The sequence below is a fragment of the Budorcas taxicolor genome, chromosome X (genome assembly GCF_023091745.1).
Source record: "Budorcas taxicolor isolate Tak-1 chromosome X, Takin1.1, whole genome shotgun sequence".
NCBI classification, from domain to species: Eukaryota; Metazoa; Chordata; class Mammalia; order Artiodactyla; family Bovidae; genus Budorcas; species Budorcas taxicolor.
In genome coordinates, this window is record NC_068935.1 from 120,077,790 (window position 1) to 120,282,724 (window position 204,935).

Consider the following 204,935-nt stretch of genomic DNA (forward strand, 5'->3'; position numbering starts at 1 on the left):
CCTGATTAAATATCCTGGCAGGATTCAAATTCTTGTGTCTTCCCAACTTTCTCAACTGTATTTATCAACATACTTTGCAACTGGTTGACATGTAATAAAACTGTCTCAGCACAACTCCTACCCATCTGTTCAGTCCAGTTCAGGTCAGTTGATCACTCGTGTCTGACTCTTTGAGACCCCATGAATCATAGCACGCCAAGCCTCCCTGTCCATCACCAACTCCTGAAGTTCACTCAAACTCAAGTCCATTGAGTCGGTGATGCCATCCAGCCATCTCATCCTCTGTTGTCCCCTTCTCCACCTGCCCCCAATCCCTCCCAGCATCAGAGTCTTTTCCAATGAGTTCACTCTTCACATGAGGTGGCCAAAGTATTGGAGTTTCAGCTTCAGAGTCTTTTCCAATGAGTTCACTCTTCACATGAGGTGGCCAAAGTATTGGAGTTTCAGCTTCAGCATCAGTCCTTCCAATGAACACCCAGGACTGATCTCCTTTAGAATGGACTGGTTGGATCTCCTTGCAGTCCAAGGGACTCTCAAGAGTCTTCTCCAACACCACAGTTCAAAAGCATCAATTCTTCAGCGCTCAGCTTTCTTCACAGTCCAACTCTCTCACATCCATACATGACCACTGGAAAAACCACAGCCTTGACTAGACGGACTTTTGTTGGCAACATAATGTCTCTGCTTTTCAATATGCTGTCTAGGTTGGTCATAACCTTCCTTCCAAGGAGTAAGCGTCTTTTAATTTCATGGCTGCACTCACCATCTGCAGTGATTTTGGGGACCAAAACAGTAAAGTCTGACACTGTTTTCACTGTTTACCCATCTATTTGCCATGAAGTGATGGGACCAGATGCCATGATCTTCGTTTTCTGAATGTTGAGCTTTAAGCCAACTTTTTCACTCTCCTCTTTCACTTTCATCAAGAGGCTCTTTAGTTCCTCTTCACTTTCTGCCATAAGGGTGGTGTCATCTGCATATCTGAGGTTATTGATATTTCTCCTGGCAATCTTGATTCCAGCTTGTGCTTCCTCCAGCCCAGCATTTCTCATGATGTACTCTGCATATAAGTTAAATAAGCAGGGGGACAATATACAGCCTTGATGTACTCCTTTTACAATTTGGAACCAGTCTGTTGTTCCATGTCCAATTCTAACTGTTGCTTCCTGACCTGCATATAGGTTTCTCAAGAGGCAGGTCAGGTGGTCTTGTATGCCCATCTCTTTCAGAATTTTCCACATTTTATTGTGATCCACACAGTCAAAGGCTTTGGTATAGTCAATAAAGCAGAAATAGATGTTTTTCTGGAACTCTCTTGCTTTTTCGATGATCCACCACATGTTGGCAGTTTGATCTCTGGTTCCTCTGCCTTTTCTAAAACCAGCTTGAACATCTAGAAGTTCACGGTTCACGTACAGCTGAAGCCTAGCTTGGAGAATTTTGAGCATCATTTTACTAGCATGTGAGATGAGTGCAATTGTGCGGTAGTTTGAGCATTCTTTGGCATTGCCTTTCTTTGGGATTGGAGTGAAAACTGACCTTTTCCAGTCCTGTGGCCACTGCTGAGTTTTCCAAATTTGCTGGCATATTGAGTGCAGCACTTTCACAGCATCATCTTTCAGGATTTGAAATAGCTCAACTGGAACTCCATCACCTCCACTAGTTTTGAGCGTAGTGATGCTTTCTAAGGCCCACTTGACCTCACATTCCAGGATGTCTGGCTCTAGGTGAGTGAACACACCATCATGATTTTCTGGGTCGTGAAGCTCTTTTCTGTACAGTTCTTCTGTGTATTCTTGCCACCTCTTCCTAATATCTTCTGCTTCTGTTACTTCTCTACAATTTATTTGTTGAAGAAACTGGGTTGCTTTATCCCATAGTGTCCCCCATTATAAATTCTGCTGCTTGTATCCCAAGAATCATTTAACATGTTCCTGTTTCTGTACAGCCTGTATATTCATATTTATATTAATCAAAACCTGATTCAATTTTTGGCAAGAATTCTTTGGAGTTGCTACTGATCAACATGGACTAAACCACCATTACCACCACTAGTTATCACGTCATGTCTGATTACCTCTGTTCTAGTGATATTAGCAGCCTCTGGAAATCACACCTAGATCATTTATCTCATTATGGATCGCAAAGTAGCTAGATGCAATTCTTCCTTCATCATTTACTAACTGGAAAGCTACGAAGGTAAACCTCCCTCCACTGATCATTTGGTTACCTGAGGTACAATGTATGTTCAAAAAAGTCAAGATAAATGTTTGATTCAATTCATTTACCAATTTTCAAAATAATGAGTTGGTTCCCTAGTTTACTTCACAGTGAACAGTGCAGTCCTGTGTTTACAGTATCATTATAAAGTCATGCGTTTCAATCTGTTGCAGTTATACATGCTCAAATTGCTCCATCTTTGACAAAGGAAACTATTCAAGTTGTTTCCTGAGTCCTTCTGACATGCCTTTAGTAGATTTTAATAATGTCCATGCCTTCTGGTATAACAAGACGTTCCAGGCTTACCTTGGACAATTACTGCCCTGAATCAACTACTTCTTCACAAAACCCCATTTCCTTTCTTGGGAAATGGTATTTAGAAACCTCACTCTGGATGAAGGATCTTTTTAAACTAATTAAACTTTCCTCTAACACTTTAACTATTAACTATCTACTATATCAACTATTATTAAAAGTTCAAATCACATACAAAAGGAAAAAACACTGCCAAAATGCTGCTTTAAAAAAGATCCCTATCAATGCCAAAAGGATTTTACAAGCACACATAAAGAAGTTCCCACTGACCAAAAAGAGACAATTTAAGCAGCAAATAAAAAAATTGATTGCAACAGATTGAAATATACTAAGTATATACAAAGTCCATGAGTTTATAATGATATTTCATAAAAGAGGAAGCAAAAATAAGTAACAAAAAATTTATAAAAATAAGTAACTTAAAAAGCAGAAACATCACTTTGCTGACACAGGTCCACACAGTCAAAGGCATGGCTTTTCCAATAGTCACATACAGATGTGAGAGCTGGACAATTAAGAAGGCTGAGGGCCAAAGAACTGATGCCTTTGAATTGTAGTGTCGGAGAAGACTCTTGAAAGTCCCTTGGACTACAAGGAGATCAAACCAGTCAATCCTAAAGGAAATCAACCCTGAATGTTCATGGAAGGACTGATTCTGAAGCTCCAATACTTTGGCCACCAGATATGAAGAGCCAAATCACTAGAAAAGACCCTGATGTTGGGAAAGATTGAGAGCAGGAGGAGAAGGGGACAACAGGGGATGAGATGGTTGGATGGCATCACTGACTCAATGGACATGAGTTTGAGTAAACTCCAGAAGATAGCAGAGGACAGAGGAGCCTGGAGTGCTGCAGTCCATGGGGTTGCAAAGTGTTGGACATGACTTAAGAGACTGAACAACAACAACAACAAATGGTATTCTATACGAAAGTGTGCATGTTAAGGGATGCATACCAAAGTATACAAGGGTAAAATGGTCAATGTCTGAGATTAGCTTTAAAATACTTCAGGAGGAAAAAAAAGAAGGGGGGTGATAAACAAGTGTGACAAAATCTTGCTAACTGGTGAATATGAGTGATGGGTACAGAGGAGTTGATTATATTATTCTATGTCCATGTGGAGTTCTCCAAAATAAAAAACATTTAAAAAACAAAAAGTCAGTCCAGCAATTTAAGTCTTTTGGGGAAAAAAGCTCCAACATCAAATTCAATTCATTCTTCAAAATGGAGTTTGGCAGTGAATTAGTATTCTTTCCCTTCCACAAAAAACAACCTTCTCTTACAGAGGAACTGTACAATTTCAAGAAGCATCGTACCCTAAGCCTAGGTACAAAATCTGCCCTATTTCTTTACCTCATTTTCATGTGTCTTTGCATTCTGCATTGTCTTCATGCTCAAAGACATGACCACAACTGGAGGAGGACCGACATCCTTAATTACGTTCACCAGGTCCGGTTTCAAGACCATTGCCTCAACTTTACACCAACTGATTGGCTGATTCAAGAGCTCTGAAAGAGAATAGATACAATAAATCAATAGCTATTTGCTGAAAAAGAAAAGCCATTATAATTAAGACATCTGTAATTAACTGAGATGGTCTTCAATCCTACCTTCTACTAAGAAGGTCTTATAATAACATTTAACTAAAAATAAACCACATTATTGGATTGTATATAAATCTTCGTGTGTGTATGTACATATATGTTCATTTTCCTGGGAAAAACGTCCACAGCTTTCATTTGACTTTTCAAAAAAATCCAAGACTCCAAAGAGGTTTATAAGAACAAAAACACTGCTTAGAGGAATCCAAAAAAAAAGTTTTAAGAAATTTATGAAGACAAAACAGAGTATCATAAATGCAAATACTGAAAAACACCAGGTAAGAGACCATACACACACTGGGCAGTGAAATTTCGCTGGGCAGTGAAATTTCGCTCCTTCATAAGTAAGCAGTTCACCATGTTGAACAGCTGGGCCACGTCAGCCAGGTCAGAAGGCCACAATGACAGCAACACAATGAAGGACATGCCCGAATGTCTGTCTAGGTTAACTAGGTTTCCCTCCCATTAAAATGTGAAGCATCAAAACAAAAGAGTGATTTCAAACATACTTCAAGGAAAATCTTAAAGAAACAAACATAAAAAAGGAAGTGGTCACACTGAAATTAAGAGCCCAAGTCTTTAACATCTAAAAACCACATCTATTAGCAATTTACTGAGCATTCTGAAAGTAAATGTCTCCTTACGTGGATTTTTCACTTCAAGCCAACAAGGTCCTTTGATCTTTCTGTTCATTAAGAACAGTTCCAGGCTGGATGTGTTGGTCCCAAATACATGAGAAAAAGTTTCTCCTTTCAAATCCTGAGGAAGCTGTGGCATTTCAGCCTGAAAAAGGCAACGAAAAAAAAATCTTTTTTTTTTCTTAAAACTATTACTTCACATTTTCCAAACTCTGTATTTGAAATAAACAAAAGTCTCTCTATGAACCACCAGAAGAAACCTCTTTGATATATATGAAATGTAATTTGCCACATATGAAATCCAAAACAATTCACAGCACGAAACAAAAACAAATCACAATGACAAAATAATGCATCTTGATGACACCCATTAGAAGAAAAATGGGCCAAGAAGCTCCCTCAAAAGAGGATTTCTGTCCAAAGCTGTACATGCCTTACTGACGAATAGCCAAATAAGTACAACTCCATTAGAAGAATGAAGGCAAGGGAGTGAGAATCATTCAAAATGCTTCCATGGTGCTTTACAACACCACTGTCAGACATTTCTTAAGTTTCCCTTTTCCAACATCATGAGATCAAAACACTAGAACGGAAGTAAAGAGAGGTTAAGGTCCACTTAATTAACAACCTGCAGCAGTGACCTTGTCTGTCACGGGAGCAAGAGCAGCACTATGGCAACACTACTGATGCTCTCCTCTCACCTTTTCACTGCTCAGACGGACACTTCAACAGACTAATGATGTTCAACTCCATCTTGTGCATTCGTTCCACTTGACAAACAGTTGTGTCATTTCAACTTATGTTTTTACAAATGCATACTTGAAAGCAGAGAAAGGCAATATAACCCATAGTCTACATATTTAAATTCATTTTATTCATTTTAATTATTCATGACTATAAGTTCACTTCAGTGAACTGTGAGTTTGAAGAGCCCTGCCAGTACTCCTAATTAAAAGCCGCTGAAAACTCAAAAATAGGAAAATGCCATTTTCAACCCAAATCCATTCATTTTCTTTATTTGACTTACCGAGTATCTAACTTCCAAGTACTCAGATTTCTCCGGAACATCAGGTATCTCAAAAGCATAGTTCTTTTCCACTACCTGGGTAAGTTGATAGTTAAAAATCATTAAGACAAAGAAACTTCAAAAATTAAATTGATAAGCATTAAATACACCAAAAAAGCATCTTTCCCCCCCTTTCATCTGGGATGAAAAATACCTAGTGACAAAATGTTTAAGACTTCTTTGGGACACTAGAGAATGTAGAAATATTTGCATTCAAGACAGGCAATGAAACATTAAAAATGTTTACAATGTCGATGCACTAAATCATTTGCTACTCTTTGATACTAAGCAACTCCATCTTGCTAGAAAAATTAGTAATAAACATTATAATTACAGCATACATGTACTGAGTGCTTGCTGTACACCAAGGACTGATCCAATATCAATTAACTGACTTTACTCTTCCAACAGCTCTTGAAACAGGGCCCCATTTCTCAGGTGAAGAAAGAGGCCCAGAGAAGTCACTCAGCACTCATCCAGGGTCACAGACCAGAATGTGGTAGAGCTAGCACTTAAAGCACCAGTCCCTACACTCTTTACCATTACATCACATTGCTTCTGGAACTTTAGAGAGACTTGATCCATTAGCCACAAGTCAAAGCTCAAATAGTTCAGTTAGCCTCATCTTCAGCAACTCAATCCTCCCTTTATTACAAACACTGTTAATAGCCAGTGTCCTGAGGGAGTTAAGCCCTACAACTATGGCCAAGGGCATCAATATCTCACTACAATCAAGACAACTAACTAATCAATATGTATCACATGAGTAGAAGAAATTTATTCTATCAGAAATAGAATCACAGTTCCTGACTTTCAAAGATTTAACCTTGTGACCAAGACAACTTAGCAATAAACCAATATAAACAAGATGAGAACAGTTCCTCCTCCATTTCAGAATAAGAAGACAAGATATGCTTCAAGTACTGGAAGCCGTTACTTTACTACATGTTACCTTTTTATTCAAACCAAGGAACATTATTTTCTACAATTTAAAGAAAAAGACAAAACTGTTTTTATGCATCTAACATGGTTTTATAATGATAGCTATGAAATTTCCACAAATCAGGAAACTAACAAACAACTAATACACAGAACTGAAAAAATTATCACCAAATACAAACCTTGGACTTGAATTTCATAATCTTATATTTTGCTGCTATTTTCTCATCAAATTCATCATAAACATCCTTCATGGTAACTGGAGTTCCACTTTCTTTCCCAGTATTTAGATCAACTTTCTGCTTTCCCATGGAGAGGGCAGGCAAGGGGAGGGGAAAAAAGTATCTGTAAATAAGATCTTCTTGACTACCAGAAACCCAGTCTAAATCAATTTTCATCTTTACCCACTCAAACATCTAATAGAACAAGGTGAGTTCAAAGATACAAATGAACCCAAAAATACACTAAATCCAGTGCCCAATTCCTCCCAATGACATCATAAAAGCAAACCAGAGATAAAGATGATCAATCCTACAAAATGGGAGAATAATGTTATAAACCTTGACCAAAATGCTTCATAGTTCAACTGAGATGGGGAGGGGCTGGGGCTGAGAGGGGAGTGTGGATGTTAAGGCCAAATAAAAAGGGTCAGCAAATGGAACTGACTCTGTTAAATGGCTGTGGAGTGAGTGAATAAAGTCGCTCAGTCGTGTCTGACTCTTTGCGACCCCGTGGACTGTAGCCTACCAGGCTCCTCCGTCCATGGGATTCTCCAGGCAAAAATACTGGAGTGGGTTGCCATTTCCTTCTCCAGGGGATCTTCCCGACCCAGGGATCGAACCCAGGTCTCCCGCATAGCAGGCAGACGCTTTAACCTCTGAGCCACCAAATGGCTGTGGAGGAAATAGCAAAAGCATGAAAACTGGGCCAAATGTCGTGTCCTATTTTAGAGCCATATATTCTCAACCCTGATAATTATGGAAACGGACAGTTGACGGACAGACAGCCTTATATACTGAAACTCAGGCACTTTGATGCTCTAACAAGTTGAAAAACAGCATTTTACTCCATTTCCCCACTTTTCCAAATGTCTAATGGAGCTGCTGACAATCAGGGGGTCATAAGCCAGGCAATAAGAAAGAACTATAAAGGGACTTCCCTGGTGGTCCAGTGGCTAAGACTCCATCTCCCAATGCAGGGGGCCCGGGATTCGATCCCTGGTCAAGGAACTAGATCCCATATGCCACAACTAAGAACCAGGAGTATTTTTTAAAAAACAAAGGACCATCTAGGTTGTAGATAAGTCACAGCCCTATCGAAGGACCAGGTTGGCGGCAGAAGATAGAATGCACTTGGAATTAAAAGCTATGTACTAAGGGTTACCATTTCACGGGGAAGGAAACAGAGCGTTCGCTCAATGTTTTTCACCATGACACAACAGCTCACGTGGGTTTCAGCAGATTCGATCCAGACTTTGCCAAACAGAAATACCACACCTGAAAGAATAAGTAAAAATCATGAAACAGTAAACATTTCAGTTATATCACATTAAAGGGATGACATAAAAGCTCACTCAGTGTATCCACACATGTATGCTTTCATGTTAAGTCATTTTCTACATCAAATTTATATCTACTACCCACTACTACCCAATCTCAAAGACCAACTCCTTTACTCAGTACCTATGCTGTATGGCAGTATCACACCGGTAAAACCTGGGACCGCCGGGATGACAGGGAATAGAGTGAGGATCTAACTTGGTGGAAACATTCGCCCTAGAAGTAGGGAAACATCCCAGATAAATGCAGACAAGGCTCAGCTATCAGGGTGACATCCCAGGTCTGAGTAGACACCCTGCATCAGTGCAGAAACCCCTGGGGAATTAGACATGCCACCTCAATGCAGACACACCTCGAAAACTAGGGAGACATTCTAGATCAGTGTAGGGGGAAAAACATTTTCCCTAGAACCAGGATCACCCAGATTAAGAGAAATCAAAAAAGCAATCTATTCTCCAACAAATTTCCTATTTAAACCTCTTGTGAGAACTCTGAGAATACTAAATTCCTTTTCAGCACTTGTACTTACCAACAAAAACTAACATTTCTATGTAAGGATAACTATGTATGGTATATCAGTAGTCTTCTGTACATAAAACTGTGTTTTGGAAAAACATAACTCATTTCATATCTTATTCCATATAATAGTAAATATCTCAGAGTTCAACTATTATCTCCTAATTCACCCTTTCTACTTCATAGACTACCAAAGACATCTGGCTGGAAAGCATTTGTATTATTCCTCTCTCTCCTATTTCAGTTTAACAAATGGTCTAGTAACCAAATCAAGAAACAAGCTCTTTTTGAGATCCCTAAGTGATGTACACCACAAAGTAGACCAAGCCTGGACATCAAGTCACTGTTCATGAAAACTAGCCATCAAAAAATGACTCTGCACTGCTATATTTAAAATGGATAACCAACAAGGACCTGCAGTACAGCACAGGGTACTCTGCTCAATGTTATATGGCAGCTTGGATGGGAGGAGTGTTTGGGGGAGAATGGATACATGTATATGAATGGTTGAGTCCCTTCACTGTTCACCTGAAACTGTCACAACATTGTTTGTTAACTGGCTATACCTCAATACAAAATAAAAGGTTGGAAAAAAAGAAAGGACTCCAGAGATTTGACAGTCAACCTAAGAGATGGCCACTATGCAAAATCCTGGGCTCTGTGCATAATTAGACAGCAGTCATCAACACAGCTATTCAACAGGGCCACTTGCCTGAGACACTAAGAAAATTCTGGCACAAGCAAAGGCTACTGTTCACAAGGCCAATTACTCCAGTTTCACAAGATAGTTCATCAGTGCTTCCTTTTGTCACATGTTCTAGTAGAAATAAGACCATCTAAGAATTCTCATTTCTGCAGATGATTAAACTTCTTAGAAGAGTTGTGTAATTTTCAGCTGGGGTAAAAGAGGCGGCGGTGGGGGGAAGATAGGGGAGAGGGAAGGGAGGACTGTGGCGATGATTAAAAAAGAAAAAAGTCACAGTAGCTCAGAAAATTAAAAGTCATCCTCACAACAGTTAGAGATGAAAAAATAAAATTCTATGCAAAGAAAAATAAAGACCCTAATATTGAATTCAAAGATTCAAATAGCTCATTTTACAGTCAAACTAATATCACACTTCATGCAACACATTTGACACTGTTTATGCCTCATTTGCCACAAAAAGATCATGGTAAACAAAGATTACATTCCCCTTAAAGTTACTAGCTGAAGCCAGGTGCAGTCAGGATTATTCAACCTTGAAAAAGTCATAATGAAGACAGGATATCTTCCCATATGCAAAGAGTAAGATTCTTTTCATAATTATGGAGCATTCAGCAACAACTGACTTACTTAGAATCTGTAAGAAAGTGAGAAACAATAACAGGGTCTTTGGGAGTACTTCGTTTTTATTAGCAGCATTGATTTCAGCAAGGCTCAGTGATCATTACCTGCTATCAAGATGAAACTGTTCAACCCTCTGAGATTACAGGACTATTTTTTTAAAGCCATCTTATTTAACCCGTTGGCATCAATCACAGAGGACAAAACTTCAGAAGCACCATGGAATCACAGAGTGGATTGCGGGTGCGAAGCCGAGCCCTCTGCAACTGGGGAGCTGACCACTTTATCTTTTGGAGCCTCAGCTTCCACTGCTTTAAGTGTATAACTAGAGATGATGATTTCTGACACCTTTTGCAGCACTAGAAATCTCCTTTTAACCTAGCAATAAGAAGACAGGCCAATAACAGACTGATACCTCTTTCAACTGCGAAGTATTTCCCAATAGTGGTTGAAAAGGCCCATCCATGACTATGGTTAGGGTATGATGGGGGTCACAGAAGGGGCTCTTAGGCCAGTTTGGAGGACTAGGAAAATTCCAGGAGACAATACTGGGGGTGGGGGGAGTCAGGTGAGGAAGGAAAGGGATATGGTATAAAGAGCAGCAGGTACAGACTATTCTAGGACACAGAAGTCCCAAACAGCAGCCAAGAGAAGCCTTGTTAAGGAATTTGGACTGTAAGTTGCATGCAGCAGCCACTGTGGATTTTCTGTAATGAAGAACTGATGTCCGAAGCCATCATTCAGGTTGCCATGTGAGGGATGACAGCTGAGGAGTCAATGAAGAGGTTGGTGTTGGGAGCAGGAAGGGCTCAAGGGTAGAAGTTGTGAGAAGACAGCTTGTCTAGTTTAGGAGGATAAAATGAGTAAGACTTGGTGAGGAAAGGGAGGAGGGGAGGGGACTCAAGGCAGGCTCTCAGATTTCTGGTTTTGATGGGACCATGAATCAAGTCAGGGAATAAAATCCTGCAAGGAACGGATACAGTAAGGCACAGGGGGGTGGCTCCGGGATGGGCAGGCCCACCATTCACCCAATTCCAGAGTACTGGCTATGAGGCTGTGCTTCAGGGAGGTCCCTGGAAGCTGTACAATAGAGCCGTCCTGGGTTTAATTTCCAAAGCCTCGTGAAATCACACTTGCCAGCCCACTGGCACCAGCAAGTTATAAAACAGTCAAAGAGGTAAGAGTATCTAACCAGCTGGTCTTGCCCTAGAGCTTAAGTAGATGAGATACCACTTCTAAGACTGCTGACATCTTCACCTGAGCAACGAACACATGGCAGTTTGCTGCTCAAGCAGCTGTGCAAGTTTCAACTCTTTGATAAATGGAGCATATTAATACTGCCGCCTCCCAGAAGACCAGTACCATTTTCCCAGTGCAAGCCAATCCCTGAGTATCTTGGTGGTAAATCTGGCTCCAAATCTGACAGTTTAATACTTAGTCCTCAGGAAATCATTTGGAAAAATTCAGTTTGTACCTGCCCTTCGATTCAGATATGGATCTGAATAAAGGCAACTGTTCAAGGGTGTATACTGTCTTTTTTCTGAATCTGACATGCCTTGTCCTGCCTGGCCCCACAGTGCAGAAGGGCTCAAATAGCACAGAGGAAACGGGAGCCCTCCTGGCTCTCTGTGAGTCTGGATTCATACTAAAAGTTCATTCCGAGGAGGACCTGCAACTTAGCCTTGATTCCTCCTTTCTCTCAAACACCACATCCGTCTATCATCAAGTTCATATCAAAGCACAAGTAAAAAGAACTGACTTCTCTCCTTCTCCACACCTGCCCTGGACAGACTGATCTTCAGGTCTTCTACACTCCCTACTCTGGCCCTGGCCACATCCACACACGTGCAGGCTTTTCTCCACATAAACCACATGGTTCCTGTTCAAATGTAAACCCAACCATGGCCCCACTCTACCCCTCACCCCTGCACCCCACACTGAAAATCCTCCCCTGCCTTGCCACTGTTACTAAAGTAAGGTCTCAACTCCTCAACGCAGCTTTCAAGGTCCCTCACTGTCCAGCCTTTGCCTTTTCTCCAACTTGATTTCCAACCAATCTTGTCATCTGACTACTCTGCTTCAACCACTCAGGTCTCCTCCTTTCTCTCCCCGGTGCACTTCTGGGTTCCTCAGGCTGAAATACTCTCTCCTCAGCTCTGAACATACCTCAAAACCCAGCCCAATGCTCATTTCCTCAGATAGGCCTTCCCTGGTCACCCCCCAAATAACTGCCTTTACCCCACTAGAATGAAAGCTCCACCAGGACAGGGAATTTGCCCAGCTTGTTCACCCCATCTCAGGGCCTGGCATGTGGCAGGTGTTCACACTGCTGAAGGAACCAATTAGCGATTGATTCCACTTTAAGTGCATTCCAATATGTTCAGATACATCAATGGTGAATTCCAAGCACACACTGCGAAATTACACATAACCAGTTTTCGGAATAAGAGTCTGTAAAGATTATTCACACCACAAACTCTCTCCATCCAGGTGACTCACGAACTTTACAGTAAATGAGTGTTATTCTCTTTTACTATGTACATGAGGGCAGAGCCTGTGCCAATTACAATCACTAAAGCACTTTAGGGAAAGGTGCCATTCTGTGTTAAAGACATTCAGTTACTATATGTAAATATATGATTACCTGGTTGGCTGTACGGATCTTCATAAGCATCCAGCCAATAAAACTGAAATACTTGTTCCTCATCAGCTCCTTTTACCAGTGGGAGGTGACTGGAATCCACTTGAACTTCCAGGGCTGAGAAACTGCTGTCATCTTCCTGATCCATGTCCCAACAAGAGACATCTGGGAGAAAACTTGCTCTGCAAAAATCACATTTTCAAAAACCTTACAAAATCCAACAGAGTAAGTGTAGTGCTACTTGGCCGAGAAGTCATAAAATGCTCTTACGAGGAGGATGTGGTCCCTTTCCCAGAATCAGCCTTCTGTTTTGCCTCCTCTGCTGGCTCCCTCTCTTGGCACAAAGTCTTGGCAGCCACAGGCTCCACATCCACCTCCTCGGCTTCCATGGGCTCATCAAAGTCGCCATCTTCAAATTCCATTGCCCCCGACTCCTCCTTGTCATCTGTACACAGTGGCGGCCTGGGCTCTCCTGAGGATGGCGTCACACATTCCCATCATGTGTTGCTTCCAGCGACCACAAAAGCTTCCCCGACGGTGCACCAGCAGACTACCCCTGGCCCACGTGTTATTTGCCTTACTCTTCAATTCCCAAATTGGATGTTTTTAACTTTTCCTGCTATGAATTCAAACCTTTCTCAGGGAAACTGCCTACTGCAAGCCCTTCAAATTCTTTTCCACTTCCTTCACGGGGCCTCCATCTTTTGACAGCACTTTGCAACTGCTTAACACCCTTGCAATTCTGCTTGACAGCAGACTTACCAGCAAATTCAGCACATGTAAGAGGAGCAGGAGTTAATGAAGGCTCTTTCCTTGAGGCTGGGGGAGTGGTTTTTCCTGAAGGAGCTGCCTGTCAATGTTTTTATATGTTTAGTCAGTTAGACCTGCATACTAAAAATACGCAACTGTCCTACCCTGACCAGAGATAATGACAGTTCCCATTTATAAAACCATTTTATGTATTATTAATGCAACAGCTTCAATTATTTTACTGTTACCTAGGTTTACAGGGGAAAAAAACACTTGTTTCCAGGAAGAAAATGATTGCATTTAGCACAGTTGTAATACCTATAATAAACACATACCAGTTACTACAAAATTTACTATGAAAAAAGCAGGCACATGCTATTTTTGAAATGTATGAAACTATATAATGAAAAAGGAGTCCTAATTTAAAACAAAAACAAGAACAAATTCAAAGGCATTTCACTCACATAGAAAAGCAACAACATAAGTTTTAAGCCATAATGTAAATCAAGACTGAAGGTATTTCCACACACTATACCTTGGGGGTGTGCACAGAGAAAGGATTCAGTGAAGCTCCACTGGATCTTTTCTTTTTTGGTATTATTACAGGTGGTGGAGTTATTTCTGGTGTCTAGGAGGGGGTAGACAGACATTCACTGCCATGCTTGCTACCACAAGACACAAAAAGTACATTTCTTCCCCCAGTGAAGCCCAATAAGCAAAGCACTTTTTTCCCCTCCCTGCTCCCCTGACAGATCTATGTTCCTGCAGTGAGGTTACTATAGTAACAATACCACAGACTCACTAGAAAACCAGAATAGATACTGACTCCACCCCTCATCAATTTTTTTTCTTTTTAAAACTTAACATACTTCTCCCTTACCCTTACAGAATATTACATTTCAAAACTGTCAAGCCCGAACTACACAGTGTTGGTTAGTCATTTTAATTAAGGATCACTTAGAAAGAAGCACATCTCTAACTGAGAGTTCAGTCTTGCTGTGAAACAGCCCAATTGTAAATTCCAGTACAGCTGAACCTATCTGAGTTGTACGAGGGACAGCTCACCAACTCTTCCCTCACCCCCACTTGGAATTCAGGACGAGGATCTCACGCCTGACTGTGCAGACTGACAGGCTTCAATCTATTTCAGGCACATACACGGCAGCAACTGAGCACAAGCAGCGTGCCTTCCCAGCACTGACTCGTGTGTATTCTGACTACCTCAAACACAGCCCCACACAGCCCAATCCACAGTCAACAGAGCCTAGAGTGGCTACAAACTTATTCACCTAAAATGGTGAGAAGAAACCAATTTGAAGGGCTGGTTTTGGTTTGGAGGTTTGTTTTGGCTGGGGTTTTGGTGGTGGGGTTGTCACTGGATTTTGTTGTGCATTCTAGCAATAAGTCTGTTTCATATTAATTACTGAATTGTTTCTTCAGCCCATGTTCACCTGAATATTTGACAACTCCTGGAGATTCACTTACCTCAGTGTTCAGGTCCTGTAGAATGTCACCTAACAGATCATCCTTGGACAAGTCAACAGCTTTCTGGAAATTAAAAAGGCAGACAGAATGAGAAAGTCCTGCACTTCACATTTTCAGAGTAAGGATCAGGGAAAGGAAGAACCTGGCCAGTCACTCTTCAACCCTCACTCTGAGGACTTCTCTACTATTCACAGATCTTTACCACCACTGACCTGAATGTAACTCCTAAACCCCAAGCCCTGCCCTCTGTTTTCTGCTTCATTCCATAATCCTCCTGCTAATCACCAAAATAAACACAGTCAGTTCAGCTTTCTGGTTTTCTCTTTTATCTCCAAGTTACAACCACTGAGATAGGAGATGCCTCAATCTACCTAGAAATCTACACTGAACTTAGTGACTGAGACTGGGAAAGTAACACTCAAATATTTGAGTTCAAACATATTGGGACCTCCCTGGCAGTCCAGTGCTTAGGACGTGGTACTTTCACTGAGAGGGCCTGGGTTTGATCCCTGTTCGGGGAACTAAGACCCCATAAGCCATGCAGTGTGACCAAAAAATATATAAAAAATAAAAAACAAAACAAAAACATACTGGGCATCTATTATCTATATAATCAAATGTTAAATATAATCAAAGATCAAGCTCATCTGAAACCAGGGGACTAGCCTGGCAGCCTTCAGGAGATCATCTGTTTAGAGCTACAGGGAATCTGACAAAAAAGGTGAACTATGAACAAACAGGAATCTTTGCTTCACAATGGAAGAGGCAACTATAAGAAAACATGAGACTCACATCTACGGTTTTCCTCCCAGCATTGGCAATGAACATTGATTTGATGTTGTTCGGTTTTGTCACAGCAGCCCTCTTGACAGTCCTCTTATCTTTGTTGCATGCTTTATCATCTTTTCCTGTTGGAACAGAATTTATTTAGAAACATGCAACAGCAAAAATCAAAATGGAAAACCAAAAGCATGGTCACCTGCCCTCTGTATATGAGACTCTGACAAGCAAAATGTTAAAAATTCAAAACACAAAACTGAAATTTTATGCAAGGTACATAGGAAATAATCTTTTAAATGGGCTGCATTCAGGGAAACTTGGACTGAATGATACTATAAAAATGGAAGAAAGACCAGTAAAATATCAAGATGAGTTACTGAGACTGTTTGATCGTTATTGTTAATGTGAACAGAAAGCTTTTTAAAAGGTGGGGTTTATTTTCCTATAGAAATAAAAAGATCAAACTCATCTGAAAAAAAAAAAAAAAACTCATCTGGAACCAGGGGATTAGCTTTGCAGCCTTCATGAAATCATCATTTTAGTGTGATACTGACTCTGACAAGAAAACTGAACTATGAACAAAGAAGACTACCGGTTGTGATACTGTAGCATCCTAGTTTCCATTTTATGAGCAACAGTAACTGGACATGGAACAACAGGTCCTAGCAACACTAAACAGCATGCAGACATCTGCTCCATAAAGGACAACTTCTGCCATATGTTTTCTCTTTTGGGCACGTAGAAACTACCTGCAAACTCCTCTACTACTGTCAATTTTACTCTCGCTTTCTGACTCATCCCAGAGCAGCCTGCACCTACGAAAGACCTAGAGGGAATAGATAACCTAGTGTGGCAGTGGCGTATGAATAGACAGACAGACCAGATGAAATACAATATGGAGTCCAGAAGAAGCCCAAATTACTTATAGAAATTTAACACAGAATAAAAGTGACATCTCAAATCACTGAGAAAAAAATGGACGTTTCCATAGTGTTCGCTACTCATTTGTGGCTTCCCTGGTGGCTCGATGGTAAATCATCTGCTTGCAATGCAGGAGACCTGGGTTCGATCCCTAGATTGGGAAGAGCCCCTGGAGAAGGGAATGGCAACCCATTCCAGTATTCTTGCCTGGAGAATTCCATGGACAGATGAGCCTGGCAGGCTATATAGTCCAAGGGGTCAAAGAGTCAGACACAACTGAGTCACTTTCACCCATTTGTAAAGAAATATATCAGTATAAACACCATACGGGATTGTCCCTGGTTGTCCAGTGGTTAGGACTCAGTACTTTCACCACCAGGGGTCCAGGTTCAATCCCTGGTTTGGAAACTAAGATCCTGCGAATCACAAGGTGAACTCCAAACAGATCACAGGTCAAAATTTTTTAAATGAAGTTATACAAGTACTTTAATAAAAAAGGCAAATTCCTTGTAACCTGGCTGTGGGGAAAGTCTTTCTAACTATGATTCAAAATCCATCTGCAAGAAAAAAGAAAGGAATGATAAATGCAATTATATCAGAAACAGGTTTAAAGACCAAAGAGGAAAAAATTTTTGCAATATGTTTTGCAGAGGAAAGAAACAACTTAAAAAATGCAGAACCCAAAGGGAATGTGGGCAATAAACATAAACACATGGTTCATGTTAAAAAAATATATAACTATGAAGTTTTATGAAAGATGCCCAACTTCATGTGTAAAAGAAATGCAAATGTCATTTCTCATATCTTAGAGGGTCAAAAATTGTAAAAGCTTGACAATACATTCTCTTGGAGAGGCCATGGTGTCTAAATGGACACTCAAATGTTGCTCACAGGAGTGTAAAATGGGACAATTCCTATGGAGAAGAATTTGGCAATATCTCACGAAACTTTATGTGCATGTACTCTCTAAGTCAGCAATCCCACCTCTACAAATTTTCCCTGAGGAAAATACCGTATGCAGTTATTCAATGTGGTATCATCTGCAAGAGCTAATTACTGAAAATCTAAATGTCCACTCAAGAAAACCATCTGAACAAACCATGGTACATCCATCGATGGAATACTATGCAGCCATACAGAAATGAGCAAGCAAGGAAGAATGGTCTCTAAGTGTGGATATGAAGTGATTTTCAGGATATCTTCTTAAGTGAAAAAATGCCAAGTACAAAAGCATCTATAGAAAATATCTTTTGTGTAAGAAAGAAAAGGAAATTGAAATACGTATACAGAATTCCATTTCTGGGCATATGCCCAAAAGAATTAAAAACAAGTGTTCAAATAAAAACTGGTACACGAAACTTCATATCAGCGCTGTTCACAGTAACTGAAAGAAGGAAACAACCCAAGTGGCCTATAACTAATAAATGAATAAATGAAATGTGATCTATCCTTGCAATCTAATAGTATTCAGCCCTGAAAAGGAATGAAATACTGATTCATGCTATAACACAAATGAACCTTGAAAACACTATGCTAAATGAAACAGGCCAGAAACAAACAGTCACATATTGCATAATCCCAACTCTATGAAATACTCAAAACAGGCAAATCCAGAGACAGAAAGCATATCAGTAGTTGCCAGAGCTGAGGGAAGGAAGACTGAGGAATGACTGCTTAATGAGTATGGGTTTCCATCTGGGATGAGAAAATGTTCTGGTCATGAGTACAAACACTGTTGATGCATGAAATGTCACAGATGATAAATTTTCTGATATATTTTTTAATGTGCCTAAGAATATGAAAAGATATATCACATTTATAAAAAACATAAGAGGAATTTAATTTTGTCAAGAGATCATTTGGAGCAGTTTGAAGAGCGAATATAGGCAATGGTCAAAATGTTTAATAAACAAAATTCAGGTCCTAATAAAGAACCTCAAAAGAGAGGTTCAATACTGGTTTGACTAGCAAGGAAGGCTTCACTAAGGGGCTTTAATATCACCAGTGTACATTAGCAGGTATAAGGCAGAAGAACAACAGGAAAAAAAGAAAGAACAGGAGTCAACATTTGAGATGAAATTTTTCCACAATTTTAGAGCTCCTGTTTTGATTTGTTTATGTGGGTTTTTTTTTTTTTTTTCGGCCAAACACTTGTGGCTTGTGGGATCTTAGATCTTATTTCCCCATCAGGGATGGAACCCATGCCCTTGGCAGTGAAAGTGTGAAATCCTAACCACTGGACAGCCAGGGAATTCCCTTATCCCTTTAAAAATGTCAGTGTCATGAAAGACCCGATGAGGAAGAGAGGAAGGATGGTGCTGCTCTATGCTAAATAAGACTAAAGAGACATGAAAATCCAAGTGGAGACTGCACTTTTAAAAACAGCTATAAAAGGTATTATTGGACTAACTGGGGGATCTTAATCAGGATAAAATCTTAAATATCATGAAAATGGTACTGCAGCTAAGGAGACAAGCCCTTGTTCTTGTGAGATCACCACTGAAGCATGGAGAGGTAAGTGTCGTGCTGTCTACAACTTAGTTTCAATAAATTCACCAAAAACAAAGTCTGTGTGTGTATGTCTGGGAAGGTAGAAGAGGGACAAAGTAAACAAATGTCACACAATGTCAACAATCTACAAATTAAGGTCCAGACTTTCTGAAAAGGGTAAGAGAGCAGATTTCAGGCTTTGTGGCCACACGTCTCTTAAGCTAGTGCATATTCTTCTTTACACTTTTCTCCTTTCTTTAAACACTCATTAAAAAGGTAAAGCCTAGCATTCTTAGCTTGAGCTATATAGTACAGGTATGATTTCCTTCTGAGGTAAGGAAAGTCATCATGGTGATGGCTGTACTACTGTGACTATACTAAAAGCCACTAAAATGTTCACTTTAGCGGAATTGTATGGTATGTTAATTCTATCTCAGTAAATCTATTCTAAAATAAACCAGCTCTAAGTGAGCCACAGAATGTTGGCCAGTGATCTACCACTTGGTGGTAATAATGAACTAAATTTAAAAAAACATATGAAGAAAATTTCCACCTCTCATTTTACAGGAACGAAATCGGGCTTGTTGACTCAAAAATTTTTTTGCCAATGATTGTGATAGCTATGAGAATATAACACATTCATTCATATCATTTTAAATTTCAATTAAACAAAGCAAGTTAACAGAAAATCGAAGCCTTGTTATTGTACTGTGCTTCTATCAAAGAGCTAAAATCCTAAGTAACTTCAGCAGGAATGAAAAGACATCACTTATGCTTGTAGCCATCAAAATCAGCAAATCTAAAATGACCACAGCACTGAAAATTCTAAAATAAGTAAGACTAAACTCTTTGGATAGAGAGATGTGAAATTTCATTTCCTGGTTGTTTTTGCTTTCCGTGTTTAATTTTCTACATAACTATACTTCTTTCAATATTAGAACATTTTCTATACTCAAACACAATTGTGGTAGGTCCGTTTCCCCTGAAGAAACTGTATCAAAGTACCAAGTCATCTGAAATTTTAGACAATTCCTTAAATCTCAAAATGGCCCTCTTAAAAACAAAATGCAGGTACCTTTCTCATGGGAATCAAGAGCATCATCTTCAAGGTCATCATCAAAAATTTCCCGGCCATCCTCCACATAGCCAATACCATCTGCAGGAAAAAAATTTCATTATTAGGATCAAATTTCTAAACGTAGCCAATATTTTGCCCATGACAAAAAATAAAAACCCCCAATCAGATGTTCTCCTGGTCCATGTCATTTTAAAATGCAGCAGAATCCTGTTCAACCAAAAGTCAGATGAAACACAGCCCTCACACAGGTTTTCTGAGTCAAAACCAAAGGACATACAGCTGACCCTCACACAACTTGGGAGTTAACCCACATATAACTTACAGTCAGCCATCAGTATCTATAGCTCCTCTACAATTATGGATTCTAACAACCACAGATGGTGTAGCACTATTGTATTTATTATCGAAAAATAGCCACACACATATAACTTTGCCAACAAACATCCGTCTAGTCAAGGCTATGGTTTTTCCAGTGGTCATGTATGGAGGTGAGAGTTAAACTGTGAAGAAGGCTGAGCGATGAAGAATTGATGCCTTTGAACTGTGGTGTTGGAGAAGACTCTTGAGAGTCCCTTGGACTGCAAGGAGATCCAACCAGCCCATTCTGAAGGAGATCAGTCCTGGGTGTTCTTTGGAAGGAATGATGCTAAAGCTGAAACTCCAGTACTTTGGCCACCTCATGCGAACAGCTGACTCATTGGAAAAGATTCTGATGCTGGGAGGGATTGGGGGCAGGAGGAGAAAGGGATGACAGAGGATGAGACGGCTGGATGGCATCACCAACTCTGTGGACGTGAGTTTGAGTGAACTCCAGGAGTTGGTGATGGACAGGGAGGCCTGATGGACAGGGAGGCCTGGCGTGCTGCAATTCATGGGGTCGCAAAGAGTTGGACACGACTGAGCGACTGAACTGAACTGAACTGAAGCAGTTTAAACCCATGCTGTTCAAGGATCAGCTATATACTATGCCTATTTATGTGAACTAGGAAATAATTTGGCCCACAGGATCAAAGTTTGCCACAATAGGATGCTTTACAGTACTTCTACTCTGCTGCTGCTGCTGCTAAGTCACTTCAGTCTTTTCCGACTCTGTGCAACCCCATAGACGGCAGCCCACCAGGCTCCGCCGTCCCTGGGATTCTCCAGGCAAGAACAATGGAGTGGGTTGCCATTTCCTTCTCCAATGCATGAAAGTGAAAAGTGAAAGTGAAGTTGCTCAGTCGTGTCTGACTCTTCGCGAACCTATGCACTGCAGCCTACCAGGCTCCTCCATCCATGGGAGTTTCCAGGCAAGAGTACTGGAGTGGGTTGCCATTGCCTTCTCCAACTTCTACTCTACCAGAAGAATAAAAAGAATAAAGATCACCAGAAGTCCAGAAAAGCAATTTAGTCTGCAAGTTCAAGTTGGGAATATAGCCAAGTCCAATTACAGAAATAGGAACATAAACAGTGGCAGGCGCAGTCTACACCCCCTTTCTCTGCTGCGTGGTTGGCACTCACACACCCAAGAAGTCACATCCCACAAACAGGAACCACCGAGCTTTCCAGAAGGGCTATAAGAACATGGGGACCAGCCTATGTCTACCCAGGGCTTTCCACTGTCCAAGTCACTCTTCATGAGTACAGTCTTGTGTAATCCTCACAGCCATTCTGTGACATATTTTCCTCTACCCCATCACATGGAGACAGCCCACAGGTGTGAGATTTCTCCAAACTCCTAAACAGTCACTTCCTGGAGGATTTATACTATAGTCTGAGGTGTATGTCTGGTTTCTCCAAAATGCCCCTCGATAAAACTTTCCATTGTTCTGCTTCCACACCCTCAAATCATGCATTTAAGAAAAATCCAAACCAAAGGTGCCTTACATCTACCTGCCCAAGCAAAGAAACAACTCTGCTCCATAAGAACTTATGAAAAGCTACTGACACAGTGTCTGGCAGGTGGCTTCTTCCCACATACCGTCATCCACGATCCAGTCGTCATCCTGGCGGGCCTGGACCAGCTTCGAGTACTGTTCCTCATCAACTTCTTCATAAACACTCGTGAAGTCCTCTACCTGCCATCATACAAGTTTGAGAAAGCTCAAGTGGAGTGAAAGTGTTAAACAATTCTGATGAAAAAATTGTCAAATTCAAAGTGGAATGGCAGCCTGAAGGAGTTAGCTGCAACCAAATCATGAGTTCTGACATTCAACACCACTGCAGGGTTTTCCTTAAATAGACATCAATTAACTTAGTATTCCTTTTAGGTGGGTGTTAACATAAGATATTAAATGATTCCATTAGCATAATACACTTGTCACACCATCAATTACTCATCTACTTCATAAAAAACAAACTGAATTATAGCCAATTCTTCATTAGCTGCTTTGGGGATTAGTCATTTGTAATTTCGAGATTGGTTTCTCCTGTACTTGGCAAACCTGTGAGACATGCTGCCTCCCTTTCCGCTAGCTGATGGTGCCCCCCAAAAAGACAGTAATCTCCATAACTGTTCAACCGATCAAATGAAATTCCAAAATCTCCCCCATCCATCCCCCTCCAAAAACCAGGAAAACAAACACAGTCTATATTCTACAGGTGCACTACAAATGGTTTTAGAGTAATCCTTGTTTGTATCACCACTGATCCCTAGCCATTTTGGGGTGTCAAAAACCACGTGCAAGTGCAGAGAGGCAAGACCGGTAATTACACAGGCTGCCTGACCCTCAGAAGGCCAGAATTCCGCCAACCACTGACACGAAGAGAGCAGACCAGCTAAGCACAGTTAAAGCATAGAGACACACACCACTGCCGCAGCTGCCATGGTGACAGGCCATTAATGTCCCAGGTGAGAATTTGGTGGGCTGGTTATCAAGAACTTAAACATACCCTGCTAAAAATCCCCCTCTTCTCTTGACAGTTCTGCCTTTCCAAGTGAGGGGTGGAAGAAACGACCAGGCTCCATCTGAAGACCTAAGACTCTAGGGGAAAAAACACCTGGACACAGAGCTTGGAGAGCCTAATGGGCAGGGTTGACTGGATTTCTGCCACACCTACAGGGCTTATAGTAATTGCAGGATTAGGCTTAGCTGTCACCTCCTGTTTAATTTGCTCTACAGGGATCACTGGCAAATACTGATTAGGACTTTGATTACTTGGTAACAGAAATTACCTGCCCTACCAAATTAAGTTTTTGACAACCCAAGCACAAACTGGTCCAACTAATATTACTGTACTGACCAATGTTCTCTTCCAGGGGAGAGGGAACTGGCAAGGTTACTTTTGTTCCCTGAAGTCTATTAGGCATACTCTGCCTCTCATTTAAGCAACTCATTTACAGACTATCAAAAAGACACCAGAAAACTACTTTTAAAAATCATTTTGAGTTAAAAAGTCATTTTGACTCAATCTCTAAAACACTGCTACTGCTCAGCTTGAACTCTTAGAGCCATGCCATTAACATCAGTGATTAATGGGAAATCAGTCACATTGTGTCAACATCTGAAATGCCCCACAGAACTCCTTTACAGAAGTACCTACATTAAAAATGCTTTACTCATGATTTACTGTAATCCTTTTAGCAACCCTTTATGATCCCTTAACTTGAAGGAATGGTGCCAAATGACAAGAATCCTCTTCTACTTGCTTAATAACCCAATACAGAACGGGCCACGGTTAACAGGCATATTCTCAAACCAGGCTGCCTGGGTTCCAATCAAGGCTCTTCCACTGTGACCTCAGATACCTTCCATGAGAAATGCTGTTAATCATAGTGTCTAACTTCAGATGATTATTGGAAAGATTAAACAACGGAACATGTTTGTTAAAGCACTTAGAACAGTGTTAGCTGAAAAACTGCATTAGTTGCTGTTATTATTATTATTTTCTCATATTAATTAATGGCTTTCCAGCCGTGAGGCTATGAAGATATTAATATTTAGGGAGCACCCTGGAGGTGAAGCTCAACAACGTTGTGCAGATGGTAGCCACTCTGCTTTTTTACCAGGCCATCAATAGTGGGTAGAAGGAAAGAGCCAAAAGGACATCACATTCAGTCCTCCACGCAGGACACAGCAGAAGGGAGGTCCAAGCCCCCACCAGGGGGCTTGCATATGTGATTACAAAGTATAGTTCTCTCCAAGGAGAAGCAGCGCTCAGTCAGCTACACTGCTCAGCACCTCTTAAGTAAAGCAAAAGCATCTCAAAGTTCCCTCAAAAGAGCCACGGAACTCAGCAGAGATGCAGTGAACTTAATAAGGCAAAAAAAACATGGCTACTTTCATTTCAGGATTTTAAAAGCATCAGTAAGGTACCTCACAGGAACTTTAAGGGGTGAGTAGTCTCCCAAAACCTGTAAATCTGCCTCATACCCAAGTGTGCTTGAGATTAAGAAACCACTATTACAAGAAACTTGAAATATATGCATACTTCTAATCAGCAACAAAGGTGACATAAGATTACTTACAGGCCATGAATTAGATGTATCACAGAGGGAAAAAAATGGTTACTTACTTCATATTTATACTTCTCACCAGCTTTTGCCCTTTTCAGTCTTTCCAGAGCTTCCTGTCGCCCTTTCTTTGATTTCTTCTCTCTCCGGGATCGGGAAGCTACAAAATTCCTGGAATCTGACACAGCTGAAAAGAAGCCAAATTTATTTGAGACATTATAAAATTGTCAGCCATTTTCCCTCAAAAACAAAGCAACAGTTTTTAGCCGGTAGTAATATACGAGTTCAGTGTATACAAAATCTGCAGCTCCTGTGGCTCTGCGGAAATTCTCAGCTGAAGCAACTGTTATTTTTTTTCCTCTAGGAGAAAACTTCCAAATTCAACTTATATCCCCTGGAGACACTCAAGGGAGACCAGCCTAGTCCATAACCTTTCCAAGCAAAATGACAGGCCATTAAGTGATTATAAAAGGACAATTCATTTTGTATTCTATTAATCAACATTTGAAAGGCTTTGAGGAGCACCTGCTCTTTACAAATTACCTGCCCCTCTGAGAGACACAAAGATAAGACAGGGCCCCAGACTCACAGAACTTAAAATCTGACAGGGGAGATTCCTGGCAGACATCAGCGATACTAGTGGGTTCAGTTCCAGACCATAACCAATAAAGTGAATATTAGAATCAAGTGAACCATGTGAATTTTTAAAAATTTCCCAGGGCATATAAAAGTTACGCTTACACTATACTATAGTCTATTAAGTGTGCAAAAGCATTATATCTTCAAAAATTCTTGATTGCTAAAAATGTTAACCATAATTTGAGCCTTCAGTGAGTTGTAGTAGTAACATCCAAGATCCCTGATCACAAATCACTGTAACAAATATTTAAAAATGTGAGAATTCCCAAAATGTGACACAGGGACATGAAGTAATAAGTGAAGTCTGTTGGGGAAATGGTGCCAACAAACTTGCTCGATGCAGGGTTGCCACAACCTTCAATTTGTTTAAAAAAATTTTTTTAAGTGCAGTATCTAAAGCACAATAAAGCGAGGTATGCCTGTAAATAGCAACTAACTATAGAACAACTTTTAGAAGAAACACATGCCCCAACAGAAGGACAGATAAAATGCCTAGAATTTCAAAGGAAGGATAAATTGGGGGTTGGGAGAATTTAACCAAGATGACCAAGGAGATTCTTGATTTCCATCACTGATTTCCAGATCTCATGCTGCTGGTTATAAGAGGATGACGATGAAAAACACAAAGATTGAAATGTGTTTTGTGGAAAATTAATGAAGTACCAGAGGGCCTCACTGGTCAGTCATTCAACTTTTGAATGATGCACGCTTTGGGTCATCATAAACTGACTACCTCACACAGTTACTGAAAAGATTTCACCCACAGAATGAAGACTTTCATACGCCAGCTGATGAACACCCAAAGCAAGCAAGACAGTGCCGCCTGCCAGCCACGAGTTGAGGCTCAGCATGACTGCCACCTATGTCTGTGAAACTGAATATTGTATTGTATTTGGTGCTAATTACTTTATAAAAATAAGTAAGCACAGAAAAGGAGAAGTATTGATAACACGCATCCTAAAAGCTCCAACCCCACTGGAATGTTCATAACAACATTCAGCTCTTTGACTAAGTGTTCACTGCAACAGAAGATGAAATTTACAGAACATGTACCAAGTGCTGGCAATAAACTGTTACAATAGCTTCAACTGTTGCAACAGTTTCAACTGTTGTTCACCTGTCTTAAAGGTGACACATAACTACAAATACTTTTTTTTCTAGCTTTCTGGAAATGGAATCTCTACTTATAATATCTCAGTCTATTGTTTGACTTTCACATTTGACTTTTAAATCCATTTTCAGAAAAGCATTAAGGAATGCAGGTACTTAATGATGACAGCCACAAAATCTTGAGTGTCACTCAAATGATTTCAAAAAATTGTAAGCAGACCTACACAACAAGGTTTTGGAGATTACTGAATATGACCCCTGGGAGTGAAAAGCTGGCCTCAGTGTATTCCATTCAAGATCCCCCTGACTCCTTTGTCAGATTATCCTGACAAAATCTATAGGTTTTCAAAAAGACTTACTCCACAGGCAACGATGTGCCACTCTAAGAGTTTGGGGTACAATTACAAATAAGACAAAGTTGCGAGTCCTCAAGGGGCTCCCAGTCAAGGAAAGCAAAAAGACCTGAGGCTCCCACCATCATATAAAGATCGTGCCATATGAGAGGTAAGAACCCGGTACTGAGGACACATAGAAAAGGGAGCCATTAATTTTGCCTGGGAAATCAGACAAGGCTTCACAAAGGGAGGTTTCCAACACAGAAAGACGAATAGAACTTCACTCTCAGAGTACAGGGCAACAAGGGGGCACAAGCAAAGGAAAAGGCATGAGCCAAACTACAAAGGGATGAAAATGCAAGGTGTATTCTGAAACCAAGAGGAAGTCAATGTGGAAGGTAAGCTGGACACGAGAGCATAGAGTGGGAAAATGGAGATTAGAAGCAGCAACACAACCAGGCTCTGCCACTTACTGGGCGACATGAGACAACCGGTTAACCTTTCTGAGCCATGGTGGCCAGGTGTCTTGTTTTTTTAAGTTGCCCAGTATTGAAACTGTGAAATCCCTCCTCCCTTATGCCCCTGCAGCTAGGGCATGGGTATATAAAATAGGTCCTCCAATTACAAACATCTGCTCAGACTTTAAATCAGAAGCTAGCAATGACAAGGAAAGGGGGAGGACTAACAGAAGATTCTAGAAGTAGCAACAGCTACAGGAGGATTGAGTACCTGGAACAACAGTGCCAGCAATGTCCCAGGGTACCTGAAGGCTCTAACTTCAAGTACTTGCCATGGTTGGCAGTAAACTCCTCAATGAACCACTTTGGGGGCATGATTTGAAGCACTGTTCCTAGCTACACTGCTCGGAGACTGGCTCTCCAGAGGTTCTGAACACCACGATACTCTCCTGATAAATTCCTGTTCAGTTTCAGTCAACTAGAGTTGGTTCCTATAGAGTACACCCAATGACTGAGACTAATCCACAGCCTCAGGGTCCTCATACGTGAAATGGGGATAATCATGTCTGCTTCATAAAGTTTAGAATTAAATGAAGATACCTGGCTTACTTTGTACTCAGCAATACAGAACAAACTCATTCAATGTATATGTGTAGAGATGCAGCATAATCACACACACATACGCCGACACCCCACACTAAGCACTAACAGGATCTAGCTTCTAGAAAACAAAAATAAAGCAAAGCCACTGATTCAGGGAAGCCTCAGTATAGCACCACATATAATTACAAGTTTACCATCTCAATTCCATGAAGACAAAAACCATGTCCAACTTACCTACCACTATAACACGAGAGCCTGATAGAATGCCTATACCTGGAAGGTACACAACAAATATTTGCTGAATGAATCACTGTACCTGCTTTTTTAAATCATTAAACTCTCCCTGATGCATTTCATATACAGTAGCAGCTACTTATAGACCTTTCAGCTTTTTACTGCCAGCCCACCTTCTAACACTTAAGGGGGGAAAAAAAAACTTAAATTTTCCTTTTTGGTATATGTTCTAATGCTTCAAGTAGGTACATTAGCCAAAAAGAATTAGCATTAAACAAACCCAGTTACTGAAGTTTAAAAATCTGGTTCATAATTACATCTGGAGTACCCCCCACCCTCCGCCAAAGCAGACAGACAAGAGTCTGCAAGTCTTTCTGATGACAATCTTTCAAACTTGGCAGGAAAAGAAAAATTCCAGTCACAAGTCCCAGCCACTACTTAATCAACACCATGACTTAAGAGGGATCTCAAGATTGCAGTGTCCTCCCAAGAGTGATTTCTTGATGTTCACGGAGGAGGAACAGTTTTTAGGGTGAACAAAGGGCTTAGTGGCATGTCACTGATGGAGGACTGTAAAGACTACTCACGTACTCACATCCTACATCCCATTTGTAATCCAGGCTAGTCGACTCTCCAAAACAAATTGTCTTAAAAAGCGAAAGGCTAGAAGAACAAATTGAAATCTGTGATTCACAACTAGGGGAATGCAAAAGAATCTGATTAGGACGCAAGTTCTCATTAATGGTGATGTATTTGAGTGACAGGAGATGTGACGCTTGAGCTAAGAGAGTGAAGCACCTGATTTTAAGTAAGAAGTTCACTGAAGTTGCACACTGCTCAAAAATCAGAAAAATCCATTTACATTTCTATATTCTATTTTTGGAAACAGAAGATTACCACTGAAAACGGAGTAATATACAGGGCAGGCGAAATGCTGCTAAACTGAAGCATGTTTTTTTAGAAGCTTCACCTCAGATGACTAGTTGATGAGCACTATTTCTATGCGGCCCTTTAAGAACTTTCCACAGACCCTGAAAGAAAAATCGTTAATGGGTAAAGCAGAAACTCATTACCTAAAAAAAGACAAAACGCGTGTGTATTTTCAGGTGACAGCTTTCTTTCCTGCTTCGTTACCATGTAACAACCTTCCCAGCACTCCCAGCGGGAGTAAAGAAATACTTTGTAAAGACTGTCCCACCGCGGTCACTGTAGCGAAGGTGTGTGCCCAGCACGTGGGATGAAAGTCACCAGAAGAAATAAAGAGGCAGACAAGTGCGGAGACCCGCAGTGACAGTGGTGAGGCAGCCTCCCAAACAAAAAGCGCCGCAGGGAGTTACTCGGGTTTGCCAGGACCCGACGGCCCTGCAAGGAAGCCCTGTCCGAGGCCTGATGGGTTCCAGCCCTGGACGTCCGAGGTCCGCGCCCAAAGAGACCCGAGGAGCAACCCGGAGGCGCGCCTTCCTGAGAAAAAATACAAGAGTTCCCACAACCCGCGATTATGCCACAGTCTCCGCACTCCCAGCCCGGGACCCTGCGCGCGGGGCCATCTCTCACCGTTCGCCCCCGGCTCGCAATCCTCGCCATGCAAGGGCGCCATGGTCCCGGAGTCTTCCGATTCCGCGCCAACCAGCCCGAAACTAGAGCGGGGGCCGAGACAGGCACCACCCAGAAAGCCAATCAGAGGCTCCAGAGGCTACGGACTTCCGCCCGAAAGTCCAGCGACTTGCCGCGAAGCGCGGCGCCCCACCCTCGGCCTTCCCGCGGGCGCGCATTTGGCGCCGGGTTATGACCCCTTAGGGAAAAGAGCTAGCAGGGGGGCGGCAGTTAAGAGCAGGAAAAGGAAGCGGTCGGGCGCTGAAAAAGAGCCGCCTGAAAACTCACTGCGCAGGCGCACCCATGCTGCTAGGGAACGATTTCCGCGCGTTGGAGCAGGGGCTTCCTGGTTCTGAGGGTTGATTTTCCGACAAAAGAGGCGCGGGAGGCAGCAGGGTAGGCGTGGTGGAACCGGTTTCTGAGGAGCCTGGGAAAAACGACTGCCTCCTGCTGCGCATTCGGAGTCTTACCTGATACTTTGTTTCTCTGAGTTCTAGCACAGTCGCTGTGTGATTCATGGTATATGCACCAACTTAACCAAAAGATCAAAAGTACCATCACCAATTCGGGGCCTCCGGATGTGATGCCTTTCGGAAAAAATAACATCACCTACATAGTCTTCATGCAAATAAATGCCTGAACCTAACCATGGAGAAACAATCAGATGTATTTAAAACTTAGATTAATCTATAAAAATCTGGCCTGGGCGCCTGGAAAATGTCAATGTTATGAAACATTAAAAGGAAATTAGAGAAAAAAAGGGGGACATGAGAGGGAGTTTATTTTCCACAAAAAACTTTGGAAAATTTTGAAAGAGATGGGAATACCAGACCACCTGACCTGCCTCTTGAGAAACCTGTATGCAGGTCAGGAAGCAACAGTTAGAACTGGACATGGAACAACAGATTGATTCCAAATAGGAAAAAGAGTACGTCAAGGCTGTATATTGTCACCCTGCTTATTTAACTTTTATGCAGAGTACATCATGAGAAATGCGGGGCTGGAGGAAGCACAAGCTGGAATCAAGATTGCCTGGAGAAATATCAATAACCTCAGATATGCAGATGACACCACCCTTAAGGCAGAAAGTGAAGAGGGACTGAATAGCCTCTTGATGAAAGTGAAAGAGGAGAGTGAAAAAGTTGGCTTAAAGCTCAACATTCAGAAAATGAAGATCATGGCATCTGGTCCCATCACTTCACAGTAAATAGATGGGGAAACAGTGGAAACAGTGGCTGACTTTATTTTCAGTCCGTTCAGTTGCTCAGTCGTGTCTGACTCTTTGAGACCCCATGAATTGCAGCACGCCAGGCCTCCCTGTCCATCACCAACTCCTGGAGTTCACTCAAACTCATGTCCATCATGTCGGTGATGCCATCCAGCCATGTCATCCTCTGTTGTCCCCTTCTCCTCCTGCCCCCAATCCCTCCCAGCATCAAAGTCTTTTCAAATGAGTCAACTCTTCACCTGAGGTGGCCAAAGTATTGTAGTTTCAGCTTTAGCATCATTCCTTCCAAAGAACATCAGGACTGATCTCCTTCAGAATGGACTGGTTGGATCTCCTTGCATTCCAAGGGACTCTCAAGAGTCTTCTCCAACACCACAGTTCAAAAGCATCAATTCTTTGGCACTCAGCTTTCTTCACAGTCCAACTCTCACCTCCATACATGACCACTGGAAAAACCATAGCCTTGACTAGACAGACCTTTGTTGGCAAAGTAATGTCTCTGCTTTTCAATATGCTGTCTAGGTTGATCATAACTTTTCTTCCAAGGAGTAAGCGTCTTTTAATTTCATGGCTGCAGTCACCATCTGCAGTGATTTTGGAGCACCCCAAAATAAAGTCTGACACTGTTTCCACTGCTTCCCCATCTATTTCCCATGAAGTGATGGGACCAGATGCCATGATCTTAGTTTTCTGAATGTTGAGCTTTAAGCCAACTTTTTCACTCTTCTCTTTCACTTTCATCAAGAGGCTTTTTAGTTCCTCTTCACTTTCTGCCATAAGAGTGGTGTCATCTGCATATCTGACTTTATTTTGGATGACAGACTTTATTTTTGGGGGCTCCAAAATCACCGCAGATGGTGATTGCAGCCATGAAATTAAAAGACGCTTACTCCTTGGAAGAAAAGTTATGACCAACCTAGAGAGTATATTCAAAAGCAGAGACATTACTTTGCTGACTAAGGTCCATCTAGTCAAGGCTATGGTTTTTCCAGTGGTCATGTATGGATGTGAGAGTTGGACTGTGAAGAAGGCTGAGTGCCGAAGAATTGATGCTTTTGTTTTTTTTGTTTTATTTTTTTTTTATTTTAAAATCTTTAATTCTTACATGTGTTCCCAAACATGAACCCCCCTCCCACCGCCCTCCCCATAACATCTCTGTGGGTTGAACTGTGGTGTTGGAGAAGACTCTTGAGAGTCCCTTGGACTGCAAGGAGATCCAACCAGTCCATTCTGAAGAAGATCAGCCCTGGGATTTCTTTGGAAGGAATGATGCTAAAGCTGAAACTACAATACTTTGGCCACCTCATGCGAAGAGTTGACTCATTGGAAAAGACTTTGATGCTGGGAGGGATTGGGGGCAGGAGGAGAAGGGGACGACAGAGGATGAGATGGCTGGATGGCATCACTGACTCGATGGACGTGAGTCTGGGTGAACTCCAGGAGTTGGTGATGGACAGGGAGGCCTGGCATGCTGCGATTCATGGGGTTGCAAAGAGTCGGACACGACTGAGCAACTGAACTGAACTGAACTGAACTGAAAATCACTGCAGATGGTGATTTCAGCCAAGAAATTAAAAGACACTTACTCCTTGGAAGAAAAGTTATGACCAGCCTAGATAGCGTATTGAAAAGCAGAGACATTACTTTGCCAACAAAGGTCCATCTAGTCAAGGCTATGGTTTTTCCAGCAGTCATGTATTGATGTGAGAGTTGGACTGTGAAGAAAGCTGAATGCCAAAGAATTGATGCTTTTGAACTGTGGTGTTGGAGAAGACTCCTGAGAGTCCTTTGGACTGCAAGGAGATCTGATCAGTCCATCCTAAGGGAGATCAGTCCTGGGTGTTCATTGGAAGGACTGATGTTGAAGCTGAAACTCCAACGCTTTGGCCACCAGATGCGAAGAGCTGACTCATTTGAAAAGACCCTGATGCTGGGAGGGATTGGGGGCAGGAGGAGAAGGGGATGACAGAGGATGAGATTGTTGGATGGCATCACCAACTCAATGGACATGAGTTTGCGTAAACTCCGGGAGTTGGTGATGGACAGGGAGGCCTGACATGCTGCAGTTCATGGAGTCACAAAGTGTCGGACACGACTGAGTGACTGGACTGAACTGAACTGAGAGGGACTTCCCTAGAAGTCCAGTGGTACGACTGCACTCCCAATGCAGGGGGCCTGGGTTCAATCCCTGCTTAGGGAACTAGATCCCACATGCTGCAACTAAAGAACCTGTGCCATAACTGAGACCCAGTGAAGCCAAATAAATAAAAATATTTTTAAAAGCGATATTAGATTCTGGTGTTTGGTACAATGCATACAATGTATGCAAACTCACTTATTGTAGACCAGAGACATAGGCATGTATATCTTAACTAGAAAACACTAGCTAAACCAAGAACTTCCAATGAGAATTCTTTCTAGATTTTATGTAGAATTATCTTTAACCACTGAGGCCAATACATCTGAACCCTTTTCTCAAACCCCACTAATGCACAATGCTCTTGGTTCCACTTCCCCCACACCCCCAGAGAACAAAGTGAGAGCCATGCCCTCCAGTGAGTCAACATGAATTATTGACCAACGGACAAAACTTTTGTGATAATTGAGCCCTGGCTCATAGCATAAACATGCAACATCAACGTGAATAAAACCTGCCCCCCAAAACAAATAGCTGTACTAATGCTTCAAAATCTTTTAAACCAGTAGCATGAACTAAAACTTGGGAATGGAAAACCAGAATTCTTCTGGGAATTATTACAGGTATTGGAGCAATTAAGAAAGAATTATGAGTTAGAACATTGATGGTATAGTCAGTCAATAGTGAATTTTAGCAGAGGATGGCAGCATGAGGGTTTCTTAATTTACATATGGCCAGTAATCTATAACCCTGGAGGAAGGCATAGCAACCCACTCCAGTATTCTTGCCTGGAGAATCCCATGGACAGAGGAGTCTGGCGGGCTACAGTCCATGTGGTCTCAAAGAGTCGGACAAGACTGAAGTGACTTAGCATGCATAGTATCCTATATAGCTTAGAGCAGTGGTTCTCAACTTTGGTCGCAAATTAGAATCATCTGAGCAGTTATTCAAAATTCCAATGCCCCCTGGACCTATTAAATCAGAATCTCTGAGGATGGGATTCCAATGTGAAGCCAAAGTCAAGAGTAAGTGGGCAAGACAAGGCGTTGCTAAGTCATTTAGAGTCACCAGCAGGATGGTTAACCCAGACATAAATATCCGGTTGAACAATATGTGGTCACATATGCTTGGACACGGGCTTCCCTGGTGGCTCAGTGGTAAAGAATCCATCTGCCAATGCAGGAGATGTGGGTTCAATCCCTAGAGAAGGAAATGGCAACCCACTCCAGTATTCTTGCCTGGGAAATCCCATGGGCAGATGAGGTTGCAAAGAGTTGGACATGACTTAACGACTAAACACCAGCAACAACATACCTGGACACACCTCTTTCTGTGAGGAAGGAAGGCTGATTTTCAATCTATTTGAGAGACTTTCGCTCTTTAGTATCTTACAACATTTAGCGCTGTGACTTCCTATGAACTGAATGGTGTCTGGGATACCTAAAAGACTCTTAGGCAAGGCTAACACTAGATTTATTAGAAACAATGTGAAACCACCCCCATTGTTAAGCATCTATCATCAGTAGGAACCAAGTCTGGGACTTCCCTGTCAGTCTATTGGTTAAGACACTGCACTTCCATTGCAGGAGGTGCAAGTTCAATCTCTGGTTGGAGAACTAAAGATCCAACATGACCACCAAGATCTTGCCCCAAGGCTGCACCACTGTTTCTTGGCTGCTCCTCCTTGGTCTCCACATTCCCTCCCTTCCCTAGTTAGCAACTGTTTGAATCTGCCCATTGGAACTAAGGGAAGTTCATGGAGGCTGAATCAAGACTATTCCCTCGAGGCTTTCCCACAGGGTTGTCACATGTTCCACCGTGGTGTGACTCGATACTCGGGGTGACAGTCGAGGCAGTGCAGGGAAATCAGAAATGGGGGACACAGAAAGACTTTTGTGCCCAGGAAGCCCACAGGGTCCTACTTGGTTTCACCCTCTGTGCTCCTGCCACAGTAGAGATAACTTATGTTTCATTTCCCTTTGTCCTTAACTCTTACTGAATAATTTCTGCCAGTGAGACAACTTGGCCAAACAATCATTAATATTTTCCCCAGGCAGTAATCCATTTTATAATCATCTGCTTGAAAAGATCATCCTGGATGAACCTAGAGATTATCATACTAAGTGAAGTAAATCAGACAAAGACAAATACCATATGATATGACTTGCATATGGACTCTAAAAATTGTACAAATGAACTCATTCACCAAACAGAAAAAGAATCACAGATGCAGAAAACAAACTTCTGGCTACCAAAGAGAAAGGGTAGAGGAGTGATTTTTAAAAAAGGGAGGGGGACTTCCAGTTGATCCCGTAACTAAGATTCCTTGTTGCCAATGCAGGGAAATTAATACAGAAAATGTATCCTTTACCCAGGGTCTCCCACTGGCAACATCTTGCAAAACTGTATCACAGCTATGATATCGGCACTGATACAGTCAAGATACAGGACATTTCAATCTCTAGAGATCGTTAACCACTGGTAACCACTAGTCTGTTCCTTACTTCTATAATTTTGTGTACAGATCTTTGTACAGACTCATTTCTCTTGGGTAAAGACTTAGAAATGGAATTGCTGAGTCATGTGGTAAGTACATGTTTTGTTGTTTAGTCGCTAAGTCCTGTCCAGCTGTTTTCGACCCCCTGAACTGCAACACGCCAGGTTTTCCTGTCCTTCACCATCTCCCAGAGTTTGCTCAAATTCATATCCCTTGAGTTGGTGATGCCATCCAACCATTTCATCCTCTGTTGCTCTCTTCTCCTCCTGCCCTCAGTATTTCTCAGCAAAGGAATGGCCAATCACTCCAGTATTCTTGCCTTGGAAACGTCATGAACAGTATGAAAAGGCAAAAGAAAAGAAAGTATATGTTTAATTTTAAAATAAACTTGAGAAACTGTTTTTCCAAAGTGGCTGTACTATTTCACGTTCCCATCAGTAGCGTATGAGAGATTCAGTTGTTCTACATCCTCGCCAGTAACTATCAGTTTTTATTTTAATTTTCATTCTAGTGATTATATATTAGTATCTCATTGTGAGTTTTAATTTGCACTTCCCCGATGACGAATGACAAGTGTCTTTCTTGTGCTTCCTAGCTATTTGCAATTGTTTTCTCTTGGATATGTTTGTTCTTTGTTTCTATCTTTTCCTCCGTCTCTGGGTTTAATGAAGCATTTTATATGATTCTATTTTATCTCCTGTCTTGGTATATCATTTATACTTCTCTTTTAAAGAACTTTTTTAGTGGTTGCCCTAAGGTTTACAGGGCTTCCCAGGTAGCGCTAGTGGTAAAGAACCTGCCTGCCAACACAGGAGACATAAGAGACATGGGTTCAATCCCTGGGTTGGGAAGATCCCCTGGAGGAGGGTACAGCAACCCACTCCAGTACTCTTACCTGGAGAATCCCATGGACAGAGGAGTCTGGTGGGCTACAGTCCACAGAGTCACAGTCAGACACGACTGAAGTGACTTAGCATGCATGCAAAAGTTTTCAACATACATTTTAAAATAATGTAAGTCCACCTATCATCATACTGCTCTATGTGTAGGGCAGCTACATTATAAGCAAGTATTCCCCAGTCCTCTCTTCCTGTCCCTTGTGACACCTTACTGGTGTCCAGGAATTGTTTGTTATTATGGGAAAGAGCCCCAACCCTACATTGGAAACTGGGTCTCAGAACACTTGCTGTTGTTCTGGTTTCCAATGAGAAGCCCACTGTAATGCTCAACCTTATTCTTCTATAAGTGAAGTTTCCCACACTCTACTCCCCACCTCTGGCTCCCTTCAAGAGTTTTACCTTGTCCTTTGTATTTTGTTTGTTTGGTTGGTTGGTTTGGGTTTTTTTTGTTTGTTTGTTTGTTTGGTTGGTTTGGAGTTGGGTTGTTTTTTTTTTAAGGGGAGTTGTTTCCTTGTTACAGTTTGAATATGATGTTCCTAGGTATTGGTTTTTAGTTTGTTTTGGTATTTATCCTGTTTGGTATTTTCTGACCTCCCTGGGTCTGTGGTTTTCTTTTAATCATAGTAATGATACATTATTTGGAAAGTTCTTGGCCACTGTCACTTCAGATATTTCTTCTGCCTGTTTTCTCTTTTTTTCTCCTACTGGTATCTTGATATGGTTCTCATACTCCTTTCTTTAGCTGCAATCTATTTCCTCCAAGTCTTTTCTCTTGTTGACTCTGGTTATTTTTATTTTTCTTCAGGTGAAAGAGAGAGAACAGCCAGAGAGAGCTGAAATTCCCTTCCCCAAGCTAGGATAATATTTTAGAGTTGCCCTTTGACAAAGTCTTGTTCTCTGACCAAGTCTTTCCTCTAGAGAGTAGGCCTTTGTGACAGAGAAGATTCTGGAAGGATTTCCTGATGGTTATTCTTCCTTTTCCCCTTGCCACAGCTCCCAGGGCATTTTTCTCAGATTCTCAAGGTGACAATCTGGTGGGGTTCCTAGAGAAAAAGTCCACAGAACTGTGCGGTCCTCACTCTAGGAATTTCTTAATTTCACGCTAGTCCATACTCAGCCTCCAGCAGTTTAAAATTGTCATTTAAGTGTTCCCACCAGATTATAGTTTCAGGTAAGCAGATCTCACCTGTGATTCTCCATATGTGCCTATGTTTCCAACTTCAGAGATGGTGTTTTGCCATTTTCCCAATTCTTTTTGAGAATTTTCTTGTCTAAGAAAAGACACTGATTCATCCACATTTTTCTTGATGTAAGGGATGGTAGTGACAATGTCCCATGCACTGTAAAAGCAAAAGCAGAAATGAGAAGTCACTTGGTCATCTCTTGTCTACATTCTTTGATGAATTATTTGTTCAAATCTGTTGCCAATTTTTTTTAATTGAGTTGTTTGTCCAATTATTAAATTACAAGAACTTTCATATATCTTAAACAAAAGTCCTTTATAAATATGTGCTTAGCAAATATTTTCTCTCAGTCTATGACTTTTCATTTTCTTAATTTTAAAGATCAGAAGTCCTTTATTGTTTTAATTTCAAAAAAATTTTATTGAAGTAAAAGTTCTTTATTTTTGATGTAATTCAATGTATCCAAGAAAAAAAGAGGAGAGTGAAAAAGTTGGCTTAAAGCTCAACATTCAGAAAACTAAGATCATGGCATCTAGTTCCATCACTTCATGGCAAATAGATGGGGGAACAGTGGCAGACTTTATTTTGGGGGGCTCCAAAATCACTGCACATGATGACTGCAGCCATGAAATTAAAAGATGCTCGCTCTTTGGAAGGAAAGTTATGACCAAACTAGACAGCACGTTAAAAAGCAGAGACATTGCTTTGCCAACAAAGGTCCGTCTAGTCAAGGCTATGGTTTTTCCAGTGGTCATGTATGGATGTGAGAGTTGGACTATAAAGAAAGCTGAGCACCGAAGAACTGATGCTTTTGAACTATGGTGTTGGAGAAGACTCTTGAGAGTCCCTTGGACTGCAAGGAGATCCAACCAGTCCATCCTAAAGGAAATCAGTCCTGAGTGTTCATTGGAAGGACTGATGTTGAAACTGAAACTGCAATACTTTGGCCACCTGATGTGAAGAACTGACTCATTGGAAAAGACCCTGATGCTGGGAAAGATTGAAGGTGGGAGGAGAAGGGGACAACAGAGGATGAGATGATTGGATGGCATCACCGACTCAAAGGACATGAGTTTGGGTAAACTCCAGGAGTTGGTGATTAACAGGGAGGCCTGGTGTGCTGCAGTCCATGGGGTCGCAAAGAGTCAGACACAACTGAGTGACTAAACTGAACTGAATGTATCCAATCTTTTTTTTTCCTTTATGGTTCATGCTTTTTGTGTCCTATCTAAGAAATATCTGCTTAAACTAAGGTCACAAAGATTCTGTCTTAGGTTTTCTTCTAGAAACCTTGTGGCTTTTACATCCAGGTCTATAATCCATTTCATGGTTAGTTTTTGTGTATGATGTGAGATAAGAATAGAGGTTCATTTTTGCATATAGATATTCAATTGCTCTTCATTCATTTAACAATTGTTTTCAAAGCAACTACTAGCATGTACCTAGAACTATGTAGGTGGAGCAAATTATTTCATCTCAATCCAGAATCTAACTCTCAGCCACTTAGATTCAGAAAATCATACTGTTCATAGATTCAGAGAAGATCAAGACTTTTGATAACAAGCTACCTATAATTAACTGTAAGCAAAATAACCAGAAAATGCTAATGAATTCATCAATTTCTACAGTGATTTAGAATACCTCTAGCTGGGCCTGCTTTAATATTTGTGAGGTCAGGACAGGAATATAAATGGAAGTCCATATATTATATATCTTAATATTTAAAAGTTTGAAATTAGGCTAACAGATTGTATGTGTGTGTATTTTTTTAGTCACTCAACTGTGTCTGACTCTTCGCTACCCCATGGACTGTAGCCCACCAGGCTGCTATGGTGGGGGGCAGCCAGAGTTCCCTCCTCTGTACCACGCTACAAGGTGGAGCCAGCCCAGATATCCAGATTCTGTTCACGTTTTCCTGCTAAAAGCTTGACTAATCCTCCTGTCCCCTCCCGTCATCCCCAGGGATATCCAGCACATGCCTTAAAAACAGGCTGAGGACATTTTGGCAGAGAATTCCAGGGTGTTCTAGAAGAGGACTACAGGTCCCAAGGCATGTACCCTATCTCCATGACCACATGGACTCCGAGGAGGAGGAGAGCCAAAGTAGGGCCCCGTTAAACATGGCACCCAAGGCCATGATCCAGGGCACACCTTGCCCACTGGTGAGGTACTAGAAGGCAAACAATGCTGCTGGGGAATTCATGCAAAAGGAGGGTGATTTCACGAGCTCTGAAGCTGAGGCCCAGTTGCCCATCTCCCGGCATAGAACATTTTCCAGACTACGAGGATACTTGTCCCCCAAATTCAACTGTGTGTCTTCTGTGATAGAGCTGACACAGTTTGCTTCCCCAAGAACATCCTTTTCTCTGAGTGTCTGGGGCTTCAAAGACTCCCCACAGGTCCAGGGGGTTAGAGGATGAGAAAGGACACCCACCTGGCAGTCAGAAGCCCAGCATATCTAGCTGCCAAAGTGAAGGAAGAAGCCCACGAGCTTTGGGAAGCCCTGTGAGGCTGCACACACATCTGAGAGCGGGCCCTGGGCTGCAGTTAATCAACAGTGTCAGCAGTTGGGAAGAATATCTGCACACAGAGTGAAGAGAATGAGGACAGGCTGGGGCTCACTGTCACCTTCCCCTCTGTTTGTCAGCATACCCAACCACTCTCTTCACTCTCTTTGGAAGATTGTGCCTTCCAAATCTTATGCAAATTCCTCTTTGGGCCAACTCTAACCCAAAACTAAGAGAATGGGATCCTTGGAAATGTGATTGCAGCTCACCGAGTCAAAACACTCCATACAACCACGGTAGGAAACCAGCCACAAATTCACTGATGGAGCTCCCCAACAACCAGCTCGGAACCTGATGAGAGAGAGTGCAGGATCGATGGATGGATGGACAGATGGAAACCCTGGAAATATCCTTCTACTGATCAGACCAAGTTTTATCATCTGGAAGATGAAATATTTAAGAAAGTGATTAAGAGTTTTCATGCTAGGATGGGACATAGGAAATCTTCACATGCCTTAGGTGAATTAATTTTAGTTTTAATTAATTTATTTAGGCTGTGCCACACAGCATGTGCGATCTTAGTTTCCCTGGCCAGGGACTGAACCCTCACCCCCCGTAGTGAAAGGACAGAGTCTTAACCACTGGAAGCCCTAGGAGAATTTAGAAGGACAGCAGTTTTTCTGAACTGAGTTATGATACTCATGTTAACAGCCTCCAAAGTTCCCATGGCACTTTGCTGCAGCCAAATGTTTTTAAAAAATTTTTTTCGAAGAAAGCCCCAAGCACACATAAGAACAAGAGTTCTTTTATCTCAGGGGGAATGAACTTAACACAAATTGTGAAGATTCCACATTGTTAAAATGCACAAATTCACTTCCAATGGTGTTTAGAATACTTGAAAAAGATAAAATGTTTATTAGAATCAAAGTCCCTTTGAGAGATTTATTTTCTCTATCTTTATTCTCATACTTAAAGAAAATGCTGAGTTGTAGATGAACACTTCAAGGTCTTGGCCACTTTTTACCCTGAAGAAAAGAGCCAAAATGTTTGTCATTCCAGGAGCATAATCAGTTGAGCCGACACAAAATAACATAGTTAATTCACGAACGGAATTTGTTGCCATAGCTCCAGGGAGGGACAGGGTGGAGGAAACAATGGCCTTTTTCACCACAACCTGCCTGTCCCCACACAACAGGCCATCACTGAGCCAGCGCAGAGCACAGCAATTGTCAGTGAGCAGCAGCCATGAGAGGACAACAGGAAGTGAGTGGTAAATAAAGGAAGAGCGCCTGGCAACTTAGATCTCCGCTAGTTCAAGCTCTGGACACGACTACCTCTTCCAGCTTATCTTCAAGCTTAACCTTTGGTCAACTGTTTCTGTGAATCCACAGAAAGAAAATGAAAGGACTCTAAACCAGAACGAAAGCAGACCAGGAGGAGGCATGGTGAGTCACCAGGGTGGCACCATGGAAAAGGACCTCAAGAACAATTGCACTCCCCAAATGGAACGCAAGGTAAGGTACCCGCTTTCCTATTGATTTGTATCTCTTTGATTATCAAAGTTCAAAAAGTAAAGTCCTATGTATCTGTGAGTATAACAAACCTGTGATAATTAATAAAATCATACTCTAAAGAAAAATAATGGGAATTCCCAGGCAGTCCAGTGATCGAGGCTCTGTGCTTTCGCTGCCGAGGGCCTGGGTTCAGTCCCTGGTAGGAGAACTAGGATCCCACAGCCAAGCGAGCAGCAAAAAGAAAATAACAGAGAGAAATTATCCCTTCCGTCTTAAGGTGATAAAAAGAAAAAACTCTGGCTAACGGTTCTTTATCCCCTGACTGAGGATGCAAGCACCCAGGACAGAGGTAAATGACGAACAAATTCTCTTCCTAAAAAAAGTTCAAATAGATTACTATATGTAAAACAGATAAGCAACAAGGACCTGCCGTATAGCACAGGGAACTATATTTAGTGTCTTGTAGTAACCTATAAGGGAAAAGAATCTGAAAAAGAATACATGTATATGTGTGTGTGTGTGTATAACTGAATCACTTTGCTGTACATATGAAACTAGCACAACATTGTAAATTCTTCAATTTAAAAAAAGTTTCCTTAAAAAGGTCAAATCACTGTGAGAAAATGTAGGTAGTTCAAGGCCAAGAATGATGCTGTGGGAGCCTGAGTGTGCCAGAGAAATATTTTAAGAAAATGTTCATTATCCTATAAAATGAGAAACTTGCCCCTGATGGCTTAGCAGATAAAGAATCCGCTTGCAATGCAGGAGATACAGGAGATATGGGGTTCAGTTCCCTGGTCAGGAAGATCCCCTGGAGAAGGAAATGGCAACCCCCTCCAGTATTCTTGCCTGGGAAATGCCATGTACAGAGGAGCCTGGCGGGCTACAGTCCAAAAGACCACAAAGTGTTGAACATGACTAAGCATGCATGCATCACGTGGCATTCCTAGTAGAAAAGTCACAAAATCTCGATTTGAATATCCATTTCAGAAATCCTCACAGTGTAACTATCATATGAGTGATACTACCTTCTATAATCGTTTATTTTGGGGGGGAGGAGATGTGCCTAGGGGAATGTGCATTTTAGTGAAGCCTTGGTAAACCAAAAGAGTTCTAGATGGCAAAAGTTTAGGTGGTGAGACAAAAAAGGATTCTGGATGATGTGAAGAAAAGACTAGGATCAGCAATGATGTAATTTTTGCTTCACAGTAAAGCTGGTTTCACGCCACTCCTCAGAGAGTGGTTTCTCAGGCCTTAAGACACTGGCCCTGTTCTTTCCTGTCCCAGTACTCCTCCAAAACTTTCCCATGCCCTTGGGAGTGGCTGTGGATCACTGGTTAAAGAATCGTATGCCCCAGAAAGTGATCTGGGGCCATAACCACCATGAACTTGAACTACATGACTGGTAGATCATTTCTCCCAATTGGTCCCCTCCCCCTCTGCATCGATATTACCTCAGATTTGGAGAAATTTGTATGTTGACTCATGAATTTCACCAGCTTATTTTATTGAGTTCGTGGGAGACTCAGGCGGCATTTTAGCCACTCATTCATTTATTCACTCATTCATGCCTCATGCCAAAAATAGATTTGAAGTGGTATCAAAACAAGTAGATTCAGTTCCTGACTGATTCTGGTAATGAAAATTGATTTGATCTTTCTATGTACAGTAATGTAGAATTCAATCTGTACAAACATCACTCTGTACACCCATAACTCTTGTGAACTGAAAAATATCCAAAGGCTTCTAATCTCATGGAGTTCTAATAGTATCACTTATTATCATAATAAGAGCTGATATTTTTAGTTCTTACTAGGTGGCATTCGGTTCAGTTCAGTTGCTCAGTCGTGTCCAACTCTTTACAACCCCATGGACTGCAGTAAGCCAGGCCTCCCTGTCCATCACCAACTCCGGGAGCTTGCTCAAACTCATGTCCATCAAGTCAATGATGACATTCAACCATCTCATCCTCTGTCATCCCCTTCAATCCTCTGTCCCCCTGCCTTCAATCTTTCCCAGCATCAGGGTCTTTTCCAATGAGTAATTTCTTCGAATTAGGTGGCCAAAGTACTGGAGCTTCAGCTTCAGCATCAGTCCTTCCAATGAATATTCAGGACTCATTTCCTTTAGGATTGACTGATTTGACCTCCTTGTAGTCCAAGGGACTCTCAAGAGTCTTCTCCAACACCACAGTTCAAAAAGCATCAATACTTCAGCGCTCAGCTTTGTTTATAGTCCAACTCTCACGTCCACACATGAGTACTAGAAAAATCATAGCTTTCACTAGATGGACCTTTGTCAGTAAAGGAATGTCTCTCCTTTTTAAAATGCTGTCTAAGCTGATCATAGCTTTTCTTCCAAGGAGCAAGCGTCTTTTAATATCATGGCTGCAGTGACCATCTGCAGTGATTTTGGAGCCCAAGAAAAGAAAGTCAATTGCTGTTTCCATCGTTTCCCCATCTATTTGACATGAAGGGATGGGAACGGATGCCATGGACTTTGTTTTTTGAATATTGAGTTTTAGACCAGCTTTTTCACTCTCCTCTTTCACTTTCCTCAAGAGGCTGTTTATTTCTTCTTCGCTTTCTGCCATAAGGGTGGTGTCATCTTCATATCTGAGGTTATTGATATTTCTTCTGGCAGTCTTGATTCCAGCTTGTGATTTATCCAGCCTGGCATTTCACATGATGTACTCTGCATATAAGTTATATAAGCAAGGTGATGATATACAGCCTTGACGTACTCTTTTCCCAATTTGGAATTAGTCTGTTGTTCCATGTCCAGTTCTAACTGCTGTTTCTTGACCTTGACCTTGACCTCTTTTCTTGAAAGGAGATACATATCCTCTCCTAAGTAATTTTCATGTCTTATTTCACTTGATTAAATCCAGTGAAAGTATTCAAACTCCTAACCACTAGCCTATTGTGCTAATTTGTGCCTTAGCTTCTCCCAGTTAAATGGAATAAGTTTATTTAACCTCGTTGGGCCAGCAAATAGAATTATATCTTTAATTATAGCAATAATAAAGTGATTGTATTAACATTTTAATCCTGCTTTTCTGTTCTCCATGTATTTTCCATACAGAAGCTGACCTCTGTAAAATTCTGTAAATTTAACTTTCTGACTGCCAGCCCTTTTGGGCATTGTACATTGATACCCATGACCATTTCTGGCTATTGCTAATGGTATTGCTTGCAGTTAATAGTTATAAGCACTGTCATTACATATTGTATGTGAATGGTGAGCATAATTATGAATTTAATAATACAGTTGACCCCTGGACAATGCAAGGGTTAGAAGGCCGACACTCTGTGCAGTTGAAAATCCAAGTATATGACTTATCTGCCCTAAAGGATGCAACCAACCACAGGTGGTGCATTACTGTAGTATTTACTGTTGAAAGCAATAAGTGGACCTGCACAGTTCAAACCCATATTGTTCAAAGGTCAACTGCATTTTTAATCTCTCCAAGAATGGAAACTCCTTTTATATAAAAGAGTTATTCACTTTCCACATATTTAACTTTAGTACTCGATTGGCACTTACTCTGGAAGTAAGAGAATGCTTGAACATTATCTCAGTACCTCTAGATATTATTTATAGATATTATTTATATTCTCATTTTCAAGTGAAAATTGAGGCTCAGAGAGGCTAAATAAATTGTCCAAGGTAAAAAGGAGAGGGCTGAAATTCAGATTCTTGGGATCCAGTTTCACTGTTTCTTTAAACCTACACCAACAAATAAGGTAGCCACTAACCAAACATGTAAAGTTTAGTTTCTCACTTGTACTAACCACATTTCAAGTGCTCAGTAGTCACAGGGAGCTAGTGGCAACCTTATTGAGACACTGCAGATACAGAATATTCCATCACTTCAGAAAGTTCTATCACATAACGCTGCTTTAAGTCATAATGTCTCTTTTAGATAGTTGACACATTTCCTCAAAATATATTGCAGTTCTGTTACAAATTATATGGATTTAAATTTTTCCTGTGAAATCTCGTTTATGTGAAGTTTCTTCATTTGCAGAGCACCAAGTTAACTTTGATCTGCAAATTAATAATATAGGTAAGAGTCAAGGAGACATTATACACTTCAGAGACCAAAGATTTTTAAGCATCATCAAGTAACTCCAGAAGCACTCACTTAGATACAAGCAACTGATACAATAATTACATATCATTTTTATTTATTCATTAAAACCGGGATCCCCTACAGTAACCTGGTAGGAAATAACGTGGTTAGCCTAGTTCTTTCTGCTATTTCAAAATTCTATGTAAAGTCATTTTATACTAATGATTGATCTTCCTCTCTTCCTCTGGATCATTAAGTCAGTAGCATAAAATACTTAAGTCAGTAGCATAAAATACTTTCACCATGAAATTTTTATTAGCTCAAGATCTAATTCCAAAGCCCTTACTTCTTGCACTGTATCCCAGGACTTCCTGGTGGGCTTGCTCCTATGGACCACTCACAGAGCCTGGCACATAGTAGGGGTTCTATGAAAATCTGTTGATTGGTGTGTAGGCCATAAGAGAAGAAAGAAAAATTAATAGAAACAACATAACTGTATGTTGAATATTTAGTCTTTTTTTTTAATTTTTATTATATTATTTTTTTAATTTGGTCACACTGGATCTTAGTTTAGGCATTCAGGTTCTTAGTTATGGCATGTGGGGTCTAGTCCCCCAAACAGGTATGGATCCAGGGCCCCTTGCATTGGGAATACAGAGTCCCAACCACTGAACCACTAGGAAAGTCCCATATTTGGTCTTTATTTGAAGGAAATTAAACAATTTAGAACCCTCCACATTTCTGAAGTTTAGTTATCTGAACATTTTTTTTTCTGCCATCTTTGAGAGCCAATCTCTGATTCAGGAAAGGCTGGAAAGAGATCTCTTTGCCATTAAATCTTTGGCAACTCCTGTCCAATATCTGTAGCAGAGTCGGAACCATTTGAAAGTTCAGCACAAGTGTCAAAAAGAAAACCACCACAACTATCTGAACATTTTTCTAAGCCACTTACTTAAAGGGAAAGTAGATATTACAGTTCCACTTTTTGTTCCAAAACACAATTAGGCCTTTTTCTTCTTATTCCTCTGTAATTTCTGCACATGAATCCTAATATTACAGGAACAGGTATTGATTTGCACAGCCTTCAGCTAACTCAACAGTCTTTGTCTCCTTTGCAAACTGTGTGGGAGACTGATCCACGGGTCACATGTCCTCCGAACTCAATTAACAGGTGTCATCACTGCTACAGGCTAGTGTGCTGATTGATTGTTCTTCCTCTGAAAGTTGACAGGTGGAGCACATGCTCCATTCCTGATACAACTGAATCTGAGTCTCTTGAAGACACTAAAGTCTCTGCCTGAACTGTTGAGTCCCACTCACTGCAGTCCTTTAAAGCAAGCCTTGACTATCAAGCATCTGGGCACTCACAGGCTCACCTCAACAGCTCAAATCGCACACAGAATAGATGGGAGTAAGAGGCTGGACTTGGGGGTGTGTGAAACCTGGGCTTCCCTTGGTCTTCCTAGGCTGGAAACTACGGGGAGAAAAGGAATCTTACTGGGGTTTTTTGGTTCTTTCTTCTAAGGGACTTGAAGCCAGCTTTCAAATACCATGGAGAAAAGAATATACAAGATCTTGCCTAAAATTAATCTTGCCCCATGCTCACAATGAGACCTCATAATGTGAAAACATACTCTTTATTTCAATCTTGCCCCAGGTATTAGGACATTTTTTAAGTTCTCTGTCTTTTCAAAAACTATAAATCACCCCCCTGCCGCTTTGTCTCTCTCTGTCTCTGTCTGTCTGCCTCTCCCTCACACACACACACCCACACCATATAGAGAAAGAGAAAAGGAATTTTAGAAATTGGAAAGAATGACCCAGGACAAAAAGGAAACATGTTTCAAATCTGTCTTCCTCATTCCATTGTTGTTGTACAGTCACTAAATATCAATAATGCCAAAATTGAGAAACCTTCAGTTCAGTTCAGTTCAGTTCAGTCGCTCAGTCATGTCCGACTCTTTGTGACCTCATGGACTGCAGCATGCCAGGCCTCTCTGTCCTCCACCATCTCCGGGAGATTGCTAAAACTCATGTCCATTGAGTCAGTGATGTCATCCAACCATCTCATCATCGGTTGTCCCCTTGTCCTCCTACCTCCGATCTTTCCCAGCAACAGCGTCTTTTCCACTGAGCCAGCTCTTCACGTCAGGTGGTCAAAGTATTGGAGCTTCAGCTTCAGCCTCATTCCATTAAGATAGAAACAAAAAAATATAGAAGAATTTAAATAATTCTTTTGAAAGCAAAAACTAGTGTGATTAGAATTTTTAACAGTACCATCATATTTCCTAAAAAACCTCAATCTTTTAAGAGTTTGCCCTAAAAAGGGAGGGGGATTCTCTGGTGGTCCAGTGGTTAGGACTCTGTGGTTCCACTGCATGGGACACAGGTTCCATCTCTGGTCAGGGAACTAAGATCTCACAAGCTGCATGACACAGTCAAAAACAAAAAAAAAACAACAACAAAAAAAACTTTGCCCTACAAAAAAACTTTGGGCTTCCCTGGTGGTTCAGACAGTAAAGCGTCTGCCTGGAATTCAGGAGACATGGGTTCGACCCCTGGGTCAGGAAGATCCCCTGGAGAAGGAAATGGCAACCCACTCCAGTACTCTTGCCTGAAAAATTCCATGGACTGAGGAGCCTGGTAGGCTACAGTCCATGGGGTCGCAGAGAGTCGGACATGACTGAGTGACTTCACTTCTTCTTTTGCCCTACATATATATTTTTTGCTCTACATTCTTTAAGAGTGGAGGCTATCACATTTATCTTAGATACCTGGCTCCTGACATACTGTAGATGCTTTGTAAATGTTTGTTGAATGAGTGAAAGAAATTTAAATCGCTGTTTATTCTGTATTCTCCTTGTCCGGGGAGAGTCCTGAATTTGTCCATCTAAGGTCATCTAGTAGAATGAGTGAATTTCAACTCAGCCTTTGAATCATAGATCAGTGTTGGGTGAACCAACTTCAGCTTGACTCCAGCCTCTAAATTTATTGACATTATTATTATTAACAACAGCAACAAAGACATGATCACTGTTTACAAGGCGTGCATGAGTGCTAAGTTGCTTCAGTGGTGTCTGACTCTTTGCGACCCTATGAACTGTAGCCAGCTAGGTTCCTCTGTCCATGGGATTCTCCAGGCAAGAATACTGGAGTGGGTTGCCCTTTCCTCCTCCAAGGGATCTTCTGGACCCAGGAATTGAACCCAGGTCTCTTATGTGTCCTTCATTGGCAGGCAGGTTCTTTACCACTAGCGCCACCTGGGAAGCTGTTTTCAAGGCTCTCCACCCTAAATCCTGCCAGACTCTTCGGGTTGCTAGAGGTTTGTGATACCTGAAGGCCATGTGGGACCTGCTTAGAGATAGCAAAGATGGCAGACTCACTCTCTACAACTTTCTCAGTTGCCCAGAAATGGGCAGAGTTGGATAAGCCTTCGAGAGAGATGGCTAAGACTTGTACACAGATTTGCCTCATAAATGCTTTTCCATTTGACTATCACACTTTTCCTTAGGATGACAATTGAAAAGATTTTCTTAAATATCACACATGGAATTCAAGACAAAAATGAAACATTAATCAAAGAGTTTTGTAGGGTTTTCTTCATTATATGAGGTAGGAGAGAGTTATAATCACCAGGAAGCACAGAAGACAGACTTCTTACCCTATACAGTACAGACCAGTGGGTTGATTAACTGAGAAATAAAATGGTTAAAATGGAGACTTGTTTTAAAAAGTGATAAATATATACACTAAATATTTTATGTAAATTTAAAATAAATATGGTATTAAGTTGTTGATGCTTTAATTGGGCCACTGATTAGAGCTCTCTGTTTTCTTCATTACATGTATGCTTAGTCGTTGAGTCATGTCTGACTCTTTGAGACCCCATGGACTACAGCCTGCCAATCTCCTCTGTCCTTGGAATTTTCCAGGCAAGAATACTGGAGTGGGTTGCCATTTCCTGCTCCAGGGGATCTTCCCCACCCAGGGATCAAACCCATGTCTCCTGCATTGGCAGGCAGATTCCTTACCACTGTGCAGGCATACATATAGGCAATGTCTCTGGTTTCCATTTTTGGTGGATTCTAAATGAAGTGAAAAGTTGAGATACTCTGAAAACACTCTGCGTGTGGAATCCTAGATTTGGGGGAATTTTGTCCCTATCTTTTACAGTAGTCTTGTTCTCACCTAATTTAATAACAATTTATTTTATTTTTATGAGTTTTTTTTAAAAAATTATTTATTTTAATTGGAGGCTAAAAATCCCATGACTATCTTTTCTTTATAAAACAATTTCGTTTCTTTAGGGCTTCCCTGGTCGTTCAGAGGTTAAAGCGTCTGCCTCCAATGCAAGAGACCTGGGTTCGAACCCTGGGTCAGGAAGATCCCCTGGAGAAGGAAATGGTAACCCACTCCAGTATTGTTGCCTGGAGAATCCCATGGATGGAGAAGCCTGGTAGCCTACAGTCCACAGGGTCCCAAAGAGTTGGACACGACTGAGCGACTTCACCTTCACCTTCTCATCATTTATATAACATTTAATTAAATGATATCTTTCCAATCACAAGTACAATGGGCATAAATAGATTTGGGGAAAATTTAGGTAACTCTTTTTTTTAAATTATTTATTTATTTAATTATGGTTGCACTGGATCATCTCTGTTGTGTGCTGGCTTTGTCTAGTTGCAGTGAGAGGGGGCTGCTCTCTAGTTGTGGTGCACAGGCTTCTCATTGTGGGGGCTTCTCATGTTGTGGAGCACTGGCTCTAGGCTCCCGGGCTTCGGTATTTGTGGCTCCCGGGCTGCAGAGCTCAGGCTCAGTAGTTGTGGTGCATGGGCTCAGTTGCCCTGCAGCATGTGGGCATGTGGTCTTCCCAGACCAGGGATAGTACACGTGTCTCCTGCATTGGCAGGCAGATTCTTCACCACTGGGTCATCAGGGAAGTCCGCTACTGTTTTCTTTTTAGGCAAAAAAAATGTTAATACGTTGGTAATATATTTGTCCTCCATGTCTCAGATGTACTGCCTTATTTAATGAGTACCTACTTTGGGGTAGGCCCTCCAAAGATAGAAAGAGACATTCTTTCAAAGATGTAATTTACATTTTAAAGTATTGAAGTCAATTTTTTTTAGCATATTCACAGGGTCCTGTAACCATGAACACAATTTAATTTTGGAACACTTTCATCATCCCCCAAAAGAAACCCTGTACTTATTAGCAGTCACTCTCCATTCCCTCGGCATATCCCCAGCACCAGGCAACCATGAATCTACTTTCTGTCCTATGGATTTACCTATCCTAGACATTACAGATAAATGAAATCATACAATATATGTGTTTTTTTTTTATGTCTGGCTTCTTTCACTTAACGTATGTTTTCAAGATTTAGTCATGTTGTAGCGTATATTGGTGCTCCATTCTTTTTGTGGCCAAATAATATTCCAGTGTATGAATATACCACCATTTGTTTCTCCATTCACCATCTAAGGACATACGGGTGTTTTCACGTCTTGGTTTAAAGTGATTAATGCTGCTATGACATTCATGTACATGTCTTTTTATGGACATATATTTCAATTCTCTTAGGAGTGGAATTGGTAATTTAAGTGGTAACTTGACATTTAACTTTTTGAGGAACTTTCAAACTTTGTTTTCCAAAGAGGTTGCACAATTTTGCATTCCCACCATCAATGTGTGAGGGTTCCAATTTCTCCATGTACTCATCAATTCTTGTTATTTTCCATTGAAAAAAATTATACCCTTTCTAGTGTGTGTGAAGTGGCATCTCCTTGGGGATTTGATTTGCATTTCCCTAATGGCTTATGATGTTGAGCATTTTTTAACACGTTCATTAGCCATTTGTATATCTTCTTTGGAGAAATGTCTATTCAAATTTGTTGCCCATTTTGAATTGTGTTATTATGTCTCAAAGACACTTCTTTGCCCTAGAGCAAGGTTTCTCAGTCCATCCTAAAGGAAATCAGTCCTGAATATTCATTGGAAGGACTGATGCTGAAACTCCAATACTTTGGCCATCTGATGTGAAGAACTGACTCATTTGAAAAGACCCTGATGCTGGGAAAGATTGAAGGTGGGAGGAGAAGGGGACCACAGAAGATGAGATGGTTAGATGGCAACTCACCAACTCAATGGACATCAGTTTGAGTTAACTCCAGGAGCTGGTGATGGACAGGGAGGCCTGGTGTGCTACAGTCCGTGGGGTCACAAAGAGTTAGACACGACTGAGTGACTGAACTGAACTGAAGGTTTCTCAGCTTGGCATTATTGACAGTTAGGGGATAGATAACTGTTGTGTGGGATTTTCCTGTGAATTGTAATATGTTTAGCAGCATCTCTGGTTTCTACACATCAGATGCTAGTAGCATCCTCCAACTTCTGACTATCAAGACAGACACTGCAAAATCACCTTGGGGGTAAGGAGATGAAATCTCTCCTAATCAAGATCTGCTGCTCGGAAAGATCTTTCTGTGCATCTAAGAAACACATAGAAACATAATTCAGTTTTAGTGGAGTGGTGGAAGCTAGTCTGAGTGGGTTGAGGATGATATAAGAAAGTGGATGGACCCTGAGAGTAGGAACTGATCTTTCCAAGTCCAGTTGGTAAGTTAATTGACAGAATGAGACATAAGTATAAAAGTTACAAATGAGAATTAGCTAACATGATTAGATAAACAATAATTCAATATTACACAAAACAGTTGTAAGACTATATATGAAAGTATTAGAAGTGTGGTATATCTAGAACTACTTACAGAATTTCTGAGAAAGGGAATTTATTGTGAGCTGGTCTCTGGGGCAGAGTGTCATCCCTTGACCCTCCTGGGCATGGAGCTCAAATGTCTGTTAAGTGGCCTTTCCCTGTAGACAGCTCTCAGCTTCATTTCTCATGTTAGTCTCATCTCTTGGTAGGGATGTGGACACATCTGTCTCAGACATGGATGGTTAGAGCTGAGTTGTAGGTAGTATGTCCACAGATAACCCCTGAGGGCTTCTCAAGCTATTCTGGTTCTTGTCCTTAAGAGTCATCTGTGGACATACTGCCTACAACTCAGTTCCAGACCCACTCAGTCTCTATCTCTTAGTTCTAATTCCTGAAAGAGGGAATCTGAGGATCTGAGAAACCGCTGAATAGGCCTGGATTGGTTCTCTTAACTGGGTGTCCTAACCCAATTCCCTAGGCTGTGGGGTGGGGCAGTTTTCAGAGAATGGATGGGATGGGGTGAGGTAGAAATAAAGAAATAGGAACCACATCATAGATCCTTAAGCCCTTCCACCACCTGTCCAGATTTCCCCCAACTTTTTTTCTTCTCAAAGATTTTTACCCCACTCCCTGTCCCCTAAAGGGCTTCCCAGGTGGTGCAGTGGTAAAGAATCCACTTGCCAACACAGGAGACGTGGGTTTGATCCCTGGGTTGGAAAGATCCCCTGGAGGAGAAAATGACAACCCACTCCAGTATCTTGCCTGGGAATTCCATGGACAGAGGAGCCTGGTGGGCTATAGTCAGTCACAAAGAGTCAGACACGACTGAAGCTAGTAAACAACTGCCTCCTAAAACATCTCTCACAGAAATAGCCTGACTATTGCTTGCCAGTTAAATACACAGTTACCACCATTTACCTCTCCTTCAGCACCTGTGGTACTGTGGTCTTGACCTCAGATATTCTGACTTTAGCAAGGGGATGATTCTATTTAATAATATCTTGTTAGGAAGGTGTCATCTACACTGAAATGGGCCATTTTAACAAGAGAAATATATCTGTTTGGGAACAGTCTGAAACTCCTTCATCTCAATTTTCCCCCAGTGGCATAACAGTGGGGAATAAAGACCACGAGTTGTTGGGAGATAGTACATCCTTCCGACTAGTTAATAAAGTGATGCCCTGCCTTTGCAGTCTATTAATTAAGAAGGTAATCAGTGTATGCTTAAAGTTTGCTCTTTGAACCTCAAAGGCAATAAAATCAGAATACTACTCAGATTTTTCTTTTCTCATAAGGAAATGAATAACAAATTAGGGCCACAGAGATAGAGTAATCACATCTTGAATGATTTCTCCTGAGCATGCCTTTAATAACCTTTATGCGTCAGATAAGACGAACAGGCAAAGTTAATTATCTAGGAAAAGCTTCATTAAGGAGTTTTAGTCACATCAGCCCAGGGTTTCTCAGCCTTGGTACTGCTGGTATCTTGGGCCAGATAATTATTTGTTGTGGGGAACAACCCTGGGCATACAGTATGATGCTTAGTAGCATCTCTGGTATCTAACCAGTAGATGCCAGTAGCACCCTTCCACCCAGCTTGTGACAACCAAAAATATCTCTCAGTTCAGTTCAGTTCAGTCGCTCAGTCGTGTCTGACTGCAGCCCCATGGACTGCAGCACGCCAGGCCTCCCTGTCCATCATCAACTCCCGGAATTTACTCAAACTCATGTCCATTAAGTCGGTGATGCCATATAACCATCTCATCCTCTGCCGTCCCCTTCTCCTCCTGCTTTCAATCTTTCCCAGCATCAGGGTCTTTTCAGATGAGTCAGTTTTTCACATCAGGTGGCCATGGAGTATCGGAGTTTCAGCTTCAACATCAGTCCCTCCAATGAACACCCAGGACTGATCTCCTTTAGGATGGACTGGTTGGATCTCCTTGCAGTCCAAGGGACTCTCAAGAGTCTTCTCCAACACCACAGTTCAAAAGCATCAATTCTTCAGTGCTCAGCTTTCTCCACAGTCCAACTCTCACATCCATACATGACTACTGGAAAAACCATAGCCTTGACTAGACAAACCTTGTTGGAAAAGTAATGTCTCTGGTTTTTAATATGCCATCTGGGTTGGTCATAACTTTCCTTCCAAGGAGTAAGCATCTTTTAATCTCATGGCTGCAGTCACCATCTGCAGTGATTTTGGAGCCCCCTCAAAATAAAGTCTGTCACTATTTCCACTGTTTCCCCATCTATTTGCCATGAAGTGATGGGACCGGATGCCATGATCTTAGTTTTCTGAATGTTGAGCTTTAAGCCAACTTTTTTCTCCACTTTCACTTTCATCAAGAGGCTCTTTAGTTCTTCACTTTCTGCCATAATGGTGGTGTCATCTGCATATCTGAGGTTATTGATGTTTTTCCTGGCAATCTTGATTCCAGCTTGTGCTTCTTCCAGCCCAGCGTTTCTCATGATGTACTCTGCATATAAGTTAAATAAGCAGGGTGACAATATACAGCCTTGACGTACTCCTTTTCCTATTTGGAACCAGTCTGTTGTTCCATGTCCAATTCTAACTGTTATTTCCTGAACTGCATACAGATTTCTCAAGAGGCAGGTCAGGTGGTCTTGTATTCCCATCTCTTAAATAATTTTCCACAGTTTGTCTCTAGACATTGTTAAATATCCCTTGTGGGACAAAACCACCCTTGACTGAAAACTGAGTTAACTACATATGTTCTTTCTCACTCCTCATTCCCTGGATCTCTCCAGAGTTTGCTTGCTGTTTTAAACCCTTGGAAACAAACATACCAGGCTGTCTACATTTTCCAGGGAATAATGTGAAAAGAAATGGACTGAGTCAATATTACTTGTCTAGGTGACACGAAGGGCTCCTTGCATTTCTATATTGAAAAGTAGCAGACAGAAAAAAAAAAAAACAAAGGAAGGAGGTCTAAAAAAGGTATTTATTTAAGGCACTCAGCTAAGCACTTTACTTATATTTTTTTCTCTACAAAGCCTTCAGGGATGTAATTAGCTTTACTTTATTGGTGAGGAAACTGAGGCTGAAAGATGTTAGGTCATTTGCTGAAGAACACCAGTTTGTAATTTAGCAGTGAATCTAGAAGTCTGATGGCAAACTTTGTGCATTTATATACATCGCCTTAGTACAGGCACTTACAGTGCTAGACAACTAATAAACAGTGACCAAATTTTAACTTTCAAAAAATACTTTATTATGGAAAATTTCAAACATATGCAAAAGTAGACAAAGCAGTCCCTTCCCATTTGTCCTGTTCGTGTACTTCTCATCTAGCTTCAAGAATGATCAAATGAGAACCTACTGTATAGCAATGGTGGTATTATTTGTGCTAGGGACTGCCATGGTTTAATGCTAATAGTTTTTAGTTCTTTTTAGTTCAGTTTAGCTAATTCTTTTTAGTTCTTATGGTTGAATGGTGTGGTGAGGTTAAGACTATTTTGCAGAAATAAAGGATTATTTTTCTTTGAAAGTGTTTATCCCATGCTTGCTTACTTGCTTACTTAAGAGAATTTCTTCTTACAGCAAGGATGGGCTTCTGTGTATATAGTTCTCGCAAGCACCATTAGTGAGTCATTCGATATAACCTCTCTTCTGGCACTTAAACAGATTAGGTTTAAAATGATTGCTTTTAGACATAAGGAAGCTTTGTACATAGCCAGCTTCTTGGGACACATACACTAATAGGGCTTATTTCTTTCATTGCAAACAAAATAGAGTCTTGGAAAAAAGAAGGCCTAAACAGTTTGGGAGTCAAAACCCATGTCTTAGTTAAGTCTCTCACCATATCTGTTTCACCATAGTGGTTCTCAACTTTAATTTTTTGGTTTTGTATCTTTAAAAGTTCTGATACTGTGTCACAGGCCAAGTAGGCCAGAATATCTAGGGAGTGGGAATACAGCCTCGGGGTTTAAAAACCTGCCTCCCCAGGTCTGCTGATAACTCTGATGTATAGCCAAGGCTGAGAACCTTGTGGAGTGAAGCAGAGATGGTGAGAAACTTCATTAAGACATGAATTTATACCCCCTAAAGTGTTCAGTTCATTTCAGTTCAGTTGCTCAGTCGTGTCTGATTCTTTGTGACCCCATGAATTACAGTACGCCAGGCCTCCCTGTCCATCACCAACTCCTGGAGTTCACTCAGACTCGCATCTATCAAGTCAGTGATGCCATCCAGCCATCTCATCCTCGGTCGTCCCCTTCTCCTCCTGCCCCCAATCCCTCCCAGCATCAGAGTCTTTTCCAATGAGTCAACTCTTTGCATGAGGTGGCCAAAGTACCGGAGTTTCAGCTTTAGCACCATTCCTTCCAAAGAAATCCCAGGGCTGATCTCCTTCAGAATGGACTGGTTAGATCTCCTTGCAGTCCAAGGGACTCTCAAGAGTCTTCTCCAACACCACAGTTCAAAAGCATCAGTTCTTCGTTGCTCAGCCTTCTTCACAGTCCAACTCTCATATCCATACATGACTACCGGAAAAACCATAGCCTTGACTAGATGGACCTTTGTTGGCAAAGTAATGTCTCTGCTTTTGAACATGCTATCTAGGTTGGTCATAACTTTCCTTCCAAGGAGCAAGTGTCTGTTAATTTCATGGCTGCAATCACCATCTGCAGTGATTTTGGAGCCCCCCAAAATAAAGTCTGACACTGTTTCCACTGTTTCCCCATCTATTTCCCATGAAGTGATGGGACCAGATGCCATGATCTTAGTTTTCTGAATGTTGAGCTTTAAGCCAACTTTTTCACTCTCCTCTTTCACTTTCATCAAGAGGCTCTTTAGTTCCTCTTCACTTTCTGTCATAAGGGTGGTGTCATCTGCATGTCTGAGGTTGATATTTCTCCTGGCAATCTTGATTCCAGCTTGTGTTTCTTCCAGTCCAGTGTTAGGCTGTCTGTTTTCAAGAATAAGATATTTGGTATATTGATACATGGGGGCTTTTGGAATGATTAGCTTTCACCAGCACCACCTGAGATTATTCAGAGATTAACATTTCACTCATAGAAGATAACCTGGAGGGGGGGGGGTCCACTTCTGCTTGTATGATGGAGGAAGAGCCCATCTGATGCCACTTTTTTGAAGATTTATTAGAAGACGTGAAGACATCAACTTGAAGGAGTGTTTCAAGATGACATCCTCCACTGGCACCTACTGAATGAGTCCAATAGGAGATTTATAGGGGCCTAATAAAAGGTTTTATCTAGCTAGGTTGTACCATTTAATGTCAAACTAAATGAAAAGCTTTCAACCAGAAAGCTAGCCAAAGACAGCGAACCAAGCAGAGCATGGGAAATGAGCTACAGACGAAGCACGTGGTGAGGAGGGGCTTTGAAGTCCAGCAGACCTGAGTCTGAAACTCCACTCTGCCACTGTCTGGCTCCATGACTTAGTACAAACTACAAAACCCTTCTAATCATTGATTCTTTCCTGCAAACCTGGTATAGTGCCTATGCCTGACACAGAGTATAGTTTCATAAATTACTAAGTATTAAAATTACAGGCAATGTATTATTCCAATATCTGGAGATGAGATACCAGGTCCAGCTCATGCTCAGGAAAGTGTGATAGGCAGAATGATGTGCCCTCCCCCTCAGGATGGCCACATCCTAATTCCCAGAACCTGGGAAATGTGTCACTTTTCATGGCAAAAGGGATTTTACAGATGTAATTAGGTTAAAGGTCTTGTGAAGGGAATAAGTATCCTGCATTACCTACGTGGACCCAGTGTCATCACAAGGGTCTTTTTAAAAAATATATATGTGTATTTATTAATTTGGCTGTGTTGGGTCTTAGTTGTGGCACGTGGATCTTCCTTGTGGCCTGCGGGCTCTTCCTTGGGGTGCATGGGTTTCTCTCTAGTTGTGGTGCTCGGGCTCCAAATGGCGAGCGCTCAGTAGTTGTGGTATGTGGGCTTAGTTGCCTCGAGGCATGTAGAATCCTGTTTCTCTGCGTCCCCTGCAATGGCAGGTGGATTCTCAACCACTGGACTGCCAGGGAAGTCCCACAGGGGTCTTTTCAAGGGAAAAAGGCAGGCAGGAGAGTTAAGGGATGTGACTACTGAAGCAGAGGCTGCAGGGGTGCAACTGCTGTTTTTGAGATGGAAGGAAGAGGGCTGAGCCAAGTAATGCTGGCAGTTCTAGAAGCTGGAAAAAGTCACCTCTGGAGGCTCCAGGAGAAAGGCAGTCTTGCTGATATATTGACTTTAGCCCACTAAGTATAGGCACTTTAAATCACCTATGGCAATTTTAAGAACTTTAAGATGATAAATTTGTGGTGTTTTAAGCCACTGTATTTGTGGTAAATTGTTTTAACAGCAATAGGAAACTAATACCTTAGGTTAAACCAAATCTCTCTTTGAGCATTCAAAGACTGCACAGAGTTCGCAAGATGAAAATTTCACTTTGGAGTCCAAGCTATTCAAAAATGAATTAGTATAAAGTCCAAGGAGTGTAATAATAGTTTACTTGTGAATGAATTTATCCATCTTGACATCAGATGGTCTTGATGCCTCGCTTGCCAGTCAAGCACATTTATAGCACATCAGGCCTTCTGGATCCTGCAGGATCCTGCAGTATTTTGCTGCAGTACTGGGAAACTATGCCTGGTGAGAAAGCAAGAAGGAAGAAAACTGGTAATGGCAGATTAATAACCAAGAAAGATACCTCTTGGGGATTATCAGAAGAAGTGTTGATTTGGAGGACAAATAGTGTCATATTCTGGAGGGCAACTCAATAAAGTAACCCAAAAAATGTATATAAAACCTTAAAAATGCAAGTCCTCTGACTCAGCAATTCAACTTGTAGGAAAATTTATCCTAGAGGAAAAAGGCTGGATTAGTATGCATATCATTCATCTGCTTAAAAAATGCTTTCGTGGTTCCCATAATTGCTTATAGAATAACACTTGGGGAGACCCAAGGGAGACATATACAGCGGATAATTAAGAATGGCAGGGGTTTGTACTGGCTAGCTTCGTCTACACGTGAACCTGGATAGATTAACCTTGAAGGTCCCCAAGCCACCTTTGCTACATTTGATCTCTTTTCCTAAAAAATCACTGAAACAGTGATTGACTAACAGTTCCCATGTTAAATTGGTGCCTGCCCTTGAGCATGTATTATAAACTATCATCCAGTTTTGTGCCTTAAATAAATAAAAAATTTTATATAAACTGTGTAATTGAGCCATTAAGCATTGAAAATTACCTATATTCTGACCCGCTGACATTCAGATAATATATTTGGCATGCAAAAAGCTGTGATTCCAAATTATGCTCAAATCCAAGTGAGGAATCTTTATTCATTTTTTTCTGCTGTATTATCTGTTTTGGCCATATGTCTGGACCCAAGCCCCGTCAAGGAGGGACCAAAATTTACATAACATTCTTAAGTATGATGGTGGCTGCATTTGGAGTTTTGATTAAACTGCTCTACATGCGTGATTATTACTTGTAAACAAATGATTAGATATTAATTAGACAATAAGTGATTGTAAAGCACTTGGAAAATAAAAGTGTTTATAAATACCACCAAGTAATAGCAACAATAATTCTTTACTGGCTACACAGCTGCTAATGTCAATAAGAATGATTTATTCTAGCTAAGGGCAACTTTAATTTATGCACAAAAGCTGCTATCATATCTGTTTTGCTAGAGCAAAACAAAACATATCATATTTACAACTGATTTTACATCAACATTTAGATAAGTACATCTCATTTTGATAAAAACAACTTCTCTCTTTTAGGACCTTCTCAAACATAGGCACAACCATTACAGTCTGGTGTCCATGAATGCTAAGACCTGGTGCTCCTTCCTGCTCATCTCTCTGACTTATGTCAAATATTTATTTCTTTAAAATAGAAGATGATAGGTGACATTTTGTGAATGGCATTTTCATTCATGCAGTAGGTTTCTCATGTTGAGTCTGTGCAGTTTCTCCCTAGCACCTTAAAACTCTGCATAACAGACTCAATAAATTCTGGTCAAATGAATGGGATAATTCTTTTCTGGTTATTCTAGAAGCTGGAAAAAGAAGAAAATCCATGTCAAGAATAAAATAAAGCACTTTCTAGCTTCTTGAGTTTGTTTTTCAAACAAAAAGTTTTTTGCTTTTTCTGTCCCATCATTATTTTTTCCCCTAATGGCCTGTATCAACCTCCCTCTTGACCCACCGGTGAATTGGGCAATGCATCTGTAAACTTGAGCCCCTACAATGAGTCCAGGTCTGTGGTTTCAGAGTTAGGAAATGAACTGAATGAATACAAGTGAAGAGTGCTTCATGTTACATGGATTCAATAGAAAAGAGATGGAGAGGTTATTTGGGGTGACGAGATATGCACGAGTTAACTCAGCGACCTTGTTAACAAATCTAAGTAAGGCAGTGTAGTCTGGTAGAAAAGAGCTGAACTTTGCTTCAGGAGGACCTGGACTCAAATATACTTCTGCCACTTACTCTATGACCTTGCTCAAGTTACTTAACCTCTCTGAATCTGTTTGCTCATTTGAAAATTTTCAGTATTAAAACTTGTCAGTCCTAGGTGATAGAATTCACTGTGTAGAAGAAACAAGTGAGGGGTGAAAGGCTTTACCCAAAACTTTTATCACCACTGTTTCCCTGGAGTGAGTGAAAAGGAGTAAATCCTGAGTTTCATTACTTAGACGGTGAACTTTTTTTTTTTTCCTGGGCTACATCAGATTTTAGGTCCAAACTGTCAGCTACATGTAGAAAACTGGGAAACTGATTCAATATAGAGCCATGAAAGTCAAAACATTCCGTGGATGGTCACAGTGGCTTCCAGGAAACCTTAAGTTCCATGAACTTGTTCTTTCCATGTCCTTTCCTTGTAGTCATATACCTTATCAGAGGTAAATCTGAGAAGATGAAGAAAATGAAGGGTAAAGGAAAAAAGGAAGAAATAGTGAACTCAGGAGTGCTGGTAAGCGGGGGAAGGATTTGGAATGAAGGAAGTTTTCACATATGGCCTTCTTGATAAATATCAAGATCACTATAGGGAATTCCCTGGTGGTCCAGTGGTTAGGACTTGGCACTTTCACTGCTGAGGGCCCGGTTTTAATCCCTGCTCTAAGAACTAAGATCCTGAAAGCCTTGAGGCACATCTCCCATCCCTACCCCCTCACTCTGAAAGGCAGTATAATGTATATAGGGACATACAAACTTTTAAGATTTTCAGTATAGTTGACTTAACATTTGTGTACAATGGATATAAAATTTATAGGAGCATGACTGGATTAAAGATGGAGGAAAAGGGAAAGATATTTTTAAAGAAGAACAAGCATAAATGTAATGCCTGGTTTTTAAAAAATAGGCATATGTTGTTAAGACTCATTTTTATCCACATGTGATGAGGATATGAAAGGTATTTGCCATAAGAAATACATCATGTTAGAACTTTATGATGGGACTCTGAAATGGTATTAGTTGTAGCTCCCCTAGAAGCAGACCCTGAGACAAGAATTCAAGTTCAAGTAGTTAAATGGGGAGGTGAATCTGGGCAACACCCACAGGAGTGTGGTGGGCAAGGGAGCCAAGGAAAGGAAGACAACCAGTACAATTTGCGGCCTATGTCAAGCAGCTACCACCGTGGGAAGTTGAACTTAATCCCCCTGGGGAACTCTGGCAGTCAGTGTAGAACAGTGTAGACTCAATTATCCCACTTGAGGACTGAGTATGTGGGTGCGTGCTTACTCAGTCGTGTCCGACTCTTTGCGACCCCATGGACTGTAGCCCGCCAGGCTCCTCTGTCCACGGGATTTCCCAGGCAAGAATACAGGAGTGGGTTGCCATTTCCTCCTCCAGGGGATCTTCGCAGTAGGGTGTTTATACACTGAGTCCTCTCAGTCATTGGCTGAGAGCTCTTGGGGGTGTGGGTGGTTCCTTTTCTGGCCCTTCAGCCTCGCCGAAAGGTTACATTCGGGGAGGCTGAGGGCGGGGCTTTCGGCGGCCAGATAAATCCCTCAGCAGAGATGCAGGTGCTGGCTGCCCATTGACAACAAAGGGAAGTCCTGAGGCATCAGGCAATGCTCGGACAGTTTCTGGTCCGAACAGATTATTTTAGTTTTTCCCTGCAGATCTTTGGGAAGAGTATTTCCAGCAATGCGATGTTGAAGTGAAGAGCGCTTGCGGGAAGAATGATGTCATACTTAGGTCTCTTCCTAGCTGAAGCAAAGGTCCCTATGACTCGGTTTCCTCACCTGATCAGCTGTTGAGGGGGTTACAAGTAGCCCACGCTAAGTACCTAGCATAGTGCTAAGAGCCTAAGAGGCGTTTGATAAATGGTAGCTGGAAAAGACGGTGGTGCTCGGGAGGGGCAGCGCTAATCTAACAAGTTCTCATGAAGATGCAAGATGCAAGGTTGCAAGATGCAAGAGCCCAGTCCCCGAAAGTTCCCTGGGGATTTTCTGAACACCCTGCCTCCAACACACTCCCTTTGCTTCGGCTAACTGCTGATAGGACTCCCCAGCATCGCTCTTGACTTTTAACTTCGTTTCCTTTCACCGACTCCCTGCACCTTTCTGTTTGTTCGTGTGCTAACCTCTGCGTGCCCCGTATCCGGCTCTTGATCCCTTTCGGGAGAAAGGGTAATAATGTTCATTACCCCCCCAACTATCGGGGTAATAGCTGCTCATTTTAAAATACTTGTTATAGGCAGGAAAATGTAAAACAGAAGCCCAAAACCCCCATAATTCCATTTTAACATCGTGATCTATTTCCCTCCAGTGCTTTATCCTAGGATGTATTAATACATATCGCAAAATTGGGGTTATTTCCAGAATCATATGTTGTGGCCTGATTTTCTCACCTGACACAATCTTTACACGTCCCCCTAGCATTAGTTTTTCTTCAAAACATGATTCTTAATGCATGTATAATAACATATGTATGTATTTTATTTTTAACTTTTTCCTATTGCTGTAAATTGTATCACTTTTTTTTGGCTTTTGTAAATAAGTCAGCATTAACATCTTTGAAACTATTTATAAGCTTCTGATTATTTCTTTGGGGATAAATTCTCAAGGGAAAGTTCTGGGGCCAAAAGGTATGAACTCTCTGAAGTATGTAGCATGTACTGACCAATGTCGTCCATAGAGTTTTATTTTTTTAAACAGTGTTAACATTGTGTATAGATTTGTGTAACTGTTATTATAATCAGGATACAGAACAATTCCACAACCCCAGTAACCTCCCTCCTGCTATCCCTTTATAGACATCCTCCCATATATCCCCTAGAGCAATGGTCCCCAACCTTTTTGGCACCAGGGACCAGGTTCATGGAAGACAATTTTTCCATGTACCAGGGTGGTAGGAATGGTTTTGGAGTGATTCAAGCAAATCACATTTATTTTGTACTTTATTACATCAGCTCCATCTCACATCATCAGGCATCAGATCCCACAGGTTGGGGACCCCTGCCCCAGAGGATTATGAAATACTTAATTCCATATTATATAATTAACTGGTCATTCTTAATCATCCTAATAGCATCACAAAGCCCCAAGTTAAAATAACCCATTCAGGTATTATTAAGAAGTTCCTGAATCAGGTTGCAATAGCAGCCAAGACTGACCCCCAGAGTGGGTGAATCTGGTAAAGACCCCTCTCAGACCAGTGCCTGAAAGAGTTTATTTCTCTTTAGATCTGTGAGCTTCAACTACTGGGCTGTGGGAAGAGGAGCATGAGGAGCCAAGACAGGCTGGGATAGGATTAGTGGGAATGGAGTTAGTTATAGAGCTGACCATCGCAGCAGGTAGAGGTCCAATTTTGAGGTTCAGGGACGGGCTGATAATGCGTCAGGTTCAACTTGGATCTAGAGCACATAGTGGCACCATCAGCTAAAGGTCTGACTTGGGTGACACAGTGGAGACATCTCAAGCAGAAGCAGCATCTTGTTTTGATGTGGCAGGGGAGAATGAAGAGGGGAAGAAGAGGGTACCTGCCCACTCTGACAACAGAAAAGGTGGAGGATAACCACACAGTCTAGGCTCTGGGGCAAGAGGGGTTCACAGGGACTCCACTAGTCATCAAGACTCTGCTAAATGGGCACAGGTGAGCCTCCCACTCTGAAGGGGGAATTAGAGGACCAATTACGAACCAAGCTGGGAGCTCAGTGGCCTGGATCACAGTGAGGGTTTGGGGGCTAGGTGATTTCCAGTGGATCTTGTGGCTTTAGGCAGTGGTTCTTAAACTTTAGGGTGTGGCAGAATGCCTCCAAAACCCAGAGGTTTCATTAAAACTCAGATTCCTGGCCTCTACCACCTGAGTTTCTGACTCAGTAGGTCTGGGGTGGGGACCGAGAATTTCTGACACGTTCCCAGGGCTGCAGCACTGCTCTTTGGGAGAGCCACTACTGTGAGGGAATGAAAGTATTAAGACTGGATGGACAATCTCCTTCCCATATCACCTAGTACAGGTGGAAAAGAGACTCTTAAATGTATTACAGGGGTTGGCTCTTCCAAGTAAAACGGGTTGGTAGAGCCAAACTTGCAGCTTGAGGTATTTTGTTCTGCTAGGAGATCCAATCAATCCATCCTAAAGGAGATCAGCCCTGGGTGTTCATTGGAAGGACTGATGCTAAAGCTGAAACTCCAATACTTTGGCCACCTCATGCGAAGAGTTGACTCATTGGAAAAGAGTCTGATGCTGGGAGGGATTGGGGGCAGGAGGAGAAGGGGATGACAGAGGATGAGATGGCTGGATGGCATCACCGACTGGATGGTCATGAGTTTGAGTGAACTCCGGGAGTTGGTGATGGACAGGGAGGCCTGGTGTGTTGCGATTCATGGGGTCACAAAGAGTCGGACACGACTGAGTGACTGAACTAAACTGAACTGAGGTGGGCAGATAAGGTAGGAATGCCCTTTTTCTTTTTTTTAAAATATGAATTTATTTATTTTAATTGGAGGTTAATTACTTTACAATATTGATAATTCCAGTTATCACCGGAATTCCTGCATCACTGAAGTTCTCTTAAGTCTAGCAATGCCAAGTGATGTTACTCTGATTTGAAGTTGCAGGATCTATAACTACCAAACTATAAATATCTCCTGCAGAATCCATTTTGTTTTTCTTGTAAGGCTAGCTCTCTTTGCTAATTTGAAGAGTGATTAAAAACATAATAATAATGCCACATTACATTACTATAGAACATTCTAATTCACAAAGTGCTTTCACGTGATATCTTATTTGCTCTCCCCAATTCTATGAAGGAGGCAGGGCAGGTATTCTTATCCCATCCTTTGGACTACTGGTTCTCTAGGTATGGCCCCTGAACCTGCAGCATCAGCATCACCTAGGATCTTGTTAGAAATGCAAATTTTGGTCCCAGCCAGACCTACTGAACCAGGTCTTGAGGGACCAATAATTTACATTTCCAACAAATTCTCAGGTGATGCTGAAGTTGGTGCTGCTGGTCCTTGACCATACTTGGATGAAAACCTCTACTATAGATTAAAATGAAAGATTTAGAAGCCCAAGGATTTCTACCTAGATATTTTTCCTACCAGTACACTTGCTGCGTCCTTCCACCTTCTCACCCCTGCATCCTTCCAATCCCAGTTTCCCTGCTTGTGAGTTTGAGGCCCTGAAAAATTATTCTAAATTTCAGTTTTGTCACCAGTAAAATGGGGATAATAATAAGATCGACCTCTTTGGGTTGTTATGAAGATTAAACAAGATCTAGGTAAAGTACCTAGCACTGTGCTTGTGCTTAATAAATGCTAGCAGTTACCAAGGTTTTTTTCCCCCCTACCCTATGGGCTTGTGGGATTTTTATCTCCCAGACCAGGGATTGAACCCCGGCCCTTGGCAGTGAGAGCAAGGAGTCCTAACCACTGGACCACAAGCAAATTCCAACATCATGATCTTTATTAATGTTATTTAAAGTGTGATATTTCACTGTAATGAGTATGTTTTTAAGTTCTTTCCTTTGGGTGTGCGTCTCCAGAAAGTCTTCCTAAAGTGGTGGTTATTCCTGGACGATTTAGACTTTAAGGCACATCATCTTTACCACCCCCATCTGGGATGTTTCTGTGATTGCCATGAGCATTTGGCTGAGAGCAGGGTGCCTAGGGAATGGGAGCAAAGGAAAGGTGTAAGGAAGAGTGTATCGAAGGGCAGACAACAGCAAGACCTCCTTGAGGAAACTCAGAATAGCTGGGGAGGTTGAGGGAGATAGAGTGGCTGAGGGAGGATGCAATTGTGGAGGGCAGTCAGAGGTGGGAGGCAGGTTGTCAAAGACAATCTACCTTCTTCAAAGTTCCTCCCAGAGCAGCCCCAGGGGTAAATGCCAGGGCTACACTGCCTCAGGGGATCTGCTGGTGCTATTGTTGCAGTCAAGGGGGTGAACACTCAGGTGCTCACAATGACTGCCCTGATATGTCCTCCGAGGCCAGCTGGCAATTGTGGGCACAAGGAGTTTGGACTCAAAAGTGGCTTTGTCTTTAGGGTGACTCCTATTTGGCAAAATTCTCACTACAGCACATCAAACACTCCTGTCAGGGACTTGGACCTTTTTCAGTGGAGATCTGCTATGTTCTGTCTCAAGGCGTGCTGGGCATCTCAGGACGCGGTTTTTTCCTTATCTGGGTTGTGCAGCCGAGGTCCCTGGCCCAGAATGGTCCTAGACCTTTGCAACTGAATTAAACAGAAGAAACAAAAGCAGCAAGTTCGGGCCCTGTGGGCACGGCCGGCCAGCCAATGGGGCCCGGCCGCTCCCCGGCGGAGTGGTACTATGATGACAGTAGCCAACCAGCGCGCTCCATGCAAATAAGGTACTGTATCCCGCACCCGCCGCTCCAGTGCAGTCTGGTTGTTATAGTGATAAACTGAGGCCTTGCCTTTTGGTTTCTCGGAGGAGGAAAGGGGCGGGGGATTAGGGGGTAACCTCTTTACTTCCCCCTGGAAAAGACAGAAGGGATGAAGAAGGGGGATGGGTGGAGAAGAGAAAAATACGTGACAAAGAAAACATTCGCTGCCTGGGAGGAGACTCTCAGAGGGTGTAGAGCTGGAGGGAGCATTCACTGGCCATGCCAGTACTTACCACTGATGCTGAGTCAGAAACAGGTATCCCAAAATCCCTTTCCAATGAGCCTCCCTCAGAAACCATGGAGGAAATAGAGCACACATGCCCACAGCCTCGACTGGTAAGTAAAGACAAAGGATGCAAATGTATGCGTGGCTATGGCACAAAAGAGTTCCTTCTGCGCCCGCAGCCAGTGAGGAAAGCAATGCTTAGAGGATTTTCATGTAAATGAGAATGGAGCTACCGCCTAATCCTTCTCAGCTGTTTATACTTAGCTTCTATACCGGGCGCTGCTCTCAGCTTACAAAGCATTATTGTATTGGCTGGGTAGGAAGCGGGCCGCTTGGGCTATGCTGTTTTTGTGCCTTGGGAGGAGGGGATGGGCTTTTCTTCTTTTAGGTGTAGTCTCGTCTAAAGATGAAGCTCCTACGGTACAATTTTAAAATGGTATTCTCTCCACAAAGCTTGGGAAGTGTCCGTTGTTAAGTTCTAAATTCTAGCTAAGGAATGATTCTGTCCTCAACTAATTTCGGTGCTTAATGTCAATTTTGGAAAAATGAGAGCGACATGGAAGCCAAACTTACCCGTTCGCTTGAAAATTTCAAAATACATGAATGAAAGGGTCCCTCAGTATTGTGTTCAGAAATAATGTGCATCTTAAATGTAAACATTTCCGGAGCGTGCTGCCGAGGGTTTCTCTTCGGGTAGTGGGAACCGGGGACAGCTACATTTACTTGGAAAGGGGCTGCATGCCTTTTATAATCAAAGTGTGGAAACAGCACTCAAGCTTCCTTGCATCTCAGTGAATGGCATCCCAAATTTCTTCAGCTTCTCTACCACTGCTCATGATTCCTTAAGTAAATGTGAAAGGTGGCTGGTTCTAAACCACCTCAGCGTGTATCCTCCAGCAATCAAAAGCACCAAATGGGTAGTGGGTTTTGGGGTGGCCTGAAGTCTTGGTGAACTTGGCAAGACCTTTCTTAGAACCCTCAGATCCAAGGGACAGACTAGTTAGAGCTATCCTCTCTCTAGTGATAGCCACCCCCTCCTCGGTCCCTGTGTTAAAAGTGCAATGAGGTTTTTTTTTTTTTTTTTTTTTTTTTTTAACAAAAAGGAGTTTGTGATATAGCATTTTCTGTGAACTCCCAAAATGAGGAGATTCCCAAATGAGATTCCAAGGCTAGTCTATCCTGTAACTTACTTCTTAATGGTTACTAAGGGCTCAGAAGGAGATAGGACAGGTTTCTAAAACATGAAAACAAGTCGCCTTAGAGCATAGTGGGCTTTTGTTCACTAATGTTTCTAATTTTTTTTAAGATCTATTTTCTTAGGACCCTTTACTACTAACTGCTCCCCAGTGCTTAAGCCACTTGCTGAACAGTATACATAAGGTAGTACCTGTGTTCTCATGGGATACAAACCATCCCAGTAAGTTTGTTACCAAGGGATTCCTTTGAACCACTAGACAACTCTTGGTTAAGGCGTGTGCAAAACGACAAGAACAACAAACTAACCCTTAAATACTTGTTACAAGATCACCCAGAATATATTTTTTAAACGTTATACTCGATGTTCAAATTCTAATCACACACCTTCCTGACAGGTAAAGGGCAGGAGAGAAAGAGGGGGCATCCAGTTCCGGTTTGTGTGTCAGTGCCCACTTCTTTTCCTTCCTTTCCCGCCTTTTAGCTGTTCTGCTCCTTGGTTGCTTCTCCCTGAGAGGGTGGGCAGAGGAAATCAAAGGAAGGAAGAAAGTTCAAGTACTTTCCACTTTCCCTTGTGACAGCTCATCTGGGAGGTTAACTCACAAGATCCATGCAAAGCTGGCAGTGTTACGCCTCCACCTCCCCACCATTTTAGAAATGAAGAAACTGAGGTTCAGAGAGAGTAAGCGACTTCCCCAGAGTCACACTGCTTTGAAGGGCTGTAGAGCTGGGATCTGAACCCAGAACTCTACCTGCAAAGTGGAAGTTCTCATCCGACACACCCTAAGTGAGGTACATTCTTCTCCCATCTTTTTGGCAGTTCTGGCTTGTATGTGTGTCTGTGTGTGTGTGCACGTGCATGTGAAGGATATACAGAAGTTGAACTGTGAAAGTGATTGCTTTGATAAAAGATTTTCCCTGTTGTCCATCATTATTGTGGTCTATAAAAAATTGGCTCTGCTTAAATAGGGGCTATTTACCAATTTGTAAGCCACTATTAAGTTTTGGAAGCACCTTTTATCAGCAAAATTTGCATTGTAGGGGTATATTCTAAATTTAGATTTACACTTAATAGCGAAGGCATATATTACCTACTTAATAACAAAGTTTGAAGAGAGTGGCAAATGAAAATATTAAATTAGCATTTTTATGTTTTTTACTGGTTTTTATTGATCTTTAGCTTTGCTAATATCATCATATTTCAAAGTATATAAATTCTGTGTTTCTCCCAGGACCAAACATGTCTTCCCAAGTCAATTGTGGGTCCCTCAGAGTCTGACTGTTGAGTTGCTTGACTAGCTTTGGAAAGTGCATGGAAGACGTGAAAGGTAACCCTTCAGAGGACAGGCTCCTTCCCCCACGTGTTACCCACTTGAATTCATAAAGTTTAGAGAAAATAGGACTCAATAACAAAGTGAAAGTGAAAGTGAAGTCGCTCAGCTGTGTCCAACTCTTTGCGACCCGTGGACTGTAGCCCACAAAGCTCCTCCGTCCATGGGATTCTCCAGGCAAGAATACTGGAGTGGGTTGCCATTTCCTTCTCCAGGGTCAATAACAAAACATTATCAAAAAGAGAGTAGCATTTATCAGAGTGGTTGTGATTGTATTAACTGAGGCACACACTGGTTCCCCAAACTCACTCTAACTTTACCTAGAGATACAGAAAAGGACATTTCTGGGTAAATAAAGGGCCATAAAGGTTTATTGCAGGTCCCAGAATGTGACTTAATGTCACCATTTATAGATACAAACTTTATTTAAATCTCAGCAATTGTGTAAAATGGCCTTTTTGTGATGAACTGTGTTTGTGATTGAGCCTGGCACTTGAGAAGGTATGTACAAGCATCTCTGTCTACATGTGTTTATCTATATATTATTATTATTATTAAAAATTATTTATTTGGCTGCATTGGGTCTTACTGTGGCACGCAGGCTATTTCATTACAGTACACAGACTCTCGAGCTGCAGCACATGGGTTCTGGAGTGTGCAGGCTCAATAGTTGTGGTGCGGGGGCTTAGTTGCTCCACAGGATTTTGTTGTTGTTTAGTCCCTAAGTTCTTGGTGACTCCATGGATGTGGTATCTTAGTTTCCCAACCAGGGATCAAACCTGAGTCCCCCCCATTGCAAGGCGAAGTCTTAACAACTGGACCACCAGGGAGGAGAAGGCGAGGGCACCCCACTCCAGTACTCTTGCCTGGAAACTCCCATGGACGGAGGAGCCTGGTGGGCTGCAGTCCATGGGGTCGCGAAGAGTCGGACACGACTGAGCAACTTCCCTTTCACTTTTCACTTTCATGCATTGGAGAAGGAAATGGCAGCCCACTCCAGTGTTCTTGCCTGGAGAATCCCAGGGACGGAGGAGCCTGGTGGGCTGCCGTCTATGGGGTCGCACAGAGTCAGACACGACTGAAGTGACGCAGCAGCAGCAGGACCACCAGGGAAATCCTGTGTTTGGGTCTATAATCTTCATAGTGAGGTTTGTTTATTGTGATGCGGGTTAATGCTGCCCACAGTGGTTGAGTACCTACTACATGCTGAGCTCGGAGCCCTGTGGTACTCTGGAATCTAGAGATCTAGATTGTGGAAGAGACTGGCACACAAACAGATTGGTTACATACAGATTGATAAAGACACAGCTGGCAAAGGGGTGTGTTACCAGGTGCATTAGGGACAGAAGGGAGACAGTGGGTAACTCCCTGACAGCGAGTCTATGTTTGCCAGGGGATTGTTGAGTAGAAACCTGTTTTGTCCTCACTATATCCCTGGTGTCTAATACAGAGCCTGGCATAGCTCTTTAAGGAAAGGGAGTGGAAAGTTGGCATACCTAGATAGACAGGACTTTAAAGCAATCTAAACTTTAGACCCTTGTAAGTAGCAAATTGATAACGATATTGAAGATACAATGGAATCATGTTTAAGGGAGAACTTTTCTGGAAAGTTCAGTTCAGTCGCTCAGTCGTGTCCGACTCTCTGTGACCCCATGAATCGCAGCACGCCAGGCCTCCCTGTCCATCACCATCTCCCGGAGCTCACTCAGACTCACGTCCATCGAGTCCGTGATGCCATCCAGCCATCTCATCCTCTGTCGTCCCCTTCTCCTCCTGCCCCCAATCCCTCCCAGCATCAGACTCTTTTCCAATGAGTCCACTCTTCGCATGAGGTGGCCAAAGTACTGGAGTTTCAGCTTTAGCATCATTCCTTCCAAAGAAATCCCAGGGCTGATCTCCTTCAGAATGGACTGGTTGGATCTCCTTGCAGTCCAAGGGACTCTCAAGAGTCTTCTGCAACACCACAGTTCAAAAGCATCCATTCTTCGGCGCTCAGCCTTCTTCACAGTCCAACTCTCACATCCATACATGACCACTGGAAAAACCATAGCCTTGACTAGACTGACCTTTGTTGGCAAAGTAATATCTGTGCTTTTGAATATGCTATCTAGGTTGGTCATAACTTTTCTTCCAAGGAGTAAGTCTTTTAATTTCATGGCTTCATGCAGTGATTTTGGAGCCCCCAAAATAAAGTCTGACACTGTTTCCACTGTTTCCCCATCTATTTCCCATGAAGTGATGGGACCAGATGCCATGATCTTGGTTTTCTGAATGTTGAGCTTTAAGCCAACTTTTTCACTTTCCTCTTTCACTTTCATCAAGAGGCTTTTTAGTTCCTCTTCACTTTCTGCCATAAGGGTGGTGTCATCTGCATGTCTGAGGTTATTGATATTTCTCCCAGCAATCTTGATTCCAGCTTGTGCTTCTTACAGCCCAACATTTCTCATAATGTACTCTGCATATAAGTTAATTAAGCAGGGTGACAATATACAGCCTTGACGTACTCCTTTTCCTATTTGGAACCAGTCTGTTGTTCCATGTCCAGTTCTAACTGCTTCTGGAACGTATAACTGTAGATTTTCCACCTGCCTTTCTTTCCATTGGGAGAAATACTAGGAAAGAGGAATAAATAGAATTAAATAACACTGATAAGGAAATTAGAAAAGAGATAGAAAACTACCTAGGTTTTATGATAGAGCTTATGTCTTAGGAATGTAACCTTTTATTTATTTTTATTTGGAGAACAATTGCTTTACAATTGTTGTCTTCATTTCTGCCATACATCAACATGAGTCAGCCGTAGAGATATACATATGCCTGCTCCTCTTGAACCTCCTACCCACCTCCCACCCTGTCCCACACCTTAAGGATGTAATCTTATTTCTACCCTTATTTCTTTTACTGTGGTGGCTCGGGTTTGAGATGTTTCTGAGAATTCTTTCTATTGTTATAGTCTTTATTCTTGGTCCTTGACTTGTTTTTCACTCTTTGCTGTCTTTTTTCTTAAACTTGATACCATGTGACTTACACAGTGGACTGCTGAAAAGAGGAACTGAGTGGCCGTGGAGAGGGTGTGACAGCCTTCTTTGGAGACCCAACCCCTGAGGGACGGGACTCCTCCTGTGTAGGGACTGTGTCCTGCTAGGTCCCCAACCCTCAGTCGATGCCTCTAGGCCAATCCTCTGGGCCCAGGGAAAGTGAAGTGTTAGTCACTCAGTCGTGTCTTCTCTGACTCTTTGTGACCCCATGGACTATAGTCTCTCTCCATGGGATTTCCTAAGCAAGAATACTGGAGTGGGCTGCCATTCCCTTCTCCAGGAATCTTCCCGACCCAGGTGTCCTGCATTGCAGGCAGATTCTTTACCGTCTGAGCCACCAGGGAAGCCCAGATTTACCACTAGCTGCATGATTTGGGTCAGTTCTTTTCAACTAGACCCAGTCACCCTGAAAGCTGTCTTCTTTTGGTTAACGACCTTGGTCAAGTTCTTCTAGAAGTGCATTCTGCTGTTACAGAGAAGTTGTAATTCTAGCCTGCAAAATCAGTTCCATGAACATGGATGTTCCACAGATCAACTGAGAAGGCCTTGGAAATAAAAAAGGGCTGGTTCTATACGCCATGTTTGCAGGAGTTGATTTTGGGCTTCACTTCACAGTGGAGCAGTGCCAAGAGACTGCTGTCTTGCAGAAGGTGCATTATGTCAGCTGGGATGTAGGGCGCTCCCCAGCTAGTGCTTGAAAAGATGACCAGATTTCCAGAGACATCCTTGGCTCCCTTTATGAGCCCCACCATGTATGTAGCTACTCAGCCAGTATACATTTTAAAAGTGAGATACTTATTGTGCTAGGTCAGTGAAAAGAAACAAACACGAGCTTCCTTGGACATTTACTGTGGTCTGCAGGAATTCTGCCCAAGGCTATTATTAGACATCTTCCTGCTGATCTCGGTTCAAATGCAACATCCATTTCTTACAGATTGATAATAGTCAGGCATATTGAACATGGGGTCAATGAATTCGTTTCTCCTATTCTTTTAAATTTATTCTTTCACTACCTGCCCCCCATTTGCCTAATGCTAAACTCCTTTTCTTGAGATGGTTGGATGACATCACCGACTCAAGGACGTGAGTTAGAGCAAACTCTGGGAGACAGTGAAGGACAGGGAAGCCTGGCATGCTGCAGTCAATGGGGTTGCAGAGTCAGACGTGACATAGTGACTGAATAACAACAAAACTCGTTTTGGAAAAAATTAGTATAAATCAAATATTTGTTTGATTTTGATGTTTGAACATATAGAAATGGAAATGGCATGAGGCAGTGAGGGGGATTTAAAGGATTTACTGACATAAGACTTTAGAAGGTAACCAAGAGAAACCTTAGTCCCTGACCAACACGATTCACAGTAAGCCAGCTGCTTAGAAATTTTCACCCACAACAATGCACCAGGTGCTATAGAGAGAAATGAAACAAGTAATCCACAGCCTGGAAGATCATTTTCATTTAACAGGAGGCAGTAGTTTGGTGGATGGAAGCATGCCAGGACACTGAAATCCCTTAAGAGAGCTTTTTTGTAAGTTTGGTTTTAATATATTGGGCTTTGTACAGACTTTAAGCTGTATTTCATCCATTGAGCAGAAGTACTTCCCAGCAGGGAGTACTCCATTAACCTGATCCCCAAGTTAAGACAAGTCCCTGCATTTGAAGAAAAGGTGCCACTTGATGGTCCCAAGATGTTTGTGGACATGGAAAGGATTGGTCTTTTTTTCGGGGATCTTCAGCCCTCACTGTGAGTAGCATACTCCAGCTGCTAGAGTATCACTGCCTAGTGGCAATACAATGTAATTTAAATTTTTCTAGTAGCCACAATTTAAAAAGTTTTTTTAAAAGGTAAAATTAATTTCAATAGAATATTAAATTTAATCGGTACATAAAATATTGCTATCCCTCTTTTTGTAGTGAGAAGAGTTTTTATTTTATTTAGTTTTGGCTGTGCTGGGTCTTTGTTGCTACGTGTGGACTTTCTCTAGTTGCAGTGACCGGGGGCTACTCTTCATTGTGATGCACAAGCTTCTCATTGTAGTCACTTCTCTTGTTGCAGAGCACGGGCTCAGTAGTTGTGGCTCACAGCTTAGTAGTCCCTCGGTTTATGGGATTTGGGGCTTCCTTTGTGGCTCAGCTGGTAAAGAATCTGCCTGCAATGTCGGAGACCTAGGTTTGATCCCTGGGTTGGGAAGATCCCCTGAAGAAGGGAAAGGCTACCCACTCTAGTGTTCTGGCCTAGAGAATTCCATGGACTGTATAGTCCATGGAGTTGCAAAGAGTCAGACACAATTGAGTGACTTTCACTTTCACTTTATGTGATTTTAGTTCCTGGACCAGGGATCGAACCTGTGTCCCCTGCATTGGCAGGCAGATTGTTTATCTACTGTGCCACTAGGGAAGTCCAATATTACCATTTCAAATATAATCATTATAAAGATAATTAATGGGGTATTATAATATCTGCACTGCACAGCTTGTGGGATCCTAGTTCCCCAACCAGGGATCGAACCTGGGCCCCCAGCAGTGGAAGCATGGAATCCCAACCCTGGACCACCAGGGAACTCCCTTTATATTCTTCATACCAAGTCTGAAATCGTGTGTATCTATTACACTTACTACATGTTTCAGTTCAGACTAGCCAATTTCAAGTGCTTACTTGCCACATATTGCTTTAGAGGGAACTTGGACACCTGCCTAGGCCTGTGGAGGATGATCTCTGAGAAGCCATAATGACAAATAGATTTCATATCACATAGCACATAACAGAAAAAAATCACCTTTTTGTTAGACTATTGCAGCAATCTACACGAGAGTTAATAAGTTTGAAGTTAGAGGTGGGGTAGTGGGAAAGGAGAGTACTGGATGCGTATGGGAGACCTTGAGGTAAATGGGTTTTCCAGGTGGCTCAGTGGTAAAGAATCTGCCTGGCAATGCAGGAGATATGGGTTCGATCCCTGAGTCAGGAAGATCTCCTGGAGAAGGGAATGGCAACCCACTCCAGCCAGTATTCTTGCCTGGGAAATCCTGTGACCAGAGGAGCCTGGTAGGCTACAGTCATAGGGTTGCAAAAGAGCCAGACACGACTGAGCGACTAAGTAACAACAACAAGGAGATAAATGCTCTAGGATTTGTAACTGAGTTTGAAGGTGAGGCAGCGTCAAAACTACTCAGTTTTTTGGCTGTAGTGAGTGGGTGTCATGCGAGCCCCCAGGAATAGCAAGTTGTGAGAGTTATGTTGGGGATACCATGGGAACTTCCATTTGAAGGTGTCTAGTGAATGTTTTGTCTTGGAACTCAGAGTTCTAAGCTGAAGATGTTGATCTGGGAGACCTCAGTTTGAAGGAGATGGAAGTGAAATTGAGGTCATGAAATTGATGGGAGTGACACTGAATTGGACAGTTTCTGGACTGCTAAAAGAAGTGGATGAAAATGGTTAACTTGCAAGAGTGACTCAGTATAATCCTACTACAGGATAGTTCTGAAAAACAACTGACCCTGAGCCATGCTATGAGGTTCTTGAAAGGAGTAAAATAGAAAAGCTATAATTAAAGCTATTAGAAAGCTCCTTATATCTGCCTGTCTCTACATGAAATCTGGTTAAATTAATCTACTTTATCCCAGAATCTTCCCAGGATGGAACGCTGAGGAACACCATTTAAAGAACCAGTAGAGGAAAGATCACAAAAATAGGACAGATCTTTCAAATATCTGGGAGACCAAGGGTGCCAAGGGCAGGATAAGTTCTGTGGAAGTAATATCCAGTAGAACCCAATGCAACAGAGAGAGATCACATGACATAATAAGGGAAAGTCTCCTTTGGATATAGGGAGAAGAGATCAGTGGTGATGTTTCAGTGACGTGTTGAAATCAGAGGCCAGATAGGTTGAAGAGCATTTAGAGAGTAGAGAAGTAGAAGCTTGACTGAGAGGAGAAGCTTATAGAATGTATAGGACCCAACGGTGAATAAAGCAGGGTTTGAGATTGAGAGAGGCTAGCTTTTCTCTTCTCTTGTTCCTTCCATATTTCTCTCCATCCAAGATGCAAAAGCTTCTGGTCAGTTCATTCTTTTAAATTGGTAATAATTGCACTTAAATATAAGTGAGAAACAGCCAGTGGGAGAAGGTGAAAGTGATGGGGAAAACTGATGAAGGGAATATTAGACTGGAGAGGCTGGGATCCAGTGCACAAGTGGAGGAATTGGCTTCTGATTCTTCCGGTAAAGAGACATCTCTCCCGCTGTGGTGATGAAGAAGCTAGTAAAGATGTTTTCAGTTAAGAATAAGTTAGAAGGGGAAAAGGTATTTAAAGTTGAAAGCCTCCTTTCTTTGATAGCCTCTGTTTTCTCCATGAAGGTGGAAGCAAAGTCATAGTGACTTGGTTCTGGTAGGTGCAGAAGTGTAATTATGGGATAGCCTGGGAAGTCTGTCCAACCCCAAAACCTTTCCTCTCCACAGGCCTCCAGGCTGTGGCTGGGGCGGTGGGGGAAGGTGGGAAGGCTGAGTGATGCCTGATGAGATGTGGTATCAATGAGTGGAAACCCTTCTGTTTCTGGATGACCTCTGGGGCTCCACACCAACCCTCCAAATCAAGGCAGAGCCGTATCTGTAGCCTCATGGGTACCAGACTGGCCCACAGCAAAAGGGCTGGATGCTGGCAAGATAAGGTGGCTGCAGCTTAGTCTCTGCTTGCTGCAATCCACAGTCTGATTCTAACATCCATTCTGCCATTAATTATTGTGTGAGCTTAAGCAAATCACTTCTCTCTGGACGTCAATTCTATCACCCAATATGAGTTGGATAGTTGATCTTTGGTTCACTTCAGTGTGCTGTTGTTTGATGCTCATATCAACAGTCAGGGCTACCCCACTCTTCACCTCCCATTGGTTTTATACATTTAGAGTAAAAACAAGTTGAATGACCTTATGGCAAGACACACTGGCAAAAGTATGCATAACGAATGTTCACAAAATACTTTGAAACGTTGTATTAATGTCATACAAACTTTTGTTGCCTTCTACTTTATTCTTCAGCAAGATGGGATGCATTCTGAATCATGTGTTGAATGTTCTAGTCATTTTCAAAGAAACCTGTGTTGAATCTCTTTTTAACGTGAACAATAGCCTTCTAATTTCTCTATTTCATAATACTGAAGTTCAAAATATTGGGTTTTCTTTGAGGCCAACAGTATGGCACTGAACTCTAGGGGCCTTCTTCAACTGGTGCTGCCCATCTAAGAACTGTGTTTGGGGTTCAAGTCCAACAGTGGGTCAGACCATAGTCCTGTGATGACTCCTGTATCTTTCGCTGGTGCCCACACTAAGCTTCTCAGGGCACCCTTCGTGAAATTAGGAAGACTTATTCTATCTCATCACTGGAGGCAAGATGTGATATAGGAACAAACTAAGTTATTGCAAACTAGGCCTATTTTCTTCCAATGATCTCCCAGGTAACAGCCCTTACCTTGTGAGAATCTGATTACGTGTTGCTGGTCTCAGACCATAGCATTATTGTCTTAACATTCCTACCTTTCTCTTTATCCCAGCGTGAACCGGGTTATATGGGAGGCTGGGGAAGCTGACCCTGCTCAGGGAAAAAGAGACAGTTTAGCACTCAACAATCTTGAAGGCACACTTGAAAACACAGTGATTAGGAAATAAAGCAGCAAGCCCTGGTAGTGTGTGCCTGTGTAATATTGCATGGGGCCACACGGGGCCAGCCCATAGAGCATGACTGATTTTCATGTCATCTCCTCCCTCCTACCATAGTCTTTGACTTGGCGGTTTTTGTGTTCCACTCAGCAGTTCATGCACACTGAACCTGATATGTGAAAGGATGCTGAAGGCTACTTAAACTGGCACTTAAGAAAAATAGCAACAACAATAACAGTAATAGGTTAATAGAAGCATCATGAATGAGGTGTACAGCCCATTGCCGACCAAATGGTGTTGAAAGCTTGCTCCTGGTACTCACAGGCTTCTGTGCTTCATCTCTAGTGGGCCTGAGTTTGTAGGGATAGTCACATAATACTAAATTCTATTGCACCTCCAGATTGTTTAGTTATAAGGTCATTGTTCTGTGGTGGTCTCAAGGCTAGAGGTCTCACTCCTTTTCCTCCAGCACGTGGGGAATGGAATAACTGTTTATGGTGCACACTGTGTTAGGTGCTGTGGCAGGTGCTTCATATGGATTCTCTTGTTTAACCGGGCTACAGACTTGTGAAATAAGAATGACTGCTCACCACATTATAAATAAGGAAAGCAAGCATTAAGTAATTCCCCAAAGATCAAGCACCAACTGATAAAACTGAGACTTAAAATTTGGTCTGTCTTGACTTCTAAAGCCCCCTGTTGTCACTACACACTGTTCTCCCACGAAAGTGAGTTGAGAACCACCTGCTCCAGCTCCCAGGTGATTCAGAAACAAGATGTGTTTGCATGCACTTTGAGAAGAGCCACATTTAGCTCTGTCATGTCACATTTTTCTGCTTTTGGGACTAGGAGTAGAAACAGATCAGATGTTTAAGCTCTCTATAGTAAATTTAGAAATTCAAAATAAATGCATTTGACCCAGCACTTCTACTCTTAGAAAGTTTGTACATATGGCCACCAAAGACTAGTATTACGATGTTCTTAGCAGCATTATTCATAATAACCCCAAAGAGGAAACTCTCCAAATGCCCAGCAGAAGTAGAATAAATAAATTGTAGCATATTCATACGATGTAATGCTACCTAGCAATGAGGATAAAGAATCTATAACCACCTGCAAAAACAGGGATGAATCTCACAAACTCAATATTGAATGAAAGAAGCCCAGACATGAAAGACTATACACTATCCAATTCCATTTCTGTTAAATATTTTAAAAGTAGGCAAGCTAATGTTAATAATAGAAGTCAAGATAGTGGAAGGAGCACAGGATGGAGACTGGCAGTGGATGGTTCCTTGATCTGGGTGCTATGTCCGTTCAGCTTGTGAAAGTTCACTAAGCTGCACCCTTAGGATATGTGCATATTTCTGTATGTATATTATTCTTTAAATCTAAGTATAAAGATAGTCTGATCATCATAATAGGGGTAGAGTATGCCCTATTATGGTGATCAGACTTAGGCTACCACAGATTTCCCATTTCTAAATAATTCTGGTGATCTCTTAGGCAACACTCTAGGGAATGGTATCAGAATCTATTGACAGTTACAGCTCTTGGCTGCTAACAGGGCTTCAGTGTGCTTGGTCCTTCCAAGAGTCAGTATACCCAGCCCCAGAGAGAATGTAGGTAAGCCCTTGAAGTAAACTTGCCTTATTTCTAGGACCAGTCCAGCCCTAGCCAGGTAATCTGTGAATTAAAATCCATGGTGCCTACTCTAGATACATTTTCTAACAATGACCTAGCCTTACAGTTTCTAGACTCAGAAGGAAGTGGATGGAATTTGCTAACTAGCAAGGGTGCCTCCGGATAATCCTACAAATTGCAGAAAATAAGTACCCCGAGCCATCCTGTCAGGTTTTTAAAGGGAAGAAAAATGAAAAGCTGTAATTAAAGCAGTTCGAATCCTCTCTATATCTGCTTATCTCTCCTCTATATGAGATCTGGTTAAATCAATCTGCTTTACAATCTTCCAGGATGTTACCATGAGAAACAACATTTAAAGAGTCTGTAAAGGAAGGGCCATGGAAAGAGGACAGAGACATATTTCTCAAAAAGGTGGGAGACCAAGGTCTATGAGCAAAGCAGTCACCTCATTGGCAGCTATACTTACAGTTTTTCCATATATATATATATTACAGACATCATCCCCTTTGCAGAATCAATCTTCTTTGGAAAACCTTTCTTCATTGGAACATCTTTAGTGGCTCAGAAACAAGTGTTTTATTATTGAAATAGAATCTAGCAAATACCTCAAGCTGAGACATGTTAGAAATATCTGTACTTCCATCCAACTGTATAGCAAACCTCCCACACTGCATAATTTGTTCTAATGCTTGTTTCTTTCAGTCTTCAGCAATGTTTTCTATATGTCTTCCAAATATATTTGCTGACAAAGGAATGCATTTTAGTTTGACATCAATTTTTTTTCTACACATTAGAGCAGCCAGTTTTACTGTGACTTGAAGAGCAGGTGTTTTTGCAATGATATGAGACTTTTGGTTTTTCTCTATTGAATTGTAGCAACTCAAAAAAGGCTTCCAAACATTCATTGTATGTGAAATAGTATTTTGTGAAGCACAGGATTGAGTATCACATCTTGAAATATTGCTGAAAAAAATCAGAGGTTTGCCTTCATGTTCTGGATGCTTCATTTTTAAGTATCATGGTAATTACAATAGCTTGATACCATCACGAGCTAACATCTCAATGTACATCATATGCTCCAGATGAAGTTTAATGCTAATAGCACATATTTCAAATAATCTTCTTTGTGATCATTTTTGATTCTGCGGTCTTGTCAAATCTAATGAGGCCACCAGTGTTTACACCTAATAATGTGGCTGCTAGAGAACTTATACAAGGACTAGAAGAGTTAGGGACTTTCCTGGCCACCCAGTGGTTAAGGTTTGGTGCTTCCAGTGCAGGGGGCACGGTTTGATTCCTGGTCAAAGAACTAAGATCCCACATGTTGTGTGGTGCAATCAAAGAAATCTTTAAGAAGAGTAGAAGGGTCAGCTTGGTCACTTTTTTTGGTGTTAGTCTGTTTATATATAGTATCTTTGGGGCTTCCCAGGTGATGCCAGTGGTAAAGAATCTGCCTGCCAATGCAGATGACACAAGAGACTCGGGTTTGATCCCTGGGTTGGGAAGATCCCCTGGAGGAGGAAATGCAGCCCACTCCAGTATTCTTGCCTGGGAAATCCCGTGGACAGAGGAGCCTGTCATGCCGCAGTCCATGGGGTCGCAAAGAGTCAGACATGATGCAGTGACTGAACAGCAGCCAGTGAGTGACATGCAAGATGCAAGAGTAGTATCTTTACGTTACTGTTTCATTGTAGGAAGTGTTTTAAGCCCCCTGCTGATCTTGTGAGCTTTAGTTTAGTTAAAACTAGAAAATATAATCCATAAATTCACTCATGTAGGCCCAGGTGAACTTTATTTTACTGCAGTAACCTTAAAGTACATGGAAATATCAGGGGACCCAGGCCCCCCTTCTCTATTGTAACAGCTTGTATTCTTCCTTTGGAATACCTTGTAGCCAGACACAGGATACCAGGGTAAATGTGGAGTTTACTGTTAGATGTCAGTAATCCTTCCTTTTCCAGGCACAAGTGCTGCTCTCTAACGGATTGTTCTGCGCATCCCACGTTAGACAACTGTGGTCTCTGTGTTTTAAATCTTGCCCTTGGATCCATCCAAGTGAGTGAGAGAACTGCATTCTCAGACTACATGTTTGGCTCCTGGTAGAAACACGTTTTGAATCAGGGACTCTGCCTTGCAGGGAGGGTGCTACATAGACAAACATAAAAGACAGGATTGTCTTTATTGTGGGACTGTCGTTTGGTATGTTGCTGTTGCTATGGCATCACCCAATATGCCCCTTATAAAGGCACCAAGGGAGGAATATCTATAAAAACTTGGCATCAGGAAATGCTGTGCTTCTCCCCAGTATCTATTTTCGATTTTGCTTAAAAACAATATTAACTTTGTGTTCCTCTTTGCTTTGACTGCTGGGAGCTTAAAGCCATTTTTGTGGCCCCTGCTCTCTGAAATGTAAAGGACTGTGTTGGACATTCCTGTGTGCTCATTTCACCCTGGGCCTTTTTTCAAAACCCCTGTTTCCACCCCTATTCCACTATTATTTTAAACTTTTTTTTTTTTTTAAATAAAAGTTACCTCACAGCCTTTGGGGAAGTAGATAGAGATGAGTAAGATACGAGATTATTATTGATACTCATTGTAAACTCCTTAAACTCAATTGTCCAAGAAAAAATAGATTTGAGGTATGGAATTTTTATCCCTAGGTAACAATGATTATTTTCTATTGTTAACAGTATCTATGCATTTCTTGATTCTAAATGTCTTTAATTGTAAGACACACTTCCATTTCAGAGGTGTTAGAATGTAAGAAAACTGCCAATACGGATTTTAAGACATTTATTTTCAGACCCCTCCTAATCTCATGTGTATCTGTTTGTGTCATCTTTGATTTCTTTCATCAGTGTTTTAACAGTTTTCTGAGTACAGGTCTTTTGCATCTTTAGGTAGGTTTATTCCTAGGTATTTTATTCTTTTTGTAGCAATGGTAAATGGGATTGTTTCCTTAATTTCTCTTTCTTATCTTTCATTGTTGGTGTATAAAGGTGCAAGAGATTTCTGTGTATTAGTTTTACATCCTGCAACTTTACCAAATTCATTGATTAGCTCTCATAGTTTCCTGGTAGTATCTTTAGGGTTTTCTATGTATAGTATCATGTCATTTGCAGACAGTTTTACTTTTCCAATTTGTGTTCTTGTTAGTTCATTTTCTTCTCTAATTGCTGTGGCTAGGACTTCCGAAACTATGTTGAATAAGAGTGGCGAGAGTGGACATCCTTGTCTTGTTCCTGATCTTGGGGGAAATGCTTTCGGTTTTTCACTATTGAGAATGATGTTTGCTGTGGGTTTGTTGTATATGACTTTTATTATGTTGAGGTATGTTCCCTGTATGCCCACTTAACATAGTGTTTTTTTAAATCAGAAATGAGTGTTGAATTTTGTCTAAAGTGTTTTCTGCATCTATTGAGATGATCATATGGTTTTTATTCTTTAATTTGTTAATATGGTGTACCATATTGATTTTGTATATATTGAAGAATCTTTGCATTCCTGGGATAAATCTCACTTTATCATGGTGTATAATCCTATAATGTGTTGTTGGATTCTGTTTGCTAGTATTCTTTTGTTGAGGAGTTTTGCATTTATGCTCATCAATGATATTGGTCTGTAATTCTCTTTTTATTTTATTTTTTTGTGAAATCTGTCTGGTTTTGTTATTAGGATGATGGTGGCCTCATAGAACACATTTGGTAGTGTTGCTCCCACTGCAAATTTTTGGAGGAATTTGAGAAGGTTAGGTGTTAGCTCTTCTCTAAATGTTTGACAGAATCCACCTGTGAAGCCCTCTGGTCCTGGACTTTTGTTTGTTGGAAGATTTCTTAGTTACGGTTTCAATTTCATTACTCGTGATTGGTCTATATATATTTTCTAATTCTTCCTGGTTCAGTCTTGGAAAGTTGTATCAGACATGCTCAAATGTGGGGGGAAATATACATTTTAGAATCAATGCAGTGCAGTGTTATTTTTAGTATTAAGAGTTTTCCAGCTATTTGAAATCCACCACTGTGGGGTTTGGAAGGTAGCCACGTGGGGGTTATGACATATGGATGGTCAGTGTTTTAAGGGTGGCTGTATCCCTAGGGTATAATAAAAATTCTCGTCCCTGATTGCTGGAAGGACTGTAATTACTAGCCTGATCTAGATGTGGGTATTGCCACGTTGGTTTAAAAAATGGAATTCTTGTGAGGATACTCTAAAGTTGGAAAATACACTTTTTAAAAGACATTTAAGATAATTTTTAGACTGTACTATTGTTTTGCTTTTAACTAACTTCAAAATACTTATCCTCAGTAATAGAGAAATGAGTAAAGGACAGATTATTCTCAGAAGAAAATATAAATGACTAATAAACATTTGAAAAGCATTCACTCTTTTTTGTAATCAAAATAATTCAAATTGAAACAGCATGATGCCATTTTTGATCTATAAAATTGACAAAGATAATACTCGATGCCAGTGAGGTGGCAGCAAGATAGGTGCCTTTATACGCTGTAATGTATGAATGCTGTGGCTTTTGTAGAAGGTAATTGGCCAATATATATTTAAATGTTCTTCAAATACTCATCTTTAAAATGTTCATGCCCCTGATCTAAGTAACTCATCTCCTAGGCATTATCCTAAGGAAATAATCAGAAGTTCAAAATTATGTTTAGAATGTTATTTTTATTAGTAAAATATAAGCAACTTAATATTCTACAACAGAGAATTGATATTTAATGGAATGTTTTATAGCTATTAAAATTAGTGAGAGTTGTATGAGAAACATCCATACCTTCTACTCATTTTGCTCTGAAACTAAAACCACTTTAAAAAATGAAGTCTATTTCTCACATACTTAAAAAACGAACTTACGGTTGCTGGAGAGGAAAAAACAGGGAATTTGGGATGGTCATGTACACATTGCTGTAATTAAAATGAGTAACCAACAAAGACCTACAGTACAGCACAGGGAACTCGGCTCAATGTTATGAGGCAGCCTGGATGGGACGGTAGTTTGGGGGAGAATGGATACATGTATAAATATGGCTGAGTCTCTATGCTGTCCACCTGAAACTATCACAACATTGTTAATTGGCTATATTCCAATTCAATATAAAAAGTTTATAAGAAAAAGAATAAACACACACACAAAATAGTCTGTTAATAAAATCAGTTTGGTTCAGTTCACTTGCTCAGTCATGTCTGCCTCTTTGCGACCCCATGGAAATGCAGCACGCCAGGCTTCCCTGTCCATCACCAACTCCCGGAGCTTGCTCAGACTCATGTCCATTGAGTCAATGATGGCATCCAATCATCTCATCCTCTGTCGTCCCCTTTTGCTCCTGCTTTCAAACTTTCCCAGCATCAGGGTCTTTCCTAATGAGTCAGTTCTTCGCATCAGGTGGCCAAAGTATTGGAGTTTCAGCTTCAGCATCAGTCCCTCCAGTGAATATTCAGGACTGATTTCCTTTAGGATTTACTGGTTGGATCTCCTTGCAGTCCAAGGGACTCTCAAGAGTCTTCTCCAACACCACAGTTCAAAAGCATCAGTTCTTCGGTGCTCAGCTTTCTTTATGGTCCAACTCTCACATTCATACGTGACTACTGGAAAAACCACAGCTTTGACTAGATGGACATTTGTCGGCAAAATAATGGCTCTGCTTTTTAATATGCTGTCTAGGTTTTTCATAACTTTTCTTCTAAGGAGCAAGGGTCTTTTAGTTTCATGGCTGCAGTCACCATCTGCAGTGATTTTGGAGCCCCCAAAAATAAAGTCTCTCACCGTTTCCATTATTTCCCTATCTATTTGCCATGAAGTGATGGGACCAGATGCCATGATCTTTGTTTTTTGAATATTGAGTTTTAAGCCAGCTTTTTTACTCTCCTCTTTCACTTTCTTCAAGAGGCTCTTTAGTTCTTCTTTGCTTTATGCCATAAGGGTGGTATCATCTGCATATCTGAGGTTATTGATATTTCTCTAGGCAATCTTGATTCCAGCTTGTGCTTCAACCAGCCCAGCATTTCTCATGATGTACTCTGCATTATAAGTTAAATAAGCAGGGTGACAATATACAGCCTTGACGTACTCCTTTTTAATTAGTCTATTGTTCCATGTCCGGTTCTAACTGTTGCTTCCTGACCTGCATACAGATTTCTCAGGAGGCAGATAAGGTGGTCTGGTATTCCCATCTCTTTAAGAATTTTCCACAGTTTGTTGTGATCCACACGGTCAAAGGCTTTGGCATAGTCAATAAAACAGAAGTAGATCTTTTTCTGGAATTTTCTTGCTTTTTCCATGATCCAACGGATGTTGGCAATTTGATCTCTGGTTCCGCTGCCTTTTCTTGAACATCTACAAGTTCTCGATTCAGGTATTGTTGAAGCCTAGCTTTACTTTGCTGGCGTGTGAGATGAGTGCAACTGTGTGGTAGTTTGAGCATTCTTTGGCATTGCCTTTCTTTGGAAGTGGAATGAAAACTGACCTTTTCCAGTCCTGTGGCCACTGCTGTTTTCCAAATTTGCTGGCATATTGAGTGCAGCACTTTCACAGAATCATCTTTTAGGATTTGAAATAGCTCAACTGGAATTCCATCCCCTCTACTAGATTTGTTTGTAGTGATGCTTCCTAAGGCCTGCTTGACTTCACATTCCAGGATGTCTGGTTCTAGGTGAGTGATCACACCATTGTGACTATCTGGGTTGTGAAGATCTTTTTTGTATAGTTCTTCTGTGTATTCTTGCCACCTCTTCTTAATATCTTCTGCTTCTGTTAGGTCCATACCATCTCTGTTCTTTATTGTGGGCATCTTTGCATGAAATGTTCCCTTGGTATCTCTAATATTCTTGAAGAGATCTCTAGTCTTTCCCATTCTATTGTTTTCCTCTATTTCTTTGCACTGATCACTGAGAAAGGATTTCTTATTTCTCCTTGCTCTTTTTTGGAATTCTGCATTCAAATGGGTATCTCTTTCCTTTTTTCCTTTGCTTTTCACTTCTCTTCTTTTCTCAGCCATTTGTAAGGCCTCCTCAGACAACCATTTTGCGTTTTTCACTTCTTTTTCTTGGGGACAGTCTTGATCCCTGTCTCCTGTACAGTGTCACGAACCTCTGTCCATAGTTCTTCAGGCACTCTGTCTATCAGATCTAGTCCCTTAAATTTATTTCTCACTTTCACTGTATAATCATAAGGGATTTGATTTAGATCATACCTGAATGCTCTGGTGGTTTTCCCTACTTTTTTCAATTTAAGTCTGAATTTGGCAATAAGGAGTTCATGATCTGAGCCACAGTCAGCTCCTGGTCTTGTTTTTGTTGACTCTATAGAGCTTCTCCATCTTTGGCTGCAAAGAATATAATCAGTCTGATTTCTGTGTTGACCATCTGGTGATGTCCATGGGTAGAGTCTTCTCTTGTGTTGTTGGAAGAGGGTGTTTGCTATGACCAGTGGGTTCTCTTGGCAAAACTCTATTAACCTTTGCCCTGCTTCATTTTGTACTCCAAGGCCAAATTTGCCTGTTACTCCAGGTGTTTCTTGACTTCCTACTTTTGCATTCCAGTCCCCTATAATGAAAAGGACACCTTTTTTGGGTGTTAGTTCTAGAAGGTCTTGTAGGTCTTCATAGAACCATTCAACTATAGCTTCTTCAGAATTATTGGTCAGGGCATAAAGTTGGATTACTGTGATATAGAATGGTTTGCCTTGGAAATGAACAGAGATCATCGTGTTGTTTTTGAGATTGCATCCAAGTACTGCATTTTGGACTCTTTTGTTGACTATGATGGCTACTCCATTTCTTCTAAGGGATTCTTGCCCACAGTAGTAGATATAATGGTCATCTGAGTTAAATTCACCCATTCCAGTCCATTCTAGTTCGCTGATTCCTAAAATGTCGACATTCACTCATGCCATCTCCATTTGACCACTTCCAATTTGCCTTGATTCATGGACCAAACATTCCAGGTTCCTATGCAATATTGCTCTTGACAGCATTGGACTTTAGTTCTGTCACCAGTCATATCTACAACTGGGTGGTGTTTTTGCTTTGGCTCCATCTCTTCATTCTTTCTGGAGTTTAGTCAGTTCAGTTCAGTCGCTCAGTCGTGTTCGACTATTTGTGGCCCCATGAATTGCAGTACACCAGACCTCCCTATCCATCACCAACTCCTGGAGTTCACTCAGACTCACGTCCATCGAGTCAGTGATGCCATCCAGCCATCTCATCCTCTGTCGTCCCCTTCTCCTCCTGCCCCCAATCCCTCCCAGCATCAGAGTCTTTTCCAATGAGTCAACTCTTTGCATGAGGTGGCTAAAGTACTGGAGTTTCAGCTTTAGCATCATTCCTTCCAAGGAAATCCCAGGGCTGATCTCCTTCAGAATGAACTGGTTGGATCTCCTTGCAGTCCAAGGGACTCTCAAGAGTCTTCTCCAACATCACAGTTCAAAAGCATCAATTCTTCGGTGCTCAGCCTTCTTCACAGTCCAACTCTCACCTCCATACATGACCACTGGAAAAACCATAGCCTTGACTAGATGGACCTTTGTTGGCAAAGTAATGTCTCTGCTTTTGAATATGCTATCTAGGATGGTCATAACTTTTCTTCCAAGGAGTAAGCGTCTTTTAATTTCATGGCTGCAGTCACCATCTGCAGTGATTTTGGAGCCCCCAAAAATAAAGTCTGACACTGTTTCCACTGTTTCCCCATCTATTTCCCGTGAAGTGATGGGACCAGAGGCCGTGATCTTCGTTTTCTGAATGTTGAGCTTTAAGCCAACTTTTTCACTCTCCTCTTTGACTTTCATCAAGAGGCTCTTTAGTTCCTCTTCACTTTCTGCCATAAGGGTGGGGTCATCTGCATATCTGAGGTTATTGATATTTCTCCCGGCAATCTTGATTCCAGCTTGTGTTTCTTCCAGTCCAGCATTTCTCATGATGTACTCTGCATACATCATTTCTGGAGTTATTTCTCCACTAATCTCCAGTAGCATATTGGGCACCTACCGACCTGAGGAGTTCATCTTTCATTGTCCTATCTTTTTGCCTTTTCATACTGTTCATGGTGTTCTCAAGGCAGGAATATTGAAGTGGTTTGCCATTCCCTTCTCCATTGGACCGTGTTTTGTCAGAACGGCCCTACATGGCATGGCTCATAATTTCACTGAGTTAGACAAGGCTCTGGTCCATGTGATCAGATTGGTTAGTTATCTGTGATTGTGGTTTTCAGTTGTCTGCCCTCTGATGGAGAAGGCTAAGAGGCTTATGGAAGCTTCCTGATGGGAGAGATTGACTGAGGGGGAAACTGGGTCTTGTTCTGATGGGCGGGACCATGCTCAATAAATCTTTAGTTCAATTTTCTGTTCATGGGTGGAGCTGTGTTCTCTCCCTGTTATTTACCTGGGGCCAAACTATGGTGGAGGTAATGAAGATAATGGCCTTACATCAGTTTAATCGTTATCAATAATCATTCTTTCTCTAGTTATTTTTTTATCAGTAGTCATTCTCCAGTGACTTTAAAATTCCCCATTCAGCAACTATTTATTGAGGACATTTTATATGTACTGCCTTAGAAGAGCTTCCCTGGAGGCTTAGTGGTAAAGAATCTGCCTGCCAGTGTAGGAGATACTGGTTTGATCTCTGGATTGGGAAGATCCCCTGGACAAGGAAATGGCAACCCACTCTGGTATTCTTGGCCGGGAAATCCCATGGACAGAGCAGCCTGGTGGGGTACAGTCCAGAGGGTCACAAAAGAGTTAGACATGACTAAGCAACTGCCTTAGAAAGTATGGATTTAGTAGTGAATAGAACAGACTTAGTCCCTGTTTTTTGGAGTTTCCATTGTAGTTGGGGGAGACAGGCCATAAATATACATTGTCTCCTCAAGTGCCCATGGGGACCTCTCTTCAATCTGCACTCACCCTAGCTGAATGAATGAATCTAGCCTAGTGGTTTTAAGTATCATTTAAATTCTGATGGCTTCTTAACGTATATCGCTAGCTTAGTCCTCTATCCCAAACTCCAGACTTGTACAACCAACTGCCCACCTGACATCTCCACTTGGATATCTAATAGGCATGTCAAACCAAATGTGTGAGAACAGAATTCTTTTTTTAAATTACATTTTATTTTTTCTTCCAGTTTTATTGAGATAAAATTGACATTTAGCACCGTATAAGTTTAAGGTATACAACATAATGATTTTACTTACATACAACATGAAATGATTATCACAGTAGGTTTAGTTAACATCAGTCATCTCCTATAGATAAAAAATTGAAGAAATAGAAAAAAATTTTTTTCCTTGTGATGAGAACACTTAGGATTTATTCCCTTAACAATTTTTATATGTAACATATAGCAGTGTTAATGATATTTATCATGTTGTTCATTACATCCATAGTATTTATTTATCTTATAACTTGAAATGTATACCTTTTGACCACCTTCATCAGTTACCCCCTTCTCCAATCCCCTACCTCTGGTAACACCTATCTGATCTCTTCTATGAGTTTGTTTCTTTATTTTTGAAGTATAATTGACCTATGACACAACGTAGTAATTCAGTATCGCTATACACTTCAAAATGATAACCACAGTAAGTCTAATTATGATATATCACCCTACCAAGATATTGCCTAGTTATTAACTATATTTCCCACACTATACCCTTCATATCTGTGGCTCATTTATTTTGCACCTGAAAGTTTGCATCTCTTCATATCCCTCACCTATTACTTTACTGCCCTCACACCTCTCCCCTCTGGCAACCACCTGTTCGTTCTCTGTATCTGTACTCTGTTTCTGTTCTGTTACATTTGTGCATTTGTTTTTTTAGATTCCACATATAAGTGAAATCATACAGTAGTTGTCTTTCTGTCTGATTTATTTCGCTTAGCATAATACCCTCTAGATCCATCCATGTCTTCACAAGTGGCAACATTTCACTCTTTTTTAATGACTAATATTCCATTGTGTGTGTATGTATGTTTATATATAATACATATATAAACACATATATTCATACATACCACATCTTTATCCATTCATCTGTTTTTTTGTGCCTATTTATTTTGGGGCCATGCAGCATGCAGGCTCTTAGCTCCCCAGCCAGGGACCATACTTGTACCGCCTGCATGAAGTGCGGAGCCCTAACCACTGGACTGCCAGGGAATTCTCTATCCAGTCATCTATTGGTGGACCCTTAGGTTGCTTCTGTGTCTTGGCTATTGTAAATAAAGCTGTAATGAACAAAGAGGTCCATGTATCTTTTCCACTTGGCATTTTCATTTTCTTTGGATAGATACCCAGAAGTGGAACTGCTGGGCCATATGGTAGTTCAGTTCTTAATTTTTTGAGGAACTACCAAACTGTTCTCCATAGTTTACATTCCAATTTACATTCCCACCAACAGTTCAGAAGCTTTTTAGTTTGAAGTCCCTTTGTTTATTTATTTGGCTGTGCTGTGTGGCATGCACAATCTCAGTTCCTCAATCAGGAATTGAACCTGTGCCCCCTGCATTGGGAGCACAGAGTCTTAACCACTGGACCACCAGGGAAGTCCCCCATTTATTTATTCTTGCCTCTGTTTCCCTTTCCTGAGAAGACACACCTCCCCCCACCCCCACAAACTGCTACTAAGATCAACATGAAAGAGCTTGCTGCCTGAGTTTTATACTAGAAGTTTTATGGTTTCAGATCCTATATTTAAGTCTTTAATCCATTTCAAATTTATTTTTCTGTATGATGTGAGAGAGTAGTCTGGTTTGATTCTTTTGCATGTTGTTGTCCCGTTTCCCTGGTATCACTTATTGAAGAGGCCTTCTTTCCCCCATTGTATATTCTTGACTCATTTCTTGTAGATTAAACAAATCTAGGGAATCCCCTGGTGGTCCAGTGGTTAGGACTCCATGCTTCCACCGCAGGGGATGAGGGTTTGATCCTTGGTCAGGGAACTAGGATCCCACATGCCTTGCAGCCAAAAATAACCCACCAAAAACCAAAAGCCCAAATCTACATTAAAGTGTGTGTTTGAGAAGGGAATTCTTGATCTCGCCATCCTGTACCTCCCACTGTCAAACCCCCACTTCCAGTGTCCTCCCCATCCTAGGGAATAGCAGTGCCCATCTTTCCAGTTCTTCAGGCCAGTAACTGTGGCGTTATCCTGAATCCTCTCATTCTTTCACACACTGCATCCAATCAATTCCATATTTTATTTTTTCAGAATCTATACAGAATCTCACCCTTCCACTGCCATCCCTCACTTTGGCCCCAGCCTTCATCTGCTCCTGCCTGGTCACGATACCAGATGTGTTAGGGGTTTCCTTGCTTCCACTTTTGACTTCTTGCTGTTTGTGCTCAATATAGCAGCCAGGTAGTCCTGTGAAAACTAAGTCGCTGTTTAAAACTTGGTACTGATTCCCATCTCCTCAGAGTGAAAGCCAGTCTCTATAGCATCCTAAAAACCCCACAGTACTGGTTGCCTTCCATCCCCTTCCTTATGGCTCACCTCTCTGGCTGTATTTCCTACTGTTTTTCTTTTTTATTCATTTCTTCCAGGCACACTGGCCTTCTTGTTATTGCTGGCAGAAGCCAGCCATGCTCTTGCCTCAAGGCCTTGGCACTTGCTATTTGCTCTGCCTGGAGTGTTCTTTTACCACATGCCTCAATTGATCTTTTATATATTTACACATGTATCAACTTTCTTAAAGTTATAGCCCCTAGTTCCCTTTTCCCCTTCCTTGTCTTTTTTTTTTTCTGCAGAACTTATCTCCTTTTAACATACTACACATTTTATGATCACTTTTTGTTGTTTATTGTCTTTAAGCATCACAAGGGCAGGATTTTTTTGTCTGTTTTGTTCCCCCTGTCTATCCTCAGAACTTAAAACAGTGCCTGGCATACAGCAAGCATTCAAAGTAGTGTTTGTTGGGAAAATAAATGATGGGTGGGTACTGTGAAGACAATATAAATGGTTTTTAAAAGCACAGATGAATTTTTAAAATTTTAAATTTTATTGGAGTATAGTTGATCTACAATGTTGTGTTAGTTTCAGGTATACAGCAAAGCGATTCAGTTATACATATGTTCATTTTTTTTTTTAGATTCCTTTCTCATATTGGTTATCACAAAATATTGAGTAGGGTTCCCTGTGCTATACAGTAGGTCCTTGTGGGTTATCAAATGGATTTTAAATGTTCCACATACCTGGGAATAATGTTATGTAACAGTGAGTTTATAGATAATAGTTGTTATTTTTTGAAGTACTCATTTCCTGTTAGATAGCTTCCACCCTACATATTCAGGACTGTGATCCTTGATTAAATTTCCTGTATCTCTGAATTCACGGGGGAGGAAATATTTCTTTAAATTTATTTTTAAATTACATGCATTACATCAGTGTGTTCTCATGGTAAAAATAAAACAAAATAACAGATATATGTATGGAGTAAACAATGAAAACACTTTTTCGTCTATTCTCCTAATGGTAATTTCTTCCCCAGAGATAACCCCAGTTAACAATTCATTGTGAATTTTTCTAGGCCAGTGCTGTCCAATAGAACTTTCTGTGATGATTGGAATGTTCTACATCTATGATAATGCAGTAGCCACTAGCCACATGTGGTTATTGAGCAATTGAAATATGGCTAGTGGAACTGAGAAACTGAGTTATTTTATATAAATTTAATTAATCATAACTTTGCTAGCATGTGAAATGAGTGCACTTGTGTGGTACTTTGAACATTCTTTGGCATTGCTCTTCTTTGAGATTGGAATGAAAACTGACCTTTTCCAGTCCTGTGGCCACCAATGAGTTTTCCAAATTTGCTGGCATATTGAGTGCAGCACTTTAACAGCATCATCTTTTAGGATTTGAAATAGCTCAGCTGAAATTCCATTACCTCCTCTAGCTTTGTTCCTAGTGATGCTTCCTAAGCCCCACTTGACTTCACACTCTAGGATATCTGGCTCCAGGTGAGTGATTACACCATCATGATTATCCAGGTTGCTAAGATCTTTTTTGTACAGTTCTTCTGTGTATTCTTCCACCTCTTCTTAGTATCATCTACTTCTGTTAGGTCCATACCGTTTCTGTCCTTTATTGTGCCCATCTTTGCATGAAATGTTCCCTTGTATCTCTAATTTTCTTGAGGAGATCTCTAGTTTTTCCCATTCTATTGTTTTCCTCTATTTCTTTGCACTGATCACTGAGAAAGGATTTCTTATTTCTTCTTGATATTCTTTGGAACTCTGCATTCAAATGGGTATATCTTTTCTTTTCTCCTTTGCCTTTTGTTTCTCTTCTTTTCTCAGCTATTTGTAAGGCCTCCTCAGACAACCATTTTGCCTTTTTGCATTTCTTTTTCTTGGGGATGGTTTTTTATCACAGCCTCCTGTACAGTGTTATAAACCTCCGTCCATAGTTCTTCAGGCACTCTGTCGATCAGATCTAATCTCTTGAATCTGTTTGTCACTTCCACTGTATAATCATAAGGGATTTGATTTAGATCATACCTGAATGGTCTAGTGGTTTCCCCTACTTTCTTTAATTTTAGTCTGAATTTTGCAGTAAGGAGTTTATGATCTGAGCCATAGTCAGTTCCCAGTCTTGTTTATGCTCACTGTATAGAGCTTCTCCATCTTTGGCTACAGAAAATATAATCAATCTGATGTCAGTATTGAGCATCCAGTGATGTCCATGTGTAGAGCTGTCTCTTGTGTCTTTGGAAGAAGGTGTTTGCTATGACCAATGCATTCTCTTGACAAGACTGTTAGCCTTTGTCCTGCTTCATTTTGTACTCCAAGGCCAAATTTGCTTGTTATTCCAGGTGTTTCTTGACTTCCTACTTTTGCATTCCAGTCCCCTATGATGAAAAAGACATCTTATTTTTATGTTAGTTCTAGAAGGTCTTGTAGGTCTTCATAGAACTGTTCAATTTCAGCTTCTTCAGCATTACCAATTAGGGCATAGATTTGGATTACTGTGGTATTGAATGGTTTGCCTTGGAAACAAACAGATCATTTTGTCATTTTTGAGATTGCACCCAAGTACTGCATTTTACACTCTCTTGTTGACTATGAGGGCTACTCCATTTCTTCTAAGGGATTCTTTCCCACAGTAGTAGATATAATGGCCATCTGAATTAAATTCGCCCATTTCTGTCCATTTTGTGCATGCTAAGTCACTTCAGTCATGTCTGACTCTGTGCGACCCCTTGGACCATAGCCCACCAGGCTCCTCTGTTCATGGGATTCTCTAGGCAAGAATACTGTAGTGTGTTGCCATTCCTTTCTCCAGGGGATCTTCCCAACCCAGGTATCAAACCCACATCTTTTATGTCTCCTGCATTGGCAGGCGGGTTCTTTACCACTAGCGCTACCTGGGAAGCCCTATCCATTTTAGTTCACTGGTTCCTAAAATGTCGATGTTCACTCTTGCTGTCTTCTGTTTGACCACATGCACTTTACTTTGATTCATCGACCAAACATTCCAGGTTCCTATGCAATATTGCTCTTGAGAGCATCAGATTTTACTTTCACCACCAGCCACATCCACAACTGGGCATTGTTTCCAAGAACTTCCAGATTTGCAAGCTGGATTTGGAAAAGGCAGTGGAACCAGAGATCAAATTGCCAGCATCCGTTGGATCATAGAAAAAGCTAGATAAAAACATCTGCTTCATTGCAGAAGGCTGGGTGCCTAAGAATTGATGCTTTTGAACTGTGGTGTTGGAGAAGACTCCTGAGAATCCCTTGGACTGCAAGGAGGTCAAACTAGTCAATCCTAAAGGAAATCGATCCTGAATATGCATTGGAGGGACTGATGCTGAAGCTGAAGCTCCAATACTTTGGCCACCTGATACGAAGGCCCAACTTATTGGGCCAGACCCTGATGCTGGGAAAGACTGAAGGCAGGAGGAGAAGGGGGTGACAGAGGATGAGATGGTTGGATGGCATCACCGACTCAATGGACATAAGTTTGAGCAAGCTCTGGGAGATGGTTTAGGACAGGGAAGCCTGGCGTGGTGCAGTCTATGGGGTCACAAAGAGTCGGACATGACTGAGTGACTAAATGACGATGACAAATCATAACTTGAATTTAAATTGTCACTATGGCTATGTGGTATTGGTCAGCACAGTTCTCACCTATTTCTATACAATTCCCTAGTTCTCTCTAACCATAAATGATATCATACTGTACAACATGTGTATATATTGTTTTGTGACTTGCCTTTTGCATTCATAAAAATGTCTTAGAAATTGTTCCCTGCCTGTGCAGGTGTATCTCTCTTGCTGTTTTTAATGGTGCCTATTAGTTTAGAATATGAGCCGTACTTAGTCAAGTGAAAAATGGGTATTTCTTGGTACTGAGCTATGTACTGGGCCTCCTCTTCCTGTGTGCCACTGCTCTTTGTTGAGTCTTTGCACCAGCTGCCTGATCTGAGATTCTTTGTCATCAATAACACTGTCCAAGAGTCCAGTGATTCACATGTGTTAGGCCTCTAGTCACCTCTGAGATCTACTTTGTCTTTACTCTCTGTTTTCAGAAGATTAAAATACTCTGATCCCAAATAAAATCAGGCATTAAAAAAATACCTTCAGTGACAAGTAGATACAAACCTGACAGCATGGGACTGAAGGATGAACTTTGGGCCATCTTTTTGTGTTTCTGATTTTACAGTTCTAAAGTCAGTCAGTCCTAAAGCCAAAGACCTCCATAGGGGAAGGAGAGTCTTTCTTTGTCTTCTCTCTTACATATCCTGACTAAAATGTTCTGTTGTTGTACAAGTCTTTCCAACTGGAAGACATTCTTTAGACAATTATGACTTTATTAACTATGGGTAATTCACTTTTCAATTGATTTCTGTGGTTTTTAACATGCCTCATCAACATTTATTGGCTAAATTTATTGAGCCTGGCATCATACTGTTATATACACCATATCAGTCAAGGCCTTGGCGAGACATAGACGGCTTACTCTAAAGGGGGAATTTAGAGACAGCTTAACAAAGGGACTCGGAGAAGGCAATGGCACCCCACTCCAGTACTCTTGCCTGGGAAATCCCACGGACAGAGGAGCCTGGTGGGCTGCAGTCCATGGGGTCGCAAAGAGTCAGACACGACTGAGCGACTTCACTTTCACTTTTCACTTTCATGCATTGGAGAAGGAAATGGCAGCCGACTCCAGTGTTCTTGCCTGGAGAGTCCCAGGGATGGGGAGCCTGGTGGGCTGCCATCTATGGGGTCACACAGAGTCGGACACAACTGACGTGACTTACCAGCAGCAGCAGTAACAAAGGGACTCTTTTTAAAGGCATGCACAGAGTTTAAGGAAACCTCAAAGTATGGTATGGGTGTAGTACCTGAAGCCTAGAAACACTGGGAGGCCTAGACACATTGCCAGCCCTAGGCAGGAAAGGGCTACGGGGAGAATGCGGTTACCAGAAGCTCATGGAGCTATGGCTCTCAGGCAGAGGGCGGGACTAGCATACTAGTTCCTCTCAGGGAGGATACCAGCGAGATGAGTACCCTCTTGTTCTACCCTCCAGCATTTTTCATGCTTCCCATGGACCCAACCCAACTGGAAGCAGGAAGGCAAGAGAACCCAGTGGTGGAGTCCATACAGAAAGCCATACGCTGAGGAGTAAAGAAGGTGGGAAAGTATGTATTGTGGAGAGGCAGAAGGAAGACGTTAATCACGCATACATCATTTCATTTACTCCTCACAACAACTTCATGAGATAAATCTTTTTTTTTTTTTCGAAATGACTGCTCCTTTTTATTATTATTTTTTCTTTTATTTTTGGCTGTGCTGGGTCTTTGTTGTGGCATGCGGGCTTTCTCTAGTTGCAGTGTGTGAGCTTAGTTGCCCCACAGCACGTGGGGTCTTAGTTCCCCACCAGGGATCAAATCCATGTCCCCTTCATTGGAAGGTGGATTCTAACCACTGGGGAATTCCTGGGCAATTCCCAGGGAAGTCCTGAGATAGATCATTTTACTATCATTCTTTTATGGATGTTCTGGATGAGGATACTGAAGGTTAGAGAGGTTAAGGACCAGCAATTTTCTAAAACTCAAATTTAGAAAATCAAATGGCCACTGATTTATGGAACTAGGGTTTGAACTCAGGCCTGACTGAATAGCCCCACTGTAGTTAAAAGTAGCTTAGCTTAAACAAGTTGGCCTGTCACCCTCAGTAGTACCATGCTAAATTTTGATTGGTTGATTAACTTGCTGTGTGATTGAGCCTGTTGTCAGTCAGAGATGCCTAGTGCATAAATAGAGGTTCTACTGACCACTTTTGCACTCAAGTAATGTTTGTATTGTATATTTTATATAGTGCCTAGAGCTGGTGATGGACAGGGAGGCCTGGCGTGCTGTGATTCATGGGGTAGCAAAGAGTCGGACATGACTGAGCGACTGAACTGAACTGAACTGAATAGCTTTTAAGTAAATAGTTGATAATGTCCAGTTGAACATATTCTGCAAATGAAATGCCCAGTATCTAGTCTTCCCCTTAAGAAGACTGATGGGAACATGCTTTCATGTGGCACTGCCATGTAGTTTGCGTAACCAGAGCTTTGTATAGGCAATATGTCCGCATGCAATGACTGGGTGTTCTGAAATCTTAAATTAGGTACAAGTTTTATTGCAGTCTAGCTCCAACTCTGTGGTCTGGCAAGGCCTTTGCATATGAGAGGTTCAGGGCGCTGGGCCAGGACTTCTTAACCCTTTAAAAATCCTCACTCTCCTCTAAACATAAAAATTTCATGGGCCTCTCTAGCCCTGAATTTGGTATATGGCTTCCTAAGGGGGCATAGTCTATCCTCTGATGATCTCTATCAGTCAAGAGGCTTAATTTCGATGACTTGTATGTTGAAGAGGGTAGACTTTTCCCTCACATATAAAATTGCTAAAAATTTAATATGCCTGTTCAAACTAATACCTCTTCCTATTCTAAAAAGGCCACCCTTCACCTTTGAGGATTGCTGCCCCACAGCCAATTTTGTTTTTCCCTTTCTTATTTCCTCCCCCACTCCCTTATCTATCCTATAAACATCTGGCATCATATGAAACACACAGAATTCGATAGTTAGTAAACACTCGACAATGTGATCTGGTGATTTGGAGTCTTAAGCTGAGGCTTGTTTATATGTAAGTAATCTGGCCTATTTCACTAAGTCTGGGTAAAAATGAAGTCCCACGCTTTTGTTTTTTCAATTGTTTGCTCCCCCCTCACTTTTCTAATTAGCGAGAAGTCCAGTATCTTGCTTTTGAGACCCCTTTGTCCTGATTATCTTAGAATCCTAGTGTGTCCTCAGTTCAAAGGGAGCCCAAAAGGTCACTGAGTCTGAGGGATCTACCCCTGCTGTTGCTTCTTGCTGCCACTTGGTGTCACTGTTGAAGACAGGTCCTTTACAGTTCAGTGGAGGCAGTACCTGCCTCTCAGGGTACAAATTAAATGAACTAATACATGTGATAGCATATAGACGGATACATGGCACTAGGTAAGCACTTGAAGGTTTGTATGTTATGTTATTGGGGCTCAGTTTTATGTCTCATGTGGGGCCTAGACCAGAGAATCCTTGGAACCATCCTAGCTCTGGCAAACAGTGAAGAATAGATGGGGGCCTGGGTGTCCTGCAGGCTGATATAGAGCCTGAAGGCCAGGATGGACCAGTCAGGGTCCCCCTCGAGCCTCTGGTTGTCTTAATCCTGTTGTCCTGAGGTTGGTCTGCCATTTGTAGGTGGAGGGGACAACCTGATAGCATAGAATTCCTTCTCTAAATGTATTTATTTATTTCTGGATATGCTGGGTCTTTGTTGCTGTGTATATTTTTTTCCAGTAGTTGCAGCAAGCGAGGACTACTCTCTAGTTGCGATGCACAGGCTTCTCATTGCAGTGGCTTCTCTTGTTGTGGAGCATGGGCTCTAGAGCACGTGGGCTTCAGTAGCTGTGGCTCCCAGGCTCAGTAGGTGCGGCTCCCAGGCTCTAGAGCACAGGCTCAGTAGGTATGGCTCCCAGGCTCTAGAGCACAGGCTCAGTAGGTATGGCTCCCAGGCTCTAGAGCACAGGCTCAGTAGGTGGGGCTCCCAGGCTCTAGAGCACAGGCTCAGTAGGTGGGGCTCCCAGGCTCTAGAGCACAGGCTCAGTAGGTGGGGCTCCCAGGCTCTAGAGCACAGGCTCAGTAGGTGGGGCTCCCAGGCTCTAGAGCACAGGCTCAGTAGGTGGGGCTCCCAGGCTCTAGAGCACAGGCTCAGTAGATGGGGCTCCCAGGCTCTAGAGCACAGGCTCAGTAGGTGGGGCTCCCAGGCTCTAGAGCACAGGCTCAGTAGGTGGGGCTCCCAGGCTCTAGAGCACAGGCTCAGTAGGTGGGGCTCCCAGGCTCTAGAGCACAGGCTCAGTAGGTGGGGCTCCCAGGCTCTAGGGCACAGGCTCAGTAGCGTGGTGCATAAGCTTTGTTGCTCCATGGCATGTGGGATCTTACTGGATCAGGGATCGAACCTGTATGTTCTGAGTTGGCAGGTGGATTCTTTACCACTGAGTCACCGGGGAAGCCTTAGAATTCCTTCTAAATCAAATGATTTGCTATGACTCAGAGGAGGAGGTTCTGCGATGTTCAGGCTGCCAAAAACTGCCTCAGATCACAGGGCTGGTTGATGATAGCTGGTCCTTAACCAAAGTCTTCCTGAAAGTAGAGCTTGAATTTCAACCTAGGAAGTATCCTAGAGAACAAGCCTGTCTGACATTCATTTATTTTTACACTCTTCCCATTCTAAGCACAGTACCTTGTACATAACAAGAAGTACCCCATCTCCATGTCAACTACTGTTAATGGACTACTCACATGCTCACAAGTACATTTAAGAGCATCCTCTGCCTTCCATCTCTTTGCTTCATCTGTTTTCCTACTTCTAGGTCACAATGATGAAGAACAAAATGCACAGTGCACATAAACCTGTTTTCACCTTTGAGTAACTACTGTTGCTTTACAACTCTAATTACCAGATTTCACACCCTCTACAATATATTGACACCTTTCTTGGAAAACAGCAACACCTTATATCTTTAATAAAGTTTGTGACTAGCACATAAAAGATCTCCAATTAGTAATTTATTTTAGATCATGTAAAAAAGATTCACTGGCCACATACATTGAAGGTTAACGAATCATTAATGTAAGTTAACCCCATTTGCCAATTCATTTGTCTATTTGGGTTGTGTCCTAAAAATTCATTCATGAGTCAGTTTGCTTGTTTCAATGGGGAACTACATAATACATATAATTATTCATAATATATAATATATACTATGATATATAACAGTGAACACTAATAGAAGCTAGAAGCACTAGAAATGGCTCCAAGTCATTGGGTACCAGATCCTTCACATACCTGATCCCCATCTTTCACAACACCCCTATAAGATAGGTACCCATTTTACAGATAAAAGTGAGTTTCAACTAAGTTGAGCTTCCTTTTAAGAACACACAAAGTCAGATACATTTCTTTTTAAAAAAATATTTATTTGGCTACACTAGATCTTAGTTGCATCACGCAGGATCTTAGTTCTCTGACCAGGCACCCTGCACTGGAAGCATGCAGCATGGAGTCTTAACCACCAGTGAAAGTGTTAGTCACTCAGTTGTGTCAGACTCTTTGCAACCCCATGGACTGCAGCCCACCAGGCTCCTCTGTCCATGGGATTTCCCAGGCAAGAATGCTCAAGTGGGTTGCCATGCCCTCCTCCAGGGGATCTTCCCCACCCAGGGATCAAACCCAGATCTACCCGCATTGCAGGCATGTCCCCAAAGTGAGATACATTTCTTGCCCCAAAGGCAGCTCCTGCTAAAGAGGCCATGACAGGCTACCCATGACCTTCCTCACTAGTCCGCCTCCCTTCACTAACCAGCCCCTGGGCCCCAGGTGGCACCTGACTGAGTGCCAACCAACCCTTCCTGTGGCCTCATTTGAACAGATGAACTTGGTCAAGTTGATCTTCCATTAGGATTTTGAATTGGGAAGCATGGAAAGAAGCAGAAAGTCGGTAGGAGGAGGGAGGAGTTGGGACTGAAAGGCTGAACCCAAAGCCATTGAAAGAAGGTTGGGCGGGGAGACTGAGGAAGCTGCAATGGGCCATATTCAAGCTGAAGTTTCTGAGGGAGGAGAAGGCAGAGACTTGAATGTAGTGGAAGGAAACAGAGTAATCTGAGCGGGACAGAAAGACGGACATGCAGAGAGCAGCCAGGTCAACGTAGAGCACTCTGGGGCCAGGTGCTGCCCCTTTCTCCTTTCCCCCCACAGTTTGTGTGCCAGGATAGCTGTAAAGTAAGCCTTCATCTCTTGACTTAGCTGTAGTATCTGTTCCTTTCAACCAGGAGAGTCAAATTAGAACACAGAGCCTTTAAGTGCTAGAAAGGGGATTTGAACCCCCATTTTGTGGCTACAGAGCCTCTACTGTCATCCCTGCCCCTGCGCCCCTTTATTTCTTCACAAATATGGCCCTGACCCATCATGGCCTACAAGGTCACCTTAGTGTATCTCAAAGGGAAGCAGGTAGAGACTCAAATTTCCCGAATCCATGTCTCAAGTCTTGATTTGCTTTCAGAGCCCTGAATGGGAGGGTGGGGGTTAAGAAAGCCTCAGGCAACTGAGAGGTCTCCAGACAACTTTAGGGCAGGACTCCAGCTGCCAGGGCAAAAGGTACAACAATGGGGAGAGGGTAGGGGCAGGTCAGTGGAGCATGGGGGTCCCTCCAGAATGGGGACTGGTCTTATCTTTGCTTCTACCTCCAGTTCTCAGATGTCACCTGACATGTATATAGGTGAATGAGTGAATGAATGGCAGTCTCACAGCCCCCTTCACATGTATGGATCATTCTTTAGTCTTCCCAAGTTAAGGAACACCTGTGTCTATCTCTAAGAAATAATTTGTGCAGCAATATGAGTAATGTTCACAGTGACTCGTCACCTTCAGCTTTAAAAATATTGAAGATGAGGTAGCAAAGACCATGGTAAGGACGTAGTTCAAAGACGACAGATGGATTCTGGATTGCACTTGCCCCTTGTTTACAGAAATACGGCTCACTTTGTCTTCCTCTGTCTAGAGAGAGTGAGGTTTTCATTTTAAGAGGCTGACTCAAAAATGCAGAGCCACTTCCTGGGCAGGCTTCCAAGTGACTACATCTCTCTGACAGCGCTCCCCAGAGCCCCAGCCCGAGCTGCCTGGGGCGGGGCCTCCAGCCGTTGGTGGCTGTTGGAACGACCAGAGAGGAGCAGTTATCTGCAGCCCGCCAGAAATGCTGGGCTTTTAGGCCCTCCCCGGGCACAGATAACTGCTTGGGCCTTTGCGCTAAAGAGACGTCAGAGTTTGTGATTGGCCAGGCCGCTGTGTGTGAAATACAGATGTCTGCCACACTCCTGACCATGGCATTCCTTCCAGCCGAGTACCCCCGGGTGTGGGTAAGTCTGAATGTTTGAAGTCTGCCCTGGTTGTTTGTGAAATGCTCCAAGCTGAGCATCGTGCCTTTCCAGGGGGCATGACTTGGCATGTTCCTTAATCCTGCTAAGCCTCAGTTTCCTTTTCTGCGATGCAGAGATGATATCATCCTGTGCTGTAGAAGGACAGAATGCCTATAGGAGGAGAGCAGTGTCTAGCCATCATAGGGTATTGCAGGGCCTGGGGGAAATAACATGTTCAGGGCACCACGTCTGGTACCTGGCAGATAGTACATGCTAGAGAGCTTATTGCTGAAGCATCAGTCAGGAAAAAAAAAAAAAAGCCTTCATGAACAATATCCCTGTTTTTCTTTCTAACAGTATGAGATTTCTCTGAAAGACTGAGTGGATATCTTCTACTTAATCATCCACATGTAGCCAACAGAGGTAAAACTTCAGGGGAAGTCAGTGCCAAAGCCAAGGCTGTCAGACTGAATTTACTCCCTTTCTCTTTTTTCCTTCTAGACCCTGACTGCACCTGCCCCATTTGCAGATGAAACGAGTTGTCTGTGCCAAGCACCCCATGAGAAACTGACCATTGCTCAAGCCCGCTTAGGGACACCAGGTGAGGCTGTACTACTTATTCTCTGGCGGGCCCTGTCCTGACATCTCAAGTGGCAGAAAGGCCCATCATTATGTGAGCAGCTCTTGCTTCAAATTGGAGACACACATCTAGCGGTGATCGCATGGGGCGGGAAGGGTAAACGCCGATGTCGATCAACTGGACCAAGCAAAGTAGCCAAGGAAAAGATGTTGCAGGATCCTGGAGTTGCAGCCCCAGCTCTCTTCTTTACTTTCTACCACCTGGGCATCATGAGAACAGTCTGAATCTGTTTCCTCATGTGCAAACAGGGCTTTTTATGACAACTGCTGCTGCTACTGCTGCTAAGTCACTTCAGTCGTGTCCAACTCTGTGCAACCCCATGGACCACAGCCTACCAGGCTCCTCCATCCATGGGATTTTCCAGGCAAGAGTACTGGAGTGGGGTGCCATTGCCTTCTCCATTTATGACAACTAGATTGCATTAAACATACCATTGCATTTTTTAAAAACTGTGAAGTCATAGAAAAACCTACGCTACTGTAATTATTATCATTCTTAAAAGTCTGTGTTTTAAAAGTTTCTCCAAGTATGCCCTGGCTCTGCTCTAGGAACTTACTGTTCATTCCTTTAGCCCCTACCAGAGATGGAGAGGGAAGAGATGTAAAAAGAACTGTAAGGTGCTATCTCTGTTTCCTAAGAGCGTTCACTATAATTAAAGAGACAAGACAACTAGATAGGAAATAAAAACCCACCAGTAGCTTGCATGCATGTTCTTAGGGGTTAAATCCTGCAGCACAAATGATAGCTGACAGTTTTGAGAAGGGCAGATTCATCTGGCTTCAAGCAGTCAGGCAAGACCTAATCCCAGACCTGAGCTGATCTTTCAGAAAAAGTACGATGGGTTCTTTGTGGGCAGAAAATGGAAGGATATTGTGGGCAAGTGAGATAGGAGTAGTGAAGGCGCAATGATAGGGAGGGAGTGTATGGCGTTTCTGTCGATTGGGATGGAGTGAAAAATAAGACTAGTCCAGCAGGTGAGCCTTGAGCCATTTGAGACGGCATAATTCTATGGTTTCCACTCACCAGCCCAAAAAACAAACATCCCAAATGTAATAGAATCCATGGGACAAAGGACAGTTTGCTTAAGAGCAGCAGATATTTATGAAGTACTTACTGTACACTAAATTCTTTATCTTTATTGTCATTTCACTATCACAGCCCTATGTGGTTGATACTTTTAGCATTTCACAGGTGAGGAAGTGAAGGCTTTAGACCAGGGGTCCCCAACCTCCAGGATCAAGTGCCTGATGATCTGAGGTGGAGCTGATGTAATAATGACAGAAATAAAGTGCACAATAAATGTAATGTACTTGAATCATCCCCAGACCATCCCCACCCCAGTCCATGGAAAAACTGTCTCCCACAAAACCAGTTCCTGGTGCCAAAAAGGTTGGGGACCGCTACTTTAGAGAAGCTGTGAATCTGCAGAAGATCGTTTAGCTGGTAAGTGGCAGTGTTTCTCACATTTGAGTCTGTCTGAGAGTAACCCAGAGGGCTTATTAAAACACAGGTGGCTGGGCCTTACCCCCTGATTCAGTCCAACTGGGGTGAGACCCAAGAATGTGCGTCTCTAAGAAGTTCCCAGGTGAGGCTGCTGCTGGGGAACCATGCTTTGAGAACCAGTGGTAAGTGCTAAAGCTGGGATTGGATCTCAAACCTGTTTGTGCTCAAGCTTGATCTGTTGGCCATGGCACTCTGCTGCCCTTTAAGAAGAGCTTCGAGGGAGTGAAGTGAGGAGCAGAGCAGGCAGTTAGAGGGCTTTGTAGTGACTTCTTTGTTTAAATTTACTTATTTATTTTTGGCCACACTGGCTCTTTGTTGCTGTGTGGGCTTTCCCTAGTTATGGTGAGTGGGGCTGCTCTCTAGTTGTGGCGCACAGGCTTAGCTGCCCTGTGGCATGTGGGATCTTAGTTCCCGGACCAGGGATTGAACCCACGTTGCCTATGTTGACAGGCGGATTCTTAACTACTGGATCACCAAGGAAGTCCTTATAATAACTTGTTGTGAAAATTTAGGCAAGAAAAGCCTTGAGGAGACAGTGCAGAGCAGCTAAACCAGTGTGCAAAGAATCACCTGGAAAGTTTGTAAGCAGCAGAGGTTTTTGCTCACTCTCCCAGACTCCTAAATCTAGCGTGGAGCCCAGGCATCTGCATTTTTAACAAATAGCCCAGGCAATTCTGAAGTTGGTGACCTCTAGACCATAGCCTGAGAAATGCTGACGCAGCAATAAATCTAAAAGGTGGAATCAAAGTCCAGGTGGTTATGAAGAGAACAGACTTGACTTCAAGTTAAAGGATGAGCTTTAGGCCCAAGCAGAAAAAGATCCTACTTTTCTAAGGGAAAGGAAAAGGGGATTTAAACTTGCTTTCCATTTGCTAGGTGCTGTGCCCTGTATGTACTCTAGTTAGTCTTTGCAAAAACTGGTTAAGGTGGGTATTTTTGTGCCCTCTCTGCTGACAAGGCCGGTGACACTTGGAGAACTGGAAAGTAACTTGTCAAATGTCCCATCTGACCAATAGAGCTGGGATTCGATCTCAGGTCCCTCTCACCTCATACCCCTGCTTTGTCCACCACAATGGGCTGCCCTGTGGAGCATGCGCCACGGCAGCCCATGGAGCTCAGTGAGAACATGCTCAGACTTTGAAATGGAGGCTAGCAAGTGTGTGAACAAGACAGAAGCTACGATCTTCTGTAGTGGGAGGACCATCTCCATGCCCACTGCTATTTTACCAGTACCTGGAGAAGTACTGTATGCTCAGTAAATACTTTGTGAATGAATGAATGAACGAATGAAAGACTGGGACAAGAAAAGGAGCTCATCAGTTGGAAACAGAATCAGAGAGGGTTTGACCTGCTGCTGGGGGTCACTGAGTGAGACTGAGTACCTGTAGGCTAACTGCCCAGTGTTTGTTTGCTGTTGCTGTTTCAATCATTTATTCATTTTATTTTTGGTGGCACTGGGGCTTTGTCGCTGCACTCAGGCTTTCTCTGGTTGTGGTGAGTGGGGCTGCTCCTAGTTGCGGTGCACGGGCTTCTCATTGCAGTGGCTTCTCTTGTTGCAGAACATGGGCTCTAGGGCATGTGAACTCAGTACCTGGGGCTCGCGGCCTCTAGAGCACAGGTTCAGTAGTGGTGGCACACAGGCTTAGTTGCTTCATGGAATGTGGGATCTTCCTGGACCAGGGCTCGAACTTGTGTTTCCTGCATTGGCAGGAGGATTCTTACCCACTGTTCCACCAGGGAAGTCCCGCCAAGAGGTTTAAAGCCTAAGACTCAAGTTAGAATAAGATGGTGCATTTTTCAAATAGCTGTACAGTGAGCTCTGTGGTACACAGGTCATTAGAGGAGGGGTGAGAGGGAGCAAAGGTGAACTACTACTCTCAGAAATTCTCCCCTTTTATCTCAGGTGACCATACTGGGAAGTCATCCAGGAGAATTTGTGATATTTGGTGGGCATCTGGCCAAGGGAACTTCTGTTAGGAAATCCTTTATTTAGAGCATCTTTAAAATTTTTATTTTTTTAATTTTTTTGGCTGTGTTGAGTCTTCATTGATGTGCACAGGTTTTTCTCTAGTTGCACAAAGCGGGGGCTACTCTAGTTGCAGTGTGTGAGCTTCTCATCGTGGAGAAGCTTGTAGCATAGCACAGACTCTAGGGGGCTGTGGACTCAGTAGTTGTGGCTGTCGGGCTCTAGAGCACAGGCTCAGTAGTTCTGGCACGTGGGCTGAGTTGCTCCATGGCCTGTAGGATCTTCCTGGATCAGTGATTGAACCTGTGTCTTCTGCACTGGCAGGTGGATTCTTTACCACTGGACCACTGGGGAAGCCCTACTTAGAACTTTTAATGTCAGTGTTAAAATGTGACAAGAAGTTAGTTCTTTGATTACTTACAAGGCACATATTCATCTTAGACCACACTCTGATAGTCACTGAGAGTGGTCCTCAAACTTTAGCTTGCTTAGAACCCCCTGCAGGCCTTGCTAAAATCCTCTGCTGGGCCCCTCTCCCAGATTTTGGTCTGGGTGAGGCTCGAGTATTTGCATCTCTAACAAGTTCCTAGGTAATGCCTGTCCTGGGAGTATATTGCTAGAACCACTGCTTAAGAGTAACTGTTGTTAGTGGTTGGAGCAAGTATTGTGGCGGTTATCTAAAGAATAGTTGTTGCATTGGATTGTTACTAGAGAAGCTCACAGAGTTTTAAAAATATCTTGCTATTTGACTATTGTTTAAGAAAACAAGAAAAACGTCATTACCTTTTTGAAGTGTTTGGTAATTTTCAAGACTAGTAAGCACACTGAGCGCCGAAGAATTGATGCTTTTGAACTGTGGTGTTGGAGAAGACTCTTGAGAGTCCCTTGGACTGCAAGGAGATCCAACCAGTCCATTCTGAAGGAGATCAGCCCTGGGATTTCTTTGGAGGGAATGATGCTGAAGCTGAAACTCTAGTACTTTGGACACCTCAGGCAAAGAGTTGACTCATTGGAAAAGACTTTGATGCTGGGAGGGGTTAGGGGCAGGAGGAGAAGGGGACAACAGAGGATGAGATGGCTGGATGGCATCACAGACTTAATGGACGTGAGTCTGAGTGAACTCTGGGAGTTGGTGATGGACAGGGAGGCCTGGCGTGCTGCGATTCATGGGGTCGCAAAGAGTCGGACACGACTGAGCGACTGAACTGAACTGAACTGAAGCACACTTCTGTGGCGCTGTCTTGAACATCCCGTCAAAAAAGGGAAAGAGACCTGTACTGGGGGTTTACAGTGTGTTTCAGGATTATAGTTGTAACTAAAGTCTTTCACTAATTCCTTCACTAGCCCATTTTATGACTTCATACGATCGCCTCCTTTATGTTTCCCAGGCTTAGGTCTACCCAAACAGGGGCTGGTGTATAAATTCTCAGAGAGGCTGCTCATAGCTTTTAGCTCCTGGACCTCATCTGTGAGGTCAGAGGGTGAGGATCCTTAAGAGAAGGAGCACAGTAGAGCAGTTGGAACTAGCACATTTAAAAAAAATTATTGAAGTATAGTTGATTTACAGTGTTGTGTAAGTTTTTTCTGTACAGCAAAGTGGCTCAATTATACATACACATATATTCTTTTTTATATTCTTTTCCAGGGTATTTTTGTCACAGGGTATTAAATTTAGTTACCTGTGCAATACAATAGGACCTTCTCATTTATCCATACTATATCTAACAGTTCGCCTCTGCTAATCTCAAACTCCCATTCCTTCCCTCCCCTGCTCACGCCCCTTGGCAACCGCAAGTCTGTTCTCTATATCTGTGAGTCTGTTTTTGTAGGTGTGTTGATTTGTATTGTATTTTAGTTTCCACGTTTAAGTGCTATCACATGCTTTCTGTCTTTTTCTTTCTGACTTCCTTCACTTAGTATGATGATCTCCGGGTCCATCCATGTTGCTGCAAATGGCATTGGTTTTTTTTTTATGGCATCTTTTTGATGGCTTTGTTGATGCCTAATGCCAATCTTTTTGATGCCATCTTTTTGATGGCTGATGGCATTGCTTTTCTAAAATGGCATCTTTTTGGTGGCTGCATGGTATTCTATTGTGTATGTGGACCACATCTGCTTTGTCCATTTGTCTGTCACCAGGCATGTAGGTTGTTTCCATGTCTTGGCTAGTGCAGATGGTGCTGCTATGAACATAGGGGTGTATGTATCTTTTTGAAATGCAGTTTTATCTGGGTATATGCCTAGGAGTGGGATTGCTGGATGATAACAGCGACTCCATTTTTACCTTTTGGAGGAACCTCCATACTGTTCTCTATAGTGGCTGCACCAGTTTACATTCCCATCTGTGTAAGATGGTTCCCTTTCCTCCACACCATTTCTTATTTACAGATTTTTTAATGATGGCCATTCTGACTGGTGTGAATACCAGTAATACCTCATTGTAGTTTTATTTGCTTTTTTTAAATAATTAGATACATTAAGCATCTTTTCATGTGGTTTTGGCCATCTGTATGTCTTCTTCAGAGAAATGTCTGTTTAGGGCTTCTGCTCATTTTTTGATTGGGTTTTTTTATTGTTGTTGAGTGGAACTGGCACCGTTAATCTTAGCTGAACTTGTCCAGCTGTGGAGCTATGACCCTCCAAGGTTTATTAGTATGCATCCTGAGACAGAAAGAATCAGTCCTCTGCCTGGAGATAAAGGACAAGTTCAAATGATTGTTGCATAGGTTCCTTTCCAGTAAAGCCGACTGAGGAAAACTCAGTTGTGATTTCTTACTTTCCTTCACAAAAAGGGAATTTGATTGTTCTGTTCATGGTGATATGTATAAAGCTTTCAAAATGCATGTTTCAAGAACCACCTTAATGAATTTTGCCTTAATTTTGTGTCACCTGTACTGTAATTTACTTAATTTTTCTTTAGATATACTCTTTTTTAATTTTAATGTATTTTAAAAAGCAAATATCAATCTTTATCATTGAATGAAAGTAGCATCACTGCCTATAAGTAGAAGAAAATGATAAAGTTTATATAAAACTATGTAAACTTTATAGGGACTTCCTTGGTGGTCCAGTGGTTAAGAACCTGCTTTGCAGTACAGGGGATGCAGGTTCAATCCCTGGTCTGGGAACTAAGATCCCACATGCCAGGGAGCAATTAAACCCTCATGTTACAACTAGACCCAAGGCAGCCAAGATGAATAAATAAAATAAACATTTTTAAAAAGCTATGTAAACTTTATAAATAGGAAACTATTAGATTTTAAAAGTTTAATTTTTTGCCACCTTTTTTTGTACATCAGTTGTACATTAAAAACAAACTAAAGATAATTACTGGGCATTCAGTAATAGTCTATCTTTCTCTTTTTTAAAAAAGACTCCATATTGGCATGTAGTTTTCTAGGAGGCATCATGAGTTAGAAGAACATTTGAGTTTGGTTTGCACTCAAACTCTCCTATCATATTGTATATCACATTATCATATCTTAAATCAGTTGTATGATGCTGGGTAAGCTCCTCAGCTTTACTGAGTTTTCATTTGTCCCTCTATGAGAGAGGATAGTAAGTCCTTTCTCCCTTATCTATTTCACAAAATTGATGGAAAGATTAAGTGAAATACATATGCTTTGTAAATCCATGTGTACTTTTAAAAAATAATTCGTTTATTCATTATGTTTATTCTTTTTGGCTGCACTGGGTCTTTGTTGCTGCACACAGGTTTTCTCTAATTGTGGCGAGTGGGGGCTACTCTAGTTATGTGCAGGCTTCTCATTGCAGCGGCTTCTATGTTGCGGAGGACAGGCTCCAGAGCTCTCAGGCTTTGATCCAGAGCTTGCAGGCTTTGGTAGGCTTTGTGGTGCACGGGCGTAGTTGTTCTGTGGCATGTGGAATCTTCCCAGACCAGGGATTGAATCCATGTTCCCTGCATTGACAGGCAGACTCTTAACCACTGGTTCACCAGGGAAGTCCCCCAAATGTACTTTTAAGGCATTGTTAACAAGCTCCTTTGAAAGAGCCATAAGAAAAAAATGAATAATCACCCTTTTATTGTTGCCTGAATCTGAAACAATATCAAGAAACCCCATAACATGCCCTGCAAAAAATGTGAACTCACATGTAATGTAGTTGATGATTGCCTCCTATCTGGCCAGATGGTATGTATATATTTAACTTTTTGACCAACTGCCAAACTGCTTTCCAATGCATTTGTACCATTTTACATTCCCATCAGCAGTGTATGAGAGTTCCGTTTGCTCTATATCCTCCCCAGCACTTGGTATGGTCAATAATTTTTGAAATTTTTAGCTATTCTAATGAGTAGGAAGTAATATCTCAGGATAACCTTAATTTGTATTTCCCTAATGACTAATGGGGTTGAGGATCTTTTCATGTCCTTATTTGCTATCTTCTATTTGGCTGTTGAAATTTTTTTGCTCTTTTAAAAGAGTTGTTTATCTTAGTATTGAGTCTTGAGGGTTCTTTATATATTCTAGATACAAGTCTAAAATACATACTTTCTAAATATTTTCTCCTGAAGACTTGCCTTTTCATATTTGTAAAAATGTCTTTTGAAGAATAAATATTTTAAATAAGGTTTAATATATATATATTTTTGTTTTATAGTGTGTCCTTTTTGGTTCCTATGTAAGAAATTTTTTCCAAACTCAAAGTCACTACAATTTTTTTCTTTTTTCTTCTAGAAGTTTTATTTATTTTTTAAAACTTGGAATATAATTGCTTTACAATGTTGTATTAGTTTCTGCTGTACAACAAAGTGAATCAGCTATAGGTATACATATATCCCCGATATATATATATATGGACTGCAGCACGCCAGGCCTCCCTGTCCATCACCAACTCCTGGAGGTTACCCAAACTCATGTCCATTGAATCGGTGATGCCATCCAACCATCTCATCCTCTGTCATCCCCTTCTCCTCCCACCTTCAATCTTTCCCAGCATCAGGGTCTTTTCCAATGAGTCAGCTCTTCACATCAGGTGGCCAAAGTATTGGAGTTTCAGCTTCAGCATCAGTCCTTCCAATGAACACTCAGAACTGATCTCCTTTACGATGGACTGGTTGGATCTCCTTGCAGTCCAAAGGACTCTCAAGAGTCTTCTCCAACACCACAGTTCAAAAGCATCAATTCTTCGGCACTCAGCTTTCGTTACAGTCCAACTTTCACATCCATACATGACTACTGGAAAAACCATAGCCTTGACTAAACAGACCTTTGTTGGCAAAGTAATGTCTCTGCTTTTTAATATGCTGTCTAGGTTGGTCATAACATTTCTTCCAGGGAGCAAGCGTCTTTTAATTTCATGGCTGCAGTCACCATCTGCAGTGATTTTGGAGCCCAGAAAAATAAAGTCAGCCACTGTTTCCACTTTTTCCCCATCTATTTGCCATGAAGTGATGGGACTAGATGCCATGATCTTAGTTTTCTGAATGTTGAGTTTTAAGCCAACTTCTTCACTCTCCTCTTTCACTTTCATCAAGAGGCTCTTTAGTTCTTCTTTGCTTTCTGCCATAAGGGTGGTGTCATCTACATATCTGAGGTTATTGATATTTCTCCTGGCAATCTTGATTCCAGCTTGTGCTTCATCCAGCCTGGCATTTCACACGATGTACTCTGCATATAAGTTAAATAAGCAGGGTGACAGTATACATCCTTGATGTACTCCTTTTCCTGTTTGGAACCAGTCTGTTGTTCTGTGTCCAGTTCTGACTGTTGGTGTTGCTGATTCATGTCAATGTATGGCAAAACCCACTACAATGTTGTAAAGTAATTAGCCTCCAATTAAAATAAATAAATTTAAGAAATAACTGTTGCTTCCTGACCTGCATGCAGATTTCTCAAGAGGCAGGTCAGGTGGTCTGGTATTCCCATCCCTTGAAGAATTTTCCACAGTTTGTTGTGATCCACACAGTCAAAGGCTTTTGTGTAGTCAATAAAGCAGCAGTAAGTAGATGTTTTTCTGGAACTGTCTTGCTTTTTTGATGATCCAGTGGATGTTAATATATAACATTTATTTTTCTCTTTCTAATTTCACTCTGTATGACAGAGACTCTAGGTTTATCCACATCAATACAAATGACCCAATTTTGTTCTTTTTTATGTCTGAATGATACTCCATTGTACATATGTACCACAGCTTCTTTATCCATTCACCTGTCGATGGACGTCTAGGTTGCTTCCATGTTCTAGCTATTGTAAATAGTGCTGCAGTGAACATTGGGGTGCATGTATCTTTTTGGTTTTCTCAGGTCTTCTAGAAATTTTATAGTTTTAGCTTTGCATTTAGGTTTATGATCCATCTTGAGTTAATTTTTGTAAATGGTGTGAGATATATGTTAAGTACAGCCCTTTTTACTGTTCCCTTTACTTTAAGATGCTGAATAACTTACGGAAATTTGGAATGTAAGATCCAGGTAGTTAAAATAATCAAATTTTACCCACAGTAGTGTACCATGGTCATTATTTGTATCCATGATCTTCAAGAAAATATTCAGCATCATTTTGGTGTTACCTGTAGTTTGTCATATTTATTAATAAATTATTTGAAACATGGCAATTAATGAGTTGTATACAGATTTGCATTTTGCTAGAACATCACATTTATCTGATATACCTTGCTGTGGTCATTTAGGATAAACAGGAATTTACCTTAAGTACTTTTCAAAAAGCATAATAATCTGTAGGCAGAAAATCTATACTGCCATTGTATTCAGTTTCTATGATATTTAATGTATTACCACAGATCTAGTGGCTTAAAACAATGCATATATATTCATTATGTCATAATTTCCACGGATAAGGAGTCTGAGCCTAGCTTAGCTGAGTCCCCTATTCACAGATTCACAAGGCTGCATTCAAAGTGTCACTTGGCTTATTTCTCTTGACTCATGATAGATCTGTATTCGAGCTCACTCAGGTCATTGGCAGAATTTATTTCCTTGTAACTCTAAGACCAAGGGTCTAGCTTCTTGCTGGTGGTCAGCCAGAAACCACCCTCAGCTCCTAGAGGCCACCTGCAATTCCTTGCCATATGGCCCTCTAAAGTATGGCAGCTTGCTTCTTCAAAGCCACCAAGGGAGAAAGATTGAGTCTGCTAGCAAAATGGAGTCTCACACACTGTAAAATAATTATGGGAGAGACATCTATCACCGGTGTCATATTTTCCTGGTTAGAAGCAAGGCGTAGGTCCTACTCCCATTTCAAAGGGAGAGGATCACACAGAGGCAAGAGCATGAGGTAGGAGTCATTGGGAGCTACTTTAAGGTCTTTCCACCATGGCTATGGAGAGACTTTTTGATCATTGCCAAAGCTGTAGCTTCACAGGCCAGTGGTTCCCAGCATAGACTCCTTGGAGAGTCCCTAGATGCCTAAAAGGATGTCCAGAAAAACCTCCAACCAAAGATTAAAGCAAATGTATATGTAAATTAAGTTAAGCCACAGTCTATTAAAAATATTATGGAGAATTTCAAACATTCATGAAAATAGAACAATATAATGAACCTTCATGTGTCCATCACCCATACTTAACAACCACCATCCTGTGGCCAGTCTTGCCTCATAAATTCTCCCCTCATGAATTATTTGCAACAAAATCCCAGACTTCATATCATTTCATCCATAAATATTTCTATATAATGTCTTAAAAATAAGAGCTCTGATATTTTAAGATATAACCACTATACCATTACCTCACCTAAAAAATTAACAGTAATTCTTTAATATAATCAAATATCTAGTGTTCCAATTTCCAATTGTCTTTTCTTTTTTATTGGAGTCTAGTTACTTTACAATATTGTGTTAGTTTCTGCTGTATAGTGAAGTGAATCAGCTGTTGTATACATGTATCCTTCCAGTTGTCTTTTTTTTTTTTACATATTTTACTTTTATTAGGAAAATTTCAAACATATATAGAGGAAAAGAGATTATTAGCAACATAGCCATGTGTGTGTGTCTCATGTATAACCCCTCTGTTTACCCTGTATTCCCAATCATTTTTGAAGCCAATTCTATACAGCAGATCATTTTCTATATATACATTTTAGTATCTACCTCCAGTTGTCTTATGTCACCATTTATTTATAGTTTGCTCGAACCCAAATCCAAATAATGTCTGTACATTACAATATGTTGAGATATTTTTAATATATCTTTTAATCTCTAAGATCCCCTCTTCATCTCTTTCTTTCTTCTTTTTTTTCTAAGTTTATTTGTTGAAGAGATCAGGGTTTGAGGGGTTTTTTTTTTTTCGGTCCTGCAGAATTTCTTAGTCTGGCAATTGCTGACACACTACAATTCAAAAAAGTGAGCTTATTGCAAAACCAACTCCATAAATACTCTTCAAAGATCTACTAAATAGCCTAATTATATCATCATTCTTCACTTCACTTTTCTTTCCTCCCTGCTTCCTGAATTTATTTATCTTGATCACCTCTGAATCAATAACAAAAAGTTCTGCAAAATTGCCATCTGCTTTCCCTTGGGGTTTATATCTTAAAACAAATTTTCCTCAATTGAAATCAAATTGAATAAGAGCTTTGAAACCAAGGATCCCTCATTAGACAGTTTGTTATTTCAAAGTATTTTCTATTTACTGTGCCTTATTTAGAATACAGTATAATCCTGTGAAGGCAATTCTGTTTGCTCAAAATGGTGTATAATTGGGAATAATTGCAATTCCCTATCTGAAATAAAGTCTCTCAAGTTTTTTTATTAGAAAAATTTAATTTATTAGAAACATTGTACCATCTGAATGTATTAATGTAACATTCCTTTCAATTTATGTTCTGAATTAATGAGGTTGTAGTATGTCAAAAAATAATCACAATTTTAAATCTCAGACTTGAGGATCATTCAACAGAAGTTTGCATTGATTTCTTTTTGAAAAATTTATAACATCAATATAATGTGTCTTTAAAAAGTTAGTAGGAATCTTAGGCTCATAAAGCCAACTAACCAGCAATCCTTTCCTCATCTGCCCTACCTCTGATTCTTGTTCCCTGTAGATACCCAGCACTTGACAACCAACTTTCCAAATTGTGGTTGACATCTCTAATCCACTGTCGTTGCCTTCATTGTTTCCTCTGTCCTTGGGGGATTATCCCTTTTTAATTCTTTCTCTGTAATTCTTGTGGTGTTTGAGAGGAAGTGGAGATGAGAGTGTGTATGTTCAGTTGGCCATATTTAGCTTGTGAAAGTGAAGTCAAAGTTGCTCAGCTGTGTCCAACTCTTTGCAACATAGTCCATGGAATTCTCCAGGCCAGAATACTGGAGTTGGTAGCCTTTCTCTTCTCCTGGGGATCTTCACAACCCGGGGATTGAACCAAGGTCCCCCACATTGCAAGTGAATTCTTTACCAGCTGAGCCACAAGGGAAGCCCTTAGTTGGCTATATTTTCACTTTCTAGTTTTTTTGAGAGTCCAAAATGGTATAAACATTGGCGCCCAGCCCCTCTACCTCCTGGTGCCTCCCTCTTATTGGAAGTGCTGGGTCTTTGGGCTGGCTCAGCAAGTGTCACTCTGCACTTCTGAGGACAGTCACCTGACTCCCAGGAAGCTGTAGTGAAGTGTGTCCCTCTTCCTGAAGACATGGCACTTTCCAGAGCACTATATTACACACTGAGAGTCTCTGTCTCGCTTGACCTTTCTCCCTAGGGACGACTGTAGTATGGGTCACATTCCTCCATCCCTGAGCACCACACATGTAACTTTTGCTCCCTGACTCTCCTCTCTTTGGGGCATCTGCCCCCACCCAATGCCCCATATCTTAGGATGTCAAAGAGGATAGGGAGTGACCTTTGTGCAGTGGTAAATGTGTAGCAACTGGCCCTCCAAAGGGAATTAAGCCCTCACTTGAACACTTGCCAATTTTTATGGTGTAAATACTTCTACCAAGGCTGAATTTCACTGTGTGATAGTGACTTGGAGGAGGTGCACAGCAGCATCTTTGCCTTTGGGAATAGGACTTAGGGGTCTTTGTTTGGGACTGCCAGACTCCAGGGTGAACTCGTTTGGCCTTTCATTGAGCTCCCCAGTCACTCCTACCTTGATATTCCTGCTGGCTTGACTCTGCCAACCCTTTGGTTATGCCTGGTCTGTCTAAATCTGCCTACTCAGCCACCTGAGACTCTACTGTGGGTCGAGACAATTCCCCAGTGCTTTGCAGTTAAAAATGTGCATTCTGGGTCAATCTTAATTTTGTTATGTTTTTACTCTGCTTTGATGTCCTGAAAAGAACTTCTTGGTAAAATTAATTTCATGCACTAATGTGCAACTGATAGTATGTAGACACTGTGTTTTCTCCAGGTAAACCTTCTTACAGTGCTGTACTGATGGAAGGATCAGGTGACTGGAATTCCTTATTCTTCAGTTCTGTTGATGATGTTTTCTTTCTTTCACAGTTGACAGGCCGGTGAGAGTATATGCAGATGGAATATTTGACCTCTTCCACTCAGGTCATGCAAGGGCACTTATGCAAGCGAAAACACTGTTTCCCAACAGCTACTTGCTGGTAGGAGGTAAGAAGTGCATTTTCTTTTTGTCTAGAAAACTCTTACATAATGTTCTTCCTGAAAAGAACCCCTGTCAGACTTCTGTTGTTAAAACCTCCCATTGTTAATGCTCCCAATTCAGCCTATATTGGGTTCCTTGTTTACTGCCTGAAATTTAACATGAGATTTTAAAAACACCATAGGGGAAATTATATCATGAGATTATAAACTGTTGATTCCTAGAGAAAGAGAGACTAATAATACCACCAAGCGTAATTGCTTCGTGTTTTCCATTAATACCTTTCTTTTTGTGTTTGAGGAATGTTCCAGTTCCTATTTCTGAAATTTCCTAGAGGGTTAGGAGAAAAGCAATATTATTCTGATTTCAAATCTTGGAGACTGGAGGAAACTCAGGATGATTAATGTTGAGCGAGGTCATTGTCTGTTTCTTTGGTATGACCCACAGCACTTAGGACAGTGTTGTGCTAATGGTAGTGGCTTACAACAGTCCTGGTTAATTGAATTTATGCGCCATGTGTTAAAGAAATGGTTTTATATATGCAAATAATCTTGGTTTACACTGAAGGAAGTGACTGAGTTCATAAGCTGTGGAGAGAGAAGGGTAATTAGACGTAGGTTGAAATTTTCTTCTTCCAAAAGGCCTACCGATTTCCGTTTGTGTAAAAGGAAAAGTGGCTGATCTGGGAGACCTGGGTCTCTTCTCTGTAGCTTCTGGAAGCAGCATTTCCTTTTACCATGATCATTTTTTGTGGCATTACATGAACTAGACACCACCAACCCTTCCACCTTGTGAGGGAGCAAGGCGGTAGTGAGAGACTACATATCTGTTTTTTACAGTGGTTTGTTGTCTTCCACAAGTTTGAAACTACTTTTTGAATATTTAGGAGGAATTGTTTGCAGATTTTGCTGAACATAGTGACCATATGGTTCCTGAATAGAATTCTTTCCATAAGGAAGAGATGGTAAGAGGCAATGGTTACTGGACAGATCATGCAGAGGGAGCCCAAGGTGGGCAGAGGACCCATCTCTGTTCATTTCCTGTATTTTGAGTAGAAAACCATTCTTTATGTGAGCACTACCACCTGGAGTCTGGTCCTAAGCTGCTGGGTCCTGGGGGGACCTTTGCAGTGGTTTGGCTTTGGTCATTTTGAAAAGTGAAAGTCACTCAGTCGTGTCCATTTCTTTGTGACCCCATGGACTATATAGTCCATGGAATTCTCTAGGCCAGAATACTGGAATGTGTAGCCTTTCCCTTCTCCAGGGAATCTTCCCAACCCAGGGATCGAACCCAGGTCTCCTGCATGGCAAGTGGATTCTTTACCAGCTGAGCCACCAGGGAAGCCCAAGAATACTGGAATGGGTAGCCTATCCTTTCTCCAGCAGATCTTCCTGACCTAGAAATGGAACTGGGGTCTCCTGCATTGCAGGCAGATTCTTTACCAACTGAGCTATGAGGGAAGCCCTTGGTCATTTTGGCAACCCAAATTTGGAAGTGGTTAGGTGTGGGTAACACTTAACAGGAACACTGCCCTGGCCCTGGATTAGCACATCAAAAATAAGTTCAAAGGAAATAGACTTTCAGTGCATTCTTGTAAGCTGGAGAAAGCAGCAAATTAACAACAGCAGTTCTCTAGGTTACTCAGCAGCAGTGGTTTCACTGATTTGCTGAATGATTCCTTCACTTAACAACTATTTCTTGAGCTCCTACTGTGAGCCAGGCATTCTTCTGTACACTGAGGATGCAGCCACCATCAAAGCAGACTGTGTCCTCAGAGAACTTAGAGTCTAAAGGGGAGGCAGACATTGACCAGTAACAATCTGGAGGAGAGGTACTATGAAGAAATGTTACATAGGGTTAAGGGGAAAGGTGACTGGCGGGCCAAGCAGGGGTGTTTCAGGTGTGGAGGTCAGGTGAGGACCCTTTGAAGCACTGACAATTGTGCAGAGACTTAAATGAAGGTCAGGGCACACAGAAGCCAGAGCACAGAACCTTCCTTGTGCAGTGATCTTCCCACCAGCCCAGATAAGAATGTTGGGACAAGTGGGGAAAATGTGGTGGCTACAACTAGGTGTGTTGTTTTATTGACTTGTCTCTTAAGGAGGCTTTTCGTAAAAGCACAGGGGATGTAGAACTGAGAGAAGTGAATATGGACAGGAGTTCAGAGCCGAGAATTAAAGCAGAAGGGAAGGAGAACAACTGCAAAAGGAGCCACACAGTCGTTGCATAGCTCTCCAAAGCTAGAGCTGGTACTGCTCCCTGATGACGACCCAGCTCTGGCTGCTCTGAGTTCTGTTTCAGAGGGTTGTTGCCTAAGCAGCATCAGGTAATGCAGTGACCAATGTCCTCTCTAGCCGATTTATTGGGTTGGCTAAAAAGTTCGTTTGGGTTTTAAGAAAGGGAGATACCTCCTCAATGGCCATTACATGGATTCTCTGTGGAAGCCAAGGGAATGTGAAACTACTAAGACAACCGTGGAGACCATATCTTTTGGTAGATGATAGGGACTAGAGTGTGGATGGGAAATGAAACAATAAAGCATGAAGCTGTAAAACTGTGTAGACTTCTGGCGACAGTGACAGAGTAAGAGTGAAAACCTCCAAGCAATGTAAACAGTAATAAATGATTTCAGTATGTTATTTTCTCCAATGATTTATTATTATCCTGTTTAACTGGAAATATCATGAAGTATTTTGCAACCAATCTCCTACTAAAATTCAGTGTAAGCTTATAGTTCATGTGTCTCGTCAATTTAATTGTGTTTGATTCCTAGTCTGTTAAACAGAATCTCCAACCTCCTGTGTGTAGGCAGGGTTCTTCAGGGGTGGTATTGGAGCTCAAATGCCGAGTGGCATGGCTGTGGCAAATGCATTTTGGGGAATTGTGCATAAGAAAAAGAACAGTCTTCCTTCTATGTATATAGTAGTTGCCTTCCTCTAAAATTCAGCACTTAAAAAAAAAAATTTTATTTATTTATTTATTTTCAGCTGCATTGGGTTTTAGTTGCATCTAGCAGGCTTCTCTCTAGTTGAGGCACACAGGCTCAGTAGTTGCCCCGTGGCACATGGGATGTTAGTTTCCCAGCCAGGGATCAAATTCATGCCCCTGTGCTGACAGGTGGATTCTTAACCAGTGGACCACCAGGAAAGTCCCTAAAATTCAGCATTTATCACAGCTGTTTAGTAATACTTTGCAATTATTGTAAAACAAAGTTAGGGGCTAGATTCATAATTAAAAATAATTGTACAGAGACATTCAGAAATCTTACAGGATACTGGAAAATTCTCATGTGGGGCTGCTCCACACTTAGGAAGATGTTTAGCATTGTTAGCACCGCGCCCACTAAATGCCAGTCACTGCTTCCAATTATAGTGACAACTAAAGATGCCCCACAAATTTCCAAAAATGCATCCTAGGGGATGATGAAGCCTTTGTTGAAAACCATTGTCTTAGACTAAGAGTCTTCACTCTTCATTCCCCACAGTGCCAAAAAGAATTTTGAAAAACTATATACTATCTTTTGGTTTTTCCAGTAGTCATGTATGGATGTGAGAGATGGACCATAAAGAAAGCTGAGCACTGAAGAATTGATGCTTTTTGAACTGTGGTATTGGAGAAGACTCTTGAGAGTCCCTTGGACTGCAAGGAGATCAAACCAGTCCATCCTAAAGGAAATCAATCCTGAATATTCACTGGAAGGATTGATGCTGAAGCTGAAGCTCCAATACTTTGGCCACCCGATGCGTAGAACTGACTCATTTGAAAAGACCCGGATGCTGGGCAAGATTGAAGGCAGGAGCAGAAGGGGATGACAGAAGATGAGATGGTTGGATGGCATCACAGACTCCATGGACATGAGTTTGAGCAAACTCTGGGAGTTAGTGATGGACCGGGAAGCCTGGCTTGCTGCAGTCCATGGGGTCTCAAAGAGTCAGACACGACTGAGCAACTGAATTGAACTGATACACCTTCTTAAAAATTTTTAAGTTGACATCTAAAATTTTCTATCCTAAGTTTAAATAGTTATAAAATGTGTAATTTCAGGAATATTGTAAATATTAACATTTTCAAAAATTAACAAACTTTAAGGAAAATTTTTTGTTCATAGTAAAATTGGCAAAAAGTAAAAAGATTTACACTCATACCCATTATCATTATCCTCATTATCCTCCTCATTATCAACATCCTGCAGCAGTGTAGTACATTTTTTATAGTCTGTGAAGCTACATTGACACACTATTATCACCCAAAGTCCATAGTTTAATACATTAGAGTTGACTCTTGGTATTTTAAATTCTCTTGTTGTTTAGTTGCTAAGTGGTGTCCAACTCTTTTCAACCCCATGGACTGTAGCACGCCAACCTTCTCTGTCTTCCACTGTCTCCTCGACTGTGCTCATATTCATATCCTTTGAGCTGATGATGTTATCTAACCACCTCATCCTCTGCCACCTCCTTCTCCTTCTGCTTTCAATCTTGCCCAGCATCAGGGCCTTTTCCAATGAGTCAGCTCTTCGCATTGAGTGGCCAAAGTATTGGAGCTTCAGCTTCAGCATCAGTCCTTCCAATGAATATTGAGGACTGATTTCCTTTAGAATTAACTGGTTGGATCTCCTTGCAGTCCAAGGGACTCTCAAGAGGGTCTTGGGACTCTCAAGGGACTCTTCAGCACCACAATTCAAAAGCATCAATTCTTCAGTACTCAGCTTTCTTTACGGTCCAACTCTCATATCCGTATATGACACCTGGAAACACCATAGCTTTGACTGTATGAACCTTTGTCGACAAAGTGATGTCTCTGCTTTTTAATATGCTGTCTAGATTTGTCATAGCTTTCCTTGAAAGAAGCAAGTCTCTTTTAATTTCATGGCTGCAGTCACCATCCATGGTGATTTTGGAGCCCAAGAAGATAAAATGTCACTGCTTCCACTTTTTTTTAAATTTGCCATGAAATGATCTAACTGGATTCCATGATCTTAGTTTTTGAATGCTGAGTTTTAAGCTAGTTTTTTCATTCTCCTCTTTCACCCTCATCAAGAGGCTCTTTAGTTCCTCTTCATTTCTGCCATTAGAGTATCATCTGCATATGTGAGGTTGTTGATATTTTTCCAAGCAATCTTGATTTCAGCTTGTGATTCACTCATGCCAGCCCTGCATTTGGCAGATGTACTCTGCCTAGAAGTTAATTAAGCAGGGTGACAATATACAGCCTTTTTGAACACCTTTCCCAATTCTGAACCAGTCAGTTGTTCCATGTAATGTTCTATTGCTTCTTGACCCTAATACAGGCTTCTCAGGAGACATGTAAGGTGGTCTAGTATTCCCATCTCTTTAAGAATTTTCCACAGTTGGTTATGATCCACACAGTGAAAGGCTGTAGCGTAGTCAATGAAACAGAAGTAGATGTTTTTCTGGAATTTCCTTGCTTTCTCTGTGATCCAACCAATGTTGGCATTTTGATCTCTGGTTCCTCTGCCTTTTCAAACTCCAGCTTGTACATTTGGAAGTTCTCAGTTCACATACTGCTAAAGCCTAGCTTGAAGCATTTCGAGCAAAACCTTACTAGCATGGGAACTGAGCACAATTGTCCAGTAGTTTGAACATTCTTTGGCACTGTCCTTCATTGGGATTGAAATGAAAATTGACCTTTTTCAGTCCTGTGACCACTGCTGAGTTTTTCAAATTTGCTGGCATACTGAATGCAGTGCTTCAATAGTATCATCTTTTAGGATTAGAAATAGCTCAGCTGGAATTCCATCACCTCCACTAGCTTTGTTAATAGTAATGTTTTCTAAGGCTCACTTGTCTTCACACTCCAGAATGTCTGGCTCTAGGTAAGTGACCACACCATTGGGTTATCTGGTCATTAAGACTTTTTTGGTACAGTTCTTCTGTGTATTCTTGCCACCTCTTCTTAATCTCTTCTGCTTCTGTTAGGTCCTTACCGTTTCTTTCCTTTATCATGCCCATCTTTGCATGTAACGTTCCCTTGATATCCCCAATTTCCTTAAAGAGATCTCTAGTCTTTCCCATTCTTTGTTTTTCTCTACTGCTTTGCATTGTTCACTTAAGAAGGCCTTCTTATCTCTCCTTGGTATACTCTGGAACTCTGCATTCAGTTGGGTATATCTTTCCCTTTCTCCCTTGCTTTTCATTTCTCTTCTTTCCTCAGCTATTTGTAAAGCCTCCTCTGACCACTTTGCCTTCTTGCATTTCTTTTTCTTTGAGATGATTAAGGTCACTTCTTCCTGTACAATGTTATGAACTTCCATCTATAGTTCTTCAGGCACTGTCTACCAGATCTAATCTCTTGAATCCATGCATCACCTCCACTGTGTAATCATAAGGGATTTGATTTAGGTCATATCAGAATGACCTAGTGGTTTTCCCTGCTTTCATCAACTAAAGTACAAGCGAGGAGTTAGCCAGTCAGGGCAGTGTACAGGCTTGGAGTAAGGCAACCAGGGCAAAGTACCGGCTAGCGGTCAGCCAGTCAGAGCAAATACAGGCCTAGAGTCAGCCATTCAGGGAGTAGTAGAGGCTAGGAGTCAGCCAAAATCAGGGCAAAATACAGCCTGTTGTTTTTCACTGGCTAAGTCATGTCTGACTTTTAGCAACCCCATGGACTGCTGCAGGCCTGGCTTCCCTATCCTCCACTCTCTTCCAGAGTTTGCTCATATTTGTGTCCCTTGTGTGGGTGATGCTATCTAACCATCTCATCTTCTGCTGCCCAGTTCTCCTTTTGCCTTCAGTCTTGCCCAGCATAAGGGCCTTTTCCAGTGAGTCGGCTCTTCGCATCAGGTGGCTAAAGTATTAGAGCTTCAGCATCAGTCCTTCCAAAGCATATTTAGGGTTGATTTCCTTTAGAATTGACTGGCTTGATCTCCTTGAAGTCCAAGGGACTCTCAAGAGTCTTCTCCAATTCCATAGTTCAAAAGTATTGGTTCTTCAGCACTTAACCTTCTTTATGGTCCAGCACTCACTTCCGTACATGACTCCTGAAAACATCATAGCTTTAACTGTACATACCTGTTTGCAAAGTGCTGTCTTTGCTTTTTAATATGCTATCTAGGGTTATCATAGCTTTCCTCCCAAGGAGCAAGCATCTTTTGATTTCATGTCTGCACTCACCATCCTCAGTGATTTTTGGAGCCCAAGCAAACAAAATCTGTCACTGTTTCCACTTCTTCCACTTCTGTTTGCCATGAAGTAATGGGACTGGATGCCATGATCTTAATTTTTTGAATATTGAGTTTCAAGCCAGGTTTTTCACTCTCCTCTTTCATCTCCATCAAGAGGCTCTTCAGTTCTTCTTCACTTTCTGCCATTAGAGTGGTATTGTCTGCTTATCTGAAGTTGTTGGTGTTTACATTCTTTGGGTTTAGATAAATATATTATGATATATATCCACCATTGTGGATTTTACGTATATCTACTGTAAAAACATTTGCAGTGCCTGAAAAATGGTGTGTACTCTGTCTATTCATCTATCTCCCACTCAACCTCTGGCAACCACTGATCTTTTTACTGTCTCCATCAGTTCAGTTCAGTCGCCTAGTCGTGTCCGACTCTTTGCAACCCCATGGACTGCAGCCTGCCAGGCTTCCCTGTCTATCACCAACTCCCAGAGTTTACCCAAACTCATGTCCATTGAGTGGGTGATGCCATCCAACCATCTCATCCTCTGTCGTCCCCTACTCCTCCCACCTTCAATCTTTTTCAGCATCAGGGTCTTTTCAAATGAGTCAGCTTTTCACATCAGGAGGCCAAAGTATTGGAGTTTCAGCTTCAGCATCAGTCCTTCCAATGAATATTCAGGACTGATTTCCTTTAGGGTGGCCTGGTTGGATCTCCTTGCAGTCCAAGAAACTCTCAAGAGTCTTCTCCAACACTACAGTTCAAAAGCATCAATTATTTGGCACTCAGCTTTCTTTATGGTCCAACTCTCACATCTGTACATGACTACTGGAAAAACCATAGCCTTAACCAGACGGACCTTTGTTGGCGAAGTCATGTCTCTGCTTTTTAATATGCTGTCTAAGTTGGTCATAACTTCCTTCCAAGGAGCAAGCATCTTTTAATTTCATGGCTGCAATCACCATCTGCAGTGATTTTGGAGTGTTTTCCAGAATGTCATATAATTGGAATCATAGAGTCTGTATCTTTTTCCTATAGACTTTTTTCACTTAGTAATATGCACTTAAAGTTCCTCCATGGCATGTTGGCTCATTTCTTTTTAGCACTGGGTAATATTCCATTGTCTGGATGTACCGCAGTTTGTTTATCCATTCACTTACTGAAGGACATCTTGGCTGCATCCAGGTTTTGGCAATTATAAACAAAGCTGCTATAAACATCTACATGCAGGTTTTTGTATGAATGTAAGTTTTCAGTTCATTTTGGTAAATACAAAGTAGTGTGATTGCTAGATCATATGTTAAGTGTATGTTTAGCTTTGTTAGAAAGTGCCAAACAGTCTTCCAAGGTAACTACAATTTTGCATTCGCATCAGCAATGAACGAGAATTACTGTTACTCCAGTTCCTCAGCAGGATTTGGTATCGTCAGTATTTTGTACTTTGGCCATTTTAATCTGTGCATAGTGATATCTCATTGTCGTTTTATTTTGCAGTTTCCTGATAATATGTAATGTTCAACATCTTTTCATATGCTTGCTTAACACCTGCATATCTTCTTTGTCAAGGTGTCTATTCCGATCTTTTTTGCTGTTTTTAATCCAGTTGTTCATTGTCTTATTGTTGAGTTTTAAGAGTTCTTTGTATAATTTCAATAATAGTCCTTCATCAGCTGTGTCTTTTTCAAATATTTTCTCCCAGTCTATGGTTTGTCTTCTTATTCCATGGACATAGCTTTTTGCAGAGCAGAAATATTTAATTTTAATGAAGTCCAGTTTTTCAGTTGTCTGGTTTGCACCTTGAGTATTGTATATAAGAAGTCACTGCCATACCTAGGGTCATCTGGGTTTTCTCATATGTTACCTTCTTCAAGTTTTATACTTTTGTGTTCTGGTTTTTGATTTATGATCCATTTTCATCCAGTTTTTGTGAACAGTATAAGATCTGTATTTAGATTCCTTTTTTTGCTTGTCTTACCACACTAGCTAGGACTTCCAATACAATGTTGAAAAGCCATGGTGAGAGGGGACATTCTTGCCTTATTCCTGATCTTAGTGGAAAAAATTTAATTTTCTCACCGTTTGAGTTTGATGTTAGCTGTAGGGTTTTTGTAGATAGTCTTTATCAAGTTGAGGAAGTCCCCCTCTATTTTTAGTTTACTAAGAGAATTTTTTTAGTATCATGAATGGGTATTGGATTTTATCAAATGCTTTTTCTACATCTGTTGATATCATCATGTGATTTTTCTTATTTTGCCTATTGATGTGATGCATTACATTATTATTTGTATTTTTAAAATTGAAGTACAGTATTGTATGTTACAGGAGTGCAATATAGTGATTCATAATTTTTAAAGGTTATACTCAATTTATGCTTATAAAATATTGGCTATATTCCCTGTATTGTAAATATATCCTCATAGCTTACTTATTTTATTATAAATAATAGTTTACATTTCTTAATTCCTTTCCCCTTTCTTGCCCCCTCCCTCCTTCCTTCCCTCCACTGGTAACCACTGGTTTGTTTTCTATATCTGTGAGCTTGTTTACCTTGGATAAATCCCACTTGGTTGTGGCATATGATTCTTTTCATGTCTTGTTGGATTTTAATTGTTAATATTTTGTTAAAGAGTTTTTTAATGTATGTTAATGAGAGGTGGCAGTCTCTAGTTTTCCTTTCTTATAAGGTGTTTGGTTTTAGTATTAGGGTAATGCTGATATCATTGAATGGATTAGGAGGCCTTCCTTCTGTTTCTAACTTCCTTCTGTTTCTAACTTCCCATGGACTGTAACCTACCAGATTCCTCTGTCCATGGCATTTTCTAGGCAAGAATTCTTGAGTGGGTTGCCATTTCCTTCTCCAGGAGATCTTCCCAACCCAGGGACTGAACCCTGGTCTCCCACATTGTAGGCAGAAGCTTTACCATCTGAGCCACCAGGGAAGTCCTACCAATCCTTGGGAGAGGCTATTGTTCCAAGAGGGAGTTGGCAACTAATTCCTTTACCCTGTTCAGTTCAGCCTAAAACTCTATCTTTTGGCACAACAAGGAAAAAATTTCCTCAAATTTTCCCAATCTATAACCACACTACTTATTCTTAGAGAAAGACTGGACATGAGTTTGAGCAAGCTCTGGGAGTTGGTGATGGACGGGGAGGCCTGGTGTGCTGCAGTCCATGGGGTTGCAAAGAGTCGGACACAACTGAGCGACTGAACTGAACTGAACTGAAGATAGAAGCTTAGATTATTGATTTTCAGTCTTTCTTCTTTTCATATATATATATATATATATATATATATATATATATATATAAAATCAATGTTATAAATCTCCTTAAATGCGTTTCACTGCATCCCACAAATTTTGATAAGTTGTGTTTCCATTTTCAGTTAGTTTAAAGTAGTAGAAAATATTTCTTGATTTATTCTTCGGCCCATGTGTTATTTAGAAGTATGCTGTTTAATCTCTAATTATTTTTGGATTTTCCATTATTTTTCTGTTGTTGATTCCTAGTTTAAATCCATTGTGATCTGAGACCAGACAGTGTATGATTTCTTTTCTTCTAAATTTGTTAACATGTGCTTAATGGCCCAGAATGTGGTCTGTCTTGGTAAATGCTCCATGTGAGCTTGAGAAGGATGTGTATTCAGCTGTGGTTGAATTAAGTAGTCTGTAGATGTCGGTTCTATTAAGTTGATTCATGGTGCTGTTGTTTGCATGCATATACATACACAATTAAATATATTGTTCATGTCATTATTTTGAACATACTGTTATTTGTTAGATTAATAAGAAAAGTAAAAGGTTTTTTTTGGTAGTTCCATTTTTAAATTGAAGTATAGTTGTTGTACAATATTATATAAGTTCCAGGTATACAAAATAGTGAGTCACAATTTTTAAAGGTTGCATACCATTTATAGTTATTATAAAATATTGGCTATATTCCCCATGCTGTACAATATATCCTTGTAGCTTTTTTCCCTATTTTTAAAAATTTAACTATTTAAAAAATTTTTACAATGTTGTGTTGGTTTCTGCCATATAGCAGCACAAACAGCCATAATTATGTTAAAGCACACACCCTCTCCCACTCTGGCCTTTCTCCCCTCCTCGTACCCCATCCCTCCAGGTCATCATAGAGTGCCAGACTGGGTTCCCTTTGCTACACAGCAACTTCTCAGTAGCTAGCCATCTTAGACCTAAGAATAAGAAAAATAAAAATAAAAAATTTTGTTTTATCTTCACTTATTCTTTAATGCTCTTCCTTTTTAAAATGTAGATCTGAACTACTGACATATAATTTTCCTTCTTTCTGAAGAACTGTAAAAACATTTCTTGCAAGGTAGGTCTTTTGGAAAAAATTCCCTCAATTTTTGTTTGTCTGAGAAAGTCTTTTTAGCTCCTTCTCTCTTAAAAGATGACTTGGTATGCTACAGAACTGTAGATTGGTGGAGGTTTTCTCTCAACACTATAAATTTTCACTTCACTCACAGCTTAAAAATTTTTTATTTTATATTGTAATACAGTTGATTAACAATGTTGTGTTAGCTTCAGGTGTACAGCAAAGTGATTGTTACACATGTATCTATTCTTCAAATTCGTTTCTCATTTAAGTTATTACAGAATATTGAGCAGAGCCCTCTGTGCTATACAGCAGGTCCTTATTTGTTATCTGTTTTTAAATATAGCAGTGTGTACATGTCAATCTGAAATTTCCAGTGTATCCCTCCCCACTTTTCTTCCTGCCTGGTAACCCTAAGTTTATTCTCTAAGCCTGTGAGTCTGTTTTGTTTATAGCTGATTAACAATGTTATGATAGTTTCAAGTGGACAGCAAAGGGACTCAGCCATATATATACATGTATACATGTATTCCAGAGAAGGCAATGGCAACCCACTCCAGTGTTCTTGCCTGGAGAATCCCAGGGACGGCGGAGCCTGGTGGGCTGCTGTCTAGGGTCACACAGAGTAGGACGCAACTGAAGCGACTTAGCAGCAGCAGCAGCATACATATATTCTCCTGCAAACCGCGCCCCCCATCCAGGCTGGTACATAACATTGAGTAGAGTTCCATGTGCTATAAAATGGGTCCTTGTTGGTTATCCATTTTGAGTATAACAGTGTGTACATGACCTTCCCAAACTCCCTAAACTCTCCCCCCAGCAAACATAAGTTCATTTTCTAAGTCTGAGAGTCTCTTTCTATTTTGTAAGTTCATTGATATCATTTCTTTTTAGATTCCACATATAATGGATGTCATATCATATTTCTCCTTCTCTAACTTACTTCACTCAGTATGACACTCTCTAGGTCTATCCATGGGGCTGCAAATGGCATTAGTTCATTCTTTTTCATGACTTAGTAATACTCCATTATAATATATGTACCACATCTTACTTATCCATTCATCTGTTGATGGACATTTAGGTTTCTTCCATGTCTTGGCTATTGTACACAGCAGTGCATTAAACATTGGGGTGCATGTATCCTTTCAAATCATGTTTTTATCTAGATATATCCCCAAGAGTGGGATTTATGGATCACATGGTAGCTCCATTTTTACTTTCTTAAGGGACTTCCATACTGTTTTCCATATGGCTATACCAGTTTACATTACCACCAACAGTGTAGAAGGGTTCCCTTTTCTCCACATCCTCTCCAACATTTGTGTTTGTACATTTCTTGATGATGGCCATTCTGACTGGTGTGAGGTGATAGCTCATTGCAGTTTTGATTTGCATTTCTCCAATAATTAGCAGTGTTAAACATCTTTTCATGTGTTTCTTGGCTATCTCTATGTCTTCTTTGGAGAAATGTCTATTTAGATCTTCTGTCCATTTTTTGATTGGGTTGTTTGTTTTCTTGCTATTCAGTTGCATGAGCTATTTGTAAATTTTGGTGTCTAATCCCTTGTTGGTCACATCATTTGCAAATATTTTATCCCATTCCACAAGTTGTCTTTTTGTTTATGGTTTCCTTTGCTATGCCAAAGCTTTTGAGTTTGATTAGTTCCCATTTGTTCATTTTTGTTTTTATTTCCATTACTCTAGGAGATGGATCAAAAAAGATCTTGCTGCAACTTACATCAGAGAGTGTTCTGCCTATGTTTTCCTCAAAGAGTTTTATAGTATCAAGCCTTACATTTAGGTCTTTAATCCATTCTGAATTTATTTTTGTGCATGGTTTTAGGGAGTGTTCTAATTTCATTCTTTTACATATAGCTGTCCAGTTTTCCTGGTACCATTTATTGAAGATACTGTCCTTCCACTGTATAGTCTGGCCTCCTTTGTGATAGACTAATTGACCATAGGTGTGTGGATTTATTTCTGGACTTTCTATCCTATTCTATTTATATATATTCCTGTTTTGTTCCAGTACCATACTGTTTTGATTACTGTAGCTTTGAGGTATAGTCTGAAGTCAGGGAGCCTGATTCCTCCAGCTTTGTTTTTCTTTTTCAAGATTTCTTTGGCTGTTTGGGGTCTTTTGTGTCTCTATACAAATTTTAAGATTTTGTTGTTCTAATTCTATTAAAAAAAAATGCCACTGGTAATTTGATACAGATTGCATTGAATCTGTAGATTGCCTTTAGTATAGCTATTTTGACAATATTGATTCTTCCAATTCAAGAATATGGTATATCTTTCCATCTTTTTGTGTAATCTTCAATTGCTTTCATCAGCATCTTACAGTTTTCAGGATACTGGTCTTTTTTCTACTTAAGTAGCTTTATTCCTACATATTGTATTCTTTTTGTTGTGATGGTAAATGGGATTATTTCTTTAATCTCTCTTTCTGATTTTTTGTTTTCAGTATATAGAAATGCAAGAGATTTCTGTGTATTTATTGTATATCCTGCAACTTTACTGAATTCATTTAGGAGCTCTAGCAGTTTTCTGGTAACATCTTCAGGATTTTCTATGTAGAGCATCATGTCATCTGCAAACAATGACAGTTTTACATCTACTTTTCCAATTTGAATTCCTTTTATTTATTTTTCTTCTCAGATTGCCATAGCTAGGACTTCCAAAACTATGTTGACTAAAAGTGGTGAGAGTGGATGTCCTTATCTTGTTCTTGATCTTAGAGGAAGTACTTTCAACTTTTTACCGTTGAGTATGATGTTAGTTGTGGGTTTGTCATATATGGCCTTTATTATGCTGAAGTATGTTCCCTCTATGCCCATTTTCTAGAGGCTTTTTTTTTCTATCAGAAATGAGTGTTGAATTTTGTCAAAAGCTTATTCTGCATCTATTGAGATGATCATGTGCTTTTTATTCTTCAATTTGTTGATGTGGTGTTTCACACTGATTGGTTTGCAGATACTGAAAAATCCTTGTATCTTTGGTTCAATTCCCACTTGGATTAATGTATTGTTGAATTTGAATTGCTAGTATTTTGAAGATTTTTGCATCTATATTCATTAGTGATATTGGCCTGTAGTTTATTGTTTTGTGGTTTCTTTGTCTGGTTTTGGTATTAGGATGATGGTTGCCTCATAGAGTGAGTTTGGGAGTATTCCTTCCTTTGCAGTTTTTTGGGAAGAGTTTGAGAAAGATAGATGTTAACTCTTCTCTTAAATGATAGAATTCACCTGTGAAGCTATAAGGTCCTGGACTTTTGTTTGTTGGAAGTTTCTAAATCACAGTTTCAAATGTAGTACTTGTGATCAGTCTGTTCATATTTTCTGTTTCTTCCTGGTTCAGTCTTTGAAGATTGTACCTTTCTAAGAATGTGTTCCTTTCTCTGAAGTTGTCTATTTTATTGGCGTATAGTTGATATTAGTAGCTTCTTCTGATCCTTTGTATTCTGTGGTATCCATTGAAACTTCTCCTTTTTCATTTCTAATTTTATTGATTTGAGCCCTCTCCCTTTTTTCCTGTTGAGTCTGGCTAAAGATTTTTAAAGCTTATCTTTTCAAGTAACCAGCTTTTAGTTTCATTGATCTTTTCCATTGTTTTCTTCTTTTCTATTTCATTTATTTCTGCTCAGATCTTTATGATTTTTTTCCTTCTGCTAACTTTGAGTTTTGTTTTTTCTTCTTTCTCTAGTTGCTTTAGGTGTAAGGTTAGATTGTTTATTTGTGCTTTTCTTGTTTCCTGAAGTAGGATTGTATTGCTATAAACTTCCCTCCTAGAGCTGCTTTTACTGCATCATATAAGTTTTGGATCATTGTGGTTTTTTTCATTTGGCTCTAAGTATTTTTTTATTTCCTCTTTATTTCTTCAGTGATCCATTGATTGTTTAGTAGCATATTGTTAGGCTACACGTTTGTGTTTTTAAATTTTTTTTATTGCAGTTGATTTCTAATTTCATGGTGTTGTCATTGGAAAAGGTGCTTGATATCATTTTGATTTTCCTAATTTTACTAAGGTTCCCTTTGTGATCCCAGCATGTGATCAGTCCTAGAGAATGTTCCATGTGCACTTGAGAAGGATGTATATGCTGCTGCTTTTCAGTGGAATGCTCTATAAATATCAATTAACTCTATCTGTTCTAATTTGTCATTTTAGACCGTTTGTTTCCTTGTTGATTTTCTGTCTGGATGATCTGTCCATTGATGAAAGTGAGGTGTTAAAATCTCCCACAATTACTGTGTTACTATCAATTTTTCTCTTTATAATTGTTAGTATTTGCCTTATATATTGAAGTACTCCTATGTTGAGTGCCTATATATTTACAATTTTTATATCTTCTTTTTCGATCAATCCTTTGATGAATATCTAGTGTCTTTCTTTGTCTCTTGTAACAGTCTTTAGTTTATTTTGCTTGATATGATATTGCTACTCCAGCTTCATTTTTATTTCCATTTTTATGGATTACCTTTTTCCCATCCCCTCACTTTCAGTCAGTATATGTCCCTTGATCTGAAGTGGATCTGTTGTAGAGAGATATATAAGTCTTGGTTTTTTATCCATTCAGCCAGTCTGTCTTTTGGTTGGAGCATTTAATCCATTTACATTTAAGATACTGTCCTTCCCAAGTGGTGGTGGTGGTTTAGTTGCTAAGTCATGTCCGACTCTTGCGACCCCATGGACTAGAGCCTGCCAGGCTCCTTGGTCCATGGGATTCTCCAGGAAAGAATACTGGAGTGGGTTGCCGTTTCCTTCTCCAGGGGATCTTCCTGACCCAGGAATCAAACCTGGGTCTCCTGCATTGTAAATAGATTCTTTATAACTGAGCTACGAGGGAAACCCAAGTGGTGCTAGTGGTAAATAACCTGCCTGCCAATGCAGGAGACCTAAGAGATGCAGGTTCGATCCTTGGGTTGGGGAGATCCCCTGGAGGAGGGCATGGCAACCCACTCCAATGTTCTTGCCTGGAGAATCCCCATGGACAGAGGAGCTTGGTGGGCTCAGTCCATAGGGTTACAAAGAGTTGGACACAACTGAAGCAACTTAGCATGCACCCACGTGCATGTTCTTACTGCCATTTTGTTAATTACTTTGGATTTGTTTTTGTACGTCTTTTTTCTTCCCTTCCTCTTTTGTTCCCTTCTCTTGTGATTTGATGACTAACTTAAGTGTTGTGTTTGGATTCCTTTTTCTTCTTTGTGTGTGTATCTATTGTTGATTTCCAGTATGCAGTTGCCATGAGGTTTTGATATAGCAGTCTATGTATAAACAAATTATTTTAAGTTGCTGGTCTTTTAATTTCAAATGCATTTCCAATATCCTGCATTTGTGCTGTCCTAGTCTCACAACTGGAGCTTCCCTGGTGGCTCAGACAGTAAAGAATCTGCCTGGAATGCAGGAGACCTGAGTTCAATTCCTGGAGAAGGGAATGACTACCCACTCCAGTATTCTTGCCTGAAGAATTCCATAGACAGAGGAGCATGGTGGGCTATGGCTATAGTCCATGGGATCACAAAGAGTCGGACACCACTGAGTGACTAACATTTTCACTTTTCACTTCTCACATTTGCTGCATTTAAAAAAAATGTATTTATGTATGCTGGGTCTTCATTGCTATGCATGGGCTTTCTCTAGTTGCAGCAAGTGGTGGCAACTCTCTGCAGTGGCTTCTCTTTTTGCAGAGTATGGACTCTAGGGCATGTGCTCAGTAACTGGCCCACGGGTTTACTTGCCCCATGGTAAAGTGGAATCTTCCTGGTCCAGGGATCAAACCCATGTCCCCTTTATTGGCAGGAGGATTCCTAACCACTGGACCACCAGGGAAATCCCACAATTGCTGGTTTTGATAGCATATTTGTGTGAGCGTGATTTGTTTTCTTTAATGTATATTTACCTTTACTGGTGAGCTTTTCCATTTATAATGTTCTTGTTTCTAGTTGTGGCCTTTTCTTTTCTGCTTAGAGAAGTTCCTTTCTTGTTTGCTTATTTCCATTTTTATTTATTTCTTGCTGTGCGGGGTGTTCATTGCTGTGTGGGCTTTTCTCTAGTTGCAGCAAGTGGGGGCTACTCTCTAGTTGTATTGCATGGGCTTCTCATTGTGGTGGCTTCTCTTGTTGGGGAGCATGGACTGTAGGGCATGCGACTGTTAAGCCAGTAGTTGCTGCATGTGGGCTCAGTAGTTGTGGCTCCTGGGCTCTAGAGCACAGGCTCAGTAGTTGTGACACATGGGCTTAGTTGTTCCACGGCATGTGGGATCTTCCCAGATCAGGGCTCACACCCATGTCTCCTGCACTGGCAGGTGGATTCTTTACCCCTGAGCCATGAGGGAAGCCTATCCTTAAGCATTTTTTTTTTTTTTGGCAAAGCTGGTCTGATGGTGCTGAATTAGCTTTTGCTTGCCTGTAAAGCTTTTTGATTTACTTATTTTTGGCCACACTGGATCTTTGTTGCTTCATGAGGGCTTTCTCTAGTTGTAGAGAGCAGGGCTACTCTCTGTTGTGGTGCATGAGCTTCTCATTGCAGTGGCTTCTCTGGTTGCAGAGCATGGACTAGGGAGTGCAGGCTTCAGTAGTTGTGGCACACGGGTTTAGTTACCCTGAAGCATGTGGAAACCTCCTGGATCAGTGATCAAGCCCATGTCCTCTGTACTGGCAGACGGATTCTTAACCACTGGACCACCAGGGAAGTCCATCTGTAAAGCTTTTTGTTTCTATATCAAATCTGAATGAGAGCCTTGTCACGTAGAGTATTCTTGATGATAGATTCCTTTTCATCACTTTCAATATATTGGCCCACTCCCTTCTGGCCTGCAGAGTTTCTGCTGAGGAATCAGCTGATAACCTTATGGGAGTTCCCCTTTATGTTATTTGCTACTTTTCCCCACTTCACTCACTTCTTGCTTGCATCGTTTTGGTGGAGATGTCCAATGTGATTTTTACCTTTGCTCCTCTATAGGTACAGTGTTTTGTTTTTGTTTTTTGGCCGTGTGCCATATGGAATCATAGTTTCCTGACCAGGGATTGAACAACTGACATGATATTGTAGATGAATATTTTTGTCGATGAATATATTACTGCTTGAATGAGACAAGGTTTAACATTGATTTTATTCCTCTTTTTTTGTTACAGGTGTAAGTGTTACAATATTTTGTTCATAAAGATATTTATGGAAATGGAAGTTTAATATAGTAATGCCACTCAATCTTTGAATGCTTATTTGACAGATATCACAAAAATAATTTACTACTGTCATCAAAATAATTTGAATGGCCTGTCAAGTGATAATTTGTTAAAATCTTTCAAATTTGTTGTTAAGCAGTGGATTATAAATGATGTGACCTACAAAAAGATTTGTTTCCAAGTTATTAGAATAATTTGCTTTGTCCCTTTCGAGGAAGTATAACACAAAGGCTATATCAAGACTAATCAATGACTCTTAATTATAACACTTACTCTTTTACTTGAAAGCAACCTATTCAACCAGAAATACTCAAGAAGGGTTGGGGAGATAGAAATATTGGTAATTTCATTACACCAGTGTCAATCCAATAAATTTTTATAAAATGTATTTATCATTTGCTTAAAACTTAAAAAACACACCTTGGGGCTGCAGTTTTAGCAAATTTAGCAGATTTGCAGAAAACACCATCTAACCTAATTGGCAAAACCAATCCTCATTGTTATACCTACTAAAACCCTAGAAATGCAGAAAAAGTCTTTTCAGTTTGAATGTAGTAATATATTTCAAGAAGCGTTAGGAAAACCACTGAGAAATGTTACAGAATCTATTGTATAAAAAAGAATCAGTCAAGATTAAAATAATGTAAGTCTGATATAACAAGTTACAAAGAAGATACAAAGTTACAAAAATAATATAATATCCTTAATGTATAGTAATACAATATAATTTATATGCAAAAGTATGATATTTATAAGAAGAGGAGTATGCTTTTTTTTAAGGCATGTTATTCCTTCCCTGGGTTGGAAAGATCCCCTGGAGAAGGGACAGGCTACCCACTGCAGTATTCTGGCCTGGAGAATTCCATGGACTATATAGTCCATGGGGTCACAAAGAGTCGAACATGACTGAGCGACTTTCAGTTTCATTCTTTCTCTAAATATTGGTATATGGGTGTATCAAGCTCTGGAGTTTGGCTTTTGGGAATAATTAAGTAAAATCTATAAAAATCAGAAATAACTTACCTTTTTAAGATATCTTGATTATACTTTTCCTATGTACTTGAGGATAGAGAAGGACATGTACTGCCAAAAGGTAATTTGGCATAGATATTTTATTTTTTGTTATGAAGAGCTAGGAAATAAAACACATTTAGAATATGAAATGGGAGAAAGATTCATTGTAAATGGAATAAATATGATGTGAGTTGATATAATAGATATTTGTCTTCCTTTAAAAATAGTATGTTTGAAACCTTGGGAGAAAGCATGTGAATATTTTATCCACATGTTCATTTCAGTGTACTTTGAAGCATTTGATAATTCCAGGAAAATATTCCAGTTGTATTTCTAAGCAGCAGCAGTATCAGCTTATACAGCTTTGACTTATTGAAGTGATTCTGAAGTGAGTAGCAGAAAAAATGCTTACTCATTAACTACAAGAGAAAAGACACTTCTAGGATTCAATATAAGCATTGAGAATAGCTGGAAAAAATGCTTACCCTTAACTATATGAAAAAGCAATCTTCAGCATTCAGTATTTTTACCAGTGCTCCTTTGCTTTGAATTCATGGGCCTTATCCCTTACGATCTTTGCATCCTTTGATAATAGTTGGGAGAAGGAAGAGGCAAAGTTGTTAGGTAAAAAGTTACATCATTCCCCGGTCTACCATAGTTAGTTTCTAACATTCAGTTTCACCTATAACAGAAACATGTGCAAGAAAAAGACAGGAAGCTTTTATAGGTTCATGGTGCTTTGAGTAGTCAGTAAATGAGCTTTCAGTTTGTGTTAGCCTCAGGATTTAATTCCCTGCCATGCAGTGTAATAAGGTTTAAATGATGGGTTTCTTTTGTAGAGTAGAGTAAGGTTGGTTCTGGATACAGGGCTTTCTTTAGCCCGTTAATTTTAGGAGAGGCTACTCTTAGAAGTTGTGGATCTGGAAATCAGTTCTCTTCAAACTACCAGTGCTTGGATACCTCTTGAAAAGCCTTTGTGTATCTCTAGGGGCCTGGCGTGCTGCGATTCATGGGGTCGTAAAGAGATGGACACGACTGAGCAACTGAACAGAACTGATCTGAGGGGTATGTGTAGGAGAAGGCAATGGCACCCCACTCCAGTACTCTTGCCTGGAAAATCCCATGGAAGGAGGAGCCTGGTGGTCTTCAGTCCATGGGGTCGCTAAGAGTCGGACACGACTGAGTGACTTCACTCTCACTTTCATGCATTGGAGAAGGAAATGGCAACCCACTCCAGTGTTCTTGCCTGGAGAATCCCAGGGATGGTGGAGCCTGGTGAGCTGCCGTCTATGGGGTAGCACAGAGCCGGACACAACTGAAGTGACTTAGCAGCAGCAGCAGGGGTATGTGTACCCTAGTTTGAAGAGTATCTTAAACTATCTATCTTGAGTTTGACAAAACAACTTAATGGCAGAAAATTCTATAGGGAGGAAAGTTAGGGAGTCCCTTAAAATAGATATTCTGGGGACTTCCCTGGTGGTCCAGTGGCTAAGACTTGCACTGTCAATGCAGGGGGCCTGGGTTCAGTCCCTGGAACTAGATCCCACATGCTGCAACTAAGACCTGGTATGGCCAAATAAATAAAAATATTAAAAAATAAAATGGTTGGTTGAAAGGCAAACTCTTAACATTATGTATGTAGTTACCAAAGAAAATGGTGACAGTGAAATGAAAGAACCTACTATATTAATTGTGGACCCCCTTACATATGCAGGCAGGGTTGCTGTAGGAATTCTCTTGGGTAGAGCATGGGCTTTGCTCATGAAACCACTCTGATTGGGGCAAGTACACAAACACGAACAGGTGAAATACTTAGTATTTGGAAGAAATATTAACTATTGATTCAAAGACTAGATAGAAACTGTGATAATTGGTGGTACTACATTCTACTTCCCAACCTTAGGCAGTAACAGATACCACAGACTGCCATGATTTTTGCACTATAATACCTGTGTTTTTAATTTTTAAGTACAGAGTCAGTTATAATTTGAAATTTTTTTATGCATGTTTTCCCTGTGGGCATTATTTTAGTGAATTGAAACTATCCAGTTATAAAACGTTTTCCCCCTCCATTTTAATGTAAAGTCTCACACCATTTAAAAACCAAGATAAGAAATTAAAATTATTTTTTTGAGATTAAAAATTATATCAGAGAATTTTTCTCCTGGAAAAAATTTTGTAAGGATGTGAGTCACCACATACTGACTTCTGCCTCCCAGGAGAGGGATAAAAAGCTAACAATTATAGAAATACTATACCCACTAGATACAACTATTACTCTATAAATGTAGGCATATGCTCTATTGTATCTTGATTGAAATTAAATATTCCTCTAAGACTCCATTTTGCCTGACTGGTGGGAGACTCAGTCTTGGTCCTTGCTGGGATCTCTTCATTGCCCTAGAGTCAAACAAGATTGCAAGATGTTGACAGAAACAGGAGAGGAGCTTCCAGTCTCCAGCCCAGACCGTTTTGCATTGCTCTCATCATCTGAACCCACAAAATTGCTTGGAAGGAGCAAATCCACTGTGCCTGTGGAAGGTGAGGCCCTGGCAATCTGTGCCCAAGTGAACCCCAGTGTCCTCATCGCTCCTGGGGCTCTGCTGCTGGTGGGACCCTCTGACCTTGGACCTCTTCCTCTTTTGGAGGAATCTTCTATGTGTCTTCTTACAGAATTCCTCCCAAAGAGCTCTGGCTTTGGGAAAACAGCAGTCAGAAAGACAGGCTGTCCACCAGCAGCTTGAATCTCATAGTTACTGTGGGGGAGTTTGTACTGAGAAGCTGGGCACGTGCGTGGAGTGGGGGCAGGGAAAAGGCAGAGCCGAAAACACAAACAAATAGATGTCACCACAAATGGCTCTGGATCACTGCTACTGTGAAAAAATGGCAAACATTACTGAGCATGCCTCTCTGCTCACACAGATGATCAAATTTAATTCTCCAAACTTTGCCATGTGTTAAAGACAGACAACTGAGGCTTAGAGAGTTTGATTTTTATAATTTTTATTTAGTATTATTTTAAACATTTATTTACTTATTTGGCTGCACTGGGTCTTTGGTGCAGCATGCAGGATCTTTAGTTGAGGCATGTGAACTTTTAGTTGCTTCATGTGGGATTGTTAGTTGCGGCATGTGGGATCTAGTTCTCTGACCAGGGATCAGACCACTGGCCCCCTTCATCAGGAGTGCGGAGTCCTAGCCACTGGACTACCAGGCAAGTCTGAGGTTTAGAGAGTTTGAGTAACTTACCCAGTAATAAGTAGCTGAGCTAGGATCCTAACCCAAGTTGGTTGGGCTCAAAAATTCATTCCTCATGTTATATTTTCTCTCCTGCAGGGTATTAGTAATATTTTATTTTGAGCACAGTGGGCTGCCGGTATAGGTTAGCTCCAGTAGGAGCTCCCAGACAGCTCAGTGAATTCACCCCCGGAACGCCACTGCTCAGAGTTCTCCATCTGGTCGTCAGGCTGCATTTGCCAAGACTCGAGAACAACAGTGCCGCTTTGGGCGTAATTAATGTTTAGACAATAACTGGTCAGCGTTTTCAGCTGCTTCTTGAGGTCACTCCTGGGATATGAAAATAGGACCCTGTGTTGGCATAAACAGGTTGTTTGTTTTCTTTGTGCTCTGTCAGGAGGCCATTATCTCAGCTGTCTCAAAGTGACACTAAATTGGTCAGGTGCAGGGTCAAAAGGAAGGGGAGGATATGGTTTGGCTTTGTTTTCTATTGTTTAAAATAGAAAATTGATGGATCTGAAATCCATTCTTGCTTAATACAATTCTTGAGGCAGTCTTTTAATAAATTCCTTTAGTCTTTTAAAAAGTAAAATCTTTTAAGAACATTTCAAAAGCCATAGATCAATTTTTAAATTGTACAGCTTGATCCATAAATAATTCCTATTTATGAAGTCAAACCCGAATGCATGTGGTGAATGAATACATGACATGGTCATTATGGCCCTACTACACACCCTACTCCCCAAGCTGGGTGAGATGGGTGATTCAGAGATAGGCTGGGCTGTTTACTCCAGATGTTCATAATATGCTTCAGGGGCTTTCAAATGTTGTCTGCCTTGGAATCATCCCTGAAGCTTGTTAAAAATAGTGCTGCCTGTACACCACTCCAGATCCACTGTCTTAGTTCATTTGAGCTGCTATGACAAGATACCACAGACCAGGTAGCTCAAAACAACAGAAATTCATTTCTCATCATTCTGAAGGCTGAAGAGTATAAAGTCCAGGCATTGACATGGTCTTCGGGCAAGGATCCTCTTCCTGATTCAGAGCTGGATCGTTCTCAGTGTTTTCTTACATGGTGAAAGGGCTAGGGAGCTCTCTGGGGCCTCCTTTATAAGGCACTAATGCCATTCATGACCTGAGCACCTCCCAAAGGCCTACCCCCTTAATATCATCATCTTTGGGAGTTAAGATTTCAACATATGAGTTTTGGGGAGACACATTCAGACCATAGCACCCACTGAATCTAAACCTTGAGGAGTGGAGCTTGGGCATCTTTAAAAAGCTCCTTAGGTGATTCTAATACTTAAGAGGTTTTTGAGCCTGCCACGTGTTGCTGGTAATGTAAGACACTACAATGTTTCCTACGTTGTATTGTGAATATGTCTATTCATCATCACAGGGAGTATGTATAGGAGATATATAGACATACACATGTGTATTGAGAGGCATACTAGTCTCTTATGTGCATGAATGTTGGAACGTACCTGCAGGTAAACATACATCTATTATTTTAAATCCTAGTAAACATTTATCGAGCATCTATACATATCAGGCACTGTTAATTCATTCAACAAATAGTTGCGTCTCCTACGGGGCTTCAGAAAAGGAAACAGACAAAAGTCCCTGTCTTCAAGGAGCTAATATTTTAGTAGAGAAACACCAACAATAAATGAATAAGGCAATCATATAATGATGAGTGCCATAGCAAGAAGTAAGGTGGGGAGATACGAGGCCTGCCAATGGTGGGGGCAGATCCCGAGTTAGAATACAGTGGCTGGGGGAGCCTTGAGGGAGGAGAGGGAGTGAGCCCTATGGCAATTTGGGGCACAGTTGGTCCAGGTTTGGGGAACAGGAAGTGCAGAGCCCTGATCTGAGTATGAGTATTCCTGGTGGCTTCAGGAAGTAGCCAAGGAGGCCAGGGGCTGGGACACAATAGGAGATGCAGTCAGAGAGGCAAGGAATGGCCGGAGGGAACTGTGGATCTGGTAGGGGCCTGTAGGCTGCCAGAGGAGTTTGGTTTTGACTCTGAGGCAGATGGGAACGGTTCGACTACTGAGGGTGATGTCATCTGATAGGTCTTTCATGGTGAATGGGCCGGGCAGGGAGCGGCAAAAGTGGTGAGGAGAGCGTGGCTTCGGTGTGCTGTGAGGGAGCCAGCAGTTTTGCTGGTGGTTTGGACGCAGCGTGTGAGGGCTGCAGCAGGAGGGTTTCCAAGGATGCTGAGTGCAACTGTTGGCTGTACTTACTCTGTGGCCAGATTTGTTTCTGGATGTGGGTCATGACCTGGTTCCAAGAAAATGACTGTATTTTTGTTTTTTAAAGCATCTTGTACACTTAAAATTTATAAGGTTATTGCATGTACATTAGGCCTTAAAGAAAACAACCTCATCTTCAGGAGTGGTCAGGTTAGTTTGACTGGCTACAGTAAGATGCTGATGGGGATGTTGATGAACCGGGCCTGTAGCCACAATGCCATTTCTTCCTGACATGTAGAAAAGCTGCTTTGGCCAACAAAAATATATTCTGGATATGATAATGAGGAGTATTTATTGTTCACTTTATTTCAAAGCACTTATTTTTTTTAAGGACTTTTTGATGTGGACCACTTTTAAAAAGTACTGAATTTGTTACAATATTGCTTGTATTTTATGTCTTGGTATTTTGGCTCCAGGACATGGGATCTTCACTCCCTGACCAGGGATCGAACCTGTACCCCCTGCATTGGAAGGTTTAGTCTTAACCACTGGACCACCAGGGAAGTCCCTATTTCAAAGCACTTATATGTAAATCCTCAAAAAATCATTTCTAAAGCTGATGGTGGAGGATAGTATCATGCCCATTTGAGGATTCAGGAGCTTGAGATCTAGTAAAGATGCGATATGGGAAGGGTGAATTCGGCTTGACCGCATCTTCTATTTTGTGACTTTCTCCTCTTGATTGTATAGTGACTGGACCACAATCCATGGAACAGAAGCATGTGTGTGTGTGCGCACATGTGCATGTATGTGAATCACACTTGGGTTACTAAGCACAACGATATAGTTAAGGAATTAGAACTCATTGCTCCAACGTTCAATAATTCAGGCCTCTTGGTCTCCTTGCTGTCTTTTCTCTGTTCATTTGGTCATTTTATTTCTGAATAGCAATTTTCACTGAAGGGTGGGATAAGGAAATAAAAAGATATAAAAGGGGTGTGGAGAATAGTTTTAATAAAAGACACAGTGGAGAATGCATTTGTAATTAGGACTAAAATAAAATTCTCCATTGCCAATGAATTTTAGCTTGCCTCACTGATCCTTTGTTCCCATTAAAGAAACAAAAAGAAACAAACAAAAATGAAGAGTTTGATTATGCCACACACCTAGGGAGGCTGAGTTCTTTGTCTAGCTGAGGAGTTAGTCTGTACTGGGATGGCTGTGGGCAGGGCCTGGGCCAGCAAACAGCATTTAATGCATTTACCTGCTTCAGTTTGCAGTGACGACCTCACTCACAAATTCAAGGGTTTCACCGTGATGAATGAAGCGGAGAGATACGAAGCTCTGAGACACTGTCGCTATGTGGATGAAGTCATTAGAGATGCTCCGTGGACACTCACCCCAGAGTTTCTGGAAAAACACAAGGTACTTGTTCCTCCACATTCTGTAAGTAACAGGATTACAGAGTCGTCTGTTTCAGCCCTTATACCCAGAAAAATCCAAGGAGTCGTCCAGCTTAGGAAAGCGGCAACTCCAGGCGCTGTCACGTGGTGTCACTTGACGCAGCGCCTGTCCTGTGCTCACGCCTGCAGACTGACAGCCACCTGCTTCCTCACTGTGGGCTCTGGAGCTGGACCACTCGGGTCCGCGTGTGGCTTCTATCCCTTCGTAACTGTGGGACCTTGAGCAAGACATTGAACTCACCTAAACTGTAAACTGCTGTTTTGAGGATCTAATGAGATCGTGTTGTGAAACCCTTGGCACACTGGCTGGCCCAAAGCAAGAGGTCCAAAAACATCATCACCATTATCACCATTGTTATTGATGCTTATAGATTCATAGGCATCATTTTTCATGGAACAAATGACCACACATCTTATCCAGAGGGGCAGGGGTCAGGCTCTAAGGAAAAAATTTTCTATCTCTGATTTTGTGACCCTGAGACTCCTACTGATAGATTTTTATTAGTTGAAAACATGAGAAATCCTTTTGATCTGCATGAAATTATGTGCTTTGTATCTCCCTACAAGCCCCACATTAGGAGCTATTCTTTCCTTTTATAAGCAGTACAAAAAAATAAGATTAAGCTGTTCTAAGAGTTTTCTTTTCTATTTTTAAATTCACGATGCAGCAGAGAATAGAGAATGCTGATAAATGTGCATGGGTAATAGCTGAGGAGACAATTTCCCAGCAAGAATAAAAAGAAAAAGGAAAAACTACAATATGATTTACTTCCAGCAATCACGAACACATTTTTACTAAGCATCTATTGTATCTTCAACTTGTGTGAAGCGTTACGGGGCTGCTTGTGATGGCTGCCGTTTATCGAGTGCTTGCCACGGACCCAGCCCAGTGCTAAGGGCTTTGCTCTTACAGGAATCACATTCAATCTCATGGCCACCCTGAGACGTTGTTGTTGTCATCCACTGGAGAGGGAAGGACAACTAAGTTTGAGTACTAAGAACAGAATTAATGGCAGTAACATTTGTTGAGTACTTGCTGTGTACCAGTTATTCTTTTTAGCACCTTTACATAATTGTAATATTTAATCCAGTGATTCTCAAGTGGGGGCAACTTTGCCCCCAAGGGATATTTGACGATGGAAGCAACTAAAGGGGTGCTACTGGCATCCAGTGGGTAAAGCCAAGGGTGCTGCTAAGCCTCCTACAATGTGCAAGATAGACTCTCCCCCTCCAGGAAAGAATTATCTAGCTCGGCATGTCACTAGTACCAAGGCTGAAAAATCCTGATTTAATCCTTACCACTTCCCCAATGGCTCAGTGGTAAAGAATCTGTCTGCAGTGAGGGGAACACAGGATATACATGTTCGATCCCTGGGTTGGGAAGATCCCCTGGAGAAGGAAATGGCAACCCACTCCAATATTCTTGCCTGGGAAATTCCATGGACAGAGGGGCCTGGCGGGCTACAGTCCATAGGGGCGCAAATAGTCTGACACAACTGAGCACACAGACCACTAAGTTATGAGTTATACAGCTAGTAAATGATGAAGCAGGAATCCATACCCAGGCGAATTAAACTGCTGTTTTACCTCTCAAGCTGGAGTGAAGCCTTTTAATAAAGGGCTTTGAAGTTTAGGCCAGGAGTTCTTTCGTTGTTTGTTTGGTTTTTGGCCATGTCACATGGTATGTGGGATCTTAGTTCCCCAACCAGGGATTGAACCGGTGTCCCTTGCATTGGAAACCTGGGGTGTTAACCACTGGACTGCCAGGGAATTCCTCAGGCAAGCAGTTTTTACTTGATGTAGGAGGAAACAAGGAACTAGTGAAGATAAGCAGGTATGAGGATGACAAAAAGAGAACTCTGTTGAAGGAGGTCCCCCCACCATGTGACAGAGAGCTGGCTGGAGAGGAAAGAGCCTGCGGGGAGGAAGGCCAGATACAAGTTGGTATTAATAATCCAGGTTATGGGGCCCTGGACTTGGCATAAGCAATGGAGAAAAAGAGAGGGGTATATGCACTCATGTGAGTACACACACACATACACACCCCAGCGGAACTTGTGACTTCTATGCTATTGATGGTGAAGGAAGTAGAGAAAAAAGGCTGATTCTAGGGTGTTTGGAGCCTAAGTAAATGAGAAAAGGGAGGCGCCATTGGAAGGGACGCCAGTTTTAAGGATGAGTGAAGATTCCAGACAGGTTTTTAAAGTGACAGCAAGGGTGGCGAAAGAGAAGAGGATGATTTGGGGGAAATTGGGCAAGTTTTGTCATTTCAGCAGCTGCATGACCCAACTGAATTAGTAATACTTGCCCTACCTGCCTCACAAGGTGGTTGCATGAATCAAATGAGAAGAGACGTGAATTCATTTCTACAATATAAAATATATCTTAAGTGGGGGACTTCCCTGGCTGTCCAGTGGTTACAGCTCTGGCTTCCACTGCAGGGGGCATGGGTTCAATCCCTGGTTGGGGAAGTAGGATCCCACATGCTGTGTGGCTCAGTCAAAAAATAAAAAAAAATATTACTTAAGTGTGAGGGAGGACCTATTGCCATCAGTGAGATAGGAATGAAGATTTTGGGTCCTCACAGTAGAGGTGATTAAAATCTGAAGGACGAATGAAATCTCTGAAGGAGAGATTTTAGAGGCAGAAGACTAGAAGGCCAAAAAAACCTACTGTTAGAGGTAAGAGAAGAAAGAGGGACCAGCAAAGGAGAGAAACCAATCTAGGTCCCATCAGTGCAGGCAGATTTACTGTCTGAGCCACCAGGGAAGCCCAAGAATACTGGAGTGGGTAGCCTATTCCTTCTCCAGGGGATCTTCCCAACCCAGGGATCTAACCCAGGTCTCCCACACTGCAGGCAGATTCTTTACTGTCTGAGCCACCAGGGAAGCCCAAGAATACTGGAGTGGGTAGCCTATCCTTTCTCCAGGGGATCTTCCTGACCCAGGAATCGAACTGGGGTCTCCTGCATTGTAGGCCAATTCTTTACCAGCTGAGCTACCAGGGAAGCCCTCATGCAAACAAAGACAGTTGGAAATACCTTCCAGTCCAGGATTCAAGTCTACCTTCAGTTCAGTTCAGTCACTCAGTCGTGTCCGACTCTGCGACCCCATGAACTGCAGCATGCCAGGCCTCCCTGTCCATCACCAACTCTCAGAGTTTACCTAAACTCACGTCCATTGAGTCGGTGATGCCATCTAACCATCTCATCCTCTGTTGTCCCCTTCTCCTCCTGCCTTCCATCTTTCCCAACATCAGGGTCTTTTTAAATGAGTCAGCTCTTCACATCAGGTAGCCAAAATATTGGAGTTTCAACTTCAACATCAGTCCTTCCAATGAACACCGGGACTGATCTCCTTTAGGATGGACTGGTTGGATCTCCTTGCAGTCCAAGAGACTCTCAAGAGTCTTCTCCAACACCACAGTTCAAAAGCATCAATTCTTTGGCGCTCAGCTTTCTTTATAGTCCAACTCTCACATCCATACATGACTACTGGAAAAACCATAGCCTTAACTAGATGGCCTTTGTTGGAAAAGTAATGTCTCTGCTTTTTAATATGCTATCTAGGTTGGTTATAACTTTCCTTCCAAGGAATAAGTGTCTTTTAATTTCATGGCTGCAATCACCATCTGCAGTGATTTTGGAGCCCCCCAGAATAAAGTCAGCCACTGTTTCCACTGTTTACCCATCTATTTCCCATGGAGTGATGGGACCTAACTTGCTTATTTAGACTGCTTTATCATAGCTGTTTTGTTTTTAAAAATATGTATTTTCATATTGCAGACATGTACCCCCATCCCTGTGGTGATGTCACTCTTTTCTCTCTCTGACAGATTGACTTTGTGGCTCATGATGACATTCCGTACTCTTCTGCTGGCTCTGATGATATTTACAAGCATATAAAGGAAGCAGGTGAGGGGTCCTCCTGTGTTCACCTGTCCCCTGCGGCTTAACACTGAGGTTTAGTAAGAGACGCCAGCCCTGGGTCTGCAGCACACGCTTACAAGGCATGGACTTTCAGATGTCTCCCAGAGAGCCTCTGCAAGCCTCTGTTGACATGTGCTAAGGCTCAGCTGTGGCACAGACACCAGTTAGGTGTTTATGTAGAAATTAACCTGAGCACCAAAATACTCGACTTCCGGTTTGAGGCTCAATTTTAGAGGACATAAAATCACAGGAGTCTTATTTTTCTTTATTGAAGAATACTTAATTTACAGTGTGGTGTTAGTTTCTGGTGTACAGCAGAGTGATTCAGCTATACATATATATGTATTCTTTTTCGTGATAGATTACTACAAGATATGAATATAGTCCCTGTGCTATACAGTAGGACCTTGCTGTTTATCTATTTTATATACAGTAGTGTGTATCTGCTAGGGCTTCCCAGGTGGTGCAAGTGTTAAAGAATCCACCTGCCAATGCAGGAGACATAAGAGACATGGGTTCAGTCCCCGGGTCAGGAAAATCCCCTGGAGAAGGACATGGCAACCTACTCCAGTATTCTTGCCTGGAGAATCCCATGAACAGAGAGAGGAACCTGGTGGGCTAAAATCCACAGGGTCGCAAAGAGTCAGATACAACTGAGTGACTGAGCACACACACACTGTGTATCTATTAATCCCAGTCTCCTAATTTATCCCCCTCCCCAACCCTGTTGTTTGAAGGGCAATCATTTTCCTCATTAACAATGAAATTACTCTATGCTCCCAAGAAAGTTCCTTCCAGAAGAGGACAGATAACGGGATAATTAATGATCTGGACTCCCTGTCTCCCTAGTCCAGTCCTACCATATGTCATCCCGTCACATGATAATATCCTCAGGCACCATATACAGAGGCAAAAAAAATAGACACATCTATTTGTGGAATCAGGTAAACTGCTTTCCTCCTGAAGCGGCTAACTCAGGTCCTGGAAGGCAGACAAGGTGCCTGAGCTTTGGCAGTTGTCCCATTTGTCCCTAGGCATTTCTCTTCGGGTCAGAGACTCTGGTTGGTCCCAGGGACTTACTGGGGGGCTGGGAAGAGGGAAGTTTCCCTCCCTGTGGGCTCCCTAGAATTGCTCCCTTTGTCAAGCGCTCTCCATGCGCCCATGCTGTTCAGACTCCAGGGAAATGGCTGCTGGGGCATCAGAGCAGACCTGTGGTTGAGACCCTCGGCGGGGTCCTCAGTGCTCCCTGCTACCGCTTGCCTCCTCCTTGTCCCTTCCTGCCCTGATTTGCCCATACCTCCTTGTGCCCTTGCCTCTTCCCTGCGTCCTGAGGAAGAGGGATGTGTTTTCTGTCCCAGGCTGGCCCCTTTACCCTCCCGTCTCTGGAGCACGTTTTCCTTCATTCTCCCTCCCTTTGTGATCCAGGGCGCTCACTCTCCGGTAGTTTCTCATCAGCTTACGAACACGCAGAAGTCCGCAGAGACGAACCCCGGTCCTTCCTCCCGCCCTCCTCCTGCCTCTCCCTCCACTCACATCCTTGCTCAGTCCTCCTCTTAGTGGCAACTGTCGTTCCTCAGCCACGGGCTCTGACTTTTGTCCCATCCCGGCTCAGTTCTCAGATGGCCTTTGGGCCACCCAGTCCAGTGGTCTCAGCTCAGTCCCTCCGGGCATAATGACCCTGCTGACCGTGTTCTTTTCCTAGACACTCTTGTCTTTGCTTCCATTTCCAGGACACTTCTGGGACCTTCTAATTTCCCATTGCTCTCTGACCACTGCCGGGTTTTGTTGCTGGGTTTCTCTCCCCATCTCACCAGCCTTGCTCTGTGCTCTGCCTTCCACACACCCTACACTCCAGGCACATGGAGTCTGTCTTTGTACCTTTGTACTTTGTACATGGAGTCCACTTTTTCCCTTTGCTCCAGTTGTCCTCTGAGCTTGGAATGCCCTTCCTCTGAGCTTCTTGGTCAGGGCCCCCTGAGGAGCCAGCCTGGACATGCCGTCTCTCCCTGGGGCATGATTCCACACACCCCGCGCCCTCCTCGGATGCAGATACTCATTGCACAGGGACCTCCTTTTCAACTCCCTTCTCTTGGCAGCCTGATTGTGTGTGTGTCCCTAGCTAGAGTGAAGTGCCGCAGGCTATGGCCACATCTCATCCATCTTTGCACCCCCAGCACAGTCCCTGGTACATCTGTGGTGCTCCTTGAGTGCTGGTGGAACAAGAGAACGCTTTTATAGAGTACGATGGAGAGGCAGCCTAAGATGGAAGCCTTTGTCTGCAGGGGCTCTTCCCAACACACAGGAAATGGAACCATTTACCTAGATAACATTACCTAGATAATTGCACAGCACACTTCTGTCTTGTGGAATTGATTGTTTATATCATTTAGATGTAAGGGTGATATTTTGGCCTGAATGATACTGTCCTTCATATCCAGTTTGTTGGCTTTCTATTGGTATTTTGACCTCTGAGTCCCTCACACACGTCTTTATTGAAGGAGATGCTCATGATATGCTAAATTACTCCAAACCATCTTCGCCTTACAGCCCAACAAAATGTCAGTGAAAGATGGAAGGAATTACTCTTTGACTTGCTTCATAAATGACTAAGATCCAAGGACTTCCCTGGTGATCCAGGGGTTAGGACTGTGTGCTTCCACAGCAGGGGACATGGGTTCAATCCCTGGCCGGTGAACTAAGATTCCACATGCCATGGGGCACAGCCAAAAAACAAAAACCCAAATGACTATGATCTGAATGAAAGATCTTTGAAATTATATCTAAAATTTGCATTTTCCTCACTGTACTTTATAACAGGCAAGAACTCAAAAATTCTAACTGCTCTTTTGGCAAATGTATAATGGAAAATAGTCTCGGCTATCCCCAGTGCTGGTCATTTTCCCGAGCTGCGGTTTTCCATCAGTGTCACAGGATTTCAAATCAAACCAGGAATCAAAATAGTCATGGCTGGGATTTTTAAAATACTCAGCCCACCCAAATTATATCCATTTGGATTACATAAAAAGACAGCTGGGGCAAAGGTAATTACTTCTATCCTCTTAGAGGGTCAGGTGGTTTTCCTGACGCTAAATGTGGAGCTGTCCATGGTGGAGGGGGTGGTACAGTACATTACCTTGATTCCTTAGCTTCTCCACCCATCTCCCTCCATCAGACCACCTTTCATAAGCCTATTGCGGCCTGGGAACCTTGGAGTGAAGAAGTGCTTGAGGAAGGCATGGGCTGGAACTGGTATTGTAGCTAAAGGTAGGTGCAGAAGTAGTGGGTCAGCCAAAAAGTTTGTTCATGTTTTTCTGTACAATGTAACAGAGAAACTCCAACAAACTTTTTGACCAACCCAATAGATTTTTAATGGCTTAGTTTAATTTCTGCTATTTTACTCTCTATCATTGGGGAAGGGAATGGCAACCCACTGCAGTACTCTTGCCTGGAGAGTCCCATGGACAGAGGAGCCTGGCGGGCTACAGTCCATGGAGTCACGAAGAGCTGGACATGACTGAGTGGCTAACACATACAACACACACTGTCTACCATGAGTGAGTGAGTGAAAGTCGCTCAGTCGTGTCCAACTCTTTGCAGCCCCACAGACTATAGAGTCCATGGAACTCTCTAGGCCAGAATACTGGAGTGGGTAGCCTTCCCCTTCTCCAGGGGATCTTCCCAACCCAGGGATCAAACCCAGGTCTCCCACACTGCGGGCAGATTCTTTACCAGCTGAGCCACAAGGGAAGCCCAAGAATAGTGGAGTTGGTAGCCTATCCCTTCTCCAGGGGATCTTCCCTACCCAGGAATCAAACCGGGGTCTCCTGCATTGCAGGTGGATTCTTCACCAGCTGAGCTAACAGGGAGGTCCCTGGTGGTGTGCTTAAGTGACTGGCAGTGAATGCTGCTTGTCGACAGGGAGTTCAGTTGGGGTTGGCACTGGAACACCTCCAGGTGGCCTTGCCATGTGTGGGCTCCTCACAGCATGGTGGCTGGGCTCCCAGAATGCATCCTAAAGGACCCATCTGGAAAGCAAACACCTTCAGTGGAAGATGCAAATCTTCTTCTGACCTAGCCTTTGAGGTCACTCAGCATCACTTATGCCACATTCCGTTTGTTATAAGAAAGTCACAAAGGCCAGCTCAGATGCCCAGGGTTAGGGGCCGTGCCCACCTTTAATCTGCCACAATTCCCATCTCCAAATTGAATAGTCAGGTGGTATTCTACTTGCTCTGGGAGCACAGGCGTAAGACATAGGTGTGACTTTTCATATGCACAAGGGCCCTTTCTTGCAATCCATTGATCTCCTCTGCTGATTTCACACCAAGGGAGAGGCACAGTAGAAATCTGCTTGGGGTCTGGGTAGAGAAGACGTGGGAGAAAGGCGCTCAGAAATGATGTCAGCATTCATGTTGGGCTTTTATCCTTTCATCGAGGTTCCTTCTGAAAGTTTAAAATCACTTTATGTGAAGCCAAGAGATATGGAGGGTGGGAACTAAACCTTACAGCCCTCTGCTCTGCTTGTCAGAACTGCATGTCAAAATTCTGCAGCAGAGCCAGATGAAAAGACGAAGTTTAAATGAAGTAGACTGTAAGGTCCTCATTCCTCATCATCTTCTAATATTGCCTATTACTGTTGAAAGTTTTCTTCATTAATATGTGCTTTGCTGCTTCTTAAAATAGCTCCATAACCAAATGCCGTAATTCTGAAAAGCGTGATAAAAAAAGGTTCTCTGATCATGCTCATTCCAGAATATTTTTAGCAGAGCAATAATTAGGATTTGGAGGAAGCCGGGTGCCTCATTATGTCAGCAGAGGGCTTGGCTTCTTTCAGAAACCCACCTCCTAACCAGCCAAAGCATATCTCTCCCCAACCCCAGTTCCCAGTTATTCAGCCCCAGAGACCTCATCCTGCGTCTTCAGAGAAAGGGTGAGCCCATGTCACCAGTGTCTGAGTGACTTCCTAAAGTACATGTGTGACTAGGCACTCCTCTTAACATTTCAACAGGCAGGGCTCATGAGTGAGATGCCTGCCTCCTGTAAGATGGGACGTACTCCTCACCAGAAAAGCTCCTAGCTGCTCTCACTAAAGTGAGGATGTGGTCTCAGGGTCCCTGGCTTGGGGCCCCTCGCCCATCAGAGTCTCCTGCACAGTTGCATCAGTTGGGTGCTATTAATATCCGTGTGTTTAGATGTTTCTGTCGTCTGCCTTCTACTTAGATTTCTGTTTTGAGCCCACTGCCTTAGAGCGTGGTAAAAGAAGTTTCTGGCCTCAGGGCCACAGAGTATATTTGTGGCAGAGTGAGGGGAGGGTGCAGCGCTGGCAGGACACTGAAGTCCAATGTGGCGAGGCCAAGGCTGGGCCAGCCCATTGCTCAGCTCCCTAGGAAACAAGGAGAACAATGCCCACTGCCACTGCGTGGCACAGAGACCTTGGCTTAGGGAGTGAAGGGGAAAAGAGGGTCTGAGAGGAGACTGGAGAGAAGCACAGGGAAGAGGGAAGGCAAGCTGCTGCAGAGTCAAGGATTCGAATCTAAATACAAAGGACAGTGTTTGAATCTAAATACAAGGCAAATGAGGATGTTGAGCAGGATTTTGAAAGACTGTTCTGCAGCTCTGGCTGTGGGAGAGTGGATTTGAGGAGATAGAAAAGTGATATCCATGGAGACTGGTTTTGAGGCTTTTGCTGTAATCTTTGAACCAAATGGGGTTAGGTTGGTTTAGATGGAGAATGGAGAGAAGCAGGTGAACCCGGGAGACACTTGGGAAGTAGGTTGGTGAGTGGAAAGACATTGATTGGACATAAGGACTAAGGGAGAGGGAGGCGGCACAGATGAGGCCAAGGTCATCTTGCACAGCCAGCTCATTTCTCAACTCTGGAGGCTGAGGTTAGTAACTTGCCTCCTGAGGCTTGAGTGACTTGCTCAAGTCTAGAAGCAGAGGGCCCAGCACCCTTGTCCCTAAGCTCTGTCCATCATGCTGTGTCATGCCTGATATCTCTGACTGAATGTGACCACCATCATATTAGATAGATTTCAATTGCCAGCACGTGATTGCAGTCAACAACAGAAGTACAAGCATGAACCAGAATCTTGTCTTTTTAAACTATTTTAAAATTTATTTTGTATTGGAGTATAGTTGATTAACCACGTTGTGTTAGTTTCAGGTGTACAGCAAAGTGAATCTGTTATACATGTACATATATCTACTCTTTTTAAGACTATTTTCCCATATAGGCCATTCCAGAGTATTGAATACAGTTCCCGATGCTATACTGCAGGTTTTTAGTTATCTATTTTATATACAGCAGGGTGTATATGTCAGTCCCACTCTCTCAATTTATTCCTTCCCTCCATCCCCTGGTAACCGTAAGTTTGTTTTCTACATCCGTAACTCTCCTTCTGTTTTATAAATGAGTTCATTTGTACACAACCTTTTTTTTTAGATTCCACATATAAGCGATATCATGTGATATTTGTCTTTCTTTGTCTGACTTACTTCACTCATTATGACAATCTCTAGGTCCATTCATGTTGCTGAAAATGGCATTATTTTGTTCTTTTCATGACTGAGTAATATTCTGTTGTATATATGTACCACATCTTCTTTATCGATTCCTCTGTTGATGGACATTTAGGCTGCTTCCATCTCTTGGCTACTGTAAATAGTGCTTCAATGAACATTAGGGTGCATATATCTTTTCTAACCATGGTTTTCTCTGGATAGATGCCCAGGAATGGGATTGCTGGGTCATGTGGTAGTTCTGTTTTTAGTTGTTTAAGGGGCCTTCATACTGCTTTCTATAGTGGCTGTATCAATTTACATTCCCATCCACAATGTAGGACAGTTCCCTTTTCTCTACACCCACTCCAGCATTTACTGTTTGTAGATTTTTTGATGATGGGCATTCTGCGGTGGTATCTCGTTGTAGTTTTGATTTGCATTTTTCTAATAATTAGCGATGTTGAACATCTTTTCATGTGCCTCTTGGCCATCTGTTTGTCTTTGGAGAAATCTCTATTTAGATCTGCCCATTTCTAAAAATATTTTTTCAAGTTTGGTTTGGCTGCACTGGGTCTTTGTTGCTGTGTGCAAGCTTTCTCTAGTTGTGGTGAGCAGGGGCTACTCTCGAGTTGTGGTATGCAGTCTTCTTATTGCCACGGCTTCTCCTGTTGGAGAGCATGGGCTCTAAGGCATGGGCCCAGTAATTGTTGCTCACAGGCTTAGTTGCTCTGCAGGATGTGGAATTTTAATCCATTTCAAGTTTACATTTTTGCATGGTGTTAAGGAATGTTCTAATTTCATTTTTTTGCATGTAGGTACATGTAGGTGTCCAGTTTTCCCAGCACCATTTATTGACAAGGATGTCTGTTCTCCATTCTATAGTCTGCCTGCTTTGTGATAGAGTAATTGACCACAGGTGTGTGGGTTTATTTCTGAGTTTTCTATCCTGTTCCATTGATCTATATATCTGCTTTTGTGACAGTACTATCCTGTTTTGATGACTGTAGCTTTCTAGTATAGTCTGAAGTCAGGAAGCTTGACTCCTCCAGCTCCATTTTTCTTTTTCAAGATTGCTTTGAGAATTCGGAGTCTTTTGTGTCTCCATCCAAATTTAAAATTTTTGTTGTAGTTCTATGAAAAATGCCACTTGTACTTTGATAGGGATTGTATTGAATCTATAGAGTGCATTGGGTACTATAAGCATTTTGACAGGATTGGTTCTTCCTATTCAAAAACAGGTATATCTTTCATCTGTTTATGTCATTTTCTATTTCACCAGATCCTTGTCTTTGATGACACTTGTGACTTCTTTACGGCCTTGTATTGGTACACTCAAATATATCTTTGAGGACTTTAAGGAAGTTCTATGAGAACTTGGCATCCTCTGTGCTTGTTTGCTTCTTCTCAGTCCCAGTAGAGTATAGATGAAAAGGCCTTTGTGTGGTGAAACCACCATTGAGAGTAGATTGCTCTTAGAAGGGTAAAATCATCGAGCACCCCCTGGGCATGTCTTTAGATATAAAAATACTGCATCCTTCTTCTTTTCCTTTGCTATAACATGATGCAGAACTCCCTGGGGAAGAAGGGGAGTTGCTGTGATCTCACAAATTCTTTGACTCGACTGCTATGCTCCATTCACTTACTCATTTAATTTGCATGTATTGAGAACTTTCCATGTGCTAGACACTGGGGCACTGAACTGGGTGCTGGACACGTAAAGATGATCAAGACACAGCCTGTGCTTTCAGAGTGCTCCCTTTCCACAAGGAAATGGATACTGAAAATGCTTTTGTTAATAGCAGTCAAGTTTATATTATAATGGGTGTGGATTCTGCCTGATGACGTCAGGAAAGACTTCCCAGAGGCATAGCCTTAAGACTGGACCCTGTATGATGAGGAGCTACTCTGCAGCTGCTGAAGGGCTTGAAATGAGCAAATGCCGAGAGCCAGGTGAATGCCTGGTGCATCAGGGAACAGGTCCAATATGACAAACACGCAGTGTCTGTGGCAGGTTGGGAGTGTCTGTGGCAAGTTGGGAGTGCCTGGAATTGAGCCTGGCAGAGTCAGCTGGGGCCAGATGTGAAAGCCACCTCGACCTAGGAGCTGCTACTTTGTCCTGGACAGGAGAGTCATTCAAGAAAATGGGTCACCTGAGATCATCTTAGTTGTTTTTTCTTCATCCTGTGTTTTCTATTTGAACAGGGATGTTTGTTCCAACACAGAGAACAGAAGGCATCTCAACATCAGACATCATCACCAGGATTGTCCGTGACTATGATGTTTATGCCCGACGCAACCTCCAGAGAGGCTACACAGCCAAGGAACTGAATGTCAGCTTTATCAATGTAAGTGTGCCACCCCGCACCTCTGAGGACCAGCACGTCACGCTACTGCTGGCACTGTTTACAAATCACTTACGTTACACCACTCGATATTCTTGATGTTTGACATTTACTGTCTCATTTAGTCCACATAACAGCCCAATGATGTATTATTATCCCCATTTTATACGTGGAGAAACCAATGTCCAAATAGGTAATGTAATTTGACCAAGGCATACAGGTAGTGAGTGAACATCACATTTTTAAAGGGAGCCGCCTCACCTCCCTTTCCACACCCCAACCTCCCCATCAGAGTTCTCAGAGTTGGGTGAAGGGTTTCTGAGAGATCTGCCCTCATGAAAGGCAATAGTTGTCTTCTTCTCCAAGGGAAGAAAGGAGCACAGAGGCTCTACAAAGCTAAACTCAGAGAAAGTGTGTTCTTATTTTAACGGTTTACAATTTTCTTTTTATTAAGGCCTTACAGATGCTCATTAGAAACTTTAACAGCTGCTTTTTTTTGTCCAGAGAAATTACAGCCACTTAAAAAAAGCCCAAAGTCTTTGGCTTCCTTTTGTATTTCTGCTGTATTGTTCCCACAGAGCTGCTGTTAGTTTAATAATAGAGCAACTGTTAAAACAATCTTTAAAAACAAGCTGTTAAAAAGCCAAGAGGGCAGCCCAGTTGCTAGAGGTGATGTTGGTGAGTCTGGATGACTATGTTTGCCTGAACTCCAAGGAGCTGATCGAGGTGAGCAAAATAAGAGCTCTCCACACATACAGAATTTCCACACACCCCCACAAAAATAGATACGGTGATTTTTCTACAAAACTAGATGTTTATAATTATGTGCAGCCACAGTTATCCAGCAGCTTACACAAACCAATCATCGGTGCCTCCGAATAAGCCAGGGTTCATTCAGTAATTGTAAGTCAGTGATGATCAGTTGTCTTCAGGAGGCAGGGAGTATTGGGAGTCTGGGCTCTGTGGCTTCATACAGACTGGGTAACAAAATGGAAAATGTCAGGTTCAAGTGGCAAACAGAACAAGTGGCTGAAAAGAATTCAGTCAAAGTGATTAGTTGGTATCTTACAGAGCATAAAACCCTGGTTATTTCAATAAATTAAACTGCCTGTTCTTTTAAATTGAATTCAGTCACCCATCCAGGCATGTCGAGCCATTTCTGAAAGTTATTGCTCGTGCTCTTTCAATGGCCTGTGATAAGCCACTTAGCTCAGGGAGCTGTGTAGTCAGTGTGGATGTGCCCGTTGCCTTTCTGTGGCCACAAGCTGGGCTGTGGCACAGAGAGTACCTCACGTGTGTTGGATGAGTGTGTAGATGAATCACGGAACCTCAGGTGGCAGGAAGCTGACGAGGGTCAGTCACCAGCCCAAGTCCCTGAATTTGTCAATAGAAAAATGAGGAAAGTTGAGTTCGGAGGGACCTGGCTCAAGTCCCTCAAGCAAAGTAGAGGCAGAAGCAGTAGCAGCCTCCCAGCCTTGTGCCCCCTGGTCCAGAGCCTGGTCTAGTGTTCCGAGCAGCTCCTGAGAGCAGTGGAGGGTTGCCGTGTATTATATACAGCTGGCTGGCAGCACGGATGGCTCACACCTCGCCCTGAGGCTGCAGTGATGTTTGTGAAGTCTAGATCCAGGACTCCTGACCCAGGTTTGTAATACTGTATGTGGCTCCAAAAATTCTGCAATATGAAATGGGCTTCAATTCCATATAGTGAAAAAGGTGAGAAATCTTATTACTCCTTCAGGAGGAAATGTATTATGGCTTCATGGAGGAAAAGAGTCTTTGTTTCATGTTATCTTCATAGTTTTGATTCCACTTTCACCAAGTAACATGATTAAATGCTTCTGTTGCTTACAAGTAATCAAACAGCCAACACACACTGAGCTTTTACTAAATGCCAGGCATTGTGCCAAGTACTTTACATGTATTATCTGATCTAATTGTTACAGCAACCCTATAGGGTAGGGACAATAATTATCCCTATTTTACAGATGAGAAAACAGGTTGAGATGGCATGTGAGTTGCCCAACATCCGATGCCTTCTAGGCACATAGGTATAGCAATGCTGCATCAAGGCTACGAACAATATCCCAGTCCAGAGAACCTATCAGAACAAAATTTTTCTTCATTACCAAGGAAACTGATGTGGTTCCATTAGCTTAATGGGAAATATCATGACAGTGACAATTTGAGTGTAATACATGGATGCTAAGGCCCAGCCAGTGGCTCACTTATTTCAACCAATATTGGTTTTAACAATGTCTCAGTAAAATAGAGAACTCGGGCTGCTTCTGAGTGGCCATTCTGTGTACAATTCATATTTTTGTCTAAGTGTCAGGAGAACTGAGGGGATACATTCACCTAGTATCTATCCAAAATAAACAGCAAATGGATACTTTTGGTTCTTCTCTTGTATAAGTGAATTCAACTCTATTTACAAGGAAGAGAACATTACAGCCACTTGTACTTCATTGTACCCATTCAAGTCGACTAATCAGAAGTGATTTTTCTTACAAGAGATGAGCCTTCCTGTCAATCCAGCCCTTGGAAACTAGCATCCTGACTCTTCAGGTTAAGAACATGCACAAGTTGAAATAAAATCTGACCATTCTGTGAGTGACTAATCTCTCCCCAGCCCTTTTGGGTAAATCCCTTTCTTTCTCCTTTAATTTTTGACCAGGAGAAGAAGTACCGCTTCCAAAACCAGGTAGACAAGATGAAGGAGAAGGTCAAAAACGTGGAAGAAAGATCAAAGGAATTTGTGAACAGAGTGGAAGAAAAGAGTCATGATCTAATTCAGAAGTGGGAAGAGAAATCGAGGGAATTCATTGGTAACTTCCTAGAACTGTTTGGGCCTGATGGAGCATGGGTATGTAAATTATTTCACTTCTTCCTACAATAATGGGTGTTTTCAGTTTATCCTCCTTGTCCTTTATCGGTCCAATATGTGACCTCCACTTTGGGCATCAGCCCAAATAACTTCAAGTCGATGCACTTCTTTGTTTAGTTTCTGCTTTTCCTTTCTATATGGCACCCAGGAGTGCCCAAAGCCAATTCTGTTCTCTATTTCTATTTCTTGTTTGAAGTCATTTGGTAGTCACTGAATGTCTATTACTGCAAAGGTTGGTTTCATAGCTCATCCCAGTCCCCCAGTTGGCGGATGCACAGCTTATGGGTAAGGGTGAAGTATGTCAGTGGCATCATGGATCTTGTGTTATAAAACAAGGCCAGTGCCTCTTGGATCAACCAGAGGAAGAGGACGCAGAAGAAATGTACTGCCTTGATCACTTTTTATTGTCAGGAACTCCTGTTTCATTGGTTGGAAGAGAGAGAGAAGAGATGAGACTTTGTACTCATCATGCCCTGATTTGCCCCTGTTTTTTCCATGATATATATGTGCTGGGATAAGGCATAAAAGTCTTAGGGGACTGAGGCCATGATCTGAATCTTAAAACTGAGACAGAAGATGCAGACAGGATCTCTTGCCTAAATTCTATATAGAATTCTGAGTGAAAATTACAGAGAGAAAAGAAAATTCTGTAAACCACCTTGTACTCCACTGGTATTTCTTTTTTTCCACCTCCATTTCTATTTTTTTAAATTAATTTATTTAATTGGAGGGTAATTACTTTACAATATTGTAGTGGGTTTTGGCATACATTGACATGAATCAGCCACGGGTGTACATGTGTCCCCCATCCTGAACCCCCCCCACCTCCCTCCCCATCCCATCCCTCAGGGTTGTCCCAGTGCACCGGCTTTGAGTGCCCTGTTTCATGCATCAAACCTGGACTGGCAATCTATTTCACATATGGTAATATACATGTTTCAAGGCTATTCTCAAATCATCCCACCCTCGCCTTCTCCCACAGAGTCCAAAAGTCTGTTCTTTATATCTGTGTCTCTTTTGCTGTCTCGCATACAGGGTTATTGTTACCATCTTTCTAAATTCCATATATATGCGTTAGTATACTATATTGGTGTTTTTCTTTCTGGCTTACTTCAATCTATATAATAGGCTCCAGTTTCATCCACCTCATTAGAACTGATTCAAATGTGTTCTTTTTAATAGCTGAGTAATATTCCATCATGTATATGTACCACAGCTTTCTCATCCATTCATCTGCCGATGGACATCTAGGTTGCTTCCATGTCCTAGCTATTGTAAATAGTGCTGTCATGAACACTGGAGTACATGTGTCTCTTTCAATTAAAGATCTAAAACAATGGAGTAAAGATCTAAATGTAAGACCAGAAACTATAAAACTCCTAGAGGAAAACATAGGCAAAACACTCTCTGAATAAATCACAGCAGGATCCTTTAAGACCCACATCCCAGAGTAATGGAAATAAAAGAAAAAATAAACAAATGGGACCTAATTAAACTTAAAAGCTTTTGCACAATGAAGGAAACTATAAGCAATATGAAAAGATAGCCTTCAGAATGGGAGAAAATAATAGCAAATAAAGCAATTGACAATTAATCTCAAAAATATACAAGCAGCTCATGCAGCTCAATACCAGAAAAATAAATGACCCAATCAAAAAATGGGCCAAAGAACTAACAGACATTTCTCCCAAGAAGACATACAGATGGCTACTCATTATCAGAGAAATGCAAATCAAAGCCACAATGAGGTACCATCTCATGCCAGTCAGAATGGCTGCTATCAAAAAGTCTACAAACAATAAATGCTAGAGAGGGTGGGGAGAAAAGGGAACCTTCTTACACTGTTGATGGGAATGCAAACTAGTACAGCCACTATGGAGAACAGTGTGGAGACTCCACTGGTATATCTATTGTGTGTGTACTTTTGAAGTAAATAACCAGTATTATCAGCAGAGTTAATAAAGACGGTTCTATGGAAGACTTTGTTTTAAAAAATTGATGTATAGTTGATTTACAATGTTGTGTTGATTTCTGTAGTACAGCAAAGTAATTCAGTTATACACACACACACACACATTTTTTATACTCTTTTTCATTATGGTTTATCTTAGGATAAAGAGTATTGTTCTCTGTGGTATATACAGTAGAACAGGTTTATCCATTTTATGCCTAAAAGCTTACATCAGCTAACCCCAACCTCCCACTCTATCCCTCCCCCAACCCCCTCCCCGCTTGGAAACCACCAATCAGTTCTTTGTGTCTGTGATTCTGTTTCTGTTTCATGGATAGCTTCATTTGTGTCATATTTTAGATTCCACACATAAGTGATATCATATGGTATTTGTCTTTCTGACTTCACTTAGTATGATAAGTGCTAAGTCCATCCATGTTGCTGAAAATGGCGTTATTTCATTTTTGTTTATGGCTGAGTAGTATTTTATTGTGTGTGTCTGTATGTGTGTGTATACACACATATATACCATGCCTTCTTTATCCACTCTTATTTTGATGGACATTTAGGTTGTCGACATGACTTGGCAATTGTGAATATTGCTGCTAGGAACACTGGGGTGCAGCTATCTTTTTGAATTATAGTTTTGTCTGGATATATGCCCAGGAGTGGGATTGCTGGACCATATATGGTAAGTCTTAATTTTCTGAGGAAACTCCAAACTGTTTTCCAAAGTGGCTGCACCAACTTAAATTCCCAGCAACAGTGTAAGAGGGTTCCTTTTTCTCCACACCTCCTTCAGTGTTTGTTATTTGTAGACTTTTTAATGCTGGCCATTCTGATTGGTGGGAAGTGGTACCTTATTTTAGTTTTGATTTTCATTTCTCCAATAATTAGTGACTGCCTCTTGACCATCTGCATGTCCTTTATGGAGAAATGTCTATTTAAGTCTTCTTCCCATTTTTGAATTGGGTTTTTCTTTTTGTTACTAAGATTGTATTAGCTATTTGCATATTTTGGAAAATAAGCCCTTGTTGGTCTCATCATTTGCAAATATTTTCTCTTATTCTGTAGGTTGTCTTTTCATTTTATGGTTTCCGTTGTTGTGCAAAAGCTTATAAATTTGATTAGGTCTCATTTGTTTATTTCTATTGCCTTGGGAAACTGACCTAGGAAAACATTGGTATGATTTCTGTCAGAATATTTGGCTCATGACCTCCTCTAGGGGTTCTAAAGTGTCGTGCCTTATGTTTACGTCTATAACCCATTTTGAGTTTATTTTTGTGTATGGTGAGAGGTTGCATTTTTGGGAAACTGACCTGGGAAAACATTGGTATGATCTCTTCTAGGAGTTCTAAGGTGTCATGCCTTATGTTTAAGTCTATAACCCATTTTGAGTTTATTTTTGTGTATGGTGAGAGGGTGTGTTTGTTCCAACTTCATTGGTTTGCAAGCAGTTTTCCAACATTTCAACATTGCTGAAGAGACTGTCTTTTCCACACTGATTTTCAACAAAGGAGGCAAGAATACACTATCGATTGTATGTATGTGGGTTTATTTCTGAGCTTTCCATTGATCCATATGTCTGTTTTTGTGCCAATATCACTCTGTTTTTATTTCTGTAGCTTTGTAGTATCGTCTGGAGTCTGGGAGGGTGCTGCTCACTGCTTTGTTCTTTTTCTGTAGGGCTGCTTTGTGAATTCTAAGTCTTTTGTGGTTCCACATAAATTTTAAGAGTATTCTATTAAAAATGTCATGGGTAATTTGATAGGGATTACATTAAATCTGTAGATCATTTTGGTTAGTCTGGTCATTTTAACAATACTAATGCTTCCAATCCGAGAGCATGGGATATCTGAAAGAGATAGTTTTAAAGTAGCTTTCCCTTTAGAACCAAACGGAATGATTCCATTTGATCTCCCTAATTTTTATTAGCCTAGATATCCTAGTATAACATGAGAAGTCTCTAACAAAATTGATTTTGGCTGAATTATTTTATTGATGGGTTGTCCCTGTTGCCTCTTTGCTCACTGGAGGTGGTTCATAAGATTATCTAAAAGTAAAACAAGTAAAAGAGCAACACTTGAGAAGTTAGAAGAGATGCTTTGCTAAAAGCCTAGCAGCCTCTAAGTGATTATAGAGGCAGCGGTCATAGGCTCACCTTGTCTTGTTGGCTGAGGCTGAGAGAGGGTGGAGGGCTTACAAGGGTCGACTTGAGCCTTCGACAACTTCTAGAGAGAGCTTGCAGGAGCAGAGGAGCCAAGAGTCCAGTTCCTTTTCATTTTCCCTGGGTTTCAGTTCAGATCAAATTCTCTGGGATTCCATGGTCCTCTGTAACAAGTTTGAAATTTCTCATTAATCTAGTGTGTACTTTAATAGTTAACATTTTTCACAACTAATTTTCAGGCTCTGAGGAAACAACTAGCAGTTTTTTTTAAATGAAAAACCGGTAGGCATTCATTTGTTTACAGGGGTTCAGAAATGTCTGCTTAGATCTTCTGCCCAAATGTTTCAATTTACTTATTTTTAGTTGAGGATAATTGCTTTACAATATTGTGTTGGTTTCAGCCATAGGTAAACATATGTCCCCTCCCTCTTGAACCTCCTTCCCACCCCTCTAGGTTGTCAAGAGCACCAGTTTGAGCTCCATGTGTCATATAACATAGTCTCAGTCACATAACATATTCGCATTACATATGGTAATGTTTATGTTTCCGCGTTACTCTCAATTTATCAATTTATCCTACCCTCTCCTTTCTTTCCTGTGTGCATAAGTCTGTTCTCTATGTCTGCATCTCCATTGCTGCCATGCAACTAGGTTCATAAGTACTATCTTTCTAGATTCCATATGTATCTGTTAATACATCACATTTATGTTTCTCTTTCTGAATTACTTTACTCTGTATAATAGGCTTTAGGTTCATCAAGCTCATTAGAACTGACTCAGAAGTGTTTCTCTGTATGGCTGTGTAATATAGCAATAACATCAACATAGCAAGAAACAAGAGGGTTTTTTTTATAACTAATTTTATGGACATATAGCTTATTTACAATGTTAACTTTTTATTATGGTTTATCACACAATATTGAATATAGTACTTTGAAGGGAGGGAGGGAAGAAAGTATAAAAAACCATAGAAACTAAGATAACAGTATTAACAGGAGTTGTAACAGGGGTTACAGGACATGGTGTCATTAATAGACTTGGGTCATATATTTTTAACATGTTGGTTAATATTTGAGTTCTAAAGTTCTTTAAAAATTCTAGGAACAAGTGTCCTAAAATTCTGTAACATCACAAGTTTCTTAGGATCCCACATTTCATTTTATCTTTAAACATTTATTCAGCAACCATTTTTACAGTTTATGAAAATGGTCTTATGGTAGGAGCTTAGTGTATACCTGCTAGTGGGAAAAATAGACCCATCCATCAAGAGATAACTGTAAAACAGCATGGTAAGTGGTGTGCGAGGTTAGGGAAAAAGTCACATCCACTAGTTTATCTGCGTACTCAGTATACTTTGCTCTCATGAGTCATCCTCTAAAGCTCTCTGTGTATAAGTCTTGTCTGTTCTATAGGAACTCAGGTTGATCTCTACTTTTTCAAGGACACAACCTAACCTTGTAAAGTGAGGGTAATTTAGGAGAGTAAGAAGGGAAGCAGAAGTGTTTTGGAGTTTCTAGGTGGTATAGTGGTGAGGGCTTTGCTTTCCAATGCAGGGGTCATGGGTTTGATTCCTTGAGGAGAGCTAAGGAAAGTGAGCTAAGGGAGAGCTAAGGAGACTTACTTACTCTGAACTATACTGCTCTAGGAGAGCTAAGGAGTGCTAAGGAGACTTGCTTCCTCTGTTGTATAGTGATCTAAGAAAAGCTAAGGAGACTTGCTTCCTCTGACTTATAGTGTTCAAAGGAGAGCTATGGAGAACTATGGTGAGCAAAGGAGACTTAGTTACTCTGACCCCTAGTGTTCTAGGGAGAGCTAAGGAGACTTCCTTACTCTGACTTAAAAGATGGGCTCGATAAAGGACAGAAATGGTCTGGACCTAACAGAAGCAGAAGATATTAAGAAGAGGTGGCAAGAATACACGGAAGAACTGTACAAAAAAGATCTTCATGACCCAGATAATCATGATGATGTGATCACTAATCTAGAGCCAGACATTTTGGAATGTGAAGTCAAGTGAGCCTTAGAAAGCATCACTACGAACAAAGCTAGTGGAGGTGATGGAATTCCAGTTGAGCTGTTTCAAATCCTGAAAGATGATGCTGTGAAAGTGCTGCATTCAATATGCCAGCAAATTTGGAAAACTCAGCAGTGGCCACAGGACTGGAAAAGGTCAGTTTTCATTCCAATTCCAAAGAAAGGCAATGCCAAAGAATGCTCAAACTACTGCACAATTGCACTCATCTCACATGCTAGTAAAGTAATGCTCAAAATTCTCCAAGCCAGGCTTCAGCAGTACGTGAACCATGAACTCCCTGATGTTCAAGCTGGATTTAGAAAAGGCAGAGGAACCTGAGATCAAATTGCCAACATCCGCTGGATCATGGAAAAAGCAAGAGAGTTCCAGAAAAACATCTATTTCTGCTTTATTGACTATGCCAAAGCCTTTGACTGTGTGGATCACAATAAACTGTGGAAAATTCTGAAAGAGATGGGAATACCAGACCACCTAACCTGCCTCTTGAGAAATCTGTATGCAGGTCAGGAAGCAACAGTTAGAACTGGACATGGAACAACAGACTGGTTCCAAATAGGAAAAGGAGTACGTCAAGGCTGTATATTGTCACCCTGCTTATTTAACTTATATGCAGAGTATATCATGAGAAACGCTGGACTGGAAGAAACACAAGCTGGAATCAAGATTGCCGGGAGAAATATCAATAACCTCAGATATGCAGATGACACCACCCTTATGGCAGAAAGTGAAGAGGAGCTAAAAAGCCTCTTGATGAAAGTGAAAGAGGAGAGTGAAAAAGTTGGCTTAAAGCTCAACATTCAGAAAACAAAGATCATGGCATCTGGTCCCATCACTTCATGGGAAATAGATGGGGAAACAGTAGAAACAGTCAGACTTTATTTTTTTGGGCTCCAAAATCACTGCAGATGGTGACTGCAGCCATGAAATTAAAAGACGCTTACTCCTTGGAAGAAAAGTTATGACCAACCTAGACAGCATATTCAAAAGCAGAGACATTACTTTGCCGACTAAGGTCCATCTAGTCAAGGCTATGGTTTTTCCAGCAGTCATGTATGGATGTGAGAGTTGGACTGTGAAGAAGGCTGAGTGCCAAAGAATTGATGCTTTTGAACTGTGGTGTTGGAGAAGACTCTTGAGAGTCCCTTGGACTGCAAGGAGATCCAACCAGTCCATTCTGAAGGAGATCAACCCTAGGATTTCTTTGGAAGGAATGATGCTAAAGCTGAAGCTCCAGTACTTTGGACACCTCATGCAAAGAGTTGACTCATTGGAAAAGACTCTGATGCTGGGAGGGATTGGGGGCAGGAGGAGAAGGGGACGACCCAGGATGAGATGGCTGGATGGCATCATGGACTCAATGGACGTGAGTCTGAGTGAACTCCGGGAGATGGTGATGGACAGGGAGGCCTGGTGTGCTGCGATTCATGGGGTCACGAAGAGTCGGACATGACTGAGCGACTGAACTGAACTGAACTGAAGGAGTGCTAAGGAGACTTAATAGTGTTCAGTAGTGGCCTGTTGTGGGACAGGGTCTCTGACTACAGCAGACCTGGGTTATCTAGCGTGTGGCTGAATCCCTCTTGGAGGCGGTCGCCCTTAGCCCCACCATAGAGCCGCCAAACAGATGACCCAGAACAGATTTCCCAACCTGGGGATCCATCAAAGGGACTTAGAACCTCCTGGAATTTGACGTTGTAGTCCAATGGGAGACTGAGTCAGAGTTGCCTGTGAGTGTCCAGGAGTCTCTGGTGGTGATGTGAGTCAACAGTTTGGCCTCAGGCCAAATAACTGGGAGGAAACAGCAGCCAAACACAGAAAACTGGATTAAAGATTTACCAAGCATGGCCCCACCCATCAGAACAAGACCCAGTTTCCCCCACAGTCAGTCTCTCCCATCAGGAAGCTTCCATAAGCCTCTTATCCTTATTCATCAGAGGGCAGATAGAATGAAAAACACAATCACAGAAAACTAACCAAACAGATCACATGGGTCACAGCCTTGTCTAACTCAATGAAACTATGAGCCATGACATGTAGGGCCACCCAACACGGACGGGTCATGGTGGAGAGTTCTGACAAAATGTGGTCCACGGGAGAAGGGAAGGGCAAACCACTTCAGTATTCTTGCCTTGAGAACACCATGAACAGTATGAAAAGGCAAAAAGATATGACACTGAAAGATGAACTCCCCAGGTCGGTAGGTGCCCAATATGCTACTGGAGATCACTGGAGAAACGGCTCCAGAAAAAATGAAGAGACAGAGCCAAATCAAAAACAACACCCCAGGGGACGGGATAAAGATGGCGGAGGAATAGGACGGGAAGACCACTTTCTCCCTCACAAATTCCTCAAAAGAACATTTCAACGCCGAGCAAACTCCACAAAACAACTTCTGTAGGCTGGCAGAGGTCAACAGGCAACCAGAAAAGCAGACCATTGTCTTCAAAAACAGGTAGGAAAAAATATAAAAGACGAAAAAGGAGACAAAGGAGGTGGGGAGGGAGCTCCGTCCCGGGAAGGGAAGCCCGTCCTGGGAAGGGAATTTTAAGAAGAGAGGTTTCCAAACACCAGGAAACACTCTCCCTGCCGAGTCTGTGGCGAGTCTTGGAAACACAGAGGGCAACATAACAGGAAGGGAAAATAAAGAAATAATTAAAACCAAGAGATTACAAGCCCAACAGTAACTCCCCCAGCGGAAAAGCAGCACAGACGCCTGCATCCGCCATTGGGAAGTGGGGGCAGAGCAGGGACGCGCGGGAGGCGCGGGCTGCAGTGCTTTGTAAGAATCGGGCAGGAACGCCCCACGCGCAACCAGAACGATCTAACTTGCGCTAGCAAACCAGACTGTGGGATAGCTACCGCCCGAAAAGCTCGAACATAAGACACCGCCAGGACCGAGCACAGAACAAAGGACGGAACGGAAAAAGCCGCTGCAGACCATCCCCCGCCGGGGACAGGCAGCCAGAGCCGTAAGGACTGGAAAGGGGCAATTGCAGACCCAGAGAGACTTTACTTACCTAACTGCAAGCAGGCCTCTTTGCTAAGACTTCTGGGGGTGCTGGACACTCACCATCTGCCTCACGGGGGACGCCAGCGGTCCACCCAGAAAGCTGAGCAGCAGCGGCAGAAAAGGTGACACGCCGCGGCGATCGCGCTCGCCAAACTCCTGAGCTACTCGGACCTGGGAAGGGCACAAAGCGCAGTCCCAGCCGAATCTGTGCCTCTGAGGGCGGCCTGAGCACCAAACCTGAGTGGCTTGGACCGGGGAAGTGCACGCAGCCTAGGGCCGGCCCCAGACGGTTCCCGGCTGAGCATCGTAGAGCCGGAGCGGTTTGTGCGCCGCGAGAAGGGACAGGTCAGGCGGGGCTGAGACACTGTGTGCACACGACAGTGCTATTTGTTTGCAGCATCCCCCCTCCCCACAGCGCGACTGAACTAGTGAGCCTAAAAAACCAGCAAACAGAAGAAGTTAAACAGAGGGAACCACCTTGGAAGTGATCCCACACGGCCCAAAACATCAGAGAAGGGCCAGATATATTTTTAATAATTTTAAAATCATTCCTTTTTTTTTCTTTTTTTTTCTAACTATTTTTTTAATTGTTAAGTCTTCTATTTCTCCTCTAATTTTTATTTCTATAACCTACTATTACTATTTTTAAAAAAAAAGACTTTTTTTTTTTTAAGGCAAACACCATATATAGCCTTTGGATGGTTGTTGGTGGTTTTTTGTTTTTTTTGTTTTTTGTTTTGTTTTTTTGTTTGTTTGTTTTTTTAATAATTCTTGTTTTTTTTTCTTTCTTCCTTTTTCCTTCTGCTTCTTTTCTTTAATATTGTATTTTTGAAAATCCAACCTCTACTCTAGATTTTTAATCTTTGCTCTTAGGTTTCTGTTGTCAATTTTGTACATTTAAAAACCCAAACTTCACTACCCAAGTTTACCTGAGAGCGAGATTACTGGCTTGACCACTCTCTCCTCCTTTGGACTCTCCTTTTTCTCCACCAGGTGGCCTCTGTCTCTTTTCTCCCCCATCTCTTCTCTATCCAACTCTGTGAATCTCTGTGTGTTCCAGACGGTGGAGAACACCTAAGGAACTGGTTACTGGCAGGATTTGTCTCTCTCCTTCTCATTCCTCTCTCTTATCCTCCTGGTCACCTCTGTCTACTTCCTCCCTCTCCTCTTCCCCATATAACTCCATAAATACCTCTGAGCGGTCCAGACTATAGAGCACACATAAGGAAGTGACTACTGGCTAGCTTGCTCTCTCCTCTTTTGATCTCACCACATCTAATTCCAGTTACCTCTAACTACCCCCTCCATCTTCTCTTCTCTTTGTAACTCAGTGAACCTCTCTGAGTATCCCTCAATGTGGAGAAACTTTTCATCTTTAACCTAGATGTTTTATCATCGGTGCTGTATAGATGGAGAAGTCTAGAGGCTACTGTAAAAATAAAACTGAAAACCAGAAGCAGGAGGCTTAAATCCAAAGCCTGAAAACATTAGAGAACTCTTGAATTCAGGGAACATTAAGCAATAGGAGCTCATCAAATGCCTTCATACCTACACTGAAACCAAGCTCCACCCAAGGGCCAACAAGTTCCAAAACAAGACATACCACTCAAATTCTCCAGCAACACAGGAACACTCCCCTGAGCTTCAATATACAGGCAATTCAAAATTATTCCAAAACCCTTGATGTCTCATAACCCATTACTGGTCACTCCACTGCACTCCAGAGAGAAGAAACCCAGCTACACCCACCAGAACTCCAACACAAGCCTCCCTAACCAGGAAACCTTGACAAGCCACTGATAGAACCCCACCCACAGTGAGGAAGCTCCATAATAAAGAGAACTCCACAAACTACCAGAATATAAAAAGGCCACCCCAAACGCAGCAATATAACCAAGATGAAGAGACAGAGGAATACTCAGCAGGTAAAGGAACAGGAGAGTTGCCCACCAAACCAAACAAAAGAGGAAGAAGTAGGGAATCTACCTGAGAAGGAATTCCGAATATTGATAGTGAAAATGATCCAAAATCTTGAAATCAAAATAGAATCACAGATAAATAGTCTAGCAACAAGGATTGAGAAGATGCAAGAAAGGTTTAACAAGGACCTAGAAGAAATAAAAAAGAGTCAAAATATAATGAATAACGCAATAAATGAGATCAGAAACACTCTGGAGGCAACAAATAGTAGAATAACGGAGGCAGAAGATAGGATTAGTGAAATAGAAGATAGAATGGTAGAAATAAATGAATCAGAGAGGAAACAAGAAAAACGAATTAAAAGAAACGAGGACAATCTCAGAGACCTCCAGGACAATATGAAACGCTCCAACATTCGAATTATAGGAGTCCCAGAAGAAGAAGACAGAAAGAAAGATCATGAGAAAATCCTTGAGGAGATAATAGTTGAAAACTTCCCTAAAATGGGGAAGGAAATAATCACCCAAGTCCAAGAAACACAGAGAGTTCCAAATAGGATAAACCCAAGGCGAAACACCCCAAGACACATATTAATCAAATTAACAAAGATCAAACACAAAGAACAAATATTAAAAGCAGCAAGGGAAAAACAACAAATAACACACAAGGGGATTCCCATAAGGATAACAGCTGATCTTTCAATAGAAACTCTTCAGCCCAGGAGGGAATGGCAAGACATACTTAAAGTGATGAAAGACAATAACCTACATCCCAGATTACTGTACCCAGCAAGGATCTCATTCAAATACGAAGAAGAAATCAAAAACTTTACAGACAAGCAAAAGCTGAGAGAATTCAGCACCACCAAACCAGCTCTCCAACAAATTCTAAAGGATATTCTCTAGACAGGAAACACGAAAAGGGTGTATAAACCTGAACCCAAAACAATAAAGTAAATGATAACGGGATCATACTTATCAATAATTACCTTAAACGTAAATGGGTTGAACGCCCCAACCAAAAGGCAAAGACTGGCCGAATGGATACAAAAACAAGACCCCTCTATATGCTGCTTACAAGAGACCCACTTCAAAACAAGGGACACATACAGACTGAAAGTGAAGGGCTGGAAAAAGATATACCACGCAAATAGAGACCAAAAGAAAGCAGGAGTGGCAATACTCATATCCGATAAAATAGACTTTAAAACAAAGGCTGTGAAAAGAGACAAAGAAGGCCACTACATAATGATCAAAGGATCAATCCAAGAAGAAGATATAACAATTATAAATATATATGCACCCAACATAGGAGCACCGCAATATGTAAGACAAATGCTAACAAGTATGAAAGGGGAAATCAACGATAACACAATAATAGTGGGAGACTTTAATACCCCACTCACACCTATGGACAGATCAACTAAACAGAAAATTAACAAAGAAATGCAAACTTTAAATGATACATTAGATCAATTAGACCTAATTGATATCTATAGGACATTTCACCCCAAAACAATGAATTTCACCTTTTTTTCAAGTGCTCATGGAACCTTCTCCAGGATAGATCACATCCTGGGCCATAAATCTAAACTTGATAAATTCAAAAAAATCGAAATCATTCCAAGCATCTTTTCTGACCATAATGCATTAAGATTAGATCTCAATTACAGGAGAAAAACTACTAAAAATTCCAACATATGGAGGTTGAACAACACACTTCTGAATAACCAACAAATCACAGAAGAAATCAAAAAAGAAATCAAAATATGCATAGAAACTAATGAAAATGAAAACACAACAACCCAAAACCTGTGGGACACTATAAAAGCAGTGCTAAGAGGAAAGTTCATAGCAATACAGGCATACCTCAAGAAACAAGAAAAAAGTCAAATAAATAACCTAACTCTACAACTAAAGCAACTAGAAAAGGAAGAATTGGAGAACCCCAGAGTTAGTAGAAGGAAAGAAATCTTAAAAATTAGGGCAGAAATAAATGCAAAAGAAACAAAAGAGACCATAGCAAAAATCAACAAAGCCAAAAGCTGGTTCTTTGAAAGGATAAATAAAATTGACAAACCACTAGCCAGACTCATCAAGAAGCAAAGAGAGAAAAATCAAATCAATAAAATTAGAAATGAAAATGGAGAGATCACAACAGACAACACAGAAATACAAAGGATCATAAGAGACTACTATCAGCAGTTGTATGCCAATAAAATGGACAACGTGGAAGAAATGGACGAATTCTTAGAAAAGTACAATTTTCCAAAACTGAACCAGGAAGAAATAGAAAATCTTAACAGACCCATCACAAGCACAGAAATTGAAACCGTAATCAGAAATCTTCCAGCAAACAAAAGCCCAGGTCCAGACGGCTTCACAGCTGAATTCTACCAAAAATTTCGAGAAGAGCTAACACCTATCCTACTCAAACTCTTCCAGAAAATTGCAGAGGAAGGTAAACTTCCAAACTCATTCTATGAGGCCACCATCACCCTAATACCAAAACCTGACAAAGATGTCACGAAAAAAGAAGACTACAGGCCAATATCACTGATGAACATAGATGCAAAAATCCTCAACAAAATTCTAGCAATCAGAATCCAACAACACATTAAAAAGATCATACACCATGACCAAGTGGGCTTTATCCCAGGGATGCAAGGATTCTTCAATATCCGCAAATCAATCAATGTAATTCACCACATTAACAAATTGAAAAATAAAAACCATATGATTATCTCAATAGATGCAGAGAAGGCCTTTGACAAAATTCAACATCCATTTATGATAAAAACTCTCCAGAAAGCAGGAATAGAAGGAACATACCTCAACATAATAAAAGCTATATATGACACACCCACAGCAAACATTATCCTCAATGGTGAAAAATTGAAAGCATTTCCCCTAAAGTCAGGAACAAGACAAGGGTGTCCACTTTCACCGCTACTATTCAACATAGTTCTGGAAGTTTTGGCCACAGCAATCAGAGCAGAAAAAGAAATAAAAGGAATCCAAATTGGAAAAGAAGAAGTAAAACTCTCACTGTTTGCAGATGACATGATCCTCTACATGGAAAACCCTAAAGACTCCACCAGAAAATTACTAGAGCTCATCAATGAATATAGTAAAGTTGCAGGATATAAAATCAACACACAGAAATCCCTTGCATTCCTATACACCAATAGTGAGAAAGTAGAAAAAGAAATTAAGGAAACAATTCCATTCACCATTGCAACGAAAAGAATAAAATACTTAGGAATATATCTACCCAAAGAAACTAAAGACCTATATATAGAAAACTATAAAACACTGATGAAAGAAATCAAAGAGGACACTAATAGATGGAGAAATATACCATGTTCATGGATCGGAAGAATCAATATAGTGAAAATGAGTATACTACCCAAAGCAATTTACAAATTCAATGCAATCCCTATCAAGCTACCAGCCATATTTTTCACAGAACTAGAACAAATAATTTCAAGATTTTTATGGAAATACAAAAAACCTCGAATTGCCAAAGCAATCTTGAGAAAGAAGAATGGAACTGGAGGAATCAACTTGCCTGACTTCAGGCTCTACTACAAAGCCACAGTCATCAAAACAGTATGGTACTGGCACAAAGACAGACATATAGATCAATGGAACAAAATAGAAAGCCCAGAGATAAATCCACACACATATGGACACCTTATCTTTGACAAAGGAGGCAAGAATATACAATGGAGTAAAGACAATCTCTTTAACACGTGGTGCTGGGAAAACTGGTCAACCACTTGTAAAAGAATGAAACTAGATCACTTTCTAACACCGCACACAAAAATAAACTCAAAATGGATTAAAGATCTAAATGTAAGACCAGAAACTATAAAACTCCTAGAGGAGAACATAGGCAAAACACTCTCCGACATAAATCACAGCAGGATCCTCTATGATCCACCTCCCAGAATTCTGGAAATAAAAGCAAAAATAAACAAATGGGATCTAATTAAAATTAAAAGCTTCTGCACAACAAAGGAAAATATAAGCAAGGTGAAAAGACAGCCTTCTGAATGGGAGAAAATAATAGCAAATGAAGCAACTGACAAACAACTAATCTCAAAAATATACAAGCAACTTATGCAGCTCAATTCCAGAAAAATAAACGACCCAATCAAAAAATGGGCCAAAGAACTAAATAGACATTTCTCCAAAGAAGACATACGGATGGCTAACAAACACATGAAAAGATGCTCAACATCACTCATTATCAGAGAAATGCAAATCAAAACCACAATGAGGTACCACTTCACACCAGTCAGAATGGCTGTGATCCAAAAATCTGCAAGCAATAAATGCTGGAGAGGGTGTGGAGAAAAGGGAACCCTCCTACACTGTTGGTGGGAATGCAAACTAGTACAGCCACTATGGAGAACAGTGTGGAGATCCCTTAAAAAATTGCAAATAGAACTCCCTTATGACCCAGCAATCCCACTGCTGGGCATACACACCGAGGAAACCAGAATTGAAAGAGACACATGTACCCCAGTGTTCATCGCAGCACTGTTTATAATAGCCAGGACATGGAAACAACCTAGATGTCCATCAGCAGATGAATGGATAAGAAAGCTGTGGTACATATACACAATGGAGTATTACTCAGCCGTTAAAAAGAATTCATTTGAATCAGTTCTGATGAGATGGACGAAACTGGAGCCGATTATACAGAGTGAAGTAAGCCAGAAAGAAAAACACCAATACAGTATACTAACACATATATATGGAACTTAGAAAGATGGCAGTGACGACCCTGTATGCAAGACAGGAAAAAAGACGCAGCTGTCTATAACGGACTTTTGGACTCAGAGGGAGAGGGAGAGGGTGGGACGATATGGGAGAATGGCATTCTATCATGTATACTATCATGTAAGAATTGAATCGCTAATCTATGTCTGACGCAGGATACAGCATGCTTGGGGCTGGTGCATGGGGATGACCCACAGAGATGTTATGGGGAGGGAGGTGGGAGGGGGGGTTCATGTTTGGGAACACATGTAAGAATTAAAGATTTTAAAATTAAAAAAAAAATGAAAAAAAAAATAAAATAAAATAAAAATGAAACATAGTAAAAAAAAAAAAAACAAACAAACCAACACCCAGTTGTGGATATGACTGGTGATGGAAGTAAAATCCTATGCTGTAAAGAGCAATACTGCATAGGAACCTGGAATGTTAGGTCCATGAATCAAGGCAAATTGGAAGTGGTCAAATAGGAGATGGCAAGAGCAAACATAGACATTTTAGGAATCAGTGAACTAAAATGGATGAGAATGGGTGAATTTAATTCAAATGACCGTTATATCTATTACTGTGGGAAAGAATCCCTTAGAAGAAACGAAGTAGCCCTCATCATCAACAAAGTGTCCGAAATGCAGTACTTGGATGCAACCTCAAAAATGACAGAATGATCTCTGTTCCCAAGGCAACCCATTCAATATCACAGTAATCCAGGTCTATGCCCTGACCACTAATGCCGAAGAAGTTGAAGTTGCACGGTTCTATGAAGACCTACAATACTGTCTAGAACTAACACCAAAAAAAGATATCCTTTTTATCATAGGGGCTGGAATGCTAAAGTAGGAAATCAAGAGCTATCTGGAGTAGCAGACAAGTTTGGCCTTAGAATACAAAATGAAGCAGGGCAAACGCTAACAGAGTTTTGCCAAGAGAACACACTGGTCATAGCAAACACTCTTCTTCCAGCAAGACAAGAGACGACTCTACACATGGATATCACCAAATGGTCAACACTGAAATCAGATTGATTATATTCTTTGCGGCTGAAGATGGAGAAGCTCTATACAGTCAGCAAAAACAAGACCGGGAGCTGACTGTGGCTCAGATCATGAACTCCTTATTGCCAAATTCAGACTTACATTGAAGAAAGTAGGGAAAACCACTAGACCATTCAGATATGACCTAAATCAAATCCCTTACAATTATACCACAGAAGTGACAAACAGATTCAAGGGATAAGATCTGATAGAGTGCCTGATGAACTATGGACAGAGGTTCATGACATTGTACAGGAGGCAGTGATCAAGACCATCCCCAAGGAAAAGAAATGCAAAAAGGCAGAATGGTTGTCTGAGGAGGCCTTACAAATAGCTGAGAAAAGAAGAGAAGCTAAAGGCAAAGGAGAAAAGGAAAACTATACCCATCTGAATGCAGAGTTCCAAAGAATAGCAAGGAGAGATAAGAAAGCCTTCCTAAGTGGTCAGTGCAAAGAAACAGAGGAAAACAATAGAATGGGAAAGACTAGAGATCTCTTCAAGGAAATTAGAGATACAAGGGAACATTTCATGCAAAGATGGGCTCAATAAAGGATGGAAATGGTATGGACCTAACAGAAGCAGAAGGTATTACGAATAGGTGGCAAGAATACACAGAAGAACTATACAAAAAAGATCTTCAAAAAAAAAAAAAAAAAGATCTTCACAACCCAGATAACCACGATGGTGTGATCACTCACCTAGAGCGAGACATCCTGGAGTCTGAAGTCAAGTGGGCCTTAGGAAGCATCACTATGAACAAAGCTAGTGGAGGTGATGCAATTCCAGCTGAACTATTTCAAGTCCTAAAAGATGATGCTGTGGCCACAGGCCTGGAAAAGGTCAGTTTTCATTCCAATCCCAAATAAAGGCAATGCCAGAGAATGCTCAAACTACTGCACAATTGCACTCATCTAACATGCTAGCAAAATACTCAAAATTCTCCAAGTGAGGTTTCAACAGTACATAAACTGGTAACCTGCAGATGTTCAAGCTGGATTTAGAAAAGGCAGAGGAACCAGAGATCAAATTGCCAACATCTGCTGGATCATCAAAAAAGCAAGAGAGTTCCAGAAAAACATACACCTCTGCTTTATTGACTACGCCAAAGCCTTTGACTGTGTGGATCACAGCAAACTGTGGAAAATTCAAGAGATGGGAATACCAGACCACCTGACCTGCCTCCTGAGAAATCTGTATGCAGGTCAAGAAGCAACAGTTGAAACCAGACATGGAACAATGGACTGGTTCCAAATTGGGAAAGGAGTACGTCAAGGCTGTATATTATCACCTTGCTTATTTAACTTATATGCAGAGTACATCATGCAAAATGCTGGGCTGGATGAAGCACAAACTGGAATCAAGATTGCTGGGAGAAATATCTATAATCAGATACGCACATGACACCACCCTTATGGCAGAAAGTGAAGAGGAACTAAAGAGCTTCTTGGTGAAAGTGAAAGAGGAGAGTGAAAAAGCTGGCTTAAAAAACTCAACATTCAAAAAACAAAGATCATGGCATCCAGTCCCATCACTTCATGGCAAATAGATGGGGAAACAATGGAAACAGTGACAGACTTTATTTTCTTGGGCTCCAAAATCACTGCAGATGGTGACTGCAGCCATGAAATTAAAAGCCACTTGCTCCTTGGAAGAAAAGCTATGACCAACCTAGACAGCATATTAAAAAGCAGAGACATTACTTTGGTGCCAAACGTCTGTCTAGTCAAAGCTATGGTTTTTCCAGTAGTCATGTATGGATGTGAGTTGGACCATAAAGCTGAGTGCCGAAGAATTGATGCTTTTGAACTGTGGTGTTGGAGAAGACTCTTAAGAATCCCTTGGACTACAAGGAGATCAAACCAGTCAATCCTAAAGGAAATCAGGCACTAATATTCATTGGAAGGACTGATGCTGAAGCTAAAACTCTAATACTTTGGCCACCTGATGCAAAGAACTGACTCCTTGGAAAAGACCCTGATGTTGGGAAAGATTGAAGGCAGGAGGAAGAGGGGATGACAGAGGATGAGATGGCTGGATGGCATCACCGACTCAATGGACATGAATTGGTTATGGACAGGGAAGCCTGGCATGCTGTAGTCCATGGGTTCACAAAGAGTCGGACATGACTGAGCAACTGAACTGAACTGAAGGAGAGCTAGGGAGACTTCCTTATCGTGACCTATACTGTTCTAAGAGCTAAGGAGAGGTAAAGGGACCAGATCTAGGCAAGTTGGTTTCTAGTACTTTTTATTTCACCTCTAATCTCCAATTCAGTTGTACCCTCCAATAAATTAACTAATAGTTTATTTTCTTAACAACACTTTATTTGTAGTTTTTCAGGAACCTCCATGTTTTTCTCCATAGTCTGTGACAATTGACATTCTTACCAACAGTACTCTTGTACATTTTTTGATGGTGGCCATTCTTACCACTTGGGCATGATATCTCATTGTGATTTTGATTTGCATTTCTTTTCCTGTGATGTAACATACTTTGCAGAATCAGAAATGAAAGTTTAAATCATAAGTAGGAGCTGCCAGCTTCAAAATCAGGAACTAGAAACATCTGTACACACTGCAGATAACCAATACACCCTACCATATTTGATTTAATAGCCTGTATAAGAAATGAAGCCCAATCAAATCCTTATCATTTTTTAAGTAACAGATGAAACCACAACTACTGTGGAAAACTTTGTAGTGGAAAGATTTTAGAAATATAGGATAGCATTCAACTCATTTTATTGTACCTTTTGGAGTATAAGAGTGGCAAAGTTATAAACATTTGGAAGCTCCATCAGAGTGCAAAAAAGAATTTCAACTTCCCTGATTTCCAAGGCAAGTCAACTCTGTATTCTTTGAAAGATCTAAGGAAAATACTTGGCCTAAAATTAATATCTCACATCCCCAAATTTCTTGGAATTTATATATTGGGATGCTGATGGTTGGCGATATTAGCTCTCTCAAAATATATTTAGCTCAGCAAAGTAGATTTCAGTCCACTTCTTTGGTAAAACAAACCTTTTCATCATAAATACTAAACAGCCAGAATTTGGATTAAATTGAACCCCATGTTATGATGGCAACTGAGAAAATTTTCCTACCATAGAGTAACCCAAATTGCAATGATTTTGAGAGTGAAATACATCCCAAACTGTATTATAGTCTCATAACAAAACAGCTTAATCCTCAAACCATACATAGTGTGCTGTCAGGAAATGGTTCTTGAAGCAAGGCATCATTGGTCAGCCTCCCGATCCTCCATGCCGGGAAAACCCTCCATAATATTTTGTAACAGACAAAATGTTTCTTTTCAACACCATCAGAGCAATACTTTACCCCATAAAACCAAAAAAAAAAATCCATCATAAGTATGTGCATACACATATATACACACATATACATTTATTTATACACACCTCATTTTGTTTATCCATTTATCCATCAATGGAGATTTAGATTGTTTCCGCTTTATGGCTGTGAACATTAGCTATACAAATATCTGTTTCAGTCTCTAAAGTCTTTTGAGTGTACACCCAGGGGTAGAATTGCTGAAGCATATGATAATTCTTCTTAATTATTTTGAGGAACCGCCATACTGTTTTTCCACGGTGGCTGCACCATTTTACATTCCCTCCACAATGTACAAAGGTTCTGATTTCTCCACATCTTCTTCAGAACTTGTTGTTTTCTGTTTGTTTCTTATAATAGCCATTCTAATGGCATTGCTAACTATTAAGACTTTTGATGTTGAGAAATATAAAATTCAGTTTGTGGATCTGAATTAGATTTCCCACTCATCTTCTAGACAGTTTGTCTGCCAACAAATACTCAAGTAAAACACAAGTAAACATGAAAAGCTTCTAACCATGAAAGTTACGGAGAGCTAGTCACGAACAGGGCTTCAATTCATAGCCAGAGAGCTGTGGGCAAGTTCACTTACCTCTCAGCCACTTCCTTGGGTTGTTGGGAGGATTAAATTGTCACATACTTTAAAGTCCTTTTTAACAGTGCCTGGCACCAGGGATGTGCCAGGCACTGTTTCAGGGCGAGTTGTTGTTTGTTGATTGGAACTCATGATTCGAACTCTTCTTGAGTTCCATCTTGATTACCAGAGGTCCAAACCACATGTAACTAGAATATTTGTATTTCTTTTTTGGTGGATTTGCCAGAATATATCTGAAACCCTGAAACCTATAAAGGCACTTGTCAAGTCATTTACTGCCTTACCAGATATTAAGAACTTCTTAAAAGGGAAAACACTGTAGGAGAGGAAACAGAAAATTACTGTCATGTTATCAGGACTAGAAATGGGATTATTTTGGGGGGAGAAAACGTTATAAATGAAAACCTCTTAATACAGCAAAAAACTGAATATAAATACCATTTCTCTTTGAAAATGCTATGCCATGGTCTTCATTATTTGTTATAGTTCTAAAGTGCTTTTCTTCCCAGGAAGCTTATTACAAACTGTCTTCTGACCAGATTCAATTCAGCTCCTTTGCAAGGGGAACCACCCTTCAAAATGCACCAGAAACAACAGATCAGAGAGTTTGCAAATCAAGACCCAGAGTTGTTTTGCATGGATATTGCACTGTCTGAAGTGTAACCCCACAGTTTATCATTAAGGATTCAAATCATTTCATCCCCTTAGGCAGAATATTCAGTTATGAGCTAGAGTCAAACTATAGTAGACAAGTTGTAGATTCTTTGAAAGTGGGCTTCTAATGGAAATGCTGACAATCCATTAACCACAGGAGGGCTAATGGCTGCCTCTAAAAATATACCTAAAGATTACAGTAATAAAAACACATATTTTAAAGTACCTGCTCGAATTTCAAGGATTTTTTTTTTTTTATGTCGCTCTTAATAATAGGCCACCCTATCCTTTTGGCATTTGATTTTGTCTCATAAATGGGCTTAATCTAAGTTAATGCTGTTGTACTACAGCATTTTTTTTCTGTCTGATTTTGAGGGGTTTGGATGTCATTTGACAGAATTATCAATGTCTTTAATGGAAGGAGAATAATTGGTGTATTTGTAGCATTATGGAATTTTAAATCTGGAAAGGATCTCCGTGATCAGCAAAGCATCTCTGTTGTGTCTGCTGGAGGAGATCTGAGCTCCTAAAAAGTTTATGGGCTAGAACTTAAAAAGGGAAAATAACTGCTGGGGAATTGTTGTGCCTGAAGTCTTTCTCGTGAGACCCACTCTGGTCTTAGCCCAGGAAGATTGCAGAAGAGTCTAAAGGGCTTGATTACTGAGAATCTCATCATGACAGAGATGTGGGGAGAGGCCAGTGCTGTGATCTTGGCAGACCAAGTTCCTGCCTGCAGAGCCCAAGCACTAGCCCCAGCCAGGCACCATGCTTCATCTGCAGGGTCAAGTCATTGGTGCCGCCTGACCTGGGAAGTCAGTGGGGCTCAAGTCAGTCCAATGTGGGTCCTCAAACAAAAACTCTGGGCCCTGAAGCCTGGTCTGTCCCCAGTCATGATGAGGAGCTGAGTTATAGCCCCCAGTCATTGCTGGGTGAAGCTACAAGCCCCACCCAACCGGAAAGCCTGGCCAGAACACCTGGGAAGCTGCCTGGTCCAGCAATACTTGAGCAGAATGCAGCAGACAGCTGACGGACTGCACAGCAGAGCCAGCGGCACTGCTGAACCAGGGAACTGAGGGTGCAGATCAGCTTGAATAAGGACCACAAAAACAAAGGCCTCTCCAGCCTTCAGGTTGATTCTCCCACCATGCCTGGGAAGGGAAGCTAATTCACAGCCCCACTTATTGCTGAATACGGTGTGCAGCCCACCCGACCATGGAATTGAAGCAGACGGGAAGCTGCCTAGCCCATCCAACAGCACTTGAACAGAAAGCAAAACTGGTGGCCCTGTCTGGCCAGGTCTCCAAAAACAAGCTGTACAAGCTCTGGGGCCTATTCTGCTGCCCTACCAAGAAAGAGAAGCTAATTCATAGCCCCACCAACTGCTGAGTGTAGTACCAGTCCTGAGCATCTAGTAATCCTGACCAGGAAATCCAGGAAACTGTGGAGCCCAACCTACAGCCTCACCTGGGGAGGAGGTGAAAGATCTGTGCACTGAAAACTACAAGACACTGATGAAAGGAATCCAAGAAGACACCAATAAATGGAAAGATAACTCACATTAATAGACTAAAAGAACTGTTAAAATGCCTGTACTACTGAAAGCCATCTATAGATTCAATGCAATTCCTATCAAGATTCCAATGGCATTTTTTTCACAGAAATATAAAAAAAGTCCTAAAATGTATATGAAACCACAAAAGACACCACCCAGACAGCCAAAGCAATCTTGAGAAAGAAAAATTGGGAGAGCATCATACTTCTTGCTTTCAAGCTGTACTGTAAAGCTATATTAATCAAAATAGTATGGTAGTGGCATAGAAACAGACACATAGGCCAACAAAACAGAGTTGAGAGCCCAGAAGTAAACCCATGCAAGGGAGCCAAAAATACTTAATAGAGAAAAGACAATTATCTTCAATAAGCGGTGCTAGAAAATTGGATTGTCACAGGTAAAAGAATGAAAGTAGACCTCTATCTTACAGCTCCACAAAAATTAACTTGAAATAGATTAAAGATTTTAGTGTAAGATCATAATCCATAAAATTCCCAGTAGAAAATATCAGAGAAAAAGCCCTTGACATGAGTCTTAGCAATGATTTTTTGGTTGGACACCTAAAGCACAAGCAACAAAATAAATGAGACTGCATCAAACTAAAACGCTTCTGCATGGCCAAAGAAACCATCTACAAGTTTAAAAGCCTACAGAAAGGGAAAAGAGTTTGCAAACCATATATCCGATAAGGTGTTAACATCTAAAATATATAAAGAACTCATACAACTGAGTAGCGAAAAACCAAGTAATCCAGTTTAAAAATGGGCAAAGGACCTGAATAGACATTTTTCCAAAAAAAGATATACAAATGGTCAACAAGTACATGAAGACATGTTCAACATCACTAAATCAACAGGGAAATGCACATTGAAATCACAATAAGATATTACCTCATGCCTGTCAGAGTTGTTGTTCAGTCCCTGAGTTGTGTCCGACTCTTTGCAACCCCCTGGACTGCAGCACACCAGGCTTCCTTGTCCTTCAGCGTCTCCCAGAGTTTGCTCAAGCTCATGTCCATTGAGTCGGTGATGCTGGTGGTTGGCATTAAAAAGACAAAAGGTAATGAATGCTCTGAAGTATGTAGAGAAAAGGGATCCCTTGTGCACTGTTGGTGGGACCGTCAACTGGTACAGCCACTATGGAAACATTATGAAGGTTTCTCAAAAAATTCAAAATATGATCTAGAAATTCCACTTGCGGGAATACAGTTGACCCTTGAACAACATGGGTTTGAACTGCGTGGGCCCACTTACACTTGGATTTCTTTTTCAGTATTAAATACTAAAGGACTACATGATCCACAGTTGGTTGAATCCACAAATGTAGAACCACAAATACAGAGGGCCAACTATGTTATACATGGATTTTTTTTACTTCACAGAGGGTCAGCACCCCTAAGCCCTCATACTGTTCAAGAGTCAGCTGTTTTATCTGAAGGAAATGACAGGTTCATAGCAGCAATATTTACAATAGCCAAGACATGGAAACAGCCTCAGTGTCCATTGATGGATGGATGGATGAAGTTGTGGTGTGTGTCTGTATATAGTATAATGGATTATTACTCATCTATAGAAAAGAAATCCTGCCATTTGTGATAACATGGATGGACCTTGAAGGCATTACACCAAGTGAAATAAGTCAGAGAATGACAAATACTGTATGATCTCATTGATTTGTGTTTACCAGAGGTAGGGAGTATGGGGAGGGGAATTTGCAGAAAAGGGGTCAAAAGGTACAAAGTTCCAATTATGAGGTAAGTAAGTACTGGGGATGTAATGTATAATGATCACTATAGTTAACAGTGCTGTGTGCTGTATATGCAGGTTTTGAGAGTATATCCTAAGAGTTCATCACATGGAAAAAAAATTTGTATCCATGAGATGATGGATGTTAACTAACCTTAATATAGCAATCACTTCACAATTTAAGTGAAATTATTATGTTGTATACCTCAAATGTATATAGTGCAGTATGTCAATTATATTTCAAAACTGGAAAAAGTTTTAAAAGGTTGGGAAGGTGAAAAATATTTTTAGCAATCTGGTATAGAAAAAAAGGTTTCTCACATCAGTCACTTTGCATTTGTTTGTTAGTAATGCCAAACATTTTTTATAGTTCATTCATAAGTCTTTTGTCAATTACCTATATGTGCCAGATGCTCATTATTTTCTTTTGGGTTTGTAAACTCTGTTATATACTAAGCTGCTTAGTTTGTATTTAAATGTTGCAAAAGTTTTTCCCTTTTCTTCATTTGCCTTTTAGCCTTTTACCTTATTTCATAGTGATAGTGTTTTTTTTTTTTTTTTTTTGAGGTATCAGTTCAGTTTAGTTCAGTCACTCAATCGTGTCCGACTCTCTGAGAACCCATGGACTGCAGCACGCCAGGCCTCCATGTCCATCACCAACTCCCAGAGTTCACCCAAACTCATGACCATTGAGTCAGTGATGTCATCCATCCATCTCATCCTCTGTCATCCCCTTTTCCTTCCACCTTCAATCTTTCCCAGCATTAAGGTCTTTTCCAATGAGTCATCTCTTCACATCAGGTGGCCACAGTATTAGAGTTTCAGCTTCAGCATCAGTCCTTCCAATGAATATTCAGGACTGATTTCCTTTAGGATGGACTAGTTGGATCTCCTTGCTGTCCAAGGGACTCTCAAGAGTCTTCTCCAACACCACAGTTCAAAAGCATCAATTCTTCAGTGCTCAGCTTTCTTTATAGTCCAACTCTCACATCCATACATGACCACTGGAAAAAACCATAGCCTTGACGAGACAGACCTTTGTTGACAATGTCTCTGCTTTTTAATATGCTGTCTAGGTTGGTCATAACTTTCCTTCCAAGGAGTAAGCATCTTTTAATTTCATGGCTGCAATCACCATTTTCAGTGATTTTGGAGCCCAGAAAAATAAAGTCAGCCACTGTTTCCACTTTTACCCCAACTATTTGCCATGAAGTGATGGGACCAGATGCCATGATCTTTGTTTTCTGAATGTTGAGCTTTAAGCCAAACTTTCACTCTCTTCTTTCACTTTCATCAAGAGGCTCTTTATTTCTTCGCTTTCTGCCATAAGGGTGGTGTCATCTGCATATCTGAGGTTATTGATATTTCCCCTGGCAATCTTGATTCCAGCTTGTGCTTCCTCCAGCCCAGCATTTCTCATGATGTACTCTGCATATAAGTTAAATAAGCAGGATGACAATATACAGCCTTGACGTACTCCTTTGCCTATTTGGAACCAGTCTGTTGTTCCATGTCCAGTTCTAGCTGTTGCTTCCTGACCTGCATACAGATTTCTCAGGAGGCAGGTCAGGTGGTCTGTTATTCCCATCTCTTTCAGAATTTTCCACAGTTTATTGTGATCCACACAGTCAAAGGCTTTGGCATAGTCAATAAAGCAGAAATAGATGTATAGAAGTTTTCAATTTTTATATAGCCAAACACTAATCTTTTTTTAATGGTTTCTTTTTTTGCTTTTATGCTCCCACACCCAAAGGTATTTCTACATCATGAATCTTACCATACCCCTCTACTGATTACAATCTTCCAGGGGCTCTTCCAGAGAAATCCATCCTCCTCCTGGTGCTCTAGCTTCAACTACTGTACCCTATAGGCACTGGGAGGTCCAGTCAAGCCAAGCAGTTATGCCTAGCACTGCCTACTTAGCACCCTCTGCTTGTAAAGCCAGTCCCACAGGATCAACGCCCCTTTCCACCCCTTCTTCCCCATGTCACCAAAGCCCCTGTTTGAATATGACCACCAAATTACCCTTTTCTTCCCCTTCTTGTAACAGCACCAGGTCCCCAAGGTCTCAGTAGTAGTTCATAAAATGAAAAACTCAAATGAAGCAAAGTCTAAGAGGGCTAACAAGAGAATTGGCTCTCAGAGCCAGTTTAGAGCAGAGGATTGGAGCAAGCAGCTGGGGGCTGAGGCTCTACAAGGAGCAGTGATGGCAAACTAGAGCGCAGAGCCCAGGCAGCCTGGGGAGGACATTCGGGCATGGGGAACAGAGTGCTCGAGGGCTGCAGCAGGAGGGCAGATGGGCAGGGGCTCGGTGCCAGGACTAGGTTCCCCAGAGGCTAGCGGACAGTGTTGCAGAAGAGCTTGGCGCTGAAAGCACTAGGCAGCAGTCACCAGAGGTCCCAAACTGGGAAAGCCATCTTATTCCCCCGACCTCCTCCAGCCCCATGGTTTCCTATACCAGCCAGTGGCATCAGCTTTCTTGTTTCACGGGCCAGAAACTAGTCACTTGATTCTGCTTCCTCCCACACCCCACATCCTATCTGTCACGAGTCCTGTTGGCTCCACTTTCAAAATGGAGCCAGACCATATACGCAGCTTCCCTGGTGGCTCAGTCGGTAAAGAATCTGCCTGAAATGCAGAAGACCACCTGCTAATGCAGGTGACTGGGTTCGATCCCTGGGTCGGGAAGATCCCCTGGAGAAGGCAATGGCAACCCACTAAAGTATTCTTGCTGGGAAATCCCATGGACAGAGGAGTTTGGCAGGCTACAGTCCATGGAGTTGCAAAGAATCAGACATGAGCGAGCAAGTAAGCCACCACCAAATACCGCATGATTCCATTTAGATGACATTCTGCAAAAGGCAAAACTCTAGGGACAGAAAACACTTCTGCGACCCAAGGATGGAGAGCGGGGGGTGACTGCAAATGATCTCAGTAACTCGATGGTAGTGGTAGTCACAAAACTGAAGGCATTTATCAAAACTCTCAGAACTGTACATTAAGAAGCTTAACTGGAAATTATTAAGTAAACCTTAATAAAACAACAGGAAAAAAACATACCATAATTCTAGCCATTTCTCACCATGCTCATGGCCGTCATCCCAGCCCAGGGCGCCATCATCCTCTTGGGTTCTTACTGAGGGCTCTTCGCTGTCCCCTGCTCCTGCCTTCGCTTCACTATCATCTGTTCCCAGCACAGCAGCCACAGGGGTCCCCTTTAAACCACAAGTCCGTGTTTTTCTTTTGCTCAGAACTCCAGAGCTAAAGGAACTCTCCAGAGCTTTCTCTACTCCTCAAAGGCCAAGTTTACAGTGGGCCACCAAGACCCACAGGCCACAGCCCTCTGTTACTCTGTAGAGTTCCTCCTGGCCGCGCGCATGCCCCTGCTCACCGCCTGGCTTGTCCCATGCATGACATGCACCATGTGCTCCCTTCTCGGGGTCTGTCTGGAACGTGCTTCTCCCTGCTTTCCATCCCCCTGGTCCCCTCCCCATCACCTCTTTCAGGCCTCTGCTCGACTCGCAGTTGCTGCCCATCCACCTCCCCGGGCCCCACCCCAATCTGCTAACCGCTCTTGCTTTGTCTCCCAGACCATAGTTTCGTCTGACATACTCATATTGTGTTTACTGTGCGATGAGGAGAGTTTTTGCTGTGTTTCCTGTGGCCCTTCCACCGGGCACATCACAGACAGCAGTCAGATTGGGAAGGGGGAACAGGCGGTGCGATGAGGTGACTTCCAAGAACCAGCCGTGATAGTAATCGGATGCGGCAGCATCCTCCTGCCCCAGAGCCTCACTCAGCACCGCCCGCCCCTGCCCCAGCCCCGAGACAGTCTGGGACCACAGGCTGCCACACTAGCCCGTGTGTGTGTGTGTGTGTGTGTGTGTGTGTGTGTGTGTGCGCGCGCACTCCCACCCTTCATGCCATGTTTGTTTCCCTGCCCTGCACATGGCTCTTTTAACACATGCCTCTCTCCCTTCTCTCTCTAGAAGCAGATGTTCCAGGAGAGGAGCAACCGGATGCTGCATGCCTTGTCCCCGAAGCAGAGCCCTGTGAGCAGCCCCACCAGGAGCCGGTCTCCTTCCCGCTCCCCGTCGCCCACCTTTCTGTGGCTCCCGCACAAACCCTCACCCCCCTTCTCACCTAAAGCCGCCTCAGCCTCCATGAGCAGCATGAGTGAGGGGGATGAGGATGAGAAGTAAAGGCTACTGGCTAACAACCAGAGCCCCCACCACGTGGGGTGGGGGGGGCAGGGCGGGGGCACAGGGGACACCCTGGGGGGGAGGGCAACAGTCGCTGGCATTGCAGCTCAGCCCAGGACACAGCTCCCCTCGGGACCAGCTCCCCACTCAGTCTCCACTCTGTCCCAAACCCAGGCTCTGCATGGAGGTTTCCAGGCGGGCAACCTATACAGACCTTCTTAGCATCATCTAGAACCACCCTACTTTAACCTTGCTAAAGAAAGAGGCAGAGCACCCCTGGGAGACTCACACTGAGTGGGGTGTCTTCTGCTTTGGCCCTTACTCCCACCCCCACCAGGTACACCACCCATGGAAGCGGCAGCACCTGAAGTCTGCTTCTTTCAGCTCCTAAGGGCCATGCACGTTGCCTCCCACCGCCCAAGCGCTGCCAGAATAAAGTTATTTCCAGTAGAGGTGGCACAGTGCTTCTGAAATAGTCGAGCTACAGACAAACGCCAGCCTTCTCAGTTTAGCCAGAGACCAGAGGTTGCAACGCATCAGTCCTTTGCAGTCTAGACCAAGCCTTGCTTTAGGCCAGATATATCCCAGGTCACCTAGTGTGAACCGCAACGTCTCATGCCAAGGACAGTTCTTTCCAGGAGAATGCTGCCTAAGGCCTAGTGTCTTCTCCTGGCTGTACTCTTTCATCATTGGTTTGATTTCCTTGTTTTCTAGAAATTACCTTAGTCTGTGGGAAATGCAAGAGAACATCCTATAGACATATACACACAAGGAGCCGCTCTGCTTTGGCTCCGAGTTTAGCAGATGGTTGCTGTTTCCTGAAGCTTCTCCTTCAAGGATGCTGTCATGGAATGGCTTTTCCCATTTCTGACCAGTGAACAGTTCTGCAGACCTCAAGCAGCAGTTTGATGTCCCAAGCCACAAAGTATACCAATAGGGGGTGCTACTTGCACATATCTGTTCTATGTATGCTCCCAAGACGCCATCCAGGGTGTGTACCATATGCAACAAGTCAGTGGTGGCGGCATTTTATACTCTCCCCCTCTCCAGCTCCCACCCTAATAGCCCACTGAAATCCTCAGTCTTCAGAACTGCCTGGTTCCCTTGGGACTTGGGCACCTTGTCAAAAGCTCATCCTGCATTCCTGCAAAAATGTCGTCCCAGCCAAGAAATCGGCGAGTGGTGCTCATGGCCTCCCATCATCATTGCAGGTGGAGGCAGGCTCTGAGAGTTTCACTGAGCACGGTGGGAGCCTCAGCCTCTGAACGGGCCAGGCAGTCCCGTAATTACTCCCAGCCTTAGGCTTCAAGTGGGTTGAAGACGGTAAGCTTTCCCACTGAGGTGTCTGTTGTTGCTATCTGCTAAGCACGGGTAGACGTGAGCAGGTAGAGGCGAGGGGTGGGAGCACACGCCTGAGTAGAGGTAGCATCGTCTGGCTGTGCCATTGGAGTCAGGGGCCCAGAACAGTGACATGGGCAGAGCCCAGCATCCCTCGGGACAGAAACACTCCTTTTCAGAGGCCTTGTGAACCAGCCTTCTGGGAGACACATGGGGCAACCAAGGAAGGAAGGTGGCATGTCTTTCCCCTCGCATTGGGGCTGAACTACCTCCCTGCCCACCTGGAGATAGTAGGGTTTGTTGGGAAGCAGAACCATGAGGCTCAGCTGGCTTGGGCACTCCCCTGTTCCTGGCAGTTTTTCCAGAACTCTGTCGAGCATTCATGTGGGACAGAGAGCCAGTGGGAAGATGGCACGTGAGGAAATTTCTTGCTGCCATCAAGGCCCAGAGCATTGCCCCGTGCTTCCACCGTGCTGTGTGGTCTCTCTCCCACCGTGTTCCCTGGGCACACTGGCGCGTATGCCCCCGTCTCCAAGCACTGACAGGAGGCAGCAGCCAGCTGCACAAGGCAGTGGGAACGAGGGAAGAGAAAAGGAGAACGAGGTGCCTAGAGGGAGGAGAAAAGCTTCAAGAAAATCTGCATGCTTGACTCATGTGAGGGCCTCCCTCTGCAGGAGAAAACTCTCTTGGGAATGCCTTTTCTGGTTCTAGGCTCTGGCCCAGAGCAGATAAACCCATGTGTACCTGATTCCTGCTCCGGAGCAAACAGCTTGGCATTGACGTACCAGGCGGCCTCTAACTTTGCAGGCCTTACATACCACACTGACACGTGCCGCCGTTATGACTCACATTCAGTGCCAGGGACAGGCCATCACAACCCACAAGCAGGTTCTAAGTCTCACCCCAGGCCCCACTTCTGACCATTAACAATACCTCCCCTCCCAAGGCTGCAAGATTAATGAGAAGGAGTGGAGGAGTCTGCAACCCAATCTTTGATGCATCCTGGCCACCAGCTTCTCCCTGGCCCTCCTCCCCTGCCTGGTAGGAGATGCGGTGGCTGGCTGTCCACAGTCATGGCCCCAAGGGAGTTAAGGCTGGAATGAGAGTGATACCAAGTGTTACTCAGGCTCAGAGAGGTAAGCAGAAATGCCAGAAAGCGAGGAAATATTCTTTTGCCCTAGACAGGGAAGGAAGCTTCAGACTGAGGGCTGAAGGACAGCAATTTAGGTTGTGGAAGAAGGCAAGATACGTGAAGAAGGGCAAGCGTGGGAGCGCAGTGCCTGTCCGCTCCCTTATAGGGGTCGCTCACTCCCTAACAGGTGAAGAAAGCAGGCCTCCTTTCACTGACAGCCAAGGTTAGTGGGTACCCGTGCAGGTTGTGGGTTCCGCCTGCCCAGCTTTCCCATTTCCGCCCTTCTCCATCAGCTGTCTCATCTTCCTCCTGGGGACCCCAAAATCCAATGTTCACCAGCTAAAAACCCAGGGCAATTGTAATGTCAGAGTCACACTGAATGGCCCGTTTCTGGCAAGCCAGCTCCCATGGGCCAGGACTTGGCAAAGGCAAAGGAAACCAACCTTAAGACGAGTGCTCCCGAGACCCAAGTCTGCCTTCTGACCTGCTCTGCGGGGAAGACACAGAGCTGCAGGACGGCCTGAGTTTGGAGTTACTGACCATCCTTGGCGGGAGGGATGGGAAGAGCATGGATTCCTCCTCTCCATCTTGGGACTTATCAGCCAGGCACGTCCCGGGGAGAGAGATGCAAGATGGCGATATAGACTCTGAATCTGACGAGCCTGAAGGGAACAGAGATGTCCCTGTTCCCCAGGCATCCAGTCAGCACTAGTCTTGGCCATCAGATTTTTCTTCTTTTAACAAAAGAGCTCATGAGGCATTCTGCAACTTCTACTTCTCTCTAGACTTGAGTTTTTTTTCTGTGTCACTGCGATGTGTCCCGGGACAAAGCCATAAGAAAAGCATACATACTTCAGACTATGCTGTACATTATAAGACAAGACGACGACAACTCGTCTGGGTTAAAGCACGACCTTACGCCCAAGCGTTTGCTCTGGTGCTGAATCATGCGAACTTCCGGAATCAGGCCCCGCCCCCTGCCACCCCTGCACCTCCCTCTCTGCACTCCAAACCCACTCTTGCTCAACAGGACATGGCATTCTCAACTTGTTTATAAATAAAGGGATGCAGAATTGCACTTTTCACCTGTTGTGTTTCTTAAAAGCGTGCTGCTGTGTGTTCCTACTTACGAGCTCTGGTGCAACATGGAAAAGCAGAGGCGTAGCCACGGTTCTGCCTCCGCCCAGCTGGGCCCAGCCCTGAATGATGGGTCTGTTGTCGGGCAGCACGGGCCAAGCCTGGAGCTGCCAGCCGGCTCATGCCTGACAAGGGAACAACCTAAAGGTCCATTAACAGATGAGTCGATAAAGAAGCTGTGGCATATATACACAGTGGAATAGTACTCAGCCATAAAAAGAACAAAATATTGCCATTTGCAGCAACATGGATGCAACTAGACGGTCATATGAAGTAAATAAGAAAGACAAATACCATGTGCTATCACTTGTATAGGGAATCTAAAATATGGCACCAATAAACCTATCCATGAAACAAACAGACTCATGGACATAGAGAACAGGCTTGCAGTTGCCAAAGAGCGGGGGGTATGGGAGGGATGGATTGGGATTTGGGGGTTAGTAGATGGATAAACAAGGTCCTACTGTACAGCACAGGGAACTATATCCAATCTCCTGGGATAAACCTTAATGGAAAAGAATATAAAAAAAGTATGTGTGTAACTGTGTCACTTTGTTGTACAGCAGAGATTAGTACAATTGAACCAATAATTCAATAAGAAAATAGCTGGTTAGGATCACTTACCTGGAGGGGAGGTCATGCCAGGGGCCCAGCCAGGACCCTGAGTTGTAGGCTCCACTGCCAACTTGCTTTCTGACCTCTGTCAAAGCCATTCACTTTTCTGACCTCAGTGTCTGCTTTTGTAAAATGAGGGCATTAGAGGAAATGGTTTCTGAGGTCTCCTTTGCCCGTAGAAGTCTCTCAATTCAGGAGGCAAGCTCCATGGTCCCCAAACTTCTCCAGCTATGAGGCTGTCACTGAGGCACCATGGCAAAGGGCTCACCCCTCGCTAGGAGACTGGGGAGCTGGCCTGGGGCCTCCACACCCAACCGCACAGGGGGCCACTTTCACACTGCAGCCTCTGTAGGTTCTTGGGTTCTACCCACTATTCTTACCTTGCCACCTACAGCTTTTCACCTGGGCCTGAACACTGGAGTGTGGCCATTTTGGCCACTTATCCATCTTTGGGGCAAAGCTGCTTTCATGGGCTGCTAGCAGAGAGATGGGAGTAGTACTAAATCAGGGTTCGAAAGGTCAGCAAATGAAGGCAGACTGTTGCTCTTAGCATTGTGGTGGTGCCCTCCACTAGTGGAATCCAGGAGCTTCTATTACATTCAGTGGGCTTCCCTGATGGTTCAGTGGTAAAGAATCCACCTACCAATGCAGGAGATGCGGGTTCAATCCCTGGGTCAGGAAGATCCCCTGGAGATGGAAATGGTACCCCACTCCAGGATTCTTGCCTGGAGAATCCCATGGACAGAGAAGCCTGGTGGGCTTCAGTCCATGGGGTCACAAAAGAGACACTACTGAGCGACTAAACAACAATGAACTCCGTTGGCATGGTCTAGCGCTTTGAAACAACAGTTCTAACATTAGCCTAGACTCTAGAAGAAATAGAACCAGGCCTGCAGGCAGCATGGGAATTCATTTAAAGACAGAATACCTATCCTTCACACATTACCTGGCTTTTCCCACACAGATCAAATGTGTCCTTGACAGGCTGGATTTAGAGTAACTCAACTCTGACATTGCTGTCCCTCTCTGCCCCACACACATGGAACCACCAAAGACCTTTTTCTTTTTGTCCTTTGGACAAAGTGCTGAGGAAGCTGATCTTTAGTTCTTAGTCCTCAGCCAGTCCTTATCCTCCAGTGTCTGGTTATCCTCACAGTCTGGCCCCCAGCCCTCCAGGACCTCACCTCCCACCCTCCTGACACACCTGCCTCTTCCCTTCCTTTCTTCCCTCCCACCCACAGATACACACATCTTTTTCCAACTAGCTGATTTTATTGTATTCAACATCCATATACCATGACAGTCTCAGATGTGTTCCTTCATCTTTGACCATTTCCTCATTGCTGCTTCCAAAGACGGCTCGTTCTAGTGCTCTGGCCCAGGCTCTGAAATTAACTGTCTGCACAGGAAGTTACTTTGAATGGTTGGATTTTCCATTGCTTCTTATTCCTGCTCAGCGAGTCCTTATATGATATTTCAGTTTGTGGTAACAGATGAATGTCGTAGGCCTTACGCTTCTGTTAGATATTCTTGGATAAGAGGGAGGATGATTGAGATTTTTTTCTTGACTTCTTTGAGGGGTCCTTTTTACTCTCATGTTTTCCTGCACCTGAAAAGGCATCAGGCCGAGTCAGCAGGACTTTGGTTTGGGAGAGGAGGATGGGAATGTTATAGGAAAGGGGGCCTCATGGGTAGAGACGGGACTTGAGGCAGGCATTTGTGCTTGGCAAGGGTAGGAAAGGAGTCTTGGGGAGATCTACAGGGAGGAGAGGAACATGGGTAGGGTCATCTGACCTGGGTACTGTCTCTGGTCTTTGACTGATGAGAAGTCCCTTGTTCCGTCATCTTCTTGATTCTTGGAGCTAGCTGTTCTATGTTTGTGTTTTCTCCATTTATTTTACTCTCCTCTGGTATACAGATCTCATCAGCCATAGTTAAGCCTCTCACAGTGCATCCCAGGGCTCCTGACCTCTCTATATACACCCTCCCCCAGGCAAAGGGGAGCCACACCCTTCAACTTTGTTTGCTCATCAAGGAGCAAATAGCTCTTTGCAATAGTAGCCTTGCTCCTTACAAAGCCCCACTCCTGACACCTCTGTGGGGGTGCTGAAGGGGAGGTCAAGATGCTATGGTTGGGGAAAAAAAGGGTTATTTCCTCAGTACCCCTAAAGATCCATGCCTATGTGGCCTCCTCATTTCCCCATCTTCAATTATGGTGGGTCTCATGGCAGGGAGAGAGTGTTTTCTCCAAGACATTCTCCACAGCCACTCCCATTCGGTGGTTCATTCTGTTCTCTGCCATCCTTTACTATAACCTACCGTTGTGGATGTCTTACCTAAAATCCCTCCAACATAATGTGGCCTTATTTAATTCTCTGGGGATATGGGAATCATTCCACTTTCCTCCAGCAAAGTTCCCCCTTGTGCCTGTTTTTGTATGGCCTGTGAGTGAAGAAAGTTTTTGTTGTTCTTGTTTGATTCTACATCTTTATTTATAAATACTTATTTGGCTGCACTGGGTCTTAGTTGCAGCACGCGGGATCTTTAGTTGTGGCATGTGGGCAAACGGCATAACAAAACTCATGTTTAAAAGTAGCCTCCAATTTAAATAAATACATTAATATGAAAAAAAGAACTCATAAAAACTTGAAAATAAAGAACCAGTAAAATCTGAATATATCATTAAGAGCATAAACATCAGCAGATGCTAATGGGTCTTTATGTTAGGCCCTTTACTGCCATAACTTATCAGTTCAGTTCAGTCGCTCAGTCGTGTCTGACTCTTTGAGACCCCATGGCAGCACGCCAGGCCTCCCTGTCCATCACCAACTCCCAGAGCTTGCTCAAACTCATGTCCATCGAGTTGGTGATGCCATCTAACCACCTCATCCTCTGTCATCCCCTTCTCCTTCTGCCTTCAATCTTTCCCAGCATCAGGGTCTTTTCCAAGGAGTCAGTTCTTTGCATCAGGTGGCCAAAATGTTGGAGTTTCAGCTTCAGCATCAGTCCTTCCAATGAATATTCAGGACTGATTTCCTTTAGGATGGACTGGTTGGATCTCCTTGCTGTCCAAGACTCTCAAGAGTCTTCTCCAACACCACAGTTCAAAAGCATCAATTCTTGGGCATTCAGCTTTCTTTATGGTCCAACTTTCACATCCACACAGGACTACTGGAAAAACCATAGCTTTGACTAGACGGACCTTTGTTGGCAAAGTAATGTCTTTGCTTTTTAATATGCTGTCTAGGTTGGTCATAGCTTGTCTTCCAAGGAGTAAGTGTCTTTTAAGTTCATGGCTGCAGTCACCATCTGCAGTGATTTTGGAGCCCAAGAAAATAAAGTCTGTCGCTGCTTCCATTGTTTCCCCATCTATTTGCCATGAAGTGATGGGACCAGATGCCATGATCTTCGTTTTCTGAATGCTGAGTTTTAAGCCAGCTTTTTCACTCTCCTCTTTCACTTTCACCAAGAGGCTCTTTAGTTCCTCTTCACTTTCTTCCATAAGGGTTGTGTCATCTGCATATCTGAGGTTATTGATATTTGTCCCGGCAATCTTGATTCCAACTTGTGCTTCATCCAGCCCAGAATTTCAGATGATGTACTCTGCATATAAGTTAAATAAACAGGGTGACAGTATACAGCCTTGACATACTCCTTTCCCGATTTGGAAGCAGTCTGTTGTTTCATGTCCAGTTCTAACTGTTGCTTCTTGACCTGCATACAGATTTCTCAGGAGACAGGTAAGCTGGTCTGGTCTTCCCATCTCCTGAAGAATTTTCCAGTTTGTTTTTATCTGCAGTCAAAGGCTTTGGCATAATCAATATAGCAGAAGTAGATGTTTTTCTGGAATTCTCTTGCTTTTTTGATGATCCAACAGATGCTGGCAAATCCAGCTTGAACATCTGGAAGTTCACGGTTCATGTACTGTTGAAGCCTGGCTTGGAGAATTTTGAGCATTACTTTGCCAGTGTGCGAGATGAGTGCAACTGTGTGGTAGTTTGAACATTCTTTGGCATTCATTGCCTTTCTTTGGGATTGGAATGAAAACTGACCTTTTCCAGGCCTGTGGCCACTGCTGAGGTTTCCAAATTTGCTGCCCTATTGAGTGCAGCACTTTCACAGCATTTAACAGAGTACCTGAAGAACTATGGACAGAGGTGCCATAACTTATATTCTAGAAAAAAAACACCATATTGGTTGAATGTCAGCTGCAGTTGACCAGATGTGGGAAATTAAATGTTCAAAGTAGGGTTGACTTGTTTCCTGTGAGCAATTTTTACTCTCCTCACCTTCATAATCTTTCTTGCAAGGCAGGGAAAGGCATTAATTTGGAAGGTTACTGTACTCTCTTCATAGAAGCAGAGTTCTGATGGAAGGAATAGACAGAACTAAGATACTTGATATGTAACCTTCTATTTTAAAAGAATGAATCCATACCTGAAAGGGGATACTTTACCTTTTCCACAGGGACATTTTCAACTTCTTAGACTTGCAAATAAACTTGTCACTCTAGAATTTCCAAGTTCAAAGAAAACCTGTCATCTTCTGCTATACACATACATGGATGTGACTCATAAGCAGGACATGACTCATTACATAGCTTGAGGTGATAACCAGACTTTGTCTGATAATCCTGTTCCACTGGACAGATACTGACAAGATGCCATTCATTGGCCTGACCATATCAGTACATTGACACAACTGAGTCATTTTTTCCCCATGTTTTCCCCATGTCTGGTACCCAGGGATTAAGGATGGAGGAAAGAAGTTGAAGAGGAGTGTGTGTTAGTTTCTTATTGCTGTAACAACTTCAATGACCTAAAACAACACAGGGGTATTATTTTACAGTTCTGGAGGTCAGAGGTCAAAAGTGTGTCTTCCTAGACTTAAATGAAGGTGTTTGCAGGGCTGCATTCCTATCTAGAAGCTCTAGTGGAGAATTCATTTTCTTTGCCTTTTCTAGCCTGCATTTCTTGGCTTGTGGCCCCCTTCCATCCTCAAAGCCAGCAATGACCAGGCCAGTCCTTCTCACATCACATCACTATGACATGCCTTCTGTCTCTCCCCTCTACAAAGAGCCCTTATGATTATACTGGCCCACTTGGATTATCCAGGACACTCCCCCTATTTTAAGGTCACCAGCAACTTTAATTCCTTCTTGCTAGAAAACAGAACACACTCCCAGGTTCTGAGAATTGGGATGTGAACTATTGAATGCTTCTGCATCCATCACTGTTGTTGAAATCATTAACATGTTTATTTTGTTTGAGCACTAGCAAATTCTGTTTGGACAAGAATGCCAGGAAACAAGAGTAGCATTAGCTTAGAGTTTCTTGCACAGCAAAGCTCCTCAGTTGCCCCAAATCCAAACTGACAAGGCCTTTTCTCTCTTTTTAAGTATTTTCCAATTACTTGTTAAATAGAACATCCATGACCCTAGGCCTGCTCTGTGCCAGGGAAACAGGATTTGCTGCTGCCAGAATTTGAGCTATTCTCAGAGGCTGGTCTGTGGTTGGCACCTGATCAGTGGTTTTCAATCCTGTCACACCTTAGAATCTCTTAGGGAATTCAAAAGACTTCCCAGACACCATCTGATGAATCCAAAATGGTGCACAGGACTTGGAGACTCTGATGTGGTCAAGTTGAGACCCTCTGGCCTGTAGTTAATACTTCACCTCAAGGAACAAAGTGAGTCTCTGAGATAACTGGATTCAAAGAGGTTTAAGATCAATGCCTTTTGTAGCAAAGATGAGAAGTGATGCACTGAGCAGCTGTAACAGGAAAAAGTCTAAGATATCCTTCTGTTATTTTTTTTTAATCCAAAGAGAGCCAATTATGTTGATGAAAGTATCATAAGTAGGCAGGGGGCAAAGGATTCATTTTAAGACCTACATTTAGAAAGGACAAGGGCAGCATCAAGCACCCAGCCCAATGACTGGCAAGAAAGGGTACTCAATGTTAATTTTAAAAACTCAACAGCGAGTAATGGCTGCATATAGCTACACTGTCCAATATGGTCACCATGAACCCCAAGTGGCTATTAAAATTTAAACAAATACCAATTAAAAATTCAGTTCCTCAGTTCAACTACGCACATTTCACGTGTACAGGTGGCTGCTGCTGCTACTGCTGAGTCGCTTCAGTCGTGTCCGACTCTGTGTGACCCCAGAGACGGCAGCCCACCAGGCTCCCCCGTCCCTGGGGTTCTCCAGACAAGAACACTGAAGTGGGTTGCCATTTCCTTCTCCAATGCATGAAAGTGAAATGTGAAAGTGAAGTCGCTCAGTTGTGTCCGACTCCTAGCGACCCCATGGACTGCAGCCTACCAGGCTCCTCTGTCCATGGGATTTGCCAGGCAAGAGTACTGGAGTGGGGTGCCATTGTGGCCATATTGGACAGCAAAGATAGAGAACACTCTTAACCTCCCAGAGTTCTAGTGATGGGCAGGGGTCTACAGCAACCCTTCCCAGAGGCAACCCCTCCTACGCGATGCCTTATGGTTTATTCATGTCATCAAAGAGTACATCTCTGTGTTATTATGACGTGAACATCCAAAAATACCAGCAGATACTCATTTGCTAACATTCACTGTTGGAAAGAATTTTGAAATGAAGGACAAGTAAGTAAAAACAGACACTATGGTACAATGCTCTGCAGCAGCTTCGTGAACCACAGACTCTTGAGTGGGGGTCTCTTTGTGAGTTTTAAACCATACTTACTTCCTGAATTCAAAACAGGGCAGGAGTGGCTGCTACAAAAATGCTCTTCCCCAGTTGTGAATGATGTCTTAGCACAGTGACTGACTTTGGTAAAATACAGATGGACAATTTAAAAATTCTGACTAAACTACTGTCATTTCCAAGAGTCAATGGTTTGGGCAAGACACAGCACAACATGAAAGCAGGTGATCAGGAAGTGCTTCCCATTTTAGGTTTTAAAGAGAGCTCTATAACATTAGACCCAGCAAGAACCTTAGAACCAGGCAGTCCAACTCCCTAACAGATGAAGAAACTAAAGCTCAGTTAACAGCTGGCTGGTAGTGGAACCAAGGCAAACACACTGATTTCCTGACATTAACGCTCCCCAAGAATCATTCAAACCCAAGTTTCTCACCTTAAACTTTCCAGAAGTTTTGGTTTTTAGTGATGAATACACAGGACAGCAGTTATATGGCTCTCAAATTTTAAAGACACCCGTTCACCAGTGAATGTGTAGTAAAATAGTGACACATCGGTAAAGCACACGGAGACTCTGTCTCTTGGTTTTTCAGTAAGGACCCAATTTCAGCCAAACGCCCTTGGAGGCTCTGGGTTCTCTGGTGTCAATGCTGCACCAGCTGCTCAGAAGAGACCATGGAACCCACAGCTCTTTCATTGAAAATTCCAAGTTTTCTATCTTCTGCATGTTCTGTATGGCAAACGTTTCCAACTTACCTTTTAAAAAGAATTCCTAAAAAATAAAAAAATAAAAAAAAGAATTCCCCTGTGGCATCTGTTAAAACCAAGATTGCAAGGCCTCCACCCCAGAGAATCTGGATCAGTAGCGCTGACCCAGAGCCCAGGAATCTGCATTTAACCAGCATCTCAGGTGATTCTAGCATAGGTGGTCCATGGCCAGTCAAGCCCAATCTCCCCAGACAGTCCTGGTTTACACCTGTTGCCATGGCTTGTATAGCATGGTTAGTAAACGTGCTTTCTCACAGTCAAAAGTGTCCTGGCTTGTGAAGGAGTCCTTGGGCCTAGAAAAGAACACAACAGTCTCAAATGCCCTTTTGCTGAATCATCTAACTTCAGGGAAAACAAAACCGAACTTTAAGTCCCGCCCTGATGCTCCGGGCCGGTTGCATCTACCTGGGACTTACCACCCTCTGCTCAGAAACCTCCCACCCCCTACATCTGCCTGGGGCTTATCACCCCCTGCCCAAAACCTCCCACCCCCTGTTCAACTACAAATGCCATCTCAACTAAAGATTACCCAAAACATCCCGCCTGACTAACGTTTTCCATTATCGCTCCACAAATCTCCCTTTAAATATGAAGCCTCCCTGATCCCTTGCATGCTCAGCCTGGTCATTAGACAGACCGTCACCCCTCCTTGCCTGAATAAAGGTAACCTACCTCCGTTGAGGTCATCTCTCCTTTTCTGCCTTGGCCCGAACTATACTTTACAGCTTGGCCAGTATATTATATTGGTCCCTTTCTTTCAATCCTTGGATAGTATGAAAAATACCACTATAACATACGGTATCTTTCATAATAACATAAGATTTACTGTTAAAACTGTTAAGCAGTTTCTTTACCAACAGGATGCCCCCCGCAACCGCCCCCACCATCCGCCACCACAAAGGTCAGTTCCATGATCCCTGCCACAGAGAATCCGAAGGACCTGTTTTTCCTTTGAGTGATGGTAAGAATTTTAAAAAGGCCTCTTGTCCATTCCCAGCAACTTGCCAAGCTGCTTGGTGCTGTTCACGTACTGAGTTTCTGACACTGAAAGAGCAGAAAGTGGCGCTTACCAGGGGGAGTGACGAGACTTCAGACAAGAGCTCAGGAAAGGACCACACTGACACTCAGGGGAACACAACCACCACTTTATTGTTCAATGACTGTGTACAGGACTGCCCACGTGCTCCAGGACTCATCTGGCTATGACACACACCACACAGATGGCTCCCCGACTGATGGGGGACATTATCTGAGCCACACACTTCCCCAGTCATGTTTTTCCAACCATCACAAAAACAAACCCTCAAACCAAAGTCATTCTTCACTCATGACAGTGTGTACCAGCCAGGCCACAGAATAGCACAGAACACAAGGGTCCGGGCTTCCCTCTATAAACATGAGGCAGCTCGTGAATCCTGGAAACACACGTACATTTCACTGCAACTAAACTGACTGCTGCTCAAAGCCAAGCAGGTCAGATTTGGACTTAGGGACACAAACATGGTAATGAACTTTCATTTTATATATACATTACTCTTCTCTTGTTAAATCAGCTCACGTTCTCAGTTTAGGCATTGTTCATGAGTTAAGCAGTGATGATTTAAAAAAAAAAAAATCAGCCAAGCGACTTTACATTTCAATGCAACATTAAATTTGTCCACAATAGTATATTCTACTTCACATTGACTTTTCTTTTTCGGTTCAAGCACTTCATGAGTATTCACAACTTGTATTCTAAATCTGGGAAATACTGACATTACAAGCACTCATGTATTTTTGTAAGGATGTGAACTTAGAGCAACAGATGGCATGATGAGTATATAAACCCGAAGCAGCAATCACAACTTCAAATGACTTTAACACCAAGGAACCCTGCAGAGATTGGGGTCAGCCAGGATGCTAATGGGGTAGGGTTCACTCTCCTAAAATGTGTGTCATGCTGTCCAGTAGTGACTTGAACACAGCCTAGGTGCTTCAGCAGAGTGGAGCATTTGATTCCAGTGCAGCGCGTTGAGGACAGAATAACAACAGTGAACAACAGAAACGAAGAGGCAACCACACTGGATTCCTCCGACCCTGAATACAGCCAACTTGCATTTTTAAAGTGCTTAAACTTTATACCTTCTAGGTAAACCTTGCCTTGGCTGTTTACTCAGAGCCAAGATATATTTAGTTTGGTCTAGTTTAAAAAAGAATCTTAAGCACATGCACAACTTATTGGTCAAATTCACACACCAGCATGAACAGGAATTTAAAAGAGCAAGACATCAAAGGGCTTGACATACATTTTCCCCAAGAGTTACAAAGGCAGGTAGAGAAAACGGGAGCAGATACGGGATCGTGGCTAGCATCTATTTTAGGTTTTATACTAGTTGTGACAGCCATCGGCACACACCAGGCTGCGAAGCCTGCCACCCAGCCTGGTTCCTTGGCAGCGGCAGGTGGTCCCGCGTTTTCAGATCCCTACAGGCTTCAGTTGTAATGACTCTAAAACATTTGTCCTAATTAAATATGGCAGACAATGACCTCAGCAGTGTTTTAGGTAAAAGTGAAAGTGAAGTTGCTCAGTTGTGTCCAACTCTTTGGGATCCCATGGACTGTAGCCTACCAGGCTCCTCTGTCCATGGGATTTTCCAGGCAAGAATACTGGAGTGGGGTGCCATTTCCTTCTCCAGATCATCTTCCTGACCCAGGGATTGACCCGGGTCTCCCGCATTATAGGCAGACGCTTTACCATCTGAGCCACCAGGGAAGTTCTAGGTAAAGGAAGTTTTTGGTAAAGGCACAGGCCAATTCTTAATGTAAATATAATGTCTTTAGAAATACTGACTGAGGTTTCTCATGGATATAAAAGTTCAAATGGCAAAAGAAAATGGAATTTAGAAGAAAGCGGTGCCATGATGCATTCTCAGCAGCAATGTAGCATCTTATACCCATTCTGCCTGTTGTTGTCAACTCTTCATCACTGTTCTTGTACATCAAGCATGGCTAAATGGCAAATGTCTGTGACTTCCGATCACGGCATGTATGAAGAGCCAAAACAGAACTGAATGTTAAGAGTCACTTTTTTCTCAAAAAGAATCTCAAGGTAAGACTATTTTAAAACATTAACTAGTTCTGTTATTAATAAGCATTCCATTCTGAATGTGCCATTTTCAACCAATTTGGAATGCAGAGATAAACTGAAGAGCTATTAAGCCGCTCCTAAGTGCTAGGATTAGACATTTCTTTACTTGGCTAACTACAGGGCGAACACAGAGCTTATATCTTTGACATTTGTGCTGTTTTGGCCCATTTGCAAAAATTAGCAGGCCACTTAGAGGTTGTCAAAAGTTAGAATTATCTAACAGAATGTACTTTTAAGTGAAATTTTGTTATCCCACAAGGATTCAATTCCAGTGGGAAATAGAATCTTCACTGAAAAGTCAAGAAGCAAAATGATCAAACGAAATCAAAATGCAGGGTTCTTCTATGAAAATCTCAGAGAAGAGCGATAAGGAGGTCTTTATACCTACTACACAAAGGACT

The 204,935-nt window shown here is 41.9% G+C and overlaps 2 protein-coding genes and 1 non-coding gene across 3 annotated transcripts in view; 1 reads left to right on the top strand and 2 right to left on the bottom strand.

Annotated features, from left to right (window-relative positions):
* The window catches only part of POLA1 (DNA polymerase alpha 1, catalytic subunit), a 290,911-nt gene extending 261,181 nt beyond the window's left edge, over nucleotides 1-29,730 (bottom strand). Inside the window, exons 1-15 of the mRNA XM_052662950.1 lie at nucleotides 29,688-29,730; nucleotides 24,817-24,941; nucleotides 22,283-22,379; nucleotides 20,320-20,400; nucleotides 15,846-15,961; nucleotides 15,054-15,116; nucleotides 14,104-14,196; nucleotides 13,581-13,668; nucleotides 13,089-13,290; nucleotides 12,822-13,000; nucleotides 8,162-8,274; nucleotides 6,961-7,077; nucleotides 5,801-5,875; nucleotides 4,780-4,918; nucleotides 3,888-4,042 (exon numbers count right to left, since the gene is read on the bottom strand). Coding sequence (XP_052518910.1) covers nucleotides 3,888-4,042; nucleotides 4,780-4,918; nucleotides 5,801-5,875; nucleotides 6,961-7,077; nucleotides 8,162-8,274; nucleotides 12,822-13,000; nucleotides 13,089-13,290; nucleotides 13,581-13,668; nucleotides 14,104-14,196; nucleotides 15,054-15,116; nucleotides 15,846-15,961; nucleotides 20,320-20,400; nucleotides 22,283-22,379; nucleotides 24,817-24,941; nucleotides 29,688-29,730 — 1,686 coding nt within the window. The remainder of the gene's footprint in view (nucleotides 1-3,887; nucleotides 4,043-4,779; nucleotides 4,919-5,800; nucleotides 5,876-6,960; nucleotides 7,078-8,161; nucleotides 8,275-12,821; nucleotides 13,001-13,088; nucleotides 13,291-13,580; nucleotides 13,669-14,103; nucleotides 14,197-15,053; nucleotides 15,117-15,845; nucleotides 15,962-20,319; nucleotides 20,401-22,282; nucleotides 22,380-24,816; nucleotides 24,942-29,687) is intronic.
* A 16,814-nt stretch (nucleotides 29,731-46,544) lies between these two features.
* LOC128070684 (small nucleolar RNA SNORA12) lies at nucleotides 46,545-46,692 on the bottom strand. The gene has a single exon (XR_008201658.1). It is a non-coding gene; the product is annotated as a small nucleolar RNA SNORA12 (small nucleolar RNA).
* Nucleotides 46,693-67,565: 20,873 nt separating this feature from the next.
* On the top strand, nucleotides 67,566-189,740 carry PCYT1B (phosphate cytidylyltransferase 1B, choline). The gene is made up of 8 exons (XM_052663519.1): nucleotides 67,566-67,682; nucleotides 104,378-104,477; nucleotides 118,399-118,515; nucleotides 144,894-145,045; nucleotides 148,918-148,996; nucleotides 157,718-157,860; nucleotides 160,532-160,720; nucleotides 189,528-189,740. Exons 1-8 carry the CDS (start codon nucleotides 67,566-67,568, stop codon nucleotides 189,738-189,740), a joined length of 1,110 nt encoding a protein of 369 aa, XP_052519479.1.
* Nucleotides 189,741-204,935: the final 15,195 nt, after the last annotated feature.

What these genes read in the sequence shown, in the direction of transcription:
- PCYT1B (XM_052663519.1), top strand. Translation starts at nt 67,566, where the DNA reads ATGCCAGTACTTACCACTGATGCTGAGTCAGAAACAGGTATCCCAAAA. An exon ending in CAGCTACTTGCTGGTAGGAG is followed by an intron (nt 118,516 to 144,893) that starts GTAAGAAGTGCA and finishes TACCTGCTTCAG; the next exon opens with TTTGCAGTGACGACCTCACT. An exon ending in TGAATGTCAGCTTTATCAAT is followed by an intron (nt 157,861 to 160,531) that starts GTAAGTGTGCCA and finishes ATTTTTGACCAG; the next exon opens with GAGAAGAAGTACCGCTTCCA.